At 49.1% G+C, this 278,133-nt stretch overlaps 12 protein-coding genes, 1 long non-coding RNA gene, 1 other non-coding gene and 2 pseudogenes across 31 annotated transcripts; 8 read left to right on the top strand and 8 right to left on the bottom strand.

Annotated features, from left to right (window-relative positions):
• Positions 1-32,678: 32,678 nt before the first annotated feature.
• Positions 32,679-67,201, bottom strand: Eps8l2 (EPS8 like 2). Of its 3 annotated transcripts, XM_045131832.1 has the most exons (22): positions 67,091-67,201; positions 66,674-66,801; positions 64,123-64,243; positions 63,993-64,048; positions 63,080-63,144; positions 41,952-42,113; positions 41,312-41,461; positions 41,159-41,238; positions 40,870-41,012; positions 40,705-40,775; positions 40,420-40,546; positions 39,308-39,396; positions 39,147-39,221; positions 38,777-38,925; positions 38,546-38,678; positions 38,177-38,286; positions 35,291-35,396; positions 34,553-34,672; positions 34,222-34,294; positions 33,931-34,111; positions 33,682-33,814; positions 32,679-33,580 (listed from the first exon to the last, which is right to left on the bottom strand). In XM_045131832.1, exons 3-22 carry the CDS (start codon positions 64,164-64,166, stop codon positions 33,500-33,502), a joined length of 2,148 nt encoding a protein of 715 aa, XP_044987767.1. In that variant the 5' UTR covers positions 64,167-64,243; positions 66,674-66,801; positions 67,091-67,201; the 3' UTR covers positions 32,679-33,499. The 3 variants fall into 3 exon arrangements, with proteins under 3 accessions (XP_044987767.1, XP_044987763.1, XP_004654228.2); XM_045131828.1 differs by lacking the exon at positions 66,674-66,801 and having other exon boundaries at positions 38,177-38,289; positions 67,091-67,197; XM_004654171.2 differs by lacking the exon at positions 67,091-67,201 and having other exon boundaries at positions 38,177-38,289.
• Positions 67,202-69,182: 1,981 nt separating this feature from the next.
• On the bottom strand, positions 69,183-84,537 carry Tmem80 (transmembrane protein 80). Of its 2 annotated transcripts, none has more exons than XM_045142350.1 (6): positions 84,297-84,537; positions 82,117-82,263; positions 75,487-75,506; positions 73,533-73,626; positions 73,363-73,455; positions 69,183-70,701 (listed from the first exon to the last, which is right to left on the bottom strand). In XM_045142350.1, the coding sequence occupies exons 2-6, from the start codon at positions 82,121-82,123 to the stop codon at positions 70,496-70,498; spliced, it is 420 nt and encodes a 139-aa protein (XP_044998285.1). In that variant the 5' UTR covers positions 82,124-82,263; positions 84,297-84,537; the 3' UTR covers positions 69,183-70,495. The 2 variants fall into 2 exon arrangements, with proteins under 2 accessions (XP_044998285.1, XP_004654227.2); XM_004654170.2 differs by having other exon boundaries at positions 84,329-84,537.
• Positions 83,295-83,466, bottom strand: LOC123457979. Its single transcript, XR_006635322.1, has one exon. It is a non-coding gene; the product is annotated as a U1 spliceosomal RNA (small nuclear RNA).
• Positions 84,538-85,261: 724 nt separating the features above from the next.
• Positions 85,262-125,442, top strand: Deaf1 (DEAF1 transcription factor). Of its 3 annotated transcripts, none has more exons than XM_045131616.1 (12): positions 85,262-85,550; positions 89,774-89,871; positions 90,810-90,939; positions 91,158-91,304; positions 92,099-92,238; positions 94,423-94,488; positions 96,491-96,617; positions 97,032-97,160; positions 98,327-98,455; positions 102,529-102,776; positions 116,814-116,900; positions 124,998-125,442. In XM_045131616.1, the coding sequence occupies exons 1-12, from the start codon at positions 85,262-85,264 to the stop codon at positions 125,100-125,102; spliced, it is 1,695 nt and encodes a 564-aa protein (XP_044987551.1). In that variant the 3' UTR covers positions 125,103-125,442. The 3 variants fall into 3 exon arrangements, with proteins under 3 accessions (XP_044987551.1, XP_004654226.1, XP_044987557.1); XM_004654169.2 differs by having other exon boundaries at positions 116,811-116,900; XM_045131622.1 differs by lacking the exon at positions 116,814-116,900.
• Drd4 (dopamine receptor D4) lies at positions 124,713-131,195 on the bottom strand. 2 transcript variants are annotated; one of them, XM_045131633.1, is made up of 5 exons: positions 130,920-131,195; positions 129,347-129,459; positions 128,746-129,253; positions 128,583-128,664; positions 124,713-128,443 (listed from the first exon to the last, which is right to left on the bottom strand). In XM_045131633.1, the coding sequence occupies exons 1-5, from the start codon at positions 131,193-131,195 to the stop codon at positions 128,241-128,243; spliced, it is 1,182 nt and encodes a 393-aa protein (XP_044987568.1). In that variant the 3' UTR covers positions 124,713-128,240. The 2 variants fall into 2 exon arrangements, with proteins under 2 accessions (XP_044987568.1, XP_004654225.1); XM_004654168.2 differs by having other exon boundaries at positions 128,583-129,253.
• A 7,714-nt stretch (positions 131,196-138,909) lies between these two features.
• LOC123457712 lies at positions 138,910-139,298 on the bottom strand (annotated as a pseudogene).
• Positions 139,299-149,471: 10,173 nt separating this feature from the next.
• Sct (secretin) lies at positions 149,472-150,337 on the top strand. Its single transcript, XM_004653898.2, has 4 exons — positions 149,472-149,557; positions 149,644-149,745; positions 149,882-149,977; positions 150,146-150,337. Exons 1-4 carry the CDS (start codon positions 149,472-149,474, stop codon positions 150,255-150,257), a joined length of 396 nt encoding a protein of 131 aa, XP_004653955.2. The 3' UTR covers positions 150,258-150,337.
• Positions 150,338-151,787: 1,450 nt separating this feature from the next.
• On the top strand, positions 151,788-162,938 carry Cdhr5 (cadherin related family member 5). 4 transcript variants are annotated; one of them, XM_045130368.1, is made up of 16 exons: positions 151,788-151,941; positions 152,025-152,200; positions 152,500-152,550; positions 156,297-156,389; positions 156,534-156,635; positions 156,736-156,846; positions 156,936-157,106; positions 157,680-157,770; positions 157,852-157,949; positions 158,074-158,277; positions 158,417-158,530; positions 158,624-158,708; positions 158,801-159,376; positions 161,218-161,396; positions 161,631-162,038; positions 162,146-162,938. In XM_045130368.1, exons 1-16 carry the CDS (start codon positions 151,854-151,856, stop codon positions 162,176-162,178), a joined length of 2,580 nt encoding a protein of 859 aa, XP_044986303.1. In that variant the 5' UTR covers positions 151,788-151,853; the 3' UTR covers positions 162,179-162,938. The 4 variants fall into 4 exon arrangements, with proteins under 4 accessions (XP_044986303.1, XP_044986310.1, XP_044986297.1 ...); XM_045130375.1 differs by having other exon boundaries at positions 158,801-158,923; positions 161,631-162,158; XM_045130362.1 differs by having other exon boundaries at positions 161,631-162,158.
• A 1,956-nt stretch (positions 162,939-164,894) lies between these two features.
• Irf7 (interferon regulatory factor 7) lies at positions 164,895-168,802 on the top strand. Its single transcript, XM_045138174.1, has 10 exons — positions 164,895-164,964; positions 165,321-165,687; positions 165,784-165,946; positions 166,029-166,236; positions 167,170-167,228; positions 167,299-167,470; positions 167,678-167,770; positions 167,953-168,342; positions 168,419-168,537; positions 168,608-168,802. The coding sequence occupies exons 2-10, from the start codon at positions 165,674-165,676 to the stop codon at positions 168,761-168,763; spliced, it is 1,374 nt and encodes a 457-aa protein (XP_044994109.1). The 5' UTR covers positions 164,895-164,964; positions 165,321-165,673; the 3' UTR covers positions 168,764-168,802.
• Positions 168,803-169,261: 459 nt separating this feature from the next.
• On the bottom strand, positions 169,262-208,375 carry Phrf1 (PHD and ring finger domains 1). Of its 3 annotated transcripts, none has more exons than XM_045151668.1 (18): positions 208,253-208,375; positions 204,179-204,293; positions 201,375-201,497; positions 197,289-197,494; positions 192,272-192,355; positions 189,396-189,514; positions 184,369-184,466; positions 183,888-184,063; positions 182,629-182,758; positions 177,661-177,788; positions 175,600-175,781; positions 175,286-175,402; positions 174,695-174,849; positions 171,180-173,909; positions 170,783-170,937; positions 170,382-170,639; positions 170,038-170,166; positions 169,262-169,591 (listed from the first exon to the last, which is right to left on the bottom strand). In XM_045151668.1, exons 2-18 carry the CDS (start codon positions 204,270-204,272, stop codon positions 169,448-169,450), a joined length of 5,028 nt encoding a protein of 1,675 aa, XP_045007603.1. In that variant the 5' UTR covers positions 204,273-204,293; positions 208,253-208,375; the 3' UTR covers positions 169,262-169,447. The 3 variants fall into 3 exon arrangements, with proteins under 3 accessions (XP_045007603.1, XP_045007607.1, XP_045007616.1); XM_045151672.1 differs by having other exon boundaries at positions 201,375-201,494; XM_045151681.1 differs by lacking the exon at positions 170,038-170,166.
• A 3,164-nt stretch (positions 208,376-211,539) lies between these two features.
• LOC101601801 lies at positions 211,540-212,127 on the top strand (annotated as a pseudogene).
• Positions 212,128-222,869: 10,742 nt separating this feature from the next.
• Positions 222,870-224,322, top strand: LOC123457311. Its single transcript, XR_006634989.1, has 2 exons — positions 222,870-222,948; positions 223,444-224,322. It is a non-coding gene; the product is annotated as an uncharacterized LOC123457311 (long non-coding RNA).
• Positions 224,323-225,903: 1,581 nt separating this feature from the next.
• On the bottom strand, positions 225,904-228,591 carry Rassf7 (Ras association domain family member 7). Of its 3 annotated transcripts, XM_045130954.1 has the most exons (7): positions 228,537-228,556; positions 228,126-228,189; positions 227,690-227,820; positions 226,808-227,520; positions 226,521-226,649; positions 226,365-226,446; positions 225,904-226,280 (listed from the first exon to the last, which is right to left on the bottom strand). In XM_045130954.1, the coding sequence occupies exons 3-7, from the start codon at positions 227,811-227,813 to the stop codon at positions 226,249-226,251; spliced, it is 1,080 nt and encodes a 359-aa protein (XP_044986889.1). In that variant the 5' UTR covers positions 227,814-227,820; positions 228,126-228,189; positions 228,537-228,556; the 3' UTR covers positions 225,904-226,248. The 3 variants fall into 3 exon arrangements, with proteins under 3 accessions (XP_044986889.1, XP_044986875.1, XP_044986881.1); XM_045130940.1 differs by lacking the exon at positions 228,126-228,189 and having other exon boundaries at positions 228,537-228,591; XM_045130946.1 differs by lacking the exon at positions 228,537-228,556 and having other exon boundaries at positions 228,126-228,264.
• Positions 228,592-232,494: 3,903 nt separating this feature from the next.
• Positions 232,495-238,777, top strand: Lmntd2 (lamin tail domain containing 2). Its single transcript, XM_045134934.1, has 13 exons — positions 232,495-232,667; positions 232,764-232,916; positions 233,281-233,368; positions 233,496-233,651; positions 233,915-233,986; positions 234,082-234,164; positions 234,477-234,754; positions 237,248-237,338; positions 237,424-237,613; positions 237,695-237,814; positions 237,907-238,130; positions 238,285-238,558; positions 238,646-238,777. Exons 1-13 carry the CDS (start codon positions 232,495-232,497, stop codon positions 238,775-238,777), a joined length of 2,034 nt encoding a protein of 677 aa, XP_044990869.1.
• Positions 238,778-238,793: 16 nt separating this feature from the next.
• On the bottom strand, positions 238,794-254,923 carry Lrrc56 (leucine rich repeat containing 56). Of its 3 annotated transcripts, none has more exons than XM_045159789.1 (13): positions 254,843-254,923; positions 253,851-253,921; positions 253,240-253,430; positions 252,042-252,129; positions 250,355-250,415; positions 243,418-243,514; positions 243,142-243,342; positions 242,492-242,675; positions 241,898-242,059; positions 241,753-241,817; positions 241,442-241,578; positions 241,087-241,211; positions 238,794-239,746 (listed from the first exon to the last, which is right to left on the bottom strand). In XM_045159789.1, the coding sequence occupies exons 3-13, from the start codon at positions 253,414-253,416 to the stop codon at positions 239,400-239,402; spliced, it is 1,644 nt and encodes a 547-aa protein (XP_045015724.1). In that variant the 5' UTR covers positions 253,417-253,430; positions 253,851-253,921; positions 254,843-254,923; the 3' UTR covers positions 238,794-239,399. The 3 variants fall into 3 exon arrangements, with proteins under 3 accessions (XP_045015724.1, XP_045015731.1, XP_045015725.1); XM_045159796.1 differs by having other exon boundaries at positions 243,235-243,342; XM_045159790.1 differs by having other exon boundaries at positions 253,240-253,427.
• Positions 254,924-255,978: 1,055 nt separating this feature from the next.
• On the top strand, positions 255,979-258,838 carry Hras (HRas proto-oncogene, GTPase). Of its 3 annotated transcripts, none has more exons than XM_045141537.1 (7): positions 255,979-256,024; positions 256,826-256,977; positions 257,191-257,369; positions 257,530-257,689; positions 257,784-257,866; positions 258,323-258,448; positions 258,561-258,838. In XM_045141537.1, exons 2-6 carry the CDS (start codon positions 256,867-256,869, stop codon positions 258,417-258,419), a joined length of 630 nt encoding a protein of 209 aa, XP_044997472.1. In that variant the 5' UTR covers positions 255,979-256,024; positions 256,826-256,866; the 3' UTR covers positions 258,420-258,448; positions 258,561-258,838. The 3 variants fall into 3 exon arrangements, with proteins under 3 accessions (XP_044997472.1, XP_044997470.1, XP_044997471.1); XM_045141535.1 differs by lacking the exon at positions 255,979-256,024 and adding an exon at positions 256,715-256,732; XM_045141536.1 differs by lacking the exons at positions 255,979-256,024; positions 257,784-257,866 and adding an exon at positions 256,717-256,732.
• Positions 258,839-278,133: the final 19,295 nt, after the last annotated feature.

Genomic DNA, 278,133 nt, shown 5'->3' with positions numbered 1-278,133 from the left:
GCACCTGTGATGAGCTGCATGAGACCCTCACAGATCATTCTCTCATACGAGTAAGGGGGGTGTTGTCAGGCGGGTCCCCAAGATCACAGCCACTCACTCCTGCGCCCCCTTCCATCTGCAAACTGTTGCTGGAGATGACAGAGTGTTTAGGAGCAAAAGGTTACTTGAAGTGGGGACTCCTCTGATGCAGCTTTCAGGGGGTTGTTATCCACTCTGGGCATTTTTAATGACGCAGCTATTTGGAGGCTCTACACTTCTGTATGTAACCCTTCACTCATGCTCCTACGAGACCAACAAACTCTGATTCACCAAGCTGCGCTCAGAATGAGTTGTCCCTTTGTCTGTTGTGCCTGATTGGGGTTGAGTTGCTATCTGTTCATGTATTCTCAGAATAAGTCAAATAACACTCTGTGCCCAAACAGGGACACAATAGAACTAAAGATGAGTTTGGGAGGTGCAGCTACATTGCTACTGCTGTGGGGGATAAGGCAAGCGACTGAAGCAAAGCCATCTGAAGGGGGACCATCTGCAGGGACAGTCCCAATGTGGCAAGCCTTTGCTATGTGGTGTGGGATGGGATGCCTCCTTGCTGTAGCAATTGCATTACCCTTGTTAGCATTTGATAAGACATACAACTGCAAAGAAAATCCACATCCCCCACCGAAAATTTATGACTGGGGAGATGGCTCAGCAGTTTCAGTTTCCCGGTACCCACATAAAGCTAGACGCACAAAGTAGCACATGAATCTGGAGTTCTATTGCAGTGGCAAGAGATCCTGGCACACCCATACTCCCTCGCGCCCCTCCCCAATAAATAGGGCTGGAGAGATGGCTTAGTGGTTAAGGTACTTGACTGCAAAGCCTAAGGACCCATGTTCGACTCCCCAGGTCCCACATAAGCACATGCACAAGGTCACACATGCACACAAATTAGTGCATGAGTCTGGAGTTCAATTATAGTGGCTGGAGGTCCTGGCACCTCAAAACTTATTTTTTTTAAATTTTTTGTTTGTTTATTTTTATTTATTTGAGAACAACAGAGAAAGAAAGAGAGAGAAAGAGGCAGAGAGCGAGAGAGAGAATGGGCGCGCCAGGGCTTCTGGCTACTGCAAACGAATCGAGCCTCGAACCGGGGTCCTTAAGCTTCGCAGGCAAGCGCCTAACTGCTAAGCCATCTCTCCAGCCCCAAAACTTATTTTTAAAAAGTTAGTGATTGGGCTGGAGAGATGGCTTAGCGGTTAAGTGCTTGCCTGTGAAGCCTAAGGACCCAGGTTCGAGGCTCGGTTCCCCAGGTCCCACGTTAGCCAGATACACTAGGGGGCGCACATGTCTGGAGTTCGTTTGCAGAGGCTGGAAGCCCTGGCGCACTCATTCTCTCTTCCTCTATCTGTCTTTCTCTCTGTGTCTGTCACTCTCAAATAAATAAATTAATTAATTAATTTTAAAAAATAAAATAAAAATAAAAAGTTAGTGACAGCCAGGCATGGTGGTGCACACCTTTAATCCCAACACTTGGGAGGCAGAGGTAGGGGGATTTGAGTTCTAGGCCACCCTGAGGCTTCGAAGGGAATCCAGGTCATCCTGGACTAGAGCGAGACCCTACTTCAAAAAACCAAAAACCAAACAAACAAGCATAAAGTGAGAGGGCTGCAGTAAGCACTTCTCTTAATGTTCACACCCTTATATTAATGCTACTCTCACTTTTGGTTGAGAACCTTCTCTTTTCAGATGGCAGTGACATTGTGATGACTCAGAAGGCATCATGGTGCTGGAAAGAAGTGACAGGAGTGCTCAACACTGCAATATCTCTATCACACCTTCCAAGGCTCAGGGTCTATTGCAGAAGAGGTGGCAGAAAGAACGTAAGAGCCAAAGGAAGGGTAGGACTCCTTACAACGTGCTCCTCCCAGACTCAAAATGGCCTATATCCATAACCTTACAGTGCCTGACACTACCTACACAAGACCATCATAAGAGGAGGAAAAGATCCTAACATCAAAATAAAAAGAGACTGATTGAGATGGGGAGGGGATATGATGGAGAATGGAGTTTCAAAGGGGAAAGTGGGGGAAGGGAGAGAATTACCATGGGATATTGTGTATAATCATGGAAGTTGTTAATAAAAAAATTTTTTGAAAAGAAAAAAATATCAAGAGGCCTGGAGAGATGGCATAGTGGTTAAGGCACCTGCCTGTGAAGCTTCAAGACCCATGTTCGACTCCCCAGATCCCACATAAGCCAGATATACATGGTAGCACATGCATCTGGAATTCATTTGCAGTGGCTAGAGGCCCTAGTGTGCCATTCACACACTCTCTCTCCCTCTCTCTCTCTCTGTCTCTAATACATGAATAAATAAATATAAAATCTTGAAAAAAAAAGTTAGACTCGGGCCGGGCGTGGTGGCGCACGCCTTTCATCCCAGCACTCGGGAGGCAGAGGTAGGAGGATCACCGTGAGTTCTAGGCCACCCTGAGACTCCATAGTGAATTCCAGGTCAGCCTGGGCTAGAGTGAGACCCTACCTCAAAAAACCAAAAAAAAAAAAAAGAACAAACTTAAAAAGTTAGACTCGGGCATGGTGGTTCATGGTGGTTCATGCCTTTAATCCCAGCACTTGGGAGGCAGAGGTCATGAGTTCAAGGCCAGCCTGAGACTACATAGTGAATTCCAGGTCAGCCTGGGCTAGAGTGAGACCCTACCTTGAAAAATTTAAAACAAAAAGTTAGTGAAAAGAGGACAAGTGTGGTGGTGTACACCTTAATCCCAGCATGGTGCATGTATCTGGAGTTTTTGCAGTGACTAGAGGCCCTTTGCATTCTCATTCTCTGTCTGTCTGTCTCTGCTTGCAAAAACATAAATATTATATTTATTTGAGAGAAAGAGAGTCAAGAGAATGGGCCCACCATGGCCTTCAGCCGCTGTAAATGTACTCCAGACGCATGTGCCACCTTGTGTATCTGGCTTACATGGGTCCTGGGGAATCAAACTTGAGCCCTTTGGCTTTGAAGTCAAATACCTTAACACCCTGAGCCATCTCTTCAGCCCTAAATAAATAAACAAAATTTTAAAGTTTATGAGGGGCTTGAGAGATAGCTTAGCGGCTAAGGCGCTTGCCTGCAAAGCCAAAGGACCCAGGTTTGACTCCCCAGAACCCATATAAGCCAGATGCACAAGGAGGCACATGCATCTGAAGTTCATTTGCAGTGGCTGGAGGCCCTGGTGCACCCATTTTCTCTCTCTGTCACTCTCTCTCCCTGCCTATTTCTGTATCTCTTTCTATCTAAGAAATAAAAAAAATAAATATTTTGAAGTTGGTAAGGACCAGCCATGGTGGCACACGACTATTTTATTTTATTTTATTTTTTTAAGATTGTACTCATTTAGAAAATATTTTTTGTTTATTTTTATTTATTCATTTGAGAGCAACAGACAGAAAGAGAAAGAGGCAGAGAGAGAGAGAATGGGCACACCAGGGCCTCCAGTCACCACAAACGAACTCCAGATGCAAGTGTCGCCTTGTGCATCTGGCTTATGTGGGTCCTGGGGAATGGGACCTTGAACCAGGGTCCTTAGGCTTCACAGGCAAGCGCTTAACCGCTAAGCCATCTCTCCAGCCCAGGCACATGGCTTTAATTCCAGCATTTGGGAGACAGAGGTTGGAGGATTGCTATGAGTTTAAGGCCACTCTGAGACTATATCGTGAATTCCAGGTCAGCCTGGGCTAAAGCAAGGCCCTACCTCAAAAAACATTATTATTTTTGGTTTTTCAAGGTAGTGTCTTGCTCAGCAAAAAAAAAAAAAAAAAAAAAAAAAAAAAATTTAAAAACATTTGTGAGAGCTGGGTGTGGTGGCACACACCTTTAATCCCAGCACTCATGAGGCAGAGATAGGAGGATCGCCATGACTTCAAGGCCACCCTGAGACTACATAATGAATTCCAGGTCAGCCTGGGCTAGAGTGAGACCTTACCTTGAAAAACTAAACAAACAAACAACAACAAAAAAAATTGCAATGGGGGCTGGAGAGATGGCTTAGCAGTAAAGGCACTTAACCTTCAAAGCCTGATGACCTGGGTTTGATTCCCCAGTATCATGTAAGCCAGATGCACAAAGTGGTACATGCATCTGGAGTTTGATTGCAGCAGCTAGAGGCCCTTAGTATATCTATTTTCTGTTTCTCTTCTCTCTTGTCTCTGTCTCTGCTTGCAAATAAATATAATTATTTTTGTTTTTGTTTTCCAAGGTAGGATCTCACTCTAGCTGACCTAAAATTCACTATATGGTCTCAGGGTAGTCTTGTACTCACAGTGATCTTCCTACCTCCGTCCCCAGAATGCTGGGGTTAAAGGCGTGCGCCACCATGCCCAGCTCATAAATATAATTTTAATTAATTAAATCATTTGAGAAAGAGAGGAAGAGGAAGACAGATTGGGCATACTAGGGCCTTCAGCCACTGTAAACAAACTCCAGATGCTTGAGCCATCATGTGCATCTGGCTTACATGGGTCCTGGGGAATCAAACCTGGGCCCTTTGACTTTGCAGACAAGTACCTTAACCACTAAGCCATCTCTACAGCCCTAAATAAATAATTTTTATAAATATGCAAATCTATTATTTATCTATTTGAAAGTGACAGACAGACAGAAAGAAGCAGCTAGATAGAGAATGGGCATGCCAGGGCCTCCAGCCACTGTAAACAAACTCCAGATGCATGTACCATCTTGTGCATCTGGCTTATGTGAGTCCTGGGGAATTGAGCCTCGAACCAGGGTCCTTAGGCTTCACAGGCAAGCGATCAACGGCTAAGCCATCTCTCCAACCCCAATAAATAAATTTTTAAAGTTGGTAAGGACCAGGCATGGTGACACATGACTTTAATCCCAACACTTGGGAGGCAGAGGTAGGAAGATTGCTGTGAGTTCAAGACCAGCCTGAGACTACATAGTGAATTCTAGGTCAGCCTTTGCTGCACCCTACCTTGAAAAACAAAACAAAACAAAAATGAAATATAAAGAACTAAGGATGTGAAATCAATCCACACAAAGTGCCAGAGCCAGGCACAGCTGGGATATTCATGGGCGTTTTATGGTTGGGTAGGGTACAAATGATACTAAATAAAGTGACTTAGAAAATCCTACAACAGGGGCAACTGTCACTGCTGCTACTTGCATGCCAGAATCAGGTGAAGACTGCCCTACTGCTTAAGACACCATTACACCTGCCCTGGCTGTAGGACATGGAGAAATTAGGCTGGAACTTCCCTTCAGCTGGCTGGCGCTTGTGGTGACAGGAGGAGCTATGCAGGCTGTGGGGGAGAATAGGTCTACTCAGCTATGGACATTAAGCATGTTAATGCTGTCAGCCTGCCAGGCAAGATGTGCTTTCTAGTGCAATAGTGGCATGGTTGTTAAGGGGGTAACCAACAGTTTTCTAATTGGACTTAAGGTCAACCCCCACAGAAGGGGACCCAGATTTGTTACAAAAACCTGTGCCTTGTTTTTTTTTTTAAGATTATATTTTTATTTATTTATTAGAGACAGAGAGAGAAGGAGAGAAAGAGACAGAGAGAGAGAGAGAGAGAGAGAGAGAGAGAGAGAGAGTGAGTGAGTGAGAATGGGCACACCAGGGCCTCTAGCCGCTGCAAATGAACTCCAGATGCATGCACCACCACCTGCATCTGGCTTATGTGGGACCTGGAGAATTAAACTTAGGTCCTTAGGTTTCACAGGCATGTGCCTTAACCGCTAAGCCATCTCTCCAGCCCTTTTTTTCTTTTCTTTTCTTTCTTTTTTTTTTTTTACAGAGAGAGAAAGCGGGAATGGGTGCACCAGGGCATGTAGCCACTGCATAAAACTCCAGATACATGTACCACTTGGGTTGTTAGACTTTTTAGGCAAGTGCCTTAACCATTGCTGAGCCATCTCTCTAGCCCCTCACCCAGCATTTGATGTGGGTACTGGAGATTGGACTCGGGCCTTCATGCTTGTGAGGGAAGCACTTTTTACTATCAAGGCATCCCTAGAATCAGTTTTTATCAATAAACATACTAGATAATTCCTGAGCCCTACTATGTGCCCAGAACTTGTGATATAGTGAATACACTCCCCTGAAGCACACCTTCTACTTGGGGAGACAGAGAATAAAGAAGTAAGCAGACAAGACTAAAAGACACTAGCTAGTAAACTGCACTGGGAATGAAATCACAATAGGAAGCTGTGAAGGAAGGACCTATGTACTTAGGGAGGTCTTCACGCGGAGGTGATACTTGAGCTGAGTACAATAGTCAACCATAATGAAGTCTAAATAAGAACATTTCAAGCTCAAGAATGGTCAGTGAGTGCCTTCTTAATGTCCATAGCCATATATTAATGCTACTCTCACTTTTGGTTAGAGGTGCTTCTCTTTTCTGATGGTGGTGACCACTGGGGTGACTCAAAAGGCACCATAGTGCTGAGAAGAACTGACAGAGGAGTGTTCAGCACTGAAACATTTCTATCACACTTTCCAGGGTTCAGGGTCCATTCCAAAGCAGGTGGTGGAAAGAATGTAAGAGCCAAACGAAGGGAAGAACTGCTTACAATGCAGTCTTCCAGGCACAAGATGATCTTGATATCCATGACCTCACAGTGCCTGACACTACTTATTAAGTATAATCCTTTCCAGGTCCATCCACTTCCCTGCACATTTCATAATTTCATTCTTCTTTGCCGCTGAGTAGAACTCCATTGTGTAAATGTGCCATATCTTCATTATCCACTCATCAGTTGAGGGACATCTAGGTTGGTTCCATTTCCCAGCTATTGTGAATAGAGCAGCCGTAAACATAGATGTGCAAGTATCTCTGAGGTAGTGAGACAAGTCCTTAGGATGTATGCCTAGGAGTGCTATAGCTGGGTTACAGGGTAAATCTCTTTTTAGCTGTTTTCCACAATGGCTGTACCAGATTACATTCCCACCAACAGTGTAGAAGGGTTCCTCTTTTTCTGAATCATCACCAGCATTTATTGTCATTTGATTTATTTTTTTTTTTTTTTTTTTTTGGTTTTTCGAGGTAGGGTTTCACTCTAGCCCAGGCTGACCTGGAATTCACTATGGAGTCTCAGGGTGGCCTCGAACTCATGGCGATCCTCCTACCTCTGCCTCCCGAGTGCTGGGATTAAAGGCGTGCGCCACCACGCCCGGCTTTCATTTGATTTCTTGATAATAGCCATTCTGACAGGAGTGAGATGGAATCTCAAAGTAGTTTTAATTTGCATTTCCCTAAAGGCTAAGGATGTAGAACAACATGTTTTAGATGTTTATAGAGGAGGACATCAAAATAAAAGAGAGGCCAGGCATGGTGGCTCACACCTTTAATTCCAGCACTTGGGAGGCAGAGGTAGGAGGATCACCATGAGTTCAAGGCCACCCTGAGACTACAGAGTGAATTCCAGATCAGCCTGGGCTATTTAAAAAAAAAACAAAAAACAGAACCTGTGTTTAGAGAGATCATAGGCTCTACTATGGATTCTGCTGCTATTGTTTTGTTAAATGGATATGGTGTGTTTAATAAATCACCTTCTAAATAGTTATGTTGGGCTGCAGGGATGGTTCATTGGTAAGGCACTTGCCTGCAAAGCCTAATGACCTGGGTTTGATTCCCCAGTACCACATAAAGCCAGATGCACAGAATGGCACATGCATCTGGAATTTGTTTGCAGTACCTGAGGCCCTGGTGTGCCCATTCTCTCTGCCTCTGTCTGCATGTCTATCTGTTTCCGCTTGAAAAGAAATAAATAAAAATATTTGAGCCAGGTGTGATAGTGTAAGCCTTTAATCCTAGCACTTGGGAGACAGAGGTAGGAGGTTCGCTGTGAGTTTGAGGCCACCCTGAGACTACATAGTGAATTTCAGGTCAGCTTGAGCTAGAGTGAGTCCCTACCTCAAAAAACAAAACAAAAGGGCTGGAAAGATGGCTTAGCGGTTAAGGCACATGCCTGCAAAGCCTAAGGACCCAGGTTAAATTCTCTAGGTCCCACATAAGCCAGATGCACATGGTGGCATATGCATCTGGAGTTCGTTTACAGTGGCTAGAGGCCCTGGCACATCCATTCTCTCTCTCTCTCTGTGTCTCTCTCTCTTCCTCTCTCTATCTCTAATAAATAAATAAATAAAAATATATTTTTTTTTGTTTTTTCAAGGTAGGGTCTCACTCTAGCTCAGGCTGACCTAGAATTCATTATGTTGTCTCAGGGTGGCCTCGAACTCATGGCAATCCTCCTACCTCTGCCTCCTGATTGCTGGGGTTAAAGGCGTCTGTGTGCCACCATGCCCAGCAATAAAAACAAATCTTAAAAAACAAAAATTTGAAAAAATACTTAGTTTATACCCATAGATTATTGGTGTTGGGGTCCTTGGTCAGGGAAACTTCTTTTTGAAAGGATAGCAGTTATTACAGAGATTTATAACCCATTAAAGTGCTGAGAATAAGTAAGTATTGTTGTGGCACAGTGGTCCAATGCCCAGTCCTAAATGGAGAGAATAACCATACATCTATATCACCCCTCTAAGGCTCAGGAAACATCAAGGCAAAAGGAGGCAGGAAGACTGTAAATGCTAAAAAAAAAAAAAAAAAAAAAAAGCAGGGCATGGTGGCACAGGCCTGTAATCCTAGCACTCTAGGAGGCAGAGGTAGGAGAATTCGAGGCCACCCTGAGCCTCTGAGACTACATAGTGAATTCCAGGTCAGTCTGGGCTACAATGAGACCCTACCTCGGAAAACAAAACAAAACAAAAACAAGAAAGTGCTGGAGAACGGGTCGAGCGGGTATGACATGGCCGTGGCATCCTGAAGTCAGAGCATCTGTGCTAAGCCACCCTGACCCTCATGGGATCCAACTTATCGTGCCTCACGGGGTCTCTCCTGAGCACCCCCTGCGCCAGCGGCATGTGGCCTCAGGAGACAGAAGGGTGATTGAAGAGGGAACTCCACCTGTGCAGCTTTCAGGAGGCCAACCCCCATGCTCAAGTGGGATGTTTTGGTGACACAACTATTTGGTGTGACCCACAATTCTGAAAGTAATAACATTAGGCTAATTCACCAAGCTGAGTTTGGATACAATCATTTCTTTGGTCTGTTGTCACTGCACTATCTGGAGTGTTTGTTCCCATCTCCCCAGGAAAATTCACACAACAGACACAGAGAAATACCTAAGAATTGGGGGTTAGTTTGCACCAGCAGGTAAACAGCAAAGAGCCATAGAGGGGTGGGGGTGCTGCTCAGATGCTCCTCATTTTGCATTGGCCCCCTGTATACCCTAACCTGCTCAGAATGCAGGACTCAAGAGATGGCTTAGTGGTTAAGGCACTTGCCTGTGAAGCCTAAGGACCCAGGTTCGATTCTCTAGTACCCATGTAAGCCAGATGCACAAAGTGGTGCATGTGTCTGGAGTTCATTTGCAATGGCAGGAGGCCCTGGCATGCCCATTCCCTCTCTCTCAGATAAATAATTTTTAAATTTTCATTTGTTTATTTATTTTTAGTTTTTTTTGAGGTAGTGTTTCACTCTAGCCCAGCTGACCTGGAATTCACTATGGAGTCTCAGGGTGGCCTCGAACTCACAGTGATCCTCCTACCTCTGCCTCCCGAGTGCTGGGATTAAAGGTGTGCGCCACCACGCCCATAAATAAAGAAAAATTTCAATGCAGAAGCCATAGATGAGGGGAGAGGAGTCATGAGCCAGGGGAAACATCAGCTTGTTTGGACGAACCCTGGCCAACCCCACTCCTGGTATGCTTTAGGCCTCCATCAATATGGGGTAAGCAGAGTTGATGAATATTTCCACCACAGTCACACACACCCTCCTTTTTGAGACAGGGTCTCAGGCTGGCCTTGTACTTCTGATTTTCCTGCTTTGCCCCACCAAGACATGGGGACATAGGGTGCATGCACCACTCCTAATCCTCACTTCCCTTCTACACAGAGACTGAGACCTGAGATCGGGAAGGGAGGGATTAGCCTGGCTGTCACTCACAAACTTACCTGGCCAGGGCTGAGTGGAAGAAGGAAGTGTCCATAGACTTTGTACCCACCTTCTTGCTGAGTAATGAAAACTCCCAAATTGTTCCTTTGCCCAGTCCTACATGAGTGGACCTTGTTGCTCGCTAGGTCTCTGGAAGCTGAGGCAGCCACTCCTTTGCTACTGGAGCATGTGATACACACTTGAGTTTCAAAAGCAGACATGCCTGGCTGTGTGCAAGCCTTAAAGAGCAAAAGAGAGCAGGGCATGGTGGTACACACCTTTAGTCCCAGCACTTGGGAGGCAGACAGAAGGATCACCATGAGTTCGAGGCCACCCTGAGACTACATAGTGAATTCCAGGTCAGCCTGGACTAGAGTGAAACCCTGCCTTGGGAAAAAAAAAAAAAAAAAAAAGAGCAAAGGGAGCTTCCTCAGTTCTTAGTACATGGCCTGGCATAGATCCTGCCACCTGGCCAGGCCAGTCTTCCTGCTGCACAGTGCCAGCCACCTCAAGGATAAATTGTACAGACACATCAGGACAGCCTGCATGGAGCTGGGAGAGCAAGTCTCAAATCCTCCTCCCCATAGGGTTAGAGGCTTTGTGGGCTAAAAAGCAGAATGGAGGTCTGAGGATCTAGCTCAGTGGTCAAGTGTTTAACTACCATGTTCAAGGCCCTGTGTTCAAGCCCCAGTACTTCCAAAAAAAAAAAAAAAAAAAGCCGGGGGTGGTGGCGCACACCTTTAATTCCAGCACTCAGGAGGCAGGGGTAGGTGGATCTCCATGAGTTCAAGGCCACCCTGAGACCCATAGTTAATTCCAGGGCAGCCTGGACAAGAGAGAGACCCTACACTGAAAAAAAAATCATGCCTACTATAAAAAAATAAATAAATCATTCCTGACTTTTTGTCTTATGCCTATAATCCTAGCACCTCTACAAAGGCAGAAGCTGGAGAATTGCTGTGACTTTGAGGCCTGTCTCAGCTACATAGCTAGACCTTGTCTCAAAAATAAAATAAAAATTGGCTGGGAGCTGGGCGTGGTGGTGCACAGGGCCGGAGAGAAGACTAAGCAGGTAAGGTTCTTGCCTGCAAAGCCAGAGGGCCCAGGTTTGATTTTCTAGTACCTACATAAGCCAGATGCACAATGTGACACATGTGTCTGGAGTTTATCTTCAGCAAATGGAGGTCCTGGTGTGCCCATTCTCTCTCTCTCTGTGTCTCTCTTCTTACTTGCCTCTCTCTCTCAAAATAAAAATAAAAATAAGAGGGAATTACCATGGGATATATTTTATAATCATGGAAAATGTTAATAAAACTTAAAAAAATAAAATAAAAATAAATAAATAAATAAAAATGTCACCATAGATCCAGCATGGTGGCGTATGCCTTTAATCCCAGAACTCAGGAGGCAGAGGTAGGAGGATCACCTGAGTTTGAGGCCACCCTGAGACTACACAGTGAATTCCAGGTCAGCCTGAGCTAGAGTGAGACCCTACCTTGAAAAACCAAAAGACAAAACAAAACAAGTCACCATAGTGCTGAGAAAAAGTGGCAGTAGAGTGTACAGCACTGAGACATCTCAAGCACACCTTCTGAGGCTCAGGGTTCATTGGGGAAGAGGTGACAGAAAGAATGTAAGAACCAAAGGAAATGTAGGACTGCTTATAATGCAATCTTCCAGACACAAAGTGGACTGGATATTCATGACCTTGAAGTGCCTGACACTACCTACACAAGACCTTCGTAATAGGAGGAAAAGAGGATGACATCAAAATATAAGAGACTGGGCTGGAGAGATGGCTTAGTGGTTAAGCGCTTGCCTGTGAAGCCTAAGGACCCCGGTTCGAGGCTCGGTTCCCCAGGTCCCACGTTAGCCAGATGCACAAGGGGGCGCACGCGTCTGGAGTTCGTTTGCAGAGGCTGGAAGCCCTGGCGTGCCCATTCTCTCTCTCTACCTCTATCTGTCTTTCTCTCTGTGTCTGTTGCTCTCAAATGAATAAATTTTTAAAAAGTGTTTTATTTTTATTTGTATTTGTACTTATTTATTTATTTGACAGAGAAAAAGGAGAGGGGGCCAGAGGGTGGGTGCACCAGGGCCTCCAGCCACTGCAAACATACTCCAGATGTGTGTGCTCCCTTGTGCATTTGGCTAACATGGATCCTGGGGACTTGAATCTGGGTCCTTCGGCTTTGCAGGCAAATGCCTTAACTGCTAAACCACCCCTCCAGCCTTTTTTTTTTTTTTTAATGTGCTTTGTGGGCTAAAGAGATGGCTTAGTGGTTAAGACATTTGCGTGCAAAGTCAAAGGATCCCGGTTTGACTCTCCAGGACCCACATAAGCCAGATGCACAAAGGGGTGCATGCGTCTGGAGTTCGTTTGCAATGATTGGAGGCCCTGGCACACCCATTCTCTCTCTCTCCTTTTCTCTCTCTCTCAAATAAATAACTAACTAAATAATTTTTTTTTTAAAGGCCAGTCTGTTGGGCTTGCCTCAAAGGGGGGAAAAAGTGCCTCACATTGACAGTAACTAACCTCAGAATTAAAGCCCAGAACCTCTACCTTCACTTTGGACCCCTGCTTAACCTCTGCCAGCCAGCACGTTAATCTCCCAAGAAATGTCTGCCTAACCTGACTCATCGTCGTCGAGGCTGTAGGCACAGAGATAAATCATTGCCCTAAGCCTGCCATCAACTTGAATTACAAGAACAGCAAAACTTCCCAGGACAGACCCCCACGACATGACAGCAATTATCCCTGAGGGTGGAGCTGTACCCGGGTACAAAACCAGTCATTTCCTAACAACCACCTTATGCCCCCTCAAGCAAGGGACTTCCCTTGAAGCACCTTGCCAGAGCGTAGCTGAGATAATGATGGGCAAGACAACATATAGACTGGGACTAGACTACTAAATTGCTGTTGATATTAAAAATGTTTGATACAGAGCCAGGCGTGGTGGCGCGCACCTTTAATCCCAGCACTCGGGAGGCAGAGGTAGGAGGATAGCTGTGAGTTCGAGGCCAGCCTGAGACAGTGAATTCCAGGTCAGCCTCGAAAAAAAAAACAACTTTTTTGAACAAAGCTCATGTCACTGTTCCAAAAACTGACCTTCTATACTTACCTGGCAGGGGAGATACCATGATCACAAAAACTGACCTTCTTCCTGAAGTGGCTACATTGAATCTTTCTCTTTCTTTCTTCCTCCCCCCCCCCTTCCTCTTTTATTGGTATGTTGGGATAGGATAGCAGAATCTAGCCTGTTGAGGCTGCCAGAGCCAGTGCTTTTGCCCTAAAAAAAAACCCTCCGGTTACAGAGGCGCGTGTTCAGAAGATGGTGGTTAGCATGCTCGCAGGGTGGAGTCTGGCACTCCACTATCCAGAGGTCACCGGGGACCCTGGGAAGGGTGGATATTTTCATCCTAGTTAAAATAGACAAAAGGGGCTTCCAGCTTCCTGAAAAACAACTTGGGCAGCTGGTACTACCATGACCCATACATCGGAGAGGTGTCTTCTGCGCCAAAAGCCAGTGGGAACAACTACCGAGCACATGACCTCCAACCCTGGATAAAAGCCAGGAGGGCCGCTAGGCTTATTCAGGTTCCCCGGGTTTCAACCTGGAAATGTAACCAAACGTTCTGGGACAGAAGCTCTGGCAGCCTCAACAGGCTAGACTCAGCCACCAATGTGCCAATTAAAGAGACAGGCAATGGTGACAGGCAGAGAGAGATTTAATCAACGTGGAACCCAAGTTTGTAGGACCTCAAAAGTGGACTTGAGAGAGGGAGTCATTGGACTTCTTTGGACACATTCAATCTTTTTCTGCTTTTCACTGTTATTTAGCTGTTTAGTTGGCTTATTGAGTTCAGGAGGCTAAAAAGAAAACACAAGACCTTTGGGTGTCTGCCTCCCACAGCAGGTTGACTCTGGATGGGGAGGAAACAGTGAATGGCCCTGCACAGCTGCCAGGATCATTTGACTCCAGGGGTTCCTTTAAGCTGTTTTTGAACCAGTTTGGTGACTTCCATTTGATGATCATCTTTCATATTTAAAAAAAAATTATTTTCAGTCAAAGGAGTGGAGCACTCCTTTAATCCCAGTACTCGGGAGGCAGAGGTAGGAGGATCACCATGAACTTGAGGCCAGCCTGAGACTATGTAGTGAATTGCAGGTCAGCCTCTGCTACCTCAAAAAAACAATACAAGGGCTGGAGAGATGGTTTAGCGATTAAGCACTTGCCTGTGAAACCTAAGGACCCTGGTTCAAGGCTCGATTCCCCAGGACCCACGTTAACCAGATGCACAAGGGGGCACACGCGTCTGGAGTTCATTTGCAGTGGCTGGAGGCCCTGGCGTGCCCATTCTCTCTCTCTCTCTCTTCCTCTCTCTCTCTCTCTCCATCGCTCTCAAATAAATAAAAATAAACAAAAAAAAAACATTACTTGCAAGCTGCTGAGAGAAAGAGAGATTGAAAATATGGGCACAACAGGGCCACTTGCCATTGCAAACAAACTCCAGATGTATTTGCCATTTTGGGCATCTGGTTTATTTGGGAATTGGACTCAGGCTGTGAAGCTTTGCAAGCAAGCACTTTAACCAGTGAGCCACCTCTCCAGCCATGGCTTTGTCTTTTGGAGTTCTGAGCTATTTCAGGTCTGTTAAACTATTTGTGGGGCACTCACTCTGAAGTGCCAGACTGACCTTGAATTCATGGCAACTCTTTTATCTCAGCCTCTCAAATGCTGGGATTAAAGGTGTGTGCCAGCATGCCTGGCTATTTTTTTTTTTTTTTTTCTTTCTAGATAAGGTCTCACTCTAGCCCAGGCTGACTTGGAATTCACTCTGTAGTCTCAGGGTGGCCTTGAACTCACAGTGATCCACTTACCTCTGCCTCCAAAGTGCTGGGATTAAAAGTGTGAGCCGCCATGCCTGGATTTTTTTCTTTTTCTTTTACTTTTTTAATTTACTTATTTATTTGAGAGACAGAAAGAGTCAGATAGAGAGAATGGCCACACCAGGACCTCCGGCCACTGCAAACAAACTCCAGACACATGTATCACCTTGTGTATCTGGCTTATGTAGGTACTAGGAAATCAAACCCTGGGTCCTTAGGCTTGTCAGGCAAGCACCTTAACTGCTAAGCTATCTCTCCAGCCTTCCAACCTTTGGTTGCTTTTTAAATTTTAAATATTTAAGCTTTTAATTTAATTTTTTTATTTGAGAGAGAGAGAGAAAGAAACAGAGAGAATGGGCACACCAGAGCCTGTACCAGTGCAAACAAACTCCAGATGCATGCGCCACTTTGTATATCTGACTTACATGGGTACTGGGGAAACAAACCTGGGTCCTTAGGCTTCACAGGCAAGTGCCTTAGCTGCTGAACCATCTCTCCAGCCCTTAATGTTTTTATTTATTTACTTGTAGGCAGAGAGAGATCAAAAAGAGACAGACAGAATGGGCATGCCAGGGCCTACAGCTGCTGCAAACAAACGCCAGACACATGCCCCACTTTGTGCATCTGGATTTATGAAGGTACTGAAGCATTTAACCCAGGTCATTAGGCTTTGCAGGCAAGTGCCTTAACCAGTGAGCCATCTCTCCAGCCCCTTGCTTGCTTTTTGAGACATGGTCTCATTATTTGGCTCATGCTGGATCCAAACTTGTGGCAGTTCTCCTGCCTCAAACTTTCAAATGCTGAAATTATAGGAATAAGCCACCAAGCCTGAAAAAGAGGTGTTTATTTATTTATTTATTTATTTTTCGAGCTAGGGTTTCACTCTAGCCCAGGCTGACCTGGAATTCACTATGTAGTCTCAGGATGGCCTCCAATTCACGGTGATCCTCCTACCTCTGCCTCTTACCTCGCCCAGCTCCTTGTTTTTTGTTTTTAAGGTTGGGTCTCACTCTAGCTCATTCTGTAGTCCTAGGTTGTCCTTGAAATAATATAATTCCTCCTACCTCTGCTCCAGAGTGGTGGAATCAAAGGCATGTGCCACCATGCCCAGCTGTTTTTGTTGTTGTTGTTGTTTATTTTTTAATTTTTATGTTCATTACTTATTTATTTATTTGAGAGTGACAGAGAGAGAGAGAGAGAGAGAGAGAGAGAGAGAGAATGGGTGCACCAGAGCCTCCAGCCACTGCAAAAGAACTCCAGATGTGTGCGCCCTCTTGTGCATCTGGCTAACATGGGTCCTGGGGAATCAAGCCTTGAACTGGGGTCCTTAGGCTTCACAGGAAAGTGCTTAACCACTAAGCCATCTCTCCAGCCCTGTTTTTTAATTTGATTAATTTATTTATTGTTTATTGAGGTAGGATCTTGCTGTAGCCCAGGCTGACCTGGAATTCACTATGTAGTTTCTTGAACTCACAGTGATCCTCCTACCTCTGCCTCCTGAGTGCTGGGATTAAAGGTGTGTGCTATCATACCCAGCCCAGCTGGGTGATTTTTGCATGCTCAACAAATACTCTTTAGGCTGAGCCACACATGCCCTAATGGTCTCCTTAGTATCTGCTTGGCTTCGCTTGAAATCAAATGCAGCCATTCCATTTATTTATTATTATTTTTTTTGAGGTAGGGTATTGCTATAGTCCAGGGTAACCTGGAATTCACTATGCAGTGTCAGAGTGTCACCTTTAACTCATGGTGATCCTTTTACATCTGCCTCCCAAGTGCTGGGATTATAGGCATGCACTACCATGCTTGGCTTACTAATTTTTTTTTGACATTTTTTTATTGACAACTTCCATGATTGTAGACGATATCCCATGGCAATTCTCTCCCTCCCCCCACTTTCCCCTTTGAAACTCCACTCTCCATCATACCCCCTTCCACTCTCAATCAGTCTCTATTTTATTTTGATGTCATGATCTTTTCTACTCTTATGATGGTCTTATGTAGGTAGTGTCAGGCACTATGAGGTCACGGATATCCAGGCCATTTTATGTCTGGAGGAGCACATTGTAAGGAGACCTACCCTTCCTTTGGCTCTTATATCTTTCCACCACCTCTTTCGCAATAGACCCTGAGCCTTGGAAGATGTGACAGAGATATTGCAGTGCTGAGCACTTCTGTCACTTCTTTTCAGCCCCATGGTGCCTTCTGAGCCATCCCAAGGTCATTGCCATCTGGAAAGAGAAGCTTCTCTAACCAAAAGTGAGAGTAACATTAATATAGGGGTATGAACATTAAGAGAAGTGCTTACTGGGCAGTTTGGTCTGGCTTATTAAATTTTTAAAATTTATTTTGACATATGTATGCGGTGTGTGTATATATGTGTGTGTGTGTGTGTGTGTGTGTGTGTGCGCACGCATGCACAGGAGTACCAAGGTCTCTTGATGAGCACATTCAGCTTTATGTGGGTGCTAGGGATTTGAACTATTTCACACTCAACCTGGCAGGGTTTACAAGCAAGCACCTTTAACCATTGAGCCAACATTCCAGCCCCTCATTTATTTATTTTATTTTGAAGTTTCTTTTTCCATGGCCGGGTCTCACTCTATCCCAGTCTGACCTGACACTCACTCTGTAGTCCCAGGCTGGTCTTGAACTTATGGCGATGCTCTTACTTCTGCGTCACCACACCATGCCCCTTATTTATTTAATTAGATTTTGGTGTGTGCACGAAGGTCACAGGACAACCTTGGGAGTGTCCTCACCTTCCACCTTTTCAAGGAAGCGTCTCTTTTTCATTTCTCACTGCTGCATTTGCCGGGCTAGCTGGCTTGTAAAGTTGTCGGGGAGTCTCCTGTTTCTGCTTCCCATCTTGCTGTAAGTGTGCTGGGGTTGTAGATGTCCTCTACATTGTCTGTTGTTGTTGTTTTAAGATATATTATCATTATTATTTATTTAAGAGGCAGAGAGAATGGGTGTGCCAGGGCCTCCAGCCACTGCAAACGAACTCCAGATGCATTCACCCCTTGTGCATCTGGCTTATGTGGGTCCTGGAGCATTGAACTGGGGTCCTTTGGCTTTGCAGGCAAACGCCTTAACCGCTAAGCCATCTCTCTAGCCCTCATCGTCTGGTTTCATGTATGGTTTGGGGGATCTAAACTTAGGTCCTCTTGCTTGTATTCCAAGTGCTTTATTCACTAAGCCCTCTCCCCAACCCACCAGCCCTCCATTCTTTTTTGAGTTTTTCCTCCACATTTTTTTTTTTTTTTTGAGGTGGGGTCTCTCTCTAGCCCAGACTGACCTGAAATAAACTATCTGGTCTCAAGGTAGCCTTGAACTCATGGTGACCCATCCACCTCTGTCTCTCAAATGCTGGGATTAGAGGCAGTGCAACCATGCTTGGCTTCCTTCACTTTTTTTTTTTTTTTTTTTTTTTTTGAGGTAGGGTCCCACTCTAGCCCAGTCTGACCTGGAATTCACTATGGAGTCTCAGGGTGGCCTCGAACTCATGGTGATCCTCCTACCTCTGCCTCCCGAGTGCTGGGATTAAAGGCGTGAGCACCACATCCGGCTTCCTTCACATTTTGACAAGTGTTCTTACACCTGTTCCCAGGCACTTAAAATTTTTGCCTGCCACGTTACATCCAATGCTTCTGGGGTTCATTTTCTTTTAGAGGGTGGCGAGGATCCTTTCTGCTTCTCCACGGAGAGCATTTTCTCAGCATCCCGTAGTCCTCTCTGGGACTTCTGGGTCATCTTGGCCAAGCCCCACTGTCCCCAGAGGTATGAATTGTGATTTGCCACCTGTGTTGTTCCTCTACATTCTTGGGGAGGTATGGTGGTTTTATTCAGGTGTCCCCCATAAACTTAGGTGTTCTGAATGCTAGGTTCCCAGCTGATGGAGATTTGGGAATTAATGCCTCCTGGAGGGAGTGTATTGTTGGGGGAGGGTTTATGGGCTTTATAGCCAGTTTCCCCATGCCAGTGTTTGGCACACCCTCCTGTTGCTGTGGTCTACCTTATGTTGGCCAGGGAGTGATGTCCACCCTCTGCTCATGCCATCGTTTTCCCCTGCCATCGTGGAGCTTCCCCTCGAGCCTGTAAGCCAAAATAAACCTCTTTTTCCCAGAAGCTGCTCTTGGTTGGGTGATTTCTACCAGCAATGCGAACCAGACTGCAACAGGAGGCAACTATTTTCTAATGCTTTTTCTACAAAAGAAGAAAGAAAAATCCTTTCCTAAAAGTCATGGGAAGCTCCGTGTCCTGGCTGGCCTGAGTGGGCACAGGCAGCCAAGGTCTGCTGTGGGTGGAGAGGAGACAGGCAATTACAGCTACAAAGGCACACTTGTCCCCAGACAGAGATGGGCCTTGTTCATGGTGATGTTTGCTGGTGGCAGAGCTAAGCACAGTGCTGTGGTCACTGGCACTCCTATGCACAGAGGGGCTCACTGGTAGGCAGCTTGGCCCCTGTGCTGAGGTCTAGGGTCCTAAACTCAGGTTTCCCTGCTTGTCCAAGGTAAATCCCTCACCACTACCCCCCCCCCAACACACACTGAGCTTCTCTGCAGCCTGAGCCCTGCCAGCAGCGCCTCCCCTTTCTCACTGTCTTTAGGCAGGGGTCAGATGGGGTGAGTGGTTAAGGATGAGTGTGTTGCAATTAGGGAACTTGCACTTGAACCCCTGCCAGGTGACCTGGTCCCTTTTTTTGTCTCATTCTTTTTTTTTTTTTTTTTTTTTGAGGTAGGGTCTCACTCTGGTCCAGGCTGACCTGGAATTAACCATGTAGTCTCAGGGTAGTCTCAAACTCATGACAATCCTCCTACCTCTACCTCCCCAATGCTAGGATTAAAGGCTTGCGCCTGGCTTTTTTGTCTCATTTAAAAAAAAATTTTTGTTTTCAAATTTTTTATTAACAACTTCCATCATTATAAAAAAAAAATCCCATGGTAATATCCTCCCTCCCCCTATTTTTCCCTTTGAAACTCCATTCTCCATCATATACCCTCCCCATCTCAATCAGACTCTCCTCAAAAAAATTTCTTATTTATTTATTTATTTGAGAGAGAGACAGAGGAATAGAGAAAGAGAGAATGGATGTGCCAGGGCCTCCAGCCACTGTGAACGAACTCTAGTGCACCCCCTTGTGCATCTGGCTAACGTGGGTCCTGGGGAATTGAACCAGGGTCCTTAGGCTTCAAGTGCCTTAACTGCTAAGCCATGTCCCCGGCCCTCTAAGTTAAACTTTTTGTTTTGTATTGTTTTTTTAGGTAGAGTTTCACTCTAGTCCAGGCTGACCTGGAATTCACTATGTAGTCTCAGGGTGGCCTTGAACTTATGGTGATCCTCCCACCTCTGCCTCCTGCGTGCTGGGATTAAAGATGTACACCATCACACCCAGCTTTCTTTTTTAAAAAAATGTATTTTATTTATTTATTTAAGAGAGTGGGGGGCAGATAGAGAGAAAGAGAGAATGGGTACGCCAAGGCCTCCAGCCATGGCAAATGAACTCCAGATGCATGCACCCTCTTGTGCATCTGGCTTACATGGGTCCTGGGGAATTGAACCATGGCCCTTAGGCTTCACAGACAAATGCCTTAACCACTAAGCCATTTCCCCAGCCTTTTTGTCTCATTCTTGTCCTGTATGTTAGGGCTAAGACTGAGGCTACCTGATACTGAGGAGTGCTCAGTACATTTTTTTTTTAATATTTTCTTTTATTTGTTTGACAGAGAAAGAGTGTGTGTGTGTGGGAGAGAGAGAGAGAGAGAGAGAGAGAGAAAATGGGCATGCCAGGGCCTCCAGCCACTGCAAAGGAACTCCATTATGCCTCCTTATGCATCTGGCTAATGTGGGTCCTGGGAAATCAAACCTGGGTCCTTTGGCTTTGCAGGCAAATGCCTTAACTGCTAAGCCATTCCTCCATCCCCATTGTGTTTTTTTGTTGTTCTTATTAGTTTTTGTTTGTTTTTAAAATAGGGACTTGCCTACAAAGCCTAAGGCCTGGAGTTTGATTCCCCAGTACCCACCTAAAGCCAGAAGCATAAAGTGGTGCATATGTCTGGAGTTTGTTTGCCATGGCTGGAGGCCCTGTTATGATCATTTTCATTCTCTCTCTCTCAAATAATTTTATTTATTTTTTAAAGATTTTATTTTTATTTATTTATTTATTAGAGACAGAGAGAGTGAGAATGGGAGTGCCAGGACCTCTAGCCACTACAAACAAAGTCCAGATGCACGTGCCACTACGTGCATCTGGCTTACATGGAACCTGGAGAATTGAACCTGGGTCCTTATATTTCTCAGGTATGTGCCTTAACTGCTAAACCATCTCTTCAGCCCTTTATTTTTATTTATTTATTTATTGGCTTTTTGAGGTAGGGTTTTGCTCTAGCCCAGGCTGACCTGGAATTCACTATGTAGTCTCAGGGTGGCCTTGAATTCACAGTGACCCTCCTACCTCTGCCTCCTGAGTGCTGGGATTAAAGGCGTGCACCACAACGCCCTGCTCAATAATTAAAAAACCAAAAAGCAGGTACTTAATAAGTTAATATTGTATATATGTAAGTACAATGATTGTGATGGGGAGGTAATATGATGGAGAATGGAATTTCAAAGCGGAAAGTGTTGGGGGGGAGGGAGGGAATTACCATGGGATATTTTTTTATAATCATGGAAAATGCTAATAAAAATTTAAAAGAAAAAAAAACCCAAAAAGCAAAAGATCCTGCCATCAGGGAAATGAAAATTAAAACTACTTTGAGATTCCATCTCACTCCTGTCAGAATGACTGTGATCAAGAAAACAAATGACAGGGCTGGAGAGATGGCTTAGCAGTTAAGCACTTGCCTGTGAAACCTAAGGACCCCAGTTCAAGGCTTGATTCCCCAAGATCCACGTTAGCCAGATGGACAAGGGGGCACACACGTCTGGAGTTCGTTTGCGGTGGCTAGAAGCCCTGGCGCGCCCATTCTCTCTCTCTGTCTCTCTCTCTCTCTGTCTCCCTCTCTCTTTATCAAATAAATAAATAAAAATAAACAAAAAAATTCTAAAAAAAGAAAAAAAATGACAATAAATGTTGGCGAGGATGTGGAAAAAGAGGAACCCTTCTACACTGTTGGTGATATAAACTGACATAGCCACTGTGGAAATCAGCATGGAGGTTCCTGAGACAGCTAGGGACAGATTTACCATATGACCCAGATATACCACTTCTAGGTCTATATCCCAAGAACTCATCTCACTACCTTATAGATACTTGCACACCATGTTTATTGCCACTGTATTCACAGTATCTAGGAAATGGAACCAACCTAGATGTCCCTCAACTGATGAATGGATAATGAAGATGTGGCACATTTATACAATGGAATTCTATTCAGCAATAAAGAAAAATGAAATTATGAGATTTGCAGGGGAATGGATATATCTGGGGAAAAATTATACAAAGTGAGGTAACCCAGGCCCAGGAAGCCAAATGTTGCATATTCTCTCTCATATGTGGATCCTAGTTACAAATGCTCAGACTTGTGTGTGAGTTGGAGTAAAAATAGGTAGCAGAGGCCAGTAAGCTAGAAAAGGGCTATAAGGTAGGGAGGAGAGGGGTGACTTAAGGAGATGGTATTTGTGGAGTCAGGGGTCGTGCAATGATTGAGGTTGAGACAATATGAGCTCAACAAAAGCCTGTTTATTCCTACCGTAACCGCGGATGTGCAGGGCTGATTGATCAGGGACGCAGCCACACTTGGGAGCTGAGACTGCGACCCCCATGGGAGGGCATGCAGGCCTTCTAAAGCAAAAAGCCACAAGCAGGCATGGAGAAGTGGGGTGAGGGAGGAGTTGGAGTAACCCTTGGCAGGATTGGTTGGGTATGGGTGCGAGGTTGCTTTGGGGCCTACTTTCAAGAACTGGTGGTCTAGATAGCAGGATTTCGGTAAGTCCCCAAACTTATTTTTGGCAAGGCCATTGGGGTAGCTAGGAGCTGGTTGGTTGGCTCTGGGGCTAGGGACTCGGTGGTTTTTCTCGGAACACAGGTACAGGGAGGGCATAAGATGGCGAAGACTTACAAAATGGAGTTACTGTGGCCCTCCATTCCCCAATTTGACTTGTAACTGAATCAAATCTTTGATTCCTCATCATCTCCCTCAGAGTCCGAATCAACCGTAGTGGAATAAATTGAGACCTGAGTACCATTAATTTGACTGAGGTTACCTAGGCCTGGATAACTCTGAGAAGGGCATTTATGAGGCAAGGCCCACACGTTAGGGCCAAGAGTAAAAGCGGGAGGGGTCCAGCTAGTGTAGATAGTAAGGTGGTGAGTCAAAGAGACCAGTTAAAGAGCTTGTGGAAGTCGGGTGTGGCCGTGCAGGTCTTAAATCCCAGCACTCAGGAGGCAGAGGTAGGAGGATTGCTGTGAGTTCAAGGCCACCCTGAGACCCCATATACATAGTGAATTCCAGGTCAGTCTGGACTAGAGTGAGACCCTACCTCGAAAAGCCAAAAACAAACAAACAAACAAACAAAAAGCTTGTGGAACCAAGACCATGACTGTTCCTTTTTTCTCTCTCTCTTTCTTTCTTTCTTTCTTTCTTTCTTTCTTTCTTTCTTTCTTTCTTTCTTTCTTCCTTCCTTCCTTCCTTCCTTCCCTCCCTCCTTCCTTCCTTCCTTCCTTTCTTTCTTCCTTTCTTTTTTTTGGTTTACTTTTATTTATTTATTTGAAAGTGAGAGAGAGAAAGACGCAGATAGAGAGAGAGGGAGAATGGGCGCACCAGGGCTTCCAGCCACTGCAAACGAACTCCAGACGCTTGCGCCCCCTTGTGCATCTGGCTAACGTGGGACCTGGGGAACCGAGCCTCGAACCGGGGTCCTTAGGCTTCACAGGCAAGTGCTTAACCGCTAAGCCATCTCTCCAGCCCCCTCCTTTTCTTTTTGTCTATTTTGTATGTCTGTTTTTAGGAGTTCTAGGGTCCGTTTATGACTCCTGCTGCACATAGTCCCCCATCTTTAAGGAGCAAGAGGTCTAAGCCTCTTCTACTCTGTAAGATTACTTCTGACAACGAATCAACCTGGCTTTTTAATAGGGATGTTGTCTCAGGAAGTCTTATTAAATCTTGGCTTACCACTTGAGCGAGTTGTTGGTAATTAGAGACTCCACGTGCCAGAGAGGTGGCCCCAATAGCAGTGGACTCGGCTATCCCTATTCCCACTAAGGCAGGGATTAGGATGGGAGCAGCCCTCTGAAAATGGTAGGAAGTGGGTGGAGGCATTAGATGCTGGCAGCCCATTACCCCTCCATAGTAGAATATTTTGGGTGTAACAGTTACCAAGATACACAGCTTGGGGCTATTTTCCTCTGTAAAGAAGGATACTGAAACAATCATGTACCCATCCCTACTTCTTTGTTCAAATCCCTATAAAAAACCTGCCCCCTGCTGGTGGGGGCTCTTGTATGGATCCACTGTGTTGGTGAAGTCAAGAGACCAAGCTTAAGCCCGAAATAAAGCTCCTTGCCTTGCAAAAAAAAGAAGGATACTGAGAGGCAAGGGGTCAGTCCCAACGTGCAAGCAAAATATATCCCTAACAGAGTATTACTGTCCAGTCTTCCCCAGGAGTTGGAGCCTTGAACAACTGGTAGCTATTAGAGCAAAAGCAAGTACCATTTCCTGTAATGTCACCCACGGTGATGGGGGATGACCAAGGGCATGCATAGGAGTTGTTGAGGGGAACAGACTGTAGTTGGGGAAACAGAAGGGAGTCCTGAAAGGCCACCCCTACATAGTAGAGGGGTCTAGGGTCCAAACAGAGCCAACAGTCTTTGGTGATGTCGGGGTTGCTAGAGTTTAGGAATAGGTAAGTGGCATTAATCAAGTCCAGCAGGTAGTGACTGAGGGAGAGGTTAGGTCTAGAGGGGAGGTCGGGTGAGGGGGAAGGATGGTGGTCTGGCCTGAAGGAGAGCTGAGTGTGGGGGCCCTTGGCAGTGGGGCCTTGGGTGGAGGAGCAAGAGGCCCGATGGGGAGATTGGGGATTGTGGTAGACCCTGGATGGTAAAGGAGATGCAATTTTCTATAATTTGGTTGAGCCATAAAATCTTGAAACAGGAAGGAGCCAGAAGTTCTTTAATTTTGCGTCTCCCCAAATGTGTATGTTTGTGGATCTGATGGATTAGGGCCTTAGCTGTTTCTTCAGGAAGGATGAGGTGTACCTCCATCCTTCCCTAGTGTAGGTGTGTTGAAGGGTACCAAAACCCTGGTCATCTTGGGCAGTGTATTCAGGTGTGTCTGGTAGGGCAGGCACTGGCAGTGTGACCAGCAGGTGTGGGTCTGCCATGGCTGCCCTCTTGGTAGCCTGGTTGACCAGTCTGTTGCCCTGCACTTCTGTGGTGTCCCCCTTCTGATGACCAGGGCAGTGAATTATGGCCTATTTTTGCAGCAGCCAGAGGGCAGACAATACATTGAGAAATTCATCTTTGTTGTTAATAGTTTTGTCTTCTGCTGTTAGCAGGCCTCCTTCACAGTGAATGGCACCATGAACGTGTGCTGTTGCAAAACCATACATACTGTCAGTAGATATGTTGGCCACTTGTCTTTTGCTTATTTTAAGAGCCTCAGTTTGTGCCACAAGCTCTGCCCTTTGGGCTGAGGTCTCTGGAGGTAGGGCAGTAGAAAACCAGTTTCTGTTGAAGTCACCACAGCAGGCCCTGCATACCTGACTCCCCCGGAGAAAGCTACTTCCATCAGTGAAGTAGACCACATTGGGGGTTTTTCCAGGGGACATCTATTAAGTTCAGCAGGCACTGTGTCCAGTCGTTTGGATGTTTCCATGGACCAAGCTGTTGGGTTAGCAACCCTTTTGCCACACCAGTCCATTCGTCCACAAAGAGTTAGAATGGCTTGTGGACATCTGGGAGGGTGAGGGCAAGGGCAAGTACTTCAAGGAGGGCCTTCTTTTTTATTTTTTTCAAATTTTTATTAACAACTTCCATGATTATAAACAATATCCCATGGTAATACCCTCCCTCCCCCACTTTCCCCTTTGAAACTCCATTCTCCATCATATCCCCTCCCCGTCTCAATCAGTCTCTCTTTTATTTTGATGTCATGGTCTTTTCCTCTTCTTATGATGGTCTTGTGTAGGTAGTGTCAGGCACTGTGAGGTCATGGATATCCAGGCCATTTTGTGTCTGGGGGGAGCACGTTGTAAGGAGTCCTACCCTTCCTTTGGCTCTTACATTCTTTCTGCCACCTCTTCTGCAATAGACCCTAGGCCTTGGAAGGTGTGATAGAGATATTACAGTACTGAGCACTCTGGTCACTTCTTTCCAAGGCACCATGATACTTTCTGAGTCATCCCAAGGTCACTGCCATCTGAAAAGAGAAGATTCTCTACCAAAAGTGATAGTAGCATTAATATAAGCATATGAACATTAAGAGAAGTACTTACTGGGCAATTTGACAAGCATAGTATATATGACAAGCATAGTATATATATGCTGCCTGTGACCAGCAACCCCAAATCGGTTCCAAAGGGTTGTAAACAAACAACCCAATGGCTAGAGGAGGGGTCAAGGTGTCCCCCGGTACCCTCTGGCTCTGAGACCAATACAGCATCTGCCTGTTCTCCTTTAAGCCCCAGATTGTCTAGACACCAGAAAACTAGAAAGTCAGAAAGACTTACTGGTCGACCCAAGATCAGCTGTCCTTTTCCTCAAGTTGCACAATCCTGGATGAGCCCCCAAAATGTTGGATCAGGGGTTGTGCAACGATTAAGGTTGAGACAATATGAACTCAACAAAAGCCTGTTTATTACTACTATTACCACAGATGTGCAGGGCTGATTGATCAGGGACATAGCCAGACTCGGGAGCTGGGACTGTGACCCCGAAAGGAAGACAACCAACAAAAACAAAAGAGTCCCACAAGCAGGTGTGGGGAAGTGGGATGAGAGAGGAGTTGAAGAAACCTTTAGCAGAATTGGCTGGGTACGGGTGTGAGGTTGCTTTGGGGTCTACTTTCAGGAACTGGTGGTCTAGATAGTAGGATTTCAGTAGGTCCCCAAGCTTATTTTGGCAAGGCCATTGGGGTACCTAGAAGCTGATTGGTTGGTTCTGGGGCTAGGGACTCTTGGTGGTTTCTCTTGGGTACAGGGAGGTCATAAGATGGCGAAGATTTACAAAATGGAGTTACTGTGGCCCTTCAGTATTGTATATATGTAAGTAGACAAACAGATTACTGCGGGTGGAATGGCCTAAGCAAGGCCAGGGAAAGAGATTGAGTAAAAGAAGAGTGGGGAGGGCTAATCAAAATTCAGGATATTGTGAATAAACCATATGATAACCTACTTTTTTGGATAATGGCACACTCAGAAGCCATAGACTGTTACTAGAAGAATTTCAGTGCCAGGGATGGGATAGCTTCCAGTGAGTTGTTGGCTGGGGAGTGGGGTCTCTGATACCCCCAAAACATTACAGGCTATTGCCAAGGCTCTTGGTTTCCCACCAGGGATAGATGATAAGACCCTATTGCTGAATACTCAACATGCCTGGGCTGCAAGGTCATTGAAAAATCAAATTGGTGCTGAGCTGAAAACTTCCCCCCTATAGACCAGCTGGCAGAAAGCTGGAAAAAGCTGCACTACATGCAGCCCTATGGGAAACAGAAGCCATCAGTGGTGAAAACAGTGGACATTGAAAGGCTCAGGTTGGGCCAGTGAGGCCACATGAGCCAATGGGTGCAATAGTGGCATGTGGGGGAAACCAATTGCTCTCTAATTGGACTGAGAGGGAATATATGTCTGGTACTGAAAACCTAATCAAAAGCCTATAATGGGGGGTGTGGTGGGAGGTCATGTGTCTTAGGAGTATTACGCTTGCTTTTGTCTGGCTAAATGTATACATTATACCACCAAACTGCTCTGTAAGTTACTTAACGTTCATACCCGTATATTAATACTACTTTCACTTTTGGTTAGAGAAGCTTCTCTTTTCAGATTGTTGTGACCACTGGGATGACGCAAAAGACACCATAGTACTGAGAAGATGTGATATAGGAGTGTTCAGCACTGAAATATCTCTATCACACCTTCCAAGGCTCAGGGTCCATTGGGGAAGAGGTGGCAGAAAGAATGTAAGAGCCAAAGGAAGAGTAGGACTGCTAATAATGCAATCATCCAGACAGAAATTGGCCTTGATATCCATGACTTTGCAGTGCCTGACACTACCTTCACAAGACCCTCATAATAGGAGGAAAAGATGATGTCATCAAAATAAAAGAGAAACTAATGGGCAGAGTGAGGGAATATGATGGAGTATGGATTTGTGAAGGGGAAAGAGGGAGATGGGAGGGAGTTATAATGGTTTGTCTGTATGAAAGCTATTAATAAAAAATAAAAAATTAGCTGGTCCAGGAGTGGTGGCACACACCTTTCATCCCAGCACTTGGGAGGCAGAGGTAGGAGGACCTCCATGAGTTCAAGGTCACCCTGAGTCTACCAAGTGAATTCCAGGTCAGCCTGGGCTAGGGTGAGACCCCACCTTGAAAAAACAAAAACAAACAAACAAAACAACAATAACAACAACAAAACCTTTTTAGGGCTGCAAAAATAGCTTAGTGGTTAAGGTGTTTGCCTGCAAAGCCAAAGGTCCTCGGTTCAATTCCCCAGAACACATGTAAGCTAGATGCATAAGGTGGGATATTCATCTGGAGTTGGTTTGCAGTGGCTGGAAGCCCTAGCAGGCCCGTTCTTTCTCTCCCTCTCCCTCCTTCTCTCTCTCTCAAATAAATAAATATATTTAAAAAATAAACCTGAATGGTGGTGCACACCTTTAATTCCAGCCCTTGGGAGGCAGAGGTAGGAGAATCACTGAGTTCAAGGCCACTTTAAGACTACATAGTGAATTCCAGGTCAGCCTGGGCTAGAGTGAAACTCTCTACTTCAAAAAACCAAAATAAACCTCAGTGAGTTGTTGTCCAGGGAGGTCCCTTATATCCCCAAAACACTATAGGCCATTGCCGAGGCCCTTGGTTTCCCACCAGGAATAGATGGTAAGACCCTATTGCTGACAACTCCACATACTTGGGCTGCAAGGCCACTGAGAAATCCTGCTGGAACTGAGCTGATAACCTCCTCCATGTAGACCAGCTGACAGAAAGCTGGAAGAAGCCATTCTACATGTCGTTCAATGGGAGAAAGAGACACCAGTGAAGATACTCAACAGTGGACACTGCAAGCCTTATAATTGGATAGCCAGGCCAAATGAGCCAATGGGTGCAATAGTGGCACGTCTGTCATGGTGGAAACCAACTGCCTTCCAACTGGACTGGAGGCCTGCTCCACGGGGGGAATACATCCCTGATCTTGAAAACTTAAAACAGGGGTAGTCATGAGCCCTAAGGGTGTAACATCTGCTGATGTCTGGAAAAATGTATATACTATGCTTATCAAACTGCCCAGTAATCACTTCTCTTAATATTTATACCCTTATATTAATGCTACTCTCTCTTTGGGTAGAGAATCTTCTCTTTTCAGATGGCAGTGACTTTGGGATGACTCAGAAGGTATCATAGTGCTGGAAAGAAGTGACTTGAGTACTGAGTAACATCTCGATCACACCTTCCAAGGCTCAGGGTCTAATGCAGAAGAGGTGGCAGAAAGAATGTAAGAGCCAAAGGAAGGGTAGGACTCCTTACAACGTGCTCCCTCCAGACATAAACTAGCCTGGATATCCATGACCTCATAGTGCCTGACACTACCTCCACAAGACCATCATAAGAGGAGGAAAAGACCATGACATCAAAATAAAAGACAGACTGATTGAGATGGTGAGGGGATATGGTAGAGAATGGAATTTCAAAGGGGAAAGTGGGGGGAAGAGGGTATTACCATGGGATACTTTTTATAATCATGGAAAATGTTAATAAAAATTGAGAAAAAAATAAAAAGAAAAAAGAAAAAAACCAAAATAATAATAATTATTAATATAAATTAATTTAAAAAGTTAAATAAAGGTCCTGGAAAGCAAAATAAAATATTTAAGCTGAGTGGTGGGACCAAGGTCATACAGTCTCAGGTCAGGTCAGCTGTAGGCTGTCCTTGGCCCTTGGTTGTCCCCCTCCCCCTAGGTGTGAGAGTGACATTATCCAGGATCTGAAAATAAGGGGTGTTAAAACCTTATACCGGGCATGGCGGCTCATGCCTTTAATCCCAACACTCAGAAGGCAGAGGTAGGAGGATCACAGTGAATTTGAGGCCAGCCTGAGACTACATCGTGAATTCCAGGTCAGCCTGGGCTAGGGTGAGGCCCCTTGGAAGAAACAGGGACAACTTTTGGAAGACCAAAGGCCTGAGCAACAGGGCACCTGAGAGCTCCTAGAGTGGAGTCCGCTTGGGTCTAGAGGTCTGGGGCCTGCCTTCTCAGCCATCCTGGAGGGAGGTGTGTGCAGGCGCGCGCGCGCGTGCGTGTGCGTGTGCGTGTGCGTGCGTGCGTGCGTGTGTCAGTGTCCGAGAAGTGGAGGCCTGGGGGCAGGGTGGGGGTGGGGCAGAAGAGCTGGCATAGGAAGGTGTAACTTATGGAGACCCTAAGGGTGGCAAACCAACTTTGGAGGCAGCACCTGGAATTCCAGACAATCTCAGGGAAGGGTCAGCCTTGCTGGTCGCAGTGGCAGAGCACCAGGGTGAGCCTGGGAAGGGTTTCACTCCAACTCCTAAAGGGCAGCAGACACCCCTTTCTGAGCAGGGTTCAGAGCCAGGCGATCCCTGCCTTAGCTAGCAGCTCAGCCAAGCAGAAACCAGGTGGGTAACCCAGCCTCCTTTTACTTTTTAATTTTTTTTTTTTTCAAGGTAGGGTCTCACTCTAGCTCAGGCTGACCTGGAGTTCCCTATGTAGTCTCAGGGTGGTCTTGAACTCTCTATGATCCTCCTACCTCTGCCTCCTGAGTGCTGGGATTAAAGATATGAGCCACCATGCCCGGATTTTTTTAAATTTATTTTTTATTTTTATTTATTTATTTGAGTGCGATAGACAGAGAAAGAGGTAGAGAGAGAGAGAGAGAATGGGCGTGCCAGGGCATCCAGCCACTGCAAACGAACTCTAGATGCGTGCACCCCCTTGTGCATCTGGCTAACGTGGGGCCTGGGGAATTGAGTCTCGAACTGGGATCTTTAGGCTTCACAGGCAAGGGCTTAACCCCTAAGCCATCTCTCCAGCCCCGGATTTATTTTTAATCATTTATTAGAGACAGACAGAAGGAGAGACAGAGAGAGAGAATGGGCATGCCAGGGCCTCCAGCCACTGCAAACAAACTCCACACTCCTAATGTATACGCCACCATGTGCATCTGGCTACATGGGACCTGGAAAATCGAACCTGGGTTCTTAGGCTTTGCAGTCAAGTGCCTTAATCGCTAAGCCTGGAATTCACTATGTAGTCTCAGGGTGACCTTGAACTCATGGTGATCCTCCTACCTCTGTCTCCCCAGTGTTGGGATTAAAGGCGCGCACCATCACAGCTGGCTCCTTTTACTTTTTAAAATCTTTTATTATTATTATTTTTTTTTTTGAGAGGGAGAGAGAGAGGGAGGGAGGGAGAATTGGCACGCCAGGGCCTCCAGCAACTGCAGTAGAACTCTAGACACGTGTGCCATCTTGTGCACACTTGTGAACTTGTGTGCTTGCATCACCTTGTGCATCTGGTTTATGTGGGACCCAGAGAGTCAAACATGAGTCCTTAGACTTTGCAGGCAAGTGCCTTAACTGTTAAACTGTCTCTTTAGTCCTCTTCCTCCTTTTTCCTCTTGGTCTTACTTCTTATCTGGGGTGATAGGGAAGGGTGGAGGACAGACCTAGCCAAGACAGAAATTAATCCTCTTTCCTGGCTTGGGGAAGGTGACAGCCATAAAATACAAGTCGTGTCTTGAGGGCTAGGACAATCCCATCTCCGTTTGACCAGTGGGGTCCTTCTGAGCTAAGAGGCTTGGGGACCAGGCCTGGCCGGGTCATGTGTACCACCTGAGAGACATGGCCCTAGCAACTCAACCATTGTCCAGCACACTGGAAACCCAGATGACACAGGGGGCTGCATCTACCAGCCACGACTCTCTCCACAAAGTATGGTACAGGCATGCCCTCTGGCGGCCACCCAATGAAGCAAAGAGGTGTCAGCAGAGGGCACCAAAGGCCTGTTCCAAGGAACGCTCTCAGGTGATCTCAGGTTGGCACTGTTGCCAAGTTGGCAGGTGCCTCTTGGAGAGCTGACATGACAGCGGGCATGGATGCCCCCAGCTGTCTTATCCGCTGGGTCTCACTGCCCAGACCCTCTGTGCAATCCCTCCCTCAGCTTGAAGCAAAGGTCTCCAAACTGCATTTCGAACTTGCCTCTGGCTGGGCCCCAGGCCAGACAGACTCTTCTCTGCTCCCAACTCAGGATGTGCCCCACCAAAGCAAGCTGGGCGGTAGGTTTTGGGTCTTTTGGACTCCTGTCCTAGGAACAGTGAGAGTGGGCATTGGGGAGCTGCATGACCTATGGACTCCTCTCAGCCAGAAAGATCTCCAGAGCCCTTTTGGGTGGCTGTGCAATTAAGGAGCATCCTCTGGCATGTCCACAGCACCGTTTGGCTATGGCTCTTGGGAGGAGTGTGGACAAGCTTGGCGATACACACCTTTAACCCTGGCACTCAGGAGGCTGAGGCAGGACTGAAAGTTCAAAGGCAACTGCTGCCTCCGGGGGAGGAGAGAAAAGCAGGGAGCAGCAGTCTGGTGAAGGCAGGACAGGGCACTCCTAGCCCAGGAGACGGACATGCAGTTGCTGGGAGACCAATGGTTTATTGACATAGCTGTGGCGCTCGGCCTCTCATCTCGGAGTGAGACCTTCCCTCCAGATTCTGAAACCCACCAGCCACCAGCAGGACCCAGCAACCTGGGAGTGGCCAGAGACAGCTGCTGTCTCAGGCTCTGTGGGTGGGGCGGGGACATCTAAAGTCAGTACTTGTGTCCAGTCCATGCTTGGACCTTGAAAGGGCAAAGGGCACAGCATGCCCCACCCCAGCAGGGCATCCAAGGTCTGTCCTGGAGTCCCTGCCCAGATTGCTCTTGGGGTGATAGCAGCATGTGTATGTGTGTTGGGGGGGGGGGTAAGAAGCAAATCTGTAGGCAAGGTCACCAGGCCTGCCGGCCAGGAGCTCCGGTCCATACTGCAGGGTGGGGCTCAGTGGATAGAGCGGCCGGTGGATGTAGTCAAAAACAGCATGGAGGAGGGCGTGGAGATGAAGCTCAGCAGAGGGTCTTGTGTGCACAGGGGAGGCCATGGGATGAGGTCCCACCCACCCAGGAAGTCCTGTGGCCTCAGGGTCAGGTGGGTGAGGGGCTGGCACTGCCAGGAGTAAGTTTGGCTGAGGCTGGCCTTGGTTTGGGCAGGTGAGTGTGGGTTGGGGCTGGGGTGGCAAAGGGGCCACCTACAGGTGTTGATGGGCATGTACACAGGCCCCTGCCTGAAAGCAGCCTAGCAGGCCCCACCCAGGCCGTCAGTGTCCTTGGTATAAAATAATACATATATAAAAATAATACTCCATGCATTGGGGGTGGGCCCAACGTAGGTGTAGCTTCCTCTCCCACTGCAGGACGGGTCTAGCTGTCCTCTGCCCTCTTCTGGCTCTTGCAGTGAAATTTGTTCATGAGCTCTTCCAGCTCCGATCCACTCTGCTGCTTCTGGGGAACAGGGACGGGGATTCTTAGCCTTGGCCGGGCTGCAAGCCTCCATCCAGGTTCCCAAGGACCACAGGAGCGCCGCAGCCGGAAGGAGTCCTCACCTCTAGGAAGGCCTTTTGCACCGTGAGCTGGCTGTACACGCGGATGCCCTCCTCCCCGCACACCTTCTTCAGCTCCTCCTTGTTGAGGGAGAACAGCTGAGGCCCGGTCAGGATGCCCAGGTTCTCCACAATCCTGGGGTGGAGGAGAGGGAGACAGACGGGCGTGGGGGCGTGGTCACGGGCGTGGGGGCGTGGTCACGGGCGCGGCAGTGGCCTGGGCCCCGCCCCCCTCCGCCACCTGCCACTCACCGGCCGCTGAAGGCCTTGGCTTCCAGCCAGGCGCGGACCTCGTCGGGACCGGAGTCGAAGGTGAGCGGCAGGTGCACCGGCTGGCTGCGCTCCACGCGGAAGTGGCGCTGCGGCTGCCCCTTGATGTGGCTGATCTTCTTCATGAGCTCGTCGTTGACCTCGTCCATGTGCTGGATCAGCTCTGCGGGGGCACGCGCGCTCAGCCGCCCGCGGACCCCGCCCCCGCCCTGGGTGGTCGGGCCACGCCCCCGCCCCGTGGCCCGACCCCGCCCTCTCCGATCTTCCACTCACCTTCTTTGTTTCCTGCGAAAATTGGGGGCATTTTGTGGGTGGGGCTGGCGGGACCCCAGTATTTCTGGCCGGCCTGCAAGGGTTGGGGGGAGAGGTGAGGGGTTTACCTGGACTTAGCTGAGCCCCTTACCAGGCCTGTGTGCCAGTCCTTCCTTCTCTTTGCCAAGATCCGGGAAGCTCCTGCAACAGCCCTGCGTGGGGCTTGGTGGCAGCGGGCTTCCGCCGCTCAGTTCTGGGTGTCACCTTGAGACCAGCTGCACCCCCCCTCCCCATCTAGGGGCCCTGTGCTGTAGGACAGACGGGAAGGTAACCACAGCGGGCGTCTGGTCACCTGATCCAGGGGTGCGTTCACGTCTTCAGGCCGAGCCTCTGCCAGTATGTTGCAGGGTACGTAGCCAGCCTGGCCACTGCGGTTACGTAGCTTCCACCACTGCCGGCCATCCTCCAGCACCTGCCAGGGTGTCAGTGCTTTTGCGGCCCACCACCACCCTTGCAGAGGTAGACCCCTGACCTCCCCGAGCCACCAGCATTACTAGTGTGCGATTCTGGGACCGCCTGCTAGCCCCTTACAGAGAGACTGCAAGCCCTCCAGGTTTCTCCCAGAGCCCAGCCATTCACCCTCCAGGCACCATTCAGGCCTGAGGATTTACCCCATTCCTGTAGGGCAGCCTCGGTCCTGGAAGGAGGGTGTCTCTCAACCTGGTTATAGATGTAGACGCCCCCCCCCCCTCCAGCCTGCTCTACTTTCTGTCCCTGATTGAGTGGCCTGGATTTAGGTTTGACATAAACACAGTTGGTTCAGGAAAGTGCTTCTGGAGTTGGGGGGGGGATGAGTGACGAGCCCCTGCTGGGTTCTTCTGGAGGGCCACCCACCACAGTCAGTCCTTTGAGGGTCCTTCACACAGGAAAAGCAGCTCAGCCCGGCTAGGCTGGGGGCCAGGGAAGCCCAGTAGGAAGCTCAGGGTCAGGCACCCTTGGGAGATGGGCTGACAGCTGTGGCATGTCCAGGGGTCAAACAACCTGGCCCCAGAGCACTCCCCCACCTCCCCTGGGCAGCCCGCGAGCTCACCTCTAGGACTTCATCCTTGAGCACAGATAGCTCGTTGGCGTTGCGTGCAGTGAAGTCGTAGAGGATCTTCACATACTTGGCCATGGCAGGTGTTGGCTGGTAACCCCTGCAAGGCCAGGAGGGGTGGAGGCTTAGGACTGGGCTGGGGTCTCCTGAGCTGGGAGGGGCAGGGGACAGCTCTTTCGCAGCCGCAGCCGCAGCCTTCTCCTGTTCTTCTCCGTTTGCAGTGGAGAGAGGCTGCGCTCCCCAGCAGGGAGTGGAAACTGTGACACCAGCAGGCAGGAGGGGGCAGGATGTACTCCACGAGGCTAGCCCAGCACAGGCTGCCTCAGGGGTCTCCAGCCCTGGTCCCCAGGGGGACCAGAGACAGGGCTATGCCTGGAGAGCTACAAGGGTCACAGCTTTCCTCAGCTGTCCTCTGGAGATCGCCCCTCTCCTACATTCAGGGGGAAGGGGTGGGCACTGTCTAAGGCCCACCCTCCAGCCAGGTCCTGTTCCCCATCAGCGTGGCCTTGACCCTCAGGGTGGTGCCTTATCCGGGTACACTGGGGAGAGGAAGAAGGAGGAAGAGGGGGGTGTGTCGGGTCTGCCCCTGCACAGAAAGGCTGAGCTCCTTCCTCAGCAAGGTTCTAGCTAGAGTTACGGATGCCAAGCTGACAGTGAGGACCAAGGGGAGAAGCTCATTTGCTGGAAATCTGGAATGGAACCCTGGAGCCTCTAGGTAGACCTCAAGAGAGTGAGCATGAAAGGAGGTGAAGGCCAAGGGGTGGGGGAGTGCCCTGTACATGTCCTGGGCTTGTGCTTTGCCCACTGTGAGATGTAGGATGTGCAGCGGGGGAAGGGCAGTGCCAGCTCGGGCCCTCACTCTACTGGTGGTGCTGATACTGGCCCTCAGTTGCTCCCAGTAGCGCCTCAGGGAACAGTACGTGGTGTAGCTGCTAAAGTTCAGCAACTTTTTGTTTTCCCCCAAGGCAGGGACTAACTCTAGCCCAGGCTGACCTAGAACTTCCTGACCTCAGACTCACAGTTGTTCTCCTATGTCTGCCTCCTGTGTGCTGGGATTAAAGGCGTATGCCACCACACCTGGCGCCTTGACTTTTTTGTTAAAATTATTTATTTATTTATTTAACAGAGAGACATACATACATACATTCATACATACATACAATGGGCACACCAGGGCCTCCTGCCTCTGCAAGCAAACTCCAGATGCATGTGCTACTTTGTGTATCTGGCTTTAAAAAGCAAGCACCTTTAACTGATGAGTCATCTGTCCAGTCCCCCCACCCCCCATTTTTTCTTGAGACAGAATTTTGCTCTGTAGTCCAGGCTGGCCTTGAACTCTCAGCCACTTGACTCATACTCACAAATACTGTGATGACAGGCATGAGCCACCATGCCTTTCCTTCCTTCCTTCCTTCCTTCCCTCCTTCCTTCTTTCCTTCTTCTCTCCCTCCCTCCCCTCCCTTCCTCACTCCCTTCATTCTTCCCTCCCTTCTTTTTTGGTTTTAATCCCAGCACTCAGGACACACAGGTACAAGGATCGCTGTGAGTATGAGGCAAGCCTGAGATGACATAGTGAATCCCAGGTCAGCCTGGACTAGAGATAGGGTCTCTCATTGGCCTGGGTAGAGCTTGCCAAGTGGGCCAGACTGACTGGCCAATAAGCCCCAGGGATCCTTCTATCTCCATCTACCTAGTGCTGGGATGCATGCACATGTTGCCATACCCTGCCTTGTTACACAGGTTCTAAAAGTTTAATTTGGGTCCTCATGCTTGCAGCTGAGTATCTCCCCGACCTCTCCCCAGGATTTCTTTTCTTTTTGTTTGTTTTGTTTTGAGTCAGGGTCTCACTGTAGCCCGGGCTGACCTGGAATTTACTCTGTAAGTAGACTGGCCTGTAAACTCAAGGATCCTCCTACCTCAGTCTCCTGAGTGCTGGAATTAGAGGTGTGTGACAACTCCTGGCAGATCCCCAGTCTTTTCTAAATCTTAACTGTAAAACAACGATTTTCAGAAAGAGCCTGATGTATTAGGATAGTGAATTTACATGTGAGTTTTGGAAAATTCCCTTTAGTCCACTGCAGAAGAGGTGGTAGAAAGAATGTAAGAATCAAAGGAAGGAAAGGCAGGACTGCTTACAATGCAATCTTCCAGACACAAAATGGCCTTGACATTCATGACCTCACAGTGCCTGACACTACCTACATTTTGATAACAGGAGGAAAAGATAATGACATCAAAATAAGAGAGAGACTGATTGGAAAGAAGAAGGGATTCAATGGAGGGTGGATTTGAGAAGGGGAAAACAGGGATATCATGGTTTACATCTTATAATTTTGCAAGCTGTCAATAAAAAGTTTTTATTTATTTGCATGGAGAGAGAGAGAGAATGGGCATGTCAGGACCTCCAGCCACTGTAAATGAGCTCCAGATACATGTACCACTTTGTGCATCTGGCTTTATGTGGGTACTGGAGAATCGACCCTGAGTCATTAGGCTTTGCAGGCAAGTGTCTCAACCACTGAGCAATTTTCCCAGCCCCCCTAAAAAGTTTTTTTTTTAAAGAAAAATTCCCTTTAATTATGTAACAAAATTAAAAAGAAAACTACTTGAGGTCGTGGTGACACATCATCTTTAAGGCAGCACTTGGGAAGCAAAGGTAGCAGGATCACTGTGAGTTCGAGGCCAGCCTGAGACTATCCAGCCTGAGACTATAGAGTGAGTGCCAGAAAGATCAGCCTGAGCTAGAGTGAGAGCCTTCCTTGAAAAAAACAAAACAAATACTTGAGTGAGGCCATCTGCCACCTGCCACCATGTGGTGGCAGCACACCCATAAAAGTGCTCTCTGAAGGGGGTGTCACGCTCTCACTTTGGGTGACTTACCTGTGTAAATGTGGGGAGCTGGCTGGTGGTAAGGTGTCTTCCAAGGCAGTAGACTCGGAGGAGAGGTTGTGTTTTGGGGAGTGCCATAAGGACAGTCGGTTCACTGGGGTCTGCTGTGGGGAAAGCAGGTGGCCTGGACTTGATTTGGGGTGCAGACTGTGCCAACAGGAGTAAGGGGCACAGGATAGGAACTGGATCAATGTATTGTAGCCCAACACAGAGTCAGATGCCCAGGCAGTTGGTTGGCAGGGGTGGAGGCACCCTGAGCCATGGCTTCATATCCAGGGGCCTTAATGGACAGTGGGTGGAGATGGGCTGGGCAGTAAGCTCTGGGTGGGGGCGTGGGCATGGGCTGGAGTGGATTCTAACCTGGTCACTGGGGGCAGATGGCAGCCCTTCCACTTCCCAGGGAGCCTCCTGCAGGACATCCAGTGGAGGTTCCCAGCCACTGTGAAACTTGGGCACATAAGGTGGCACCTGTGGCTCCCGTGGCCACTCAGAGCTGGGGTTGACAGACAAGAGGGTCAGTCACACCTGCCATCAAGACTAACCGACCCAAGACCCCCATCCTAGCCCATACCCTGATCCTCCCTGCCGTACCGGGACCGAGTCCAGGTCTCCCCAAGAGATTCCCACAGTGACATCTCCTTTGGGACCAGGTGGCCACGCAGGAAGCCCACAGCATCAGAGGAGAGCAGGGGGCTGGAGACGGAGCGTGCAATGTCTGGGCCTCCGCAGGTGTTGACAATCTAGGTATGTTGAGGTTCAGTGGGAGCTGTGGCCCACCAGTCCTAGCTCTGCCCCTCCCCACACACTTCTACATGTTAGCCCTCAGGAATAGGTTGTGTTTTCCTGGGAACTCAGACCCAGCCCATATAGTCTGTCTAAGGTAGGCACTCACTTCTCCCACCCCAAACCCAGAGTGGGCCACCCTGCTGACTCCATCCCACCCTGCCCCAGCCCCAGGCACCAGGTCCAGAGGCCCGAAGAGGAAGTGCACCAGCTCAGCGGCGCTGGGGTTCTGGATGTGCCTTTGCAGCTTTGCCTGGAGATGGGAAGAACACACAGGTGACAGGTGGTGAGAGAGAGAAAGGAGGGCTCTACCCTCACCACAGGGCAGGGCTGACTCACCAGCAGGTTGATGGCTAGCTTGGTTTTCTGGAAGCAGTCAATAAACTCTCCCTCTGGTGGGGGTCGGGCCCGCAGCGTAAGGACACCCTCTGGCACAAAGTGGGAGGGCTGTGAGCCTAGCTAGCCTTGGCCCTGGTCCCCCATCCTATGCCTGATGGGTCCACCCTGCTGTGGGATATTGTCACCATGTAGACTGAACTTTCTCCCATTTTTTTTTTTTTTAATTATTAGCCGGGTATGGTGGTGCACGCCTTTAATCCCAGCACTCGGGAGGCAGAGGTAGGAGGATCACTGAGTTCGAGGCCACCCTGAGACTACATATTGAATTCCAGGTCAGCCTGGGCTAGAGTGAGACCCTACCGCAACCCTCCCCCAAAATTACTTATTTGCCAGTAGAGAGAGAGGTACAGAGAACAGAGACAGAGAGAATAGGCATGCCAGGGCCTCTAGCCATTGCAAAGGAACTCCAGATGCATGCGCCACTGTGCATCTGGCTTAATGTGGGTACTAGCGAATGAAACCTGGGTTGTTAGGCTTTGCAGGAAGAACCTTAACCACTGAGTATCTCTCCAGTCCTCTCCCATCTTTTTATTTTTTTAAATTTTTTTCAAGGCCACCCTGAGACTACATAATGAATTCCAGGTTAGCCTGAGCTAGAGTGAGATCCTACCTTTAAAAACAACAACAAAAAAAATATTTGCAAGCAGAGAGAGAGAGGGAGGAGACGAGAGAATCAGCATTCCAGGGCTTCCACCAGCCACTGCAAACAGACTCCAGATGCATACACCACTTTGTGCATTGGGCTCCACATGGGTACTGGGGGATTGAACTAGGGTAACTTGTCTCTGCAGGCAAGCACCTTACTGCTGAACCATTTTTCCAGCCCATCTCTTTTTTTTTTTTTAGAAGTAGGGTCTTGCTGTAGCTCAGGCTGACCTGGAATTCACTATATATTCTCAGGGTGGTCTTGAACTCACGGCCATCCTCCTCTGCCTCCCGAGGGCTCGGATTAAAGGCGTGCACCACCACACCCGGCTTCCAGCTCCCCTCTTAATATACAGCTAGTTTGTCTTGCTCCTGGCTTATCTGGCCCTTCCTTGCCATCCTGGTACCTGCCGGCCCCTTCTTGCTCTTCTTCTTCCCTTTCTTCCGCTGGTTCAGCTGTTTGAATGCTTCAGCCGCCTTCTGCAGCCGGGCCACAAACCACTCGATATCGTCCAGGGCGCAGTTGAGGATTTGCTGGGGTCAGAAAGAAGGGTTACAGCAGGTGAGCTGCAGCACCCCGCCCCCTTGCAACTTCTGCAGGCACACTATAGAACAGGACAAGCCAGGCCCATGCCCACCAGGAGAGGCATCAAGGGGCAGGCAGCGAGGGCCCGGGCAGGCTGGGCACTCACCGTCTCCTTCTCTATCCTCTGAGCCAGCACTGCCCGAGGCTCTTCCTCTTGTGATTCCCGACGGCGGTAGCCTGGTGTGTGTGGTGGTGGGGGGGGAACACAGAAACTGCTGAAGGGGCCCCTACCAATCCCGAGAGGAGCCCCAAGCCCAGCATATCAGCCTACCTGGCTCACTGAAGGGCAGTGGGAGGCCTACACGGTTCTTGGCCTGAGGGGAGTCCCCAGTCTGGCGCTGGAAGGGGATGGGGGCTGGGTTGTGGGTTGGGGGCAGGATGGACTGCCGCTGCCGGATCTTCTCCTGGTGGCCTCTGGAGAGTCGAGGAAGGCTGAGCTCAGCCTGGCCATGGTTCACATGCTGGGTGCTGTCACCCTGTTGCCTTTCCTACCCATACCGCCAAGCCTCAGCAAACCCCCCCAAACCCCCCTCCCCGCTTTCCATTCCCTGGGGCCTTACTTCAAAGTTTGTGGCCGCATTTTCTTCCCAAGCCGGCAGTCAGCCAGTGCGCTCTCGATGTCCTCCTGCACCAGCTCAGCCTGTGGGGGCACAGGGCTGTCAGGCTGGCTGGGCCAGCCTGGCACCATGCCCACCCCCGGCTGCCCGCCTCACCTCCACCTCGTCGCAGTAGAAGAAGTGGATGTCGGGCTTGCTCTGGTCCGAGTCCTGGCACACCAGCAGCAGCACTGAGGGGTAGCGCAGCTGGTTCAGCACTGTCTGGCTGTGCTGTACGGTGGGCAGTGGGAAGTTCTCCAACTCCTCCTGTGTGTGGTGGGGGAGTGCTTGTCAAGCAGACTTGAGGGTCCCATACACAGCTGGGCGCTACAGCCGTGAGCATGGATACACCCAGATGTGCAGAGGAAAGACTGAAGCCCTGGCCATGGATGCAGTTTCTGGCCACGACATGTGAACTTTGTGCCAGACACACACACAACTCACAGAGCGATACAGCCCAGACTTGGTTCGTGGACATGAGCGCCAATGGCCGATGCCCAGAGCACGGGCTCCTGGGACCCACATAACCAACAAAAGCTCTTGCAGAGAAGGGTGCTGACCTGGTTGCTCAGCAACCTGGCAGGTGCAGAGCAAAGCCGGTCATAAGCTGTCAGAAGTAAGCCAGCTGGGTCCAGTCCTTCCTGCCTACCCTTGGCCCTGTTCCTTTCCACAGACCAGCACGGCCACTGGGAGAGCTGGGCAGTGGGGCCCTGTGCTCACCCATTAGCTCCCTGCATGCACTGTGGCCGGCCAGTACCTGAGACTCGACGTCCAGCAACCTCAGCGACTTGTCGTTCACCTGCAGCAGCACTTCCTGGGCCCAGACCTTCTCCTTAGAGCTCAGCTGCACCAGCTTCCGGATGGCATCGTCCACTGAGGCGATGGCCTCGCTCTTGTCCATAATGAACGTGGCCAGGTGCTGGGGGAGGGACCAGTGGTCACTGATGGGCACAGACCTTTTGCTATCAAAGCCCAAGCACAAAAGTGGGGGGCGGCCTGGGGGTCCCACCCAACTGGGGATCATGAGGGACCTCAGTTCCACCTTAGGTAAATAGAGTCTCCCTTCTTCCCTGGTAGATGTCTTTGGAGCTATGGGTAAAGTCCTCAAAAATTTCCAGTCTGCTCCACAGCCTTGAACTACTAACCCTTGCTTCTTCCCTGGGCTGTGGGAACACAGTATTTGGGAGCCTCAGCCTTTGTCCTTATTGCCCCTGACCTCCCTTCCTTAACAGAAGTCACCCTCTCTGGCTATCTTAGTTTTCACTTCTTTTCTCTTTTGAGAGAGAGAGAGAGGCTCTTACTTTGTAGATTAAGCTGGCCTAGAACTTGGTATGTAACAAAGGCTATCCTTGAATTTGAAGCAATTCTCCTGCCTTGGCTTCCTGAGAGCTGGGATTATAAGTATGTGCCACTATACCCATAGCCCCCTTTGATTTTTCTAGGTAGGGTCTCACTCGAGCCCAGGCTGACCTGGAATTCACTATGTAGCCTCAGGGTGGCCTCAAACTCACAGGAGTCTTCCTACCTTCACCTCCTGCACGCTGGGATTAAAGGTACTCGCTACCACACCTGGCTTTTGTTTGTTTTCTGAGGAAAGGTCTCATTTTAGCCCAAGATGACCTGGAATTCACTCTGTAGTCCCAGGATGACTTGAATTTACAGCAATCCTCTTTCCTCTGCTTCCTGAATGCTGGGATTAAAGGCATGCACCACCATACCTGGCTCCCACACCCCACTCTTATCTAGTTATCGTTCTTTTTTCTGAGTTATTTTGCATGTGTGTGTGCTGGGGCCTTTTGCCACCGCAGATGAAGGCTAGGAGCTTGCACCACTGTTTGAGCCTGACCTTGGGAATCGAGCATGGGCCAGCAGGCTTTGCAAGCAAGCGCCTTTAACCACTGAGTCATTTTCCAGCCCTCTTTCTTTCATTTCCCCTCCCTTCCCTTCTTTTCCTCTTCTTTCATTCCCTCCCTTCCTTCTCACTTTTCCTTCCCTCCCTTTCTTCCCTTCCTTTTTCTGTGGGTGGTATATATGTGTGTACCTGTTCATGCGTATGCATGTTCAAGTCAGAGGTCAATGGCTTTCCATTTTATTATTTATTTATTTATTTATTTTTGGTTTTCCAAGATAGGGTCTCACTGTCTAGCCCAGGCTGACATGGAATTCACTCTGTAGTCTCAGGGTGGCCTTGAACTCACAGCAATCCACCTACCACTGCCTCTTGAGTGCTAGGATTAAAGGCGTGCACCACCATGCCCAGCTGTTTTTATCCATTATATTTTTTATTTATTACAGACAGACAGACAGAGAGAGAGAGAGAGAGAGAGAGAGAGAGAGAGAGAAAATGGATGTGCCAGGGCCTTCAGCTGCTGCAAACTCCAGATGCATGCACCACCTTGTGCATCTGGCTTACATGGGTCCTAGGGAACTGAACCTGGGACCTTTGGCTTTGCAGGCAAGCACCTTAACCGCTAAGCCATCTCTCCAGTCCTCATCTATATTTTTTAAAAAATATTTTTAGGGAGCGAGGTGATGGTGGCCCTCGTCTTTAATCCCAGCACTTGGGAGCAGAGGTAGGAGGATAGCTGAGTTCAAGGCCACCCTGAGACTAAAGAGAGAATTCTAGGTCAGCCTGGCCTACAGTGAGACCCTACCTCAAAAAAAAAAAATTAAATTAAAAAAAATAAGTATTTTTAGGGGCTGGAAAGATGGCTTAGCAGTTAAGGCGACTACCCATAAAGACTAAGGACCCGTGTTCTATTCCCCAGTACTCATCTAAGTCAGATGCACAAGTGGCACATGTTTCTGGAGTTTGTTTGCAGTGGCTGGAGGCCCTGGTACACCCATCCTCTCTATCTGCCTCTCTCTCTCTCAAATAAATAAATAAAATAGTTTTAGTCCATACAAAGTATGTTCTTAATAAAAATAAATGAGGTATGAAGCTGGGTGTGGTGGCCCATGCATTTAATTCCAGGACTTGGGAGGCAGAGGGGCAGAGATAGGAGGATCACTGAGAGTTCAAGGCCACCCTGAGACTAATTCCAGGTCAGCCTGAACTAGAGTGAGACCCTACCTTGGATAAAAGAGAGAGAGAGAGAGAGAGAGAGAGAGAGAGAGAGAGAAAGAGAGAGAGAGAGAGAGATAAGACCCCATCACTTCAAACACACTCAATATGGTTCAAGAAATTTTGCAGAAGAGGGGGCAGAAAGATTGTTAGAGCCACAAATTGGAACATGCACAGAGCATCTCCCACTCCCCCATAACGGACTGCTGCCCCCACAATGTATGACCCACAATTCCCATCAGGATGGCCTACATCCCCAACGAGGAGGGCCCCTTTGGAAAAGGGGCAGGGATGAGGGAAAGGAGGCATGTGTTGTTTACATACTAAGTATGTCCACAACCAAAAAAATAAATTTTTAAAATGAGGTATGAAAAAATAACTTTAGGGTCAGGCATGGTGGCACACGCCTTTAGTCCCAGCACTTGGGAAGCAGAGGTAGGAGGATCACCATGAGTTCATGGCCAGCCTGAGACTACATAGTGAATTCCAGGTCAGCATGGACTAGAGTGAAACCCTACCTCAAAAAAGAAAAAAAGAAAAAAAAAAAAAAGCCAGATGTGGTGGCACACACTTTTAATCCCAGCACTCAGGAGGCCAAAGTAGATGGATCACCATGAATTTAAGGCCATCCTGAGACTACACAGTGAATGCCAGTCAGCCTGCGCTAGAGGGAGACCCTATCTTCAAAAACCAAATAAACAACAACACACACAGACACATAAGAGATTGCTTAACAGTTAAAGGGCTTATAGTGAAAAGCCTAAAGAGCCAGGTTTAATTTCCCAGTACCCATGTAAAGTTAGATGCACACGGTGGCACATGCATCTGGAGTTCATTTGCAGTGGCTAGAGGCCCTGGCATGTCTATTCTCTCTCTCTGCCTCTTTCTCTCTCTCAAATACATAAATAAATAAAATACTTTTAAAATGAAAAATATTTTTATTGGGCTGGAGAAGAGATGGCTCAGTAGTTAAAGGCACTTACTTGCAAAGTCTGATGGCCCAGGCTCCATTTCCCAGCATGCACATAAGGCCAGATGTACAAAGTGGAACATGTGTCTACAGTTCATCTGCAGCAGTGGGAGGTCCTGTAATGCCCATTCACTGCCATTTCTCACAAGTAAAAATAATATTTACAAATACGTATATTTGCAAGCAGAGAGAAAGAATGAGCATGTCACAGCCTCTAGCTAGAACAAACTCTAGATGCATGCACCACTTTGTGCACCTGGCTTTATGTGAGTACTAGGGAACCGAACCCAGATTGCCAGGTTTTGCAAGAAAGCACCTTTAGCTGCTGAACCACCTCTTCTCCAGCTCAATAAAAATATTTTATTTATTTGGGAGCTGGAGAGATGGCTTAGTGGTTAAGTGCTTGCCTGTGAAGCCAAAGGACCCCGGTTCAAGGCTTGATTTCCCCAGGACCCATGCTAGCCAGATGCACAAGGGGGCGCATGCATCTGGAGTTCATTTGCAGTGGCTGGAGGCCCTGGAGCACCCATTCCCTCTCTCTATCTGCCTCTCTCTCTCTCTCTCTGTCACTGTCAAATAAATAAATAAAAATGAACAAAAAAATCTTTAAAAATATTTTATTTATTTGGGATAAATAAGTAATTTATTTATTTTGGGTAAATAAATAAGTTATTTATTTATCCTTAATCTTAAAAATTATTTATTTGCACATGCACCCAAAGAAGGGAGAGAGAAAGACAGAGATGGAGACAGAGGGCTGGAGAGATGGCTTTGCAGATAAGTGCTTGACTGTGAAGCCTAAGGACCCCAGTTAGAGGCTCCATTCCCCAGGACCCACATTAGCCAGATGCACAAGGTGGCACATGCATCTGGAGTTCGTTTGTAGTGGCTGGAGGCCCTGTCGTGCCCATTCTCTCTCTCTCTGTCTGTCACTCTCTAATAAATAAATAAAAATAAACAAACAAAAAAAAAATAAAGAGACACAGAGAGAAATACTGTGCCAGGGCCTCTTGTGGCTGCAAAAGAACTCTAGATGCATGCACTATTTTGTATATCTGGCTTTATGTGGAGACTGGGGAATTGAACCCTGGTCAGCAGGCTTTGAAAGCAAGCACATTTAACTACTGAACCATGTCCCTAGGCCCTTTCCATTTAATTTAATTTATCTATTTATTTTTGGTATTTTGGAGGTAGAGTCTCATCATATCCTAGCCCATGCTAAACTGGAACTCACTTTACTCTATAATCCCAGGTTGGCCTCAAACTCACAGCAACCTGTCCCAAGTGCTGGGATTAAAGGCATGCACCACCACGCTCAACCCATTTTATCTTATTATTTTATTTTACTTTTTAGAGAGAGACAGAGAATTGGTGTGCCATGGCCTAAGCCACTGCAATCAAAGCCAGACACTTAGGCTACCTAGTGGGCATGTGCAACCTTGTGCTTGCCTCACCTTTGTGCGTCTGGCTTACATGGATCTAGAGAATCAAAAATGGATCCTTAGGCTGGGCGTGGTGGCAAATGCCTTTAATCCCAGCACTCGGGAAGCAGAGGTAGGAGGATCACTGTAAGTTCGAGGCCACCCTGAAACTACAAAGTGAATTCCAGCCAAAAAAAAAAAAAGGATCCTTAGGCTTTGCAGGCAAACACCTTAGCTGCTAAGCCATCTCTCCAGCCCTTATTTATTTATTTATTGTTTGTTTGTTTGCTTGTTTGTTTTTTGAGGTAGGGTCTCACTCTAGCTCAGGCTGACCTGGAATTCACTATGTAGTCTCAGGGTGGCCTTGAACTCACAGGAATCCTCCTACCTCTGCCTCCCGAGTGCTGGAATTAAAGGCGCGCACCACCATGTCCGACTCCCTTATTTTATTTTTTTAATATTTATTTATTTATTTATTTGCAAGCAGGGATGGAGAAAGAGTGACAGAGACAGATTAAACGGGCACACCAGGACCCCCAGCTGCTGCAAATGAACTCCAGATGCATGCACCACTCTGTTCATCTGGCTTTATGTGGGTATTGGGAAATCAAACTCAGATCTTTAGGTTTTGCAGGCACATGCCTTAAGTGCTGAGCCACCTCTCCAGCCCCTATTTCATTTTATTTATCTAATTTTTTTTTAGAAAAAGAAAGTAGGGGGCATGTAATAAGGCACTTCATACATGTTATTATTATTATTACCTGCCAGTAATCACATACTTTGTGATTTCTCTCTCTCTTCTAACAACACTGGGGGTTTCTATCATTATCCCCATTTTGCAAATGTGAAAACTGAGGCATACAGCAAGGGATCACAATAAAAAAAAACAGTCCTCTTAAAAAAAATTTTTTTTTTGAGAAAGGCAGAGAGAGAGAGAGAAAGAGAGAGAGAGGCCTCTGACCACTGCACATGGACTCCAGATGCATGCTACTTTGTGATTCTGGATTATATGGGTATTGGGAAATTAAACCTGGATCCTCAGGCTTCACAGGCAAGTGCTTCAACTGCTAAGCCATCTCTCTAGGCCCACCCCATTTTATTTTTGAGACAGATTCTCTCCTTGAACCTGGAACTCACCAATTCAGCTAGAATAGCCAGCAGCAAGCCCTAGAGATTTTCCCATCACTGTTTCCCCAGCTCTGCGATTACATTCCAGGCATGCGCTCGCACACCCAACTTCCTGTGTGGGTGCTGGGGGTCCACACTTACGTCCTCATGCTTGTGCATCACACACTTTGCCTGACAAACCATCCCTAGCCCGAGTGAGCTCAGTCCTCCACAGGCCTCACATAAAAGCCGTGGTGTAATCCCAGCATGCTGACAGTGAGATGAGCGGTGGACACAGGAGAATTTTCCGGAAGCTCACGGTGAGCACAGCAAAGAACTACAGCACAGTGAGATCCAACGAGAAACCCTGCCTCAGATGAACCCAAGGAGTCCTCTGAAGTCCATGCTGGTACCATGACACACATATACCCACAGTCATATGCACATGAGTGCGTGTACACACAAACAGGCACACTCACAAGCACTCACACAGCTGCAAATTGACATTTAAGATTCTATTATTTTAGGAATGAAACCACCATTAACACTTTTTTTTTTTTCCCCTGAGGTAGGATCTCATTCTAGCCCAGGCTGACCTGGAGTTCACTATGTAGTCTCTTTCACTATGTAGTCCCAGGGTGGCCTCAAACTCACGGCTATCCTCCTACCTCTGCTTCCTGAGTGCTGGGATTAAAGGCATGTGCCACCATGCCCGGCTACCATTAACACTTTTACTTATTCCATCAACCGATACTAAAATCCTGGAGGGTCACATTTGCATGCTCAGATGTGCAGCGCTGGGTCCTCTTGTCCAGCACCTGCCCAGCCTCTCTGGACAAGCTGGTAAAACCTAGAATAGTGTACTTTTTCTCCCAATTCTACTCCAGGTAACCTGCATAGATACAAGATGTGGTACCGGGCTAAACCAGGAGTGGGCAGAAACACAAAGTGAGATAAGAGGCAACTCTTGATCTGGAGAGATGGCCCAGTGGTTAAAGATGCTTGCCTGCAAACCCTGATGACCCAGGTTTTATTCCCCAATAACCAAGTAAAGCCAGATGCACAAAAATGGTACAGGTGTCTGGAGTTTGCGGTGGCAAAAAGCCTAGTCTGTCTGTCTGTCTGTCTCTTTCTACTTGCAAATAAATAAATACTTTTTTTTGAGGAAGTGTTTCACTCTAGCTCAAGCTGACCTGGAATTCACTATGTAGCCTTGAACTCACAGCAATCCTCCTATCTCTGCCTCCTGAGTGCTGGGATTAAAGGTGTGTGCCACCATGCCAGGCTAAATAATTTTTTTTCCAAGGTAGAGTCTCACTCTGGCCAGGCTGACCTGAAATTCTCTATGTAGTCTCAGGGTGGCCTAGAACTCATAGTGATCCTCCTACCTCTGCCTCCTGAGTGCTGGGATTAAAGGTGTGCACCACCACACCCAGAAAAAAAATTTTTTTTTAAAAGGCAACTCTTCCATCTGTGTGAGGCATGTTAAAGACTAAACAAATTGCTATACAACTAACTAAACAAAATCATGCTGTTAAATTGCCAATCACAGTAAATATCAAAATACTGAAACCACACAAAATTTTCTGGCCACAGTGGAATTAAAGTAGAAATCAATAATAAACCGAGCATGGTGGCGAACACCTTTGATCCCAGCACTCGGGAGGCAGAGTAGGAAGGTCACCTTGAGTTCAAGGCCACCCTGAGACTACATAGAGTATTTCAGGTCAGCCTGGGCTAGAGTCACACCCTACCTCCAAAGGAAAACAAACAAACAAAAAATAACTCAGTAATAAAAACTTAAGCTGGGTGTGGTGGCAAACATCAGTAATCCCAACACTTGGAAGGTAGAGGAAGGAGGATCAGGAATTCAAGGCCCTCCTTGGCTACACAGTGAGTTTGAGACCAGCTTGGGCTACATGAGAGATCCTGTCTCAAAGACAAAACAACAACAACAAAAATGGGCTGGGGCTGTGACTCAGCAGTGAAAAACATTTGCTGTACGAGCATGCTGACCTGAGCTCGATCTCCAGCACTCACGTGAAGCCAGACTCAAAGTGACACACAAGTCCATAATCCAAATGCACCTAGGAAATGGGAAGTGGAGCCAGGAGAATCGTGAAGCCAGGCAGCTGGACTGTAACCCCAGGAGAAAAACAAGAGAGACCCTGTCTCAAATAAACACCTGAGGCTGGCTTCTGACTTCTACTCATGCAGCATGTATATACATACACACTTACATACACATTAAAACAATAAACAGCTGGGCATGGTGGCACAGGCCTTTAATCCCAGCACTCGGAAGGCAGAGGTAGGAGGATGGCTGTGAGTTCGAGGCCATCCTGAGACTACAGAGTGAATTTCAGGTCAGCCTGGGCTACAGTGAGACCCTACCTTGAAACTCCTCCCCCCCCATAAAAAAGGACTGGAGAGATGGTTTAGCAGTTAAGGTGCTTGTCTGAAGCTTAAGGACCCAGGTTCAGTCCCCCCCCAGTACCTATGTAAATCAGATGCGCAAGGTGGGGTATGTGTCTGGAGTTCATTTGCAGTGACTAGAGGCTCTAGTGCACCAATTCTTTCTATATCTGCCTCTTTCTCTCAAATAAATAAGTAAATCAAAATAAAATATTAAAAAAAAACCCAAGCCAAGCTAGGAGTTGTGGCACACACCTTAAATCTCAGTGCTCAGGAGGCTGAGGCCGAGGGATCACTGTAAATTCAATGCCAGCCTGGGGCTACAAAGTGAGTTCTAGGTCAGCATGAGTTACAGTGAGACTCTGCCTCCGAAGAAAAAGAAAAAATTAAGCCAGGAATGTTGGTACATGTCTGTAATCCCAGCACTTGGGAGGTGGAGACAGAAGGATTAGCAGTTGCAGGGCAGCCTGGGCTATAGCATGAGACCTTGTCTCAAAACACATACATATGAGAAGAATAAAAAATACATGCATATCACCTTCCAAGGCTCAGGGTCCATTGCGGAAGAGGTGGCGGAAAGAATGTAAGAGCCAAAGGAAGGGTAGGACTCCGTACAACGTGCTCCCTCCAGACACAAAATGGCCTGGATATCCATGACCTCACAGTGCCTGACACTACCTACACAAGACCATCATAATAGGAGGAAAAGATCTGACATCAAAATAAAAGAGAGACTGATTGAAGGGAAGGAGATATGATGGAGAAAGGAGTTTCAAAGGGAAAGTGGGGGGTAGGGAGGGCATTACCATGACATATTGTTTACAATCATGGAAGTTGTGAATAAAAAATAAATAAATAAGTAAATAAATAAAATAGATACATATGTACACATATATAAAACAAAAAACCCTATGGATAAAAATGAATTCACAAAGAAAATTTTAAAATATGCTTAACTCAATAAAAGCATGCATATGTGACAATTTATGGAATATACCTAAAGCAGTCTTTGAGTTTCCAATTAATATGATAGGCAAAAAGAAACACTTAAGATCAATGAACTAAGCTTTCACCTTAAGAAGCTAGAAGCTGGGCTGGAGAAGCATTTGCCAGCAAAGCCAAGGGATTCGGGTTCAATTCCCCAGGACCCACGTTAGCCAGATGCACAAGGGGGCGCACGCATCTGGAGTTCTTTTGCAGTAGCTGGAGGCCCTTGTGTGCCCATTCTCTCTCCCTCTCTCCTTCTCAAATAAATAAATAAATTTTTTTTTTTTAAATCTAGACTATCACATATGCACGATACTCTGGAGAACCTCAGCTTCAAGTACCCATCTAGAATTAAAAAGAACAAAGCTGGGCGTGGTGGCGCACACCTTTAATCCTAGCACTTGGGAGGCAGAGGAAGGAGGATTGCTGTGAGTTCTAGGCCACCCTGAGACTATATAGTTAATTCCAGGTCAGCCTGGGCCAGAGTGAGACCCTACCTTTAAAAAACAAGAATAAAAAAAGAAGAAGAAGGAAGAGGAAAAGGAGGAGGAGGAGAAGAAGCAGCAGCAGTAGCAGCTATAAGCCAGGAAGTCAGGGTGGTCAAGCTGTCAAAGACACTGTGTTCAGGTCATAATGTCCTCTGAAGGCATAGGTTTAAATCCCACTTCTGACAATAGTTACTTTGGGCAGGGGGATGGCTCAGCAGTTAAAAGCACTTCCCCAATATCGATAGAAAGCCAGACCCACAAAGGAGTGCATGCATCTGCTTTTTTTTTTTTTAATTACTTATTGGAGAGAGAGAATGGGCGAGCTAGGGCCTCTAGCCACTGCAAATGAACTCCAGACGCATGTGCCACCTTGTGCATATGGCTCACGTGGGTTCTGGGGAACTTAACTTTAGTCTTTAGGCTTTGCAGGCAAGTGCCTTAACCACGAAGCCAGCCCAGCATCTGCTTGCTTGCTTGCTTGCTTGCTTTCTTTCTTTCTTTCTTTCTTTCTTTCTTTCTTTCTTTCTTTCTTTCTTTTTTTTTTTTTTTTTGGTTTTTCGAGGTAGGGTCTCACTCTAGCCCAGACTGACCTGGAATTCACTATGGAGTTTCAGGGTGGCCTTGAGCTCACGGAGATTGTCCTATCTCTGCCTCCCAAGTGCTGAGATTAAAGGTGTGCACCACCATGCCCGGCTTGTATCTGCTTTTCATTTAAAGTAGCAAGAGTCCTGGACACACCTATATAGATATGTGCAAATAAATAAATATTTATCTTTAAATTTTTCATTTTATTTTATTTGTTTATTGGAGGAGGAAGAGAAAGAGGCAGATGAAGAGAGAGAGAATGGGCGAGCTAGGTCCTCTAGACGCTGAAAACAAACTCCAGATGCATGCACCACCTTGTGGGTCTGGAGTTTGTAGTGGCATGCCTATCTTCTTTCACCCTGTCTCTCTCTCTTCTTGCAAATAAACAAATAAATAAGAATTAAAATAACTAAATAAATGAAACATCCAAAACAACCAAGAAAAATAAATAAAACAAGAAATCCACAAAAGCACACAAATTCTCAAAAACCAAAAGAAAAAAAGAAGCATTACTACAGATCACACAGACATGAAAATGAATTAGCCAAAGCCTTCACACAAAGAAAACCTTGTACTTAGAAGGACTGGGTGGTGAATCCTAATGGATATTTATGTGAGAAAAAACAGATACAAACTTTCCAAGAAAGAAGGGTAACTTCTCTCCTGTCTTATAAGACCAACACAAGGGTTGGAGAGATGGCTCAGTGGTTAAGGAGCTTGCCTGCAAAGCCTAAGGATACAGGCTTGATTCTCCAATATCCATGTAAGCCAGATACACAAGGTGGCATATGTATCTGGAGTTTGTTTGCAGTAGCTGGAGGCCCTAGTGTGCCCATTCTCTCTTATCTGCCTCCTTCTCTCTCTCTCTCAAATAAATGAATGAATAAATAAAATATTAAGACCAACACAAACCTGTCAAGGGTATTATATGAGAAAGCTACACATCAGTATCTCTCATGGACATCTATACAAAAATACCTCAACAAAACGCTAGTGAATTAGTTTATGAATGCACAAAAATTGGTACTTTCCCCATGGTTTCATGCCTGATAGGCAAAGTGCTCCACCACTGAGCTATATCCACAGTCCCATTTTTTTTTTCTATTTATGAGAAAGAGAGAGAAAACTGGCACACAAGGGCCTCCAGCCACTGCAGTCAAACTCCAGACACATATACTACCTTGTGCACATGCATGACTTTGTGTGCATGCGTCACCTTGAACACCTGGTTTATGTGGGGAGTTCAAACTGGGTCCCTAGGCTTCACAGGCAAGTGTCTTAACTGCGAAGTCATCTCTCCAGCCTGGCCCCTATTTTTTTTTTTTTCGAGGTAGGGTCTCTCACTATCCCAGGCTGACCTGGAACTCACTCTGCATCTCAGGGTGGCCTTGAATTCATGGTGATCCTCTTACCTCTACCTCCCAAATGCTGGGATTAAAGGCGTGAGCCACCACTCCTAGCTAGCCCTCATGTTTTTGAGATCAGATCTCACAGAGTCCAGGCTAGTCCAGGATTTGCTATATATCAGTGTCTGGGCTTGAACTCATCATCCTGATTCTACTCCCAAATTCTGGTATTACTGGCATGTGCCAACATGGCCATGGCATGCAGGGATAATATACCATGTCTTTTTCTTTTTGCTTGCTTGTTAAATTGCTTGTTTTGAATTATGGACTCACTCCATAGTTCAGGTTGACCTGGATCTTGCTATATAGACCAGGCTGGCATTGACCTTGTGGTGATCCTCCTGGTTCAGCCTCTAGAATGCTAGGATTACAGACATGTGCTACCACACCCAGAAGATTATAAACTAGAATAAATGAATGTATCCCAGAAATCAAAGTTGATTCAGCATTTTAAAAAAAATAACCAGGGGGCTGGAGAGATGGCTCAATGGTTCAAGTTGCAAAGCCTGATGATAGCCTGTGTTTGATTTCCAGTAGACATAGAAAGCCAGATGCACAAAGTGGTGCATCATATGGAGTTTGTTTGCAGAGGCAGAAAGCCCTGGCGTGTCCATAGTCATCTCTCTTTTTTTTCTCTCTCTCTCTCCTAATAAATAAGTAAGTAAATAAAAATTTTAAATATCAATCAGAGGGCTAGAGAGATGGCTTGGCAGTTAAGACATGCGCCTACTAAGCTTAAGGACCCAGTTCGATTCCCTGGTACCTGCTACGTAAAGCCAGATGCACAAAGTGGTGCATGCATCTGGAGTTTGTTTGCAGCAGCTGGAGGCCCTGGCATACCCATTCTCTCTGTCTGTCTTCTCTCTCTCTGTTTGCAAATAAATAAATAAAAATATTTTTTAAAAAATCAGCTGGGTGTGGTGGCACACTCCTTTTATCCCAGCATTTGGGAGGCAAAGGTAGAAGGATCACCTTGAGTTCAAGGCCACCCTGAGACTACATAGTGAATTCCAGGTCAGCCTGATCTAGAGTAAAACCCTACCTAAAAAATAAAGAAAAGGAAAAAAAGCAATCAGGAGCTGGGTATGGTGGCACATACCTGTAATCCCAGCACTCAGGAGGCAGAAGTAGAAGGATCACTGTGAGTTCAAGGCCAGTCTGGAACTACAGAGTGAGTTCCAGATCAGCTTGAGCTAGAGTGAGATCCTATCTTAAAAAAAAAAAAAGGTTACAGCATTTAAAAAATATAATAAGCTAGAAAAGAGATATAAAGGGAAGAGAAAGGAAGGGAGGGGGGTACTTCATAGCATGGTATTGTATATATGTAAGTAGAAGAATAGATTAATGGGGGTGAAAAGGCCTAAGTGAGATCAGGGGAAGAGACTGAGTAAAGGAAAGGTGGAGGGAGGGCTAATCAAAATCTAAGAGGATATAAATAAATGGTATGGAAACCTACTTTTTTGGACAATGGAACACTCAGGAGCCATAGATTGTTACTAGAAAATTTTCACCTAGCTACAGATGATTGGGCTTCTGCGTGAGAATGAAAATACTTAGTAGCAGAGGCCAGTAAGTTACAAAGGAGGCATAAAGGGAAGAGAAAGGAAGGGAGGAGGGTACTTAATAGGTTGATATTGTATATATGTAAGTACAATGATTGAGATGGGGAGGTAATATGATGGAGAATGGAATTTCAAAGGGGAAAGTGTCGGGGGGAGGGAGGGAATTACCATGGGATTGTTTTTATAATCATGGAAAATGCTAATAAAAACAATAAAAAAAAAAACAAAGAAAATTTTCAGTGCCAGGGATGGGATACCTTCCAGTGAGTTGTTGGCCAGGAAGGTCCCTTATACCCCCAAAACATTACAGGCCATTGCTGAGGCTCTTGGTTTCCCACCAAGAATAGATGGTAAGACCCTATTGCTGAAGACTCCACATACTTGGGCTGCAAGGCCATGTCCTCCATAAACTTAGGTGTTCTAAATGGTAGATTCCCAGGAGTGAGTGTATTGTTGGGGTGGGCTTATGAGTGCTAAAGCCAGTTTCCCCATGCCAGTGTTTGGCACACCCTCCTGTTGCTGTGTCCCACCTTATGTTGGCCAGGGGGTGATGTCTACCCTCTGCTCATGCCATCGTTTTCCTCTGCCATTGTGGAGCTTCCCCTTGAGCCTGTAAGCCAAAATAAATCTCTTTTTCCCAGAATCTGCTCTTGGTTGGGTGATTTCTACCAGCAATGCGAACCTGACTGCCACAGTAAAGTGGTACTGAGGAGTGGGATTGCTGCTAGACACCCAACTGTGTGGCTTTGGCCTTTTGGAGCTGATTTTCAAGAGGAATGTGGGAGGATTTGAAACTTTGGCCTAAGAGATGCCTTGAAGTGCTGTAAGTACAGCTTGATGGACTATTCTGGTCTGAGCTGCAAGACCTGAATGCTATAAGAACTATGGACTGTGAGGTTTGGCTTATGAGGGTGAGAAAGAGCTTTGCCTGGACTGGGCTAGCAGTTTGTGTGAGAAGCTTGCTCTTGTGCCCATGTACTGAGAAGTTGTGCAGGGTTGCTTCCCGTAGAAATGAACTGGTGTGAGCAGAGGGATATGGCACAGAAAGAAAAATCTTTGGGTGAACTCCTGCCCATTCAGCTGCAACTGAGAGATTACAACCTTTGAGATTGGGCCAGCTGACCAGCGCTGGGGCAACAAGAAGAATGTAGATTTTGTTAAAGGGGCCTGAGTGCTCAAGGAGCGTCCTGTTCTTCAAAGTCTGCTTTATTCCCCCCTGGATCAACAAATTGGCACCCTATCGTGGTGTATAAGAAATGCTGGAAAGAGGGACAGTTGAGTTTGCAACACAGTCTTGTGTTTTAGAAATGGCCATGGGCAGTGTGAAGCGGGTTTGCTGATTGCCTGCATAGAGACCCCATGGGGCCATGAGGATGAACCCTGGCTTGCAGTGGAGACCCAGTGGAGATGCCGGGACCATGAGATGGCTGCCAAGGAGCTGCTGGCCCCGATGAAGTTTCTCAGGACTGTGAGTAGCCTAGCTGGAGGGGCGGAATTGGAATGCCAGAGACTTGTTGCTGGTTAGAATTATCGGACTTGAAGATTTGTCACTGGCTAGAGTTGCTGAACTTGAAGCTACAGAGTTTGATGTTTGCCCTGGTTGTTTTAAATCTTGTATTGGTTGAATGTTTCTTTGTTATGCCCAATGTCATCTATTGCAGTGTGAATATTTATTCTGTGCCATTATGGGTTTTTTGAGGTTATTTTTTTGGTATTATGGCTCAGTTAAAAGATCTTGGACTATGGGGATGTACGAACATCATTGGGATTGATAAAAACTATGAGGACTTTTAAAGTTAGAAGAATGCATTGCATTTTACATCATGTATGGTTATCAGTTTATGGGGGCCAGGGGCGGAATGTGGTGGTTTGATTCAGGTATCCCCCATAAACTTAGGTGTTCTAAATGGTAGATTCCCAGGAGTGAGTATATTGTTGGGGTGGGCTTATGAGTGTTAAAGCCAGTTTCCCCATGTCAGTGTTTGGCACACCCTCCTGTTGCTGTGGTCCACCTTATGTTGGCCAGGGGGTGATGTCCGCCCTCTGCTCATGCCATCGTTTTCCCCTGCCATTGTAGAGCTTCCCCTCGAGCCTATAAGCCAAAATAAACCTCTTTTTCCCAGAAGCTGCTCTTGGTTGGGTGATTTCTACCAGCAATGCAAGCCGGACTGCAACAGATGGTATTGTATATATGTAAGTAGAAGAATAGATTAATGGGGGTGAAAAGGCCCAAGTGAGGTCAGGGGAAGAGATTGAGTAAAGGAAAGGTGGAGGGAGGGCTAATCAAAATCTAAGAGGATATAAAAAAATCATATGGAAACCTACTTTTTTGGACAATGGAGCACTCAGGAGCCATAGATTGTTACTAGAAAATTTTCAGTGCCAGGGATGGGATACCTTCCAGTGAGTTGTTGGCCAAGAAGGTCACTGATACCCCCAAAACATTACAGACCATTGCTAAGGCTCTTAGTTTCCTATCAGGAATAGATGGTAAGACCCTATTGCTGAAGACTCCACATACTTGGGCTGCAAGGCCACTGAGAATCCTGCTGAAACTGAGCTGATAACCTCCTCCATGTAGAACAGCTGACAGAAAGCTGGAAGAAGCCATTCTGCATGCAGTTCAATGGGAGAGAGAGAAAGCACCAGTGAAGATGCTCAACAGTGGACGCTGAAAGCCTTATATTTTGCCAGCCAGGCCAAATGAGCCAATGGGTGCAATAGTGGCACGTCTGTCATGGTGGAAACCAACTACCCTCTAATTGGACTGGAGGACCGCTCCATGGGAGGGAATATATCCCTAATACTGAAAACCTACAATAGGGGTAGACATGAGCCCTAGGGGTGTAATGTCTGCTGTTGTCTGACTAAATGTATATACTATGCTCACCAAACTGCCCAGTAATCACTTCTCTTAATGTTCATACCCATATATTAATGCTACTCTCACTTTTGGTAGAGAACCTTTTCTTTTCAGATGGCAGTGACCTTGGGATGATTCAGAAGGCATCATGGTGCTAGAAAGAAGTGACAGGAGTGCTCAGCACTACAATATCTCTATCACACCTTCCAAGGCTCAGGGTCTATTGCAGAAGAAGTGGTGGAAAGATTGTAAGAGCCAAAGGAAGGATAGGACTCCTTACAACATACTCCCCCCAGATGCAAAATAGCCTGGATATCCATGACCTTACAGTGCCTGACACTACCTACACAAGACCATCATAATAAGAGGAAAAGATCATGACATCAAAATAAAAGAGAGACTGACTGAGATGGGGAGGGGATATGATGGAGAATGGAGTTTCAAGGGGGAAAGTGGGGGGGCAGGAAGGGCATTACCATGAGATATTGTTTACAACCATGGAAATTGTTAATAAAAAAAGAAAAAATAATTCTAACACTGAGCATACATCTAAGTCCTTAATAAATTTTTTTGAGCAGCTAACATTTAAAAGTTTAATGAAGTATATCAATATTTTCCTTTAAGAAAATATACATATTTTTCAAATGAGCCAACTGGTGCAATAGTGGCATGTCTGTTATGGGGGAAGCCAACTGCCCTCTAATTTGACTGGAGGCCTGCCCCATGGGAGGGAATACATCCCTGATACTGAAAACCTACAACAGGGGTAGTCATGAGCCCTAGGGGTGTAACGTCTCTGCTGTCTGGCTAAATGTACAGAGTATATGCTCACCAAACTGCCCAGTAAGCACTTCTCTTAATGTTCATACCCATATATTAATGCTACTCTCCCTTTTGGTTAGAGAACCTTCTCTTTTCAGATGGCAGTGACCTCGGGATGACTCAGAAAGTACCACGCTGAGAAGATGTGACAAAGGAGTGTTCAGCACTGAAATATCTCAATCACACCTTCCGTGGCTCAGGGTCCATTGTGGAAGAGGTGGCAGAATAAGAGCCAAAGGAAGGGTAGGACTCCTTACAACATGCTCCTCCAGACACAAAATGGCCTGGATATCCATGACCTCACAGTGCCTGACACTACCCACACAAGACCATCATAATAGGAAGATAAGATCATGACATCAAAATAAAAGAAAAGGATGATTGAGAGGGGGAGGAGATATGATGCAGAGTGGAGTTCCAAAGGGGGAAAGTGGAGGTAGGGAGGGAATTACCATGGGATATTGCTTACAATTATGGAAGTTGTCAATAAAAAACAAATATTTTATTTATTTATGTGAGAGAGAGGGAGGGAGGGAGGGAGAATGGGCATGCCAGGGCCTGCAGCCACTGCAAATGAATTCCAGATGCATGCACCACCTTGTGCATCTGGCTTACATGGGTTCTGGCGAACCAAACCTGGGTCCTTAGGCTTCATAGGCAATGTGATAACCTTAAGCCATCTCCCCAGCCTACAGCATTAAAAAAGTATTTATTGTCAGGCATGGTGGCACACACTTTTAATTCCATCTCTTGGAAGGCAGAGGTAGGAGGATCACTTGGAGTTCAAGGCCACCCGGAGACTACAGAATGAATTACAGGTCAGCCTGGGCTAGAGTGTGACTCTACCTTAAAAACAAAATAAATAAATAATGTTTATTTATTCACTTGAGAGAGAGAAATATAGGTAGAGAAAGAATGGGCACTCCAAGACTTCTAGCCACTGCAAAGGAACTCCAGGCACATGCACTACCATGTGCATCTGGCTTATGTGGTTTATTGGGAACTCAAACCTGGGTCCTTATGCTTTGCAGATAAGTACCTTAACCACTAAGCCATCTCTCCAGTCCCTTGTTACAGTGTTTTTAAAAAATCAAACACCCAAGGGATGATTTAATAAGATATATATGTAAGACCTCTACAATGAAAAACAGAAAACATTGTTGAGAAACTGAATTCCTAATAAATGGAAAGCCATCCTATGTTCATGGATGGGAAGACAAAATATTGTGACAACAATTCTTGGGCTGGGGAGATGGCTCTGCAGTGAAGACGCTTGCTTGTAAAGCTTGACAGTTCAGGTTTGAGTCTCCAGTACTCATGTAAAGTCAGATGACCAAATTGTGCATACGTCTGGATTTGTGTGCAATGCAAGAAGCCCTAGTGTGCCTATTCATTCTCTCTGTCAAATAAATAAATACATACATAAAACATACATAAAGATAATTCTTTCTAAACTGACCACCTGCTTGACTCAAGACCAATCAAATGCTAGGAACTTGCTTATGTATTTATTGAGAGGGCCTCAGTAAAATAAAATATCATGGACACAGATGTATTATGAAATATCCATAGGAAGAATTTTCAGTGTTGGTCAAGTAGTAACTCCTTCCTTATGAGACAAAAATCCAACCAGAAAAGAAAAAAGTGAGTATTACCAGATTTCACCCAAATCAAACATTTCGAGGAAGGGTCTCACTCTAGCCCATGCTGACCTGGAATTCACTCTGTAGTCTCAGGGTGGTCACTATGATCCTCCTACCTCTGCCTCCCGAGTAATGGGATTAAAGGTGAGTACTGGGATTAAAGGCGTGAACCACCACGCCCAGCTAAATTTTTGTTTTGTTTTGTTTTTCAAGGTAGAGTCTCACTCTAGCCCAAGCTGACCTGGAATTCACTATGTAGTCTCAGGCTGGCCTTGAACTCACAGAGATCCACTTACCTCTGCCTTCCAAGTATTGGGATTAAAGGTGAGCGCCAGTACACCTGGCTAGGAGAAGATATTCTAGTCTACACATCTAACTTATACACAGTGCATTCCCATGAGGTCAGATCACCTCTGTGGTCTGTGAACAGACACAAGACAGCAGAGGGACACCCTGGCACAGGTTGGTTGGAAAAGAGTGCTCCCATTCTCTGCACATAGTATTCTTTGTTTTTTTTGTTTTGTTTTGTTTTTAGAAAGAGAGGGAGAAAATGGGCAATGCCAGGGCTTCTAGCCACTGCAAATGAACTCTAGACACATGTGGCACCATGTGCATCTGGTTTACATGGATTCTGAAGAATTGAACCTGGGTCTTTAGGCTTCGCAGGCAAGTGCCTTAACCACTAAGCCATTTCTCCAGCCCTGGTTTTGTTTTTTTGTTTTTTTTTTGAGGTAGGGTCACACTCTAGCCCAGGCTGACCTAGAACTCACTATGTAGTCTCAGGGTGGCCTCGAACTCATGGTGATCCACCTACCTCTGCCTCACGAGTGCTGGAATTAAAGATGTGCACCACCACGCCTGGCTTCTTTTTTTTTAAGGTAGGGTTTCACTGTAGTCCAGGCTGACCTGGAATTCACTATGTAGTCTCAGGTTGGCCTTGATCCACCTACCTCTGCCTCCCAAATGCTGGGATTAAAGATGTACACCACCATGCCTGGCTCCTTAAATTTAGCATTCTTAAAATATGCTCACGGGCTGGAGAGATGGATTAGTGGTTAAGCGCTTGCCTGTGAAGCCTAAGGACCCCGGTTCAAGGCTCGGTTCCCCAGGTCCCACGTTAGCCAGATGCACAATGGGGCGCACGCGTCTGGAGTTCGTTTGCAGAGGCTGGAAGCCCTGGCGCGCCCATTCTCTCTCTCTCCCTCTATCTGTCTTTGTCTCTGTGTCTGTCACTCTCAAATAAATAAATAAATAAATAATTAAAAAAAATATGCTCACAAGGTGAGGAATAAGGGGGCTGTGAACTATAGAACCTCACTTATAGGACACTATTCTCAAACACGTAAAAGCCTAGGGGTGCAAGACAGATCAGCATTGCTGGAGATTATAGTGGGGGTAGCTATAAACAAAAGGAGTCCGAAGGGAATTCAGGAGTAATAGAACTGCTTTGTATTCCCACTGTGGAGATAAGAGAACCAAACCCCACCAATTATACTGAATAAAGTTAGAAAAAAGTCAATACAAACAAGTACAAACTTCAGTCTCTTCCAGTGTTTCTCGCCCTCCTGAACCGCACCCCCACTGGACCCTGACCAGACAGGAAAGGTACCCACAACAACTGGGCCACATTTGGACAGCACAGACCAAAGTCCAGGAGTTAGCCCCAGCTGGTTCCTCACTAAGGAGGACAAAGTCCCACCTCTGAGAGAGGTGCCCAGCTGCCTGGAGGCAAGAGCAAAATCTGACCCACTTGACTCTCATTGCCCTAGCCCTTGGACACTGAGCTGGCAGTGGTCACCATATAATAATGCCCTCATTGGCCCAGGAGGGAGGGAAATGCCCTGGACATCTCAAGATAGCTGGATTCAGGAGCTCTGGGTATTTCTGATGGCTCTATAAACATGGAAACGAGGCTCTGGGAAATAGCAACTTGCCTTCCCTCTGGGGTAAGGGTAAAGAATCAGCAAGAGGTAGCTGGGGTCACAATGAGCTCATAGCCAGTACTGGTCACTCAGGAGCTCTCTCTCGTTTCTCATTATTGTCCCATAAATTCAATCCATGGTCAGGAACCCAGCCAGCTCCCAGGCACAGAAAGGCCATTTTAAAACATAGTTCCTGAGTTTTCAGTGGAAATTAAAAGTGATCCAGGAGAAGGGCCACCCGAGCTGGCAGCTGGTCAAAGGCCACAGGTTATGTCTGGACTCAGCATTGCCATCCAGGCTCCCTGTAGCACTTAATAAAAGGTGCCTTTGTTCCACAGTGTTCCTCCCAATCCAGTTCCTTGTTTTAGGGCCAGGATGACAACTTCCTTCCATTGGCTCTTCTGAACTGCAAGCAGCCTGGGTGTTGCCCCAGCACCTGGGCAGGCAGTGTGTACCACGGGTACCAACATCCCAGGGAAGGCTCTCTGTGGGCCTCACTGTGAACTGCCTCCTGTCAGCCCAAAGCAGGCTATCTCCCTGCCGTGGCTGGGCCCAGAACCTCTTCTTCCAAAGCTAGTTTGCCCATCTGCCTCCCAAGCACCAGGCACAGAGATGTTTCTCAATCCTCACCTGGACGTGGTACTGCGAGGTCTCATGCATTATGACGTTGGAGTTCGAGTACTTCTTCCTCTGCTCTGGATGGAGAGACAGCTGTCACGTACCCCACAGGGTGTGTGTGACCCAGTCTGCTGAGACTGGACTCTCAGGGCAGGGGCCACAGTGGACGGTTAAGTCAAGATGAAGGATGCTGCTTTGTGAGCCCCTCACAGCTACCAGGAAGGACTCTAGGGTGCAGAGCAAGACTGAGGCCCCTTGCAGGACAAGGATGGTCACGGGGCCCTCTGGACAGGCACCCAGGGGGTAGGAGGACCTGAGGCTCCAGAAGACAAGGGACCTGCTCAAATGGTCATGGGGCAGCCTGCCACTGGGGGGCGGGGAGTGTCTGTTCTAAGGGGGACAGAAGCCTATGGAAGCTGCCTCGCCCCCAGCCCCAAGGATCAGGCCAAGGCTTCTCCCATCCTACAATCCACTACCAGAATCCACCCTCTCTGGAGCTCTTGCTTTCTAGGCATCCAGGCACAAATGAGGGGTGTGGCCGAGTTGGGAGAGGGTGTGGCTGAGAAAGGGTGTGGTTTAAGCAGGGGTGGTATGGCCCCCTGGAGCAGACACCTGGCATCTGGGTTCCTTCCGACTGCCCCCCCACACCTTGATCAGGTTGCAGGGCTGCACAGTGAATCAATATTGATGCTCTCTGAATTATTCGTAAGGGCCTCTCCCCTTACAGCATGGGGGAGGGCATTCAGTGGCAGGGAGCTTTGGGAACAAGTCTCCAAAATTCTCAGTGGATCAGGATGTGGAGGCCTCCTCCAGGCACTTTAGGACTGTCATGGCAAGAGCACAGCCTTGAGGCAAGAAGGGGCAAGACCACTAGGGTCACACACTCCTACCTCACCCTAAGTCCATATCCTCAAGCATCACTCACCAAACAGGTCCTTGGCGCTCATCTTGGCCACACCATCAGCCCGACCCAAGCTCCCGCTGCAAAGAAGGAGCAGATAAGGGCCAAGGCTCACCCGGTACCCTCTCTCTGAGAACTAGGGGTGATGACTCACTTGGCGGCACCTGGACAGCAGCTCATGGACCCCGACTGGCTCATGGCGTCCCTGGAGGTGGCCAGTATCGAGGACAGACCTCAGGGTGGCTGGAGTCTGGGGCCCACGGCCTGGCCCACACCTGAGGACAGAAGAGGGTAGCCTACGTTTTCTCGCGGCCAGGCTGCTGGCCTTGCTACTTCTGTGGCAAGGCCAGGGTCTCCACCTAGACCTGGAACTCTCAGCTCCAGATTCTACAGAAGGTCCTTGGGGAGCAAAGTCCCTCTGATCCTTGTCCCTGCTGGTGGCAACTGAGACCCATCTGGCCTCAGATCTTTGGTCTTCCATAGGTCCATCCCGAGAGGCTGCCTGGGAGGTTCTGAAGGAAAACCTGGAGTGATGGGGAAGCACTGTCTGAACAGAGAAGACAGTTCCTTCAAAGGCTCTAAGGCAGGTGGGAAACAGTGTAGGAGATGGAGTAGGGAGTAGGCAGGAGTGGGTGAAGCTGGATCCTCAGGACAGGTGCAAATTACAGAGGGAGCCGCCATTCTTGTCCCATCCCAGGCCTCACTCTTACACATACTGAAGTCATGCCCACAGCAGCCAGCTTCTCCAGCCCTAGCAAAGAGGCAAGCCCTTGGCTCCCTCTTAGGAGATCCTAGAGAGGTGATGGTGTGGAGGATCAGAAAGAAGATGTCTTCACCCCCAAGTACAGACCCAGGTGACCAATGTCCTGGGCAAGATCTCTTCGTGGGCAGAATCCTGAGCCTGGATCTTCTCCTAGTTACATTCTGGGGAAACAGAGGCCAGGTTGTCTAAGTAAGCAGGTGTCTGCTATGGACTGGATTCTGGAGCCTTCCCTGGAAGGTGACTGGAGGCTGTTGGCTTGGGCCAGCTTGAGACAAGATGAGGGCTATGCCCTGTGGAGACCTCCATGGTAGGCTGCCTCATGTCCCTGGAGGAACAGGTAGGTAGCATCTCTGGCTTTCTTTATGGGACTCAGAGGACGGTTCTGCATCTACACACTGGATCTACACACTGCTTCCTGACAGATGCCACAAGCAAGGCCTTTCTTCTTGGCTTGGGCATATGAGTCTGCCAGGGTGGGTCACTGGCCGGCGTACTGGTATGAGGGCTGAGGGGCAGGCCTGCCACACCCTGCACTTTCTGGTTTGATCAGGTCTTGGAGGGCAGGCTCCCAGGAGGTGAGGGGGTCTGAGGGCCTAGGCTATTACCTTGACCAGCACCTGCTGCACCCTCTCTCCACGTCCCACCCAACAGCCTGGCTTGCCAGAGGAGGCTGGCCAGATTCTTCAGTCTACCTATCCATGGAGAATGTCCGGAATGTTCATGACCTCAGTAGGTGAGTCTGAGTGTTTGCTTAATGGAATTCCTGGCAGGCTCAACCAAGGGCACTAGGCACGTGGGTCCAGGTATACACACACCTGGGCAAAACAAACTGCCGTAGACCGAGGCCTTCAAGCACACAGACACACACACAGGCCGGGACACGCAGAGCTGGGGAAATCTAGGCCAGAACCTTAGGCCCGGGTAGGAGGTGGGGAGGGGGGGGGGTGAGGTATCAAGGCTCCCCCCAGGGGGCTTCTTCAGTTGAGGGGGAAGCCAGGAAGCTATATAACCCAGTGGGGGTGGAGATGAGCGTACTTGGGAGCCCCAGAGGCCTTGACAGGCTCATGCTACACTTTGTTTTTTTACTGCATTTTCCAGGTTGGAGGAAGGCACCAGCATGCGTGGTGCCTGGTGAGTTGGGCAGAGGAAGGGGAAGAGGCCCTAGCAGGGCAGGGAGGGTGGAGGAACTGGCTCCAAGTTCAAATTCCAGCTCTACACGCTGAGTGACCTTGGGGAGGGGTCAGCTTAGTCACCAGGGTTCTTGGCTGCCCTCGTGGGAGCTGGGTGGAGTCCTGGAAGTAAGGAGAAGAGTCCCTTAGGCCTTGGCTGGATTCTGCTCTGGAAGGAAGTTTGGGGCAGAGTTAGGTGGGAGTGAAGAAGGCTGGCATGAAGCTATGGGTGAGAGGGTATAGGTGTACTTGAGAAGACCCAGACGGGCTGGACCAGAGCAATGGGCCAAGGGGTCTTGGATAGGAGGCAGGTCTAGGAAAGACATGGGCACAGCTGGGTCCACAGAGGAACCGGGGTTGGGAAAGGCTGCCTCTAGTAGTGCCCTGCCTCCCTGCATAGCCAAGAGGACCGGGTACAAGGGCAGGAGCAGAAGTGGTCTGTGAGTGTGCCTCCCAGTACCCTACCTCCAGGGACACCTTCATGTAAAAGGCAGACTCGTCTGGCCCCAGGGATCTTGAATAGACACAGGATGTATGCATGGTGTGCAGGCCCCTGCCAGCCCACCCCCCTTCACCCCCTGCCTCCACTCCCCCTGAGACTCCACACCCCAACTGTGACCTGAAGCCTGACCCAGTGTGATGCTCCCTGACTCTGGGTTTCTACTGGACTCAGACATCCAGGAAAAGCCAACCTTCTGAGACCGGATGTTTGCCCACCCCAAGATCAACCTTTAAGGAGGCCCAGCCTGCTAGACTAAGTAGAGAATGCTCACCACTTTTCTGGTCGGATGTGGGGCTCCCCTCATCAAGCCCCAGGGCTGGGAGGGGTCCTGGACCAGGGCGGGTGAGTCACACAGTGTTGGCTTAAAAATATCCCTGTACACCAGCCGCCGCCCCAGACCTACGGGGCAGGACAGACGGCCCGAAGCTCAGCGGTTCTAAAGGAGGCCGAGGCCGGCGCCGCCTCCTCCACCGTCCTGCGCCCTGCGCCCTGCGCCAATACCCTTGTCCCAAAGCCCGGTGCATAGGCGTTTCCCGAGTCCCTCCGTCCCGGCCACCCCAAACCCTGAGCTCCACTACCCCGAGATCTCCATGCCCGGCCCCGGAGTCCCAAGACAGAACCCCCCATCCCGACGCCACGCCGGGAAAGCGAGGCCTGGGCAGACGAGCTCCCTGACCGAAGCGCTCACCTTTTCGCCGGCAGCCCGCGCCCGCGCTCCGCTGGTCCCCGGGGTCCGTGCGTCCCGCCGCCCGTCGGTCCGAGCCTCGGCGGCAGCGCTCGCTCTCTGCAGGCGGGCGGGATCTCTCTCCCTTTCTCTGCGGGCCGGACGGCCGGGGCGGGGCCGGGAGAGGAGGAACCTGAGCGACAGGTTACCAAGTCACCCACGAGAGGCCACGGGGGAGGCGGGAGGGTGGCAGCCGGGGGAGGGCCCCGGCGCCCCTCCTCCGCACGGCTCCACCTCCCTTTTCTCCTCCCTATGGTTCCCAACGCACCTGGGGCCCCTTCGCGGTCGCCCCTGGAGCGCAGGGCGCGGCCACGGCTGCTCCGACGGGGTCGGGCGGATTAAGGGTCCTGGGCTGCCCTTAAGAAGTCAGAGCCAACTATCTGCCAGGCGCCCTCATCTTCCAAGTGGCCTTGGGGCAGCGCTCCTTCCTCCTCAGAGGACCAGTTTAATGCCCAGGACATTGGGGTTGAACTCCAGAAGTCCTCAGCTCCCAGGTGGCGTTCCTTTCTCCTTCACAGTACAAGGGCTACTAGAGACCCCCCCCCACTCTGTTCTACTCAACCCATCTGAGTACTCCCTGAGGTACTGGGGTGTCTAACGAGAGGATGGGGCTCTGCTCCCACTGTGCTAAGCACAGGCCAACCCTACTGACAGCTCAGAGGAGTATGGCACATGTACAACAGTCGATATTGGCTGACATTTGAGGAGGAAGTAAAGGGGGGGTGAGGTCCAGCCAGCCATAGGTACATCCCCTTCAGGAACAGGGACCCAAAGGTCCCGGCTATTGTTCCTGGGGTGGGGGCAACGGAAACGGGTGCTGCCAGGAAGGCAGGGTCCCAGGCTGTAGTCCCAGAAGGGCTGGGCCTTGCCTTGTGTTTGCCCTGGGCGGGCACTTTTGCCCTGGAGCGCCAGCGCAGCAGCATTGCTCTGGCTTGTCCCTTCCCAGTCTGCACTCTGGGACATCACAGGTAAGCTGGACAAAGAGGTGGCTGGAGTGGCTTTGGTACTCCAGGCCTAGACCTTGATGACACCAGGAAAGGCCTGGCTTCCTGGTTCACAGCCCTTGTTGTGGCTGAGCGTACAAAAACCTGCCCAATCCTGTTCCACATGTGCCGGGCTGCCCCCTGGCCCAGCGCACAGGGGTCAAGTGCTCAGCTGTACACAAGGAGGGGCAGGTACATGGGTGCCTTCACCCTCTGGGAAGAGGGGGGAAGAGGTAAAGAGCAGGAAACACTGCGGAAGAGCAGAGGGAGGTCTCCTGCATGCTGAGACCAGGGCTTCTCAACCCTGTCTTAAGACAGCCCAGGCTGGTGGTATGTGGCTGATGTCCACTCTGGGCTCCCTGGAGTCATGATGTTACCTGGAGAATAGGTACTCACAGTTTCCACTTTCCACGTGGCCAGTGAGTGGGGCGTCAGAGGCTGGAAGTCTAGATTTATTAACTGTGCACGCAGGTGACATGCTTCCTTCGCAACATGGGCCGTGCTCCTGTCTGCAGGGGGATGGGCTAAGCTCCCAGTGAACAAGTATCCCAGTCCACCCTATTTTGTTTGCCTGGGCCACAAGGACGCCCCCCAGGCCTGTGTGTAGGACAGTGAGAACAGGTCTCTAGGCCACCCTGGCATTCTCCATGGCCTCTGGGGGCTGCAGGTCAAAGGAAATCAGACAAAAAGTCACAGGTATGGATCTCTTCCTGTTCCCAGCCAAGGCTCTGGATCTCGCAGCATCCCTCTCACTCTCGGCAATCTAAAGAAGAAGGCTTCTGACTAGGCGGTGAGGTGAAGGACCGCGGCAAGCCCCAGGATGGGGCTGTGTAGGTGATTAGTAGGGTGGGCTCTTTTGTATGGCAACTTGGGCGAGGTGAGCAGCTATAAGTAAGAAAAATCATCGCAGTGTAAGTACTTATTTATTTTACTTTATTTTGTTTCCCAAGGTAGGGTCTCACTCTAGCTCAGGCTGACCTGGAATTCACTATGTAGTCTCAGGGTGGCCTTGAACTCACAGTGATCCTCCTATCTCTCCTACTTCTGCCTCCTGAGTACTGGGATTCAAGGGGTGCGCCACCACACCTGGTTACTTATTTATTTTAAAAAGAGATATATAACCATAACATCATTTCAAACAGAAAACACACAACAGATAAAAACCAAGGAAAGAGACTGCAAAAATCTGCTTAAGGAGTGGGGAAGATGGCTCAGTGGGCGAAGTGTTTGCCACGCAAGCTTAAGTATCCAAGTCTGGATCCCCAGAACCTGTGTAGAGTCAGGAGTCTATAATCCTCACAGCAGGACAGGAGGCAGAGACAGGAGAATCACCCAGAAGCTTGGGGGCCGGTTAGTTTGGCTAGCACAGCTGTGGACAATGAAAGCCCACGTCTCAAACAAGATGGAAAGCGAGGACCAACATCCAAAGTGAAGCTGTCCTCTGACTTCCTCCAGTGCAGCAGGGCAGGTGCACCGCACACATAAACAAATACCCCTCCAAAACATCTGCTCACATAGTTAAGGTGAATTCACTAAGTCTAGGAATGGAGTCAAGATATGGGATGGAATGTATTCAGCACAAACTGTAAATGCTGCTGAGGTTCAGGGGACTGCAGCTCCTAGACTGTTTTCTTATTCTATATTCTACCTTCAGTAACTCCCAGAACCCTCCACCTCAGGTGATGGTCAAAGTGAAAACACCTCAACACAGACCTGTCTGACCCATTTGAGGTTTTCTTTTGTTCTTTTTCTTTTTGTCCTGTTTTTGGAAACCCTTGTACGCCATTCTGTTTTGGGCTGGCCTTGATAGGGAGCCAAATTGGGGGACACTAGCATGCAGGGCCTGCCACCATGTAACTCTGCAAGGAAGCCCAGCTTGGTGTGAGGCCAGCAACAGAGGACAGTGGGCTCTCAGAATATGCATCAGGCCAGAGTGAGAAGCATGAATGTGAAGAACTGATGTTTGAGAAAACACATGGTGCCAGACAAAGACAGCCAAGCCCTCCCTATGGGAATGGCTTCAGAAACCACCAGGATCCTGCTTCTCTGAGATGGCAACATGGTGGAACCACTGGGCTGCCCCAGCAGTTTCCTTCCTGAAGGGCTTTTCTGCCTTTTGGTCTGGTGGTCAGCAGTGGTCCTGCTGCCAGAACCCAAGTCATAGGGTCTGAGTGAACATCCTTGGTATTCATCCTCCTCTGGGTGGCCATTTTCAACACCTAGGTCCCCAACAGCTTGTTCCTCCTTGGTTTTGGCCCCAGCCCCACCCAAAAAGATGAGTCAAACCATCTAAACCCATCTACAGATCAGCAGAACAGATCCCTGTCTTGCAGCAGGGTGATGGCGGGAGCTGAGGAAGAGCACTGTGCAGGCTGATCTGGCACGACTAGCGGACAAAGGCGGCAATGACCACCACCTGCAGGACGGCCTCCAGCCCGTGGAGCACCAGGAGCACGGCACTGAGAACTGAGTCCATCCATAGTACCAGGGTCTGCCAGAGCAGGAAGTAGGCAGCGAGGAGGCCGCTGCCTGCTGTGAGGGCAAGGCTGATGGCCAGGGGGGCCTCAGCCTCGGTGAGGTTGCCCTTTGTGCCTGAAAAGCAGAGCAAACACAGAGTGAGGCAGGGTCTGCAGGACAACCAAGGACCCACCACATAGCTTCAGGGTTATGGAAACTGAGGAAACCACCCACTGCAGCCACTCCATGATGGAGAGTGTCTACGGCTGAATCCCAGTCTCTGTGCTTTCAAGACAGTGTAGTTTCCAACACTGTAGGCATCTGCCACCTTTTCCTAACTCCAAGTGAGATCAAAGGAATTTTGTTTAAAACTTCTAAAAATATTTTAGTCTGGGCTGAAGCAGGCCAGCTCTGGAAAATTCATGACTACTTATAAAAAAATAAAACCACCCATTTTACAAACAAATGGGTCAGTCATAGAAAATACCAACTGGGAATGCCAGCACCTGACTAGTTGCTGTGGGGGGGGGGGCAAGGCCCTGCCAACACCAGCTTTGGTATACCAAGGGTCTGCCAACCCCAGCTTCTGAGAGTACCTGAAGGCCTGATGACCCCAGCCATACAGTGTGCAGGGTCTGCTGACTCTATTGATGGTGCCCAAAGGTGTGCAATGTGCTTTGGGATGCTCAGTGCCAACAGCCAGCCCTACAGGATGAGGTTCTGCATTCCACAGGGCAGCCTCAAGGGCCAGCCAGTCTCCTTGTCTGTGCAGTGACAGCCTTTGCATCCTGCCTATTGAGCAAGCTGTGGATGCGCCAGCACGATCCATGGCAGTAGACACTGGTGCCATGTCTAGGACAGACAGCAAGGGAATGTGATACACCCAGCTGGGGGCACCACATGATAACAAGAGAGAGGGTAGAGGACAGCATCTGTGTGTGCCTCGGTTTCCTCACTATATACTGGACATTACAGTGGTGGGGCATGTACTTGAGGGGCCTGGGTCCGAGCCTGGCAGTGCAGTATGCCTCCTGTACACATGCTTATGTCTAAGAGTGCAGGGAGGGCAGAAGCAGAGGTACAGACCTGGACCTCTGACAGTTATGGCTCGAACTCTGGGAGACAGACTTCTATGTTTTACTTCTGTACTCAAGTCTCTTGTGCGAAATTACCCTAAATGAACTCTGGTTAAGGGAACTGGAAGCCAGGTGTGGTGGCGCATGCCTTTAATCCCAGCACTCGGGAGGCACAGGTAGGAAGATCACCAAGAGTTCGAGGCCACCCTGAGACTACATAGTGAATTCCAGGTCAGCACCTGAGCTAGAGTGAGACCCTACCTTGAAAAATCAAAAGAAAAAAAAAAGAGGGAATTGGCCAGGTGTGGTGGCGCATACCTTTAACCCCAGCACTCAAAAGGCAGAGGTAGGAGGATTGCTGTGAGTTCAAGGCCAGTCTGGGACTACAGAGTGAGATCCAGGTCAGCCTGAGCTAGACTGAGACCTTACCTCAAAGAAACCAAAAAAAAAAATGTGCCTGAGAGATGGTTTAGCAGTTAAGGTGCTTGCCTACAAAGCCAATGGCCCAGGTCTGATTCCCCAGGACCCACACAAGCCAGATGAACAAAGTGGCACATGTGTCTGGAGTGCATTTGCAGTGGCTGGAGACCCTGGCAAGCTGCCTATTCTCTCTCTCTCTCTTAAAAAATAAAAAAAACTAAAAAAGTAAAATAGGGCTGGAGAGATGGCTTAGTGGTTAAGTGCTTGCCTGTGAAGCCTAAGGACCCCAGTTCGAGGCTTGATTCCCCAGGACCCACATTAGCCAGATGCACAAGGGGGCGCATGCATCTGGAGTTTGTTTGCAGTGGCTGGAGGCCCTGGTGTGCCCATTCTCTCTCTGTCTGTCTCTCTCTACCTCTTTCTCCCTCTGTCTGTCGCTCTCAAATAAATAAATAAAAATAAACAAAATTTAAAATAGGCTGAAGAGATGGCTTAGCAGTTAAGGCACATGCTTGTGAAGCCTAAGGACACAGGTTCGATTCTCTAGGTCCCACATAAGCCAGATGTACATGGTGGCTCATGTGTCTGGAGTTCGTTTGTAGTGCCTAGAGGCCCTGGTGTGCCATTCTTACTCTATATTTCTCTCTGTCTCTAATAAATAAATAAAAAATAAATCTTTAAAAAAGAGTGAAATATAAAAAGGAGGGAATTGGGGCTAGGGAAATGGTTCAGATGTTAAAGGTGCTTCCTTGCAAAGCCTGTCAGCCAGCACCCACATAAAACCAGATACATAAAATGGTACATGCACCTGGGGTTCAGTTACAGTGGCTAGAAGTCCTGGCACACCCAGCCCCCCTCTCTCTGCTTGTAAATAAATAAATAAGTAATAAATATAGAGTTGGCTGAGTGTCCACTCAGGTAGTAACCAATTTGGCCCTGAGCTGCTCTCAGAGGCTAGGCCCACTCTCCTGCAGGGACCTGACAGGTGCTTTAGACTTCTCCCCAATGGGTGAAACTAGTGGGGGGCAAGGGGTTGCAGGAGTATTCTGGGCCTCTGGTCTGAATTCTACTGTTCTGTGTGCATCCTTCCAGTCACAAGGATGCCGCCATTACCTGGGACAGAGCTTCTCAACAAATGGTTAACACTTAATAACACCATCAGGCAACACTGCAAAGCACCTGACGAAGCCCTCTAAATGAAAATGTCTAACAACACTAAGCATGGTTAATATTTAAAGGTTCAGAACATGTGAGAGAACACCTGCTATGTCCATAGCTTATGGTTTCACAACCAACTCACCCAGGTACAGCCGAGCTGCTTCCACAATCCCCATTAGAAGTAAGAGAGCCAGATCCAGGACCAGGTAATTGTAAGGATAGCTGAACACCTGACCTGGGAACACACACACAGAAGTCGGGTCAGCTCGGGTGGAGGCGACTCTTTGAGTGGGCCTAGCGCTCATGACTTACTTTTATATGCGATCATCAGGAGGGTGACCAGGAAATACAGGCTGTAGTACAGCCTGCTCAGTTGAAGCAGCATCTGGAGAGGAACTGACGACAGCTGGTAAGTAGTTAAGGATCCTCAGGTTCTCCAAGCAGGGAACACCTGCACAGGCAGCCAAGCAGAGGAGCCCATTCTGCCACCTCACCCATGGCCGCACACCAGTGCTGCTTAGCTGCAGCAGATGGACACTTACAGATGACTGTGAAGACCCAGCCACTGGCTTCTGCCTATTTGGGGCTCCTACTGCTACATGGGCTCCTGGTATGGCCACCTGAGGAGCCCCAGTGGTCACAAGGGCAATGTAGGATCCCTCCCAGAACATCTGGCAGAACATGATCTTAGCACCATAGTCCTCAGCAGCTAAAGGCAGGACAATGGGAACTCCTCACACTGATAGGTGATGTTACCCCAATCCTGAATGTGAGCTAAAGGACCTTTTTCATTTTCATGAGGGAAAATATATTTCATGGTCATCCAAAGGGGGGGGGATTCTTATCTTTCTGATGACAAAACATGGTGGTTTTGTTGGCGGGAGGTGAGTGCTCATCTTTAGGGTACTAAGCCAGTAGAAGGAACAGGGCTGAGCAGTACGCCAGAGTCAACACACAAGGGAACACCTCTCCTTCTTAAAAGTTACCAGTTTCCTCAGGACCCATGTAAGCCACATGTACAAGGGGACACATGCATTTGGAATTAATTTGCAGTGGCTGTAGGCACTGGTGTGCCATTCTCCCTCTCTCTCAAATAAATAAATAAATAAATAAATAAATTAATTAATTAATAATAAAATGGAAAAAATAGGAAACAAACAAACAAAAATACTTGGGCTGGAGGAATGGCTTAGTGATTAAGGTGTTTGCCTACAAAGCCAAAAGACCCAGGTTCGATTCCCCAGGACCCATGTTAGCCAGATGCACAAAGGGGCGCATGTATTTGGAGTTTGTTTGCCGTGGCTGGAGGCCTTGGCATGCCCGTTCTCTTTCTCCCTCTTTCTCTATCAAATAAATAAATATATTTATTTTAAAAAGTTACCAGTTAGGGGCCAGGCGTGGTGGCACACGCCTTAATCCCAATACTTTGAGGCAAAGATAGGAGGATCAAGGCCACCCTGAGACTACATAGTGAATTCCAGGTCAACCTGGGCTACAGCAAGATGCTACCCCCCAAAAAACAAAAAACAAACAAAAAGTTACCAGCAACTAGCCAGGTGTGGTGGCATGCATTTAATTCCAGCACCCAGGAAGCTGAGGTAGGAAGATAGCCAGTAGTTCAAGACCAGCTTGGGGCTACACAGTGAGCTTCAGACCAGCCTGGGATACAGTCAGCCCTAATTAAAAACAAAAAACACAATGATAATAATAATAATTATTATTATTAAAGTTACCAACCAAGCCAGTGTGGTGGTGCATCCCTTTAATCCCAGCATTTGGGAGGCAGAGGTAGGAGGATCACTGTGAATTTTCAAGGCAAGCCTGGGACTACAGAATGAATTTCAAGCCAACCTGGACTAGAGTGAGACTCTGCATCGAAAAAAAAAAAAAATAAGTTACTGGGTTGGAGAGATTACTTAGTGGTTAAGGTCACTTGCCTGCAAAGTCTAAGCACCCAGGTTCGATTCCCCAGTACCCATTTAAGCCAGAAGCACAAGGTGGCACATATGTTTGGAGTTCATATGCAGTGACTACAGGCCCTGGCATGCCCATTCTCTCTCCCTCTCTATCTGCCTCTTCTCTCTCCCACTCTTAAAATAAATAAATATATATATTTAAAGTTACTAGCCAAAATTGAAGGAAAAGTGGGGTGAGGTATGAAATGCACATAAGGGCAGAAAGCTAAGCCTAGCCAACAACACAGCTGCCCTGAAAGGGCACTGCCTGGCCAAAGCCTTAGGAAGCAGCAGCAACAGCAGCAGGATACCACCTTGGAGGAGCTTCTCCCTGGAAGAAAAGGAATGTCCATGAGACATCAGCACCCCTATCACTCCCCTGATCTCACATTTTTAGAAGTGTAATAGGCTTGCAGCTAGGTTCTGGTCTCACACCTTTACATCCCTTCCAGGAGGACACAACAATCTCTGACTTCCCACACCTAAGGCTGGGGATCCTGTACCTGGGGGCACAAGCAGTGGGGCAGAAGTGAAGCCTAGGCGCATGCCTGAGGCCACACTCAAGCAGGGTGGGAGTCAGTCCTCAGGGAAAGAAATGCCCCAAAACAGAATAACAGCTTTTCCCATCTTCTGTAGCTTCTGAATATTCTACTTGGGCATAGTTAGGTGGAAATCCTGATTTGGGTTATAATTTATCACAGATGTTTGCTTTCTCTTGAAATTTTATTCATTTCCCTAAAATAACTCCTCTGAGGGGAAAAAGAAAGAAGAAAGAAAGAAGGAAGGAAGGAAGGAAAGAAGGAAGGAAGGAAGGAAAGAAGGAAGGAAGGAAGGAGGGGAAGAAAGAAAGAAAGAAAGAAAGAAAGAAAGAAAGAAAGAAAGAAAGAAAGAAAGAAAGAAAGAGAAAGAAAAAAGAAAGTGTTTCTTAAAGCCACCATCCAGTTGGGCAGCCTCTCTGACCATCTCCCACCCCATGCACATGTTGACTTCCCTCATCTCGGGACAATCAGCTTCTAGAGTATATTAGGGTCTCCTCATCTGTGGTAATTTTTGTTTATTTTGTTTGCAAGCCTGTGTGTGTGTGTCCATACCAGATGCTAGTACCACTTTGTGCACCTGGCTTTACCTGGGTGCTTGGGAATTGAACTCGGGCTGGCTTTGCAAACCAGTGCCCTTAACTGATGAGCCATCTTCCTCCTCATCTTTTATTTATTTATTTGAGGGATAGAGAAAGAGGCAGATAGAGAGAGATTGGGTGTGCCAGGGCCTCTAGCCACTGCAAATGAACTTCAGGCATGTGCACCACTTTGTTCATCTGGCTTTACGTGGGTACCAGGGAATCGAACCTGGGTCCATTGGCTTTGCCAGAAAGCACCTTAACCACTAAGCTATCTCTTCAGCCCTTCCTTCTCACCTTTGACTCTGAGGCTTTGCACATGAAAATATGTCTGGCCCATCCCTACATGGAATATGACCTGGGTCACAATGATCGTATAGTCTTACACCAGCTGCACAATCATGATACACATGTCTTTTCATGTGTGAACACCTGTAAAAACTGAAAAAGGCCAGGTGTGGTGGCACACGCCTTTAATCCCAGCATATGGGAGGCAGAGGTAGGAGAATCGCCATGCACAAAGCCAAGCAATCTTCTGGTGTGCATATGCAGTGGCAAGAGGCCCTAGTGCACTCATTCTATCTCTCTCTTCACTACCTTGAAAATAAACAAACATTAAAAGGCTTAGTGATTAAGGCACATGCCTGCAAAGCCTAAGGACCCAGGTTTGATTCTCCAAGACCCACATAAGCCAGATGCACAAGATGGCATATGCATCTGGAGTTTGCAGTGGCTAGAGGCCCTGGTATACCCATAAAAAGAAAAAGAAAGCTGGGCGTGGCACATGCCTTTAATCCCAGCACCTGGGAGGCAGAGGTAGGAGGATCATTGTGGGTTCAAGGTCACCCCGAGACTGCATAGTGAATTCCAGGTCAGCCTGGGCTAGAGTGAGACCCTACCTTGAAAAATAAAACAAAAAAGAAAAAAGGAAAGAAGAAAAAGAAGGGCCTGGAGAGATAGATGGTTTAGTGGTTAAGACGCTTGCAAAACCAAAGGACCCATGTAAGCCAGATGCACAAGGGGCACGCACATCTGGGATTCATTTGCAGTGGCTGGAGGCCCTAGCGTGCCCATTTTTTTCTCTCTCTACCTGCATATTTCTGTATCACTGTCTGTCAAACTAAAAAAGAAAATAAAATATTTTTAAAAAAGGAAAAGAAAATAAAAGGTCTGGTGGGGGGCTGGAGATATGGCTTTGCAGTTAAGGCACATGCCTGCAAAGCCTAAGGACCCAGGTTTGATTCTCCAGGTCCCACGTAAGCCAGATGCACATGGTGGTGCATGTGTCTGGAGTTCATTTGCAGTGGCTGGAGACCCTGGTGTGCCCATTCTCACTCTTTCTCTCTCTCTGTGTCCATCTCCCCCTCTCTCTGTCTCTAATAAATAAATAAAAATAACTCTTTTAAAAAAAGTGGATTGGAGAGATGGCTTAGCAGTTAAGGCATCTGCTTGCAAAGCCAAAGGATCCCAGTTTGATTCTCCAGGACCCAGATACAAAAGGGGGCACATGTGTCTGGAGTTTGTTTGCAGCGGCTAGATGCCCGGGCACGCCCGTTCTCTCCCTCTCTCTCTGCCTCTCTCTCTCTTCTTCTTTCTCTCAAATAAACAACTAAATATATTTTAAAAAGAAAGAAAGAAAGAAAGGCCCAAAGTGAGGTCAGGGGAAGAGATTGAATAAAGGAAAGGTGGAGGGAGGGCTAATCAAAATCTAAAAGGATGCAAATAAATCATATGGAATCCTCCAGTTTTGGACAATGGAACACTCAGGAGCCATAGATCGTTGTTAGAAAATTTTCAGTGCCAGGGATGGGATACCTCCAGTGAATTGTTGGCCAGGGAGGTCCCTGATGCCCCCCAAACATTACAGGCTATTGCCGAGGCCCTTGGTTTCCCACCAGGAATAGATGGTAAGACCCTATTGCTGAAGACTCCACATACTTGGGCTGCAAGGCCACTGAGAAATCCTGCTGGAACTGAGCTGATAACCTCCTCCATGTAGACCAGCTGACAGAAAGCTGAAAGAAGCCATTCTACATGTAGTTCAATGGGAGAAAGAGATACCACCAGTGAAGATACTCAACAGTAGACACTGCAAGCCTTATAATTGGCCAGCCAGGCCAAATGAGCCAATGGGTGCAATAGTGGCACGTCTGTCATGGTGGAAACCAACTGCCCTCCAATTGGACTGGAGGCCCACTCCATGAGGGGGGGGGATACATCCCTGATACTGAAAACTTAAAACAGGGGTATTCATGAGCCCTAGGGGTGTAACATCTGCTGATGTCTGGAAAAATGTATATACTATGTTTATCAAACTGCCCAGTAAGCACTTGTCTTAATATTTATACCCTTATATTAACACTACTCTCACTTTGGGTAGAGAATCTTCTCTTTTCAGATGGCAGTGACCTTGTGATGACCCAGAAGGTATCATAGTGCTGGAAAGAAGTGACTAGAGTATTGAGTAACATCTCAATCACACCTTCCAAGGCTCATGGTCTAATGCAGAAGAGGTGGCGGAAAGAATGTAAGAGCCAAAGGAAGGGTAGGACTCCTTACAACGTGCTTCCTCCAGACATAAACTAGCCTGGATATCCATGACCTCATAGTGCCTGACACTACCTACACAAGACCATCATAAGAGGAGGAAAAGATCAAGACATCAAAAGTAAAAGAGAGCATGATTGAGATGGGGAGAGGGTATGATGGAGAGTGGAGTTTCAAAGGGGTAAGTGGGGGGAGGGAGGGTATCACCATGGGGTATTTTTTATAATCATGGAAGTTGTTAATAAAAAAATAAAAGATAAAAATAAAAATAAAAAAAAAAAGGCCTGGTGGGCTGCAGAGATGGCTTAACAGTTAAGGCACTTGCCTGCGAAGCCTAAAAATGTTTGTTCAAATCTTCAGGTCCCACTGAGCCAGACACAAAAGTGACACAAGTGTACAATGTTGCCCACGTGCACAAGGGAGTCTGGTGTTCATTTACAGCAGCTGAAAGACCCTGGCATGCCCATTCTCTCCCTCTCTCTCAAAAATAAAATAATGATTAAAGCCAGGGGTGTTGGTGCATGCCTTTAGTCCCATCACTTGAGAGGCAGAGGTAGGAGGATCGCTATGAGTTCAAGGTCACCCTGAGACTACATAGTGAAAATACTTAGTGGCAGAGGCTAGTAAGTTAAAAAGGAGACATAAAGGGAAGAGAAAGGAAGGGAGGAGGCTACTTAATAGGTTGATACTGTATATATGTAAGTACAAAGATTGAGATGGGGAGGTAATATGATGGAGAATGGAATTTCAAAGGGGAAAGTGGGGGAGGGGGAGGGAGGGAATGACCATGGGATATTTTTTTATAATCACAGAAAATGCTAATAAAAATTTTTTAAAAAGAAAGAAATAAAAAAAATTTAAATAGTTTTTGTTCATATTTATTTATTTATTTTAAGAGTGACAGATAGAGATAGAGAGAAAGGCAGATAGGGAGAATGGGTGCGCCAGGCCCTCTACCCACTGCAAACGAACTCCAGATGCCTGCACCACCTTGTGCATCTGGCTAAAACAAAAGTAATATATATATTGAAATTATTATTATTATTATTGATTTTTTGAGGTAGGGATAGGGTCTCACTCTAGCCCAGGCTGACCTGGAATTCACTATGTAGTCTCAGGTTGGCCCTGTCAAAATATTTTTTAAAAAAGGACAGGTGACATATGGAAACCTACTTCTTTGGATAATGGTGCACCCAGAAGCCATATTGTTACTAGAAAAATTGCAGTACCAGGAATGGATGCCTTCCAGTGAATTGTTGGCCAGGGAGGTCACTGATGTCCCCTAACCATTAAAGGCCATTGCCAAGGCTCTTGGTTCCCTTGAGAACTAGATGGTCAGACCCTATTGTTGAAGACTACACATGCTTGGGCTACAGGTCACTGTGAAATCAAGCTGGAGCTGAGCTGTAAGCCTACTCCCTGTGCAATAGCTGACAGAAAGCTACAAAAAGCTATGCCGCCTGCAGCCTTAAAGGAGAGAGATGACATCAACAGTGGTTAATAGCACTGGACATTGCAAGCCTTAAGTGTGGCCCACCAGGCCAAACAAGCCAACTGGTACAATAGTGGCATATCTGTTATGGGGGAAACCAACCACTCTCTAATTAGACCAGAGGCCCACTCCACAGGAGGGAATACATGTCTGGTATTGAAAACCTAGCCAAAAACCTATGGTGGTGGTGAGTGGGGTGGTGGAGAGATGGCTTAGTGGTTAATACATCTGCTTGCAAAGCCAAAGGACCCAGGTTTGATTTCCCAGTACCCACATAAAGCCAGATACATAAGGTGGTGTATGCATCTGGAGTTCATTTGTAGTAGCTAGAGGTCCTGGCACATCTATCTGCCTTTCTCAAGAAAATAAAAATTTAAATAATTAAACAAACAAACAAAAAAAACCTTATGGTGGGGAAGGTCTTGAGCCCTAGGGAGTAATGACTGCTGTTGTCTGGCTAAATGCACATATTATGCCCACCAAAAACTGCCCTATAAGGACTTTTCTTAATATTTGTTTTGTTTTTCAAGGTAGGGTCTTGCTATAGCCCAGGCTGACCTGGAATTCACTATACAGTTTCAGGGTAGCCTCAGACTCACAGTGATTCTCCTACTTCTGCCTCCTGAGTGCTGGGATTAAAGGCATGCGCCACCATGCCTGGCATCTTTTCTTATTTATTTTTAATTTTTATTTATTTATTTATTTGAGAGTGACAGACACAGAGAGAAGGACAGATAGAGGGAGAGAGAGAGAATGGGCGCGCCAGGGCTTCCAGCCTCTGCATACGAACTCCAGATGCGTGTGCCCCCTTGTGCATCTGGCTAACGTGGGACCTGGGGAACCAAGCCTCGAACCGGGGTCCTTAGGCTTCACAGGCAAGCATTTAACTGCTAAGCCATCTCTCCAGCCCCTTTTCTTAATTTTTATAGCCATATATTAATGCTACTCTCACTTTTGATAGAAAAGCTTCTCCTTTCAGATGGTGGTGACCAATGAGATAACTCAAGTCACCACGGTGCTGAGAAGAAGTGACAGTGCAGTTTTTAGCACTAAGACATCTCTATTACACCTTCCAAGGCTCAAGGTCCATTGTGGAAAAGGTGGTGGAAAGAATGTAAGAGCCAAAGGACTGCTTACAATGGAATCTTCCAGACACAAAATGGCTAGGATATCCCTGACTTCACATTGTCTGACAATACCTACACTAGATATTCATAATAGGAAGAAAAGAAGATGATATCAAAATAAAAGAGCCAGGCGTGGTGGTACACACCTTTAATCCCAGCACTCAGGAGGCAGAGATAGGAGGATTGCTGTGAGTTCAAGGCTACCCTGAAACTACATAGTGAATTCCAGTTCAGCCTAGGCTAGACTGAGACCCTAGCTCAAAAACAAAAACAAAAAAATCAAAAACTCATGAAAGAGGCTGTACTCAGGGTAGAGTGGGTAGCACCTGAATCCAGGCTGTGCCTACCTCTTGCTCTATTCTCTCTTTAGTCCCAGAGACAGCAGGAAAGAAAATGTCCCTGGGGTTTTTGTGGGCCACTTGACTTCTGGCAGACTTCAGGCTGTCTGCTCTAGAGTTGTGGACTCAAATAGGTGAGTCATAAACTCATAAACATAGGACATTAGTAACAGCCTCTGGACAGGCTCCTAGCAGGTACACGTGTGGGAGCAGGAAGCCAAGAGAAGGTGTCTGGAGTCGCATCACATTTCAGCAGGGAGCTCTCTTAAACCAGATCTGTTCTTTTCCAGGTCCCAACTAAATGAGGCTACCCTAGATACCTGTCATTATTTGGGTCAGCTTCACATTAGTTGGGGTTTTCCTCCTTCTGGATGGTCTTCCTTAAAAGTTAATGTAAGGGCTGGGATGTGGTTCAGTCGCAGAATCATTGCCTAGAATGCCTGAGGCCCTGGGTTCAATCTCCAGCACTGTCAAAAAAGAAAAACAAAGAGTTAGAAATATTTCAAGTGCATCTACTAGCTGCCATTTGTTACAGATTGAAATTGTGGGACTCAGGGGAAAAAAATACTGTGTAAAACCCCACATGACACACAGTGTTTAAGGCTAACTACTCCTGGATGTGGTTCTAACAACTTCAAACCTATAGAGGTTCATTTTGGAGGAACAAAGCCAGGCTTCTGGGACTTAACACTGCTAGTCAATGATTTACTGAGATCACAGTGTGACATCAACAGGGAGGAAGCAACATGAAAAGAACACATTTTCCTTACTGAGAGACAAGGCTCTTTCAAGACACTCTCTTCTGGTCTCACTGTGTAGTTCAGGCTGGCCTTGAACTTGCAATCCTGCTTCAGCCACCCAAGTGCTGATGTTATAGGAGTGAGCCATCACACCTGGCTCCTCACACCTACCTTGCTGGGGATGAAATCTAGCATCTTAAACATGCTAGGCAAATGCTCTACCAGTGAGGTACACTTCATTGTTTTTTTTTTTTTTTTGGTAAGGAACTCACTCTGTAGCCCAGGCTAACCTTGAACTCACTGATTCTTCAAGCTCAGCCTGCCAAGTGCTGAGATTAAAGGCATGCACCACCACACCCAGCCACCTTAATTTTTCAGAGAATGAAAATATAGCAACAAACCCAATTGGCAGAGGACTTCCACAGACAAGATTTAGCAATCAGGAACCCACTTAGTCAAGAAAGCTCTATGGTCGGGAGGCAGAGGTAGGAGGTTCACCATAAGTTTGAAGCCACCCTGAGACTACATAGTGAATTCCAGGTCAGCATGGGCTAGAGTGAGATCCTGTCTTGAATGGAAAAAGAAAGAAGGGGGGGGGGAGGAAGGAAGGAAGGAAGGAAAGAAGGAGAGCAAGCAAGCTCTATAGTAACAAACCATAACCAGCCACTTCTTTCTAGTGTGACCTACTAACTTCTGTAATGTAACTCTGTGGCAAGGGATATGGAAATTGGCCTTTAAAAACAAAAACGGGGGTGGGGTGGGGGAGAGCTTGAACACAGTCCCCGACTACCACAAATTATGCAGTCAAGTTTCCCTCATTTGGGGAAACTGCATGGGTCAGCATATCTGGAGTTCTGGAGTGTGATGGATAAACTTCGCCCTGGGAAAACCACATTCCTGATCATGGTATCTCCCCTGCCAGGTAAGTGTTGGCCTTTTGTTTTGAGACAAGGTCTCACACTGTAGCCTGGGCTGGTCTTAACCTATGTAGTCCCAGGTGATCCCAAACTCATGACAAACCTCCTGACTCAGTCTCCCAAGTGCTGTGATTACAGACATGCTGCTTGGAATCTGAGCCTATAATATGACCTAATTCCAGGACCACTTTCCCATTTATCACAAATGTTGTGCATAGAGAATGCAAACATTCCTGAATATGTGGTAGGTACCGTCAAACAGCGTATGGGCGAGTATGTGCTTTGCAGGCTGTATGTGTAATACACACACATTCCTGAAAATTGTTTCTCGAAGGAACATTTGAGAGAGTGGAGTGATGCATACAGGCCTGCTTCCCCTCCAGGCTGCAGGTACCTAGGCTTGCCTGCTCAGGTACACTCTAGGCGCAGGACCCCCTAGTAGGGCCTAAGACTCTCATATTGCAGTGTAGGCTACAGAGAGTTTGGCTGTCTGAGACTCGAGTGTGTCACAGGGATATAGTTCAGTGTGCCCCAAAGTGACCCTCAGGTGTGTGGAGCAAGTGTGCCAGCGTCAACTGTGCCATGGGGGTGCTTCGGGTATGCCATGAATGTACTGGGATTAATCATAAATGTGCCCCGGGTGAGCTAAGTGGCCATGGCAGGGTTAGTGCATGCAGCAAGTATGCTGTGGATGCGTGTGCCATGCGTGTACCAGGTTAGCTGCAGGTGTGCTATGGTTGTGTATGGGCTACCCAGGTGTGCCACAGGTGTGATGCGGTCTCATCTTTGTGTGTGTGTGGGGGGGAGGGGATAAGGGTCCCTTAGGGTGTGCCATGGATGTACCCGGGATAAACCGAAGATGTGCCAGAAGTTACCAGGGTGGGCCCCATGGGAGCTGCAAACGGCCCTCGACCATCCAGATGACGCTGGCGACCCTCCCCACGCAGACAACAGATTGAGTGAGGCGCAGAGGCCCGTGTCAGGACGGCGGGGTGACAACCACAGAGGGTGTCGGGCTCGTCCACGGGGCTCCGCGTGGCGACTGCGAGATCTCAGCGACGCGGTGCCGGGCGCACTCCGCCCGCCTCGCCGGGCCGCGCGGCAGCCATTTTGCCGCTGGGTCCCGGAAATCCCGGCAGCCCCTAGGCCACACCCTCCCGCCATCTTCGCTCCTCCCGTCGCGCGCTGGAGCGGATGTCCGACCGCGGCCGAGGCCCGATTCGCCCGTCCGGCAGCACTCGGCCATTTTCGGACAGGAGGAGGAGGGAGCTGAGGTTTCTGACAGCTCGGCTCGGAAGCATTCGGCAGACTTCGGCAAGGCTTCGGGTAAGTTCGTCTTTCGCCGCCGCCATCGGGGACTGGGCCAGACGAGGGGCACCAGAGTCGGCTTGAGAGGCTAAACTGCGTCAGCGAACGATGAGAATCTGCCCGGCGCGGCCCAGCTCTACTGGCCAGTGATTAATAGCCCGCTCAGCTTTCTAGACTGTAAGAAGGAAACGCTCGGAAGCTCTCGGGAAGCTTCGGAAACGTTCGGACTCACTCGGCTCCTCGCTTCGTGCAGCTTCGGATCCCCTCGGCTGGCTTCGACCATCGGTTCCACACTGGACGTCGGCTCGGCTCGGCTCGGCTCGGCTCGGCTCGGCGGGCGGCCTCGGCTCGGCTCGGCAGGAGGCAGGGTATCTCTTCGGTCGCTGCTCGGGCGGTGGCTTCGGACACCCTCGGCCCGGCTCGGGTCCCGCTTCGGGCTCGGCGCCTGGCGCTTCGGGCGGCCCCGGACGGCGCCTTCGGGCGGGCTCGGCGGAGTCCGGATGGAGGACTCGGACTCGGCCGCAAAGCAGCTGGGCCTGGCCGAGGCGGCGGCGGTGGCGGCCGCGGCCGCTGTAGCGGCGGCGGCCGCGGCCGCAGCTGAAGGCGAGGCGGAGGAGCCAGTGTTAAGCAGAGACGAGGACTCGGAGGAGGACGCGGATTCTGAAGCTGAGCGCGAGACGCGGCGGGTCACGGCAGTGGCGGTGATGGCGGCCGAGTCGGGGCACATGGACATGGGCGCCGAGGCCCTGCCAGGCCCCGATGAGGCTGCCGCGGCTGCAGCCTTCGCAGGCAAGTGTGCCCGCCGGCCTCGCGCCTCACCGGGTTCCCACGTACGTTCCCTGAACACATGCACCACGCAACAGGCCCGTTCCCACCTGCCCCCATGCACCTGTCCTGCGCATCTGTCGGACAGGACAGACCCACTCCCACCTGCCGTGCACACCTAACCTTGCACACCTGCCCTACATACCTGCTCTGCAGCTGTCTTGCATACTTCCTCTGCTGCTGTCCAGCATAACTGCTGTGCACCTGCATTGCACACCGGCCCTGTGTACCTGTCCAGCACCTCTGCCTTCTGTAACTTCCCTGCATCCTTTCTCTGCACCTACTCTGTATACCTACCCTGCATACTTCCCCCACTCCACAAGCCTAGCTCTGCTCTGCACACATACCTACTCCCGTGTGTGAGAGAGAGTGAGTGTGTGTTTCTTTCAACTCTTCTTGGTTCTGTGACCCTTTCAGAACCCTTTCAGAACCTTCTCAACACTTGCCTCTTGCACTGCCTGTTCTTTCGTCCTCCAATCTGGGAACTGGTGGAATAGGAGGGTCAGGTATGGATCCTATCCTGGAGCTATACCAGGTGGTTGGGCATATGTGGTTAGCAGAAGTGCCCCAAGTGCCAAAGGTCTAATGAGGAATGACCCAAGTGGGGGGAAACAGGAGAGTCCTCCCTGAGCCTGGCAGTGATGTAGAGGCCAGCTTTGCTTAATAGTGACGTGAAAGGCCCCCGTGTAGTCCTACTTTTTCCCATACAGATCTTCCCTCCCTCTGCATTCCCGAGTTCCTGTTTGTTGCACCTAGTTTCTTGACACACAGAATACCTTTATTCTTAGGTTTCTAACAAATGGAGCCCCAGGCTGAGCCTGCATCACTCTGGAGAGGTGATGCCACCCCAGACTGCCTCCCACAGTTAACCAAGGTCCCTGCCCACCCTCTAGCTTTCCTGAGGGTTGGTTCCCCTCTCAGTTGGAGCTCCCAGGGATCCCAGAGGGACTTGAGAGTTCTAGTCCTTGGAGGACTGTCATTTTGCCTTTTTTTTTTTTTTTTTTTTCCGAGGGTTTTACTGTAGCCCAGGCTGATCTGGAATTCACTATGTAGTCTCAGGGTGGCATCAAACTCCCGGTGATCCTCCTTTCTACTTCTGCCTCCCAAGCACTGGGATTAAGGGCATGCGCATACCACACCCAGCTCATTTTGCCGTTCTTGTTTCAAGGTAGGGTCTTCTTCCCCTGTGGAGCTCTACAGGCTTGGGAGTGCAGTCCTGCTGTGCAGGATAGATCAGAACTGCTCTGTGCCCTGGAATGCTGAGGACCTGTTGAATCACTTGTAGAAATGACAGAGGCTTCCTGGACCCCTAGGTGCTCCATGTTTTTTTCTTTTTTAAAAAATATTTATTTATTATTAATTTTTTTGTTTGTGTTTTTTTTTTTTTTTTCGAGATAGGGTCTCACTCTGGTCCAGGCTGACCTGGAATTAACTCTGTCATCTCAGGGTGGCCTTGAACTCATGGTGATCCTCCTACCTCTGCCTCCCTAGTGCTGGGATTAAAGGCATGTGCCACCATGCCTGGCTTATTAATTTTGCTTATAATTAACAACTTCCATGATTATAAACAATATCCCATGGCAATTTCCTCCCTCCCCCCACTTTCTCCTTTGAAACTCCTTTCTCCATCATATCCCCTCCCCTTTCAATCAGTCTCTCTTTTATTTTGATGTCATGATCTTTTCCTCCTGTTATGATGGTCTTGTGTAGGTAGTGTCAGGCACTGTGAGGTCATGGATATAGGCCATTTTGTGTCTGGAGGAGCATGTTGTAAGGAGTCCTACCCTTCCTTTGGCTCTTACATTCTTTCTACCACCTCTTCCACAATGGACCATGAACCTTGGAAGATGTGATAGAGATATTGCAGTGCTGAGCACTCCTGTCACTTCTCAGCACCATGGTGCCTTCTGAGTCATCCCAAGGTCACTGCCAACTGAAAAGAGAAAGTTTTCTAATGAAAAAGTGAGAGTAGCATTAATATATGGGTATGAACATTAAGAGGAGTGCTTACTGGGCAGTTTGATGAGCATAATACATACATTTAGCCAGATGATGCTCCATTTTTCATTCATAAACTCTGGGTTGACATTGGGATTTGGGGCCATGAAGTTTTTGTTCTTGCACATATTTTTCTGAGTTTCAAAAAAGAAAGAAAGAAATACAGGCTGGAGAGATAGATTAGTGGTTAAGGCACTTGCCTGCAAAGCCAAAGGGCCCAGATTCGATTCCCCAGGACCCATGTAAGCCAGATGCACAAGGTGTTGCATGGGTCTGGAGTTCATTTGCAGTGGCTGGAGGCCCTGGTATGTCCTTTCTCTCTCTCTCTCTGTCTCTCAAGTAAGTATTTAAGAAAAGAAACATGACATCATCTGACATATGAGAAGTTCATCTATGTTTTCTTTTTTGTTGTTGTTTTTGTTTTTTGAGGTAGGGTCTTGCTGTAGCCCAGGCTGACCAGGAATTTGTCTCAGGCTGGCCTGGAACTCACAGTGATCCTCCTACCTCAGCCTGCCGAGTGCTGGGATTAAAAGCATGTGTCACCATGCCCAGTGCATTTTTGTTTGCTTTTTTTTGTTGTTTGTTTGAATCAGGCTCTTACTCTAGCCTAGGCTGACCTGGAACTCATTCTATAGCCCAGGCCAGTCTCAAATTCACAGTGATCCTTCTACCTTAGCCTCCTGAGTCCTGGGGTTAAAGGCATGAGCCACCATGTCTAGCTTTCTATGCTACATTTTTTTTTCCTGCAGAATTTTTTAAAAATATATTTTATTTATTTATTTGAGATAGAGAGAGAGAGAGAATGGGTATGGGTTGCCAGGGCCTCCAGCCACTGCAAATAAATTCCAGATGCATGTGGCCCCTGTGTGCATCTGGCTTATGTGGGTTCTGGAGAATTAAACCAGAATCCTTTGGCTTTGCAGGCAAACACCTTAACCACTAAGCCAGCTCTCTAGCCCTCCTGCAGAATTTTTTAGTTGCCTATCAAGGTGATAGGGCATCTCTAATTTTTAACTTTTTTTTGAAAGAAAAAGAGAAACAGGCAGAGGTGGCGGCGGCGGTGAGGGGGAATGGGCCCACCAGGGCCTTTAGCCATTGCAAACAAAATCCAAATGCATGTGCCACCTTGTGCATCAGCTTTATGAGTGTACTGTGGGATCAAACTTGGGTTTGTTCTTTAGCTTTGCAGCCAAGTGCCTTAACCACTTAGCTTTCTCTCCAGCCCACATACCTAATTTTTTGTCATGAGCTCCTGAGTCAGGTAATGTCCAGGCAGCTCTGTGCTGGCTGAAAGGCAAGGTTTCATTGGCTGTGTTCAGGTGTGGGATGATCATGGATATGAGGCCAGCAGGTACAGGAGTATAGCTTGGTCAGGGCTGGGTTCATGTGGTTAGGCCGGACTCCTGTCAGCCATCTTTGGGGACTTACTGCTGCCCTTGTAACATTTTAGAATGCTGGGTACAGACAGGGCCACTTGCCTTTGCAGAGGGAGAGGGTTGTTGTCTAAGACATTGATGGCAGAGGGCATGATGCAGAGGCAGGAGGAGCTGAGTGGCACATGTGTAGCAAGTGGTAGCAGGGGTGTGGCATACTTTTATGGAATTGCTTTGTGCAGTTACTGCTGATAGACCTGTCTTGGCTGAGGAGCCAAGTTTAGGTTTCAGACGTGGGTGTAGCAGGTTGACATGCTTTTTAGGAGGAAGAGTTTCTGGGGAAGACATGGAGACTTCAGGCAGGCAGTGGGCACAAGGCCATGATCACTGATGGGATGGTGGAGAGAGCAGTAGGGAAGAGGCTAGGGTGGAGCTTGCCATGTGCTGGTTAGCAAAGAGGTGTACTGGGCCCCTGAGACTCAGCCTCCTTGTAAAGGGAGAGAGGCCAGGGGTGGGATGAGAGGGAAGGGGTATATGGTGGATGTTTTTGCTGCATATAAAAGTCCTTGGTGGGGAAGGGTAGATATCTCCTTTTCCTGGGAGAACCAGATGCTTTAGCTTGGATTAAACATATCAGCTGAGCATTTTCAGGCTAGCACCTCAACGTCTGATCCATCTCTCCAGCCCCGCTGAGCATTTTCACAGAAGGGTCAAGATATCATAGCAGCGCACATCCACCTGTGCGGAGTACTTTGCAAGCCTTTGCCTTTCATCTCTGCCTTCATTGTATGTGAAGTTTGGTTCCTTCTGTTGTAGAAGTGACCACAGTGACAGTGGCAAACGTGGGGGCCTCTGCAGACAACGTCTTCACTACATCAGTGGCGAATGCCGCATCAATATCAGGACACGTCCTGGTAAGCTGTTCTCAGGGGCATAATTCCGGGTGGCTGGTACTGTCTTCAGTCTTGAGCTTCTCTGCCCAACTGTAGGAGGGCATGCCTGGTCCTCAAGACCGCTCCTAGGGTTCAGCTATGCACAAGAATTCACAGTTCAGAAGCCTCAGAGTTGGTCCTAGCAGGCAAGATCAGATCAAAGGTTTGCCCAGCAGCCCGGCTGAAATCCTGATTTGATTTGAGGGCCTTGACCTGGCTTTGCTCTACTTCTATGGAAGGGGCTCCCAGAAAGTGATGGAATGATGGAAAGCTGAGGAGCTAGGGGGAGCCACTGGGCTATGATCAGGCTGACATCCATGCCATCTGGCCTTGCAGATTGCTCTCAGCCCAAAATTTAACTTCTACCTGCAGCCGACCTGCGCTGCTTGGTGTAAGGCTTCATAGACATATAGAGTGTCTATTTGGCCTCCTCTAGCTGACAGTTTATCAGCCCATTTCCCTACAATCACTCCTGCAGGCTATACTGTCCGTCATGCTTCAAATGGCATCTGTCCAAATTCAGAGATCTTTTGTGGTCCTGTCATGCATGCCATCCATTTCTGTGTGAGGTCTTTAGAGGGTGGGCACAGTCTCCTCAAACAAGCCCCACTCCTTGGGGCAGGTGCCTGGTGGACAGTCTCTAGAAAGGGACTGTGTTTATTGAGCACATTTACATTTCAGCTTGGAAGTCTGCAGACACTTTGTTGAGAGCCACACCGACAGGCATCACCTTTCTTCATGCTTGGTTCTGTCTTTAAGTGTCTTAGCAATGTCTCTAGGGATGGTGTGGAGCCTGGGTGAATGTCTCTGTCTGGTGATAGGTGGTGATAAGAGTCTCACTGTTAGTGCCACATCCCACTGGGTTAAGTGGTGCGCCTCTGACCGTCCTGAGCTGATCGACAGGGTGTCCTTCCTTCTAGTCTGGTAGAACAGCCCTTCAGATCGGGGACAGCCTGAACACTGAGAAAGCCACACTGATCGTCGTCCACACGGATGGGAGCATTGTGGAGACCACCGGGCTGAAGGGCCCAGCAGCACCTCTCACTCCAGGTACCAGCAGTGCCCTGTCCCCGGGCCTTTGGAACATATGTATCTTTGTGGTGAACTTGGGAACTAGGAAAGGTGAAAGCACCCAGGCAAAGAACTGCCCACAGTTAGGGGCATGGTGCTTCTAGCTGGGCTGGGCCTCTGGGAGGGACTAGGGCTGGCAGAAGTGGAGCACCCTGGAGTGCTGTAGTCATACTGCACTCTTTTCTTCCCCTTTCCAGGTCCTCAGTCCCCTCCAACCCCATTAGCACCTGGCCAGGAGAAAGGTGGCACCAAGTACAACTGGGACCCCTCAGTATATGACAGTGAGCTGCCCGTGCGCTGCCGGAACATCAGCGGCACTCTCTACAAGAGCAGGCTTGGCTCAGGTGAGGTTGCCCTGGTCCACCACTACTCTAGTTTAAAGGCTTCGTTCTTTTTTGGGTGGGGGGATGTTAAGGTAGGGTCTCACTCTGGTCCAGGCTGACCGGGACTTCACTATGTAGTCTCAGGGTGGCCTCGAACTCACAGTGATCCTTCTACCTCTGCCTCCCGAGTGCTGGGATTAAAGGCATGCGCCACCACACCCAGCATTTATTTATTTATTTAGTAAGGCTTCGTTCCTTTTTGTTACCCTCTTGGTAAACTGGGGCCAAGAAAGCCTGCTGTGTACATAAATATGTTAAGGAGATGGAGATATGAGTGACACACAGCCCTGGTGACTAGAGCTCAGGCCATGGGGGGCCCAGGGTAGAAATGGGCCTGAGGACAACTTCAGGGTCATAGTGACTATGAACTGGAGAGAGACAGGGCCCAAACACACTCTCAAACCTCGGTCCTTAGACTTCACAGGCAAGTGCCTTAACCACTAAGCCACCTCTTCAGCCCCCAGGTGTACTCTCTAAGAGGTTCAGTTGGCTTGGGTGACAAAGGATACCTGAAGTGGGCAGATGCTTAGTGGTCACCCACTGTAGCTTGAGGTGGCCATGAACAGTAGCTGGAGAAATCAAACAGGTGGATTATGTGACTTGCCTAGGCTCCCTGTTGGACCACAGGGTAGGTAAGGTCAGAGGTCCAAGCAAAGTCAAGAAGGAAAAATGGTGGAAAGACTTGGGCCTGGGGTCAGAAAGCCATAAGCTAGCATAGCCCTGGTGTCTCCAAGTGACAGCCACCTTTGTTTTAGGTGGCCGGGGGCGGTGCATCAAGCAGGGGGAGAACTGGTACAGCCCAACTGAGTTTGAAGCCATGGCAGGAAGAGCCAGCAGCAAAGACTGGAAGAGAAGCATCCGCTATGCTGGCAGACCTCTGCAGTGCCTCATCCAGGTACGCGCTCAGCACTGGCCAGCCTCTGGACAGCCCAGGCTGACCAGTGGGCGGCACACAGCCCTTAGGTCAAGGTGTCAAGAGTCTGACACCACATACTTTCTGTGTGACTATGACAAGTAACCTGCCTTCCTGATGTTCCTGGTGGGTGGTGCTGGCGTTGACTCAGAGGATTATGTAGGGGATCACATGGTATAAGTGTGGGCACAGGAGGGAGAAATGTCAGACACACACAGAAAAGTAGTGGAAGTCAGAGTGACAGCTCCTGGCTGCACACATGTGACTCTCTGACATTTGCTCCAGTTTTGTTTCGTTTTGTTTCCTTTCCTTTCGTTTTGTTTTGTTTCATTTCCTTTCTTTTGTCCCCCCAACCCCACCTCAGGGTAGGGTCTCACTCTAGCCCAGGCTTACCTGGAATGCACTATGTAGTCTCAGGCTGGCCTCAAACTCACAGAGGTCCTCCTACCTCTGCCTTCTGAATGCTGGTATTAAAGGTATATGCCACCATACCTGGCTCAGCTTTTTTTAAAAAATATTTATTTATTTGAGACAGGGAGAGAGAAAGAAGCAGATAAAATGAGAGAGAGAGAGCAAATGGTCACGCCAGGGCCTCTAGCCGCTGCAAACAAACTCCAGATGCATGTGTCACCTTGTACATCTGGTTTACTTGGGTACTGGGGAATTGAACCTGAGTCCTTTTGGCTTTGCAGGTAAGCACCTTAACTGCTAAGCCATCCCTCCAGAGCCCAACTTTTTTAAAAAATATTTTCTTTTCATTTATTAATTTGAGAGACAGAGAGAGAGAGAGAGATACAGAAATAGGCTGGGGTGGCAGGGAGAGAGAGAATGGGCACGCCAGGGCCTCCAGCCATTGCAAACGAATTCCAGATGTATGCACCCCCTTTTTCGTCTGGCTAACATGGGTCCTGGGGAGTCAAACCTAGGCCCTTTGGCTTTGCAGGCAAGTGCCTTAACTGCTAAGCCATCTCTCTAGCCCCAGCTCAACTTTTTGTTTTTGGTTTTTTGTTTTGTTTTTCGAGGTAGGGTCTCACTCTAGCCCAGGCTGACTTGGAATTCACTATATAGTCTCAGGGTGGCCTCCAACTCACTGTGATCATCCCACCTCTGCCTCCCGAGTGCTGGGATTAAAGGCGTGTGCCAGCACACCCGGCTTTTTTTGGGGTGGGGGTTGAGGGAGGGCCCAGACTGACCTGGAATTCACTGTGTATGCTAATATTCTTACCTCTACCTCCCAGGTGCTGGGATTAAAGGCGTGCTCCACCATGCCTGGCTCTTTTTTTTTTTTTTAATTCACATTTATTTATTTGAGAGAGAGAGAGAGAAAAGAGGCAGGTAGAAACAGAATGGGTGCCCCAGGGCATCCATCCACTGCAAGTGAGTTCCAGATGCATGCAACACCTTGTGCATTGGGCTTATATGGGCCCTAGGAAATTGAGCCTGCGTCCTTAGGCTTTTCAGGCAAACACCTTAACTGCTAAGCCATCTCTCCAGCCTCTGGCTCTTTTTTTTAATGTAGTTTTAAAACTTTTATTATAAGAAAGAGGCAAATAGAGAAAGAGAATGGGCGTGCCAGGGCCTCCAGCTGCTGTAAATGAACTCCAGATGCATGCATCACCTGTGTATCTGGTTTACATGGGTCCTGGGGAATTGAACTGGGTCCGCTGGCTTTGTAGGCAAGTGCCTTTACCACTAAACCATCTCTCCAGCTGCTGGCTCAGTTTTCTTATAAGAGAGACAACTCCTGATCTTTGCTCCAGGTCAGCTCCTGGGTGTGGCTGGTACAATAACCTATGGACTCTTTTGTTCCTATGAAAGAGTGGAGCCCCTCACCATTAGGGTATCATGAAGACAAAAACTATCTTTTTTTGTTTTCTTTTGTGTTGTTTTGTTTTGTTTTTTGAGGTAGGGCCTCACTCTAGCCCAGGCTGACCTGGAATTCACTATGTAGTCTCAGGGTGGCCGCCAGCTCACAGTGATCCTCCTACCTCTGCCTCCCAAGTGCTGGGATTAAAGGCATGCACCACCACACCCGGCCACAGAAAGTATTTCTGCTCAGATTTTTGTCTTTATGGGTGTAGATATGCTGTGAAGCTAATTGAGATCTGGTACTGAATGGCTATGAGGTGGGCTCTCTAATGTTTTGGGGCCCCTTACATATTTCAGGATGGGATTTTGAACCCTCATGCTGCCTCATGCACCTGTGCTGCCTGCTGTGATGACATGACCCTGGTAAGTCAGTGGATGCCCAGAGATATGCACGGGCAACCTGAGCCTTGCTCCCCCCCACTCACCCTCTGCCTGGGGAAGTTCTGTCCTTCTTTCAAGCCTTTTTATTTTGGTGTGTGTGTGTGTGTGTGTGTGTGTGTGTGTGTAGATGTGTGTACTCTGTGCACATATGAGTAAGATCTTGGGTGTCTTTATCACTTTCCTTCTTTCTGCTTTATTTCCTGGAGCGTTTCTCCCTGACCCTGTTTTTTTTTTTTTTTGTTTGTTTTGTTTTGTTTTGTTTTTCGAGGTAGGGTCTCACTCTAGCCCAGGCTGACCTAGAATTCACTATGTCGTCTTAGGGTGGCCTCAAACTCACGGCAATCCTCCTACCTTTGCCTCCCAAGTACTAGGATTAAAGGCGTGTGCCACCATGCCTGACTTTTAAAAAATATTTTATTTAGTTATTTGAGAGAGAGAGGGGGGCAGACACAGTGAGAATGGGTATACCAGGCCCTCTAGCCACCGTAAATGAACTCCAGATGCATGTACCACAATGTTTATCTGTCTTAGGTGAGTTTTGGGAATCTGAACTGGGGTCCTTAGGCTTTGCCGGCAAGTACCCTAACTGCTAAGCTATCTCTCCATCTCTGTTTTGATTTTTCCCCAAAGTAGGGTCTTGCCCTATCCAGACTGACCTGGAATTCATTATGTAGTCTCAGACTGGCCTTGAACTCACAGTAATCCTCCTACCTCATCCTCTGGAGTATTTGGATTAAAGGCATGTGTCACTACACCCAACAGGTTTTGAAAGCTACAGAGTAACATTTAGCAAAACCAATGACAAGGATCTTGTTTCTTTCTGAAGCAGTTAAGAATTTACAACAGGGCTGCAGAGATGGTTTAGCATATAAGGCACTTGCCTATGAAGCCAAAGGACCCAGGCTTGATTTCCCACAAGGTGGCTCATGCATCTGAAGTTCATTTGCAGTGGCTGGAAACCCTGGCATGCCCATTCTTTCCCTCTCTCTCTCTTTCTTTTTTTCTCTGCCTCTTTCTCTCTCATATAAGTAAATAAAAATAAAAATACTGTAAAATAAAATAATCTAGGATGAACTAGGGGTTGGGGATATAGTTCAATGGTGATTTATGTTATAGGTGCTTGCTTTTGCAAAGTAGGCTGACCCGGGTTCACTTTCCCAGTACCCACATAAATCTAGATACACAAAAGGGATGCATACTTCTAGAGTTCATTTGCAGCAGGAAGAGCCACCCCCACATCTCCCTCTCTCAAATAAACACATGAGTTAAATAAATACTGGGTGTTTGCTTGTAAAGCCTTCTGGCTGGTTCAGTTCCCCAGTACTGACATAAAGCCAGATGCACAAAGTGGTACATGGGTCTGGAGTTCATTTGCACCTGCAGGAGGCCCTGGCAAGCTCATCCCTGCCTGGGGTCCCTTCTCTGTGTTCCTGCTGTTTTGTCTGTTTTGGTCTATTCTTTAGCTCAGTGCCCCAGAGCATGCACATGTGCCTGGTGTATGTGTGTGTGTATTTCTGTGTTGGTGGTACTGGGGGTTGTACCTAGACCCTCAAACATGCTAGACTAGTTCTTACTGACAGAGTTTCACATTGTGGCACAGGTTGGCCATGAACATGTGGCAATCATCCTGCTTCAGTCTCCCAGGTGCTGGGATTATAGGCGTGTGCCACCACAGCAAGCTTTTTGTGGCTCTCCTCACTACAGAACCAGTCTCATTTCAGCCTGTGGCTTTTCTTGTTCCCTTTCACTTGGCCCCACTACCTTTCTTGTAGACACTCCTAAGGTTGCAGGTGTTGATGTGTCATCTCTTAGCAGCAGTGCTGTCCCTCCACTCACTCCTTTTGAAATGTCTTCCCTGCCCTTTGAGGGCTCCCATGGGCTTCTGCTCCCCGCATTGCTCACACACGTGTTTGATAAGGACTGGGAAGCAAACACTCCTCATCCCTCAAGCATCGTCCTTGGTCAACTTTGCCTTCTCCCCCAGAGTGGCCCTGTCAGGCTCTTCGTCCCCTACAAGAGGCGCAAGAAGGAGAATGAGCTGCCTACAACTCCGGTTAAGAAAGACTCCCCCAAAAACATCACGCTGCTTCCTGCCACGGCAGCTACCACCTGTGAGTAGTCCCCACACACAGCTCAGCAGTGCTGCAGGGCATGGAGTCTTTGCTCTGCCTTTGCCCACCTGAGGAAGTCTCATTCCTAAAGCATCTGACATTGAAAGTCCTTTTCTTTAATTCGAACCACAAAGCATTTTAAACATTATTTAAAATTTTATATCTTCCTGGGGTGAACAGTTGATGCCCCATAGTCACTCTGCATTTGGGGCGGGAGAGGCCTGTGTCCCGCCCTGTCTGGCTCTCTCCCTCAGTTACCCAAAATCACTGGCTTCCTAGTATCATACCGTGTGTGGGGTATGTCATTGAGTCCACTTTAACCTGGCTCCTGAGATTTTTCCTCATAAGAAGTAGTGCATGCTTAGGACCCAGAACTTGACCTAGCCATGCATAAATGCTTTTCTGCCTTTCCAGTCACTGTGACGCCCTCAGGACAGATCACTACCTCTGGGGCACTGACTTTTGACCGGGCGTCCACTGTAGAGGCCACTGCTGTCATATCTGAGAGCCCAGCCCAGGGTGACGTCTTTGCAGGAGCCACAGGTGAGTTGTCTCAACAACTGCCTAACATATCCCCAACCCCTGCAGCGAGTCTCTGCAGGCAAGTTGGGTCTGATCTGCTGCCTGGCACCTCAGGCAGGGCCTTGAACAGAGTCAAATCTTGGTGGGAGCCATGTAGGTATCTGTCAGGTAGGGATGCTCTTGGCCAAGTGGGCGTTACAAGAATTGACTGCTGATTGGGTCAGAGAGGTGGCTTAGCGGTTAAGGCACTTGCCTGCAAAGCCTAAGGATATGTTCAACTCTCCAGATCCCACATAAGCCAGATGCACACAAGATGACACAAGTGTGCAAGGTTGCACATGTGCACAAGATGGTACATGCGTCTGGAGTTTGATTGTATGGCTGGAAGCTCTGATGCACCAATTCTGTCCCTTTCTCTCATAAAAATAAAAAGAAGTTTTTTTAAAAGTGGCACGTCTTTAATCCCAGCACTTGGGATGCAGAGGTAGGTGGATCACCATGAGTTCAAGGTCACCCTGAGACTACATAGTTATTCCAGGTCAGCCTAGGCTGGAGTGAAACCCTACTTCGAAAAACTAAAATAAATAAATAAAAATAAAGTAAGTTTAAAAAAGGAAAAGATTTGATTGTTGGTAATAGACACATAGGACCAACAGAGCTAACAGTGATATCTAGTGTTTGCTGACTCTGTTTCAGACTGGGGCTGGCCAATAGGAACAGAACTGCAGTTATGTGTAGTTATAAATATTCTTCTTTTCCTCTTTGGTTTTTCAACAAAGTGTCTTACTCTAGCCCAAGCCGACCTGCCATTCACTCTGTAGTCCCAGGCTGGCCTGGAACTCATGGAGATCCTCCTAACCTCTGCCTACTAAGTGCTGGGATTAAAAGCATGGGCCACATGCATGGTCTTGTTGTAAATATATTTTTATTTTTTTATTGTTGTAAATATTCTAAGAGCCATTTTAGTAAAGTACGTGAAACAAGCAAAATTAACTTTTGTAATACATATTATTTCAACAGCTCTGTCCAAGTCCTGCCATGTCATCAATTCAGTCTGCACAGTTGGAGTGCTTGATGCTCACTTGTAGCCAGTAGCTGCAGGTTGAGAATGTGGCTGTAGAGCTTGAAGTTGTGTCTGCTATACCCATAGCCAGGTGCTAAGGCCATCTGTCTTTTCTCATCCGTAGTACAAGAGGCCAGTGTGCAGCCCCCCTGCAGAGTCGGCCACCCTGAACCGCACTACCCCGGCTATCAGGACAGCTGTCAGATTGCCCCGTTCCCAGAAGCTGCGTTGCCCACATCGCATCCCAAAATAGGTGAGTTTAAAGAACTCATGTACATGTAGGCCATGGCCCTCAGAATTGTACTGTGTTTGATTTTCTTCTTTGTTGTGCTGGGGATTGAACCCAGGGTCTTAGGCAATTACACTACCATGGAGCCACACCCCAGCCCCAGAATTGCTTATAAGTGATATAGGGTTTGCACTGGTATGTTTGTTTTTCTTTTCTTGAAGCATGAGGTTAGAGCTGGTGAGGTCTAGCCCACTCCCCTGTGTTTGTAAATAAAGTTTTATTGAAAACAACCATGCTGTTCACTTATGTGTAAGGCTGCTTCTGTTCATTGTCAGTTTGTTCCCATATAGACTGAAATGCCAATGAGTTCTAAAATTGGTATTGCCAGGCCCTCTGGGAGGATTGTACATACATTATATTCCCTGCCAAGATGTATATCCTGCGCCTGGCCCAGGCTGTGTCTGATGTGAGAAACTGTGCTGATGTGAGGCCTGATAGCTCAGAGCAGAGATGATCCTCTCTCTGTTGACACATTTTTAAAAAGTATTTTATTTATTTGCAAGAAGTCAGGGTGGAGAATGAATGTGCCAGGGCTTCTTGCCACTGCAAATGAGTTCCAGATGCATGTACCACTTTGTGCATCTGGCCTTATATGGGTCCTGGGGAGTAGTAGCACCTGGGCCTTCAGGCTTTGCAAGCAAGTGCCTTTGACAGCTGAGCTGTTTCTGCAGTCCTATATGGGCACTTTGACTGTTGAGTTTTCATTTAACTACATGTTTTGGGAAATTTTCTGCATCTTTTTCTATTGTCACTCATTTATTTATCTTGGTTTTTCAAGGTAGGATTTTACTTTAGCCCAGGCTGACCTGGAATTCACTGTGTAGTCTCAGGCTGGCCTCAAACTCATGGTGATCCTCCTACCTCTGCCTCCCAAGTGCTGGGATTAAAGACATGTGCCACCATGCCCAGCTATGTATCATTTTAATTAATTTATTTATTTATTTATTTTGGGTTTTGTTTGTTTGTTTTGTTTGTTTTGATTTTGTTTTTCAAGGTAGGGTCTCACTGTAGTCGAGGCTGACCTGGAATTTATCATGTAGTCTTAAGGTGGCCTTGAACTCATGGTGATCCTCCTACCTTTCCCTCCTGAATACTGGAATTAAGGCATGCACTACCACGCCCAGCTTCTTCTGTATCATTTTTTAGAAAATTTTTTTGTTCATTTTATTTATTTATTTATTTGAGAGGGACAAACACAGAGAGAAAGGCAGATACAGAGAGAGAGGGCATGCTAGGGCCTCCAGCCACTGTAAACGAACTCCAGATGCGTGCACCCCTTTGTGCATCTGTCTAACATGGGTCCTGGGGAATCAAGCCTTGAACCGGGGTCCTTAGGCTTCACAGGCAAATGCTTAACCGCTAAGCCATCTCTCCAGCCCTCTCTGTATAATTTTTAAAGATGCATATGATTATAACTTATTGACAGAACCATCTCTTGATGATGGACATTTGTGTGTGGGTTTTTTTTTTTTTTTTTTTTTTTTTTGAGCATCCAAAACCTTGCCTATAAGCTTAAAACAACAACAACAACAAAAAAAAAAACCCACCTCTTCCTCATTCCTGCTTACCCAATTAAGCTCTCTCATGCTTGGGGTTTGCTCAGATTCCTTATTCTTCCAGCCCCACCTTCAGCCCGCTTTCCGTGTGTCCTGCCCTGGGTGGGCCGCCCCAGGTCGGTTGTGTTTTGCACTGCTCATCTCTGCACTTGGTTGACAGAAGACCACATGGTGTTTTTTTACCATTCATATTGACAGGATTTTGGGAATGATCTTAAATATACAAAAAAAGTTTCAAATAAGTACAAGGAGCTTTTCAACTGTTCAAGAGTACATTGCAGCCAGGCATGGTGGCACACACCTTTAATCCCAGCACTTGGGAGGCAGAGGTAGGAGGATTGCCAAGAATTCGAGGTCACCCTGAGACTACATAGTGAACTCCAGGTCAGCCTGGGCCAGAGTGAGACCCTACCTCAAAAAAAAAAAAAAAAGAAAAAGTACATTGCTGTCATCACCTAGCATGTTTTAGGGTATTTTCCCTACAAAACAAGGATGGTATGAAACTCAGGAATTAAGTAAGAACCAATTCTAGTTACCCATGAGCCAGTAACTGGCAGTCCCCAGTGGCAGGGTAAAGCAGAGCTTTTGTCCTAAGTTTCATCCCCTTCACCTTTGTCCTTCCCGTGCCCCTTGGTAGAGGTTACAAAGAACAGTCATGTGGAACGTCTTTCACTTAGGAGCTAGTTGTGACATTGACTTCTAAGGTTCAGGCTAGATATTTCTCAGTGATGGCACAGACCTGGGATAGGGAATGCTCAAATGCTGTGACTCCTGATTCCTGCTTAAGTTCCACTGAAAGGGCCAGAGGCAGACACACCCCAACAACCATATGTACCCCACATGCTCAGAATGAGCTATTAATGGTAGCCTCCAGCATTATGTGCTGTTGGATGTCCCTGCTGAAGGTGATCCTGGGTGAGGATGGTAAAATCTTTCTCACTGAAGGTCCCCGAGGCCACAAAGGACTATAATGCCTCAGCACTATCCACCAGCGTGGGCCTGCGGCTTTCTGTTTCAGTCAATGGGTTGTAACTGCTGCTATCATAATTCCTGGCCTGTGTTGACCTGCCTCTCGATGCAGGAACTTCCTTACTTTCTGCCTGAACAAGATAACTAACGTTAGGGGCTGGAGAGATGGCTTAGCAGTTAAGGCATTTGCCTGCAAAGCCAAAGGATCCCAGTTCGGTTCCCCAGAACCCACGTAAGCCAGCTGCACAAGGGGGTGCATGCGTCTGGAATTTGTTTGCAGTGGTTGGAAACCCTGGTGCACCCATATTCTCTCTCTCTCTCTCCAATAAATAAATAAAATATGTAAAAGAAAACTAAGGTTATTTGCATTTTCCCTAACCTTTCAGTAACAAATATTATGTCCTGCTCAGGTCACTGTGGGCCAGAACTATTATTGCTTGCTCCTGTGATAACTGTCTTGTCTAGCTCAGGGCCAGGGACTTTACCATGGGAACTGGAAAAGGCCCGTGTGCAGTAGTTTTCTAAGAAACCACTTCTCTTCATCTTAGGGCTGGAGGTTAGAATTAATAGCTCACCCTTGCCAGGCATGGTGGTGTACGTCTTTAATCCCAGCACTCGGGAGGCAGAGGTAGGATTGCCATGAGTTTGAGGTCACCCTGAGACTACATAGTGAATTCCAGATCAGCCTGGGCTAGTGTGATACCTCAAAACAAAACAAAACAAAAGCTCACCATGGACATGTGGGGTACTCATAGTTATTGGGATGTGTCTGCTCTGGCTCTCTCAATGGATTTTAGGCAGGAACCAGTATGCACTTGTGCCCACGACTCTATTCTAGATGTCTCAGCAGGAGGAGTTGGCAGAGTGTTGTCAGTCTAAAGCTATGGCATATTCTTTTTGTTGTTGTTGTTGTTTTTTCGAGGTAGGGTTTCACTCTGGTCCAGGCTGACCTGGAATTAACTCTATAGTCTCAGGGTGGCCTTGAACTCACAGTGATCCTCCTACCTCTGCCTCCCGAGTTATAGCGTATTCTTGTCCCCTCTATTTTAGTGGCTTTCTCCTCCAGCTGTGAAATTCCCAACTCCCATTGTCCTCAGTAACCCCTATGTTGACTGCAGACCCTGGAAAGGCTTTCCTGGCGAATCTTGGTTCTGTCTGTGGCCCTGGCTGAGTCTCCTGGCTTCCTGACCCCATCGTGCTTGTCCTGTGGCCGATTCCCTCCAAGTTTCAGGGCCACTCTTGCCCTCCCCCCCCCATGGGCATTTTGCTTGCAGTTATGTCTCTGTTCCATAAGCTTCAGTTCTCAGCCTCATGTTGGATGTGACCAGGTCTTAGGAGAGGCTTTCAGGTGATAGCATTAGAGATGTGCAGTGTGGAGCTGGGGTACAGAGCGAAAGGACCTTTCCATCTCTGAGGGTGGGTCCTTCACTATCCATCCATCCTTACACATGAGGCTTTGGTGAAGCTGGAAAGCGACTAACCTCTTGTTTATCCCACATTCCACCATTCTAGTCCTGACATCCCTGCCCGCCCTGGCGGTGCCACCCTCCACCCCCACCAAAGCTGTCTCCCCGTCAGTGGTCAATGGGCTGGAGATGTCGGATCAGCGGAGCTGGCTGTACCTGGAAGAGATGGTCAATTCCTTGCTCAACACAGCCCAGCAGCTGAAGACATTGTTCGAACAGGCCAAACAGGCCAGCTCCTGCCGGGACGCTGCCGTGACCCAGGCCAGAATGCAGGCTGATGCAGAGCGGAAAGAGGTAACATGAGTAGAGACCTGTGGTTGTATCAACCACCCTCGCACAGTCCTGGGCCAGAGTGTGATGTAATGTACTGGCCTGCTACCCCATTGTCTCCAAGAGGGAAGCCATGGAGACGTGGTACAGCTGAGGCTGTCACTGCAAAAGAGGATGGTAGATACTGATAAAACAAATGTCTGTTTTTATAAGATTGGCTTGTTTCACAAAGGAAGACTTTTTTTTTTTTTGTTTTGTTTTTGTTTTCAAGGTAGGGTCTTGCCCTAGTCCAGGCTGACCTGGAATTTACTGTGAAGTTTCAGGCTGGCCTCAAACTCATGGTGATCTGAGTACCTCTGCCTCCTGAGTGCTGGGACTAAAGGTGCGCCACCATGCCCAGCTAAGAGGGAAGACATTTTTTAAAATTATTTTTAGGGCTGAAGAGATAGCTTAGCAGTTAAGGCACATGCCTACGAAGCCTAAGGACCCATGTTCAACTATCCAGATCCCATGAAAGTCAGATGTACAAAGGTAAGGCAAGTGCAAGGTTACACATGCCCACTAGGTGGCGCAAGTGTCTGGAGTTCAATTACAGTGGCTGAGGCCCTGGCATGCCAGTTCTCTCTATATTTCTTGCTAAAAGAAAAAATATATATATATTTTTTTAATTTGCAAGCAGAGAAGGAAGAGAGACAGAGAGAATGGGTATACCAGGGCCTCTAGCCACTGCAAATGAATTCCAGATACACACGCCTCTTAGTGCATCTGGAATTGAACCTAGGCGTTTAGGCTTTGCAGGCAAGTGCCTTAACCACTGAGCCATCTCTCCAACTCTGTTTTATTTATTTATTTATTTTTGAGACAAGTTTCATATATCCCAGGCTGACCTCAAGCTTGCTATTTAGCCAAGGATGACCTTGAACTCCTGATCTTTATGCCTACCACATGCTGGGATTATGTGTCCACTACCATACTTTGCTAAGGAGCTTTTTTTTATTTCTAATATTTATTTGAGAGAGACAGAGTGTATTGGCATTGCAGGTCTTCCTGCCATGACAAACAAACTCCAGACATATGTACCACTTTGTGCATCTGGCTGTACATGGGTACTGGTGAATCAAACCTGGGATGTCAGGCTTTGCAAGCAGGCACCTTAACCGCTAAGCCATCTCTCCAGCCCATGGAGCTTTTATTTTATTTTTCTCAGTGCTAGAGATTAAAGATAGGCTCTCCTGTGTGCTAAGCAGGTGCTTTCCCACTAAGTTATACTGTAAGCCTATTTTTGACTTTCATAGACCATAGGAAGAAGTTTCTAGGTTTTTTTTGTTTTGTTGTTGTTGCTGCTGCTGCTGTCATTTTGAGGCAGGGTCTCATTCTAACCCAGGCTGGCCTGGAACTCACTCTAGCCACAGGCTGGCCTCAAACTCACAACAATCTTCCTACCTCAGCTTCCTGAAGGCTGGAATTAAAGGTGTGCTCTATCATACCAGGTGTGGGCTTTTAATTCTTTTAATAATTTTAATAATTTCATAACATTTGTTTTCAAGGAAGAAAATATTTTTTTGCATGTGTGTGTGCAAATTTGATGTATGTGGGGTACACATGTGTGTGTTGGTTTGTATGCATGTATAGCTGGCCTGCAAGCTTCAGAGTCTCCTGGCTTTGACAGCTGGCCTAGAACTCCTCCTTCTCCTGCCTCCACCTCCCAGGTGCTGGGATTACCAGTGTCCACCTGTAATCACCTGTCTGCTATGGGTTTTTTCTTTGGGACAGTGTCTTCCTATGTACCCTAGGCTAACTTTAAACTGATGATGCTCCTGCCTCAACCTCCCTGATGTTGTGTTTGTTAGTCTGTGTCACCATACCCTGCTGTGCTTGTAAGTTTATTCAGGTTCATCTTGTGCCTCGCTGTGTGCTCTATCTTGGTGAGCATTGCTGTGTACTTGATAAAGTCTTACTTGCATATTGGTTTAGCATTCCATAATGCCATCAGGCCATAATGACTCATAGCACTGTTTGAGTCTTCAGGATTTTCTCCGGCCTGGATCACTGTCCTTAGCATTTCAATGTCCTGTGGAGTCCACCATTCCCGTCTTCTGGTAGGACTCAACATTGCCTAAGGGCCAAATAGAAAGTCCAAGTCCCGCTGGGTTTCTCTATGTTACTTGGGCAGTTATTGTTGGTTTCAGTTTCCTGGAATCTAAGAAGCCACAGCTTGCACTTTTCCTTTCTGTTCTCCAAGCTCATGGGTCTTGTTTCTCACTGCTTCCAGGACATGGTTGAGCCATCCAGTGACCCATGTTGGCTGTGCTTCTAGGGTTAGTGTTGTACATTTGGAATTTCGGTCTGGTTCTTGAGTTCCATTACAAGACAGGAGCAGTGGGCTCCACGGGAGGTTTGATATGAAGAATATCAGTGAGAGAGTATAGTCTGTGAATTGAGATAGGAGACCATGAGAGGGGAGCAAGAAGTGATGAGAAAAGCGGAGAGGAAGAACAAAAGAAGCATAATATGAGCCAGTGTGGTGGCGCACACCTTTAATCCCAGCACTTGGGAGGCAAAGGTAGGAGGATTGCCGTGAGTTCAAGGCCACCCTGAGACTACTGAGTGAATTTCAAGTCAGCCTGGGCTAGAGCAAGACCCTACCTCAAAAAAAAAAAAAAAGAAAGAAAAAAGAAAAAAAGAAAGAAAAGAAAAGAAAAGGCAGGCATGGTGGTGCACACCTTTAATCCCAGCACTCGGGAGGCAGAGGTAGGAAGGTTGCTGTGAGTTCGAGGCCACCCTGAGACTGCATAGTGAATTCCAGGTCAACCTGAGTCAGAGTGAGACCCTACCTTGAAAAAGAAAAGAAAAGATAGTATGGCAGTAGAAATGAGGCTGTGAAAGAGGACACAGGAGTAGGAAAAAAAGAGAGGGGAAGAAAAACAAAACAAATTTTGTTTGAAAAACAACATACAGCAACCAAATTCTTTTTTTTTTTTTCTTTCTTTCTTTTCAAGCTCAGGCTGTAGCCCAGGCTGACCTGGAATTCACTCTGTATTCTCAGGGTGGCCTCAAACTCACGGTGATCCTCCTACCTCTGCCACCCTGAGTGCTGGGATTAAAGACGTGTGCCACCACACCTGGCTCAGAAACCAAATTCTTTGTATGCAAATAAAGAATAGCTGCAAGATAAAAGAATGGATGACTCTGGGTCTGATAGAAAGCACACCAGGGGCAAAAACTTAAAAGGCACTCCTGACGCTGGGATTCAAATGTTCTGGAAGATGTGGTTTGGCTCATAGGGTATCAGATTTGGTTGTTTGGCCAGGACAGAGCTGGTCTGGAATTTCTGGGCAGGCAAGGGGCACCCTATAGAATAGGGCTGGGAGCAGACAAGCATAAGTAACATGGCTTGAAGCTGCCTGGGGGTCCACATGCATGCTGCTCTGTGGGTGAGCAAGGACTCTGGTTCCTGCCAGACAAGGCAGAAGGCTGCAGGGTGATAGTGGAATGTGGGTGTCCTACCCTGGGCTGTGTCCTTGAGTCCCTCGGTAGGGTGCTCTCCTAAAAGAGAAGTGCTTGTAGATTGATGGTCCCTGTAGGTCTGTTTGGTGTGCTGTTTGGGATGCCACATGGGCCTTCCTCTCTCCCAGTACACGGGCCTCCTCAGCTGCTCCTCACCCTGGTCTTCTTCCCTCTGGTTCATTAGCAGTTTATGAAAGGGTCTCCATTGTTTCCTCCATTTCATCTGTTTCTGTTGACTTCTGTTTCTCTTTATGTAGAGATCCTCTTTCCTTTCTTCAGGTATCTAATAATTTCTGCTTGGACATCGTAGTTTATCTGTGGGAGATCAATGTCTGTCAGTTTCAGTTTCGTTTCCCGAAACCCTGCTTGGCAGCAAGCAGGTGCCAGGATCCCACTTGGTCCATCAGTGTTCTGTCAGCCCCGAGTTGTGCCTGGGGAGGAAGTCATGTGCTCTAGGGACTCTCCAGGCCTCTCTTCCGGGGATTCTTCCTCAGTTTCCAGTTATGTTGACAGCCCCAGACATGATCCTCTACAGTGAGATCTTCAGTCTCTCGTGAGAGCTGGCCACTCCTCACAGAGCACTGGTCAGGCTACAGAACTATCCTGGCCCCATCCTCATTGTGGTCTTAGGCTGCCCCCATTCTAGGCCATGTGGGCACTGATCAGGTCCCCATGGCCATCCAGGATGCCTCATGCTTTCCCTCAAAGGCTAGGCTGTGTATGTTATTTTTAGCTTTATGTTTTTCTTTGGTGATTGAGAGGGTCTTCCTGTGTAGCACAAGCTAGCCTTGAACTTGCGTCAGTGCTCCTGCCTGAACCTTCCAAGTGTGGGGATTCCAGGTGTGAACCGTCGTGTCTGGCAGTTTTATGCATTTTTATGTATTTCTAAGAAGGAAATGTGTCATGGAATCCCTTTGTGCCCACAGCCCCGTGTGGCTTAGGCCACTGACTCCTTTGGTGAGAGGACTGCACCTGCTGTGAGCAGTGCTGCTCTCCAGCATGCTGCGCGTTCAGAATGCCTGCTGGTCCTAAATACTACCATCAAGAAGCGGGGTGTCTTACCCAGAGGGAGTCAAGTGACATGCCCATCCTCATCTCCTGGTGTCATTGGTGCTTGCTGCTGTGTGGCATGGCCCCAAGTGCAGACACATTGAGTCCCATTTCCTTTCCATTCATATATCCAGAGGAATAAAAGCAAATATTTATGACTTATGGGAAAATAAAATTTTAAACTTAATTGGAAATAGGGGAAATTAATTCCTTTTCTTAATTTTTTTTTTTCTTTTTGAGGTAAGGTCTCACTTTAGCTCAGGCTGACCTTGAATTCTCAGGGTGGCCTCAAACTCACAGCAATCCTCCTACCTCTGCCTCCCGAGTGAGTGCTGAGATTAAAGGCATGCGCCACCACGCCCGGCTCCTTTTCTTGATTTTTAAAGCAGAGACTAACTCTAGCCGAGGCTGACCTGGACTTACTCTGTACCTCAGACTGGCCTGTTCATGGTGATCATCCTACCTCAGCCTTCCAAGTGTTGAGATCAAAGCTGTGTGCCACCACACCTGGCATATACAAAAATTATTATTTTGTTTGCCTTGTTTAGTTTTTTCTTTTTTCTTTTTTTTTTCAAGGCAGAGTCTCATTGTAGCCCAGGCTGGCTTTGAACTCACAGCAATCCTCATACCTCTGCCACTGAGGGCTGTGATTAAAGACATGTGCCTTCATGTCCTTTTTTTTTTTTTTTTTTTTTTTTTTTTGACCTGGAATTCTCTATGTAGTCTCAGGGTGGCCTTGAACTCATGGTGATCCTCCTACCTCTGCCTCCCAGGTGCTGAGATTAAAGGCGTGCACCACCACGCCTGGCTCATGTCCAATTTTTTAAAATATATTTTATTTATTTATTTAAGAGAGAGAATGGGCATGCCAGGCCCTCCAGACACTGCAAACAAATTCCAGAAGCATGCACCCCCTTGTGCATCTGGCTAATGTGAGTCCTGGAGAGTGAACTGGGAACTGGGAACGTTTGGCTTTTGGAGGGTTAAAGGCATTCACCACCATGCCCAGCTAAGTGTTTTTGTTTTTTGGGTTTTTTTTTAATTTCTTTTGGTTTATTTTTATTTATTTATTTGAGAGCGACAGAGAAAGAGGTAGAGAGAGAGAGAGAATGGGTGCACCAGGGCTTACAGCCACTGTAGACGAATTCCAGATGTATGCACCCCCTCGTGCATCTGGCTAACGTGGGTCCTGGGGAATCGAGCCTCAAACTGGGGTCCTTAGGCTTCACAGGCAAGCACTTAACTGCTAAGCCATCTCTCCAGCCCTGTTTTTTGTTTTTTTGAGGTAGGGTCTCACACAGGTCTAGGCTGACCTGGAACTCACTATGTAGTCTCAGGGTGGCCTCGAACTCACAGTGATCCACCTACCTCTGCCTCCTGAGTGCTGGGATTAAAGGTGTGCACCACCACACCCAGCTTAAATGTTTTTATTTTAATTAAAATATATTTGGGAGCCTGGCACCTTTAATCCCAGCACTTAGGAGGCAGAGAAGTAGGAGGATTGCCAAGAGTTTGAAGCCACCCTGAGACTGTATAGTGAATTCCAGGTCAGCCTGGGCTAGAGTAAGACTCTGCCTTGAAAATCCAAAAAACAAATAAATAAAAAAACATATTTGAGGGCTGGAGAGATGGCTTAGTTGATTAAGGCTCTTGCCTACAAATCCAAAGGATTCAGGTTTAATTCCCCAGGACCCACATAAGCCAGATGCACAAGGTGGCACATGTGTCTGGAGTTCAGTTGCAATGGATAGATGCCCTGTCATGTGCCCATTCTTTCTTTTTTTCTGTATCTATCTGCCTCTTTCCCCCTCTTTTAAATAAGTGAAAATAAAAAATATTTAAAATAAAATTTAAAAATAAAACATATTTGGGGTTCAGTAGTTAAGGCACTTGCCTGAAAAGCCTAATGACCTGGGTTTGATACCCTAGTACCCACATAAAGCCAGATGCACAAGGTGGGACATACATCTGGAGTTCGTTTGAAACATCTACAGGCCATGACATGCCCTGACATGCCCATTCTTTCTGATTTCTATCTCTCCCTGCTTGCAAATAAATAAATGAAAGTAATATAAATAGTATACATATTTTTGGGGGGTGCTGGAGAGATGGATTATTGTTTAAGGCACTTGCCGGCAAAGCCAAAGGATCCAGGTTCAGTTTCTCAATACCCACGTAAAGCCAGATGCACAAGGTGGTGCATGCCTCTGAGTTCGTTTGCAGTGGCTAAAGGTGTGCCCATTTTCTCTATCAGCCTCTTTATATCTCTCTCTCTCTCTCTCTCTCTCTCTCTCTCTCTCTCTCAAAAAATGAAATATTTAAAAACAAATATTTGGGCCAGGCATGTTGGAGCATGCTTTTAAACCTTGAACTTTAATCCTAGCAGTTGGGAGGCAGAGGTAGGAGGATCACAATGAGTTTGAGGCCACCCTGAGACTACGTAGTGAAATCTAGGTCAGCCTGGACTACAGTGAGACCCTACTTTGAAAAATCCAAGAGAAAAGAAAATCTATATCTATCTATCTGTCTGTCTATCTGTCTGTCTGTCTATCTGTCTATCTGGGCTGTAATTGCAGTGCCTTGCTCAGGAGTTCCCAGGAGAGTGTACAAGAGCTTACACAGCTGGAGGGAACCTGAGGCTGTCAGCTTTGACATTTTATTTGGAAATTTAAATAAATAAATAAATAAAATTAGCCCAGATGAAGCTATTAGGGGAATTTTTTTTTTTTTTTTGCCAGTTTTAGTGGAAAATTTGCGTTCGTGTGTGTGTAATTAGTTCTGTAGACTAAACAGGGCAGAAGAGCAAATGTCCTTGGCTGTCAAGGGCAGTGTCCAGCAGAAGCAGGGTGAGTGGCTACAGGGTGACTGCAGGGTCTCCGGTCAACCGGCTCCAGGGAGCCCTCGTCCACCTGCTGAGCAGTTTAAAGGCACAGGTGCACGAGCAGTCTGGAAGAGGCCATAATCCTCCTCCATGCTCTTGACGTGGAGGGAGAGTAGCCCTTCTGTAGCGTCTGCCTGGCTGCCGACCAGAGAGGCCGTTGCCTGTGCCTAAGTCTAGGGAGTTCCTTAGAGGACCTGCCTGAGCAGTGGTGGAACCACTGGGAATTGTTGGCTTGGTCTCCTCAGGAAGGAATGGGCCCTAAAGACTGTGGAAAACCAAGGGACTTCTGAGTGCAGACTCCAGCCCAGGGGCTGACAAGGCACAAACCGTTTAAGGAGTCCACCTTCCCTGAGACCACACCACCAGACCAGGCCAGCTACAGTTTATGCTGTTTCCAGGGGATTGCAATATGGGGAGAGAAATGTGGTGCTTTCTCCTGCTCTTTCTCCCATTCACTTGTGCTGTTTCAGCAATCCGTCACCTTTGTCTACTTGTAGTTCTGCCTTCAGATAAACCTTGTAGTTTTAAGGATTCCACTTATTTCAGTTACATCCTCTAGGAAACAGAGCTATTCTGTGCTTTTCTTTTTCTTCTTCTTCTTCTTTTAAACTTTATTTGAGAGAGAGAATTTGCATGCCAGGGCCTCAGCCACTGCAATCAAACGCCAGACATTTGCACCCCCGAGTGGGCATGTGTGACCTTGTGCTTGCCTCACCTTTGTATTTCTCACTAAACATGGGATCTGGAGAGTAGAACATGGGTCCTTAGGCTTCACATGCAAGCATCTTTACCACTAAGCCATCTCTCCAGCCCCTGTGATTTTCTTCTTGAGCCCTAGCCCCTCAGAGCATGCTCTGATCAGTGGTTTAGAGGGAAGTGGCTACCTGCGGTGACCAGCTATTGAAGGGACAACCCCTAGGCTTCCATTCACCAGTTGGGGCCCCCAGCCTGCACCATGCACTGTGAATTGGTGCAGCCAACACATAGCCATCCTGGTTTCAGCCTACTCATTCCAGCATGTGTGTGTGCTGGGATCTTGTAGGGTCTCCTGAAGCCCTGATGCCTGCCACTGTCTCTCTCCCATCTTGTGTGTGACCTGTGGAGGCCAGGCCTGCAGAAGTAGTGGGTACTGCCTGAAAGGGACAGGCCACAGCTCTGCAAAAGAAGCCTCTAGAATTCCACCTGCATGGGCCCGAGGGGATAAACTGCATCTGTGCCAGCCTACCCCCATCCTGTACTCCTGAAGCAAGTGCTTAGGAGGAGGATGTGGAGCTCTTTCCTTGTCATCTGACGTGGAAGTGTTCCTCCTGACATTCCCCATGTACCCTACAGCCTGAGAGGCAGTGCTCCCAGGGACCACTGCAAAATGAGTGCTGTGTTTCTGAGCAGATCTGCATGGACAGTGGAAATCATTCTGAGAGTTGTACAGACTAGGGAAGCCACAGATTATGGCCACTGGACACTCACTTCTGTCTTTGCCATGTCTGGAAGCATCTGAGTGGTTCTGAACAGAAGCAGGACTGGTAGCAATTCCAGAGGGGCATGTAGGCAACTCTTAAAGACTGGCATTGAAAGGACACAGCTTCGTTTGTGCTGGGCAGACACTTGTCATTGCCTATGGTACATTGCTCAATTGCTGTAAAATTGTGGGATCAAGAGCAAAGAGTGAGGGCTGGATAGATTGTTCAGTGGTTAAGGCACTTACCTGCAAAGCCTAACAACCTGGCTTCAGTTCTTCAGTGCCCATGTAAAGCCAGATGCACAAAGTGGCATCTAGAGTTTGTAGCAGCTGGAGGCCCTGATAAACCCATTCTCTCTGTCTGTCTCACTCCTGTCTATCTCTCTGCTCGCAAGTAAATAAATAAACACATTTTTTTTTTAAAAGAATGAGGCCACAACTGGTTGTTTAGGGACAAGGCATTGGACCTGCCTGTGTGCAGCTTCCAAGTTCAAGTTAGCCTCTTATATCATTAGCAAGAGCAATTACAGATAGAGTATTCCTTGGTCATGGAAGAAATGAGCATTTTATATGTAATCTTATTTATTTATTCAAGAGAGAAAATGGGCACACCAGGGTCTCTAGCCCCTGCAAGAGAACTCCAGACATGAGTGTCTTAACTGCTAAGCCATCTCTCCAGCACCCCTCCCTTTTTTTTTTTTTGTTGCTTGTGAGTGTGTTTGGCTTGGTATGTGTGATGTATTCATGTATATGTGACCATGCAGTGCTCCATGTGTTCAGCTGTGGCTTGGGTGCTCACCTGTGATGGCCAGAGTGAGATCAGTTGACCCTTTCCCTTGCTCTTTTGCCTGTTGTCACTTGAGCCAGAGCCTCTTACTGGTCCCAGAGCATGATGGGGTGTTTTGTTCTGTTTTTCATGAGTTCTGGTGATTTTCAGGTCTCTGCTTCCCTATAGGACTGGGGCTATAGATGCACATGTGAGTCCTGAGGATCAAGCTTGAACAGCCTCTCAGGCCTCTTCGGGTCCTCATACTTTAAAAAAAATTTTTTAATTATTTTATTTTATTTATTTGAGAGAGAGATAGAAAGAGAGGGAGTGAGAGAGAGAATGGGCGTGTCAGGGCCTTCAGCCACTGTAAACAAACTACAAATGCATGTGCCACCTTGTGCATCTGGCTTATGTGAGTTCTGGGGAATTGAATTGGGTGCTTTGGCTTCTCAGGCAAATGTCATAATGCTAAGCCATTTCTCCAGCCCGTGGCAGACACTTTTAACTGATGAGCCATCTCTTCAACCCTGTTGTTTACATCTTTCTGTAGCAATTGCTCAGCTACCCATAACATATAATTTGTATTATTTCACAAACAGCAGTGGGCGGCATTCTGCTCATTCTTCATGATCCTGCTGCATTGTGGGTACTGATCAGTTGGACAGTCCACTGAAGTGCCTCAGGGACATAGTGTCTGGACACCTGCTCTCTTTGAAGCAAGGTCCAGGGACGCCCTGCCTGTTGGCATCAACTAACCCTGCTGCTGGCCACCTGTATCCATGGCTGAAGGCCAGCAGCTCCCAACTGCTGAGCTGGGGTCTTGGCAGCCAGGGGGTAGGGACTCTAGCTCGATCCCCATGTACCTCAGAGGCTTGTGACCCCTTCACTGAGGGTTGCTGTGACAACCCTTTTCTGCTTAGGCCCATCCATAAGAGAGTCACTCACTGTGGTCCTGAGACTTTGTGCAGGGTTTTAGAAACTCAGAAGGGGATTGCTGAGGTCACTTTGGCAGCACATGGAGGAGGACATCACTCTGTGATGTGTATATGCCTCTGCTGGGATGATGGGACATGTTTTCTAAACATCAGATCTTGGAAGTCATCTTGGGTTTTCAGGAAAGCTGCAGAGTCAGTGAACAACCTACTTTCCACAAACATCATGTCAGGTTCCCTGTCCAGCCACTGGGTGCAGCTGCCAACCTCTACAGTGACTTTCAATACTGCTGTGCCTTTGAGCCATCTGGGGCCATGTGGCACCCCAGGTCAATCTCCCTGGCCACTCAGGCCTGGCTGTACCCTCTTTCCTGCTGCTCCGAAGCATGTTGGACATGCCCAGGGTGGCTTTTCTCAGGGTGCTGCAGACAGCAGGCTTCAGTGAGGACCATGTCCCAGTTCGCCACATCCCCATATCCAGTGACATCAAAGCAACCTGGTCACCAAGAACGTCCTCCTGCGGGTTCTAGCCAGAGGTAACTGTGGACTCTTCTGACATATGTCTCCCAACCCAACTGATTTATCTGGTCACGTAGCACAATGTGCTTGCGACTTCAGGATGTAGCCAGGTCCATGTTCCTGGCTTCTGTGTCCCCCTGACACCATCCCTTGATGGAGCACTTCCTGACTCTGGCCTGTAGGCGGCTCCCTGCCCAGTTCTAGGATCACCCTCCAGGGCCCTAGTTCTGAGGACTGAAGACCAGGGCTCACAGAGCTTATGGCTTGGTGGATGTGGGTGTGTTTCCACGCTGCCTGGAGCCTCTGATCTTTGAGGGGCTGGAGGCAAACCCAGGATTGGCTGGGGTCATGCTAGGCAGGAGCAGCCAAGGAACCTCTTGCCAGGACACCTGTTCCCGTGAGTGTGAGTAGTCTATGAAGCCTTTGTTCTCCCTGAAGTCATTCCTCTACATGCCTGTGGACTTTTTGTCCCAAAATATTTTTACTTATTTGCAAAGAGAGAGAGAGAGAATGGACCTGACAGGGCTTTTACTAGTACAAATGAACTCCAGATACATTATTCCATTTTGGATTTATGTAGGTACTGGGGAATTGAACCAAGACCATCAGGGTTTACAAGCAAGCATCTTTAACTACTGAGCCACTTCTCCAGCCCTGCCTTTTTCCTTTAAATATTTTCATTTTTTTTTATTTATTTGAGAAAGAGATATAGAAATAGGCAGGGAGAGAGAGAGAATGGGCGTGCCAGGCCCTCCAGCCACTGCAAACAAACTCCAGATGCATGCGCCCCCTTGTGCATCTGCCTTACGTGGGTCCTGGGGAAATGAACCTAGGTCTTTTGGCTTTGCAGGCAAGTGGCTTAACCACTAAGCCATCTCTCTAGCCCCAGCCCTGCCCTTTTTTTTTTTTTTTTTTTTAAGAAGCATGGTCTCTCTACTCACTCTCGCCCAGGCTGACCTGGCACTTACTCTGTAGTCCCAGACTGGCCTGGAACTCACAGCTATGCTCCTCCCTCTGCCTCCGAGTGATAGGGTTAAAGATGTATACTACTGTCGAACTTTTTTGATTTTGAGTATTAATGTCATTTAAAGTAGAAACAGGGCTGGAGAGATGGCTTAGCGGTTAAGCGCTTGCCTGTGAAGCCTAAGGACCCCGGTTCGAGGCTCGGTTCCCCAGGTCCCACGTTAGCCAGATGCACAAGGGGGCGCACGCGTCTGGAGTTCGTTTGCAGAGGCTGGAAGCCCTGGCGCGCCCAATTCTCTCTCTCTCCCTCTCTGTCTTTCTCTCTGTGTCTGTCACTCTCAAATAAAAAAATAATTAATTAAAAAAAAATTAAAGTAGAAACAGAGAGACTGGGAAAATGGCTTAGTGGTTAAGGCCTTGAACTCAATCCTCCTACCTCTGCCTCCCTAGTGCTAGGACTGAAGGTGTGCACCACCACACCCAATTTATTTGTGTATTTAAAAATAAATAAATAAACTTATTTGAGGCATGTCCAACAGGCTGACTTTTTTTTTTATGAGAGAGAAAGAAATTGGGGCACCAAGACCTCCAGCCACTGTAATCCAGATGTGTGCACCACCTTGTTCACATGTGTGCACTTGTGTCACCTTGTCTCGGGCTTACATGGCGTATGGGAAGTTGAACATGGGTTTCCTTAGGCTTCGCACGCAAGCGCCTTAACCACCCATTTCTCCAGCCCTATTGTTTGTTTGGTTGGTTTTTTTTTCAGGGCAGGGTCTCGCTCCAGCCCAGGCTGACTTGGAATTCACTATGTAGTATCAGCTGGCCTCAAACTCACAGCGATCCTCCTACCTCTGCCTCCCGAGGGCTGGAATTAAAGGCATGCACCACCACATCCAGCCATTTGCGTGTTTTGTATGCTGGTCACAGCAGACTGCTGCCCACCACCCCATGAGCATCTGTCCCTCCTATAGCCCACACTGAAGGCCTTTCTGACCCGTTGTCCAGTCCAGTCTCAGGTTTGTGGTTACCTCCATCTTGCAGAACATTTGTTGACAGCAAGTTTGCAAATGGCCAGTCACCATAATCACTTGTTCCACAAGAATTAGTCATTGAGGTCTAGGGATGTAGCTCAGTGGTAGAATGAGGCCCTGGGTTCAATTCCCAGCACTACAAAGAATAAATGAGTAATGGAGACATGGATGCATGTTGACTCTAAAATATAGCTTAAAGTACACAAAACATCTGTCAAATCGTGATTTCAATGAGCCAGCTCAGGACAGTAATATGAATTTACCTTTGGTACCACTGGGAATATGGAGCCGTGGTGGTTTGAGTCAGATAGCCCCCATAAACTCCTGTGTTTTGCATACTCGGTGCTCAGCTGATGGCAGTTTGGGAGGTGGAGTCTTGCTGGAGGAGGTGTGGTGCTGGGGGTGGACCTCGAGGTCTGTCCTTGCGTGCCAGGGTTAGTTGGCTCACTCTCCTGCTGTTTCCCGCCTGCTGTGGCAGAAATGGTGTCCAGCCCCTCCTCACCATGCTTTCCTCTGCCGTCATAAGGCTTCCCCTTGTTCGCCAAAGTAAAAGCCTTTCTTTCCATCTGCTGCTTTTAGTTGAGTGTTCTGTCCCAGCAACGCAAAGGAAACTAGAACAGGGCCCAAAGTACGCCAGGGCAGATGCAGCTCAGAAAGGCTCTGCCAGGTCCACACTGCGTGCAGGTCTGGGCCCCCAGGCTTTCACCGAGTGTGCCGAAGGTTGAGAATGATTGTTCCAGGTTGGGTTTTCTTTGCCCACGTGGCTGATCTGGAGCATGGCCTCTGGCAAGCTATAAAGAGAAGAGCTTGATTCTAGGTGTGGCACTTGCGTGGCTAAGCAACACCGGGGACAGACACATTGCAGAGTCCCTTTGAGTCTTGGGCGGCTGCCGTGGGCACCCAGCACCTGCCATGACCCTGACACTTCTCTGTCCTTCTTGCAGCAGTCGTGTGTCAACTGCGGCCGGGAGGCCATGAGTGAGTGCACTGGCTGCCACAAGGTCAACTACTGCTCCACGTTCTGCCAGCGCAAGGTAGTGTCCCTGTCTGCCAGTCCTCCATGCTCTCTGCTCTCCCCTCTCACCTCAGATGCAGCACAGGTGCCTGGGTGCGCATCTTCCCTTCTAGCACCTACGCGCCTGGAGGCTGGGTCTCAGGGTTGTGGTCAGCCCAGAGCTGTCCAGACCTGCCAGCTGCCTGGACTCGCTTCACTGGGTCTTCTACAAGAAGCCAAGGCCTCCCATAAGCCCCTAGCACCCACCCTCCCTTATCCACACAGTCAGCTCTGTGAGACCAGAAAGCACATGTCTGTGCTGTGGCAGGCCTGCTCCAGGCAAAGCCCCCACTTGGAACAGCTGTGTTCTGAGGGCTGGTCACTATGTCTGAGGCTAGCAGGCCTCAAGCATTATAAGACTGATTTCCACGGTGTCTTTATTTATATTATTTGGATATTGGTTCTAAGGAAATTAAAGACGGCTTTATTTATTTATTTTTTAAAAATATTATTTATTGGAGAATGGGTGCTCCAGGGCCTCCAGCCACTGCAAACAAACTCCAGATGCATGCACCACCTTGTGCATCTGGCTTATGTGGATACTGGAAAATTGAACCTGGGTCCTTAGCCTTCACAGGCAAGTACCTTAACCACTAAGCCATCTCTCCAGCCCTCCTTTCTTTTGGTCTTTGTTGAGGCAGTGTCTCACTGTAGCCTAGGCTAGAACTCATTCTGTAACCCAGTCTGGCCTCAAACTCATGGTGATCCTCCAGAATGCTGGGATTAAAAGCATGAGGCACCACATCCAGATTCCAGATTCTTCTTCTTTTTTTTTTTTTTTTTTTGAGACAGAGTCTCATAGCCCAGGCCAGCCTTGAATTCCTAATCCTCCTGCCTGCACTTACCCAGTGCTGGGATTAAAGATGCACACCACCACTCCTGGCTTTATATTTCATTTATTTATTTGAGAGAGAGATAATGAGTGCACCAGGACCTCTAGCCACTGCATATGAATTTCAGATGCACGCACCACATTGTGCATCTGGCTTACATGCATACTGGGGAATTGAACCTGGGTCCTTAGGCTTCACAGGCAAGCACCTTAACCACTAAGCCATCTTTCCAGCCCTATTTTTAAAAAATATTTTATGTATTTATTTGACTCCTAGCCTTAGAGAAGGTTTTTCTAGAGCATCACATGCTTCACACTTGCTGAGAGCACTTTGGGGTAGATAGATGTGCTGATAATGTCAGCATCCCCATTACCCCAGGAAGTACCGGTGGCTTCCATGTCGTACTTGGTTTGGGCTGCAGTGGCCACTCTGGCCTCAGGGACAGTGTCCACGTGGTCTCTTCTGTCCCTCATTCTTGCTGACTGGGTTCCCTTTTTTTTTTAATTTTTAAATTTTTATTTATTTGAAAGCGACAGAGAAAGAGGCAGAGAGAGAGAGAGAATGGGCGCACCAGGGCCTCCAGCCATTGCAAACAAACTCCAGACGCCCCCTTGTGCATCTGGCTAACATGGGTCCTGGGGAATTGAGCCTCGAACCAGGGTCCTTAGGCTTCACAGGCAAATGCTTAACCGCTAAGCCATCTCTCCAGCCCTGTTTTTGGTTTTCTGAGGTAGAGTCTCCCTGTAGCTCAGGCTGACCCTTAGTAGTCTCAGGGTGGCCTTGAGCTCATGGCAGTCCTTCTACTGCCTCCCAAGTGCTGGGATTAAAGGCATGTGCCACCACGCCCGGCCTGGGTCCTTCTTTATGCCTGGTGCAGTCACTTGGAAATGTAGGAGTGTAAGTTGCTAGACAAGAGGACGCATCAGGTTCCTGGTGTTCAGCAGCGTTGGCCCAAAAGCCTGGCACCGCTGCGTGTGCCTGGACCTGCAGGAGGACATGAGTCCTGCTCCGGGTCCGCACTACAGTCACACCAGTGCTCCTGCTCTGTTTCCTAAAGAATGCTCTTGTGCCGGGAGGCAGAGTTAGGAGGATCTCCGAGAGTTCAAGGCCACCCTGAGACTATATAGTGAATTCCAGGTCAGCCTGAGCCAGAGTGAGACCCTACCTCGAAAAACCAAAAAAAAAAAAAGAATGCTCTTATCTCAAAGACAACTTACATTCGTGGGACTGATGTGAGAGAGGATGAACCACTGGCTTCCTGGCTGGGCAGAGACCCATGTGACCTCGGACCGTAGTAGCCCAGAGCTGAGAGCAGCCGGAAGCCAGGAGCCCTCAGCTCCCTGACCTGGAATGAAAATGAGGGGCTGACCTGTTCTGGGGAGGAGGTCAGTCCTCCATCCTTTGGTGTTGCTTGAGCAGTGGCCTTGGGTCTACCTTCCATGTGCCATTGGGCTTTGGAGTGGGGGAGTGGGCTTGGTGCCTGAGGAGGGAAGCGCAGCTGCCCCGTGTATACAAGCTATTTCTGCCAACAGAACCTGCCACTAGGGACCCACGGCCGGGTGGCCTGCTGAAGCCTGGTCCCTTCCTCATGGATGAGTGGACATGAGAGATGGCTATGAAGGATACTCTGAAGGGAGGACACGTGCTGCAGATGTCTCACAGGGAGCACACAGCACAAGGAAAGGACAGTGTCCTCGCCCCGCAGGACCCCTTTGAGGGTGCACAGAAAGGTGCGGCCTGTTTCCTCGGCTTCTGTGCAGCCCCGCGTGTCCCTAGGGCCCCAGAGAGTCAGGAAACAAAGCCAGACATTAGTCCCCTGAGTTTTGCTAACAAGCTTTTGCACTGAGAAAAGGTCAGCCAAGTTGTTGTACTGCACTTAGGGATGCTGCGACATGAGTCAGGGCTCCTGGGAGGAAGATCTGCGAGCACAGGTCACCACAGAGTGGATGGCCGTCTCGTTCTGAAGCAGAAGCTTCACAGTAAGTGCTGGCAGTCCTCGATGGAGACGTCTCAGTTTGAGCTGCTGTCTGAGAGGTTTGACCTAAGAGTGATCCTGAGAAATTTTAGTTTCTTGGAGTGATTATGCCCTCCTCTGATATGCTGATAACAACATGGCATGTTTGATGACATATGCTCTGGTGTTATTCATTTGAACTGATATAAAGTGAATTTCCCTCTCCATTATTCTCCAATTGGATCTGAAGTGAGCTCAATAGGATCTGAAGAGACAGAAGCCCAAACTGCTTTTAGTAAGTGCTGACTGTTAACCACACTTCCAACTAGCCTAACTTTGGAGAGGTAGCCACTTCCAAGTCTGGACCACAGTCATGACCTGTTTTTGCTTCCAACTTGAACAGTTTATTTCCTTGAAACTCCATGTGAGCTATATGTGCTGTGGCATCTTTATTCAAGTATGATTTACGTTCCATAAAACTCATCCCATTTATGTATATAACTCAATGAATTTTAGTAAATTAACTGTTGTGTAAATATTACAGTGAGTTTTACAACTTCCCCCAGAGGATCCCGTGAGCATTTCCCTGTGTCATTCCCTTCCCCCAGCCCCTGGTAAGGCTGAGAGGTTTTCCCATCTGTAAATTTGTCTTTTCTGTCATTTCACATGACAGGAATTATCTGGCACATGGTCTCTTGCATCTAGCTTCAGTGTTTGTTGTACTGTGAACTGAAGCAGGCTGTGTGCATGCTAGGCAAGTGCTGGGCTACTGAGCTACATCCTAGCCCTTCCTTGGTTTCCTGAGACAGGGTTTCACTACATAGCCCAGTCTAACCTTGAACTTGTGATCCTCCAGGACTTTCAAGGACTGAGATTACAGGCCTGTGCTTTTTTGTTATTTATTATTTATTTATTTTAGAGAGAGAGAGAATTGCTTAGTGGTTAAGGTACTTGCCTGTGAAATCTAAGTACTCAAGTTCTATTCCTCAGTACCTGTGTAAGCCAGATGCACAAGGTGGTGCATGCATCTGGAGTTTGTTTGTAGTGGTTGGAGGCCCTGTCATGTCCATTTTCTCCTCTCTATCTGTCCCTGTTTCTCTCCCTCTGTCTCTAATAATTTTTTTTAAAAAGCAACCAAGGGGGCTGGAAAAATGGCTCAGTGGTTAAGGTGCTTGCCTGCAAAGTTGATTCCTCAATACCCACGTAAGCCAGATGCACAAGGTGGAACATGTGTCTGGAGTTTGTTTGCAGTGGCTAGAGGCCATGGTACCCCCATTCTCTCTCTCTCTCCCCCCCCTCAAATAAATAAGTAAATAAAATATTTTTAAAGTAGTACTAAGCTGAACATGGTGGTACATGCCTTTAATCCTAGCATTCAGGAAGCAGAGGTAGGATTACCTGAGACTACATAGTGAATTCCAGGTCAGCCTGGGCTAGAGATCCTACCTCAAAAAAAAAAAAAAAAAAAAAAAGGAATATTACTCTTAGCTGGGCATGGTGGCACTTACTTGAAAAAAAATCAAAACTTTTTTATTGACAACTTCCAAAATTTTAGACATTAAACCATGATAATTCCTCCCTTCTCCTTCCCCATTTTTCCCTTCACAAATCTACTCTCCATCATATCCCCTCCCCCTCTTAATTAGTCTCTTTTATTTTGATGTCATCATCATTTCCTCCTAATATGAGGGTCTTCTATAGGTAGTACCAGGCACTGAAAGATCATGGATATCCAGACCATTCTGTGACTGGAAGACTGCATTGTAAGCAGTCCTACCTTTCCTTTGGCTCTTAGATTGTTTCCGTCACCTTTTCTGCAATGGACCCTGAGCCTTAGAGGGTAGAAGGTGTTTCAGTGTTGAACACTCCTGTCACTTTTTTTTTTTTTTCAGGGTAAGGTTTCACTCTAGTTCAGGCTGACCTGGAATTCACTATGCAGTCTCAGGTAATCCTCCTACCTCTGCTTCCTGTACCACCATGCCCAGCTGTCCTCTGTCACCTCTTCTAAGCACTGTGGTGCCTTTTGAGTCATCCTAGAGGTCACTGCCATCTGAAAAGAGAAGCTTCTCTAACCAAAAGTGAGAATAGCATTAATATATGGATATGGACATTAAGAAAAGTGCTTATCAGGCAGTTTGGTGGGCATAATAATATGCATTTAGTCAGACATCAGCAGGTGTAATACCCCAGGGTTTATGACCTCCCCCATCATAGGCTTTTGACTAGGTTTTCAGAACCAGGTATATATTTCCTCCTGTGGGGTGGGCCTCCAGTCCAATTAGTAAGTAATTAGTTTCCCCCATAAAAAAACATGCCACTGTTGCACCCATTGACTCATTTGGCCTGGCTGCACAAACTTAAGGCTTGTAGGGTGGCATACACCTTTAATCCCAGCACTCAGGAGGCAGAGGAAGAAGGAGTGCCATGAGTTCAAAGCCAGCCTAAATGTGAATGTCTAGTGAATGTAGGTCAGCCTGGACTAAAGCAAGACCTTACCTCAAAAAAAAAAAGTAATACTAATCTTAAATTTTTAGTTATTCTGGGCTTGGTACATACATGAAAAAATCATGTAAGTCTGCACATGTTATACACACAAGCTACATAAGCACATGCCTGGACATGCTGGTGCCTACAGTGTGTGCTGTGTGCACTTGAAGCCATCAGCCAGGAGGATTTTAGATCTTGATGTCTTGTACTCTTACCACACACATGCCCCAAACAGGGTGCCATCATGTTTCCCACACAATAGGGCCTGGTCCCCTGCCAAGGGCTACCATGGTGCCAGGCCTTTTAGCCTTCACTATGGAGAATCTGACATGCTCTGAGTTGGATTGTTTCAGAAGGTCCACCCAATAGCCGGGCATGGTGGTGCATGTCTTCAATCCCAGCACTGGGGAGGCAAAGGTAGGAGGATCATCATGAGTTTGAGGCCACTCTGAGACTCCAAGTGAATTCCAGGTCAGCCTGGGCTACAGTGAGACCATACCTCAAACAAACAAAAAAAAAGGTCCATCAGTGTCAGCACCTCCTTGGTCTGTGCCGCATATTCCCAGACAAGCCCCCAAATTCAGCAATTTTCCCCTGTGAGTCTGAATCCATTTTTTTAGTCAAGTAGTTTGTTTCTAATGCAAAACTTAAGGTTTCAGCTGCAGAGATGGCTTAGTGCTTAAGGCACTTCCTTGTGAAGCCTAAGGACCCATGTTTGACTCCATATCCCACATAAGCCAGACACACAAAAGTGAGGCAAGTACAAGGTTGCACATGCCCAGTAGGCATGGCACAAGCATCTAGAGTTCAATTGCAGTGGCTGAGGCCCTGATGTACTTGGTTTCAATCCCAGGCATGGTGGCACATGCCTTTAATCCCAGCACTGGGAGGCTGGGAGTTTGAGGCCACCCTGAGACTATATAGTGGATTCCAGGTCAACCTGGACTAGAGTAAGATCCTACCTTGAAAAAAAGGAAAACTTGAGGTTTCAAGACATTCTCAGTTTTGCTGAAGACCTGGACAGAGACCTGCTCTTTCTTGGGTGGACACTGACATGATTTGCCTTGAGCTTCTGCACATGGCGCCAAGGGTTCACGTCATGGAAGGAACCATATAGAACTCCATAGGGGCCTGTCGAGGGCCCACAACCCTGAGCCCCCATGCTGGCTCCAGGGGAACAGTCTAGTTAGGCAGGTTGCTGCCCGCCTAGTGGATGTCTGGGCCTGATGCACACTTTCACAGCTGTATGGATTTTGTGTCTTTTCCATCAATTTTATCATGAGACATTTGGAAACATGAGATATCACAAAGATGGCCCTCCAGGGGTGACCCCTTCCTTCTCTTTGTGGTTTGTTTGTTTCTACGTCCATGCATATCTGTATGTATCCACATCGTATCACCCCCAGGGTTACAGATGGCACCGAGTGGCCACATGGCATATAAATATAGTACTCTATACATGTTTATTTTTTCCACTTGGAAAGTTTTTATTATGTAGTTCAGGCTTTCCTCAAACTCATGGGAATCCTCCTGCCTCAGCCTCCCAAGCCTGGCTTTTTGTTTAAATTATAACAGCAAAAAGGCTAGGCATGGTGGTGCACACCTTTAATCCCAGGACCCTGGAGGTCAAGGCAGGAGGATCAATGTGAGTTCAAGGCTGGTCTTAGACTACATATTGAATTCCAGGTCACTCTGGGCTAGAATGAGACCTTGTCTTTAAAAATAAATAAATAAATAAAGCCAGGTAGAGGGGATGGAGAGATGGCTCAGTGGTTATGGCATTGCTCGCTCGCAAAACCTAACGGCCTAGGTTTGATTCTCCAGTACCCACATAAAGTCAGCTGCATAAGGGGGCATATTCATCTGGAGTTTGTTTCCAGTGGCAAGAGGACCTGGCACACCCATTCTCTTTTTCTCTCTCCTTGCAAATAATATTTTTTTCTTTTTTTGAGAGAGAAATAGTGGACATGGCAGGGCCTTCAGCCACGGTAAACAAATTCCACACACATGAGCTACCATGTGCATTTGGCCTATGTGGATCTGGGGAGTTGAACCTGGGTCCTTAGACTTCACAGGCAACTGCCTTCACCACTAAGCCATTTCTTCAGCCCCTAAATAAAAATATTTTTATTTTGTTTAGTTAGTTTGGATTTTCAAGGTAGGGTCTCGCTCTAGCCCAGCTGACCTGGAATTCACTATGTAGTCTCAGGGTAGCTTTGAACTCATGGTGATCCTCCTACTTCTGCCTCCCAAGTGCTGGGATTAAAGGTGTGTGCCACCACACCCAGCTAAAGATATATATATATCTTTATAATTTTTTTTGTCCATTCTTATTTATTTATTTGAGAGTGACAGAGAGAGAAGGAGAGAGGGAGAGAATGGGCATGCCAGGGCTTCCAGCCACTGCAAATGAACTTCAGACGCGTGCGCCCCTTGTGCATCTGGCTAACGTGGGTCCTGGGGAACCAAGCCTCGAACTGGGGTCCTTAGGCTTCACTGGCAAGCGCTCAACTGCTAAGCCATCTCTCCAGCCCAAGATATATTTTTTTAAAATGCTAGGTAGAGATATGTGAGCACATTCAATCTTGTTCTTAAGTTCATGTTTGCTACCTGGTCCCTGAAACCCCAGCACATAGCAGTCTGGACTTCAATGAGGTAGGTGATGCACAGGTGCTGGCAAGAAGCAGGCCACTTCTGGAGGAGCTGCTTAGAGCCCAGCTGGGACCCCACACCCTGGCCCCTGTGCTTGTGATATCTTCATCTGTTCTGTCCTTCCTGTTCACATGGATGTTCTTCTTTCCAGGACTGGAAAGACCACCAGCATGTATGTGGCCAGTCGCCAGCCGTCACCGTCCAGGCTGAGGAAGTCCATGTTGAGGAGAGTGTGATTGAGAAAGTTGCTGTTTGAGCCAGGTCCCTCTCAGCACTACTGTGAGACTGTCACAGGCCAAAGCCTCCCTCTGCCCCAACAACTGTGGGGGCTGCTGTGAAGAGGGGCTATGGGAAGGTTAGAAACTTGCCGGACAAGTTATTTACAAACTGAGCTGCTGTGCACTTGGAAATGACTCCTACCAGAGACCCTGGGGAACGCTGGTGGCACTGTAGGACGGGTGCTGTGCCACAGCCCAAGGGCCCTGACCTGTCAAGGTGCTTTCAGAACCCTGATCATGGGTGTGCTCTGCGCCACGTGTACATATCTGTTGAATCTGTTAATATAGTTGTAAATAAAGTCCCCACCCCCACCTGGACAGTGCCCAGCTGCAGAGGCCACTCAGTGCTAATGGCCTAAAGGCCTCTACTATGCCCCGATTGTGTGTGGGTTGTATGCACATGTGTCCACTGTGATGATACAGACCTGCAGTGCCCTCGCTGATTCTGAATGACAATTTCTGAGGTAACAAACATCTTCATGCCCAGCGCTCACAAGTCTGTATGTGACCCTCAGGAAGGGAGCTGTCAGCCCATCTTTAGTAGAGCTGTCTCCCTGAGAATGCCATGGCCTGAGGAAGGACACATGGCTTCAGATCCTCTTCCACAGCTCTGCTGGTGTCCAGACAGCAACCTGAGACCTCAGGAGGCCCCACAGGCAGCCACTTTCATGCTTATGAAGTGACCAGTTTGTTAGCCTATGACCAGAGCTTCTGCACACACCATCCTGGTCATCTTTTCATTCTGCCCATTCTCTGCCCAACACTGTCTTGGCCACTGTCTCCAAGGGCAGAACTGAAGAGGCTGCCTTGAGGGCAATCTCACACTTGGGTGTTGAGCTCCACTGATCCTGGAATGGGACTTGCTGCTCCTACTGGCAAAGTACTGCTAGAGGAGAAGCGGTCACCTGCATTCTGGAACCTTCTGTTTTCCAAACCACTTTTGTGAGATGAAGCTTCAGCCCTTCACTCTCCAGAGAACAGAGGCTCCTCTGTATTACAGAGAGGTGCAGGCTTGGTGAGGGCCTAGGGGGTTGCCCACAAGCTTAGGACGAGTCTACACCGAAACTTAGGATGAAAGTACTACTTCCAAAGTATCGACCACCATGAAAGAAAATTCTCAGGCCTGTCCCTCTGCTGGCCTGGGATGGCTCCCACTCCTGCCACGTTCTTCTGCTCAGTGCAGAGCCCTGAGACTCTTCAGGTAGCCTGAGGAAGGGCGTGGATATGAGCTAGGAGACCCTGATTCTGTGGATTCCTCATCTTCTCCCTAAGGCTTAATAGCACCAGGCACCTGGGGTCTTATTTCTGCTGCAGTTGAGCACAGAGCCCCTTTATGCCAGCTCTGTGGGTACAGGATGACTCTGGTGGCATGTATGCCAGACAGGACCCTTGGCTCTGTCCAGCCAGCTTGGATGAGGAGAGTCTGCCAAGGTTCTGCAGCACAGCTCTGGCTGCATTCGGCTGGGATTCGCTGTAGCAGGAAACTAGACCAGCAGGACCAGTGAAGCTACCCTCACGCACGAAATATCCTCCGAAACGTGAAAACACTCAGGTCACTCACTGCCGACTATACGACAGCCTGCTGGGGTGGCCTTCCGGAAGGCCCTAGGGCACCAAGATGGATCTTGATGAGAGTTGGGGACAGTGACCATCTGAGAGCAGCAGTTACCACCTGGACCGGAGGCAGCCTTCTCCCTTGAACAGGTATATCTGAGGACCTCGCCTGCTGGCCTGCAGAGGCTCGAGGGCAGAAAGGTTTTAGCATTGGCACTAGGGGCTCAGTTCAAGCTATATCAGGCTTCCACTGGTCTCTGTGTCTCTCATGTAAGCCTTGATCTCACCTACTTGTTGGCAGAGCTTTGCAAGGGTCAGCAAGGGCCCAACACAGTTGAGGCCCTTGAATAGTCAGGGGCAAAGCTCCCAGGAGCCCAGACTCCGCTCCTTGTGCTGACTGCTGGACTGCCGGTCAGCAGGTAGACAGACATGAACTCATCGTCCAGATGGCTCCCTGAGGGGTAAAGGCCATGCTAATCTAGACAGAGAAGTCAGCAGAGGTTTCCTGGCAAAAGAAGAGGCTGAGGGCCCAGCAGGGGACCCTAAGTATTCGGGGGGGTGGGGGGTGGAGAACAGCAGCATCCCATGGTACTGGGCAACGGCCTGCTTTCTACAGGGAGTATTTTACCACACTGAGGGTGTGCCTACAGCTTGAGGTCCCACAGCCCATACTTTCTCAGCGTTAGAAGAGAACTGAGACTTTGCACCAGCTGCTGTCAGATGTGTCAACCTCAAGCTAGGAAAGCCCCCTCTTGAAGGCCTGACCCAAATCTCTCCCACGACAGGGTGTGTGTGTGTGGGGGGGGGTATCAGCGCGAGCTGTGGCTGGTGCATCCACAGCCCCGTGGTAGGGGGCAGCTTGGGTGTCTCTGTCCAGCTTCAGGCCCTGCTGCCTCCAGCCTGCTCCTGTCCTGTGGCCTGGCCACTAAGCCAGATAACCAGCAGATGCTGGACATGGGAAGAGGTTTCCTGGATGGGCAAGAATGGGGGTTCCTTCAGAAAGCACCTAGATGGGCCATAGGCAGTGTCCCAGATCTTTTCCTTCCCTGCCAGGTTTCTGTTGCCTGTGTACACTGACCTCAAGGAAACTTCCAGAATGGTGTGTGTGGCCAGTCTATCTGCGTTTGCAGTTATAACAGCTCTTGAAGGACTTGACTGGTCCTCTAAGGAGCAGGGGCTGACCTGCTTAGGATCCTGGGAGGTCTTCCCACTGGGGCCAAAGCATTCCCAGATTTTCTTAGCCCCACCCTCAGGGCAAGTGGAGCTCCTCTCCCTGCGGGGCATCTCCCCACTCCCCCATGGTGAAGGAAAGCAAAGCCAGCTGCTGTGGTCCTGCCTCGTTTCCTGGGGCAGAGAATGGACCCATTAGCCTCCCCTCCCCCACCTGGAGACCCTCCTCAGAAGCAGGTCTCACCAGTCAGAAGCCCCTCATCTTCTCACCCAGCCTTACTTACTGCCGTCACTGGCATTTTAGGAAGGAATCTGTTTAATCAGGTGCATGCACGCGTGCACCTGCACACAGTCTAGGGTCTCTCTGTCCCCAGAGGACACCTGTGGCAGACTTAGCAGCAGAGGCGCAGGGCCTTGCGGAAGACAGTGCGGAACTCGGCGTTGAAGACCGTGTAGATGATGGGGTTGAGGGCGCTGTTGACGTAGCCCAGCCAGGTGACGGCGCTGACCAGGCGAGGGGGCACGAAGCAGGAGGGACACAACGCTCGCGTGATGTGCACCACGAAGAAGGGCGTCCAGCACACCAGGAAGGCCCCTGAGGAGGGTGAGGCGGCCTCACTTGAGGCCTCTCTTCTTGGAAAGACCCTCCCCGATTTCTCACCTGGGCACCCAGAAGCATTCCTTCCTCCCTCCCTCTCCGCTTCATCGGCCCTGATCCCAGGGCAGGAACTCACCGACCACCACGGGCAGGACTCTCATGGCCTTGCGCTCCCTGCCGGTGATCTTGGCGCGCCTCCTGCGGGTGGACGGCGCGGGCTGGTGCGCCAGCGCCCCTTCCATAAGGTCGTCGGGGAGAGGGCAGTCCGGGTCGCCGCGGCTCTGGGCGAGGTCAGGCGCGGGCGGGCCAGGGCCGCTGGGGCTCTGCGGGAGGCCGGGTGCGGGGAGAGGACAATCGAGGCCGCAGGGGCCCTGGGCGAGGTCGGGCGCCGGCATCCCAAGGCCTCTGGGGTTCTGCGGGAGGTCGGGTGCGGGGAGTGGACAGTCCGGGCCGCAGGGGCCCCGGGCGGGGTCGGGCGCGAGCATCCCCGGGCCGCTGGGTCGGCGCGGCGCGCGGCCGTGCAGCTTGGTACGACGGGCTGCCCCCCAGCGCCGCAGGCTGCGGAAGGTGGCCCAGTAGAGCAGCAGCATGATCGGACATGGCAGGAAGAAGGAGCACACGGACGAGTAGACCACGTAGTCGCGATCCTCCAGACGGCACACGGCCGGGTTGCGGCCCTGCACGTCGTTGAGGCCGCACAGCACGGGCGCCGCCACCGCCGCCGACAGCAGCCACGTGGCGGCGATCAGCAGCAACTGGCGCCGGCCCTGCTGGTTGTAGCGCAGCGGCACGGTCACCGCCACGAACCTGCGGGGACGCGGGCGCCGTGAGGCCGCGGAGGGGGGCCGGGAAGGTGGGAGAAAGAGGGTGGGGGAGGATGCGATTGGTGGGGGCGCCCACCTGTCCACGCTGATGGCGCACAGGTTGAAGATGGAGGCGGTGCACAGCATGACGTCCATGGCCATGAGAGCGTCGCAGAGGCGGGGACTCAGCAGCCACGCCCCGCCCTGGACCTGACCACGCAGGGGGTGCAGCAACGAGACACAAGACGCGACCTTTCACCCACCAGCCAGCCGCAGGCTTTCTGACCCCCACTTTTTCGGAGGGAGGAGGGGCTGAGTATCAGAGGGGAAGGGACGGGATGTGAGTCCCTGAAGCGTTTGGGGACACCCAATGGCCTGGGCAGCCCTGACCTAGCTGAGCACCCAGGTGCCAGGAGAGGAGGCAGACAGACCTGCCTCCTGGCTCAGGTCTTCTTTGGCTAGGAGGTGAGAAGCCTAGGGAAGACGGACCCTGGGAGGTCTGATGCCATCTGCTTTAGAGGGGAGCCCCTGCCTGCCAGGTAGGCCTGGCCCTTTGGCCCCTAAACATGAACTCCCCCCAACACACACTGTCCATCCTGGCTGCCTCAACTGTCACTACTATGGGACTTTGGAAAGTCCCTTCACTAAGACATGAGAATGGTGGCAGTATCCACATCACAACGGTCCTAAGTACAAATCTGTTCTACAACGGCCTCACAGGGCCCAGTGTGAGATCTTGCACAGGGTACCCCTACTCAAGGGCAAAGGAGCAAATAGCCACACCCCCTTCTAAATCCCTTCTCGCTGATTTGGGACGATTAGGAGCTTAAGAGCCATAACTACGGTGACGTCTGTCTGCGGCTGGAGAAGAGCCGAGGTCAATCGTGGCCTTGTACTGCTGCTGGCCTCTGCCCCAGTACCAGGACTCACCGTATCACCTTAGAAACCCGGCATCTCCCTTCCCCCACAGCCCAGGCCATTGTGTGTCCAACACAGCCTAAGCGGCTTTTCTCTGGCCAAACCCCACACAAAGAGAAGGATTGGTACGGTGCGGACCCACCCAAGGGCCAGACCTGGTCTGAGGCAGCTCAGGATTCTCAAAAAGGATCTAGCCCACCCCATCAGCCTGCAGCTCAGGCCTTCCTGCCTCCACCCTCCTCACTACCCCCAGCGCCTGGCAGCTGGGTGGCCTCAGGCCTTGGGCTCCTTCCCTGGGGTGCGCTGGTGCCTACTGGCTAAGAGCGTGTGTGGCTGAGGGCATGGTGGTGGTGGTCCGCAGCGATGTGTCTGAATACCAGCTGGCCGGTATATTAGCCTGTTCGTACAGATGGTACCCGTGAGGGCTGAATACTGCTGGGGAGCGGACCGGGGTTTAACTGGCTAAATCGCTTTCAAGGATCCACGGCTCAAGGGAGCCGAAGCATCCCTTGGGTGGCAGGTACCAAAACAGAGAAGGGAAGGGGCGAGACCTAACCGAAAGTAGGGGAACCGGTGGACAGAAAGCAAAACCCGCAGAGGGTCACCAAGGCGGGAGAGAGTGGGTAATCAGGGTTGAGATGAACAAGGCCCCTAGAAACACCCAGGCTCAGGGATTCTGAGAGTCCGAGAGACCGGGTCGCATCCAGGCCTCAGAGGGACGGAGACAAGGGACAAAGGGCACGGAGGCTCACCTCGGAGTAGACGTAGAGGGGCAGCACCAGCACGGCGAGCAGTAGGTCGGCGGCAGCCAGGCTCACGATGAAGTAGTTGGTGGGCGTCTGCAGGGCGCGCTCCGAGGCCACACTTATGCACACGAGCGAGTTCCCCGCCAGCACCGTGCCAATGAGCAGAACGCCCCCCACCAGGGCCGTCAGCCCCGCGCCCCCTAGTCCCGCGCCCGCCCCCAAGGCCCCCGTCCCGCGCACGCCCAGCAGCCCACCCGGGTCGGCGGCGCTGCGGTTGCCCATGGCGAGCCGGCCCCATGCGCTCCGGCTGGCACGCAGCTCCGAGGACCGGCCTAGGCGCTGGCCCCGGAGTCCCGCCCACGGCGCGCCCCGCCCCGCCCGGGCTCGGGGCCCACCCGGCGCCCTGCTGCGAGATTCGGATTTCTGCACTCTAGGAAACTGGCAGGGAGTTGTGCGAAGTGATTGGCACCAACAAGCCCGGCAGCAGGCGGTGACGCGCCGGATCCGAGGGAAGCGCGCTGATCTATTACTGAGAAACCGACGGGAGGGCCACCAGACCTGGGTCGGCTCAGGCACCCAATGCCAGCTCCATCCCGCCAAACGCAGAGGTGCCCAGGAGCCTGCCCCTATCTCCTGAGTGGGCAGTTTATGCAGTGCTTGGAATCAAATCCAGGGCTTTGAACATGACGGGCAAGCATTCTACCAGTTGAACTACATACAACCCACACCTCCAGCCCTGAATCAGATTTAAATGTAAAGCTTAAACTATAAAAACTAGGACTTGCTGGGCGTGGTGGCACATGCCTTTAATCCCAGCACTCAGAAGGCAGAGGTAAGAGGATCACCATGAGTTTAAGGCCACCGCAGGAGTACATCGTGAATTCCAGGTCAGCCTGCAGTAGAGTGAGACCCTGCCTCAAAAAAAAAAAAAAAAAAAAAAAAAAAAGGATAAAATCTTTGTGACCTGGGATCAGGCAAATAGCTTTTAGACACATTAAGAACATGTCTGGAGAACAAGGCTGGAGAGATGGCTTAGCGGTCAAGCGCTTGCCTGTGAAGCCTAAGGACCCCAGTTCGAGGCTCAATTCCCCAGGACCCACATTAGCCAGATGCACAAGGGGGCGCACGCATCTGGAATTCGTCTGCAGTGGCTGGAAGCCCTAGCGTGCCCATTTTCTCTCTCTCTCTGTCTCCTTCTCTGTCTGTCGCTCCCAAATAAATAAAAATTGACAAAAACAATTTTTTTAAAAAAAAAGAACATGTCCGGAGAACAAGGCCGGAGAGATGGCTCAGCAGTTCAGGTGCTTCCTTGCAAACCCCAAGGACCAGAGTGAAATTAATTCCCCAGTACCCGTGTAAAGCCAGATACACAAAGTGTCACATGCTTCTGGAATCCATTTGCAGTGGCTGAAGACCTTACCCATTCTCTCGATCTGTCTCTTCTATCTCTCTCTGATCATAAGTAAGTAAATAAATAAATAAATAAATTTAAAAATGAGCATAACCCAAAGGCTGGGAAGATGGCTCAGAGGTTGAAGATGCTTGCTTGCAAAACTTGCTGGCCCGGGGTTCAATTCCCCAGCCTCCTAGGTAAAGCCATACAGGAATTAATTTTCAAGAGGAGCAGACCTTATCTCTCCCTACTCTGTCACACAGATGCATAAATCAATTTTTATTTTTATTTTTATGTTTTGTTTTTCAAGGTAGAGTTTCACTTTTGTCAAGGCTGACTGACCTAGATTTTACTATGTAGTCTCAGGGTGGCCTCGAACTCAAGGTGATCCTCCTACCTCTGCCTCCCAAGTGCTGGGATTAAAGGTGTGTGTCACCATGCCCAGCTTAATTATTTTTTAAAAAGAAGAACAGGGCTGGTGGAATGGCTTGGTGGTTAAGGCACTTGCTTGCAAAGCCAAAGGACCCAGGTTTGATTCTTCAGAACCCACATAAACCAGATGCACAAGGTGGCGCATGCATCTGGAGTTCCTTTGCTGTGGCTGGAGGCTCTGGAGTGCCCATTCTCTCTCTTGGTCTCTTTCTCTCTCCTAAATATATATATATATATATATATATATATATATATATATATATATATATATATATATATATATATATATATATATATTTTATATATATATGAGAGAGACTTGATTCATAACCTGGAGCAGTGGCACTCATTTTTAATCCCAGCACTGAAGCTGAGGTAGGAAGATCTCCATGAATTCAAGGCCAGCTTGGGGCTACAGAGTGAGTTCCAGGTCAGTCTGGGCTACAGCAAAATCCTACCTCAAAAAAATAAATAAAAGTTATGTCCAGCAAGTGTACTATATATATAATGATTATAATGCAAAGCCTTTAAACAATGAAAATAAAAAATAAAAAGCTCTCAATGCTGGGCATGATGGGGCACACCTTTAATCCCAGCATTTGGGAGGCAGAGGTAGGAGGATTGCCGTGAGTTCAAGGCCGCCCTGAGACTACATAGTGAACTCCAGGTCAGCCTGGGCTAGAGTGAGACCTTTCAAAAAAAAAATTCAAAATTCAACAGCAAAACCAGGCGTTGTGGCACACGCCTTTAATCCCAGCACTCAGGAGACAGAGGTAGGAAGATTGCCTTGGGTTTGAGGCCACCCTGAGACTACATAGTAAATTACAGGTCAGCCTGGCCTACAGTAAAACCCTACCTCAAAAAGACAAAAAGAAAAATGGAAATCCAAAACAATACCTGTTTTGAATATTTTATACTTATTTATTTGAAAGAGAGAGAAAGAGACAGAGAGGGGAGAGAAAGACAGAGAGAGAGAGAGAATGGGCCCACTAAGGCCTCTAGCCACTGCTAACAAATTCAAGACACATGTGCCACCTTGTGCATCTGGCTCATGTAGGTCCTGGGGAATTGAACCTAGATCCTTAGGTTTCACAGGCAAGTGCCTTTACCACAAAGCCATGTCTCCAGCCACAATGCCCATTTTGAATCTAGATGTAAAAATTCTCAGTAGGGCTGGAGTGATGGTTTACAGTTAAGGCACTTGCTAGCAAAGCCAAAGGATCCAGGTTTGATTCCTTAGTATCCATGTAAGCCAAATGCACAAGGTGGCGCAGGCATCTGGAGTTCGTTAGCAGTGGCTATAGACCCTAGTGGGCCCATTCTCTTTCTCTTTTTCTTTCTCATTCATAAATAAATAAATAAGTAAAATATTTTTTAAAAATCAGTAAAAAGCCAGCAAATCCCAGGGCATTTTTTTAAAGGATTACTTATCAAGCAGGATTTACCACAGGAATGCAAGGCTGATTCAGCAGATGACACTCAGTATAATGCACCACATTAATGGAATGAAGAACAATCCCACATGATCATCTCAATTGATGCAGAAAAGGCAGCTGAGAGCTGGGTGTGGTGGTGCACACCTGTAATTCCAGCACTTGGGAGGTGGAAACAGGAAGATCAGGAGGTGAAAGCTAGTCTGGGCTATCTGTGACTGGAGAGAAGGGAAGAAGGCAAAGAAGAAGGGAAAAAGGAAGAGAAAAAGGAAGAAAGGGTCAAGGACATTATAAACACAGCTCACAAGGACAATCAACTACTAGCCAGCCCTTTCATTCTTTTAAAACAAAAAAAAAAACTATTTTTAAACTATTTTATTTATTTATTTGAGAGAGAGATACAAAAATTAGCAGTTAGAGAGAGAGAGAGAGAGAATGCATGCGCCAGGACCTCCAGCCACTGCAAATGGACTCCAGATGCACGTGCTTCCTTGTACATCTGGCTTACGTGGGTCCTGGGGAGTAGAACCTGGGTACTTTGGATTTGCAGGAAAATGCCTTAACTGCTAAGCCATCTCTCTAGCTCTTAAAAAAAAAAAACACGCTATTTTTATTTATTTATTTGCAAGGAGAGAGAGATAGAAGGGACATAGAAAAAAAAAAAGGGCACAACAGGGCCTCTAAGCCTCTGCAAACATACTCCAGATGCATGCATCACTTTGTGAATCTGGCTTTATGTGGGTACTGGGAAATTGAACCTGGGTTGTTTAGCTTTGCAGGGAAACCCCTTAACCACTGAGCCATTTGTCCAGCCCCTCTTTCATTCTTTTTTAATTTATTTATTCATTTATTTTTTAAAATATTTTTTTTAATTTTTTTTATTTATTTGAGAGCGACAGACAGAGAGAAAGACAGATAGAGGGAGAGAGAGAGATGGGCACGCCAGAGCTTCCAGCCACTGCAAACGAACTCCAGACACGTGCGCCCCCTTGTGCATCTGGTTAATGTGGGACCTGGGGAACCGAGCCTCGAACCGGGGTCCTTAGGCTTCACAGGCAAGCGCTTAACCGCTAAGCCATCTCTCCAGCCCATATTCATTTATTTTTGAGAGAGAGAAAGTTGGGGGGGAGACTAGAGAATGGGCACACCTTCAGCCACTGTGAACAAACTCCAGGTATGTGCATCCTGTTGTGCACCTCTGTGACATTTCTTGCTTACATCACTGTGCGGCTGACTACATGGGGCTTAGAGATTCAAACGTGAGTTCTTAGGCTTCATAGGCAAACACCTTTGTTGCAGTCAGGTTTGCATTGCTGGTAAAAATCATCCAACCAAGAGCAGTTTGTGGAAAAAAAAGAGGTTTATTATTTTGGCTTACACATTTGAGGGGGAAGTTCCATGATGGCAGAGAAAATGATGGCATGAGCAGAGGGTGGACATCACCCCTGGCCAACATAAGATGGACAATAGCAACAGGAGAGTGTGCCAAACACTGGCAAGGGGAAATTGGCTGTAACACCCATAAGCCCACCCCCAACAATACACTGCCTCCAGGAGGCTTTAATTTCCAGTTGCCATTAGCTGGGAAACCTAGAATCCAGAACACCTAAGTTTATGGGGGACACCTGAATCAAGCCACCACAATTGCTAAGCCATCTCTCCAGCCCCCTCTTTCTTTATGAGAGAGCAAAAGACAAGGAATGTGAGAGAGAGACAAAGAACTGTCACGCCAAGGCCTCCAGCCACTGCAATTGAACTCCAGATGTGTGCGGCCCTGTGGTGGTTTGAATGCTAGGTTCCCAGCTGATGGGTATTTTGGAATTAATGCCTCCTGGAGGGAGTGTATTGTTGGGGACGGGCTTATAGGCTTTATAGCCAGTTTCCCCTTGCCAGTGTTTGGCACACTCTCCTGTTGCTGTGGTCCACCTTACGTTGGCCAGGGGGTGATGTCCACCCTCTGCTCATGCCATCGTTTTCCCCTGCCATCGTGGAGCTTCCCCTCGAGCCTGTAAGCCAAAATAAATCTCTTTTTCCCAGAAGCTACTCTTGTTGGGTGATTTCTACCAGCAATGCAAACCGGACTGCAACAGCCCCCTTGTATCCATGTGCAATCTTGCGTGCTTGCCACCACCTTGTTTGTCTGCCTTATGCGGGACCTGGGGAGTAGAACATGTGTCCTTAGGCTTTGCAGGCTAGTGCCTTAACCGCTAAGCCATCTCTCCAGCCCTTAAATCTTTTTCTTGTTGTTATTTTATTTTTATTTATTTTTATATTTAGCTTTTATTAACATTTTCCATGATTATAAAAAATATCCCATGGTGGGCTGGAGAGATGGTTTAGCGGTTAAGTGCTTGCCTGTGAAGCCTAAGGACCCCGGTTCGAGGCTCAGTTCTCCAGGACCCACATTAGCCAGATACACAAGGGGGCGCACGTGTCTGGAGTTCGTTTGCAGTGGCTGGAAGCCCTGGCACGCCCATTCTCTCTCTCTCTCTCTCACTCTCTGCCTCTTTCTTTCTCTGTCTGTCACTGTCAAATAAATAAATAAAAATAAACAAAAATTAAAAAATATATATCCCATGGTAATACCCTCCCTCCCCCACTTTCCCCTTTGAAATTCCATTCTCCATCATATTACCTCCCCATCTCAATCATTGTACTTACATATATACAATACCAACCTATTAAGTACCCTCCTCCTTTCCTTTCTCTTCCCTTTATATCTCCTTTTTAACTTACTGGCCTCTGCTACTAATTATTTTCCTTCTCACACAGAAGCCCAATCATCTGTAGCTAGGATCCACATATGAGGGAGAACATGTGGCACTTGGCTTTCTGCCAGCCCTTAAATCTTTATAATTAAAAAATAAAATAAAATAAAATAAAATAAAATAAAATAAAATAGGGGCTGGAGAGATGGTTTAGCGGTTAAGGCACTAGCCTGCAAAACCTAAGGACCCAGGTTCAGTTTTCCAGGTCCCACATAAACCAGATACACATGGTGGCAAATGCGTCTGGAGTTTGTTTGCAGTGGCTAGAGGCCCTGGCGCACCCACTCTCTCCCATTCTCTCTATATATATATCCCTCTCTCTGTCTCAAATAAATAAATAAAAACAAATCAGAAAAAAAATGTTTTTTAAAGATTTAATCCAGGTGTGGTGATGCACTCCTTTAATCCCAGCATTCAGGAGGCAGAGGCAGGAACATCACTGTGAGTTCAAGGCCACCCTGAGACTACATGGTGAATCCCAGGTCAGCCTGGGCTACAGCAAGGCCCTACCTTAAAAAACAAACAAACAAACAAAAAGATTTATTATAAGTTTAGAGAGAATAAAATAGAGAAGAGAAGGTCTTGAACTGAGGGGAATAGCAACCAAGCTGAATTGGTTCCAAAAGGATAAATCCACAAAATCCCTAACATTTATTTATTTATTTATGGTTTTTTGAGGCAGGGTCTCCCTCTAGCTCAGGCTGACCTGGCATTCACTATGTAGTCTCAGGGTGGCCTTCTCTCCAGCCCTTTTTTTTTTTTTTTTGAGGTAGGGTCTCAGTCTACCTCAGGCTGACCTGGAATTCACTATGAAGTCTCAGGGTGGCCTCGAACTCACTGCAATCCTATCATGGGATATTTTTTATAATCACGGAAAATGTTAATAAAAATTGAGAAAAAAAATTTTAAAATATTTTATGTTTATTTTTAAATAGTTTTAAAAAATTTTTTTGTTCATATTTATTTGAGAGTGACACAGAAAGAGGCAGATAGAGGGAGAATGGGCGCGTCAGGGCTTCCAGCCGCTGCAAACGAACTCCAGATGTGTGCGCCCCCTTGTGCATCTGACTAACGTGGGTCCTGGGAAATCGAACCTCAAACCGGGGTTCTTAGGCTTCACAGGCAAGCGCTTAACCGCTAAACCATCTGTCCAGCCCAATTTTTAAATAATTTTTTTAAAAATATTGTATTTATTTATTTGAGAACTAGAGAAGTAGGCAGATAGAGAATGGGAGCACCAGAGCTTCTAGGCACTGCAAATGGACTTCAGATTCATGCTCTACTTTGTGCATTTGGCCTTATGTTGGGTATTGGGGAATCTAACCCAGATCATTGGGCTTTATAGGCAAGCGCCTTAACCACTGAGCAATCTCTCCAGCCCCCTGAGTGCAGGAATTAAAGTAATGTGCCACCATGCCCAGCTCCCTATTATATTTCATTTCATTTTATGCTTTTTAAAAATTATTTGAGAGAGGCAGAGAGCCAGAGCAAGAGAGAGTATGTGCATTCCCCGGGCCCATACCCACTGCAAATAAATTCCAGACACGTGCGCCCCCTTGTGCACATGTGCAACATTGCACTCTTGTGTCACTGCATCTTGCTTACATGGGACCTGGAGATTAAAACATGAGTTCTTTAACTTCACAAGCAAGTGTCCTAACCACTAAGCAATCTCTCTAGCCCTTATTTTCTAATGTTTATTTTATTTTACTTTATTTTTAAGTGTTTTGTTTTTTATTTGTTTATTTGAGAGGGAAAAGGCTGGAAAGAGAGAGACTGGGTACACCAGGGCCTCCAGCCACTGCAAACAAACTCTAGATGCATGTGCCACCTTGTGCATCTGGCTTACGTGGATCTTGGGGAATCAAACTGAGGACCCTTTGGCTTTGCAGGCAAACGCCTTACCTGCTAAGCCATCTCTCCAGCCCCCTTTTTTTTTCTTAAGCGTAAAGCCACAGAACAAACCTTGGTTTTTATTATTTAAAAAAGCTTCATATTCATTTAGCTTTCTGACTCTGTGCCTGTGCCTTCAACACCTTCATGATGATTTTCTACTCCTCAATAAGGACAGCTCATTTTATCCTGTCATGGACACACTTAGCACACACAGAGCCACCATAGGCCCAGCTGACATGTTTTTTTGTTTTGGACAATCTCATAAGGACTTTGGGTCTCACAGAACGAACCCCGCGAAGTTGGCCTGGGCACACGCCGCATGCTGACTTTGGTGCTTTCCCGACCTTCTTGGTGTACAGGTAAACGATTCTATTACCAGGGGTTCAGGACAGCCTAGTTTTGTTAGAGGCTGTGTTGTAGGAAAGCCTATGTCAGTGTGTCAGTATGTCAAACGCTGGACCATTCTGAGTGCCCATACACACCAGCCCTGAAAAAGCTCTTTTTTTGTTTTTTTGAGGCTTTGGTTTTCTAGGTTTTGCCCAGACTGACCTGAAATTTACTATGTAGTCTCAGGTTTGCCTCAAATTCATGGCAATACTCCTACCTCTGCCTTCTGAGTTCTGGGGTTAAAGGTGTGTTCCACTATGTCCGGCTTTATCCAATTTTTATTTTTATTTATTTATTTATTTTGCTTTCTGAGGTAGGGTCTCATGCTAGCTCAGGCTGACCTGGAATTCACTATGTAGTCTCAGGGTGGCCTCGAACTCTCAGCAATCCTCCTACGTCTGCCTCCCGAGTGCTGGGTTTAATTTTTATTTTTATTATTTTATTTTATTTTATTTTTGGTTTTTCGAGGTAGGGTCTCACTCTGGTCCAGGCTGACCTGGAATTAACTCTGTCATCTCAGGGTGGCCTTAAACTCAGGCAATCCTCCTACCTCTGCTTCCCGAGTGCTGGGATTAAAGGCGTGCGCCAAAACCATGCCCGGCTTTTAATTTTTATTTTTGAAAAAGGCTCTCCACCTGTAGTGCAGCCTGGTTATGAACTGGCAGCAATCCTTCTGTCTCTGTCTCTGATTACAGGTGTATATTACCATGTCTGGCCACCTAGCCTTCTCCCCCCTCTCTGTTATACATATGTGTATGCATGTTCATGTGCATGTGCACAAGTATGTAGAGGCCAGAGGCTGACATCGGGTGTCTTTCTCTATCGCTTTCCACCTTATTTATTCAGGCAGGGTCTCTCACTTGAACCCACAGCTTTCAGATTCAGCTATTCTAACTAGCCAGCTTGCCCCAGAGACGCCCTGCCTCGGCCTCCCAAGCGCTAGCATTGGACAGGTCACTTCATCCACCCGGCCTCATGTGGTTGCTTGGGATCAGAACCCAGGTTCTCACACCTTATCCACTGGGTCCCCCACTTCTTCTCTCTCCCTTTCTCTCTTTTTATTTTTTGTTTGTTTATCCAGGCAGAGTCTTGCTCTACCTCAGGCTGACCTGGAATTCACTATTATAGTCTTAGGCTAACTTCAAACTCAGAGATCCTCCTACCTCTGCTTCCTGAGTGCTGTGATTAAAGGCATGCACCACCAGACCTGACCCACCTGTTCTTTTTTTTATTGTTTTAAAAAATTATTTATTTATTTATTTTAGAGAGAGAGAATGAGTGAAAGACTGAGTGTGCCAGGGCCTCTAGCCATTGCAAATTAACTCCAGAGGCATGTGCCACCTTGTGTTTCTGACTTATGTGGGTCCTTTGGCTTTGCAGGCAAACGCATTAACTGCTAAGCCATCTCTCTGACCCTCCCCTGCTCTTTCTTAAGGTTTTCCTAAGAGGCCTGTTTTATTTCTCCATGTCTTCATTCTGCCCCTGGGAAACTGGATGTTGAGTTACTTGTTGGCTTCCCCACTGCCTCCCATGGGTGGGTCTGGTGTACAGACCTGAACCTCCAGTCTCCATCCTTAACGAGCCCCAGAGTCTAGTGCCCACATAGGACTGTCCTATCAAGTGTTGCAAAAGGCCACATGGGCTGGCCATAGTGGCACACACCTTTAATCCCAGCACCCGGGATGCAGAGGTAGGAGGATCACCTTGAGTTCAAGGCCACCCTGAGACGCCATAGTGAATTCCAGGTCAGCCTGGGCTAGAGTGAGACCCTGCCTCGGGAAAAAAAGGCCACATGGAAATGGAAGCACTTCAATTATACCTCAGTTCTCTCAGGAACTGAGGCTGCCTGTCAGGAGCATCCAGTGGTATGGTATCCAGAAGCTTAAAATCCAAGCCTTATTTATTTATTTATTTATTTATTTATTTATTTATTTATTTATTTATTTGAGAACATGGGTGTTCCTGGTCCTCATTCCTCTGCAAAGGAACTGCAACTGTGCCACTTTGTGCATCTGGTTTTATGTGGGTACTGAGGAGTTGAACCCAGACTGGCAGGCTTTGCAAGCAAGTTCCTTTAACCATTGATCCATCTCTCCAGCCTCCACCTTTTTCTACACCCCCTCCCCCAATCTGGCCCTCCTTGGCTCTTTTACTTAAGTGCTATCAGTCAAAGTTCCCTTTTTTCTTGATACAGGGTTTCACTATGAAGTTTAGGCTGTGCTCAAACTCAAGGTAATGCTCCTACCTTGGCCTCCCAAGTGCTGGGATTATGTGAGCCACCATGCCCAGTTTGACATAAATCCAAGTCTCGGGGTTGGAGAGATGAGATGCTTCAATGGTTAAAGGCCCTTGCTTGCAAAGCTTGCCGGTCTGGGTTCATCTCCCCAGCAACTATGTAAAGCGGGATATAAAGTGGTAAATCCAGGCTGGAGAGATGGCTTAGCAGTTAAGCGCTTACCTGTGAAGCCTAAGGACCCCGGTTCAAGGCTCGATTCCCCAGGACCCACGTTAGCCAGATGCACAAGGGGGGCACGCATCTGGAGTTCGTTTGCAGTGGCTGGAAGCCCTGGCGCGCTCATTCTCTCTCTATCTGTGTCTCTCTCCCTCTCTCTCTCTCTGTCACTCTCAAATAAATAAATAAAAATGAACAAAAAATATTTTAAAAAAAAGCAAATCATGGAGCCAGGCACAGTGGCACATACCTTTAATCCCAGCACTAGGGAGGCTGAGAAGGCTTGTTGTGAGTTTGAAGTCACCCTGAGATTCCATAGTGAATTCCAGGTTAGCCTGGGCTAGAGTGAAACCCTATTGTGAAAAACAACAACAACAAATTCTTGGCCTGGAGAGATGGATTAGCAGTTAAGGTGCTTTCCTGTGAAGCCCAAGGACCCATGTTTGACTCTCCAGATCCCATGTAAGCCAGACAGACAAGGTGACACACACACACAAGGTCGCATATGTACACCAAGCGGTGCACATGTTCTGGAGTTTGATTACAGTGGCTAGGGGCCCTAACACACCAATTCTTTCTCTCTCTCTCTCTCTCTCTCTTGCATTAAAAGGGCAGGGCTGGAGAGATGGCTTAGTGGTTAAGACATTTGCCCGCAAAGCCAAAGGACCCAGGTTCACTTCTCCAGGACCCACGTAAGCCAGATGCACAAGGTGACACATGCATCTGGAGTTTGTTTGCAGTGGTTGGAGGTCCTGGCATGTCCATTCTTTCTCTCTCCCTCTCCCCCTCTCCCTCTCTCTCTCTCAAATAAAATAAATAATATATATATTATAAGTAATATATATATTATTTATATTTATATATTACATATATATTATATTAGATATATATAATTTTTTTAAAGGCCAGTTTGTTGGGCTTGCCTCAAAAAGAAAAAAAAAGTCTAGCAGGTGTGATGATACACACCATTAATCCCAGCACTTGGGTGGCCAAATCACTGTGAGTTTCAGGCCAGCCTGGGACTACAGAGTGAGTTCCAGGTCATCCTTAGGCTAGAACAAGACCTTGCCTTGACAAAACCAAAAAAAAAAAAAAGGTCCAAATTCTTCCAGATGTGGTGGTGCACACCTTTAATCCCAGCACTTGGGAGGCAGAAGTCGGGGGATCATTGTGAGTTCATTTGGTCTAGTATGAGACCCTGCCTTGAAAACAAACAAGCAATAACAACAAAAAAGAAACATGGAGCTGGGCGTGGTGGCGCACGCCTTTAATCCCAGTACTCGGGAGGCAGAGATAGGAGGATCGCCGTGAGTTCAAGGCCACCCTGAGACTCCACAGTGAATTCCAGGTCAGCCTGGGCTAGAGTGAGACCCTACCTTGAAAAAAAAAAAAAAAAAAAAAAAAAAGAGAGACATGGTGCTGAGAAGTGACAGGAATGCTCAGCGCTGCAATATCTCTATCACATCTTCCAAGGCTCAGGGTGGCCGGAAATAATGTAAGAGCCAAAGGAAGGGTAGGACTCCTTACAACGTGCTCCTCCAGGCACAAAATGGCCTGAATATCCATGATCTCATAGCGCTTGACATTACCTACACCAGACCATCATGACAGGAGGAAAAGATCATGACATCAAAATAAAAGAAAGGCTGATTGAGAGGGGGAGGGGATATGATGGAGAGTGGAGGTCCAAAGGGTAAAGTGAGGGAAAGGAGAGCATTACCATGGGATATTGTCTACAATTATGGAAGTTGTCAATAAAAATAATAACTTAATAAAAAAAGAAAAACAACAAAAAAGTTTTTTTTTTGTTTTTTTTTTTTTTAAGAAAGAAACATATTTATTCTTTTTCCCTGGTCTCCCATGCACGTTGGCAGAAGAATGAGTGTGAATTGATCCTGACACCCTTCTCCTCTGATCTCCGTGTCTGGTGATCTCTGCTGGGCGGTGGGGGCCGTTGCCGTCTTCGCTCGTCTGTCCTTGTGTGCATCAGGACGCCCGTCTGGTAGAGCAGCGCCGCCTGTCCTCCACTGTTCTCCTGGGCCACTCCCCACCAGCCTCCTGTCTTCTCACTTTTTATTTCCTCAGAAGTGGACATTAATGTCACTGCTATGGGTCTATTTCTTTTAATTTTTATTTATTTATCTGACACAGAGAAAGAGGCAGAGAGAGAGAGAGATTGGGTGCACCATGGCCTCCAGCCGCTGCAAACGAATTCCAGATGCACGTGCCACCTTGTGCATCTGGCTTACGTGGATCCTGGGGAATTGAACCTGGGTCCTTTGGCTTTGCAGGCAAGCGCCTTAACCGCTAAGCCATCTCTCCAGCCCGGTTTTGTTTGTTTGTTTGTTTTGAGAAGGGCACTCTACCCTTGAGCCGTGTCCCCATATATAGCATGCGTGCACACACACACACACACGCACGCACACACACGTTTATAGCAGCTTTACTCGTGATGACTCAAACTTGGAAACAACCCAGATGTAACCCAGATGTCCTTCAGTCGTTGAGTGGATAAACACACTGGTCCACGCAGACGGTTGGATGTTTCTGGGCACTAAAAAGAAATGAACTATGAAAAGACCTGCAGGATACGTAGATGCTTATCGCTGAGTGGAAGAAGCCAGAGTGGCTCTACACTGCATGTTTCCAACTCGCACGCTCTGGAGAAGACAAAACTACTAGAGCCAGTGAGAAGTTCAGGAGCCTGAAGCGTGAATACAGTGTTCTACAGAGGAGCTTCAGGGCTGTGGCACTTAATGCTCTACTAGTGGACCCGTGCCATTTAAAATTTTTTGTTGTTGTTGTTCATTTTTTATTAATTTATTTGAGAGTGACAGAGAGAGAGAAAGAGACAGAGAGAATGATTGAGAAATGGCGCGCCAGGGCTTCCAGCCACTGCAAACGAACTCCAGACGCGTGCGCCCCCTTGTGCATCTGGCTAACGTGGGACCTGGGGAACCGAGCCTCGAACCAGGGTCCTTAGGCTTCACAGGCAAGCGCTTAACCGCTAAGCCATCTCTCCAGCCCGGACCCATGCCATTTACACTGTCTGAGACCACAGGCCGGGCAGCTCATGAATGGACTCCAGTACAAACTGCATGCTTCAGTGACCCTGCTGTGCTGGCCCTGGCTCACCAGTGCTGACAAATGCACCTCTCCAGTGCTGGTGCTTTCTTCTCCTCCTCCTCCTCCTCCTCTTCTTTTTTGGATGTAAGTTTTTGTGTTTTTTTTTTCGAGGTAGGGTCTCACTCTGGCCCAGGCTGACCTGGAGTTCACTATGGAGTCTCAGGATGGCCTCGAACTCTCAGCGATCCTCCTACCTCTGCCTCCCTGAGTGCTGGGATTAAAGGTGTGCGCCACCATGCCCGGCTTTGGATGTAAGATTTTATTGTAACAAGGGAGAGGGAAAGGGGAGTCAAACTGAGCATGGTGGTGCACACCTTTAATCCCAGCACTCAGGGAGGCAGAGGTAGGAGGATCGCTGAGAGTTCGAGGCCATCCTGAGACTCCATAGTGAACTCCAGGTCAGCCTGGGCCAGAGTGAGACCCTACCTCGAAAAAAAAGAAAAGAAAAAGGAGTCAAGAGAGAGAAGAGAGAAAGAAGAAAGGAGGTTCGCGCAACCAGAGAAAGGGGGATCTAGAGGAGAAAAGAAAGAGGTGATGCACACACCTGAAAAGATCCAGAAAGAGACTTCCTTTCTTTCTTTCTTTCTTTCTTTCTTTCTTTCTGTCTTGGTTTTTCGAGGTAGGGTTTCACTCTAACCCAGGCTGCTAAGCCGTTCCTCCAGCCCTGACCTGGAATTCACTATGTAGACTCAGGGTGGCCTCGAATTCATGGCTATCCTCCTACCTCTGCCTCCCGCGTGCTGGGATTAAATGTGTGTGTCACTATACCTGGCAAGACTTATTATTTTTTTTTAAATCAGTTAATTTATTTATAAGCAAAGAAAGAGAAAGAGGGAAAGAAAGATGGGCGCGAAAGGTCCTCTTGCCACTGCAAAGGAACTCTAGACACATGTGCCACCTTGTGCATCTGGTTTATGTGGGCAGTGAGGAATTGCTGGCTTTACAAGCAAGTGCCTTTAACTGCTGAGCCATCTCTCTCCAGCCCCAAAGGAGTTCTGTTTGCTTTTGGACAGTTTCTCACCATGTGGCCCTGGCTGGCTTCAAGCCCCCTAACTACCTTCTGTCATTCCTCCCACACTTCTGCCTCCCAAGAGTTCTGGGATTACAGCACAGGGCTGCACACCCAGCTCTTCCAACCCAGCTCCTTGTGTGTGCAAAAGAAGTACTGGATGTGTTTGTATGTGTGAGTATATGTTTCTGCATGTGCATGTGGAGGCCAGAGGTCAATATCAAGTGTCTCCCTCAACGGTTCTTCACCGTATTTTTTTGAAAAGACATGTCATTATGGATTCACTTTGTATTTCACTAATGAATAGTTCAACATTTTTTCACATACCTGCTTCATATTTGTATGTCTTTTTTAATTTACTTATTTATTTTTAAATATATATACATATATATTTTTATTGATAACTTCTATACTTACAGACAACAAACCATGGTATTTCCCTCTCCTCCCCTCCCCTTCCCCACTTTCCCCTTCAAAACTCTGCTCACCGTCATATCCCCTCCCTCTCTCCATTAGTTTCTCTTTTAATCTGATGTCATCATCTTTTTCTCCTACTATGAGGGTATGTAAGGAGTGGTACCCTTCCTTTGGCTCTTACATTCTTTATGCCACAATGGACCCTGAGCCTGGGAGGGTGTGAGATGTTTCGGTGCTGGACACTCCTCCATCCTGTCTTCTCAGCACTATGTTGCCTTTTGGGTCATCCCAGTGGTCATCGCCATCTGAAAAGAGAAGCTTCTCTAACCAGAAGTGAGAGTAGCATTAATATATGAGTATGAACATTATGTGTACTGCTTTTAGGACAATTTAGTGAGAGTAATATATGCATTTATCCAGACAAGAGCAGGCTTTATACTTCTAAGGCTTATGACCTCCCCTGCCATAAACTTTTGATTAGGTTTTCAGTACCAGGCTCATATTCCCTCTCATAGAGTGGCCTTCAGTCCAGTTAGAGAGCAGTTGGTTTCCTCCAGAGCAGACACACCACTATTGCACCCGTTCAGTTATTTGGCCTGTCTGGCCAAACTTGAGGTTTCCAGTGTCCACTGTTTTCACCACTGATGACTTCTGTTTCCCATAAGACAGCATACAGTACAGCATTTTCCAGCTTTCATTTGGCTGGGCTATAGGGAGAAGGTTTTCTGCTCACCTTATTTTTAAAAAATATTTTATTTATTTATTTATTTCCTTGAATGCTAAGAGGGAGGTAGAGGGAGAAAGATTGGGCACACTAGCACTTGGGAGGCTGAAGTAAGAGGATAGCTGTGAGTTTGAGGCCACCCTGAGACTACGAGTGAATTCCAGGCCAGCCAAGGCTAGAGCAAAATCCTAACTCAACAAAACAAAAAAAGGGATGGTTTAGTGGTTAAGGTGCTTGCCTGCAAAGCCTAAGGACCCATGTTCGATTCTCCAGATCCCACATAAGCCAGATGCACATGATGCCTGTGAAGCCTAAGGACCCATGTCTAACTCCTCAGTACCCATGTAAGATAGATGCACACGGTGGCATATATGTCTGGAATTCGTTTGCAGTGGCTAGAGGCCCTGGCATGTCCATTCTCTCTGTCTCCTTCTGCCTCTTTCTCTCAAATAAACAAATAAAAAATTAAAACGAAACAAAAAGTAAATGGTGGGTAATGCTTGTAATCCCAGCATTTAGGAGGCTGAGGCAAGAGGATTGCTGAGAAATTCTAAGTCAGCCTGGACTGCAAAGTGAGTTCAAAGGCAGTCTAGGCTACAGAGTGAGACTCTATCTTAAAAATAGCCGGGTGTGGTAGCATACACATTTAATCCTAGCACTTGGGAGGCAGAGGTAGGAGGATTGCTATGAGTTCAAGACCACCTTGAGAAACAGAGTGAATTCCAAGTCAGTCCGGGCTAGAGTGAGACCCTATTTCGAAAAAACAATGGCACACGCCTTTAGTCCCAGCACTCGGGAGGTAGAGGTAGGAGGATTACCATGAGTTCGAGGCCACCCTGAGACTACATAGTGAATTCCAGGTCAGCCTGGACTAGAGTAAGACCCTACCTTGAAAAACCAAAAAAAAAAAAAAAAAAAAAAAAAAGAAAGAAAGAAAGAAAAAGAAAAAACAAAACAAAACAAAAAGGTAAAAATATGAGAGCCAGACATGGTAGCGCACACCTTTAATACCAGCTCTCAGGAGGCAGAGGTAGGAGGATCATGGAGAGTTTGAGGCCACCCTGAGACTACATAGTGAATTCCAGGTCAGCCTGGGCCAGTGAGACCCTACCTCGAAAATACCAAAAATAGGGCTGGAGAGATGGCTTAGCGGTTAAGCGCTTGTCTGTGAAGCCTAAGGACCCCAGTTCGAGGCTCAGTTCCCCAGGTCCCACATTAGCCAGATGCACAAGGGGGCGCACGTGTCTGGAGTTCGTTTGCAGAGGCTGGAAGCCCTGGCGCGCCCATTCTCTCTCTCCCTCTATCTGTCTTTCTCTCTGTGTCTGTCGCTCTCAAATAAATAAAAATAAATAAATAAATAAATAAAAATAAAATAAAAAATACCAAAAATAGTAATAAAAAGGTAAAAATTACAATAATAATGAAGAAAAGAAGGGCCAGGCATGGTGGTGCATGCCTTTAATCCCAGCACTCAGGTAGGAGAATGGCTGTGAGTTCGAGCCCATACCCTACCCCCCATAAACAAAAAAAAAATACATATATAAAAAAATATTTTTAAGCCCAACACTCAGGAGGCAGAGGTAGGAGGGTTGCTGTGAGTTTGAGGCCAGCCTGAGACTACAACAGTGAGTTCCAGCCGGGCGTGGTGGCGCACGCCTTTAATCCCAGCATTTGGGAGGCAGAGGTAGGAGGATCGCCATGAGTTCAAGGCCACCCTGAGACTACAGAGTTAATTCCAGGTCAGCCTGGACCAGAGTGAGACCCTACCTCAAAAAAAAAAAAAAAAAAAAAAAGAGTGAGTTCCAGGTCAGCCTGGGCTAGAGACCCTAACTCGAAAAAGAAAAGAAAACCCCAAACCCAATAACCAAAAGTGCATAGTTTTGCTACTTTATAACAGTTTGCTAAATTTGTAATTTGGTCTTAAAGATTTTTGGAGAACAGGGTTTTTATGGTTTTTTTGTTTGTTTGTTTTTTGTTTCTGGTTGCAGTGAAAGGACTGGAACCCAGAACTTGGTGCATGCCAGGCAAGCTGAGCGCACTGGGGCATTTCTCTGCACGGGCACTCCTCCAGACGAGCCGCGAGTCAAGTCTTGCCCCTTTCTCTATAGACGCCCCTCAGCAGCCCCCTTGGAATCATCTGCACCCCTTCGGTGGGATCTTACTCTGGGTTCCAGCGCCAATAAGCGCTGAGGTTCGGAGGCCTAGCCACGCTCTTCCCTTTGCCCATCCCAACAAACCATCCCCTGACCCCTGTGGGTCAGGATGTCCCTGAGCCCCAGCTGATGGCACTGACCCCTCCCTTCCAGGCAACTAAGGGGCGCCAACACGGCGGTGGAACCGGAGGCGGCCGGACGACAGCTGGGGGGGCGGCCCTGACCTTCCCGCTATCGATGGGGTGCGGCCGGCTGCGCGGAGCCGGGGCGGTGCCGGAGCCCCCCGCCCACTGCCGGGGTTGCTATAAAGCGGCTGCACGAGGCTCGGGCCACGGCAGCGAGCGCTCAGCATGTCCCGCACCCTGGCCATGGCGCGCCAGCTGCCGCCTGCGCTGCTGCTGCTGCTGCTGCTGCTGCTGCTCCAGGGCTCCGCCGCTCTCCCCGCGCGCCCCAGGTGAGCTCCGTCCATCCCAGACCCGCCTGGCCCTGGCCACGCCCCCGTCCCGGTCCTCTAACCCTCCAGGCCCCGCCCCTCTCCAGGGCTCGGCGACACTCGGACGGGGTGTTCACCAGCGAGCTCAGCCGCCTGCAGGACAGCGCCAGGCTGCAGCGCCTGCTGCAGGGCCTGGTGGGGAAGCGCAGGTGAGCCGGAGTAGGCGAGGGTGAGAGAGACCTAAAGGTGGGAGGACAGGCCTAGCATGCTGTCCCACCAGCAAGGAGCCACACCCCAACAGCACCAGAACTAATAATTCTGCTTTGGGGTGGGGTGGGAGGACAGCGAGCAAGATACGGAAAACAGCCCAGAGAACAGCTCGGCTTGGTCCAAGCCCACAGAGGGCCAGCTTTGCCTGCTATGGTCAAACCCGCAGGCCCGGTGAGCACTTCCCTTCTCCTCTCCATCGGCCCCTCCACTCCTCAAAGAGCCTTCCTGTTCCCCAGAGCCCCTGGTTAGCCTGCCAGTTTCACAGGTGGGGATTCAGTGGGGATTGGAGGTGTGTGCTCTGTCCACTGGTCTCTAGCCTCTAATCGCTTGTCTCTTCAGGCTGCCCCTCAGGCCCCCCTTGGATGACGCTTGGTCTCCCTGGCTGCCTCCTGGATCGAAGCCTGCCTTTGCTGTTTCAGAGTGGACCAAAGCAACCAGACAGCCCAGATAAGGAGGAAGATGGTCCAGGAGCCCGGCTGGAGGGGGAGAAGGGGTCGTCCTTAGTATCAATAAAGAAGGAATGTAGACTGGCCTGTCTAGCCCATGTCGTGTGAAATCTGGGAGAATGGGGGCAGCCCAGCTCAGTGGGGCTGGCAGGTGGGGGAAGGCCCATCCACTCTATGCAAGGACTGGAACCACACCCAGCTGCCCTTTGAACTTGATGGCCAGCTGAGGTACCTAGTCCTTATCTATGACATTCAGGCCACCACCTTCCCCCGGCTGAACTCCCCATCACCCCACCCTGGTCTGTGTTCCGCTTAGCAATCTTTCCAGGGCTCAGAGCATAGCTCTTTCAGTTCTGTTGCTGGGTCCATGCAGCCAGTGCGCGTGTAGAAGGTGAGCCGGTGCAGGCAGAGCAGAGAAGGGGTCCTGGGAGGACGGGACCTGCGCCTTCTCATCCATGTGGCCTAGCGCAGCCCTGTGGTTTCTATGGGAGTGTGTGGTATGTGGGCACATTCAGGAGTGAGGAGACTGAGACCGGTGGTGGTGGTGGGGTGCTCGGCCTGGGCCGAGGCTAGGATGCTTAGGCAAGCTTTCAGGCATTCAAAGCGTCCTTGTAAATGGACTGGCATGGGAAGGACTCCACGTTCCCCTCTCATTACAACACCCACTACCGCTCTCCTGGCCCTACTCAGGGACCTCTCCAAAGTTCTGAAAACTTGGGGGTGAAGAAAAGCAGAAGAGCGGGTGGGGGCCCTGTACTAAAGGCCCTCACCAGGATTTCTGTCCAGCAGATACTAGCTCCCAGCTGCCAGTGAAAGGCCACCACCGTCTGTGTCCCGTCACTGAGGCCTTGCCATCCCCCTGCCCCAAGCGCCCTCCGGAATTTCTGTGTGCCCTGGACAGGCAGGAACACCCTAGGACACAGAGCTTTTTCCTTTGGGATTGGAACACAGGAAGGTGGTAGTCTGCAAGGGAACCTCAGGTGGCTTCAGGAATTTTGTTTGAAGGAAGGAGTCAAGCAGAGGGGGTGATCCCTGCTGGCCCGCGTTGGAATCCCCCAGCCAGCTCTCCCCAGCCTTGCTGTAGCTCCCCAGTCCTACCTTAGTTTCCGCAGGCCTTCTCTAATCCCCCCCCAACTTTGCCCCAGATATCTTCCGCCCTATGCCCCCCCCAACTCTATCATAGCTATGCCCCTCGTCCCCACCCCAGGTGCCCTCAGTCTTGCCCTAAGCCCCTCAGACCCCCACAGCCCTGTTCTGTCTCCTTTAATCCTGCCCTAGCTCCCTCCAGTCCTGACTCTCAGCTTTGTCAAGGTTATATTCCCCAAGTAGTTCTTAAGTTCTTCACACCCTGTGTTTGATGTCCGTGGGCTAAGCGTCCAGTTGATCCCCAAATGTCCGGCACTGAATGGGATCAAATGATCTCACAGGCCCCTCCTAGCGCCGGCCAGCGGGAGTCCCCTTGGTAGAGGCCATTCATTCGTAAAGGGTCATAAAGTGGGGCGGCGCCTACCAGGGGCGAAGTTCACCAAGGCAGGAACTGCACCAGCCATAGACGCCAAGCCAAGCCGGCTGGACCCTCCAGCTAGGTGACAGCCACCACGATGGGGGCTCCGGCCCTGCTGTGGCCTCCCCTGCTGCTGGTTCTGATGCTGTTTGGTCAACTCCCGGTAACCTTGGCCCAGTCCGAGGGTATGTGCTGGACAGGGGTGGGAGGGGCGGGTGGCAGGACTGGGAGCCTCCAGGGAGGCACAGACTTCTCTGTATATTTCCAGTCTGCTATGTGAACGAGACCATATTCCAAGTGGAAGAGAACAAGAATGTGACTGAACCCCTAGTGGACATCTATGTCCCAAAGGACCAGGAGGTGGTCCTGGGACCTTTATCCACTCCCTTCGCCTTTCGGATCCTGGGGAATCAGCTGTTTCTCAATGTGACTCCGGATTATGAGGTGCAGGCAGCAAGCAGGCTGGGTGGGGTATGCCCCCAGGGGACACATGCCACATCCACTCCCCTTCCCTGGAAAAGGCTTAAGGGGGGTCGCTAAGGACTCTGTCTCCCAGGAACCCTCCTGGTTCAGTACTTGGTTAGGCTGGCACCGAAGGGTGGGGCCATTAAGAGATGAGCTGCCCCCATGTCTCTCTACGGGTAACAGGGAGCTCGGAGGAGTGCCTGCTTCCCTCCACCTAGTTTTCCCAGTATGTTCCCTGTAGTGCAGGTGATTTACAGAGTCCTTGGCTCTTTCCCCAGGAAACCCCACTGCTGGAGGCACAACTGGAGTGCAGGAAGGGGAACACAGTGGTGAGTCCACCCTAGCTACCCCATCTGTTTCTACCTTCTGTGTCCTGAGCCCCTGGAAGGCTTCCACTTGACCTCAGCCTGGCAAGTTAACATGTCAGCCCTCCACTGACCACACCCATCCTCCCGCCCAGACTGTGCCCAGAGCTCCAGGCTCAAACCCAGCCATGATGGACATAACAGCAGGTGTCCTGAGATACCCCCTGCACCCTTCCTGTAGCATCCACACCTGGGAGGCACCTTCATTTGCCAGCTATTTAGCCCACTTTGGTTCTAGCCCATTTTGGTTCTTAGCTCCTCACAGAAGTCCTCTCAGTGCTGGAGAGATGGTTTAGCTCTTAAGGCACTTGCCTACAAAGCCAAAGGACCTAGGTTCAATTACCCAGGACCCACATCAGCCAGATGTACATAGTGGTTCATGCATCTGGAGCTTGTTAAAAAAAAAAAAAAAAAAGCTGGGCATGGTGGTGCACACCTTTAATCCCAACACTCAAGAGGCAGAGGTAGGAGGATCGCCATGAGTTCAAGGCCACCCTTACAATACAGAGTGAATTCCAGGTCAGCCTGGGCTAGAGTGAGACCCTACCTTGAAAAACCAAAATAAATAAATAAATTAAATTAAATAGGGCTGGGCGTGGTGGCGCACGCCTTTAATCCCAGCACTTGGGCGGCAGAGGTAGGAGGATTGCCATGACTTCAAGGCCACCCTGAGACTACAGAGTGAATTCCAGGTCAGCCTGAGCTAGAGTGAGCCCTACCTTGAAAAACCAAAAATAAAATAAAATAAAAAGTCCTCCCAATGGCCAGATTTACCCCCTTAGGTAGACACATATCCAACCTCTCAACCTTCCCACATCCATAACCCAGCAGTGCTTTGGCCAACAGCATCTTTCCTGGAACTTCCCACTAAGTCTGCTTGCTGTCCTTTCTTTTCTTTTCTTTTTTTTTTATTAAGAGCAAGCAGAGAATTCTTTTTTTTTAAATTTTTAAATTTATTATTTTTATTTATTTGAGAGTGACAGACAGAGAGAAAGAGGCAGAGAGAGAGAGAGAATGGGCACGCCAGGGCCTCCAGCCACTGCAGACGAACTCCAGACGTGTGCGCCCCCTTGTGCATCTGGCTAACGTGGGTCCTGGGGAATCGAGCCTCGAACCAGGGTCTTTAGGCTTCACAGGCAAGCTCTTAACTGCTAAGCCATCTCTTCAGCCCCTTGCTCTCCTTTTGACCTTTCTCAGTCCCCTTTCATATGATGAGTCTCCAGAGGTGTATACACATAACCTACACACTACACCCTGCCCAGAACTTCCACAATTTCTTACTAGGAATCAGTCATATCTCTAGTGGACAAGGCTGGGTGAGATGCCAATCTGGTATGGACATTCCTGTTGCCTTCTCAGGTCAGTATGGAAATACTGCCTCTTTAGGAGCACTTCCAACTCCTTTATTCTGCACTGCACTCCCACTCTTACCTACACAGCCTGGCCCCCAGCTTGTCTCATGTTTTTAGCTATGTACTAAAGAAAATTTGCAGAAATGGCAGGCTCTACACACTCTCAGGGCCACTGTGGGCAACAGTTATAACCCTGCCACCCATCTCTCTCATAGATAAGACCCCTTCTGTTTTAGGTGTCGCTCAGTGGTGAAGCATAGGCGACGCCCTGAGTTGCACACACACACACACACACACACACACACACACACAGCCTTGACACCTATTACACTAGGGAAGAACAGCTGTTGCTCTCTGTCCTCCAGGACCTGGCTATGTCCACCTCTCCCTGGATTCCAGAAGGGTCTTTCCCAGTTTTGTTGTTGTTGTTGTTGAATTAGGACCCATGCACAGGCCCTGGGAAATAGCTCGTTGATCTTACATTTTATTTTTTTATTTGTTTACTTGAGAGAGAGAACAAAAGAGGCAGAGAGAATGGGCACACCAGGGCCTCCAGCCACTGCAAATAAACCCCAGACACATGTGCCACTTTATGCATCTGGCTTATGTGTGTATTGGGGAAGCAAACCTGGGTCCTTAGGCTTTGCAGGCAAGTGCCTTAACTGTGAAGCCATCTCTCCAGCCCTAGCTGATTGATTTTAACTTTAACCTGAAGGCTCTTTTCTCTCTTAAAAACTTGCTTTTTTTTCAAGATTTTTATTTATTTTTTATTTATTTATTAGAGACAGAGGTGGGGAGAGACACAGAGAGAGAGAGAATGGGTGCACCAGGGACTCTAGCCCCTGCAAACGAACTCCAGATGCATGTGCCACCTTGTGCATCTGGCTTACATGGGCCCTGGAGAATTGAACCATTGTCTTTAGGCTTTGCAGGCATGAACCTTAACCACTAAGATATCTCTCCAACCCTTGCTTTTTATCTTTCTCTCTTTTCTTTGTTTCTTTCTTTCCTTTTCTCTCCCCCTCCCTCCCTGTCTCTCTCTCTTCTTTCTTTCTGTTTGGTTTTTCGAGGTAGAGTTTCATTCTAGCCTAGGCAGACCTGGACTTCACTATGTAGTCTCAGGGTGGCCTTGAACTCATGGGCAATCCTCCTACCTCTGCCTCCAGAGTGCTGGGATTAAAGGTGTGCACCACCATACCCAGCATTATTTATTTATTTATTTATTTATTTATTTATTTATTTATTTATTTATGAGAGGGAGAGACAGAGAGAGAGAATATGAGCACCCCGGGGCCTCCTTCCACTGTATATAAAATCCAGACACCTGTGCCACTTTGTGTGTCTGGCTTTATGTGGATAATGTAGAATTGAATCTAGACCTCTAGGCTTTGCAAGCAAGTACTTTTAGCCACTAAGCTATTTCCTTCCTCATTGAGATTATGCTGGTATCGTCCCCAGGACCTGCCTTATTTCTATCCAGAGCACTTGCAACCATCTGCTTTACTTTACACTTATTTTGTTTATTTATTTATTTATTGATTTTTCAAGATGTAGGGTCTCATCCTAAGAGCCCAGAATTCATTACGTAGTCTCAGTCTGGCCTCAAACTCGCTGCTATCCTCCTATCTCTGCCTCCAGAGTGCTGGAATTAAAGGCGTGTGTCATCATGCCCAGTTTATTTTTTTTGTTGTTTGTTTTTTAATGTGTGTGTATGATGTACATGCATGTGTGTTTGCACGCAAACGCACGCGCGTGTGTTTGTGTGGAGAGATTGAAATCAGGATGTCCTCAATTATTCTCCAATGAGACAGGAACTCTCATTGGTCTGGAGCTCACCATTTCCCCCCCCCCCCCCGAGGTAGGGCTTTACTCTAGCTCAGGCTGACCTGGAATTCACTATGTAGTCTCAGGGTAGCCTTGAATTCACAGTGATCCTCCTACCTCTGCTTCCTGAGTGCTGGGATTAAAGGGGTGCACCACCATGCCTGCCTGGAGCTCACCAATTTGACTAGCTAGTGAGCCCCCAGGGATCCTTCTGTCTCTGCCACCCCAATGCTGAAATTATAGGCAAGTGCTGCAGTTCTGGGGACCCGAACTTACATCCTCATGCTTGTGTAGCGAGCGCTTTACCAACAGAGCCATCATCCTAGCCCCATCATTTATATTTTAAAAGTCTGAGTCCCTCCCAATACGAGAGCTCACAGGTCCCACATTGTGGGCATCATTGCAACAGAGTGAATGAATGAACAAATGAGTGAACCGGTGAAAGAGCAAATAAGCAATAAGGGCCTCGGAGCCTGGTTCCTCAGCCAGGTGGCAACTATAGAGCAAAAGCAATAGGCTGGTAACCCCCTGCAGGTGACGCAGCTAAGGGTGTTCGTGGCTGTCCTGGATGTAAATGACAATGCTCCAGAGTTCTCCTTTACGACCAAGGAGCAAGACGTGGCGGAGGTGAGTCCAGTGGACCCAGAGCTGGTGTCTCCTGGGTGTGGGAAATGGATAGCACAGAGTTGCTAGGGGCTGGGTGACTCTGTCATGGGTATCTGTGCACAGAAGCCACTATCATAGCTGGACCAACCTCCCCTCCATTTCCAGGACACCAAGGTGAACACAGTGGTCATCCCTGAGGCAGACCTGCAGGCCACAGATCGCGACAAAGATGACATCCTATATTACACCCTTCTTGAAGTGACCCCTGTCAGTACTGCCCAGCAACCCCTCCATCCCTGACCCCTTATTCTGATGTCTCCAGTCCCACCTTCCAGGTCTCAGGCTGTACCCTCTTCATCCTCCCCAGGGTGCCAGCAGCTTCTTCTCCCTGATGGGGGTAAATCGCCCTGCCCTGAAACTAGACCGTTCCCTGGATTTCCTCAAGATGCGGAATATGACCTTCCAGCTGTTGGTGCGGGTGAGCAGACCATGCCTGTCCCATTCTGGACACTCCAGGCCCTGTCCAAGTCACTCTTGGCCTGACCTGGAAGGGACTGGCTATTCCAGGATACTTGGGAGGATAAGGTAGAACCCAGCCACACAGCCTCCGCCACCCTAGTCCTGAACGTGGTGCCAGCAGACCTACGTCCCCCCTGGTTCCTGCCTTGCTCCTTCTCAGATGGCTACATCTGCATCGACGCTCAGTACCGTGGGGTAGTCCCCACAGGACACAGACTGGTAATGAGGGGTAGGGCGGCCTGGGGTCAGACAGAAATCAGTGAGAAGTGTGAGTCCTTTCAGGCCATCCCAGGATGTAGGGATTGCTGACAGGGACTATAGGGGGAAAACTGAGGCTTCTGAGGGACAGCTCCACATTGAGGCCACCCTGTGAACCTTCCCTCCTTTTTTTTTCCCCCAAGGTAAGGTCTCACTCTAGTCCAGGCTGGCCTGGAGTACAGTATGTAGTCTCAGGGTGGCCTCCAACTTACAGTGATCCTCCTACCTCTGCTTCTGAGTGCTGGGGTTAAAGGCATGTGCCACCACGCCCCGCTTGAACCTGCTCTTTCTCAGTGCCCGCTGCCCTGACAGTAATGGCATGATCCTAACTGACTAACTGGTCGAAATAACCTGTTAATAAGAGATCTAAGGAAGTCCTGAGTTCTGTCACACCCGGAGCTCTGTTCCTGGCAGGCACTGCTCTCCCACTTCCACTGTGTTCTAAGTTAATATTTCAGACTCTGAGGGGGCAGCAGCCAAAGCAGAGTTGGGGCCATCCAAACCCATAATGCCCCCCACCCGCCATCTCCACAGCCATTCCCCCTCATCTTGCAACCTGGTCCCATCTATGCCGTGGATGGAGATCAGGGCATCAATATAGACATCATCTACAGCATCATAGGAGGTGAGTACAGGCTAATCTCCCAGCACCCGGACCCCACAGCAGAGGGGCCCAGCTGCTAAATTGCACCCCGCATTCTCTCAGGAAACACAAATGATACTTTCACCATCAACGCAGACTCTGGGAATCTCACCATGGCCAAGAGTGTCTCCAGCCCCATGACCTTCATCCTGTTGGTCAAGGTGGGTACTGGTACTAGGTGGACCATGAGTGTCCTGGCCAGAGTCTCTTCTGAGCCTTGGCTGTAACCCCAGCTCCACTGACGGTGGCATTGCACGTCTCTCCACCCCCTGATTGACTCTCCAGGCTGAACAGGCCGATCTGGCCCGCTACTCAGTGACTCAGGCCACCGTGGAGGCCCGTGCTGTCAATGGAAACCACACACTCCAGTTCACTCAGAGGCTGTACCGTGGGATGGTGGAACTTGGCTCTGGGGCCTACACTGCAGTCAAGGACGCGGCTTCCCCCTTTAAGCTTCTGAGGATCCAGGCCGTGGACCCAGATTTCCCGGTACGCAGCCCCCTCCGGTCACACCAGGAGCTCCATGGGCATGCCCGAATCCTGGGTCTACCTGGCCTCCTCTCTATGTGGGTGGCTTGGGATAGACAGTAGGGCACCCAGTCCCAGGACTCATTACAGCCACACGCAGGACTTCAATTCGGCCATCACACATCGAATCACCAACTGCTCAGAATTCACAATGGATGGGGACATCGTGCTGACCACCGTGGCTCTAGAGCAAGCAAGGGTCTTCTATGCAGAGGTGCAGGCATGGTGGGGGAGGGGAATGCAGGCACAAGTGAGGGTAGGGGTGTGAAGAGGGGCCCAGGAGGGACAAGACCCCTTTCCAACCCAGGTGGAAGCCATCAGCACTGTGACGCAACTCACAGCAACCACAGTGGCAGAGATTCGCGTATCAGGCCTGGAGCCTCCCTCCACTGGTGAGTCCCTAGGGTTCCCCCAAACAGGGTGGCTCTTCCCCTGGGACAGGAATGTTGAAGGGTAGAGACAAGCTTTGTCCCTGGTCCTCCAGAGTCCCCACCGTCCCCAGAGCCTGGAGGAACAACAAGTAGCACTGCTTCGGAAGTCCCCGGAACCTCTCAGAGACCTACCTCGACCAGCTCTGCGGGGGGCACTGGCCCTCTCCCACCCTCAGGCACGACCCTAAGGCCACCTGCCTCTGTCTTGCCCACATCTGTGTCCTCCCCCACTGCTGGAAGCAGCCCCTCCCCCCAGCCAGCCACACCTAGTGAGGGCTCATCAGAGAGCCCCAAACCAGAAATCTCCCAGCCAACAAACCCCACTGTAGGAACCGGCCCCTCCCCCCAGCCAGCCACACCTAGTGAGGGCTCATCAGAGAGCCCCAAACCAGAAATCTCCCAGCCAACAATCCCCACAGTAGGAACAGGCCCCTCCCCCCAGCCAGCCACACCTGGTGAGGGCTCAGCTCAGACCTCCAAACCAGGAACCTCCCAGCCCACAACCCCCACCGCTGGAACCAGTACCTCCCCCCATCCAGCCACACCTGGTGAGGGCTCAGCTCAAACCCCCAAACCAGGAACCTCTCAGCCAACAGCCACTGTGTCCAGCAGGAGCCCCTCACCCTCAGGTAGACCTCTTCCCGCTTACTCTAGTCATTTTCACCTTTTTTTTTTTTTTTTTTGGTTTTCTGAGGTAGGGTCTCACTCTAGCTCAGACTGACCTTGAATTCTCAGGGTGGCCTTGAACTCATGGCGATCCTCCTACCTCTGTCTCCCCAGTGCTGGGATTAAAGGCGTGTGCCACCACGCCCAGCCATTTTCACCTTTTTTTTTTAATTTTATTTATTTATTTGAGAGCGATAGACACAGAGAGAAAGACAGATAGAGGGAGAGAGAGAGAATGGGCGCGCCAGGGCCTCCAGCCTCTGCAAACGAACTCCAGACGCGTGCGCCCCTTGTGCATCTGGCTAACGTGGGACCTGGGGAACCGAGCCTCGAACCGGGGTCCTTAGGCTTCACAGGCAAGCGCTTAACCGCTAAGCCATCTTTCCAGCCCTTTTCACCCTTCTTAACACAGGATGTGGGGTCCAGGAATACATGCTAAGAAAAGGTCCACCCAGCCTAGCCTTTTCGGACCATAAATCCCCAGGGAGTCTGTTCCTAGTCAGAGGCAGATGGGCCCAGGAGTCTCACTGAGGTTAATTGAGGAAGATACTGGGGGTAAAGGCAGATTCTAGATCCACTGAGCCTCCCAATTCCCAGTACAGTCTATATTTAGGATGTTAAGGTAGGAGCACCCCTCCAGTAATTAGAGGAGACACAAGATGGAAATTAAGTTTGTATGAGTGGATGTAGTAGTGCATGCCTGTGGTTCCAGCTACTGGGAAGACTGAGGCAGGGGGACCACTTGAGCCCAGGAGTTCAAGGCTAGCCTGGGCAAGACATTATGATGCTCCTCCAAACAACAAAAAGCCGGTGTGGTGGCACCCCGTTATCATCCTAGCACTTGGAGGCGGAGACAATAGGAGGAGGAGTTTAAAGGCCAACCTTCAAAGCTAGTCTGGGCTACATGAGACTCAAACAAACAGCAACACTGTTTTACTTATAGGCCCTGGGGTGTTCAGCATACCCAGAGGCCCCACAGGAAGGTGTGGAGGAGCACCTGTGGGTGAGCACCTTTATTGGACAAGGTGTTATCCAAATGGGTAAATGGGCTTCCTGCAGACTCTTGGAGAGTCTATTTTTTAATGATGATTATTTTTTGTTTGTTTTTGAGGTAGGATCTCACTCTAGCCCAGACTGACCTGGAATTCACTATGGAGTCTTAGGGTAGCTTCAAACTCACAAGAATCCTCCTACCTCTGCCTCCCCAGTGCTAGGATTAAAGGCGTGCGCCACCACACCCAGCTCTTGGAGGGTTTTGGCTCCAGGAGGTTCCCATTGAGAGTTCTTTACACTAACCCTGAGGTGTGTCCATAGCAGTTCTACAGGGTCAGAAGGGGCCAGGCTGTCCCACAGGAAGGGGGTCACCAGAGGCAGTTATATTAGGCAGATTTCCATGGTGGAGAGTAGTCTGGAAACCCTGTCAAAGATCACTGAGTTTACTCTGGTCTAAGTGCAACTCATATTCCAAACTGGGGAGGGGCTGGAGAGATGGCTTAGCAGTTAAGGCACTTGCCTGGGAAGCCAAAATACCCAGGTTCGATTCCCCAGGACCCACGCAGCAGAAGTTGGGGGTCATAAGACCTAGTTAACGACAGCTGCACAGTGTGTCTGGGACGATGCCACCCCTCCCTGCAGCAGCCTGGTTTCCCAGAGGCTTTGGTGTCCCCATGTGGTCTCTCTGGTGCAGTCAGTAGCATCCATTCCTCAGAACCTTATGTCTGCAGTACCCCTGTCTGGCCCAGATTGGTGAGGGGAGTTCTCGGGGGTGTGCACAACAGTAAGTGGATCTGGTATCTTTGGGCAGGGATACCAGGAGAAGATGGCATTGGCGGGGACAGTGATGGCCAGCACTTCTCCACGGTGGACATGGCCGTGCTGGGCGGGGTGCTGGGTGCACTGCTGCTGCTGGCCCTCATCTGCCTGGGCATCCTCATCCATAAGCACTATGGTCACCGGTTCCACTGCTGCTCTGGCAAGGCTGCGGTGAGGGCCTGGGCGGGGATGGGGCACTGGGCGGGGTAGAAAAGCGACCAGCCAGAGAATGGAAATAGGAAAACTTGGAGGGAAGGATGGGGAAAGAGCTGGGGAAGCCAGGACTTGGCAGAAGTGGCTAGGATGGGTGTGGGTGTGCTGGCAGCCAAGGGGGAGCCGTGGGTGAGGAAGAGTAGAGGCTTGTGGGAGTCAAGACAGTCACTGATGCTCTTGCTGCCCTCCTAGGAAGGCAAGATGAGCAGCTTTGACAACCAGGCCTTCCTCTCCGACCCAAAGCCCAGCTGGGATCCCACCCCTGACCCAGAGCCAGAGTCAGACCTTGCACCTGCAGAGCCACCCTCGGCGCCCCCCAGCCCGGTGCCCACCGTCCCCGCGCCCCCTAGCCCCCAGACCCTCAGCCGTTCCCATGCCCCGGAGTCTCCTACAGCTGCCGGGGCTGGGGACAGCCCCTCGGCTGTGAGATCGATCCTGACCAAGGAGCGGCGGCCAGAGAGTGGCTACAAGGCCGTGTGGTTTGGTGAGGACATCGGAGCCGAGGCGGACGTGGTGGTCCTCAACGCGCCCACCGCGGAAGCAGACGGCGCCGGCGATGGTGGTGAGGGGAGCGACGATGAGGACGACACAGACCCGAATGTGGGTCCCCAGCAGGACTACACTTACATCTAGGGATCCCCATCCCCGGGGCAGGTCCTGAGCAGATGCGATCTCAGCCTCTCTCCCCTTTCCTCCCAATAATAAAGAGCCACTTTAGAATTCTGGAGTCCAAGACGTGAGCCCTGCGCGCTAGGCGGTCCAGTGAAGGTCCTCCATCCCACCCACCCGCGCCACAAGTGCGGGGGGCGCTTCCTGAAAAAGCACCTGTTGTGACAGCCCTGGCCACTAGCTTCCTGGAGTTTCCTAACAGCTGGCCAACCACAAGTTCCTCTCCCTGTGTAACCACGCGGAGGGAGGGTGGGGGAATACTCATTGGAGAGCCGCCACCTGACTCCACTGTGGAGGTTTTCACTTGGGGAGAGGTGGAGGAGCCAGGACACCCCTGTCCCCAACCATCACACACACTCATTTGGGAGGAGGTGATATCTGGGGCCTTCCAGGGTGTCACAGCCTCCTTCTGAAGCTTATGCTCTGGGAAGGAACACCCTATTCGTCATCCCCCCACTAACCAAGACACCCCTGTCCAGCTCCAGCACTGAGGTGTGCGGGGCTGGGGGTGGGGCTGCCGCAGGGTGAGGAGCAGCGCCTTCAGGTCATGGTCTGTGGGTGCAAGGAGGCCAGGGCCCTCATATGAGTGGGGACAGAAGGAACCCGTTATACTTGATTCTTGGACATTTTTTTGCTAGTCTGGACTTTTTCTTGCAGGGCAGCCATTGGCATTATTCCTAATAAGTAATCACGGTGAATTTCTTTCCAGAAGTTAAAAAAGGTTTTTTATGGGCTGGAGAGATGGCTTAGCGGTTAAGCGCTTGCCTGTGAAGCCTAAGGACCCCGGTTCAAGGCTCGGTTCCCCAGGTCCCACGTTAGCCAGATGCACAAGGGGGCGCACGCGTCTGGAGTTCGTTTGCAGAGGCTGGAAGCCCCGGCGCGCCCATTCTCTCTCTCTCCCTCTATCTGTCTTTCTGTGTCTGTTGCTCTCGAATAAATAAATAATAAAAAAAATAAAAAATAAAAGCGTGTGCCACCACACCCAGCTCTTTTTGAAAAAAAAAAAAAAGGTTTTTTATTTATTTATTTATTTTTGAGATAGGGTCTCGCTCTAGCCCAGACTGACCTGGAATTCACTCTGTAGACTCAGGATGGCCTCGAACTCATGTGCCACCACGCCTGGCTTTAAAAAAAGTTAAAAAATATATCTTATGTATTTATTTATCTGAGTCAAAAGGAAGGAGGAAGAGAGAGAAGTAGAGGCAGATAGAGAATGAGTGTGCCAGGCCTCTAGCCACTGCAAACAAACTCCAGACGCATGCACCACCTGTGTATCTGGCTTTACATGGTTACTGGGGAATTGAACATGGGTCCTTAGGCTTTACAGGCAAGAGCCCTAATCATTAAGCCATCTCTCCAGCCCCCAACTTTTATTTATTGAGAACTTTAATATATGAATATATTGCAAATTGGTCATATTCCCATGTGGTCAGAAGTTTTAATTTTAAGTGTGTTTGAATATGTGCCAATCCTGCCTCAGCCTCTTGTGTGCAGATTTATAAGCATGTGCCACCAATTCTGGCTTTAAAATATTCAAGTCTACCAGAGTGAAACCCTACCTCGAAAAAAATACACACACATATATCGTTTTATTTTTTAATATATATTTTTTAAATTTTTTGTTTTATGTTTATTTATTTATTTGAAAGTGACAGAGAAAGAGGCAGAGAGAGAGAGAGAGGGAGGGAGGGAGGGAGGGAGGGAGAGGAGAGAGGGAGAGAATGGGCGCACCAGGGCCTCCAGCCACTGCAAACGAACTCCAGACGCATGTGCCCCCTTGTGCATCTGGCTAACGTGGGTCCTGGGGAATTGAGCCTTGAACCGGGGTCCTTAGGCTTCACAGGCAAGCGCTTAACCGCTAAGCCATCTCTCCAGCCCTTTTTTATTTATTTTATTTACTTGTTTGACAGAGAAGGAGGGAGGTGGAGAGGAGAGAGGATGGGTGCGTCAGGGCCTCCACTGCAAACAAACTCCCCTTTGTGCATCTGGCTAATGTGGGTCCAGGGGAATCCAACCTGGGTCCTTTGGCTTTGGAGGCAAACGCCTTAACTGCTAAACTGTCCCTCCAGCCTTTCTTTGTTTTGTTTTGTATTTGAGGTTGGGTTTCTCTGTAGCCCTGGCTGACCTAGAATGCACTATGTCATTTCAGGGTGGCCTCGAACTCGCGGTGATCCTTCTCCTCTGCCTCCCGACTGCTGGGATTAAAGGCGTACAACACCATGCCCTGCTAACAAAAAATATTAAAGTTTGAACCATTTTCAAAGCCCGGCATGGTGGCGCACGCTTTTGATCCTAGCACTTGGGAGGCGGCGGCAGGAGGATGACTGTGAGTTCGAAGCCAGCCTGAGACTACATAGTGCATTCCAGGAGGTCAGCCTGGGCTAGAGTGAGACCCTACCTCGAAGAACAAAACAAAATAAACCATTTTTCAATCCAAACAGTACCTCGGCCTCTCTTTTCACTCTACTTTCCAGCACTTTTACGCGACGAGGGGAGGACAAGCAAACCTGGTTTTGTTTGGGGTCGTTAGGGGAAGATCCGTAGCTTATTCCACTGTGCCGCCAAACCCCCTAAGCTCAGAGGTACTTCCCTGGGGAGCCCCGCAGAGGAACCCGGGAAGTGCTCAGTCCCACAGGCAGGTCCAGTGGTCCGTCCCCACTCACCCCCGGCCCCGCAAGTCCTTGGCTTCGCTCGGGAACCGAGTCAGCGTCCCTGCGGAGCCGGGGCCAAGCACGTGACCCTGCCGCCCGCGTCTGGAGCCTCAGGCCCCGCCCCGCCGCTGGCCCGGGCACTATAAAAGCGTCCGCCCCTTGCCTCTTTGAGACAAGACTTCCCGACCCGGCGGCTCCGGTACCAGGTACGCAGGACCCCTGGGCCCACGCGGCGTAGAATGGGAGCCAAGGCCCACGTGGGAGTCCTTGTCCTCCCCGTGGAGTAGCGGCCCCGGGAGGGACCATGTAGAGGGTCCGGGAGCCGGGCAGAGGGACCCGGAGAGTCTGGAGTCAAGAGATGCGCTGGTGGGGTCTGGATCCGCGCGTGGGTTGAGGTCGGGGACCGAGGACAGGGCGCGGGGTCGGTGCCGGGAGCGTGGGAAGCCGCGGCTGCCTGGGAGCTTGTCTAGGTTTCATTTTCCCAGGACTCAGTTTCGCTTTCCTGGCCAGGGCCCTACTCCCCCGCCCCCTCCACACCGCCTTTCCTCTCCTGTCTCCGCAGGGTCCAGCCTGCGACTGCTCGTCCAGGCCCGGACGCTGGATCAACACCTGTGACTTCACGTGCGCGCGCCTGCCACATCTGTAGTCACACCTCTAGTCACCTTGACCAAGGAATCCACTCTTAGGCAAGGTGGCTGCAAGCTGTCAATCCACATCTGTGACTCAACACCTGTAACATCTGGGTCACACTTGTGACATCTGGCCGCAGTACCTGTGGCCAAACCTGACACCATCGTAACAAGAAGCGCATCTTCTCCCCTCACCTGTGGTGATCCCTGACCACTCCTCTGACCACAGCCTCTCCAAGTGAAGGGCCCACTCGCATTCTCCCAGACTGTCCCCGTAGAAGAAGCTATGGCTACAGAGTGGTGAGAATACTCCCTCACCCCAGCAAGCTGGCCCTGTTCTGTGCGCTTTGGGTACCCCCCATGCCCCTGACCCCACTGTGACTGTCCTGCCTGCAGGGGGACCCAGCGCGTGCTGTTCGGAGAGTGGCTTCTGGATAAGGTCAGCAGCGGCCTGTACGAGGGGCTGCAGTGGCTGGACGACGCCCACACGGTCTTCCGCGTGCCCTGGAAGCATTTCGCACGCAGGGATCTGAGTGAGGCCGACGCGCTTATCTTTAAGGTGGGATCCAGCCCTGCCCCCCTGGAGGACCTACCCTGGCCCCTGCGGGCTTCTGGCCCACGTTTCCGGTTCTCCTCTCCAGGCTTGGGCGATGGCCAGAGGAAGGTGGCCACCCCGTGGAGGAGACCTGCCGCCCCCAGAGGCTGAGACTGCTGAGCGTGCGGGGTGGAAAACCAACTTCCGCTGTGCGCTTCGTAGCACGGGGCGCTTTGTTATGGTGCAAGACAACTCTGGCGACTCTGTTGACCCGCACAAGGTGTATGCACTCAGCCCTGAAGTGGGGTCGAGAGGTGAGGAATGCTGCTAGTAGAGTTGGATCTGGGAGACCCGCAGAGAGGGCAGAAGACTCTGCTTTGCCTTAGTGACCCTGTGGTGCAATTTGGTTTTTAAAAAATTATTCATGGCTGGAGAGAAGGCTTAGGGGGTAAGGCACTTGTCTGTGAAGACCAAGGACCCATTTTGGAGTCTCCAGAACCCACGTAAACCAGATCATATGGGGGCACATGCATCTGGAGTTCATTTGCAGTGGCTAGAGGCACTGGCACACCCACTCTCTAATTTATTGTTTGTTTTGCTTTTCGAGGCAGGGTCTCACTCTAGCTCAGGCTGACCTTGAATTCACTATGTAGTCTCAGGGCGGCCTTGAACTCACGGCAATCCTCCTACCTCTGCCTCCCGAGTGCTGGGTGTGGTGGCATACATCGTTAATCCCAGCACTCAGGAGGCAGAGGTAAGATGATTGCCATGAATTGAGACCACCAAGACTGCATAGTGAATTCCAGGTCAGTCTGAGCTAGAGTGAAACCCTACCTTGAAAAAACAAACAAAAATAAGTAAAAAATTATTCATGTGTATAAGGGGTGTGTGTACATGTGTGCCCCAGGGTCTCTTAAATGAACTCCAGATGCATGTGCCACTTTATGTCTGGTTTTATGTGGTTGCTGGGGAATTGAACTTAGGCCAGTAACTGCTCAGCCATCTCCCAAACCCTGATTTATAGTTTTAGAGACTGTTCTGGGAGGGGCTGATACCAGGCCTAGCTTCTATCCTTCCAGGGGGTGGGGGGAACCACGACAATGGGACACCTTCTTTCCCAAGTCAGGGTCCTGAGCTTCAAAATGCCAGGTGAGGAGAGGGTATGGGAACCAGACAACTCAAGTATCACAACCAAATTACATGTCAGCCTCAGGGTCTCACCTCCTTCCTTCTCTTCCTTTTCTCAGAAAGCTCAGCCATGAAAAAGGTGGAGAAAGAAACACTCAGGGGCGCCCCACCCTCACAGGTATAGTCAGTCTTTCTCCCTAGGTGTGACAGCTGGGCAGCTACTTATCATTACTGTTTCCCTATTGCAGGGTGGGCCCCAGAGGCAATTCCTAACAGGAGATGCTGAGCCCCAAGCCCCGAGCCCTGTGCCTGCTAGTGGCACTGAGGACCTCTTGCTCCAAGTTCTGAAGCACAGCCTCCTGGAGAACCACCTGCCTGAAGCTACGCAGGGGACAGATCCAGTCCCCCCACAGGTTGCTGGTGAGGAGCAAGAGGTGCTGGGCTGTTACTGAGCGGGAGGGTTTATCTGCTCTGCAGGGAGGCTGCAGGGACAGGCAAGACAGCATAGGCCCTGGGGAGAGGGACAAGGATGCCATACACTGGAGATTGGGAGGTAGGGCACTATGAGAGGCCAGAACAGTGCTGGCTACAGCTGGGCAGCTCAGTTGCTCCTACTGTTGTCCTCAGGCCCAGAGCAAGAGCATACTTCGGAGGAGCCCTGCACAGCATGGGCAGCAGAGGCTGTCCCCAACCCCAGGCCTCAGCACACAGCTCTGACAGGTGAGGGCTAAGGGCTTCTTGGGAAAAGGCTGGGATTCAGGTTCAAGCTTTTCCCATGCAGCCCCTAAACCTCGCACAGCACCCTCCCCTCACATCTGTACCCCAACAGTGGTGAATGGGCCCAGCAAATGTGTATCATGTCCCCACCCATGCCGGCTACTCACAGCCTGATCTGTACACAGAGCACAGCACGGGGCTCCTGGATGTAACCATCATGTACAAGGGCCGCACGGTGCTGCAGGCAGTGATGAGGCAACCCAGATGTGTATTCCTGTACAATCCAGTGGGCTCACCCATCTTGGCTCCAGAGCCACAGCAGGTGGTCTTCCCCAGCCCTGCTGAGCTGCCTGACCAGAAACAGGTGCTCTACACAGAGAGGCTTCTGCAACATGTGGCTCCTGGCCTGAAGCTGGAGCTGCAGGGTCCAGTACTGTGGGCCCAACGCCAGGGCAGGTGCCAAGTATACTGGGAGGTAGGCAGCCCCCTGGGCTCAGCAGGCTCCTCCACACCAGTGCAGCTGCTGGAGCGCAACTGCTACACCCGCATCTTCGACTTCAGCACCTTTTTCCGAGGTCAGTGAAATACCTACCTGGGGTGCTGTTCCCTTGGGTCCCAGCTTACCCTGTTGACCAGAGCCACTTCCTACAGAGCTGGGAGAGTTTCAGACCCGTCAGAGGCAAGGCTCGCCACACTATACCATCTACCTGGGCTTTGGGCAAGATCTGTCCGCGGGGAGACCCAAGGAGAAGAACCTGATCCTGGTGAAGGTGGGGCTTGGGCTATAACAGGTGGGGATGGGCCACCTGGTTGGTACCCTAACATGTGCCTTTCCTACAGCTGGAGCCGTGGTTATGCAGGGCATACCTAGAGGGTGTGCAGCGGGAAGGCGTATCTTCCCTTGACAGCAGCAGTCTTGGCCTGTGCCTATCTAGCACCAGCAGCCACTACGATGACTTTGAACATATTCTCATGGAGCTGGAGCAGTGGGCCTAGCCCAGAACCCCAGATCCCAATAAAGGAAGTCAAGAACCAGTGTTGTCCTAACTTGAGGTGGACTTGGGACTGTCAGAGCTAACTAGATGTGGTGGAACCTGGTTATATCTCCCCTCCATGAAGGACCTGGGGAAGTCCCAGGGAGGTGGCCATACCTGCACACTGTAGGCCTCCCCTGCAGTACTCATCTTCACACTGAAACTGAGCCACAGGCTTTAGAGACACCAGATCTCTCTCTGTCTCAGTTAAGCACAGATGCTCTAAAACAAGTACCACAGAAAGCTGGCCTGACAGGCAGCTCTGTGCTCTGCCTCTTGGGAAATAGCTGGTTAACTGCAAACCTGCCAGTAAGGAGCATGAAACATGCAGAGTAAGACATGGGTGGCAAACAAACAAATGCTGGTAGGTGGCTGTGTGGCAGACTCAGGACTCCCCCAACCCACCCCAGGCCTTCTGAAACCACAGGCTACTTGCCAAGTATTGAGTCAATACAAAAAGTTTCTAAAGATAAGCCATTTTTGATAAATTAGAACACAATGGAAACTGTTATCTATAATATACATATAAAAAAGTCCAGCTTTCAACTGTAAGCAAGACAGGTGTCATCACAGGAGCCTCTGAGGCAGGAATGCTGGTGGTCCCAGTTCTTTCCCACTGGGGATGCTTTGTCCACAGTGGCCAGCCTCAAGCTTCTGTGCCCTGGGTGGGCGGCTCTTCTCCAGCCTCTGCCTTCTTGTACTTGCGCATGTGCCTGTACTTGTCCACGTAGGCCTTCACCAAGTTGGCTACCTTCACAGGGTTGATCTCACCACTCTTGCTGTGGCATATCTGGAGAAAGAGAACATTTACCCTGATGTTCAATCATACTGTCAGAGACAAGAGTCCGAGGTCAATCCAGCCAGGCCTCCTAACTTAGGTCTTGGGTCTTCTCCAAGCAGAGCCCCAGTGTTCTTTTGAGGGTATATGTACTGTCTGCCTATTCTGCCACCTCACAGGGCTTCTAAGGATTCTCCAAATGTGTCACAGGTCAGAAGGGAGCCAGAGACTTGAATTCCTCCCTGTGAGTTAGGTGTGCATTGGGCAGTTGTAAACCTCATCTTTCAGTCTTTTCAACAAACAGTAATAGAAAGCACTCTCTGAAGGGTACTTACCAGATGGGTCTGATCCAAGGCCTCAAGCCACCCAGGCCCAGCTAGCTGACTACACCTAAGAGACTGGGGAATTCTGGCCATTCTGACCAAGCTCCCCAACAGGTACACAAGTGTGCAGCCCACCTTCTGCACGGCTTTGCGCAGGATGTCCTTATACTCCTCCTTGGTTACCTCCCTCTTCTGGTAGAAGGGCTTGATGGCCAGCTTCACCTCCTCCACAGCCCGCTCCTGCATGTGCAGCTTCTTCAAGTACTAGGAGGGAGGACACGTGACCCTGTGGCAGGGTGGGCAGCATGGGCCTAAAGGCCCTTTGGTGGGAGGCCCAGTTTTGGGCTGTCCCTTCAGCTCAGGAGCACCGAGAGCAATGCTGACTTTTCTTCACTGTCCCCACCAAGCCCTCAGGGATGGCTGCTACTCCAGAACTCGGCCTCAAGTAAGACAGCCAGGCAAGGACATGCAGTACTCACCTCCTCCTTCTTGGTCTTCTCAGCGGCTGGCTTGGGGGTAGCAATCTTTTCTTCTGTGTTGTTGGTGGTGACTGGACCACCCACCTCTGAGGCCGTGGCCAGCATGGTGGGCACTGGGACCAGACTCTGTGTTGTGCTGCAGCCTGCCAGGGGAAGGCTCCCCTGCAGGATTAACTGGACTGATGGCTGGCTGACCAGTGCATAGGGCAGGATGCTTGAGGGCTGAGCCAGGGTGGGTGGCATGTTGGGGCTGTAAACCTGGGCAATAATAATCTCTGCTGAATGCAGAGCCCCAACAGCCGGCAGCTCCCCTTCCCAAGCACCAGGGGGCCTTGTAGAAAGGGAATGATGCCAAAAAGCCTAAGCTCTGGCCAGAACAACCCACAAAGCCCAGCACTTACCTGAGAGGGGTCTGTGTCAGGTAAGCCAGGCTCCAGGAACATGTGGCTGGGATGGGGTAGCTCAGAGAATGGTGCTTGCTGGATCCCCATGAGGGCCCCATCCTCTGCTTCCCAGTTTCCTTCCTGGGGCTTCTGTGGCCTCTGAAGTGGTGTCCCTGAGGACCCAAGAAACAGGAGGTGAGTGCCCTGTGACCAGCCCTGGCCAAAGCATTGCTCCAGAGAACAATTAAAGAGGGGACACTAGAGGCCAAGCTGCATATCTGACTCCACGGACAGAGCCCCAAAAAGCCAGTGAGGCTGTTAGGGTGGCTGCTTCCTGTCCCATGCCTACTTTGCAATCCTGGCCCACAGGGACACCCACCAACCAACAGCCCAGCCCCTGGCAGTGCTGACTCACTTGGGACTCTGTCCAGGGCTGGGGTACTGCCCTCTGCCTCTTGAAGGTTCCAGGTGACTCTCTTCACCAGGCCTCTGGACCGTAGAAGGGGGACCTGGGCTACAGCCTCCTCAGGTTTGCCTGCCTCATAACCCCTCCCACTCAGTGAGGGGATGTCCTTCTCCATGGGCACCGCACCTAGGGTGCCGGGAGTTATAGTGGTGGTCTCTGTGGCATCATCCTGTCTAGGCAGGAACTGTGCTGAGGGGCCCTCTGCCTGGGGTGTGGGCTGTGAGATGTCTTCACTGTGGATCAGTGACACCTCCCTCTGGATGGCAGCCAAGGTGGTGTCCTGTGGTTGGCTGGCTGGGAGCACCATGGGATTTGGTGGAAAGTCTCGCTCTGGGGAGGAGTCTGTACTCTCAGGGGAAGGTGGTGAGCTCATGTCATCAAGCTGAATGAAGATGGCTTCACTTGAAAAGTCCTCGAAGATGTGGCCTGCCTCCACTGAGTCTCCATAGTCTATGTCTTCAGGCACATGACACTCATCGGACATTGCCAGGACAGGGGGTACCTGAGGGGGGTTAGGGGTAGCCACATCCACCTCTGGCAAGACACCCACTTCTAGAACTGGAGGCCTGGCAGGGTGATCTTCCTGCTTTGGCTCTCCCTCCTGCTTTGGCTCTCCCTCCTGCTTTGGCTCTCCCTCCTGCTTTGGTCCTCCCTGTGAAGCAGGGGCCGGGGAAGCCTCCTTCACAGCTCCCTTCTTCTCTGGGGAGCGGGGCCGTTTCTCTCGGGAATGGGGCCTCCGTGGCCTGTGCTCTGAACTGGGTGACCGAGACCTCCGCCGCCTCCTCTCTCGGGACCTGGTTGTGCTCTCCTTGTCTAGACGCTCATGGCTCCGCTCCCGCTCCCGGTGCTTATGCCTCCGGGCCCTCTCGAGGCTGCTAAAGGGGGAGCAGTTTCTGCCCCGAGATCTGGACCGTGAGTGTCGCCTCTTCTTTCTCCTTTCATGGTGTTCACAGGAAGAGCTTCCTGGACTTCCTGAGCGAGATCTGGACTTCTTCCTACCCCGACCCCAAGGGCTGCGCCTCCGGTCTCTGTCCCTGTCCTTGGCCTTCCTCCTCTTTGCTTTCTCCTGACTACTAGCATGGTCACTAGAAGACCTCCAGCTCTTGGCCTTAGCCTTGTGCCTCTTGGTGTACTCTTCAACCACTGGTGAGACTGAATGTGAGGACCTGTCCCTGGAGCCAGAGCGAGTGCTGGAGCGTGTCCTTTGGTGCTCCCTGGCAGCCTTCTTCCTCTTAGTTTTCTTTCTGCTGCGGGAGCTGGAATGGGAGCGGGAGCGGGAGCGGGATGGGGCCCTTAGCTCCACAATCCTGTGGGTCGTTGCCTGTGGAGTGTCTGGACTGAGTGTAGCATTGGACTCCACGACAGTCACACATGTCACGGTCCGCTCCTCAGAGCCAAAGAAGGGGGTACAGGATGCTCCATCCTCATCATCCCAGGGGTATGGTGGTGATGTTCTCTGTGTTCGGGCCATGGAAGCCTGGCTCTCTGTGGGCTCCACCTCACCCAGTCCATCTCGCTCCACATCAGAGGTTCCCTCAGCAGGTTCCTTGTCCAGAAACTTGAGCATGCCAGACAAGGGCTCATCAGAAGGCTGGGACTCAGGTTCTAATTCAGTTCCAAAGACATTTTCGACTCTGTAGGAGGTGACACAGCGCACAGTCTGGAAGGCTGGAGCCTTTGGACTGTTAATGGAGATAGTTCTTGTGATCTCAGATGGCAAGAGGCCTGAGCCAAGGCTCTCTGGACTACTGCTGGGTGGGCTGGAGTCCGAGCCAGTGGGATCAAAGGGGTCATAGATTTCACTCTTGAGTTGCTTTGGCTTCTTGATGGAGAAGAGGGGCAAAGGGTTCTCCTTCCTCTGCACCTTATCATCCACCGGCCGGAACGTGTTACAGAAACCGGGGCTGGACAGTTGGCTACAGTGTGCTGTGTTCCCAGGAATGTTGATCCTGAAGCTCTCATAAGTAGAACCAAAGCCTTTCCCTCTTGAGGGCCCCAGTGGGGCTAGACTGCTATGGGAGCTGGGGGCAGAAGGCCGAGAGCCACCTGTGTGGGAGCCAGGCTCTTGTGGGGCCCTGCTGCTGGGCTCTCTCTCTACCCGGCCTCGCCCTGGCTGCCCAGGGCCCTGCCTGCCTGTCAGGCGGCTGATGCAGGTGCTGGGGAGCTCTACATTCTGCCCATGGGCTGGGGCCAGGTCCTGTCTGGTGCCACTGCCATCCCTGCGGATCTTTGGTATCCTGGGAAGCTCTGAGATATCAGCTCTCCTGGGAGATGTTTTCAGGGGCTGCCTGAGGACTGCTATTCCGGTTGGAGATTTAGAATGGCTGCTGGGTATCTTAGATGAAGCAGAACCAAGAGGCAGAGACTGCATATTGGTGCCACAGGGGCTCTTACTCTGTGGGAAGCTAGACCTGCTCCCATTGGTTAAGTTCAGAGCCTGAGTTGACCTAGGTGTGGCTGATGAGTCCAGCCTCATAGGTGCCCCCACTGTGCAGTTAGGGACACAGCTTGTGGCTGACCTATCCCCATAGTTTATCCTTGAGCTCTGTGACCTGCCACCTGTGAGTCCACTGGATGGACTCCCTGATGGTGGTATCCCAGGCTGCAGGTTGTCTCTGGGCCTGGACCCTTCTTCCCCTTTGGATGAAGTCACAGAGTTTCGGTGAAGAGAAACAGGGGCTAAAAAACAAAAGCCAGAGGGCAGTCATTCCCACCTCTTCTTTAAGAAGTATGACCCAAACTGACTCAGAACCGTGTATGAGTAGGGAGATGACTCAGTTGGTAAAGTGCTTGCTTCACAACCATGAGGATCTGAGCTGGATCCCACATAAAATGCTGAGTGTGGCCAACAGACACCTGTAAACCCACTTACAATTACAATTCTGGGGAGGCAGAGACAGACGGGTCCCTAGAGCTCACAGGCCAATGACTGTCTCAAAGGAAGTAGATGGCATTCCTGAGGATGATAACCAAGGTCTATCTTCTGGCTTCCACATATAACCCCCACCCTTGTCACATGAGCAGGCATACACACACACAAAACATCCTGTTTGCTTGCTGAGGGGGTACTTCTTGCCATCACACACCAAAGAGTGCTTGCTATAGAGTTATCTATGACACTTGTGGCACTGAGGAGCACAACTACCCTACTGCCACCTAATTTGACTTTACTGACATGACTGGTTTTGACTGTCTCTCACCCAATGTGGACACAGACAAGGGGCAGCGATGGAGGTGCCTGGCCTGTCTGGAAGGATATGTGACCCTAACTCTGTTGAGACCTTCACAGGAAGGCCCTTCACAGGAATTCACATCCTTTATGAATGCTTCCTGCACTGAAGGCTGTCAGCACTGTTACCCCAACTCAGGGCAAAGACTGACAGCATGAGAATGCATACACTTCTAGAAAGTGTATTTCCATTTCCAAAGCCCTGAGGAGGGGTAGCAACTCCGTGGGTGCTCACCTGCCCTCTTGGCACTGAGAGAGCCATCCCGATGGATGACGATGTCAGCACTGCTCATCATCAGAAGGCTCTGTCCTGACAGGATGCTCCCCAGCAGGTCAGGGACGGGGGCCTCCTCTACATTGGGCTCGGGGGCCACTGCAGGGAGCTGCGTTCTGTAGACACAGACCAGAGGAATGGCTCTGCTATCATCATCTATCCCCACAACCCTATCCCGAAACACCCCATTCTGATCAGCAGCACCAGCATGGGGAGACCAGGTATGTGGGAAGATCACCTATAACACAAGTGCTGGCCGCACCTCAATAGACAGGAGCTGACAGGAGAGTAACCCCATCTATCAGTAAGTAGACCAGGGTTGCCCTGCTTGAGGCTCTTTGCCCTGTGTCCAGAGACTGAGGTCAATCTCTGGGGCAAGCAGCTATGCTACTTGACCCGGAGCCCCTCAACCACAGCCATGACACAGTATTCAGATCCAACATCAACCATGCCACAGCCAAGAGGAGATGCTCAGCCACACAAGGCCACAGAGAGGCCAGCCAAATCAATGTCACTGTTCCGTTCACCCCAGAAGTCCCTGCTGCCACATACCTAGAAAGCCCCATGGCGACGGGCCTGGCCACAGGCTGGTGAGACTGCAGGGCTGAGTGAGACAAAACCCTCCTCTTGGCACTCAGAGGGGAAGGCAGATCTGCAGACCGTTCTTCACTGTTAGAAGGGAACACATATATACCAAGGGGACAAATGACAGCACAGACTACTCTAAATTTGATATGCTGTTTAACCGAATCAAAGAATGAGCTGGGGCAGGAATTGCCACCTGCATTTTACAAAGGCAAAACCAGAGGCTCATGCATGCCCACAAACTCATGGGACAATGGGACAAAAGTCACCACTGTAGTCACCTGTCAAAAGGGTCCAGCTCGTAGGGGTCGCCAAACAGTGACAGAGGAGCAGCTCCAATATCTGACCTCATCAGTCCCAGAGAGGGGTCCACTGGCTTGCACACAGACGGCATGCTGGCACCATGGACAGGCCTGCGGAGGCCTAGTGTCCTTGCAATGCGAGAACGAGCTGTGACTTCATTCTGATCCAAAGTGACAGGAAAAAATATATATATATAAGATTATAAAATGATGAATAAGAGTAAAATCTAAAGGCTCCAGTCAGGCTAAGAGAAATATCTCAGAATAGCCAGCATGTGGCTGAGTGAATACCAACCACAGGCCAAAGCACTTTATATGTTTACACATGCTGCCACATGCACCGTCAGTTTCACACACACATTGCTGCATTTTAGTGTACCTCTTATGTGAATAAAAGTCAGCAAGGGCTGGAGAGGTGGCTTAGCAGTTAAGGCATTTGCCAGCAAAGCCAAAGGACTCAGGTTCAATTCCCAAGTACCCATGTAAAGCCAGAGGCACAAGGTGGCCCGTACATCTGGAGTTCATTTGCAGTGTCTAGAGGCCATGGTATGCCATTTCTCACTTTCTCTCTCTCACCAAATAAATATTTTTTTAAAAAAGAAAAAAGTCAACAAAAAATTCAAGCAATGATTGACAGTTGTACACAAATAGTCATGTGAGGAGCAGTTGTGGACTTTACCATCTCAACTCTAATTATTTTGTAATTACTAAAATTCAAAAAGATTACCTGCCATTTCCTCCAGATTGTGGACAAGGGATGAACAGAAAACTTCACCAAATGAATGCATCCCTCCCCATTCCCACTGTGGGCCATCTTAAATACTCTACTGAGGGAAGAAAGAAACTGCAATAATGGCAGATAATGAAGATGAGCTAAGAACATTCTGTCAGGCCCCTAGGCTCAGGACACAGATAGTCAGCACAGAATCAGAGAATAGCAGCACCCAACTGACTTGTTCACATTTGGTCACACCTGTAAGAATTTGGTTTGACTTCCTAGAGCAGATGTTTTAAGTATTTAACATTAAAAAACATCTAAGCCAGGCATGGTGGAGCATGCTTCTGGAGTTCATCTGCAGCGGCTGAAGGTCCTGGCGTGCGCTCTCTCTCTCTCCTTCTCTCTCAGTGTTTCTCCCCAAAAAAATTAAAAAAAAAAAAAAATCTAAAAATATTTAGGTGCACATATAATGTGTATGTGTGAGAGTGCATGCAGACACATGTGTGCCACAGTATGCATATGAAGGTCAGAGAACTTCTGGGTCTATCCTTGCCATCTACCTCCTTTTGAAGTGGGGTCTCTAAATTCACTGTGCCATTAATGAGTTTCTAGGAAATTCTGTTTTTGCCTCCCCTTTTTCCATGGGCACACCAGAATTACAGAAGCCTCTGGATTTATATGGGGTCTAGAGATTGGAACTCAGATACTTATAGTATAGAAACATCAGGCAATAGGTAGGTAACAATTAAGTATAAATCTACATTAAAGCCACAGTAAACACACAGTTAGGATTGTGACTCATCTCTTTTGCCTTATGCACAAAATGTATACCCATGGCAGTGAGGCTCTGTGTGAAGATACAGCACCTGAGAAGGGTGCAATGGGAGCAAACTGCTTGTTCAGAGGTGACTCCCTAGGCCATAGACGGTACATCCCGTCAACAACTTTGTGTGCCACTGTAGCCAGGAATCCAGCAGTATGGTGTGTCCTATGCCCAGAGGATTTGTACCCAGCCTGCTGACACCTGCCCCATTGTTGGCACTGAGAACTTGTTGCCCCGACCAGTTAGTAACCACAGGAAGGTCACTTGGTCCTCTGACCCCATTGGCTTGCCTCTCTGTCCCAATAGGTTCCAGGGGTCATTGCACACAACCCTCAGCATATCATGGTCTAGAGTGCTAGGAATCACACCCATCCACTGCAGTGATGTACATCTCCAGGAGCCATCATACACTGCAAAAAAGCAGCTGCTCCTGCTCCTGTTGCTGCAAAGTCACACGGAGAGAGGGGCTAGTAAATGTGGGCGCCCCGACAGGCCTCACCTTTAGCACCCTCACTCTCGCCTTTCTCACGCGGCGCTGGCGCTTCCTGGCTCTGGTTCCTCCACTCTGACTTTTCACAGACGACCTGGACCGGGTTTTCTTTCTTCCTAACACCTTCTTTCGTCTCCCTAAAAAGGAAACATTGGCAATCTGTGCTTCATAACTTACAGGGCCTCCTTGACCAGGTTCTCTGATTCCCAGTGGATCACAAGAGCCTAGGAATATGGTGAGGGGATCAGGACACCTTAACACTCCATATGTTGGGTTGGACTATAATTTATTTATTTATACACAAGCTCAAGAGACTTTTTGTTTTTGCGAGGTAGGTTTCACTCTAGTCCAGGCTGACCTGGAATTCACTATGTAATCTCAGGGTGGCCTTGAACTCGTGGTGATCCTACCTCTGCCTCTCAAGTGCTGGGATTAAAGATGTGCACCATCACGCCCAGATCTGGCCTTTTTTCTTCTTCTTTAATGTGAGAGAGAGAGGGAGGGAGGGAGGGAGGGAGAGAATTGGTGCGCCAGGGCCTCCAGCCACTGTAATGGAACTCCAGTTGCATGTGCCACCTAGTGCATATGTGCAACCTTGGACGTCTGGCTTAAGTGGGATCTGAGAAGTCGAACATGAATCCTTAGTCTTTGCAGGCAAGTGCCTTAACTGTTAAGCCATCACGCCAGCCCTATTTTTTTTGAGGTAAGGTCTCATTCTGTAGTCCCAGGTTGGTCTCAAACTCATGGTAATCCTCCTACCTCTGCCTCAAGAGTGCTGGGATCAAAGGCGTGTGCTACTACGTCAGGCTGTTGGCTTGCTAGCTTTCTTTACCTATCTTACTTTAGCTCAAGTTGGCCTAAAACCTGTAGTGATCTACTACCCCACTATTTAAGACAGAAGTGCGGGGTGGGGAGGAAGAATAGGAACATCAGGGTCTCCAGCCACTGCAAACAAACTCCAGACATACATACCACCGTAAGCGTCTGGTTTTGTGGGTACTGGGGAATTGAATTTGGGTCCTCAGGTTTCCCAAGCAAGTGCCTTAACTGCTAAGCCATCACTCCAGCCCTTCTTACCACACTCTTAAATGCTGGGATTGTAGGGTGGCACACCAGCCTCAGCTATTTGTTGTTATTGTTGTTTTTGTTTTGTTTTTCAAAGCCACCACTCTGGGCTGTTGCTTTAAGATAGGGTCTCCATGTTTTGTTTTTTTTGTTTTGTTTTTTCGAGGTAGGGTCTCACTCTAACTCAGGCTGACCTGGAATTCACTGTGTAATCTCAGGATAGCCTTGAACTCATGGCGATCCTATCTCTGCTTCCCGAGTACTGGGATTAAAGGCTTGCACCACCACACCCGGCTGGGTATCCATGTTTGACGTTCTAGATCCCACATAAGCCAAACTCATAAGGTGATGCAAGCATAAAGCTGTAGCTGTGCACGTGTCTGGAGTTCCACTGTAATGACTGGAGGCCCTGGCATGTCAATTCTCTCTCATTCAAAAATAAAAATAATAAACTGGGCATGGTGGTGCATACCTTTAATCCCAGCACTTCGGAGGCAAGAGGTATGAGGATTGCCAAGAGTTTGAGGCCACCCAGAGACTACATAGTGAACTCCAGGTAGGTCTGGGCTAGAGTGAGACCCTACCTCAAAAAGTCAAAAGGGGGGAGGGGGAGATAGAGTCTCGCTCACAATGTAATGGAAGATGACCTTTAACTCCCCAGAAGTGCTAGGATTATAGGTCTATGATAGAGCACATTCCATTCCAGGGCCCTCTGGCTGCACAAAAATTTAACAGAGTTCACATCTAAGCTATGTCTGCAAAAAGTAACATAGGGAAAAGAATCATGGTTACATTCCCATGGAACCAAAGACCAAGTTTCCAGAGACAAAGCAAGGGAAGATGGAAGACAATCACACACAGCTATCAGAATAATATAGATCTTGATTCAAATAAACATTTTTGCTTTTGTTTTTGAGATAAGGTCTCATGTAGTCCAAGCTAGCCTCAAACTCTTCATGTAGCTTACAAATACCTTCAACTCCTGGTATTCCTACCTCTACCTTCCATGTGCTAAAACTGTAAGTCTGTACAACCATATCAAGTTAAATAAGCTATTTATTTATTTTTTTATTTATTTGGTTTTTCAAGGTAGGGTCTCACTCTAGCTCAGGCTGACTTGGAATTCACTAAGTAGTCTCAGGGTGGCCTTGAATTCATGACCATCCTCCTACCTCTGCCTCCAGAGTGCTGGGATTAAAGGCATATGCCACCATGCCCAGATTTTATTTATTTATTTCTTAATGAGGTAGGTCTTGCTATGTCACTCAAGTTGGCCTCAAATTCATGGGCTCAATTAATCAATCGTCCTCTTCTGTCTCCAAGTAGTGAAGACTACAGACTTGTAGCACCATGTGCCAAATAAAGTCCCTCCCCCCATATGTATAATGTTGTATGTTTGGTGCAAATTGTGCACACCATGCATGTGCATGACAAGACACATCATGTCCCTCTTCCATCATTTATCTGTGTTTCCTTGTGTTGGAGCCTCTTACTGACTCAGGAGCTTGGCATCTTTGTGAGCCCCAGCAAATCTCTGGTCTCTGTTCTCCAGCCTGGGGTTAAAGGAATGCATAGCCCTGCCCAGCTGTGTACTTGGGTTCTACGGAATCAAACTCAGGTGGTCTCAGGCACCCTCAGACTCTCCTACTTTTAACTGCTTAGCCATCGCTCCAGCCCCTAAATTATTTGTTTATATCTATGTGTTTGTTTATTTGCAGAGGAGGAGGGGTGAGTGCACTAGAACTTCTTGGCACTGTAAGAATGTTTGCACCACTTTACCTGTGTACTGGGGTATTGAACCTGGGCCTTTAACTACTGAGCCATCTCTCCAGCTCCCATAAAAACTATTTTATTATTTGAGAGAGAAAGAGAGAGAAATGAATGGGAGTGCCAGGGAGTCTGGCCACTAAAAATGAACCCCAGACACATGTGCCACCTTGTTCATCTGGCTTACATCAGTTGGGGGACTGAACCTGGGTCCTTAGGTTTCACAGGTAAACACCTTAACTGCTAAGCCAACTCTCCAACCCAGCCCAAATTTCTTTTTTTAATTTTTTTTGTTTATTTTATTTATTTATTTGAGAGCTACAGACAGAGAAAGAGGCACAGAGAGAGAGAATGAGTGAATGAGAATGGGCACGCAAGGGCTTCCAGCCACTGCAAAGGAACTCCAGACGCATGCGCCCCCTTGTGCATCTGGCTAATGTGGGTCCTGGGGAATCGAGCCTCGAACCAGGGTCCTTAGGATTCACAGGCAAGCGTTTAACCGCTAAGCCATCTCTCCAGCCCCCCAATTTTTTTTTTATTTTTTAGAGAAAGCAAGGACAAGCAAGAGAACTGGAGCACTAGGGCCTCAGCCACTGAAACCAAACTCCGGATGCTTACACCACCTACTAGTCATGTACAACCTTGAGCTTGCATAACCTGTGTGTGTGTATCTGGCTTATGTGGGACCTGGAGAGTTGAACATGGGTGCTTAAATATTTTCTTGATTCATTTGTAAGCAGAGAGAGGAGGAGTGAAAGGGAGAGCATGAGAATGAATGGGCACACCAGTGCCTCTTGCGAACCTCAGGTGCATGTACCACTGTGTGCATATGGCTTTACATGGGTACTAGGGAATCCAACCCAGGCTGTCAGGCTTTCAAGCAAGCACCTTTAACTGCTAAGCCATCTTGCCAAAACTATTTTATAAATTTGACATTTATGACACAATTAGAACTTTCAACACTAGCTATTTTATGATCTTTGCACCTGGAACTCTACACAGGAATATCACAAGTTTGAGTCCAGCCTGGGCTCTACACAAGCAAACAAACAAGTCTCAAAAAGACACAGTGGCCAGGCATTGTGGTGCATGCCTTTAATCACAGCACTCGAGGCTGGAGTAGAAGGATCCTAGTGAGTTCAAGGCCACCCTGAGACAAAAGTGAATTCCAGATCCATTTGGCTTAAAGCAAGACCCTAAAACAAAATGAAACAAACAAACAAAAATAAAGCTGGGCATGGTGGCTATGGCCCTCATGTGCCAATTCTTTCTCATAATAAAATTAAAAAATCAGAAAATATTGAAGCTTTAAAATGGTGTCTTTCAGACTAGAGAAATGACTTAGCAGTTATGGAGCTTGCCTGGAAAGCCTAAGGACCCAGGTTTGATTCCCCTGAACCCAAGTAAGCCTGATGCACATGGTGGCACATTCATCTGGAGTTTGTTTGTAGTGGCTAGAGGCCCTGGTGCACCCATCTCTCTCTCTCAAATACATAAATAAAGGGCTGGAGAGATGGTTTAGTGGTTAAGTGCTTGCCTGTGAAGTCTAAGGACCCCAGTTTGTGGCTCAATTCCCCAGGTCCCACATAAGCCAGATGTACAAGGGGGCACATGCATCTGGAGTTCATTTGCAGTGGCTGGAGGTCCTGGTGCACCCATTCTCTATTTATCTATTTACCTCTTTGTCTATCTGTCGCTCTCAAATAAAAAAATAAACAAAAAAATTTAAAAATAATAAATAAAAGTAAAATATTTTTTGAAAAAGCCAGCTAGGGAGATGGCTCAGCAGTTAAAGGTACTTGCTTTCAAACCCTGCCAGCCTGAGTTCCCCAGCCACCCACCCAAAAGCTGAATAGGTGTTCAATGGAAGTGGCCATAGACTCTGCTGCAACCATATACATAAGCATGCATTAACACACACAAATAATTTAATTTCTTTTATCAACTTAGAGTCAGACTCTAGCCCAGGCTGACCTGGAACTCACTCTGTAGTCTCAGGCTGACCTTGAACTCATGCACCACCATGCCTGGCTCAGCACTCTACTGCCTGAGAAAGTTGCAAGAGGCAAGAAAGATGATCCCATCCCTGGACTCAAGGAAAAGAGCCACTAGTGGGAGGAGGTACATCCATTATGCTAGGCTTACCTGCCTTCCTTTTCCGTTTCACAGGGGCACGAGGTGTCAGGGGGCGCTGGTACACAGCAGTGCTCAGACCAGTGGCTACGGCCTCAATAGTCTCATCCAACAAAGAAGACAGAAGGTACCTTGGTACATGCTGCACACAAAGAACAGTGTCACTTAGCTGGTGTTCCCCTACGCCAAGCTACATGAGGGGACAATACCACTACAAAATCTTGTTCAGAGCTTTAAAAAGGTTGATCAGAGAAGTCAGAATGGTCTCAAGTTGGTACTGCCTGTCTCCATTCCAAGAGCTGGAGTCAGCAAGAACATAAGGAACTAGCTCCCAGCAAGAGTTCCGGGAGGCAAGCTTGGGACAAGAACAGACTGCGGAGTCCAGCAGGTATCAAGGAGCAAATAGAGATCCAAGAAGGAAGAAGACAGCAGACAGAAGCTGAGAGCAGAACCTCTAATGAAGCAGGAGTGTGGTAAGGGCAAGTAGATGAAGTTGGAAACAAGGTGAGAGCTGAGCGTGGTGGCACATGTCTTTAATCCTAGCACTTGGAGGCAGAGGTGGGATGATTGCAGTGAGTTCAAGGACACCCTGAGACTGAGACTACATAGTGAATTCCAGGTCACTGTGGGCTAGAGACCCTACCTTGAAAAGCCAAGAAGAAGAAGAAAAAAGGAAACAAGAGGTGAGTGAAAAATACACCAAGGCTGTGTTCAATCAAGGAGGAATAAAGAGAAACAGCATGATGTCAGCTGGACCTCAAGCGAAGCAGTTGGGGTTACAGAGTGGATGTAGAGTAGGGACAGTCCTAATCTTCCCAACCCATTTGGAACAATGGTCATGCTGACCATAAGAACAAGACCTCAGAGAAGGAACACCAGGCTTCCACCATCCCCAAGGCAGTGGCCACAGATATCTAACATTGAAAGCCAGGAGCCAAACATGAGGAAAGTACTCTTGCATGCCTGGGAGGGGTGAAGAGCCAGCATCGGGCATTTGGCACACAGGAAGAATTCCCTATGATCACTGTTCCATCTAACATGGGTTAGCACCCAAGTTCCAGCTCTCCTATTTGGGAGGGCAGTCTCCCTGGCCCTGCAGGGCTGACCTAGCACTTGAATGAGTAACAGTGCCCTCTGTATACTCACCTGCCTTCTCATCAGGCTGACTACGTGTGCCATCCCAGCAGTGTGAGGCTGTTACAGACCCTGCACTATGGACGATGCCCCTTCAGATACCACTCTAGGCAGTCAGGCCCAGTGCTGCTGCCTACCTGGACTCTTCTGGCAGAGGAAATCCGGTTCCGGTTTACAGTGGCCCTTACTCGCTCGCTCTGCCGTGTCCTGGCAATGGCCCGGGTCCTGCCTATGTGGGGCCGCAGCCTGCTGGTGGTGGGCACTACGTCGGCAAGCAGTAGGGAGACCTCCTCGTCACTCACAGGATCTGTGTCTTAAAAGAAGAGAACCTTGGGCTGCTGAGTCATATGCCCTGTGTACCTTTCTCCAATGAGTTACTCAGCCTGAGGCCTTCCTCCAGACTTCAAGGACTGGAAAACCCAAATCAACACCTGCCAGGGCCTCCAAAAGTTGAACTTCTTCAGGCTCTGCCCAGGAGTCCATAGAAAACCCTTTTCCTCATGGAGGACCCGACTCCCCTCCCCCCGCAACAAATCTGGACATTCTCCAAGTTCCTTCTCCAACACCCACAATAAGAAGGGCCCAAGCATTCTGCAGGACAGGGTAGTAGCACTTTACCATGGGTGGGGGCAACACCAGGAGCCGTACACTCTGGGCAGAACCACTCATCCACAGGCACCTCCTGGAGTGGGGGTTCTAAACATTCCATGTGGTACCTATGGGAATAAGAGGTAAGAGTGTTGTCAGGGCTGGAGAGTTGGCTCAGTGGATAAAGGCACTTGCTTCTAAAGCCTGTTGGCAGGGTTCAATACCCCAGTCCCCACATAAAGCCAGACATGCAATGTGGCACATGAATCTGGAGTTTGATTGCAGCTCCAAGATCCATATTCTCTTTCATTCTATTTCTGATTCTGCCATTCTCAAATAATTAAATATTTAGAGAGAGAGAGAGAGAGAGAGAGAGAGAGAGAGAGTTTCTGTCCTAGCAATGGGCCACAAGCCCCATAGCAAAGGAGTGAATGATGGTGTTGCAGTTACCATCATGTTACTGGGATAAAGCAACCAATGGGAAGAAAGCTTTTTTTTTGGGGGGGGGGGGTTTCAAGGTAGGGTCTCACTCTAGCTCAGGCTGACCTAGAACACTCTATAGTCTCAGGGTGGCCTTGATCTTACAGCGATCCTCCTACCTCTGCCTCCTGAGTGCTGGGATTAAAGGCGTGTGCCACCATGCCCAGCTGCAGGAAGAGTTTTTTATTTGGCTTAGGCTTGAGGAGAAGCTTCAGAATGGCAAGGAAAACATGATAGAGCAGAGTTAGCACATTACCACTGCCACAGCAGGTGGCAAACTTCATCAACAGGCTGTGAGATGGTTCAGTGATTAAAATACTTGCTTGCAAAGTCAGCCATCCAGGTACCCACATAAAGCAAGATATACAAAGGGTGCATGCATCTGGTCTTCAGGTGCAGCAGCAAGACCTTAACCACTGAGCCACCTCTCCAGGCCCAACAGTCAGGCCTCTATCAGCAAGGACCCCAATCCTCTGGTACTGATAGTTTTCAGGTATGAATTTTCTGTTGTAGTTACCTTTGCATTACTGGGATAAAGCACCAGAACAAAAGCAGCTGAAGTGATGAAAAGTATTCTTTTTCTTTTGTTTTTATTTATTTATTTGAGGAAAATGGGGAAGGGAGGACAAAGTCATAAATATAATTTGGGGGGGAGGCGGTTGTTGTTGTTTGTTTTTTTTTTAATATAATGAAGTTTTATTGTGGAAATTAAATGTATATAATGTATAAAATGTTAAGATATTTTTACATTTGCAAGTATAATATGCATGCATATATACATTTTTTTTTAATTTAATTTATTAGTTTTCTTTTCAGTAAATACAGGCAATGTTGTTTGTTTTTTGACATAGGGTTTCACTCTATCCCAGGCTGACCTGGAATTCACTATGTAATCTCAGGGTAGCTTCAAACAGCAATCCTCCTACCCCAGCTTCCTGAGTGCTAGGATTAAAGGCATGTACCACCATGCCTGGCTCTTATATTTTTATTTATTCATTCATGTTCATTTGAGAGAGAAAGAGACAGATAGACCATCCATCCAGAGCTCCCCCCCCCCCCAATTGGGTCTTGCTCTAGGCCATGCTGCATTAGAATTACTTTATTAAATGGATATAATGTGTCAAATTACTTTCTAAATACTTGTGTTGGGATGGAGATGGCTCAGCAGTTACAAGGCATGCCTACAAAACTTTATGACCTGGGTTTGATTCCTCAGTACCCACATAAAGCCAGATGCACAATGTGGTGTACATGTCTGGAGTTCATTTGCAGTGTGCCCATTCTCTCCCCCTCTCTTATCTGTCTTTCTCTGCTTACAAATAAATAAATAAAACAAAACACTTATTTAAAGAACAGGGCTGGGGAGAAGGCTCAGTGGGTAAAGTACTTGCACAGCAAGCACAAGGACCAGCATTCACATCCCCATCACCCATATAAAAGCGGTGCATAGCCATGACTGTAAAAGGATCCCTGGGAACCACTGGCTAGCTAGTGACACTAAATCAAAAAACAAAGCAGGGTGTGGTGACGTGCACCTTTAATCCCAGCACTTGGGAGGCAAAGGTAGGATTGCTGTGAGTTCAAGGCCAGCCAGAGACTACACAGTGAGTTCCATCAGCCTAAGCTAGAGAAAGACTCTACCTCAAAGAACAGAACAAAACAAAAGAAAAAAAGGTGGACAGTGTTTGAAGCCTCCAACACATGAACACACATGCCAAAAAAAAAAAAAAAAAAATTGAGCCAATAGTCGAGCATGGTGCTTCCTGCCTATAACCTTCTTAGGAGGAGGGCTACTTTAAATCTGAAGACAGTTTGGCCTACACAGTGAGTTCTAAATAAGTTTGACCCTGACTCAAAATAAATAATTTTTAAAAGGGGGCGGGGCTGGGCGTGGTGGCACACGCCTTTAATCCCAGCACTCGGGAGGCAGAGGTAGGTGGATCGCCATGAGTTCAAGGCCAACTTGAGATTACATAGTGAGTTCCAGGTCAGCCTGGACTAGAGTGGGACCCTATCTCAAAAAAAAAACAAAACAAAACACAAGGCTGGAAGGATGGCTTAGTGATTAAGGTGTCTGCCTGCATTCCCCAGGACCCATGTTAGCCAGATGCACAAGGTGGGGTGAACGGGTCTGAAGTTCGTTTGCAGTGGCTAGAGGCCCTGGTGCGCCCACTGTCTGTCTCTCTCCTCTTTCTCTGTCAAATAAATAAGTAAAAATTTTAAAAAATGTTTTTAAAAAAGGCCAGGCATGTTGGCACATGCCTTTAATCCAGCACTTGAGAGGCAGAGATAGGATGATCACTATGAGTTCAAGGTCACCCTCAGACTACATAGTGAATTCCAGGTCAGCCTGAGCTAGAATGAAACACTACCTCGAAAAACCTGGGTCCTTTGGCTTTGCAGGCCAAACTTAACTGCTAAGCCATCTTGTCAATCATAAATAATTTTTTCTTTTTTTTTTTTTTCGAGGTAGGGTCTCATTCACTATGTAGTCTTAGGGTAGCCTCAAACTCAAGGCAATCTAAGTAACTAACAATCCTCCTATACCTCTGCCTCCCAAGTGCCTGGAGGGAGCACCTGGGAGGGAGAGGTAGGAGTACAAAAAGAGGGCAGCAACAGGCAGGGTCAGCTGGGGCCTGGGCAGGAAGCAGGTAGTTGCTACATAGTATGTCCACAGGTACAAGTGAACAAATGCCTGCACCCTTGTGGTACATACCACCCTCTAAGTAGAGCCAATGGCTCCAGCACAAGCAGCAGTACTAAAAAGTACCAGGGGGGCTGGAGAGATGGCTTAGCGGTTAAATGCATGCCTGTGAAGCCTAAGGATCCAGGTCCAAGGTTCAATTCCCCACGACCCACATTAGCCAGGTGCACAAGGGGGCGCACGCGCCTGGAGTTCATTTGCAGTGGCTGGAGGCCCTGGCATGCCCATTCTCTCTCTCCTCTTTCTCTCTGTCACTCTCAAATTAATAAATAAAAAAGTACCAGGGACAAGAGGGCAAAGGCAAACTGTAGAAGGATGTGAGCAATGGTAGCAAGGGACAGGCTCTGTTCTCTGAGTCACAGATGTAGTGCAGCAGCTAGGACCACCACATAAAAGCCCTCTCTTGGGCTCCAGCTCAAACCTTACAACTGCTACTTTCTGCCTAGGAAAAGGCCCACATCAACCAGAACCTCACTGGTTCTCTCTTTATTTTTATTTTATTTTATTTTATTTCCCCCGAGGTAAGGTCTCGCTCTAGCTCAGGCTGACCTGGAATTCACTATCTTATCTCAGGGTGGCCTTGAACTCATGGCAATCCTCCTACCTCTGCCTCCGAGTGCTGGGATTAAAGGCGTGCACCACCATGCCCAGCTCTCACTGGTTCTTTTGACAACTTTGGAGGGTTATTTTCTATAACCTTAGGCTCAAAATTTTTTTGTTTGTAGCCATGCTGACAGACTACTCACTCTGTAGTCTCAGGCTGGCCTCAAACTCACAGCAGGCTCCTAACTCTGCCTCCCCAGTGCAGTACTGAAGGCATGCAGTACCATGCCTGGATATCTGCTCACAAATTTTTTCTTCTTTGAGGTAGGGTTTCACTGCAGCCCAGGCTGACCTGAAATTCACTATGTAGTTTCAGGGTGGCCTCAAACTCACAACAATCCTACTTCTGCCTCCCAAGTGCTAGGATTAAAGGCATGCACCACCATACCCAGTTCTACTCACAATTTTTTATCAGAAAAAACTTTTCAAATCAATAGCCAAAGACCTAGCAGGAGGCTGGGAAGGAAGGTCAAGAGTTCTATCTCAACTAAAACAGATCAAACAGTGAAGGAGGGACACTGGCTGGCTCCCAGAGGGCAGAGTCATACAAACACACAGTAGACATCCCTGACTCTCTTGTTGCATTAGGGATGACAAAGGGTGACTTCAAGCACAAGGACCCAGAGCAGCCAAGATGATTCAGCCCAACAGCACCTGAACCTGGCCAGTGTCTCACTCTCATAAGGTTAGCCTGCAGCCTCCTTTCTGTTTTTCTGGGCGAAGCCAAGAGCATTTGTAACCATCATTCCAAAAGGGACCAGAGGCTGGAAAATCATCTGAGCCTGTGAAAAAAACCAGCAAGCTCTGTAAGAGACTCCAGCTCAAAACAAGACTGGGGGACTAGAGAGATGCCTCAGCAGTTAATTCACTTGCCTATGTGCCCTAACGACCCAGATTCGATTCCCCAAGACCCACATAAGCCAGATACACAAGGTGGCACATGTGTTTTGAGTTCATCTGCCATGGCTACAGACCTGACACACCTGACATCTATTTTCTCCCTCAAATAAATATTTTAAAAAAAGAAGACTGAGCAGAAGAGTGATGGAGCAGGACATCTGACATTCACCCAGTGCAGGCAAGTAGACCCTGCACAGGCAAATGTGTATGGCACCATGTGGGCACCTATACCCACCAAAAGAAAGGAAGGATGAGGTGAGGGATCACTGTGAGGTCAAGGTCATCCTGAGAGCACATAGTGAATTCCAGGTAGCATGGGCTGAACCAAAAAACTACCTCGAAAAACAAACAAAAAAAATTTCATCCTTACCCAGCATCACAGCCATCACAAAGTAGGAGCCGGTCCTCACGGTCACTCCTGCCACACACCTCACAAAAGGTTGGATCTTCCTCCTCCTCTTCACATGTTCTGGTGTTCTCCACTGGAATCTGAAGACAGAACTGCTGGTCAGGGACCTCAAAATCTGAGTGGTCAACTCATATTAAGTGCACATAATCCAGAAAAGATCTACTAGTCTAAAATATACTTGGAGAGCTGAGCACGGTGGCACACACCTTTAAGCCCAGCACTCGGGAAGCAGGGGCAGGAGGATCACTGTGAGTTTGAGGCCACTCTGAGAATACATAATGAACTCCTGGTCAGCCTGAGCTAGAGTGAGATGCTACCTCAAAAAACAAAACAAAACAAAATAATAACAACAAAATAACAACAACAAAATAAATATAATTGAAGGGCTGGAGAGATGGCTTAGCGGTTAAGCGCTTGCCTGTGAAGCCTAAGGACCCTGGTTCGAGGCTCGATTCCCCAGGTCCCACGTTAGCCAGATGCACAAGGGGGTGCACGGATCTGGAGTTCATTTGCAGTGGCTGGAGGCCCTGGCACATTCTTTCTTTCTCCCTCTTTGTCTGTTGCTCTCAAATAAATAGATAAAATATACTTGGAGCCAGGCACGGTGACACACGACTTTAATCTCAGCACTTGGGAGACAGAGGTAGGAGGACCGCCTTGAGGTTGAGGCCACCCTGAGACTAAATGGTGAATTCCAAGTCAGCCTGGGCCAGAGTGAGTGAGACCCTACCTCGAAAAAATAAAACAAAACAAACAAAAACTTGTGCATACAAGCATATGGTAGACTTCATGTTCTCTCTACAGCAGGGCAGATATCAAGTAGGAAAGTGACTTAACAGAAGGCAAGAACTACACATGAAGAGGAACCCTTGGCCTGTGACTCAGTCACTGAACAGGACATTGCCTGGTACCAGGATACAAGACTCTGCCCATCAATGCTGCAGCACACAGACAGGTATGGAGAGCACACAGGGCAGCATTATAGTGACAGTCACAACAGTACCACAGAAAAGACTCAGCAACACATCTGCCAAGTGGAAGCTGTAGCTCAGTGGTAGAGCAGCTGTTCAGCACATGTAAGGCCACGGATTCAATCCCCAGCAAAACTCACAAGGAACAGACCAAGAGAATCAAAAAGTCAGGGCCAATCTCTGTTGCACAAGAATGCATCTCAAAAAACCAAGGGTTTTACAGCTGGGCATGGTGGCACATGCCTTTAATCCCAGCACTTGGGAGGCAGAGGTAGGTGGATCCCCGTGAGTTCGAGGTCACCTTGAGATTACGAGACCTTACCTCGAAAAACCAAAAAAAAAAAAAAAAAAAAAAACCCACCAAGGGTTTGGAATGCAGCTCTTAGTAAACTAGTCTGATTCATGTGCATAATGTGAAAGAGAAGGGGAGGGAGGGAGAAGAGAGGAAGGATAGGAAGACTAAGGAAAAACGTGTTTTCTTACAGCCAATAGTAAATGGTGGACCTAGTACTTTCCAAAAGCCAGCCTATGTGGGTCTTCATTGTCACCCTAGTGCTCCCACCTGCACCACCACTGCAACTCAAAAAGACACAAAAAGGTCTAAAGGGATGTCTTAGAGGTGAAGGCACTTGCCTGCAAAACCTAATGACCCCAATTCAATTCTCCATTGCCACATAAAACCACATAAGCACAGTGAGTATGTATCTGAAGTTCATGTAGCTAGAGGGCCTGGCATGCCCATTCCCCCCCCCCGCCTTACATATAAATAAAATAAATATTAAAAAAAAAAGGAGGGCTGGAGGGATGGCTTAGCAGTTGTGTTTGCCTGCAAAGCCATAGGACCCAGGTTTGATTCCCCAGGACCCACATTAGCCAGATGCACAAGGGGGCACACGCATCTGGAGTTCCTTTGCAGTAGCTGGAGGCCCTGGCACACCCATTCTCTCTCTCTCTCTTCCCCTCTTTCTCTGTCAAATAAATAAATAAAAATAAAAGAAAAATGCTTTTCCTCACATCAGCCACTTTTGTTCTGGTGCTTTATCCCTCTTTCTCTGTCAAATAAATGAACATATATCAAGTATTTTTTAAAAATAAAGAAAGAACCCGAGCATGGTGGCTCACACCTTTAATTTCAGGACTCGGGAGGCAGAGGCAGGAGGATTGCTGTGAGTTCAAGGGCACCCTGAGACTACATAGTGAATTCCAGGTAAGCCTAGGCTAGAGCAAGACCCTACCTCAAGAAACCAATTAAAAAAAGAAAAGAAAAAGAGACAGCTTAGTGGTTAATGTGCTTGCCTACAAAGCCAAAGAACCCAGGTTCGACTCATCAGGACACACGTAAGCCAGATGCACAAGGTGGACCATGCATCTGAAGTTCATTTGCAGTAGCTGGTAGCCCTGGCATGCCCATTCTCTATCTGCCTTCCTCCCACCCCACCCCTCTTTTCTTTTTTTTTGGTTTTTCGAGGTAGGGTCTCACTCTGGTCCAGGCTGACCTGGAGTCGACTGTAGTCTCAGGGTGGCCTTGAACTCACTGCGATCCTCCTACCGCTGCCTCCCGAGTGCTGGGATTAAAGGCATGCGCCACCACGCCCGGCTCCCACCCCTCTTTTCAAATAAATAATATTTTTAAAAGAATAAAAGGAGACAGAGAAATCATCTGCAATGAGAAGGGATCAGCTGTAAGGCTCAGGAACCCTAACATTTCCACAAAGACTCCCACCCAGCATCCAAATCCAGATGGGCACCCCCAGATGTGGGGTTTGTCTCAAGCCACCCTGAACTGAAACCCACTCACTGACAGCAAGTCACCTTTTAAGAACATGTTCTTTCCCACAAGCAGGGGCAGGTCACAATCACACTTACCTTCTTTAAAACTTTACCACCAAACTGGGCTCGAATACAAATACATTTAAATATTGTTCGATCAACTGGACAGGAGTTGGCATTCTGTGAAAAATAAAGATTGCATCAGAATCCTGAAGAACCACTTTCACTATTCTGTTCTAAAACTAAAAAGGAAGCTGGCTGGGTGTGGTGGCTCATACATTTAATATCAGCACTTAGGAGGCAGAGGTAGGAGGGTCACTGTGAGTCCAAGGTCACCCTGAGACTACAAGACTACAGAGTAAATTCCAAGTCAGCCTGGGCTAGAGTGAGACCCTACCTCAAGAAAAACAAATAAAAAATAAATAAAAGAAGCTGGACATAGTGAGTGGCACACGCTTATAATCCCAGTACTCGGAAGGCAGAGGTAGGAGAATCACTGAGTTTGAGACTACCCTAAGATTACATAATGAATTCCATTTCAGCTTGGGATAGAGACCCAACATCAAAAATAAATAAATACAGAAAATAAAAAATAAGGGGGCTGGAGAGATGGCTTAGCAGTTAAGGCACTTGGCCTACAAAGCCAAAAGACCTAGGTTCGATTCCCCAGGACCCACACAAGCCAGATGCACAAGATAGTGCATGTTTCTGGAGTCTGTTTGCAATGCTGAACACCCTGGCATGCCCACTCTCTCTCCCTCTCTGCCTTTGTCTCTCTCAAATAAATAAGTAAAGAAAAATACATTAAAAAAAAAATAAGTTCACTTAAAACCAAAAAGTCAAAGCTGAGTATGGTGACACTTGCCCGAGATTCTAGCACTCAGGGAGGCTGAGAATGCAGGAAAATAAATTTGAAGCCATCCTTTCCTTATCAACAGAGCTCATGCCAACAATCCTAGCACTCAGGAGGCTAAAAGAGAGATGGCCATGAGGCCAATCTAGTCTAGAGTGAAACTCTAGCTCAAAATGAGTAAAAATCTGGGCTGGAAGGATGGATGGGTCAGCGGTTAAGGTGCTTGCCTGCAAAACCTAATGACCTGAGCTCAATTCCACAGTACCCATGTGGAACCAGAAGCAGAGTGGTACATGTATCTGGAGTTCATTTGCAGTGGCTGGAAGCCCTGGTATGCCCTGTCTCTCTCTGCTGTCCAGGTCAGCCTGGGCTCAAGCAAGACCCTACCTCAAAAAACAAAAATGAGGGCTGGAGAGATGGCTTAGCGGTTAAGCGCTTGCCTGTGAAGCCTAAGGACCCCGGTTCGAGGCTTGGTTCCCCAGGTCCCACGTTAGCCAGATGCACAAGGGGGCGCACGCGTCTGGAGTTCGTTTGCAGAGGCTGGAAGCCCTGGCACGCCCATTCTCTCTCTCTCCCTCTATCTGTCTTTCTCTCTGTGTCTGTCGCTCTCAAATAAATAAATAAAATTAAAAAAAAAATGAATTCCAGGTCAGCCTGAGCTCGAGTGAGACCCTGCAACAACAACAAAAAAAATTTGATGGGTATGGTAGATGGTGGCACATGCCTTCAATCCCAGCACTCAGGAGGCTGAGGTAGGTGGGTTGTTGTGAGTTTGAGGCCACAGTGAATTCCGGGTCAGCCTGGGCTTGAGCAAGACCCTACCTCGAAAAACTAAAAAATAAATAAAAATAAAATAATAAAAATTAAAAAGAAATTGCTTTTGAGCAGAAATCACATTTACCAAAAGCCTTGGTATAGCAGCCCTCTCGCACCCCCATTCTAAAGATAGATCTTGGAATTTGGAACTCAGCTATGAAAGAAACAATTGCCCTCCTTGTAGAGCCTGTTATCTGCCAAAAGACTCAAATGTGTTTTTTATTTTTAGAGAAAGAGAATTGGTGCACCAGGGCCTCCCTCAGTAACTAAAATTGAATGCCAGATGCTTGTGCCACCTAATGGGCATGTGTGACATTGTACATAGGTGTTTAGGCTTTACTGACAAGTGTCTTAAATGCTAAGCCATCTCTCCAGCTCTCAAATGCTTTATTAAAGCTGTAACGTGGATTTTCTACCACCTGGGTGGAAGAGGTGTCAGTATGGGCAGCTATGAATTCCAGCCTAAGAGTATACAAAGTGCTTGCTTATGGTGCTGGTGTTTCTCTCTGCACGGAACTATGAAAAATAGACCAGCTTCTTCCGTCATTATGAAACTTCTCCTGGATCTGTAAGCTTACTCTTGCAAACTGTGCCTGGTTTGGAAGGTCATCCTAGCAACATCAAGCTGACCACAATAGAAACTGGTACCGAGTGTGGGTTGTTTCTGTATGATGAATCTGATCATGTCTTTTGGAACTTTTGTTTTAGAAGAATGAGCATGAACGTGGTACTTGCAACTGGAGATGCCTTCCAGGGTGGTAAGCCAAGTTTTATGGACCATTCTGATGAGAGTTTGAAAATGTTAAGTGCAGAGAGAACTGCATTTGGAGGGTTTGCTTATGGACTTTCAAAAAGGAAGGAAAGATGGCACAGAACTTTGTTGAAACTGGGCTATTGGTGTAAGGGCTTGCTGAGTTCTGCTGCCCATTATGGAACTGAGAAACTTAACATTTAAAGTTAGGAGGGCTGGGGCTGGAGAGATGGCTTAACAGTTAAGGCACTTGGCCTGCAAAACCTAAGAACCCATGTTCAGTTATCTCCAGATACAATATAAGCCAAACACGCAGGTGAGGCAAGCAAGCAAAAGGTCACATATGCCCACTAGATGGCGCAAGCATTTGGAGTTCGACTGTAGTGGTTTAGGCACTGGCATGCCAATTTTCTCTATATATAATAAAAAATTTAAAAAAAAAATTTTAAAGAGCCAGGCATGGTGGCCCACGCTTTTAATCCCAGCACTTGGGAGGCAGAGGTAGGAAAATCACCATGAATGAATGACTTAATGGGCGAAATGAGTAGTAAGAAATAAGGTAAGAGAGCTAGATGTGTGTTCCCATATATAGACAGGAATGGCTGGGATGGGCATTTGAGCCTGTCTACTGCTGCCCCAGGCCCTCTCCTGAACCTCCGTCCAACTCCTCTGCCAACTTCCTACCTAGTTCCCAGCAAATGGAGCCTTTAGGAGGTGAAGCACTGTTTGGAGAGGTTGTCACTGCAAGTTGGTCTTAAGGTTTATTTTTTTGATTTTTGAAGGCAGGGACTTAATTTAGCTCAGGCTGACATGGAATTCACTATGTAGTCTCAGGGTGGCCTCCTACCTCATGGTGATCCTATGTCTGCCTCCCAAGTGCTGGGATTAAAGGAGTGCACCACCAGGCCCGGGCTCAAGATTTATTATCCCACTGGGTGCTCAAAGCTGGCGGGCTGCTGTGCCCCTCCTCACCTGTGTATGAATGTATGAAGATGTGAGCAGGTTGCCTGCTCTTCACTTTCTTACCATAACGGACCTTCCCCTTGAAGCTGGGTGTAGCAGTTCACCTTTAATCCCAGCCCTCAAGAGGCAGATAAGAGGATCATTTTGAGTTCGAATTCCCCTTGAAAATACTATAAGCCTGTAACAAACACTTTCCTCCCATAAACTGCTCTGGTTGGGTGTTTTGTTCCAGCAATAAGTTATCTGGTACAGTGGGTAGTCACATTGTCCCTATTTTTTGGGGGGGAAGGATTGAAACAGGGTACCCCTCTGTAGTTCAGGCTGGCTTGGAACTTAGGAGGTAACCTACGCTGGCCTCAGACTTGTGGTGATCCTCCTGCCCTGGCCTCTCAAGTGCTGTTATTGTAGTCATGCACTACTGCAGCTAGTTTCTGTGATTTATTTATTTTTATTTTTTTGGTTCAGACATCATCTCATGTAGCCCAGGCTGACCTCAAACTCATTTAGCTGAGGTTGGCCTTTTGATCATCTTGCCTTTAATGCCCACATGCTTGGATTGCAGGCATGCACCATTACATCTGGCTACATGATTTGGTTTTTTTTTTTAAATATATTACTTTGTTTTTTATTTATTTATTAGCGAGAAGAGAGAATGGACACACCAGGGCCTCTGGTCACTGCAAACAAACTCCAAACACATGTACCACCATGTGTATATGGCTTTTGTGGGTTTCTGGGGAAATCAAACCTGAGTCCTCAGGCTCCAAAGGCAGACGGCTTTACCACTCACCATTTCTCTAGCCCTACATGATTTAAGTCCAGATTTTCATTTTACTAACCTCTATCCAGCTATCTTATTAAATCTAGGATCTCAATTGCTTACTTGTCCTGAATCTAATCTGGAGCAGAACCACTATATAACAAAGACTTCTAGAAGTGCCAGAAAAAGTTTAACATGACAGTAAGCCATCTTGGCACATTCATGCCCATGTGGAACGTATCTGACACCTACATGCCATTAGGAAACTAACTACAGAGACACCGCACTTCTTGTTGATGTTGTTCTTTTTGTTTTTTTTTGAGGTAGGGTCTCTCTCTAGCCCAGGTTGACTTGGAATTCACTATGAAGTTTCAGGCTGGCTTTGAACTCATGACAATCTTCCTACTCCGCCCTCCCAAGTGCTGGGTGATCATGTGCCCACCACACCCATATAGAGAATTCTAAGCTAGATGGGGAAATAGGATGGTAGTATCAGTGTCACTTTTTCTGTCACCAGGGAACATGTAAGAAAGGTAGTCAATGAGCATCAGACTTCACAATCATTGCCCCATCTCTATCTTAAAATTTTTATAACAAATAGTTCCTTTAAGAGAGGGAGATGATGGCTCATAAGGTTCACTGTAAGGTAGGAAACGTGCCACATGTTTGCTCTTTCTGTTACTGGATACAAGGACAGAGTGACTGCACCTCTACATTTACATAGGAGGTTCTGTTAGGAGGCAAGCTGCAGTACATTCAAGTTCTGATTACCTCTAACATTTGGGACTGCCTCAAATTTCTGTGTTTTGTTCCCCAGAAAACTCTTTATAGGCCCTCATCCACAAACTCCCTACACTGAGCCCTACCAACAGTATCCAAAGCCCAGGATTCAGTTCTATGCTCAGCTTTGCTAAAGAAAGTAGAATCCAGCCACTGGAGGTTGGGCCAGCCCAGGAACATGCTAACTCACCCTGGACCACTCGACGATGCAGTCCAGGCAGAAGTAGTGGGCACAGGTCTCGGGTGTGCCCACGGCCTGATCTCTAAACACATTGAGGCAAATGGGACAGTTCTCTGCATCATCATCCGAACTGAGTGCAGTGCTGGCTTCGAGCTTTCCCTGAGTCCCCACTGCTGCCACTGAAGTTTCTACTCCATCTTCTGAATCTTCAGAACCTAGAGTAAATGGAAATATTACACCTTTAGTGAAAGAGGAGTGGCTACATGGACAGGAGAGCTGGCTCTGGGCAGACCAAACTGCATTCAGGAAAGCAGCATTTAGTCAAGAGTTTCTGCTTCTGGTGGGACATGCCTCCCCATACACCTACAATACCACATGCAACTGTGCCCACTCTGAAGAGCCTTGTCCAGTCTGTGGCACCTGAAGCCTCTGACTACAGCTGCTTTTGAGCTAAGTCAAGAGGGATACTGGCTGAGCAGCCCCTCAAACCTGCATTATGGGGCTAGAGAAATGGCTTAGCAGTTAAGGTGCTTGGCCTGCAAGACAAAGGAACTAGGCGTGATTCCCCAGGACCCACATAAACTAGATGTACAAGGTGGCACATGCTCCTGGAGGTCATTTGCAGTGGCTAGAGGCCGTGGCTTGCCCATTCATTCGCTCGCTCTCTCTCTCAAATAAATAATTAAATTTAAAAAAAAAAAAAAAAAAACTGGCCCAGGAATGGTGGCACATGCCTTTGATCCTAGCACTTGGGAGGCAGAGGCAGGAGAATGCCCATAAGTTTGCTCTGAGACTACACAGCAAATTCCAGGTCAGCCTGGGCTAGAGCAAGACTCTACCTCAAAAAACAAAAAAACAAACAAAAAAAAAAAACCTGAGTCATGGAGTAGAGGTACTACCCCCATCTATCAGGAGCCAACAAGGGCCTTAGAGAAAATTCCAACATAGCTATAAGCACACATGTCCACATACACTGCTAAGCAACACCTAAAGTCTCTGGGACCTGAGAAACATATTCTCACTGGGCCTCAGGACACTGCTCCTTAGAGGTATGTACAGGAAATGTGCTGAGATGTCCTAGCACCCAATGGCTACTTGGCTACTCAGTTCCACCAAATCAGTATCCTCCCCCACTCCCTTGGTTTGTTAAAAGATTTTATATAGCCCAAGTTGGCTTCAAACTCATTATATAGGTGAGGATGACCTTGAACTCCTGATCCCAGATATTCCCACTTCCACCTTCAAGTTTTGGGTCTATAGGTTATGTGCCACACATAAGTAAAGTTCATTCAAAGCAGAGAGGTTCTCAAGCCTTTTTCAGGGAGAGAAGCCACAGGCGGGCCCTCATGGGCTGAGAAGACACAAACTAACACATACTGAAAAGGCAGAGTGATTCCAGGAACTAAGGATAGTCTGTCCACAGCCAACTGGAAAATAGGCTTCTGTCTTTCAACTGCAATGACTCTTCCAACAGACAGAGAGCTTGGAAGGGGACCCCAAGCTCAGAAGGGTAGGAGAAACCAGCTAACACTGTAAGTTCACCTAGGAAGACTTGAGCAGAGGATCCAGCTGACCTATACTTGACTGACTCACAGAAACACAGAAATAAATGTGCTGTTCCCAGTTGCTAACTTTTGGGTCATTTAGAGCTGCCCACAAAATTATTAAGGTTTATAAAGTGGGTTACAAGATGACAACTAACCAGTTTTCCTGTGTGCTGAATGACTCAAGACAGTAAAAACAAGCAGGAGCCAAGTAATCTGATTCTTCCTATAGATTATGAAGGTAGGAGCATGTTTCCTGAGATCCACAGAGTCAGTGTCTACAGAGCAATGTCAATGAATGCTTGGAAGGACAATGGCCCTAGCAACCTAAGGGCAGACAAAAGGTGCAAGTGGCCAAGGCCCTGAGTAGTGTCTTTCATTATACCCTTGCTCAGATTGCTAAAAGTACAGATATTTCAGGGACTATACTGAGGTAGGTACTGAAGTGGACCAGTCCCAGCAGCTGGCCTGGGAACTGCATGCAGCTAAAGGCATGTCCTCCAAAAACAGCAAGCCTCACACTGTGACCACTCTGAAGAGATGGCACTGGTGAACTGAGCAAAGAAAGGCTTTCTTGGAACCAAGCAGCTGCAGAAGGCTCTAGGCGTTCAACACAATCCATACATGGAGTAATTCACATCGTCGGATGGCTCAGAAAAGTGGGCCTTAAGCGTGAGGTACCAGTCAGATCACTCACTCTTACCTTTCAAGGAATACCTGAAGATACTACCCAAATTGAGGAATATAACCAACAGCAATAAAATGATCTCGAGGAGCAGGAGGCAGTGCAAGAAAAGCAACAGACACAATGGAAAGACGTGCCCATGGGAAGGGGCCTCTTCTGATAGCTGACCAGACGATGGCAACGCAATAACAAGATTGGGGCATCTCCTTATACTTTGTAGCACACGACTGAGGCCTTGGCTCTACACACCATTAGTCTCCTACCAACACTCTACCTCTAGCCCCACACCCACCAATGCATGACCAACTTCTCTCCTTCAGATGGTGGCTAGAAGCTTCTTCTAGCCTTCTGTAGCCTGAAGCTTTGTTCGCCTAATGTGAGGCCACTGCTGGCTTCTTTCACCAAGTTCTATGATTGCTAATCTACACTCCACTGTTGAATGTGGACACCAGGAATTATGACTAAGCAGGCCCCAGCCAGTCTCAGGCATCCAACTGACTCTCCAAACTTCAGGAGAAGCCGGGTGTGGTGGCACACACATTTAAAATCAGCACTTACTTGAGAGGCAGAGGTAGGAGGACTACAGTGAGTTGAAGACCAACCTGGGACTACAGAGTAACTTCCAGGTCTGCCTGGGCTAAGAGTAAGACCCTGCCTCAAAAAACATACTGACAGTCACAAGCTCATATTAAAAGACTGATGTTAGTAGGGACTTTATAAATAAATAACTTTAAACATAAGTTAAAAAAAATAAGCTAAGCATGGTGGTGCACACCTTTAATCCCAGCACTTAGGAGGCAGAGGTAGGAGGATCGCAGAGAGTTGGAGCCCACCCTGAAACTACATAGTGAATTCCAGCAGGTCAACCTGGACTAGAGTGAGATCCTACCTCAAAAAATGGAATAAATAAATAAATAAAACTGAAATAGGTCTGAAGAGGTGGCTTAGCAGTTAAAGTACTTATCTGCAAAGCCTAAGGACCCAGGATCAATTCCCTGCCATATGTACAAGGTGGGACATGGGTCTGGAGTTCACTTGTAGCGGCTGGAGGCCCTGACACTCTCATTCTCTCTCTCTCAAATAAATTTTGTTTTAATATTTTATTTTTATTTATTTGAGGAGAAAGAGGCAGAGATAGAAAGCGAGAGAGAATGGGCATGTCAGGGCCTCCAGCCACTGCAAATGAGTTGCAGACACAAGCACCACCTTGTGCATCTGGCTTATGTCTGTTCTGGGGAATTGAACCTCGGTTCTTCGGCTTTGCAGGCAAACACCTTAACTGCTAAGCCATCTCTCCAGCCCCTAAATTAGTTTTTTATTTATTTTTTTAAGTTTTCTTTTAATTAAAAAAGAATTGAAATACAGGTAGGTCATAGCATGGTTTCCAGGCTGCAATGTCTTAGCTTCAGAACCACGTCAGAAGGAAAGCTGTGGAAAGCAGAACCCTCAGTCTAGTCCAGTTGATCCTGCCTTCTGAAGGAGGCCTGTGAAGCTAAGGTAGTCATGAAGGAACAGACCTGCCTGTTAAAGCATTGTTGCCTGCAGAATTCCTGAACCTGACAGCTAGCCCTTGAGAGGTGGGAGGAAGACACCAAGACTTCCCTTCTCATCACAATAGAAACTCCAATCTGATTATGTTCTGCAAAGTGTGTTGTTCAATGTTCTTGGACGTTATATTTTCTGGCAGTCCTAGAAGAAAGACCTACAGAATCAGATTGCCAAATGAACTTTGAAACTAATGCTCACAGAAGTGAGCTGAATGAGTGTCAAAGTTCATGAATCAACATAGCCAACTGTGGATGATCTACTAAGGACTGTCTCCCCACGAGGAAGCCCAAGGCAGTAGGCTCCTAATAACAATCTTACCAGATCTGTCTTCTGGGTCTTCCTCTTCAGACAGCCCTTCTGAGTCCTCCCCATCTGTGTCATCTTCCTGCTCACTGCCTGTGTCATCTTCCAAGTCCCCACTGTGGCCATCTCTGCTGTCTTCTAGACCACCAGGGCAAAAATCAGAGAGCAGTGTCAACCCAGACAGCAGAAAGACGGGGCTGCGTGGTGAATGCACAGGGGAGTTTAAAAAGCCATCTGCTGGGCTGGCTTAGCGGTTAAGCGCTTGCCTGTGAAGCCTAAGGACCCCGGTTCGAGGCTCAGTTCCCCAGGTCCCACGTTAGCCAGATGCACAAGGGGGCACACGCGTCTGGAGTTCGTTTGCAGAGGCTGGAAGCCCTGGCGCGCCCATTCTCTCTGTCCCTCTATCTGTCTTTCTCTCTGTGTCTGTCGCTCTCAAATAAATAAATAAATAAAATTAAAAAAAAAAAAAAAGCCATCTGCTAAAGGGACTGACATGACAGGGTGGCTGCTGATGCTTGCAGCAGTGGGGCCAGAGGAGTGTACAACAGGAAAAAGGCATTTTCTCACTCTGAATTTGTGCTTCTTACATCAATTATAAGATGAAGCCAGGTGTGGTGGTATACATCTTTAATCCCAGCACTTAGGAGGCAAACGTAGGACTGCCATGAGTTCAAGGCCACTGAGACTACATAGTGAATTTCAGGTCAGTCTGTGCTAGAGTGTAACCCTACTTTGAAAAATCCAAAAACAAGATAAAAAAGTGGTTGACCCTGGTGTGGTTGTACATGTCTTTAATCTCAGCACTTGGGAGGCTGAGGTAGGAGGATTGCTGTGAGTTTGAGGCTAGCCTGAAACTACAAAGTAAATTTCAGGTCAGGCTGGGCTATAGGGAGATCCTACCTTGAAAAAACAAAATAAAATAACAACAACAAAAAAAAAAAAAGGTGGCAGAGGATGTCACTCAGTTGTTAGGAGTGCTTTCCTAGTACACACAAGTACCCTGAATTTGATCTCCAGCACCAAGTAAGCTTGGTATGGTGGCACATACCTGTAATCACAGCACTTGAAGTAGAAGGAGAATTAGAAGTTCAAAGTCACCCATGGCTACATAACCAGTTAAAGGTTGCTGTCTCAAAAAATTGTTTATATCTATTTGGGCTTGAGAGATGGCTCAGCAATTAAGGCACTTGCCTGCAAAACCAAACAACCTAAGTTCAATTCCCCAGTGCCCATATAAAGCCAGATATACAAGGTGGTGCATGCATATAGAATTTGTTGCAGCAGCTACAGACCCTAGCACACCCATTCTCTCTGTCTCTCTGCTTGCAAATAAACTGACTTTATTTTTGCTTATTTTATTTTTTTAAAGATTTATTTATTCATTTATTTATTTATTTGAGAGAAAGAGAATGGGCATGCCAGGGCCTCTAGCTACTGCAAACAAACTCCAAATGCATGCACCACTATATGCATCTGGCTTATGTGGGACCTGGAGAATTGAACCTGGGTTCTTAGGCTTCTCAGGCAAGCATCTTAACCACTAAGATATCTCTCCAGCCCTATGATTTTATTTTTTTGGTTTTTCAAGGTAGGGTCTGCCTAGGCTGGCCTGAAATTCACTATGTAGACTCAGGCTTGCATTAAACTCATAGCGATCCTCCTACCTCTGCTTGGATCAAAGGTATGAGCAACCATGCCCAGCTAAATTAACTTTTTAAAAAAGTTTATAGTATGGAAGTTGTCAATAGTTAAAAAAATGGGGGGGGGGGGCAGTAACATGCCATACACAATAGCACATTCTATCTAATTCTCTGGGAGGATACGGTTGGAGAATCACAGCAGTTCAAGGCCAGCTTGGGCTATAACAAAACCTTATCTTAAAACAGTGGCTAAAAAAAAACAAGGGCTAAGAATCTAACACCATATAGAGTGCTTGCTTGCCCAGCATGCATAAAGTCCTGGCTCCATCCCCAGTTATTACCTCCTGTTTAAAAAAAAAAAATGCTGGGCATGGTGGTTTATGCCTTTAATTCAAGCACTTGGGAGGCAGAGGTAGGAGGATCACTGTGAGTTCAAAGCCACCCTGAGACTACATAATGAATTCTAGGTCAGCCTAGGCTAGAGTGAAACTCTACCTGGGAAAAAAAAAGAGAGAGAGAGAGAGAGAGAGAGAGAGAGAGAGAGAGAGAGAGAGGGGGAAAGAAAGAAAGAAAGAAAGAAAGAAAGAAAGAAAGAAAGAAAGAAAGAAAGAAAGAACCACTATACTTCCACAACTTAAAATGAAAGACTAACTTTAACCCAGAATGACCTGGAACTCACTCTGTTGCTTTGTTGACCCAGGCTGGTCTTGACCTCACAGCAATCCACCTACTGCTCCTCAAATGCAGGAGTTAAAGGCATGTGCTACCACACCTGGCTAACTTTTTTGTTTGTTTGTTTGTTTTTGAGGTAGGGTCTTGATCCTGCTCAGGCTGACCTGGAATTCAGTATGTAGTCTCAGAGTGGCCTCAAACTCACAGTGATCCTCCTACATCTGCCTCCCAAGTGTAACTTTTCTTTTTTGAAGCAGAGTCTCAATTGTAGCCCAGGTTGACCTGGAATTCACTGTAGAGCCCAGGCTGTCCTTCAACTCATGGCCATCCTCCTAGCTCAGCCTCCCAAGTACTAGGATGAAAGGTGTATACCACAACTCCTGGCAAAGAGCAACTTTTTCAGAAGGGTAAAAGTTGAACTCTCATACACAACCTCCCAAGGGGAATGTGGAGAAAATACCAGGCACTGATCCTCTAGGGACACCCTCCCCGTATTGGGCAGCTCACCAGCATCACTGGCCAATTCCAAGGGATTAACTTGAAGGCATCCATCAGGCCCAGGGCTATGGGCCACAAGGTCATCCAAGCTGTCGTCATCCATTGCTGCACATTGGAGTCAACTCTGAAAGAGACCAGAGTCAGGTAATCCCAAATGTCCTTGGACACAAAGCCCCCTCTGGCAAGTAATAGCTACTCTAGATCTTAGGCAACACTAGTGCAGTGCTTCTGCTCCAGGAGACTAAAGAGATGGCTTAGCAGTTCAGGTGCATGCCTGCAAAGCCAAAGAACCCAGATTTGATTCCCCAGTACCCACATAAGACAAATGCAGAAGGTGGTGCACGCGTCTGGAGTTCATGTGCAGTGGCTAGAGGCACTGGCACACCCATTCTCTCTCTCTCTCTCTCTCTCTCAAATAAATAAAACATAAAATATTAAGCTGGGCGTGGTGGCACATGCTTTTAATCCCAACACTCAAGAGGCAGAGGTAGGAGGATCGCCATGAGTTTGAGGCCACCCTGAGAATACAGAGTAAATTCCAGGTCAGCCTAGACTAGAGTAAAACATTACCTCGAAAAACCAAAAATTAAAAAAAATAAATAAATATAAAAACATTAAAAAAGGGAATATTGAAAAAAAAAAACTGTAAGGCTCCTGAGGCCTTGCCTACAGAGGTCTATGGCATTCTAAGCCTCTCCTGACAGTGGGGACACCTGCTGGGCAGACCTCTTCTGCAGACCAACTTAAAAACATCAAACACCTGCTAGGCATGGGGGTGCATGTCTTTAATCCCAGCATTTGGGAGGCAGCAGGAGTACTGCCATGAGTTGGAAGCCACTCTGAGACTATATAGTGAATTCCAGGTCAGCCTGAGCTAGAGAGAGACCCTACCTGGAAAAAAAAAAAATCAAACACCTGTGCTAACAGCTTCAGAAATGTTGAATGCTCGCACAGTGCTTCTGCTCCAGGAGGCTGGAGAAATGGCTTAGCGATTAAGACGCTTTCTACAAAGCCTAAGGACCCATGTTTGACTCTCCAGATCCCGTGCTAGCCAGTTGCACAAAGGTGAGGCAAGCACATGGCCACATATGTCCACTACGTGGCACAAGTGTCTGGAGTTTTATTGCAGTGGCTGAAGCCTACCACGTCAATTCTCTCCCTGAAATAAAATTTTAAAATGTTGAATAATAGGCTAGAGAGATGGTTCAGTGGTTAAGGTGCTTGTTTGAGAAGCCTAAGGACACAGGTTCAATTCCCCAGTACCCACATTAGCTGTATGCACAAGGGGGTGCATGTGTCTGAAGTTCATTTGCAGTGGCTAGAGGCCCTGGCCTGCCCATTCTCTCAAATAAGTAAAAAAAATATTTAAAAGAAAAATAGAAGAAATGTTGAAAGAATGTGACATGACCCTCTTCTATCAGGACCTCAAACTTTGGTCTCCAAGGAAGAACCAATCCATATACACACAAAGCCCTTCATCAGTGCTGCTCACTTCCTTTCCAAGTGACTCCTGGAGGAAGCACCTCTCATAGGGAAGTCATTCAGGAATTCAACACAGTGAATGGAGCTCAGCAGCCCATCTGTGGCACTCATACTTCTTTCTCACCAACCCCAGTGTCCATAGTCAGAAGTATACCATAAAGCTGGAAGGTGGGGCTCAAGCTTGGGGGTGTCTCACTCATGGATCCCACGGAGTCAGGCTTGCTTGTCTCCCTCAGACAGAGATTCCATGTGTGCAAGCACAGTGCACTCACCAGTCATCACAGAAGCTGGGAGCATGCAACCTTCTCCAAGGGGGCAAAGGCCAGCTCATGGACCAAGACTGCCCTGTCTACCCCATGGGACAAGGGACTACTAAGCCCAGCAGAATAACTCATGTTCTCTCAACAGTGAGGTCATGTCACCTAGAAACGGTACAATATGTAATAGTTTTGACAAACTGTCCATCTTTCCTCTACTTGCTGCCCAAGATTGCTAACTGGGTATGGTCCCTCTCTGAGAAGAGTCTGTAACCTGAAGCAACTCAGCAAGGAATCCTCACCATAGACTACTGCTGAAATACCACCTCTGAGGAGACATGCAGATGGGCAGACTAAAGAGACAGTGCCATGGGCCATGCAGGAGAATGATCTTTCTCCTGTGGGGTACACTGAGATGACACTAAGGCTTATAACTCTTTGCCCATCCTTCAACTGAACCTGTCATCTTGGAGCACCTGCTCCAATGCTCACTTGCCTGTGGGTAGCACAAGGAGCATAGAACCCGTGCTCTAAACATCCAGCCAAGGGGGAAGTAACAGGCACTTGTGACCCAAGACCACAAGAACATGGCAAAGCTGGATGCTATTCCAGGGTCTAACTACCCAAGAGCAAATCTACATTTTGATGGGGTTCATCACATTCACAAGGTCATAAGTATGAAATACAATTCCTGGCTTCTACCCTACTGCCCTAGGACTGAGAGTCATGGTGAGGGGCAGTGGCCAAACATAGCAGCTCAAGAGTAAAGGCTAAGGGCTAGAGAAATGGCTCAGCGGTTCAGGCACTTGCCTACAAAGCCTAACAACCTGGGTTCAATTCCCCAGTATCCACATAAAGCCAGCTGCACAAAGCGGCACATGCATGTGGAGAGGTCCTGGTAAACCATTCTCTCCCACTCCCACCCCATCCTCTCTGCTTGCAAATAAACATTTAAAAAAAAAAAAAAAAGTAATCCCAGCACTCAGGAGGCAGAGGTAGGAGGAACACTTAAGAGTTCGAGGACATCCTGAGACTACATAGTGAGTTCCAGGTCAGCCTGGGCTAGAGTGAGGCCCTACCTTGGGGGGGGGACCCAGACAGCCTCCAAAGGTGCTTGAGACAACCGCAAGAACAAGACCAGGAACCCCAATCAGACACGCTAACAGAACCCCTAGCTCAGGAGCTCCTGGTCTTAACAGCAGCCTCAGATTGGGAATGCTTGCGCTGCATCCTACCTCTGTCACCGACCATAAGCCAGGAAACCCTCCCTGCAGAAAGCCCCCTTCCCAGCCTCTGGCGGGTAGGGGTGGAGGACTGTTGCTGTTTCTCAGCCTTTGGATCCAGCAAGCCTATTTTTCTTTCAAACTCAGGGTACCCAATGTAATTGCAATTCCAAATGTTAATTGGGCACTTGGGTGAGTGGTACAGCAACTATGCCGGGACCAGCGCCTGGGTGCTCAGCCAGGGCACTAAGCTACGGTTCAGTTCCGACTTCTCCATTTGGGGTGAGTTGATCATTCTTCACTCATCATGTGCCACATCAGACACAATGAGACTTCAAAAGTAACAACGACAATGAACGTTAAAAAAAAAAAAGTCAGGGTCCCATAAGTACTCTGCTGGCCTGGGCTCCATGTTCCAGCGCTAACACGGCTGCACCACCAAACAGAGCAGTGTTGAGAGGTGCCACGTGTTGCTATTTTCAGTCTAAATTCTTCCCGTATGAATAAGTGGTCCAGGAGTTTATGAAGGAAGCAGTGTCCCGTGGCACATCATGTCCCACTTTAACCTCAAATCCTGTCCTGAAGAGCACTGACCAAAACGCTGCTGTTTTATGTTGCATCAACAAGGGTGCCATGCTGAAGGATACGAGGGAGCAACATTTGGAAAGAGAGCCCTGGCCGCAGTGGTGTGACGCCGACTGACTTCACCTCCCTGGGCTGACTGCAAAATACTTACTCCAGAGACAGCGGTGAGCACTACCTGAGACGAAAACCGCGTCACCAACCATCCCGGGAGCGAGTGCAAACGGAGCTGACCCGAGCGCCGGCCGCCAGGCTTGCCAAGAAGGCTGCTAAGTCACACCTTCCTCACCCACACCCAAGGGACACAACAGGCCAAAGCCCCGCACCCCCGGCCCGACGTGCCGGCCGCGGCAGGGCGTCGCAGAGTTCGAGGCCTCGCCCGCACGTCCGTCGGTCCGTCCCCTCCTGCCCGGCCCACGGCCAGCGCGGCGTAGGCCCAGCCCGCCCCAAAGGCCGCAGACAAAGCGCAGGGCGCCCGCAGGAGGCCCGCGCAGTCGGACGCCAGAGGAACCCCAGGCCCGCGCAACCACCGCACGTACCCGGGAACCTCGTGCCACCCGGACGCTCCCGGGACGCTCCCGCCGCGGGCCCGAGCGGGAACACGACTAGGCCCGACCGCCGCCGCCGCCGCAACTACCGCCGCGCGCTCCCCGACCCGGAAGTGTACCAGGCCGGCTTCCGGGCTCTTCCGCCTCGCCCGTTGGTGGAAACCACTGGGACCAGGGCAGGGAGGAATCCTACGCTGGAAGGGGCACGTGCTTTCCAAGCCTCATCCAGTGCTCCGGCCCAGGGTCCACCCCTCCAGGGGTAATTGGTATAGCCCGACGCCCGCCCACCACCCGGAGCGGAGCGAATGGGAGCAGCTTCCAGACCAGGGCCACGCCCCCGGGCTAAGCTGCTCATCACGGCCCTGCCCGCTCTTGAGCGCCACCTTCCGGCGGCTTTGTTTAGCGCTGGCGGGCAGTTAGGAGCTCTAGGCGGAGGCCTGAGACTCCAAACGTGCCTGGAGCTCCTGAGTTCGCAGGCTCCTCTGTCCCCTACAGCCCAGCACAAGGGGACACCATAAGTGTGGATCACTGTAGAGACCTCATCGATGTATACGTGAAAGGTGATTCATGCTCTACCAAAGAAATAATGGGAACTGGGGGGGAGGGTGCACCTCAGTGGTAGAGTTCCATGAAGGATGGGGATGGATGGACACCTCAGGGTTAGGGGCAGAAATTCTGGGGGATTGGCCAGTGACCATGAGGTGTTCAGGGGATCATGGAGCTGAGAGGAAAACTCAGAAGCTCCCCAGAGAACGAGAAGGAGACTCACCTTGAACATGAGGGGCCTAGTTGGGCAAAGGGTTCCTGTGGAAGTGGCAACACTGACTCGCCGGACTCCACCAGCCATTGCATCACTGTGGCTTGAAGGGGTGACCCCTGACAAATGGGGAAGACAGTCTGGATTTCCTGAGGGGTTTGACTGTGAGTGGAAGTGGAGGAAGGGAAGAAGGATGTGAGGATGGGAACATGGGAATCAACTCAAAAGGGAAAAGGCTACTGCTGGAGAGATGGCTTAGCGGTTAAGCGCTTGCCTGTGAAGCCTAAGGACCCCGGTTCGAGGCTCGATTCCCCAGGATCTACGTTAGCCAGTTGCACAAGGGGGCGCACGCGTCTGGAGTTCGTTTACAGTGGCTGGAAGCCCTGGCGCGCCCATTCTCACTCCTGCTCTCTGCCTCTTTCTATCTTTCTCTCTCTCTCTGTCACTCTCAAATAAATAAAAATAAACAAAAAAATTTAAAAAGGGGAAAAGGCTAGAGGAGCCCCAGGAAACTGATGGGCCAAAGGCTGCGTTGGAAATAAGATATGTGGGGGCAGCACATGAACTCCAGGCCTCAATGTAGACCTGTTGCAATTACTTTCTCATTATTGGAACAAAGCACTCGACCGAAAGCAGTTGATGAGAGGAAAGGATTTATTTTTTACAGTCTCAAGGGGAAGCTTCATGAAGGCAGTGGACAGCACGGCATGAGCAGAGGCTGGACATCACCTCTCCCACAACAGGTAGAAAACAAAAGCAGGAGAGTCAGCCATACTCTATCGAGGAAGTGCTGGCCATAACACCCCAAAGCCCACCCCCAACAACACACCTCCTCCAGCAAGAAGCCACCTTCCAAATTGCCACCAGCTGGGGACCAAACATTCAAAACACATGAGCTTATCGGGTACATCAGATCCAAACCACCACAAGACCTAAAGGAACTCAAAGGTGGGGGACTGGAGAACTAGAAGAGGGGAAGCAAACACATCAAGGAGAGCCTGACTTGGGGGTTTAAAATTTTGCTTGTAAAGCCTGCCAGTCTGGGTTCAGTTCTCCACTACCCACATAAAGCCAGATACACAAAGTGGTGCATGGGTTTGGAGTGACTTTGTACAGAAAGGAGCCCTGGCTTGGGTCTCTCTGTCTGTTCCTCTCTTCTTGAAAGAAAGTGCCTGAAAGTGAGGTGAGAACTATGGAGGCTTTGAGAATACAAGCCCAAGGGCAGAAGCTGAGGGGAAAGTAGGAAGTGAGCTGACATAGTGAACAGCAACTCTGTAGTCATCTCCAAGAGACAAGAGGAGAAAAAAAAAGGGCTGGAGAGATGGCTCAGCAGTTAAGGCACTTGCCTCCAATGCCTAAGGACCTGGGTTTGATTCTCTAGTACCCACATAAGGCCAAATGCACAAAGTGGACCATGCATCTGGAGATTTTTATTTTAAAGCAGGGCATGGTAGCACATGCCTTTAATCCCAGCAATGGCAGATATATATGCTTTTTACTTATTCTTTTTTGGTTATTTTGTTTTTTTGGGGTTTTCTTTTTGTCAAGATAGGGTCTCAGTCTAGGCTAGGCTGATCTAGAATTCACTATGAAGTCTCAGGGTGGTCTCCAACTCACGGTGATATCAGCTCCTACTTCTCTGCCTCCCGAGTGCTGGGATTAAAGGTGTGGGCCACCACACCCAACTATTCTTTTATTTTTTTTTAATGTTAATGTTTCAGAGCCAGGTTGTGGGCAGATATACATGCTTTTTGTTTATTTATTTATTTATTTTGGTTTTTCGAGGTAGGGTTTCACTCTAGTCCAGGCTGACCTGGAATTCACTATGTAGTCTCAGGGTGGCCTCCAACTTATGGGGATCCTCCTATCTCTGCCTCCCGAGTGCTGGGATTAAAGACTTGCACCACCATGCCCTGTTCTTATTTTTATTTTATTTTTTAATTGTTTATTTATTTATTTATTTGAGAGAGAGAATGGGTGCGCCAAGGCTTCCAGCAGCTGCAAACTCCAGATGCATGTGCCACCTTGCGCATCTGGCTTTCGTGGGTCCTGGGGAATCAAACCACAGTCCCTTGGCTTTGCAGGTAAACACTAAGCCATCTCTCCACCCCTTATTTTTTATTTTCTAAACATTGACATGTAATCCTAGCACTTGGGAGACCAAGAGTTTGAGGCACCCTGAGACTACAGAATGAATTCCAGGTTAGCCTGGGCTACAATGAGACCCTACCTCAAAAAACATATATAAATATATTATTGATTTTTTTTTTTTTTGAGGTAAGGGGTCACTTTAGCCCAGGCTGACCTGCAATTCATTCTGTAGGCTCAGGGTGGCCTCAAACTCACTGAAATCCTCCTACCTCTGCCTCCCGAGAGCTGGGATTAAAGGCGTCCACTACCACACCCAGCAATATAATTTTTTTTTTAAGAGGAAAAAATGAAGTGGCTGAGAAGGGGCAATTCAGAAGAATTATATTCTATTTAAAATTGGAAAGACAGCTTTAGCAGGCGGCTGCCAAAGATGGTGGAGGGGCAGGTCCTGGTGCTGGATGGCCGAGGCCACCTCCTTGGCCGCTTGGCAGCCATCGTGGCCAAGCAGGTACTGCTGGGCCGCAAGGTGGTGGTGGAGGTGCCCTGCGAGGGCATTGACATTTCTGGCAGTCTCTACAGGAACAAGTTAAAGTACCTGGCCTTCCTTCGAAAACGTATGATCGCCAATCCTTCCCGTGACCCCACCATTTCCCGGAGAGCAGCGCGGGCCTGCCGCCCCACAGGACCGAGCGAGGGCCGGCTGGAGCCCGCAGGGTGCTGGATGGGCCCCCCCCCCACCCCGAGACAAGAAAAAGCGGGTGGTGGGCCCTGCCGCCCTCAAGGCTGTGCGGTGGAAGCCGACCCAGAAGTGTGCTTTCCTCGGGCGCCTGGCTCACAGGGCTGGCTGGAAGTACCAGGCAGTGACAGCCACCCTGGAGGAGAAGCGGGAGGAGAAGGCCAAGACCCATTACCGAAGCAGCAGCAGCTCACGAGGCTAAGGAAACAGGCAGAAAAGAACGCGGGGAAGAAAATTAACAAGTTCACAGAGGTTCGGAAAACCCATGGACTCGTGGTGTGAGCCCAGTAAATACTGTTTATACCTCATGTCTTGCCTGGCCTGTCCTTCCCCCGCCGCCCCTGCATATGGGAACTTGGTCATTGCTCCTGTTAGGAGGTCACTTTGCTCACTAGTGAGCTTTAAGTAAGGTGGTACCCACCAGTTCCTTGGCCTAAAAGTATCTGAGAAAAGTGAGCTGGATACTTACAGGAGAGACCTGCCCGGTACAATGCCATTCTCTGCAGTGGGGAGAATGCAGGTCCCACACTGTTGGAAAATAGCCTACGTTGCAGGCCCAGTCTCTGCTCCTCCTTAACTTTGTGTAGCCAAACATATCGCTACAGGTTCTCATGTACAAATAAATTATTTTTTTTTAATTATTTATTTATTTATTTGAGAGCGACAGACACAGAGAGAAAGACAGGTAGAGGGAGAGAGAGAGAATGGGTGCGCCAGGGCTTCCAGCCTCTGCAAACGAACTCCAGACGCGTGCGCCCCCTTGTGCATCTGGCTAACGTGGGACCTGGAGAACCGAGCCTCGAACCGGGGTCCTTAGCACACCTTTCATCCCTGCACTCACTCAGGAGACAGAGGTAGGAGGATCACCGTGAATTTGAGGCCAGCCTGGGACTACAGAGTGAATTCCAGGTCAGCCCAGGCTAGAGTGAGACCCTACCATGAATAAAACTATAATAATGATAAATAAAACGAGAGAGACATCAACATTGCTACAGGTTAAATGAAGGAAGAAAAGATAGTGCCAAAGAGAGAAACTTTAGAACAAGTCCTGTTTGTTTGTTTTTTTAATATTTTACTTTTATTTATTTGGCAGAGAAAGAGGGAGAGAGAAACAGAGAGAGAGAATGCACCTCCTTGTGCATCTGGCTAATGTGGGTCTTGGGGAATTGAACCTGGGTCCTTTGGCTTTGCAGGCAAATGCCTTAATTGCTAAGCCATCCCTCCAGTCCTATTTTTTGTTTTGGTTTGGTTTTGGTTTTTTGAAGTAGAGTCTTGCTCTAGCCCAAGCTGACCTGGAATTCACTATATAGTCTCAGGTTGGTCTCGAACTCATGGCGATCCTCCTACCTCTGCCTCCCGATTGCTGGGATTAAAGGCATGCGCCACCACAGCCAGTTAAAGTCTTGTCTTTTCTGTAGGTCAGGGAGTTGGAACTAGGAGGGTTGACTTGAACATCGCCTAGGTCAGTGAGTTTCTCACTCTTCATCCTTTTGCTATAAAATGGGGTGCATGGGCTGGAGAGATGGCTTAGCGGTTAAGTGCTTGCCTGTGAAGCCTAAGGACCCCGGTTCAAGGCTCGGTTCCCCAGGTCCCACGTTCGCCAGATGCACAAGGGGACGCACGCGTCTGGAGTTCGTTTGCAGAGGCTGGAAGCCCTGGCGCGCCCATTCTCTCTCTCTCTCCCTCTATCTGTCTTTCTCTCTGTATCTGTCGCTCTCAAATAAATAAAATAAAATAAAATAAAATAAAATAAAATAAAATAAAATAAAATAAAATAATAAAATGGGGTGCATGCTGGGCGTGGTAGTGCATGCCTTTAATTCCAGCACTCAGAAGGCAGAGTAGGAGTATCGCCATGAGTTCGAGGCCACCCTGAGAATACACTGTGAATTCCAGGTCAGCCTGAGGTAAAGTGAGACCCTACTTTGAAAAAAAAAATGGGGTATTGCTCATTATACCTGCCTCTTAGGTCACCGTGAGAATTGGTTGAGTGAGTACAGGGAGAAGAGTTCATTTAGGGCCCAGCAAGGTAAGTAGGGGCTGGGATGTCACCCTCACCCTGCACCAAATACATTTCCCTCCCTTTCAGCTTTAAGCTCTGCATATACTGGTCTTTCTGTGCCTGCCTGCTGAAGACCATTAGATACAGGGAGCACCTGTAGACACTCACTGAGGCTCCTGGCAGGGAAAAAGACTGGCAGCCTATGGTGAACCTGGAGTCACCTTGGACAGGGGCCAGCCCCTTCTACCTCCTTCAGTAGCTACCCTTCAGTGGGTGTGGAGCTGCTGAATTTAAAACTTAAGATAGCCACACGTGGTGGTGCACACCTTTAATCCTAGCACTTGGGAGGCAGAGGTAGGAGGATCCCTGTAAGTTTGAGGCCACCCTGAGACTACATCATGAATTCCAGGTCATTTTGGGCTACAGTGAGACCCTACCTTGAAAAACCAAAAAGCAAAAAACTAAAATAAAATAAATAAATAAAACTCATGATATTTGGGTGTGGTGGCACATACCTTTAATCTCACCATTGGGGAGGCAGAGGTAGGAGCATCGCTGTGAGTTTGAGGCCACCCTGAAATTACATAGTGAATTCTAGGTCAGCCTGAGCTAGAGTGAAACTCTATCCTTGAAGCCCCTTCCAAGAAAAAGATACGTTAAAAAAAAAAAAAAAAGATACGATAAAAATTAAATAAAATGAAACTCATGACAAAGCTGGGTTTAGTGACTCACACCTTTAATCCCAGCAACTCAGGATGCTGAAGTAGTATGAGCCCTGTGAGTTCAAGGCCAGCCTATGCTACAGAGTGAGTGAGTTCCAGGCTGGCCTGGGCTAGACTGAAACTGCTACAATAAAACAAACAATACCTGTGAGTATGTATATGATATATATGCTTTATATATATGTGTGTGTGTGTATACAATATGTGTGTATATATATATATATATATATACATTAAACAGAGAGCTTGGACCAGAAACACCTATGTGGGGATGGATGATGATAAGCCCAGAAGCCATGTATTATTTAAAAAAATAATTTTTAAACCTGATAATAAACACATGTAGCTACATTGAGACAAAAAGAACACTTAGCATTCAGCCAGAATCTTTTTTTTTCTCAAATTTTTATTATCAACTTCCATGATTATAAAAAATATCCCATGGTAATACCCTCCCTCCCCCCACTTTCCCCTTTGAAACTCCATTCTCCATCATATCCCCTCCCCATCTCAATCAGTCTCTCTTTTATTTTGATGTCATGATCTTTTCTTCCTCTTATGATGGTCTTGTGTAGGTAGTGTCAGACACTGTGAGGTCATGGATATCCAGGCCAGTTTATGTCTGGAGGGAGCATGTTGTAAGGAGTCCTACCCTTCCTTTGGCTCTTACATTCTTTCCACCACCTCTTCCGCATTAGACCCTGAGCCTTGGAAGGTGTGGTAGAGATATTACAGTACTGAGCACTCCAGTCACTTCTTTCTAGCACCATGATACCTTCTGAGTCATCCCAAGGTCACTGCCATCTGAAAAAAAAAGAGTCTCTACCAAAAGTGAGAGTAGCATTAATATAAGGGTATGAACATTAAGAGAAGTGCTTACTGGGCAGTTTGGTAAGCATAGTATATAAATTTAGCCAGGCAGCAGCAGATATTACCCCCCTAGGGCTCATGACTACTCCTGTTTTAAGTTTTCAGTGTCAGGGATGTATTCCCTCCCATGGAGCGAGCCTCCAGTCCAATTAGAGGGCAAGTTGGTTTCCACCATGACAGATGTGCCACTATTGCACCCGAATCAGCCAGAATCTTTGAACACTGTACAACCTACCTAGCCATGTCACTCCATGTGCACCTTCAAGTGTAAGAGGAGAGGTGTTTGCAGGAGTTGCCCAAGACAAACCTAGCAGTGGCAGTACCTCTCTATTTTCTTGAAACAGGGTCTCATGTAGTTTAGGATGGCCTCAGACTCATTTATATTGCCAAGACTGGCTTTGAACTCCTGATCTTCCTGCCTCCACATTACAAATGCTAGAATCATAGGCATGCACACAGGAATATATCCATAACCCCCACTGGCTGAAGCCTCCCATATGCTTATATAATATAACCCTGGAGCTGAAGAGATGGTGAAGAGACAGCTCGGTGATTAAGGTGCTTGCCTACAAAGCCTAACAACCCAGGTTCAATTCCCTAGTATCCATGGTAAGCCCACTCTCTCTCTTTTACTGTCTTTCTCTCTCTCTGCTTGAAAATAAATAAAGATCTATCCACTAAAAAAAAGGGGGTAGAAAAAAAGAAAAGAAAAGAAAAATAGCTAGACGTGGTGGCGCACGCCTTTAATCCCAGCATTCGGGAGGCAGAGGTAGGAGGATTGCCATGAGTTCAAGACCACCCTGAGATGACAGAGTTAATTCCAGGTCAGCCTGGACCAGAGTGAGACCCTACCTCGAAAAACAAAAACAAAAACAAAAAAAAAAAAGTGGGGGGTAGGCATGGTGGTTCATGCTTTTAATCCCAGCACTCAGGAGGCAGAGGCAGGAGGATTGCCATGAGGTTGAGGCCACCCTGACACTACAGAGTGAATTCCAGGTCAGCCTGAGCTAGAGTGAGACCCTACCTTGAAAAAACAAAAACAAAAAAAAGTCGGGGGGGGGGGAGCTGGGGAAATGGCTTAGTGATCAAGGTGTTTGCCTGCAAAGCCTAAGGACCTTGTTCAATTCCCCACGACCCACGTATGCCAGATGCACACAGGGGTGCATGCATCTAGAGTTTGCAGTGGCTAGAGGCATGGCGTGCTTATTCTCTCTAACTTTCTATCTGTTGCTTTCTCTCTCTCTCTTAAATAAATAAATAAATAAAAACAGAGGCTAGGCATGGTGGCACGTGCCTTTAATCCCAGCACTTGAGCGGAGGCAGAGGTAGGAGGATTGCCATGAATTGGAGGCCACCCTGAGACTACATAGTAAAATTCCAGGTCAGCTTTGACTAGAGTGAGACATTTCCTTGAAAAATCCAAAAATTAAAAATGGGAAAAAAATTTTAACATTGAAAAAAAAAACAAAAACAGACTGGAGAGATGGCTTAGTGGTTAAGGTGTTTGCCTGTGAAGCCAAAGGCTCTAGGTTCAATTCCCCAGGATCCACATAAACTAGATGCACAAGGTAGCACATGGGTCTGGAGTTTGTTTACAGTGACTGAAGGCCCTGGCGTGCTCATTCTCTCTCTCTCTCTCTCTCTCTCTCTCTCTGCTTTTTTTTTCTCTCTCTCTCAAATAAACAAAATAAAATTTAAATTAAAAAAAAAAAGATTAAGCTAGGTGTGGTGGCACATCCCTTTAATCCCAACACTTGGGAGGCAGAGGTAGGATTGCTGAGAGTTCGAGGCCACCATGAGACTACATACATTCCAGGTCAGCCTGAGCTAGAGCAAGACCCTGCCTCAAAAATCAATATATATAAGCAGACTGGAGTGGTGGCTTAGTGGTTCTGTCTGTCTGTCTGCCTATGCTTGAAAATAAAATTCCATCCATTGGGGAGGTAATATGATGGAGAATGGAATTTCAAAGGGGAAAGTGTGTGGGGGAGGGAGGGAATTGCCATGGGATATTTTTTTATAATCATGGAAAATACTAATAAAAATTTAAAAGAAAAAAAAAAGAAAGAAAGAAAGCAGGAAGAGCAACAGAGGAAAAAAAAAATAATAATGGCTAACACTTACAGAGCACTTACTACGTACCTCATACTTGACCCTATAAGGAAGGTACTATTCTCTCCTTTTGTTGTTGTTGTTTTGTTTTTTGAGGCAGGGTCTTGCTCTAGACCTGGAATTCACTCTGTCGTCTCAGGGTGGCCTTGAACTCAGAGATCCTCCTACCTCTGCCTCTTGAGTGCTTGGGATCAAAGGTGCGTACCACCATGCCCGGCTATTCTCTCCATTTTGTAGACAGAAAACTGGTATAGGAGAAACAAGAGATGGCCCATGCTAAGGCTGGTAGAATGAAATCTGGACCTCTGTAGCCATCTGGGATTCCAGGTGGCTCTTTGGAAGGAAGAGAGGGCTCCCCAGAACTCTGAAGTCCCACTACCCAGCCCAGGGCCTGGGCTAGACTAAACAATACATGTGGTGTGATTTTTTTTTAAAGAAGTTGTTGATTTATTTAATGTAATTTCAAACATTAGAAGCCAGGGACAAAGGACAATGCAAAGTATAACAGGAACATATCTTGATTTTAGTAACATTGATCATTTTTTAACTCGAATGGGCATAAAATGTGATATTTATGATTTCTATCTCAACTATATGAAAAAATAAAATATTTAATGCAAAAATAAAATAAAATAAAATAAAATTCCATCCATTAAAACACACACACAAACACACGGGCTGTAGAGATGGCTTAGCATTTAAGGCATTTGCCTGAAAAACCAAAGGACCCAGGTTCAATTCCCCAGGGCCTGCATATGCCAGATGCACAAGGTGGTGCATGTATCTGGAGCTCATTTACAGCAGCCAAAGGCCCTGGCATGCCCATTCTCTCTCTCTCTCTCTCTGTGCCTCTTTCTTTCAAATAAAATAAGTAAATATTAAAACACACACACACACACACACACACACACACACACACACACAACTGGAGAGTTGGCTTAGCAGTTAAGATGCTTGGTTGTGAAGCCAAAGGACCCAGGTTTGATTCCCCCAGGACCCACATAAGTCAGGTGTACAAGGTGGTACATGTGTCTGGAGTACATTTGGCAGTGGCTAGAGGCCTTGGCATGCCTGTTCTCTCTCTTTCTTAAATCAATAAATAAAAATAAAATATTTTTAAAAATCCCATTCTCTTTCTCCCTCTCTCTGCCCCCCCCCCAAATAAATAAAATTAGAAGAAAAAAAAACACCAGGCGTAGTGACACATACCTTTAATCCCATCACTTGGGAAGCAGAGGTAGGAGGATCCCTGTGAGTTCTCAGCCACCCTGAGACTACATAGTGAATTCCAGGTCATCCTGGGCTAGTGTGAAACCCTACCTCGAAAAACCAAATAAAATAAAATAAAATAAAACCTCTCAAACCAGGCATGGTTGTGCACGCCTTTAATCCCAGCACTCGGGAGGCAGAGGTAGGAGGATCGCTGTGAGTTTGAGGCCACCCTTAGAGTACACAGTGAATTCCAGGTCAGCTTGAGCTAGAGTGAGACCCTACCTCAAAAAAATAAAATAAAATAAACCCTCTCCTCACACACACATCAAGGGCCAACACTGACAGCTCCCACTGACAACCCTTGCCCCATCAAGGGATGTACACTGGCCATTTCTCATGTTCCTCCCAATGTGTACAAATACATGCATCTTACACAGAACTGCAGCAGGAGGCGCCTGCTGGATTCCCAGTGTGACTCTGCCTCTGTCTCACACATGCACAGACAGGCACCAGGACGGCATGCCTGCTCCTGGCATGCACAGGAGGGTGGAGCTATGCTTGCTGTTTTCTCTGTTCTGTCCGGCCCAGACCAGTCTCTCTCAGAGGGCCTATGCCTTCCCTGCCATCAGGCCTGTGTGCAACTCCTAGCGCTGGGTGAGCACTGAGCCCAGGCAATACCCTTTACCTACTCCATCCCCAGCAGCAAGGAAGCCCCAGAGCCTGGTAGATGCCTGAAGGGGGCTGAAGCAGTGGGGGTGAGGACAAAAGAGTTGAAACTCCCATAGTTAACTGTAGTGCAGACAGGGGGCTGCCTTCTCAGACTAGGGAAGGCATTTGTATTCTTTGTGGCTTAAAACAACAAAAATGTATTCTTGTCTAGTTCTGGAGCAAGAAGTCACAGTACAAGACTGATGGAATAGTTCATGCTCTCTACTGAAGTCTGGAGAGGATTCTTCCTGCCTTTCCCAGATAGGGGCCCCAAGTCTTCGTTGTTATGGCTGCATCATTCTGTTGTCATTTAAAAGGACACTGTTAGCTAGGGTGTGGTTGCACGCGCCTTTAATCCCAGCACTTGAGAAGCAGGGATAGGAGGATCACCATGGGTTCAAGGCCACCCTGAGACTACATAGTGAATTCCAGATCAGCCTGGGCTAGAGTGAGACCCTACCTCAAAAAATGAACAGACAAACAACAACAAAATTTAGGATTTAGGGCCACCCAGTTAATTTAGGATGATCCCATTTCAAAATCATTTAACCATCTACAAATAAGGTCACATTTATATGGCCTGAATATTATAATTCAGGCCATATAAATGTGGACATATATTTTGGGTAGCAACCACATACCCCATTACACAGGATGGTTAGAAGTACATGTGGGCAGGGGTAGGCAGCATACCAGCAGAACTAAGCAGGAATTAACCTTTTCCTTGCCTTCGACTTCTTCCCTCTGAACCTGTGCTCTGCCCATCCAACTTAATTACCCTGAAGATGTGGCCTTAAAGAGTTCCTGTCCCTCCTCTCTCCTCCTCCTCCCTAGCTGGCCTGGAACTTGCAGCTATCCTCCTCCCTCTGCTTCCCAAAGCGATTACAGGGAAGTGCCACCCACACCTGGCTTTAAAAATGTGTTTTTAAAATTTATTTAGTTGAGAGATAGAAAGGGAGCGAGAATGGGCACACCAGGGCATAGTACCACTACAAGCAAACTCCGGACACATATGCCACCATGTGCATCTGGCTTTACGTGGGTACCGGGAAATCAAACCTGGGTCCTTTGGCTTTGCCACCAAGTTGCCTTAACCAGTAAGCGATCTCTCCAGCACTTATATTTACTTATTTATTTTGTTTATTTTTTTTCAGGGTAGTGTCTCAGTTAAAACCAGGCTGACCTGGAATTAATCTCAGGCTGACCTCAAACTTGTAAAGATCCTCCTACCTCAGCTCCTGAGTGCTGGGATTAAAGGTGTGTGGCACCATGCCTGGCTCATTATATGTACATCTTTTTGTGGAGCGGAGTCTCACTCTGTAGCTCAGACTGGTCTCTAACTCATAGTGATCCACTAGCTCAGTCTCCTGAGTGCTGGGATTAAAGGCATGTACCATTATGCCCTGCTTGACTTTTTTTTTTTTTCCTAGCCCAGGCTGACCTGGAATTCATTATGTAGTCTCATGGTGTCCTTCAACTCAGTGCAATCCTCCTAATTAGCTTGCGTCACCATGCCTGGAGACCCTTCAATTTTTGACAACTTTTGGAACTGAGCCAGTTCCTAGTTTGTGGTACCATCTTTTTTTTAAAAAAAATATTTATTTATTTATTTGAGAGCGACAAACAGAGTAAGAGGCAAAGAGAGAGAGAGAGAAAATGGGCGCGCCAGGGCTTCTGGCCACTGCAAATGAACTCTAGACAGGTGCGCCTCTTGTGCATCTGGCTAACGTGGGTCCTGGGGAATCGAGCCTCGAACCGGGGTCCTTAGGCTTCATAGACCAGCACTTAACCGCTAAGCCATCTCTCCAGCCATCTTTTAAAGTTTATTTATTTGAGAAAAAGAAAGAGAGAGACGGGGGGGGGGGGGAGGGGGGAGGGAAAGAATGGGTAGGCCAGAGCTTCTAGACATTGCAAAGGAACACCAGATCCAGATGCATTCTTCACCTTACACATCTGGCTTTGTGGGGGTACTAGGGAATTGAACCTGGGTCCCCTGACTTTGGCCAGCAAGCACCACAACTAAGCCATCTCAAGCTAAGCCACCTCTTCCAGCCCCTGCATTTAAATTTGTCCTCAGGTGTCAAGCTCTTGACGGATCAGACACCTCCCTGGGACGTCAGTACTCAGTTGCCCAAGCTGAGTTTGTGGTAAATGACAGGCTCCAAGCCATCCTGGATGAGATGCAGGATGCAGGGAGGCCATGGAGGCGAGGAGCACCAGAGCAGAGCAGAGGATAGATGCACAGGAAGCAGGCAGGAGTGCAGCCAGGGTCAGGTGACTGAGGCGGAGGGGGTGGGTTCCTGCGCTCAGAATCAGGGTGATGGAGAGGTGCCTGGGGCGGAGCGTGAGGAGGGCTCCCCAGCGAAGGTATCACCGAGGCAGATTGGGGGGGGGGGTGTTACGTGGGAAAGAGGGAAAACCTAAGTGCTTATAAGGACCCCTACCTCCACAGCAAAAGGCCAGCAGGCATCTTCCGACCCAATTAGGGGATGACATCCCAAGATTCCACCTTAGGAATCACGTGTGTGTGCGAGGGGGTGGGGGAGGTTTGTAGGGTGGGAGCAAGTCTCCCTTGGCTGTCCCCGTGTCTCCACCTAGAAGTCCAATAAACCACGTCTGAAATTGGCCTTCCTCCTCTCTCAAGACTACAGCGGTCCTCTTGGTATTAGACGTTTAGAGTGCTCAGCGGGTAGTCAGTCTAGTCTAATTCCCAGGAAAGATAAGCTGAGAGCCCAGCGCTCTCGCGATGCCCCGTCAAAGCTAGGTCTTTCGTCCTTGGAGAGCCCCCCCCCCAGGCGCCCCAGAAAAGGCAAGGGGCGTCGCGAGCGTACATGCGTCCGGAGGGCACGCCCGTCCATCCAGGCTCCTCCAGGGTCACCGCCTAGGGCTACGTGCCCCAGAAGTGCAGGCGGGGCGGGGCGATGGGGGGGGGGAGAAGCAGACGCGGGGGGAGGGGCGGGGCAGCTTCTTGCCTCCTGGGCGGCCGCACACTCCACTGGCCAGGGCCGGTGGAGGGCAGGACTGCCAGACTGCGTCCCCCGACCGGGGCCCAGCAGCAGCTTGGCAAGCCCTGGACGTACCACCGCGCGCGCCAGGGGGACCCTCTGGGATCGTACCACCGGCCGGCCGAGGGGTGGGGGAACGCCACCCCGACGAAGCCGCCCCGCGGAGTCCAGCAGGCCCCGCCCGGCAGGTGGCGGCCCCTCCCCAGGCCGACGTGCAGAAAGGAACGCGCCGGCCTCGCCCGCGAAGAGCAGCGCGGCGGTGGGCGGGGCGCGCTGCCTCCTCCTCGGTCCCACTGGCTGCGGCTTGGCAGGGAGGGCCCTATTTGTCCTACCATTGGCTGTGGGGTAACCTATTTGCATACTGGGCGGGGCGAGTGGATTCGGCTGGGGCCCGCCAGGGGTATGAGAGTGGAGGTGGCCGCCTCCGAAGTTGGTCTGAGAACCGGCGACGGCAGTGCGCAGGGGGTCGCAGGTGAAGCAAGAGAGGGCACCAGGTTGGCGGGCACTTCTGTAGCACCCTTCCCCAGGGGGTTACGGAAATCGGGCTGGGCAGGGGCGGTGTGGCTCTGACGCTCAAGTTGGAGGGGGCCGGGGAGGGGGGAGCGACCCCTCCACCCGCTGGATCGTCCCTCCAGGCTCAGGACAGCCACTGCCCACCGCACACTGCGTTGCTCCGGACCCACTGTGCGTGTGACAGCGGCTGATCTGTCCCTGGGCAGCGCGAACCCCTGGCCCCTCGGTGGCCTGGGTCTGGTGGACAGGCAGGCGGCCACACTGGAGCAGAGGGCCCACGCCTGGGTCCTGAGAGGCAAGGGTTGCTAGCTGGCCACTGGGAGTGGGCTGTCCCTACACCTAGGCCTGCATGTGGGAGCCCAGCAGGGACAGGTTGGGTTAGGGGGTACTGGAGGATTGATTATGTTGAGCCAGATACTCTTTTGGAGGGAACTGTCTTCTCATATGTATCAAGGTGCCAAGCTGTGCAGAGCCCCAGGGACTGCTGTTGTCGAGGTCACCAATCCCAGGGAAACCCTGGGCGGACACAGATGTTGTGATCTTCAGCCAACAGGACCAGAGCCTGCAAGACCCGCCTCCTGACCGCCACCTCTGGGACTTCCTACAGGAAGACAGCGACAGTTTAGGCACTCTCTGCCTAATTCTGCCACTTCAATGAGGGAAATCAGGACCATATACCTGGTGTGGTTTTTTTTTTGGAGGGGGAGGGGTGCAGAGACAGGTCCCTCCCACATTCCCTCTGCTAGGTATTTGCAAGCTTACCTTAGAGAAGAAACATGTCTTGGGACGTCCAGGCTGTAGGGCCAGGACACACATCTGAAGTAAGTTCAATCCCTTCTCTCAAAAGCTGTTAGTTGACAGTCAGTGCAGATCACTGGAGGCAGCGGCTTAGGCCAGATCTCTCCAGAATGAGACTGGCCTCTGGGTATATCACTGTCCCTGTCACAATGGTGTCATGCCCAGTAGACTGTGCAAAGAGGGGATACTGTGTGGACCTCTGGGTAGGCCTGCAAAGCTGACTCACTGCTGGGAAGTGACTCTCGAACTAATGTTCTCAATTCTATGCTGGGGATGACCAAGAATGCTAAGGCCCAGAGAGGTCTCAGCAGGCTGGTACTGCCCTCTGGTTGGAATGCCCAGGTAAGGAGAGTGGTAGTGACTACCCATACTGACAGCTGGCGCTGTCCTGCCTCAACATCACCCAGGGAGGTAGCCTCCTTGGCCAGATCCTGGCCTGCCAGGACCTAGACATCTGTGGATAGCTTATCCCTTCCACACTTTAGCACAAGTCATACCGTTGTTTCCAAAGTAAAGTTTAGAATTCAAAAGTAAATTTTGCAGAAACTCATCGAGTTTGCTTGGTGATCTGAAGCGCATTGGCAACTTTTTGGAGGTATTGGAGTCTGTCCACTGGAAAAAAGCTGTGGGGAGGTGAGGGAGGCTCTGCCTCCTTTCCCACTCCAATGCCTGCCTGATAAAGAGGGCTCTGTTGCTTCTTCCGGGCCACCAGCAACAGCATGCTACTTACTGTTTGTATCCAACCTGAGGTCTACTTCCCATCTAGGCTAGGGAACAGGGGTATACTCAGAGAGGTCAAAGCTGACTCCTCTTTGGTCCCCCATGTGGGAGGTGGTCTCTGGGAGGCACCCAGCATTTCACCCCTGGTTTGTGTGCTTAGCTTGGGAAATGAACCATAATGGTGGTTAGAGCCAGTGCCAACGGGTACATCCAGCCTTCCTGAGTGTGAGTAGGACTGGTGTGTGTGTGTGAACAGGCCCCTTAGCCCTCAGCCCTCCCACGTAGGACACAGTCCTAGTGGTCTTTGCACTCTTGGCTCCCTTTGTTGTGACCTTGTGGTTGATGCTCCCTATCTGGGGCCATGGCACGGGGCAGCCAGGTCTAGGCTGCAGCAGGCTCACATTGGAATGCAGACAGGAGTGATCAGCTGTGATTCTAGCCTGTTGACACCAGACCACATGAGCTGCCAGGCAGGAAAAGTCTTATTTGCTCCTTATATCAGTGGGCTCGTAGAGGTGCAGACTTCTCAGGAGCTCTCTGTAGCGCCTATGGGTGGCTTCCTTTTCTCCTCTAGCTATGGATTTCCATGTCCCATGCAGTATGGCCCAGGAATGAGCAGCATAGAAGCAAGCTCAGGAGCCCAAGAGAAAGCTGAGTTCATTCCAAATGTACTCCCCCTTGAATCCAGCACAATAATCTAGGGTGTCCCCAAGTACCATTCATGGTCCTGGTCATCCCAAAGCTCTTCCAGCCACAGCCCTACAAGCTGGGGCCTGCAGCCTGCCTGGATGAGGAGGACATCGGGAGCTCCACCATTGCTAGCTCAAAGGCATGTGTGGTAGTGGTTGGGATGGGCTGTGGAAGCATCCCTGTCCCAGTGTCAAGTGAGGAGGCTCACAAAAGGTTTCACACTATCCCAGGAGGAAGGGCACAACCCCTGCCTACTCAATGCCCGCATCTTCCTTGGGGCTGGCAAAGCTCCTCTGGGGACAGCTCCTAGGGCCTGGTTAACCCAGGAGTCAAAGACTTGACCCAGGAACTTGTAGGACTCGTCCCCACAAGTTCTCAGCAAACCTGACAGGCGGGTCTAGCTTGTCCTGGCATTCTTAGTTCCTGCTGCTGCTGGTGGAGCACAGGGCAGACAAGGAAAGCCAAGGGGGAAGGGTCCAGGTAAAAACTCAGGTCAGGGATGAGCTGGCAGGCCCCACTTACCTCAAGTACTCCCACGGGCAGGCACGGTAAAACAACAAGGATATGGGGCTCTGGGAGCCCTGGACTTGGACCCTACTGAACATTGGTTCCCAAAACACCTCTTTCTTAGAAACTCTCCAGAGATCTCCCTCAAGTTCTAGACCTCATATTATACCCTGCCCAGTACAGCTTCAGGCCATTCAAATCACCTTCGAAAGGTCTTTTATTGAGGTTTAGGGGTCAGGGCAGGGAAGGTAACATATAGTGCAGGACATTGCCCACAGCCAGGCTCACACCCATAGGCTGAATGCACTGTCCACACGTCTTTCCTTCTTGACAAGAAGTAGTGGCCTTTGAGCAGCTTGACAAAAGACTAGGGCAACATGCCCTCAGCACTCCTGCTCCCCCTCCCCCAAGAGAAACCTTGAGGCACCACAGCTTGCCTCTACATGGGAAAGGAACCCTCTGTGGCCAGACTCTCCCTTTGTCCAGATGGCTCATCCTAGTTGTCCTGGTTCATCTATCCTCAGCCCCAGTTGGGCAGGAGCTGCTACCTCCAGGAGCTCTGTCTCACAGGCACAACTGTGAGGAAGACAACAGGGTGAAGTTACTGAGGCTAGAACAGGGTCCTTCCCACAGACTAGCAGGGACGGGTTTGAGACATACCCTCAGGGCTCAGGCTTGGTACTAGGACATGGTTTTGGGGTGCTCCCTTGAGGGGCTCTTCTCTGGTTGGAGGCAAAAGGTCCTGTAGGGAGAATAGGTCAGCAGGGAACTGGGCCAAACACCCACCAACCCACCTCTCCCCAGAACCACTCTAACCTGTGTGCCACTGGGAACTCTGTCCAGCCGTGGGGGTGGAGGCAATGCAGCCCCTGTCTGTTGGATGAATTGCTGCAAGTTGCACTGCCGGAGCTCCCGGTTCAGTTCCTCGAGCTCCTGAGCCTGGGCCTGGGGGTACACAGGACCCTCAGGGGCAAGGCCATAGGGCTCCATCACCCTGGTGCCCCACACAGAGCATGCTCCCTGGTCTGATCCTGTGTCAGATCCCCAAGTCTGTCTGCGTAGGGAGTGAGGAGGTGGCCGGAGCCCAGGTCTCCTGGGCTCACCTGCAGGGCGTGCTCAGCAGCTTCCAGAGCCCGGCTCACCAGGGCCAGGCTGCCCTGCATCTCAATACGATGCCGCTCCTGGATGGCCAGGTCCTGACGCAGGCGCTCTGTTGCTGATGCTGTAGCAGAGGGAAGCCCAGGGGTCTCCGCTGCCATCCGCAGCTCAGCCTCCAGGGCAGAGGCCTGGGCATCCAGGGCCTCCAGCTGCGCAGCATGCTCAGCTGTGGCTGCACTCAATGCCTGCAGGCGTGCCTGTGCCTCATGCTCCCGGGCTTGTTCCCGCCGAAGCTCCTGTTCCCAGAAGGCCTCATGGCCCAACTCCTCAGCGTTCCTTTGTATCCTGAGCTCCAGGCTCTGCAGGTCTGCAAAGCAGCCTGGTGTGGGTGCTACCAGGGCTTCAGGCTCAGGATTCGAGGGGCTGGGGGGCATCCTGGGACATCCCAGGCTGAAGGTCAGTGCCTTGCGCGGCTCACGGCCTGGAGTTGCCCGTGGCTTTGGAGGAAGACTGGCACGCACTGGGCATCGTTCAGGGGGTGGACAACTGTCTGAGGAAGGCCTCCCAGACAGGCTGGGCCCTGTCCTCCTGAGGACAAACTGGACATCACTGGCAAATTGTCCGCAGGTAGCTTGGGCGCTCACTGGACAGTCCTGTGGTAGCAGCTGCCGTTCCTTTTCCCTAAGACGCTGCACAAGCACGAAGCGGCCTGTCTGGCCTGTGAAGGAGAAAAGGGTCAGCCTGTGTGCCCTCCCTCTCTGTCCACAAGGCTTGAGGAGTTGAGGGAGTTTGATAGGAGGGATTGAGAACTTGCCCCACCCTTCTCAAGAAGACAAGGCTGATCTGTAGCCCCACCTTACCAGCCTCTCTAAGCCGTGGGAACTCACCTATTGCTTGGGCTAGTGCAATGACCACTTCTTGGCAGGTGGTCTGCTCTGAGACCCCACAGACCACCCGCTGGACGCCATCCACCCACACCTTCAGCTCCATGGCCGCCAGCTCCAGGACCATCCCTGTCCTGTGGGGGAGGACACAAGCCACAGAGTCAAGCCCAGCCTGGCCCCTGGTCTTCCTCTTGGCTTGCCACAACAACTGGTTAAGAGCTGTGGCCCCTCAGCCCTGCCCTCCAGTGCCCAGCCCCACCCCGCAGGCCACACATTCCTGGAGCGGCTCGGGGAACTAGTTTGGCCCGGGTGAGCGCTTTGAGGCTTCCCTACTTCACCAGCCTCCTCTTGCCCCACCCCCCGTTCCAGGAACGAGGGGAATTATTAACCAGGTCCAGGATTTCCTGTCCCCCGGTCGCCTGGCTCAAATGGCACTCACCCCTTCACGCGGGCGGCGGTCCCCTGGCACCCGACCGCTCCCTATGCAAACTCCACGGCGTCCGCTGCCATGGGAACGCCCCCCCCCCCGGAGGGAACTGTCTTAGGCTGAGAGTTGCTAGACAGATCTCAACCTCCAGAACCCATGCCAGGCCAGCCCCCGCCAGGCCCCAGTCCGCCTCCGCAGTCCCCTCCTGCCTAGCTGGCGCTCTCGCCCCGGTGGTCCCGCCCCGCCCGGGGCCGGCCGCACCCTGGACCCCGGATCGTGCAGGACCCAGACGCCCCCGCTCAGCAGCGGGTAGCCGCAGGTGCAGCGCGGTCCCCATGCGCTACCCGGCCCAGATCCGCCTCCCCTTGGTGAGAGCCCGCGCCCCGGAGCTGCGCTCGGAGCTGGGAAAACCGCACGGCTCACCTGGGCGCTTGCCTGCCTCCGAGACCCAGGCGCTCCGGCGCCGCCGCAACCTGCTGCTGCTCCAGCGGCGAGGCGCGCCCGGACCCCGCGGCCTCATTGGCTCCCAGCACTCACGCTCCGCCCCACCGAAGCCCCATTAGCTCGGCTGTAAGTCCCTCCCGCCCCACGTCCACTCTCATTGGCTGCCTCCGTGAGCTCCGCCCCATTGGCTCTCTGCTTTGCCCCGCCCCAGAGGCCCCAGGTGTGGGCGGGACCTGGAGCCGGGGCGGGGTCTAGATACCGCTGTACACCGCCTGTGAACATCCCGGAAGCGCGGCTGCAGCTGCGCTGGCAGTCGGCGTGTAGGCTCAGGTGTGTGCCTAACTCAGGGCCGGACTTCCTCATCGGTCTTCTAGTGTGACAGGTGTCGGCCTACCCAGGGGTCGTGGGACTGGGATTCCTCAACCCTAGTATGCACCCTAGGGGCAGCAGGACCACAGCCATCCTCCCTTTCCTGACTGGCTTCGCGGAGCTGGGCTCCTCCAACCCTGCTCTCTCTGGGACTGTAGCCAGGACACGGGATTGGGAGGCCGTGAGCTACCCGTCCGAGAGAGGTGGAGCCCTCAAGAATCGAACTATTGGGCGCTGCTGCCCTGGTGGAGGAAGGGTCCTCTCTGAGGCTGCCTGGGACAAAGGACCCCGGAAGCTCTTTGTCTGACAGTCCATTCCCTACCACCACCACCTGGGGGTAGGTGCCCTCCAAAGCTGCCACGCCCATCCCTGCACACTGAAGCAGGCTTGGAGCCACTCCTCCACCCTCTCCCTTTCTGTCTGGGTGGGCTGACACAAACCAACTGGGTGGCCAAGGCCCCTCAGCCTCATGGTAATCTTGTGTGGTTCAATCACAGGGAGCCATGGGAGGGAGTCTTCATGCCCTTCTGACCTTAAGGAAGCAAAAGGTGTAGGTACGAGATATGAAAAAGCCAAGGAGAGTGGTGTACAGAGTGGAGTTTCCTCCTGGACCTCACTTTAAAATATATATATATATATATAAAATTGGGCTGGAAGGATGGCTTAGCGGTTAAGGCACTTGCCTGCAGGCCAAAGGACCTAGGTTCATCTTTCCAGGACCCATGTAAGCCAGATGCTCAAGGGGGTGCATGTATCTGGAGTTCATTTGCAGTGGCTGGAGGCCCTGATGTACCCATTCTCTATCTGCCTCTTTCTCCTTCTCTGTTTCTCAAATAAATAAATGAAAAAATAAACTGGGCGTAGTGGTGATTACATAGTGAATTCCAGGTCAGCCTGAACTAGAGTGAAACTCTACCTCGAAAAGCCAAAAAAAAAAAAAATTAAAAATGTAACTTAGCTTTTAAAAATAGGCATGGTGGGCTGGAGATATGGCTTAGCGGTTAAGCGCTTGCCTGTGAAGCCTAAGGACCCCGGTTTGAGGCTTCATTCCCCAGGACCCACGTTAGCCAGATGCACAAGGGGGCTCAAGTGTTTGGAGTTCCTTTGCAGTGGCTGGAGGCCCTGGCACACCCATTCTCTCTCTCTATCTGCCTTTCTCTGTCTGTCGCTCTCAAATAAATAAATGAAAAATAAAAAAAAAAACTTTTAAAAAATGGGCATGGTAGTGCACACCTTTAATCCCAGCACTTGGGAGGCAGAGGTAGGAGGATTGCCATGAGTTTGAGGCCACCCTGAGACTACATAGTGACTTCCAGGTCAGCCTGGGCTAGAGTAAAACCCTACCTCGAAAACCCCCCCAAAAAATTATATACATATACATATATACATACATACATATATATATATGTATATATATATATATACATATACATACATACATACATATACACACACACACACATACATACACACACCCATACATATGTGTATATATATTAGTTATTCATTTGAAAGCAGAAAGAGAGAGAATGAGTGTTCCAGGGCCTCCAGCTGCTGTAGATGAACTTCAGATGTATGTACCACTGTGCATCTGGCTTTATGTGGGTACTGGGAAATTGAGCTTGGGTAATGAGGGTTTGCAGGCAAGTACCTTAACCACTGATATATCTCTCTAGCCCTGGACCTCACATTTGTCTTGGAGCAGAGGAAGTGTCCCCAGGGCTCCTTGCAGTGGACCACCATCAGGGATAGCCCAGGCAGTGGACATAGGAAGGTGAGGATTTCAACTTAGGGTTAGGTAGGTGGGTGTCAGATATAAGTTCACTGCTGACTAGAGTTTAGCACAGTCCCTCCAGCCTCTTATTACCATTATCAGCACCCCCAAATCACCTTAGTTCCCCATGCCATCTGCATTCTTGGGACACCTTTACACTGGGCTCACCCATAGGGCACTAGTGCCCCCTGTACCGGCCTATCACCATTGGTTAGATAAGGCTCCAGGGCCTGTGTGGTCCCTGGGGTCTGTTCAACTTAGATAGATAGTAGCCCAGCCTCTCAGTGCCAGGCTGAACTGGGCCAGAATGTGCTCATGGCCCTGAGCTTGGGTCTCCCTGGAGGCTCCAGGTAACAAACAGCTCCTCTTTGGGGTACAGGTATCTATGGTAACAGTATAGAATGCTTCCCTCTACCGGCCTTCTATGGCCTCAGGCCTCAGGTGAGTGTTGGGTGAGAGGCCCTGGCCTTCAGGGGACGTGAGTGAGGGGTACAGGCAAAGGGTCAGCCCTCTGACCTTTGCTGTAAGCTGAGGGCTGTAACAAAGAGGTTGTAATGGGGAAATTGGGGTTCTGGGGTGCTTCCTGGACCCCCAAGCCCTAAGTTCATATCTATAAACTAACCAAAGAGTTAGCAGTTCTAGATTCAAGAGAATGATTTTTTAAATATTACATTTTATTCAGATTTTACAAAGGAGTGCAGAAAGGGGAAGGCTGAGAGGTCCGGGGGAGAAAAATGGGGAGAAGTACACCACATGGAGCTCAAAAGCCCAAGTGGGCCACGTGTAGCTCAGGAGTCCATGTGACCAGGTAGCGATCTGGGGGAAAAAAGGGTGTAAAGAAAACAAAGTTCAAGGAGCTCTTGCCACGCCAGGAGCTGGAGGAGATAAAGAACCCATGCAGAGGGCTGGAGAGATGGCTTAGCAGTTAAGCGCTTGCCTGTGAAGCCTAAGGACCCCGTTTGAGGCTCAATTCCCCAGGACCCACGTTAGTCAGATGCACAAGGGGGCGCACGCATCTGGAATTTGTTTACAGAGGCTGGAAGCTCTGGTGCGCCCATTCGCTCTTTCTCTCTCTGCCTCCTTCTCTCTCAAATAAATAAACAACAACAAAAAAAGAATCCATGCAGAGAGTACGGGCTAGGGAGCCTCCTGGCTGGGCCTGGGCTAAGACCTGTGCCAAGCCCCTACTGAGCCAGCCCAGGCTCAGCCTAGGGAAAAACTCACTCACAGCTGGAAGTTCCCAAGTGATCAGAGAGAGCCTGTCTTCTCCTTATAAAGGTATTTATAACCTTAAGGTGGTGTCTTTTGGCTCAGGTGAGCGAGAGGGCTAGCTGGTTGGTTAGGACTAGGGGCTGTCTCAGGAAGAGATTAGCTGTGGCACAGAGTTCTGGGGACTGACCTTGACCAACCACAATATTTAAATTCTATGAAAGACCTCCCTCCCAGGAGGGTCCTGACTGTCTATGGAAAACAGTTCTTTGGAACTAGGCAAGAAATAAGAAAAACTTTTCTGCCCTTTTTACACCTTCAGGGGTCCAGTCACCCTAGCTCTACCCCCCTTCAAGGTGACAGCAAGAAATGTAGGGACACACTTGGGAGTGACCTGCCGCCTGAAACATACAGATGAGGACACCTGACAAGCAGTCCTGTCCCCTGTCCTGGGGCGCGCACGCACACACATGCATCCAAATGATCCCTCTGTGAATTGGTAATGCTGCCTGGGCCTTTCTGATATACAGAGTCCCTGGAAGAATGCTTGACCCTCTCTCTCCCAGCGCTTCAACAACATCTAACATGGCCCCCAAGTCTTGCCAAGAGACTGAAGAGGAGCAAGTGCCCCTCGCCCCAGCTGATGAGGACTTACAGCCCTCAGCTGGCACATCTACAGATAGGGTGGATCCCTCCTGTCCCCAGGACATCAAGCCCCTATCTACACTCACACCAGTGGACGGCTCTGCTAGCGGGCAGTAAGAGGGCAACGGGGCAGGGGCGAGGATAGCCTCCTGGGTTGGGACAGCCAGAGGTCTAGGCCTGATCAAGCCTCAGGGGTTCTGCAATTGCAGTTTGGCACCTGAGACTCTGGACCCCCGCACCCTGAACCTGCTGTGGAAACAGAGAGAACTGGAGATCCAGGCACTTCGATGTGCCATCCAGAATGGGCAGAAGGCCTGGCATAGCCACATCCTGCAGGAAGTAGCAGGGATTCCCCCTGAGAGGTCAGCAGAAAAGCCCCAGCCCAACCCAGCTCCTGTCCTGGAGTTAATTCCTGGTTTCTGCCACCAATCCCCAACCACTGAGCTGAACCTGGTCCTCACCTTTGCCTGGAACACCAGTCTTTACCAGGCGGTGATGCTCCGCCCTAACCCTGAACAAGTTACCTAACCCTGAGCTTATTGACTGACCCCTGCCCAGGCTTGCCAGAGCTTTACTTGCCCTGATCTGTGGCAGGGTATGCTGTCACAGCGTGCTTGTACGGCAGGGGTGGGGGGGCAGCAGGGGCCATCTTTTACTACTGACCTGCCCTCAGGAACCCTGGCCTGACCCAGAGGTGGGGGCTGCTGAGATTGCCCCTCCTACCAGGAACTACAACAGTCAAAACAAGTCCCTCCAGAACCAGGTCCAGAGGCTGACCCTGGAGTTGAAAACACAGAAGGAACAAGCCCAGCTGGTGAGGGCGTGGAATCAGGGAATTGGGCAGGGCCCTGCGGGGAGGGGACGGTGGCGGGGGGGGGGGGGAGGGGGGGTAGTCAGGGGTGTGGCAGCAGGCCGTCTCACTGGCAGGCCCTCCTGAGCAGGAGAAAGAACGTTTGGAGGAGCAGCTGAGACAGAATGTCAGCAGGATACAGCAGCTGGAGGCTGAGTTGCAGAGCTTCCAGAAGTCATGCCTTCTGCAGCTGGCCCGCTCCTCCTGGGTGGGCTGCAGGCTGCGGTCTCAAACCGGCAGTGTAGAGGTGAGCCTGTGTCCTCTGGCCCACATGCCTCCCAGGTGCTCCTTCCTATGGATCCCCGAGCAGCCAGTATGCCTCTTTGGGCAGAAGCGTCTTCTGGGGCTCCTAGCCTGCTTGAGAAGCATGTCTTCCTTGGGCTGGAAGGAGGAATCGTGTGGTCAGCAGTCTTGCCCACCTACCTGTAACTCGTACAGTGCTGGTGAGATCAAAGGGGAGAGGTGTCCTCTTCCAGTCCCTCTCAGCTGGCCTGTGATCCCTTCTTGCAGGTAGTTACTGCAGAGATTCTAAAGGACTTAAATGACTCTTCTGGAAGTGATGAGTCTCCTACTACTGGGGAGGTAAGACCTTCCCATAGGAGGCACTCTACATGCTTTGTGAGGCCTCTGGAGCCCTACCAGAGGGGAGATCCACATATCTGTTGTTTCCTGGCTAGAATTTCCGTTTGGAAGATGTAGACTGGAACAGCATTGCCCACCGGTACCCCAACCTCTTCAGCAACTTCAGCTCAGACCACAAGTAACTGCATCGGGCAGGGGATTCCTAGGGGTCAGGGGAAGGGAGGGCTTGGCTTGACAGAAGTTGGATCAATTTCCATTGTATCCTTACATGTCTCCACAAAAGTCCCTTAACCTCTCCAAGCCGCAGCTCTGCTGTGTAGAATGGATTTCCAAGTGAAGGGAAAGGGTTCCTGGGCCACTGTGCATGAGCTGGGTATGACTCCTGGGTTCTTGGAGCACAGCCCAAGGAACCACTGTCTTGAGGAGGCTGGCTGGGGACAGGGTTGGGGTCTAGAAGCCAGAGCAGTCAGTGAACAGAGCATGGCCCCAGGCAAAACCACCATCCAACCCTCCCGCTGGACCCGCTGGATACCCAAGACTCAGATTCCTCCTGCAAATATGTGGAAAAGGCTGGCAAGAGCCTGGAGTGGAGCACCCTGCCCTTGGTAGACAACAGCAGCTCCGGAGGTGCCAATTCCGACTCCAGCAGCTGCCAACTAGCTCAGCCTTCTAAAGAGAAGATGACAGGACACCTGCCCCAGAGGACAGGCTCAGATTCTTCTGAGCAGATGCAGGCCTGCACCAGGAACTTCAGTGGACAAGTGGAAGGTGGAGTGGGGCATGTTTCTCAGTCATCCTTTTGCAACCTGTTCTCTCTGCCCAAAGCCCTATAGGGTTAGGAAGATGGTTCAGTAGGTGAAAAGCTTGCTGCTGAAGCATGAGAACCCATGTTCCATCTCCAGCATCCCCTCAGAAGCTGGGAGTGGTGTTACATACCTACCTGTAATCCTAAGTGTTGAAGAGGTGGAGAAAGAAAGACCCTTAGGTCTTCTGAACTGATGAGTTCTAAGTTGACTGTGAGATTCTATCTCCAAAAACAATATCACCACCGGGCATGGTGGTGCACACCTTTAATCCCAGCACTCGGGAGGCAGAAGTAGGAGGATCTCTGAGAGTTCAAGGCCACTCTGAAACTACATAAGTGAATTCCAGGCCAGCCTGCACTAGAGGGAGACTCTACCTCAAAAAACAAAACAAAACAAAACAAACAAAAAAAAAAAAAACAAGCCTGGCGTGGTGGCCCACACCTTTAATCCCAGCACTGAAGAGGCAGAGGTAAAAGGATCACCGTGAGTTCGAGGTCACCCTGAGATTCCATAGTGAATTCCAGGTCAGCTTTGGCTAGAGTGAGACTCTACCTTGAAAAACAACAATAACAACAAAATAATAATAATAGTATCACCAGATGTGGTGGAGAACCCCTTTAATCCCAGCACTTGGGACACTGAGGTAGGAGGATCACTGTGAGTTCAAGGCCAGCCTGAGACTACAGTGTGAGTCACCCAGGTCAGCCTGGGCTTAAGTGAGATCCCTACCTGGAAAAACCAAAAACAAAATATGGAGAATGATTGAGGAAGACACCCTACGTTGACTTAAAACATTGTTTTGGTTAATTTATTTGCAAACAGAGATAGAAGAGAGACAGAGAATGGACATGTCAGGGTCTCCAGCTACTGCAAATGAACTTCAAATGCATGTGTCACTGTGCACTGGCTTTACTTGGGTACTGGGGAATCAAACCTGGGTCCTTAGGCTTTGCAGGCAAGCACCTTAAATGCTGAGACATCTCTCCAGCCTGACTTTTTTTTTTTTTTTTTTTTTGAGGCAGGGTCACATTCTAGCTGAGGATGACCTAGAATTTACTCTGTAATCCAGACTAGCCTTGGACTCATGTGATTCTTCTACCTCAGCCTCCCAAGTGCTGGGATTATTAAAGGCATGAGCAACTATGCCTGGCTAATTTTTTTTGGGTTTTTTTTTTTTTTTTTGGTTTTTTTGAGGTAGGGTCTCACTCTGGTCCAGGCTGACCTGGAATTAACTCTGTCATCTTAGGGTGGCCTTGAACTCATGGCAATCCTCCTACCTCTGCCTCCCAAGTGCTGGGATTAAAGGCGTGCGCCACCACGCCTGGCTTTGTTTTATTTTTTGAGGTAGGGTTTCATCTAGTTCAGGCTGACCTAGAATTTACTGTGTTGTCTCAGGGTGGCCTTGAACACACGGCAATCCTCCTACCTCTGCTTCCCGAGTGCTGGGATTAAAGGCATACGCCACCACACCCGGCTCTGGCTATATATTTTTTTATTTGCAGGCATGTGTGTGTATGTCTAAGTATGGGTACATCAGACACATATGCCACTTTAAAAAATACATTGTAGCCAGGCATGGTAAAATTTTAGGGGCTGGAGATAAGGCAGTTAAGTGCTTGCCTGTGAACCCTAAGGACCCAGGTTCAATTCCCCAGTACCCACGTAAGGCAGATACACAAGGTGGCACGTATGTCTGGAGTTCATTTGCACTGGCTAGAGGCCCTGGCACGCCCATTCTCTCTCTATATATATCTGCCTCTCTCTCGCTCTCAAATAAATAAATAAATGTAACAAAATAATTTAAAAAGTGCTTGCTGTTAATCCCAGCACTTGGGAGGCAGAGGTAGGAGGATCCACCATGAGTTCAAGGTCAGCCTGAGACTACATAGTGAATTCCAGGTCAGCCTGAGTTAGAGTGAGACCCTACATTGAAAAGCAAAACAACAACAAAAAAAGTGGTGTGAGCATGTGGTCAGCTTGGGCCAGGGTGAGACCTTCCCTCTAGCCCAGACTAACCTGCAATTCACTCTGTAGCTCTAGGGTGGCCTTGAACTGACTGCTGCTTCTCCAACCTCAGCCTCTCAAGTGCTGGGATTAAAGGCATGTGCCACTATGCCCAGCATAAAACAAGATATATATATATATATATTTTTTTTTTTTTTGCTTTGTTTTTCGAGGTAGGGTCTCATCCTAGCCAAGGCTGACCTGAGATTCACTATGTACTTTCACAGTGGCCTCAAACTCATGCCACCCTCCAATTTCTGCCTCCTGAGTGAAAAAAGATCTTTTATAAGAGCCCTAAATCAACTCCTTCAGCCTTCGGATATAGCCACCTCCGCTGCTCAGGATCTGAACCCTGCTGCTGTTTCCCCTCTGGTGTAGGCCCCACATGCAGGCTTGGCCTGGCTCTCCCTGGTTGCCTGTTGTGGGACTCTCATGGGGATCCTTTTTCTAGATCTTCGGAAAAGCCACTCGGATGGGCCCAGCAAGACCGTAGTGGAGACGTTTGTGTGCTCTGACCACCAACATAGAAAGCCCCAGATAATGTAAGGGGTCTGCCCAGCTTTGGGCCACTGTCAAGGTGGGTGAGACCCAGTTAGTTTCCTATTCAGCACTCCTACCCCGCCCTAGTCCAGCTGGCTGCTCCGTGAAGATCGTAGCTGTGAGCCATCGAAAGAAGTTCATTCGCATGCTCAACCAGTCGCGGGTGGAGACGGTCGACCTGGGCGGCTTCGTGCTGCAGCAGCTCGTTCGAGATTGCCCCGTGTGCATGTACCGCTTCCCGCCCGCCACCCTGCTGGCGCCGGGACACCACATCACGGTGCGCCCCGCCACCTACGAGCCCGCCAGGCCCCGCCCGGGCCCGCGCCGCCCCTCACTCAGCGCCCCGCGCCGTTCCCAGGTGTGGGGCGAAGGGACCTGCAAGACTAAGCCGCAGCCGCTCGTACCCTTGGGCCAGGACGCCTTCCACTTCCAGTCCAGCCGGGGCTGCGTGACGCTCCTCGTGAACACGCAAGGACAGGTCAGCGCGCGCCCCAGCCCGGAGCTGGCGGGCGGGTCTCGCGGGGGGGGGGGGGACGGGAGCGGCCAACGCGCCCCTGCTGGGCCCCCCAGGTCGTCAGTGAGCACCACGACCCTCCTCGCGTGGCCGAAGGCTTGAGTATCCTCGACAACACCGACTGGTCCATCGACTGCTTCCCGCTCGCCGAGGCCAGGCCCGACGCCGACCCCGACCCGGACCCGGACCCCGACCCCGACCCAGACACGTGGCGGCGACGGCCTCCGTCCCCACGCAAGGGCCGGGTGCAGGAGGCCAGGGCCAGGCACAGGAGAGCGGGGTGGGCACCACGAGCCCCTCATGCCGCCCCAACCAAGCCCGTCTCCTGCGTCCCTAATGTCCCGGGTCCATCAGCACCAATGCCCTGCCCAGTACTTTACCCACCCTGCCCCAAGTTGGCCAGGACACCCCTCAGGCCCTTGCCACCTCTCCAGGCCTGGCCCCAGCCAGAGAAGCCTGTCCAGGGGCGGGCCGCGGCCCCCAGGAACCCCTCGCCCCACCAAGACGCGAGGTGTCTCGCCGCCCCGGAGCACCGGCAGGCCTCTTCACCCGGGGGAGGTCCCCGCGCAGCCCGGAAGCACCAAGCTCGAGACGTCGGAGCTCCTGCCTGCCCTCCCGGGTGAGCGTCGGGGCTGCGGGAAGGGCGCGCGGGCCGGGCCCGGGCCTGACTCCATCTCCTCCTTGTCCTGTGCAGAGGCCGCGGTGCGCGTGGACGACGCCCCGGCTCGCCAGGTCCGGGTGAGCACGCGCCCACGTCCACCCCAGCGCAACGCTCGGGCCCCAGTTATTCCGCAGGCGTGCCGGAAAAGCGTGGACCGAAGCTGCCCCATGGTGGCCTTGTCCGTGCAGAACACAGCTGAGAGCAAATATGGCTTCCGCTTCCTCTGCTACCCTCCCATCTCTGAGGAAGTGTGCCGGCGGTTGTAGGGTGGCCAGGCAAGTAGGCAGTGCCATCTGCGTATTTATTGAACCAACTGTTGCTTACAAAGTAAAGCACTTATCTGTACACCTGAGAGTCAAAAAACGATTCGTTTGGTTTCTGCAAAGGGCACCCTGTCCCAAAACAAGGGAGAATACGATGCTCTGGGAAACTGGCAAATCCACTGGGGACGGGAGGCTTGGCTGTGTCTTCTGAGGCCCAGCTTGGAACTTGGACCACGTAGGTGACTCAGCACTGGGGAACCTGGGGAGCCCAGTCCCAGCTTCAGCCGCTTTCAACCCGGGCCCCATCTAACTGAGAAAGTCTTCCAGGCCAGGCCTTCTGACCATTTCTCCTGGGAAGGCTAGGCCTTACAAAGGAGGGGAAGGGTGAAGATGTGGAGCAGTGTTGGGGAGCTGGGCCCTCCCCATCTTCAGACTTCATCTGGTCTTTGGCCTTTGCACCCCTGTACCTGGTCCCCATCCTGGACTTCATTCCACTAAAAGGGGCTGCTCCAGGGCCAGGCCCACCTCCTACCTATACCTGCTCAGAGCTGGGGTCTGTGAGATCAGAGTCCTTGTGGGGGCCCTTTGCCCCTGTTCAAAAGAGCCCAGCAAGGGAAGGGTTACACTAAGGGAGGGAATGGGCTGGGGGGATCGGGTTCAGAGGACGCAGGCAGTGGAGGCTTGGGGGTCTGGCTGCTGGTTCCAGTGTTGGCTTTGGGTTTGGACATCCCTGAGTTCGATGACCGGATCCTGAGGACACCTCCAGGCCTCTCAGGGCAGTCACTGCAGCCAGTCTCTCACTTATGACAGGCCTTTCAGCCATGCTGGTCCCCAGGCTGCCCAGGGTTCTGAGTCTATGCCTTCTGGAGGGCAGGTCTGCAGATCCATGGGTAGAGCTGCTGCCTGACTTGGGTGGCATTGGGTACTTAGGGGGAGAAGGGATTAGGTAAAAGCCTGAGGTCCTGGAACATTCTAGAAAGCAAGGAAAGTGATAATATGTTAGAAAGGACCTGTCAAAGGCATCATCAGGTGAGAGATAACTACTTACCCATAATCCATAGCCTAGAGATGGTGGCAGGCTGGGGTGATGACACCCCAGCAGAGAGGACTTCAGTGTCCACGATGGTACCCACAGGGTGTTAGCACTCATGTCCTACCAGGCCACACTTCTTTGCTCCCAGGGAAGTGGTGGCTCCCTGTCCTCCCTCTGGGGCAGGCAAAGTCACAATCCTGAGCTCTATCTCTGGATCATCTAGACCCCATCCCTGAGGGTCTAGTAGCTCTGAGCCTCTGCAATAGTATGAGGTAGGTGGCCAGTGTCACCTCCTAGAGCAGGAGGCCCAAGTACCTTTGTCCCAGAGTTTCCTGTCTTGTCACCCCTTCTACTGGCCACCCTCCTCTTCTTCCTCCATCTTTGCAACCCCTGTCCACTGGGTAGCCAGCTGTTGAGCCCTCTTGGCTCTCAGGGCACTCTTTCTACTTCCTGCCCAGGCTCCAGGGAGTCCATGGAGGGGGGAAAGGCATGGCAGTTCAGTCCTTTGCCCACCCTCTTCAGAAGATCACTGCCAACCTTTGAACCTCTGCTTTCTGTCTGTGCCCACAGTGGCCCTTCCTAGCCTTGTCCACACTGCTGGATGAGGGCCCTTTCTGCCTTGCAGCAGCAGCAGTCACTCTGAAGCCATTGTCTCCTGGAGAGGTCCTCCTTGGCTTAGCTCCACACCCCTGAGCCCAGCACAGGTCGGTTCTGTCTGGGGTGAAGCAGCTGTAGTGTTTCCAACCTTCCCTGCTTTGGTCTCTGTGTGGATCTGCCTTCCTAGCTCTGGACTCCTGCCTGCTCTCCCAAGAACTGATGTCTGCCCGTGAATGCCTCTGGCCCCGAGAGGCCCACGACCAGGTGGCTTACTCTTTCAGCACACATGCAGATGGACTTGTTCGCATCTTTCTCTGGTGGAATGCCCTTCTCTCATACTTCTGGCATTTTGAGGTGCCATAGGGTTGGGGAGAAGTTGGAAGTGGCTCTCCCTATGTTGTGAGCCCCTCCTCCCGGGAGAGAACTGTCTTACATAGCCCCTCCCAGATCCTGGCAGAATAAGGGGCTGAAACAAACAAACAAAAAAAAAACCTGGCGTGGTGATGCACGCCTTTAATCCCAGCACTCTGGAGGCAGAGGTAGGAGGATCACTATGAATTCGAGGTCACCCTGAAACTACATAGCAAATTCCAGGTCAGCCTGAGCTAGAATGAGACCCTACCTTGAATAAATAAATAAATAAGAAGGGGCTGAGCTGAAATGTGGTATACTGGGGTAGTACCTGACACTAAGCTTGGGGTCTTGAGGGGTTTCTTGGTCCCAGTCTGATCCTCTTGCTCTTCAAGATCCTTCTGTGGGTCCTGGGCTGAGACCTGAGCAGGCCCTTTCAGTCGGGACTTCTGATGCCTGTGGAGGAGGGGGATGAAGTGGGAAGAAGAAAAGCTGCAGCCATGCCTGTCTTGTACCCAATTCCAAATGGCCATGAGACTGGGGTGGTCTTCGGGCATCTGGCTCCCATGCTAACTTCTTTAGCCACCCTGAGGATCAGTGGCTGCCCAACCAAGGCAGCCCCTATCCCAGATCCTTCCACACCAGAGAGATCACAGTGGTAGGACTGTTAGTGGAGGGGCACCAACCGCAAGCCAAGCTCCCTCCAGACCCGTAGCTCAGTCATGCTCAGGTCATAGCTGTCTGCAGGGTCAGGTCCAGGTGTGGAGGACCTGGCATCCAGATCTGGCCTGTGTGGGGCCAGCTGCTCTGGGGGTGCCAATGCCTGGGGAGGAAAAAGGTGGTTTGGGAACTCAGACCCTGGAATAAGAAGGCAGAGCACTTGGCATGTCAAGAGCCCTGGATGCTGGTGCACTGTGCTAAAAGAGGCTGGGTGATGGTCCAATTTGGGGAGGAGGCTGGGGTCTTGGCTCACTTGAGGGTATAGGAAGGCTATTACCTTGCTCTGGTGTCTACGTTCCCACAGACCTTTGGTGGGGTTCCCACAGAGAACTTGACCATCACCTGAAGAAGAGGGCGTGGCTGTGCCTGACTTTGGGTCAAGGGACTATAGGGTCAGCTTTGGGCAAAAGCAGGTCAGTTACCATGGGTGAGGTTGCTGGCATGGTCTTCCAGGGCTGAGTCCTCAGGAAGGAATCCTTCAGGCAGGGTCCCCCCAGGGACCAACAGAGGCAGAGCCCATGGCTGAGTTTCAGGCAAGAGCAGTGCTGGGTCAAGTTTCCACCTGGCGAGTCCCTGGGAACCATCTGCTCAGGGTCAGAACCAGAGGTCAGTGGGGTGCATACTAGCCAGCCAGCTCCAGGCTCAGACCACAGAGCACTGTACTGTCTACTCAAGAAGCTGGGTGCCCTGGGGCTGGCCTCAGATGGTCCCTTTCCTTCCAGAGAGACCCTCAGCCTCAGGCTCTTCTCTCCCTCTGCTTACAAATGGGGAAACCCACTGATATATATAGGGGCAGCGTCCTGACCTAGAGCCAATGTGCACGGGGACCATGGAATATGGCTGAGGAAGGACCCAAAATACAGTCATCCACTCTCTCAGAGGCCTGGGAACTGGTGGAGTCCTGTCTTCCTGGGGGTCTGGCAGAGGACTGTCTTTTTCAGGGGGCTGGTGGAGGTCTCTGCAGGAGTCAGGGGCTGGGGCACAATGGCAAGGTCTGCCATGAATGTGTGCCCTACCCAGTTGGGGGAGGAGACTGTCCAGCATGCTGCTCTCCTTGATGGCCTCCTTCACCATAAGCCAATCTTGGTTCAGTCCCCTGGGGGCAGGGATGTTGGTGCATGTGGTGGGCACCTCATCCAGGATGTGAAGCTGGGGGATGAGCTTCCTCACTTCTGCCCTATAGTTGTAGCCCCCAGGTGGCTGCAGGAAAACGGGAGAGGGATGGCAGGCCTGAGTCCAGCGGGCTCTCTAGACCAGCTGTTTCCTGGGCTCCCTCCCCCAGGCCACTATGGAGCAGGGCACAGGGACCACAGACAGTGACACTGCCCCGCCACGCTGGATCATGGGCTCAGAGGGTGAGAACAGTCCAGTGATGTCCTCTAGCCTGTGGAGAAGAGCATGGGTACCACCAAGTAGCTGTCATTGAGGTGGACAGTGAGCTCAGGCACAAATGGCCTGTGTGGGGTGTATGTGTGTATTCAGGTGCTAAACAGGGGCTCGTAGATACCTAACAGTTTGCAACAAAGTGGGCTGTCAGGACCCTAGTGGCAGAAGAGACCGAGCTCTCCAAGAACAAGCTAGAGGGTTCCTGTGGATGCAAAGGTGCCTGCCCCATTGGGGGACCCCCTTCCCAAATGCATGCTGGCTGGGGTTCCAGCACCCACACCTTGTTGGAAGGGCCGGGGGCCGGCTGCAGGCACACCAGATTGCCCTCCAGCGTGAGTGTGGCCAACCTTGGACACAGCTGCAGGTACCGCACCTGCCCCAGGTCCTCCACACTGTTGCCCTCAAGGTCCAGCACCTCCAGTTGCTCAAGCAGGCACAGTGGGCTCAGGTCTGAGATGTTGTTGTAGGAGACATAGAGTTCCTAGGGACCACATGGGGATCTCAGCTGGGATATGATGCAGCATCCCTTCCTTACCTCTGGGTACAGCAGACCCACCTTCAGTGCTGGGAAGGAGCCAATGCCATCCAGGTCAGTCAGGCCACAGCGAGAGAGCCACAGCACTTGCAAGCAGCCCAGGGAAGTACCCAAGTCTCTGCAGAAGGCAAGCACAGTAACATGGTGGTTAATCATCTCCCTCTGCTTTCTCATCTGCCCAGATGTGAGCAAGCTCCCACCATCTCAGCTGTGAGCCGCCCCTATTGCCAGGACTGTGAGCTAAAATCAATCTATCTTCCCTTTAATTGCTTCTTGTCATGTATTTAGTTACAACTATCCAGAAAGTTGAGCCAGGTATGGTGGCGCACTCCTTTAATCCCAGCACTGAGGAGGCAGAGGGAGGAGGATTGCCGTGAGTTTGAGGCTACCCTGAGACTCCATAGTGAATTCCAGGTCAGGTCAGCCTGGGCTAGAGTGAGACCCTACCTCGAAACCCCACCCCCCAAAAGGAAGAAAGAAAGACAGACCAGTGCCTGTGGTCACTGCTGTCCTGTCTTGGGGTGGAGGGCTAAGGCCTCATGCCGAACCACCTGGCTTCCAGCGCCCTGCTCTCTACTTTGCTCCCTTGCTGCAGCTTCCTGGTCTGGGGCAGTTTCAACTTTGCTAGCCCCTGGCACTGGGGAACTGTCTTCTGCACCCCCCTTTGCCTGGCTTAGCTGTGTTGCTGCTTGCTGTTCTCCCCATGTGGCCTGCTGCAGCCACAGGGCCTCCTCAAATTCCCACAGCACATGACACGAACCATGTATGGGGACTGGGGACCTGACCTTGCCCTTCTGGTGGGCTGCCCTTCCTATAGCGCTGGATTCTCCCTGCATTCTTGTGCAAATGCCATCTGGTCTCAGGATTTCTAAACCTCCATGATTTCTCCATGCTGTGTCCAGCTCACAACTCCCCTTCTGTTTCTCATCCACCACAGAGACCATGTGGGGGTTGCTCCCCATCTGCCTCAGTCTTTGTCGTTCAGTTGCAAACACTTTATCCAGTATGTTGCCTTGAATGACTTTCTTTTTAAAAAATTTTTTTTTAAATTTATTTGAAAGAGAGAAAGAATGGGCACACCAGGACCTCTAGCCACTGCAAATGAATTCCAGATGTATGCACCACCTTGTGCATCTGGCTTACATGGGTACTGGGGAATTGAGCCTGGGTCGTTGGCTTTGCCAGCAAATGTCTTAACCACTAAGCAATCTCTCCCGCCCCTCTTTTTCTTTTATTATTTATTATTATTTTTTTGTTTTTTTGAGGTAGGGTTTCACTCTAGCCCAGGCTGACCTGGAATTCACCATGTAGTCTCAGGTGGCCTCGAACTCATGGCGATCCTCCTACCTCTGCCTCCCAAGTGCTGGGATTAAAGGCGTGCGCCACCATGCCCAGTTTTCTTTCTATCTTTCCTTTTTTTTTTTTTTTTTTTGAGAGAGAAAATGGGTGTACCAGGGCCTCTCAGCCCTTGTGAACAAATTTCAGGTGCATGCACCCCCTTGTGGGCATGTGTGACATTGCATGCTTGTGTCACTTTTGCATCTGGCTATGTGGGACCTGGTGATTTGAACAAGCGTTCTTAGGTATCACAGGCAAGCACCTTAACCTCTAAGCCATCTATCTCTCCAGTCCCCTTCGATTCTTTTTGGGATGGTCTCACTATAAGCTCAGGATGGCCTGGAACTTGAGACAGTCCTACTTGAGTCTCTCTAGAGTTCAGATTACAGGTTTACACCCTACTCCAGCTGTTAAAACTGTTCAACTACCCCTCCCCTGGCTGGAATTTGTGTCTGGTGATGCCTTCCAAAAGACTTGTAGAGCCAGGCGTGGTGGCACATGCCTTCAATCCCAGCACTTGGGTGGCAGAGGTAGGAGTATCAATCGTAGTGAGTTTGAGGCTGCCCTGAGTAAATTCCAGGTCAGCCTGGGCACCTGGGCTAAAGCGAAACCCTACCTCAGAAAACAAAAAGAATTTTTTTTTTTTTTCAGGGTAGGTTCTCACTCTAGCCCAGGCTGATCTAGAATTCACCATGTAGTCTCAGGGTGGCCTCAAACTCATGGCAATCCTCCTACCTCTGCCTCCCAAGTGCTGGGATGGCATTCACCACCATGCCTGGTGAAATTCCATTTCTTTTTTTTTATATATGCATATATATAATTTTTTCTTTATTTATTTGCAAACAGAGAGAGAGAAGAGAGACAAAGAGAGAATGGGTATGCCAGGGCCTCCAGCCACTGCAAATGAACTCCAGATGCATGTGCCCCTTGTGCATCTGGCTTACATGTGTCCTGGGGAATCAAACCTGGGTCCTTTGGCTTCACAGGCAAACACCTTAACCACTAAGCCGTTTCTCCAGCCCAAGACTCCATATCTTACTGTTAACAGATTTTTAAAATTGATTTGTTAGGTTGGAGAGATGGCTTAATGGTTAAATGCTTGCCTGTGAAGCCTAGAGACCTCGGTTCAAGGTTCAATTCCCCAGGACCCACGTTAGCCAGATGCACAAGAGGGCGCATGCATCTAGAGTTCGTTTTCAGTAGCTGGAGGTCCTGGAGTGCCAATTCTGTCTCTCTCCTTGCCTCCTTCTCTGTCTGTCACTCTCAGATAAATAAATAAAAATAAACAAAAATTTATTTATTTATGTGTGTGTGTGTGTATGTGTGTGCATGTGCCAGGGTCTCTTACCACTACAAAAGATGCCCATCCAGCTTTATGTTGGTGAATGGGGAATTGAACCCAGGCCAGCAGGCTTTGCAAGCAAGCACTTTCAACTACTGAGCCATCTCCCCAGCCCTGTTTTTGTTTTTTGAAGTAGGGTTTCACTCTAGTCCAGGCTGACCTGGAATCCACTGTGTAGTTTCAGGGTGGCCTCAAACTCACATGATTCTCCTACCTCTGCCTCCCAAGTGCTGGGATTAAAGGTGTGCAACACCATGTCCGGCTACTTTTTAACAGTTTCCAAATGACCCGTGTAGCATCAATGTGTGCTGGTGCGGTTTATGGACACAGTGCACTGAGTGAAAGGATGCATGTCCTGGCCCCGCTGGTGTGAAGTCAGTTGGTGCCCACTCCAACCCATGTATTTAGATCATTTACCTTCATGTCAGCAGTTAGCACCAGGGGCTGAATTCTTAGCTTCTGATGAACTGACAGCATCTACGTTAAATTATTTCCCAGCCCTTATAACACTGCTTGAGATTTTAATATATTTACTATCTTGCTGTTAGCTAAGTTACAATAACAGCTTATGGGATGGCTCTAGTCATTCAATTTCCTATTACAAATATTTGTTCATTTTCAGTCTTTGCAGGCTGATAAACACCAAACAGACAAGTTTCAGAATTCAATAACTGAAAGAATGCAAAATCTCACTATACTTTTCATTGCTGGTATCAAAGAACTGAGGATGCTTACAAAACATTTCTAATTTAGCCATTTAGGAATTATTGCATTATTATTATTTTTTTTTTGAGATAGGGTCTGAACCTAAAACATAGCAACCTGGAATTCACTCTGTATCCCTAGGCTGGCACTGAACTCATGGCCATACTCCTACCTCAACTTCCCTAGTGCTGGGACTAACGCCTGGCTTCATTAGAATTATTTTATTACACAATATTTCATATTTCTGATGTGTACAAAACTAGTTTTTGTTTTGTTTTGTTTTTTCTTTGTTTTTCAAGGTAGCGTCTTACTCTAGCCCAGACTGACCTGGAATTCACTATATAGTCTCAGGGTGGCCTCGAGCTCATAACAATCCTCTGACCTCTGCCTTCTGAGTGCTCAGGTTAAAGGCGTTGCTACCACACCCGGCTGTATAGAACTACTTCATGCTTTTCTTTTTTTTTTTTTTTGGTTTTTCGAGGTAGGGTCTCACTCTGGCTCAGGCTGACCTGGGATTCACTATGTAGTCTCAGGGTGGCCTCGAACTCTCGGCAATCCTCCTACCTCTGCCTCCCGAGTGCTGGGATTAAAGGCGTGCGCCACCACGCCCGGCTCATGCTTTTCATTTATGGTTTCCATCCACCATTTAATTTTTTTTGTTCATTTTTTATTTATTTATTTGAGAGTGACAGACATAGAGAGAGAGACAGATAGAGGGAGAGACAGAATGGGTGCGCCAGGGCTTCCAGCCACTGCAAACAAACTCCAGATGCGTGCGCCCCCTTGTACATCTGGCTAACGTGGGACCTGGGGAACCGAGCCTCGAACCGGGGTCCTTAGGCTTCACAGGCAAGCGCTTAACCACTAAGCCATCTCACCAGCCCCACCATTTAATTTTAATTTGGGGGGCTGTTGAGGAAGGATCTTACTCTATCTAGCCCAGGCTGACCTGGAATTCACTACACAGTGTCAAGCTGGCCTTGAACTCACAGTGATCCTTCTACCTCTTCCTCTTGAGTGCTGGGATTAAAGATGTTTGTTACCACACCAGGCCTGGCAGGCTTTGGAAGTAAATGCCTTTAACCACTGCACCATCTCCTCAGCCCCACTGTTTAATTTTTTTTTTTCAAGATAGGGTCTCACTCTAGCTCAGGCTGATCTGGAATTCACTATGTAGTCCCAGGGTGGCCTTGAATTCATGGCAATCCTCCTACCTCTGCTTCCTGAGTGCTGGGGTTAAAGGCATTTGCCACCATGCCCGGCTTAATTTTTTTTTAAGTTTTGTTTATTTGTGTGTGGGTGAATGCATGCCACAGCACACATGCGGAGGTCTGATGACATACTTGAGGTGTCTGTGCTCCACTCTCTGTGAGACAAGATCTCTTGTTGCTCTAAGACTGGCCCACAGACTTCACATTCTCTTGGTGCACTGGAACCAGAGATACATGCGCCACTTTGCGTCTGGCATTATGTAGGTGCTGGGGAATCTGAACCCAGACAAGTAGACATTATTGTTATTATTATTATTATTTTGGTTTTCCGAGGTAGGGTCTCACTCTGGTCCAGGCTGACCTGAAATTAACTCTGTTGTTTCAGGGTGGCCTTGAACTCATGGTGATCCTACTACCTCTGCCTCCTAAGTGTTGGGATTAAAGGCGTGCACCACCATGCCTGGCTACAAGTAGACATTATAAGCAAGCACTCTGAATGACTAAACCATCTCCCCAGTCCAGTCATTATCTAATTTTATGGTTTTTTTTTGGGGGGGGGGAGGAGAGACACAGGGTTTTGTGCATCCTAGGCTGGCATTAAACTCACTGTGTAGCAGAGGATGACCTTAACTTCTGATCCTCCTATCTCTACTTTTCCAGTATAGGCATTAGAGGTATATGCCTCTATGCCCAGTATATGTAGTGCTAGGAATCGAAACCAGGTCTTCGATCATGCTAGGCAAGCACTCTACAAACTAGATGACATACTCAGCCACTTTTACATACTTTTTATGTACCTATCTTTATTGTTCAGAAACCCTCCATTATGTTGGAGGAAGAGCCATCTGGTAGGACACTATACAACCATGGGTAAGGTGCACATCTAGGAAGGCTTGTGTCTAGGAAGACATTTCCCATGTCTCTCTCTAGTCAGGGCTTGGTGGTTCCACACTGTCTGTTGTGCTCTATGGGGTGGGGTGCTGCTGAGGTAACAGTTCCCACTGTTTTCACTTCCATTGGCAGAACATCAGTATTTATTTTTGAGGTAGTCCCTGAAGCCATTCCCTAGAGGGGGCAGAGTCCTAAAGGGAGGGGTGGCTAGCAGTAGCCGAGTTCTAGGCCTAGGAGCCCAGACTAACCTGGAGTTCACTATGTAGTCTCAAGCTGGCGTTGAACGGCAGCAGTCCTCCTACCTGTGCCTCCCAAATGCTGGAATTAAAGGTGTGTGCCACCATGCTCAGCTTGATCATCAGTATTTGGCTGACTTCCCTTTGACATCTTATTTTTTGAGCAGCAGGATAAATAAGAAAATCAAGAGGACTCATAAGATGATGGCGCTCAGTCATCACTTTCATCATTCTATCCGCAAACTACCAGATGCTGCCTTACTTCCTGTTGCTACGTCAAGGCTTAGGCTGGCAGCGCCTTCACAAAACCCCCTTCGCTCTAGTCCCCAGGTAAAGTCTGCTGTTCTCTTGCCTTTGTTCTTTTCAGTCCCAAGAGACAAGAGCCATGAAGAGGGCTTTGGTTTTGAATGTCATCTCGTAAGCTACTTATTGGGAAGCTTTGGTGCAAGAGCGTGGAGCTTTCTTGGCAGTTGAACCTTGGTATAGGAGATGTGCATTTTGCTGGGTCTGTGGTATGGCCCAAAGTGGAGGGTCAGGTTGCAGGGAGTGCCCACCTGCTCTTCTGGCTGGGGACCAGTCACCTTCCTCCAGGCTCCTGACCCTCAGGGTGCAGCTGACACCCTGGGCTGTACTGAGAAGTAAAAAGACTACAAAAGCCAGTGTCATGGCACATGCCTTTAATTCCGGCATGTGGGAGGCAGAGGTAGGAGTATCACTGTGAGTTCAAGGCCCCCTGAGACTACATAGTGAATTTCAGGTCAGCCTAGCCTAGAGTGAAACCCTATTTAAAAAAAAAAAAAAAAAAAAGGACTGCAAAAAACCCCAAGTCTGTGCTGTTTTGAGGTGTCCACCAAAACCCCTCACTTTGCTGAAAGTCAGTAAATATCTTGGTACACTGACCAGGGCCCTAGCTTTGGGTTTGCATGTCACTCACACGTGGCAGGTGCTTCCCCCTGGGGGTGAGATGAGGTACACTTGCACTGATCTGGCCCCAGGGCAGAGCATTAAGAGGTGGGAGCAGGAAATTTCATGGAGGATCCCTGGAACCTACCCACTAGCACTAGAGACCTTACCCTTCCTTGAGGAAGCTCACACCTGAGCAAATGTCCCTGAAGCCACTCCCTAGTGGGGGCAGAGTCCTAAGGGGTGGGGTAGCTAGCAGTAGCTGAGTTCTAGGCCTAGAAGCCCTCATCCCTTCTCCCTTATCCCTTGCTTACCCTATGCCAGGTACTTACCTGAGGGAGCCCAGACAGCTGCCGTTCAGCTTCAGTTGGTTCAGGTTGGGGAGGTGCACCCCTGTGGGCCACAAGAGGAAGAGGTTGCTGTGACCCAGCAGCTCTGAGCCTCCCTCTCCCTCGCCACGTGGGCCGCATGCCTTTCTATCCATGTACAGCTTCGCCTGAGTGACGCAGGTGCAGACAGTGCATTCGGCTTGGGGAAGTGAAGCTGGGCTGGCATGGGTGGGGTGAGTCCCTGAGCACCTTCCCGCACCTTTCCCAAGATGCCCAGCCTCCCCCCCCCCATGTTGGTGTACAGCATGCAACATTAGGTGCCAAATCTTAGAGATGCCTTGTCAATGGCCTGCACAGCATAAAGGGGATGCCAGGGGAAAGTGGAGAATGTCCGAGAATGGAAGTATGCAAGACAGAATCCCTGGTCAATGGAAAGCAGGGTTCAAGGTGGCTGGTAGGGTACAGCCCTAGTGGCAGGACCCAAAAGAAAGCAGGTGGCTCCTGATCTCATGGGTGCACATAGAAGCTACACTGAGCTGTCATGTACTTAATAACTGCAAAACAGAAAACAAGGCCAGCCAGGATGGGGCGTGTTGAACCTCACTAGAATCAAAGCAAAGCAAACAAAATGCACAAGCATCTGTTTTGTTCCTGCTGAGATGGTTGGTAACGTTGTGATAAGGCCTGTGGCATAGACAAGAATCATTATTGGGTCAGAGAGATGGCTCAGTAGTTAAGGCACTTACTGGCAAAGCCATAGGACCCAGGTTTGATTCCACAGTGCCCACGTAAGCCAGATGCACAAGGTGGTACATGAGTTTGGAGTCCAGTTGCAGTGGCTGGAGGCCCTGGTGCAGCCATTCTCCTATCTTTACCTCTCTCTCGAAATAAATAAATATTATTAAAAGAAATAATGTATTAGAATGTTCTGAGGAATTATGGACTGAGCCTCAATGTACAAGAGGCACCATGCCCACAACTCTCAAACAGATCAGAGGAAAAAAAAATGTGTGTGTGTGTGTGTGTGTGTGTGTGTCTGTGTGTGTGTATGCATGCATGCATGAGAATGAGAGAATGATAAGGTTCTTGTAGTAGTAACCATAGATGGTATGTGAGGGTTCTTTGTAGTATTCCTGCAGTGTGTCTATAAATTCCAAATTACTTCAAAATGAGCTTCAGGAGCACCTAGCACTGAAGCATGGTGTCCTTTGGCACTGTTTTTTTAAAATATTTTATTTTTATTTATTTATTTGACACAGACAAAGAAGAAGAGGAAGAAGGAGAGAGAGAGAACGGGCATGCCAGGGCCTCCACCCACTGCAAACAAACTCCAGACACATGCGCCACCTTGTATATCTGGCTAACGTGGGTCTTGGGGAATTGAACCTGGGTCCTTTGGCTTTGCAGGCAAATGCCTTAACTGCTAAGCCATTCCTCCAGCCCCCTCGTGGCACTGTTTTAACCTTTGGTACTCAGCCATACTGACACAGGAGCCTGGGCGTGATGCCTCTGGAGAGTATAGGCTGGCACCTTGGCCTGTGCTAAGTACACCTTACTTCTGGGGATTCATTCTAAGGAAAGATACAAGATGTTTGCTAGCTTTGCTTTTACAGCTGGGAAGGCATGACTGTTTCATAGACAGGTCTAGCCATGACAGTGGTAGGGGCATGGTGTGACCAGTGGCTCTCACCGAAGTTCCCCAGGCTGTTCTCACGGGTGTCCACACACATCTCAAGCACCCTTACAAGTTGGAGATCATCCGCCTGTGCCAGAGCCTGCTGCAGAAACAATGAGGCATCACTTCAGTTTCCTCCATGCTTTTGGCTGTAGGATTCTGTGAGAAGCCCACTGGAGCAGGTGTTCCCTGCCCCATCCGTATTGACCTTGATCATAACAACTTAGCTGGTGACTATGACGTGAGCAGAGGTCTTAACTGCTGACTGGGAGGCACTGCCAGGGAAGGGCTTGCCCTTGTAGTGCCAGTCTCCAGCTAAGACCTTTAGGGCAGATCCAATAATGCAGTGGGAGTCCAGAGCCCCACTGAGCAGCACCCGACCATGATATTCCTTGGACCCATGGACACAGAAGCATACTCATGCTAGAAGTCAAGAGGAGGGCCCTTCCGGTATGTTTGCTCAACTATATGTGCTGGACAAGTATGTACACAAAATGCAATCATGGTCTCCCGGGACCCTGGGCCACACCTGCTGTGGGATCCACAGTAACCTTGGAGTTCATGCAGATTCTGATGGGCAGGCCAAGTCAATTATTCAGAGGGCAGGCCTGGATGGGGTCACGAGTCCAGGTCATCTATACAAGGGTCGCCAACTTCAGGTAGGTGTCAGGCTTTGGATCCTGGGAGCTGCATGGTTGCCCAGGTAGGCTCTGTAGAACTTCAGGCAGCTCCCACACCAGGTTTTGGGAGAGGTTTTCACCTACTGTTCACACAAATCAATATACTGAAGATGTTCCCTACTTCAGCCTGAGGACTAGGAAAATTTGCAGGGGTAGCCCTGTCCCAGGGAGGGGGACTGTGGCCCAGGGAGGGAGACCATGGGTCAGCTGCACCTGATAAGCTGCCCTCCAACCCAGCAGCATCTCATGGTGCCACTCTCCTTGTTTCCTGCATCAGAACTTCAGCTGCTTAAGCAAGGAAATTCAGTGGATCTTGGAATCCTGGCCTGACAGTCCTATCTGTGTTTCCAGTGCCTAGGCACATTTGCATCACCTCAGATTGTTGGAATAGGCCCCCAAAGTGAAAAGGCAGAAGGCCAACTAGCTGCAGGAGTTGAGGACAGGGTGGACATAAGTGGAAAGTGCTCCAGGGTGAGACACCCCCCCCCCCCATGCAGACCTCTATGGCAGAGCCTCAGTTCCCCAACACTTACCAGCCGGGCAGGGGACAGGTGCTTCTCCACCTGCTGTGCCCTATGGATGTCATCATGGCTACCCAGGCTCTTGCTCTGTGGACAGGGGTTATGCAGGCCCTGCCAGCTCAGCTCCCGTACCCGGATGCTAGCTGTGCCTGGGCGAGGCCCCTGAACTCCATCCCAGGCAGGGTCCATTCACATCCAACCTGCTGGGAGGGGCAGAGGACAGTCTTCTACCTTCTGCTCCAGCTTACATCTGTATCGGCACAGCCCGTGCCTCATCACCTCCCAGCAAATCTCCTAGCCTGTCTTGTCCTGTCCTGTCCTGAGAGACCCTTGTGAGCAGCCTCATAGTTAGACTCCTGGACACCCCACAGTCCCCTTTCATATCCCCTGCCTGGGCCAACACCTGGCCTGCTTCTGTATTTTTTTTCAGTGTCTATGCAATGAATGCTAGCTCCAGGCCTTGCTATCCGGGGCCCTCAAAAGACCATGAGCCTAGGGGTACTGCAACGACCAGCAGCAAGCCAGGCCCTTGCTATGAGTCCTTCTCCACTGATGGTCTCTGAGAGTAGGCCAGAGACCAGGGTGGCAGGCATTCACTCTGTCCCCTCCTACTGAGCCCCTACCTGCAGTTAGCTGCCTCCTGCTGTGGGTCAAACATCTGGGCAAGGAGGCCACATGTGTCCACAGGTGATGCCTGTAGGAGAGAATTGGGTTAGCCTTCTGACAAGGTTGCTGTGTCCAATGGCACCTGGCCTGGTCAAGGTCACAGCACCGAGACACAAATGGGTACAGAAGATGGAGGTAGTGGGGACTGTCAGTAAGGATTTAACCCTGAGTTCCCTATGGCCAACCATACTTATGGGGACTCTGGCTCAGGTGATGAGGAAGACAGCCAAATGGTGACCCATGACTCCCTCTGAATCTCCCTGCAAAACAATATATGGCCCTTATACAAATTCTGCTTCTTCCATCCTCTAAACTATCTATTGTAGACTGGACTTTGGCATCCTGACCCTTCTGAGTCTCACCTCAAACTTCTGAAGGAGTTTGGTGGGTCCTTCATTCCCATCTATGTTAGCCTCACCATCTGTTTCTCTTTAAAGATACAGAGGCCAGGCTGGAAAAATGGCTTAGTGGTTAAGGCGCTTGCATGTCAAGCTAAGAATCCAGGTTCGATTCTCCAGGACTCACATAAGCCAGATGCACAAGGTGGCACATGCGTCTGGAGTTTGTTTGCGGTGGCTGGAGGCCCTGGAGTGTCCATTCTATTTGCGCCTCTCCCTCTTCCTCTTCCTCTCCCTCTCTCTCCCTCCCTTCCTCCCTCCCATGGAAAAAAAAAATTACAGAGGCCTGTTTTGGCCCCGGACCCTATAGTCATATTTGGGCTGGAGTACTCTGCCCAGAACATTCAGCACCATCCTTTCCCTAACGCCCCCTTTCTTGTTCTCCGTGTGAACCTTATCTGAGTGATCCCTTACTTCTGCCCTTCCCAGACATTGTTTCTCCCTTCATGATAGGTTTACGCACTACTAAATGAGTTGAGTGGACCCACTCCTTGGCCCACGTTCCCACTAGCATAAAGCAAATGGAGATGCCCTCTCCGGCTGGCTCTCACCTGAGGGGTGGGCCGGGGTGCCCCTACCCGGGGGCCCAGCCCTGGGGCCCTCCACTGCGGCGGGCACTCTCTAGACTCAAGACTTTTTTACCCTGGCATGGTTGGGGCCTGGGCGCCATGGCAACGGGGGCGTGGCCTTATTTGAATATTAAAATATTCATGAGCGGCGGGCGCGACTGGCTGCAGCAAGATGAGCCCCGCCCCCTAGCAACGGTTGCCGTGACACGCGGCTAGCGGGTGAGAGGGGCACCCCGGGCTGGCGGCGGCGAGGGGGCCCTGTTGCTCTTGGTTAATCTGTCTCCTTGTGGGAGGCCAGGCAGGGGAAGCCCTCTTGGTTTTCTCCTAAGGACGTGCATATTTTATTTCTTTGTAAAATTTCAAAAACTGTTGAAAATATGTCTTTTGCTCCTGAACCAGAACCAGGTGGGATTCACTTAGCCCCCATCCCAACTTTTCGGTTAGATTTCGGAGGTCGCTCTTTAAATGGGGAGCAGTGGGAGCGACTGCAGGTTTGGAACCTCGAGTTTGGGGTGCTCGAGTTGAAAGAAATCTGCTCCAAGGATCGAGGGGACACTGTGAGCGGGTGGTCCTCCCCCTGCAAGTCTCAGGCAGGCTGGGGTCCGTCCTTGTGCGTCCGCAGTGCTGTCCGTCCCCGACCCTCGGTCCCCGCCTGACTTGACCGTCTGGCGGCTGTGGGGTGGAGGAGTGATTTCTTAGCGAACCCCGGCCACCGCGCCCCCGAAAACACGCCTGCGGCTCTCAGGAGTACTACGGTACAGCTCGAATGCCCAGAACGAAGACTAGGCCTCACTGGCTCACGGCCACACCCAGACGCGGCCAGGGCACCGCCCTCGGTGCCATCCCGGAAGCCCCGCCCAGCCGCGGCTCTTGACGGACTGGTCATTGTAACCAACCAGAGCAGGGTGTGGCGAGGCGGTCCTTGGGGCGGAGCGTGGCCAATCACCCGCCGCTCCGAGCTGACAGACGGACGTGGGGAGGAAAGGGGCGGGGCGAGCGCGGGCCCGGCCGAGTCCCAGCCGCCCGCGCCCAGCGCCCGCAGCCGGAGCCGCACCCGCCGCGGACGGAGCCCATGCACGGGCCCAGCCGGCGCCCGTCCGCGCCCCCGCCCCGCCCCGGCCCCGGCCTCGGCCTCGGCCCCGGGGGCAGTCGCGCCAGCGAGCGGTGAGTATGGACGCGGGGGCGGGCGCGGGGCGCAGGTGAACGGTGCTTCCCTGCTCCGCGCGGTTCGGGCGGCGTGTGCCTGTGCGGCCGGACCGACCCCGCCTGTGGCCGCGCGCTGGACTGGGCGCCGCCCGGGCCTCCGGGAACGCTGCGTCCCGCGGCCATCTCGCGCGGGCTTCGGGGCCGCAAGGGCACTCGCACTGGGGCCCCGACCTAGGCCTTCCTCCCGGCCACTCCTCGCGCCCCCTGTGGGCCTTTCCGGCAGTCACCTGCTCCCTGGAACCCCGAGCCCTGTTTTCCCCTAGCTCCTTGTGGAAGGACCGCCAGAGCGGAGGGCAGGGTCCTTGTCCGTCTGCCCTTCCCCCGCCGCTGGGACAACGCCTGGCATGCAGTAGGCGCTCAGTAAATACTTGTAGGATGCACCAACATGCCGACGGGCTGAAGCCGGTTGTCGGCTGGCACTGGCCTGCCTGGGCACGCTGAGGCCGCCGTGGCAGGACCTGTTTTTTGGGGGGGAGGTGGCCTCAGCCCTCAGGCACCTTCAGTTGATGCTTTCTGCCTACCCAGCGACTTCTAATTTGGGTGCGTGGTTGGGAGAAGCTCTCAGCTGTCAGCCCTGCCTTGGGGGCCGCTTCCTGCATCCTCACCCGGCCATAGTGAGGTTAGGGGAGGTGGGAGTCCCCCTAACCCCAGCTGAAGGTGCCACAGGTGAGTGGCTGTTGGCTGGCCGACCTGCTGGATGCCTGAGGGGAACTGTCTCATGTGGGCTGGGCCTGGCTAAGTGTTGGTTCTCCTTGGCAGGTGGGGCAGGAGCTCCTGGAGTGGCAGCCCCTGTAAGAGCGATGACGGAGTACAAGCTTGTGGTGGTGGGCGCTGGAGGTGTGGGGAAGAGCGCCCTGACCATCCAGCTAATTCAGAACCACTTTGTGGACGAGTATGACCCCACCATAGAGGTGAGCCCTAATTACCCACCGTGGAGACGAGCCGAGGTTACCTGCTTGTGGTCTGCATGGGCAGACTCTGATGTACAACCTATGAGTGTCATGGCCTGTTTGAGACTTGCTCCAGAGTCTTGACACCACGAACCGAAAGGGTGCAGGGGTGGGCTCCTCCTTGGAACTTTCCATCTGAGGAGGGGTAGAATCCTGATCCATGACTTCCTGTAGGACTCCTATCGGAAGCAAGTGGTCATTGATGGAGAGACGTGCCTACTGGACATCTTAGACACAGCAGGCCAGGAGGAGTACAGTGCCATGAGGGATCAGTATATGCGCACAGGGGAGGGCTTCCTCTGTGTGTTTGCCATCAACAATACCAAGTCCTTCGAAGACATCCATCAGTATAGGTGAGCCACCTATATGGCTAGCTCAGACGTTCCTAGCACAGGTTGGGTTAGAGAAGTTCTCTGAGTCTAGATTGGACCCTCATGTCTTTCTCTGCATGTCCTGGATACAGCCATGCCTGCAGCCTGCTAGCTGGCTCTCATGTTCTCCCAACCCCCTCAGGGAGCAGATCAAGAGGGTTAAGGACTCGGACGATGTGCCAATGGTGCTGGTGGGAAACAAGTGTGACCTGGCTGCACGTACTGTGGAGTCTCGGCAGGCCCAGGACCTTGCCCGCAGTTATGGCATCCCCTACATTGAAACATCAGCCAAAACCCGGCAGGTGAGCATACTCCCTGGCCCATAGCTAGTCAGGGACTTGCCCCGCCCCACCCCAGCCAGGGAACAGCACTCATTGCCCCTCTCCCTCAACACAGGGCAGCCGCTCTGGCTCTGGCTCCAGCTCCGGGACCCTGTGGGACCCCCTCGGGACCCATGTGACCCAGCGGCCCCCCATGCTGTAAGTCTCGCAGACGGCAGGGCAGTGAGGGAGGCGATGGCCAGGGTCTGGGCTCATGCCCTGCAGTCCTGGGCTGACTGACACAGCTCCAGAGGAGGAGGGGGTCCATGGAGAGAGCTGCCTAGAGCCAGGCCGGAGCGGTGACCCCGGGGCCTAGTCCTTCCTGCCCCAAGAGCGTCCCATGGATACCTGTTAGTGTTGACACTTGAAGAATTTGGCTAAGCTGGGGTCTGGGAGGGTCCTGGGTGTGTCTGACCTGTTAGGGGTATTCAGAACTGAGCCTGCTCAAGGAGGGGCTTTGTGCCTTTCACATGAGCAGGGTCCAACTCCCCATTCATCTAGGTGGGAGGTTGAAGAAGGGGGCCTACAGGGCTTGAGTGTTACCTGAATTCAAGGTAGGGAGCCACCACCTAGGCCGCCCCAGCAGGGTCCCGCTGAACTAGTCTCTGTCCCCAGGGTGTGGAGGATGCCTTCTACACACTGGTGCGTGAGATCCGGCAGCACAAGCTGCGGAAGCTGGCCCCGCCAGACGAGAGTGGCCCCGGTTGCATGAGCTGCAAGTGTGTGCTGTCCTGACGCCAGGTGAGCCAGGGGCCGGATGAGCCTCCATGTCCTCTCTGCTGTCCCTGCACTTCCCATCCTGCCAGTCCCCTGCCTGCGGTCAGTGGTGTCCTTTGTGACCACCCCGGCACAGGCTCAGAACGTGGAGGTGCCGGATGCGAGGAGGAGGTGCAGACGGAAGGAAGGAAGGAGGAGGGAAGGAAGGAAGGAAGGAAGGAAGGAAGCGATGCTGGAGCCTGACCAGCCCAGGGACGATGGAAAGAGGTGGCCAAGACCCTCACTGGACGCTTTGCACAGACTGTCATGAACTGTCTCTGTCGCCACTGGCACCTCAGCCCTTGACCCTCCCAGCTCCCTCTGGGTTCCTATTGGGTGCAGGTTGAATCACAGTAAATTATTTGATGGTCTTGACTTACGTCTAGGTGGGGTAAGAGGCATGCCTGTGGTTTCACAGGAGGTGCTGAGAACCTGGGCTTCGTTAGGGTATGTGTTCTTGCCGTCTCTAAGAGGAGGCTGGGGCCATGCTACCCTTTCCTCCCAACTGCCTCCTCTGTCTTTCTGCAGAAAGCTGTGGTCACTGCAAGAACAAGTAGGTCATACAAAAAGCAACCTATTGTCCTTTAAGTAATGGGGGGGGGATTTGAAGATAAGGGGGTGTTCCCTGTCCCTGGCAGGAAGCACATTTCCTGCATTCAGGGGTGCCTGAAATGGAGCCCTGAAGACCACAGAAGGCCGGACCTGCCCTGCTCAGCATCCTGCAGTCCTCTGACCTGGTGTGGAGATTCTTGGGCTCCAGAAATAGGGCCCGTGTGCTCTTTGCCTGGCTTCAGGCCTCTGCCCCATCTGTGACCAAGTGGTTCCTTAGCCCAGAGCCTGGCTCTCCTACCTCTGTAAGAGGGCAGAGACTACTTTACCTGTTCCTGCCACCACTCTATCATGCTCAAGCCACCTGAGGTCAGCAGCATGAACCTGAGGGGCATGTGCAAACCAGGTAGCTGCACACTGCTACCAGAGGGTTTGCCTTGCTTGGAGCCACATTCCAGGACTAGCAGGTAGAGGAGGCTCCTCCTGGGTTCTCATCTTAACTGTTAGGAACCTATGGTAGGTATCCTTTCCCTCTCAGGGTTCAGATTGAGCTCAGTGAATCCCTCTTGGTTAGGATGCATGTAGTGTGAGGAGGCTGTGACCCCCAGGTATGAAGATGTAGGAACTGATGCTGGGTGTTTGGATAATGGGACACCCCTTTTGCCTCCTCTGCCACTTCCATTGCAATCAAATGTCCACATTCCCTGTCCACAAACATGTGAGGCTTTTGAGGCACCTTCTGGGGCTGCACTGACCTGTTTGGGGCTGGGTATTTCATGACCCCAAGGCAGGTTAGAGGCAGGGGTTGTCTTTGGCCTTATCTCTGGGTCTTTTATGGTCTTATGAGTGGATGGGAACTCTGTTCCCATTGGAAGCAGTAGTATGGGAACTATTGGTACACCCTCCTTAGAAGAGGACTTTGAGTAGGAGCCTGTCTGAGGGGTGGGTCCTGTTTTATCCTTCATCTGTGTAGGCCTGAAGATGCCTTAGGAGAGTGTGGTCCAGGATAGGGGTCAGTGATCTCAGAAGAACCCCTGGGGCCTGTAGTGAAACAACCCCATGATGCTGCATCAGATAGACCTGTAGCTGCTCAGGGATGATGTCTCAGTAGGCATGGCTCCAGGAAAAGAGGCTTTGAGGGCTTAGAGCTACCTTGCTTCTGTCCTGTCCTGGCCAGATCTGCCTGTGGAGTGGGCCCAAACTTCAGCCTCTACTATGGCTATGTGGTGGGAAGTTCCCCTCTTAGATAGAGCCTGGGCCATCTGTTGGGCATGGGCTTTCCTGGGTCTCCTTGAAGTGGGGTCCTCCTGGGACAACCACACCCGTAGGTTAGGGAATCAGTACTGTGGGGCAGGAGGGTGTCTGGCCTGAGGTCTCATCTTGAAGTAGTGGAGGAGTCCTGTCCCCTCACTGTCCTGATGAAGGGGGAGAAATGCTCAGACTCTTCCTTCTCTCCAATGGCCCCCCAAAGCTCCCTATACCAGACCCCACTGCAGAAAAAGCTGAAGTTCAACCCCTGCCCCTGTCCAGGGTCTCTGGGGAAGAAGCGAGTTTCTTTACTCATATTTGTAGGATCCTGAGCATCCCCAGCCATCAGCAGCTTGCTCCCAGATGAGGACAGTGACAGGTGCCTCAGACCCAGTGGCTTCCCTTCTCACCCAGAGTCCCCACCATGTGTCTGCAGCCTCCAAGGAAGGAGGGAGGGATGTCCACATGAGCCCTGGGTGGGCTTGCTGCCCTAATACGACCTGGGCCTGATTCCTGAAGGCTGGGCTGTCTTCGAGGCAGTTAGGTAGAACACAAGCCTTAACCACTGAACAATCTCTCCAGCCCAGGGCCATGGTAGGTGAGTTTTGAGAACCCAGTTTGGGGCCTGTGCAGCTGGTGAGGGAACAGGGATGGAGGTGTGTGGCCATTTCCTGGTTTTAGGATCAGGAGAGGGGACATGGTCACCTGCACTTTGTTGTGGATGGTGAGGGGCAGCTGCAGAACGACCAGGAGGAGTTTGTCACTTGGGTTAGGTAATTTATTTTGGGCTCTTTGCTGAGTATATTGTCATCCTTGACCAGGCCTAGGGTTCTCTGGGACCCTGTATAGGGTACAGTTCTGTGGCTCAGAACAAGTGGAGGAGGGAGGGTGTTGTAAGTTGCCATCACTGGTCAACATGGCTGTCCCCTGGCCTTACTGAGGCCTGTGGGAAGGTGTGTACTCCCACATATAGCATGCCATTTGTTAATGGGTCAGTATCAAGGCCAGTGTCTTCCTCACTGAGGACCATCATCAGGACAGTAGTGACTTGGTCCATGCCCAGGTAGCAGCTCCTGCTTGCGAGTCACCATGGGAGAGCACCTGAAAGGGCTAAGGTCCCCAGGGAGGTCTGCCAGAGGCCTCAGGGGCTTGAATGTGCAGCCTTGGGAACTACTTCTTGGTCTGTTAGTCTCTCTTGGGGCCTGGAAGCCAATTTCTCTGCTAAGCTTTTGAAGAGTCACATGGCACCTTCAGTATCCACACTTGTCTGAGGATCAACATCTGCTGGGTGCCTCACCAGTCTGTCACATGCTCCTACTGAGATAGTATTCTGCAGCACTGCCCAGCCCGTGGGGCTCTGGGACAGCCTCATAGGTCCCTGGGAAGAAGTCAGGTCCAGGGGAAACCAGGAGCTGGGGCTCCCCCATCCTTTTTCTTCTTCTTCTTCTTTTTTTTTTTTTTTGGTTTTCTGAGGTAAGGTCTCTAGCTCAGGCTGACCTGGAATTCACTATGCAGTCTCAGGGTGGCCTCAAACTCACAGCGATCCTCCTACCTCTATTTCCCGAATGCTGGGATGAAAGGTATGCGCCACCAAGGCTGTCCCCCTATTCATTCATTTCCTAGATCAATGCTCTGGTCCCTTGTTGGACCTCTGTGACCACAGTAAGCCTGGTTGGTTGTCAGTATTGAACTTTTAAGAAGCAGCAATGCTGGTGGGACACTCACATCATGATCATGTAGTGTGACCCACATTGCCTTGGGGCCCTGCATTGCCCACAGGAGAGACCACAGCAGCGAGTGAGCTTGCTGCCTAGGAGGAAGGAGTTCTGTCCATGTTCACTGGCATGTAAAACTAGGAGCATTCACTTAGCAAGCAGCAAGCCTCTCAGGGTGCCACACTTTCTAAATTTTGAGGGTAAGATTAATTATCTCAGGTGGTCAGTTGATGAGTTTTGATCTTCATTCTGGCTGATGTGCACATGAAGTTTCAGTCTTTGGAATGTGTAGTTCCAAATGTTTGAACCAGCATATACAACTTTTGGGGTCATGTGTTAGATATGTGCTTAACTGCATAAGAAACTGTGGGAGGCGGCCTGCTAGAGCATGCTTTTAATTCCAGCACTCGAGAGACAGAGGCAGGAGGATCACTAAATTTGAGGCCATCCTGAGACTACATAGTGAATTCCAGGTCAGCCTGGGCTAGAGCAAGACCTTGCCCTAAAAAAAGAAAAAAAAGAAAGAAAGAAAAAGAAAGAAAAGAAACTGCAAGAGGGCTGGAGAGATGGCTCAGCAGTTAAGGCACTTGCCTGCAAAGCCTAAGAACCCAAGTTTGATTCCCCAGTACCCATGTAAGCCAGATGCACAAAGTGCCATGTATCTGAAGTTTGTTTACAGTGGCTAGAGGCCCTGCTGTGCCCATTCTCTCTCTCTAATAAATAAAAATATGTCAATATTAAAGAGAGAAAGAGAAAGAAACTGTGAGACCCAGGCATGTTGGTGCATGCCTTTAATCCCAGCACTTGGGAGGCAGAGGTAGGGGGATCCTTGAGTTCAAGGCCAGCCCGAGACTACATAGTGAATTTCAGGTCAGCCAGGGCTAGAGCAAGACCCTTCCTTGAAAAAAAAAAAAAAAGTAAATGACTGGAGAGATGGTTTAGTGGTTAAGGCACATGCCTACAAAGCCTAAGGACCCTGGTTCGATTCTCCAGGTCCCACATAAGCCAGATGCACATGGTGGCACATGTGTCTGGAGCTCATTTGCAGTGGCTAGAGACCCTGGTGTGCCCATTCTCTCTCTCTCTCTCTCTCTCTCTCTGTCTGTAATAAATAAATAAAAATGTTTAAAAAAAGAAAGGAAAAGAACAACTGTGAGAGGGCTGGGGAGATAGCTCAGCACTTTCAAAGCCTGACAGCCCAGGGTTTGATTCCCCAGTACCCACATTAAACCAGATGCACAAAGAATTGTATGCATCAGGAGTTTATTTGCAGCAGCAGGAGGCCCTGGACCATCCATACTCATTCCCTGTCTCTTTTATTTTTTTTACTTTTTATTAGAGAATTGTTGAACCAGGACCTCCAGCCTCTGCAATTGAACTCCAGATATGTGTGTCATTGTGTGTGCATGTGCGACCTTGTGCATTTTTGTCACCTCTTGAGTCTAGTTTATATGTGACCAGGAGAGTAGAACATGGGTCCTTAGGCTTTGCAGGCAAGTGCCTTAACTGTTAAGCCATCTCTTTAGCCCTTTTTTGTTTGAGGTAGGGTTTCACTCTAGCCCAAACTGACCTGGAATTCACTACGTAGTCCCTGGGTGGCCTCAAACTCACAGCAATTCTACCTCTGCCTCCTAAGTGCTGGGATTAAAGGTGGGCACCACTATGCCCAGCTTAATATACAGTTTTGAAAACATTCTGCTAAACTTTCTTTTAATGTGCATAATCCTTTCTTTTTTAAAAAAAATGTTTTTCAGGGCTGGAGAAATGGCTTAGTGGTTAAGGCACTCTTCTGCAAAGCCAAAGGACCCAGGTTCAATTCCCCAGGACCCACGTAAGCCATCTGGAGTTCATTTGCAGTGGCTGAAGGCCCTGGTGCACCATTCTTTTTTTCTTTATTATTTGTTTATTTATTCGAGAACGATAGAGCAAGGAGGAGGCAGAGAGAGAGAATGGATGCACCAGGGCCTCTAGCCACTGCAAACAAACTCCAGGTGCATGCGCCACCAGGTACTGGAGAATTGAGCCTTGAACTGGGGTCCTAAGGCTTCACAAGCAAGCACTTAACTGCTTAAGCCATCTCTCCAGCCCCATTCTTTCTTTCTTTCTCTGTCAAAAGTAATAATAAAAAAAATTCAAGGTCGGGTCTCTCTCTAGCCCAGGCAGACCTGGAATTTACTATGTAGTCTCAGGGTGGCTTTGAACTCATGGAGATCCTCTTACCTTTGCCTCACAAGTGCTGGGATTAAAGGCACACACCACCACACCCTGCTCAAAATTTTCTTTTAGCGTTTTATATCTTACTTATTTAACGGGGGGAGGGGGAGGGGGGAGAAGCAGATATTTATAGAGAGAATGGGCATGCCAGGGCTTGAGCCACTATAAACAAACTCCAGATGCATGTGTCACCTTGTGCATCTGGCTTATGTGGGTACTGGGAAATCAAACCTGGGTCCTCAGGCTTCACAGGCAAGTGCTTTAACTGCCAAGCCATCACTCCAGACCAAAAAGAATTGGCATGCTAGATTTTATTTATTTATTGATATACTTGTTGTTGTTGTTGTTATTTTGGTTTTTTTGAGGTAGGGTCTCATTCTAGCCCAAGCTGACCTGGAATTCAGTAAGTAGACTCAGGGTGGCCTTGAACTCATGGTGATTCTCCTACTTCTGCTTCCCAAGTGCTGGGATTAAAGGCATGTACCACTATGCTTGGCTTACTTTTTTTTTTTTTTTGAATTTATATTGTTTTAAAAAGTATTTATGTGCCAGGCATGGTGGAGCACACCTTTAATCCCAGCACTGGGGAGAAGGCAGAGGTAGGAGGATCGCTGTGAGTTCAAGACCACCCTGAGACTACACAGTGAATTCTAGGTCAGCCTGTGCTAGAGCGAGACCCTATCTCAAAAAAATTAAAATATTTATGTGAGAGTGCTGAGTGTAGTGGTATACACCTTTCATCCCAGCACTTGCGAGGCAGAGGTAAACACTTTGTTTATCTGGGTTTATGTGGGAATTGAACCTAAGCCAGCAGGCTTTGTTAAGCAAGTGCTATTAACCACTCAATCATCTTTCCAGCTCAAGTTTTTGGTTTTTAAAGAAGGGTCTCATTCACTGTAGCCTTGGCTGACCTTGAATTCATTATGTATTCTCAGGGTGGTCTCGAACTCATAGTAGCCCTCCTACTTCTGCCTCCCTAGTGCTGGGATTAAAGACATGCGCCACCATGCCTGGCTCTCCAAGTTTATTTGTTATTGGGTTTTCAAAGTAGAGTGTCCAGCCCAGGCTGACCTAGAATTCACTATGTATTCTATATATTCACTATGTATTCAGGATAGTCTTGAACTCATGGTAATCCTTTTACCTCTGCCTCCAAAGTACTGGGATAAAGGTGTGCACCACAATGCTTGACTCTTGAGTTTTTTTGTTTGTTTTGGTTTTGGTTTTTTGAGGTAGGGTCTCACTCTAGCCCAGGCTGACCTGGAATTCACTATGTAGTCTCAGGGTGGCCTCGAACTCACCACAATCCTCCTACCTCTGCCTCTCCAGTGCTGGGATTAAAGGTGTGTGCCACCACACCAGGCCTGAGTTTTGTTTTTTAAAAATATTGGGGCTGGGGCTGGGGCTGGAAAGATGGCTTTCCTGTTAAGAAGCTTGTCTGTGAAGTCTAAAGAGCCATGTTCAATTCCCCAGATCTCACATAAGCCAGACACACAAGGTGACACATCACAAGGTTGCTCATGCTTCCAGGATGACACATCTGGAGTTAAACTGCAGTGGCTGGAGGCCCTGGCATGCCAATTCCTGTACTCTGTCTCCTTTTCTTGCTTTTTTCTTCCTTTGTTTCTCATGTGCACGTGTGCGCTCTTGCTTGCTTTTTCATAAAAAATATTGGAATAAAAACGAAGCCGAGATCTGGGCATGGTGCTGCACGCCTTTAATCCCAGCACTCGGGAGGCAGAGGTAGGAGGATCACCTTGAGTTCAAGGCCACCCTGAGACTCCATAGTGAATTGCAGGTCAGCCTGAGCTAGAGACCCTACCTTGAAAAAAAAAAAGTTAGGCATGATGGTGCATGCCTTTAATCCCAGCATTTGGGAGGCAGAGATAGGAGGATTACTGTGAATTCAAGGCCACCTTCAGTCTACACAGTTAATTCAGGTCAGCCTGGGCTAGAGTGAGACTCTACCTTAAAAACAAAAACAAAACTGGGCTTGAGACATGGTTTAGTGATTAAGGTATTTGCCTGCAAAGTCAGAGGACCCAGGTCTGATTCCCCAGGACTCACTTAAGCTAGATGCACAAGGTGGCACATGCTTCTGGAGTTCGTCTGCAGTGGGTAAAGGCCCTGGTACACCCATTCTCTCTTTCTTTCTCTCTTAAATACACAAAATAAATTTTAAAAAATGGGGCCATAGAGTTGATTTAGTTGTTCAGGTGCTTACTTGTGAAGCCTAGGGACCCAGGTTCAACTCCCCAGAACTCTTGCAACCCAGATGCTCATGATGGTGTGTCTGGAGTTCATCTGTAGTGGCTACAAGCCCTAGTATGCCCATTCTCTCCCTCTCTTTAATAATAAATAAATAAATAAAACTTTTTTATTGGGCCTGACATCATGGCACACACCTTTAATCCCAGCACTCAGGAAGCAAAGGTAGGATGATCACTGAGTTTGAGACCAGCCAGAGACTGCATAGTGAATTCTAGGTTAGCTTGGGCTGGAGTGAGACACTACCTCAAAACAAAACAAAAACGTATATATGTATGTATGTGCATATGTTTTTGATCTTTCAAGGAAGGGTCTCGCTCTAGCCCAGGATGGCCTGGAATTCACTATGTAGTCTCACAGTAATCCTCCTAGCTCAGCCTTCCAAGTGTCCTGGGATTAAAGGCATATACCACCACCACACACACAAAAATACTAGACTGGGGAGATGACTTAGCAGTCAAAGGCACTTGGTTACATAGGCTTCCAGCCTGGATTCAATTCCCCGGTACCCACATAAAGACAGATGTACAAAGTGGAGCATAGTCTGGAGTTTGTTTGCAGAGGTGGGAGGCCCGGCACACCCTTACACACACACACACACACACACACGTGCTAATAAATAATTTAAAAAAAGAAAAGCTGAGTCCCTGGTGTGCCCATTTTCTATCTACCTCTTTCTCTCTCTCAAATAAATAAGGGGCTGGAGAGCTTGCTTGGTTAAGGTGCTTGCCTGTGAAGCCTATGGACCCAGGTTTGATTCCCCAGTACCTGCGTAAGCCAGATACACATGGTGGCACATACGTCAGGAGTTCATTTGCAGTGGCTAAAAGCCCTGGCATGTCCATTCTCTCCCTTTCCCTCCTCTTGAAATAAATAAAATTTAAGAAAAAGAAAATCAAATAAATAAAATTTTTAAAAAATTTTAGAGCCGGGCATGGTGGTGCATGCCTTTGATCCCAGTACTTGGGAGGCAGAGGTAGGAGGATCGCTGTGAGTTTGAGGCCACCCTGAGACTCCATAGTGAATTCCAGGTCAGCCTGGGCCAGAATGAGACCCTATCTTGAAAAATAAAAAAAATTATATATATATATATATATATATATACATATATATATATATATTTATTTATTTATTTAAAGGGCTTTTAGGTTTGCCTGCAAAACCTAAGGATTCCGGTTCTGGAGTTCTTTTGCACTGTCTGGAGGCCCTGGTGCACCCATTCTTCCACTATCTATCTCTGTTCTCAAATTAAAAAAAGATATTGCTATTAATTTATTTGCAATGAGATACACAGAGAGAGAATATGAATGGGCATGCTAGGGCCTCTTTTTGCTGCAAATAAACTCCAGACACATGCACCACTTTGTGCATCTGGCTTTATGTAGGTATTAGGGGATCGAATCTGGGGTTTGCAGGTAAGTGCCTTTAACTACTGAGCCATCTCCCCAATCACTTTTCTTTTTAAGTTTTTATTGACAACTTCCATACTTAGAGGCAATATACCATGATCATATTTCCATGCCATGCCATCCTCACTTTTCCCTTTCCCAAATCTCCCCTCCACTGAATCCCTTCTTTCAACCATTCTCTCTTCTATGTTGATGACATCATTTTTTTCCCCTCCTATTTATGCAGGTCTTGTGTAGGTAGTGTCAGCCATTGTGAGGTTATAAATACCTTGGCCATTCTGAGTCTGGAAGACAATATTGGAAGCACTCCTCTCTTTGCTTTGGCTCTTACATTCTTTCTGCCACCTCTTCCAAAATGGTCCCTGAGCCTTGGAGGGTGTGATAGAGATGTCTCAGTCCTGAACACTCCACTGTCATTTCTTCTCAGCACTATGGTGAGTTTTGTATCACCCCAGCGGTCACATCCATCTGAAAAGAGAAGCTTCTCTAACCAAAAGTGAGAGAAGCATTGATATATGGGCATAAATATAAGTATTTAGAGCGGGGTATGGTGGCTTACACCTTTTATCTCAGCACTCTGGAGGCAGTGCAAAAGAACTCCAGAACCGGAATCCTTAGGTTTTGCAGGCAAACCTAAAAGCCCTTTAAATAAATATATATATATATATATATATATATATATATATATATATATATACACATATACATATATATACATATATATACATACACAAAACAACATAAGAGGATCACTGAGTTCAAGGCCAGTCTGGGACTATAGAGTGAGTTCCAGGTCAGTCTGGGCTAGAGTGAGACCCTACCTCGAAAAACATATAGATAATAGATATGTATTTACAGGGCAGTTTAGTGGGCATAATAGATGCATTTTGCTAGACAATAGTAGTGGTTCCCCCTAGGGCTTATGACTTGCTCAGCCATAGGCTTTTGACTAGGTTTCAGTACCAGGCAGGAATTCCCTCTTGTGGAACAGACCTCAAATTTAATCAAAGAGCAGTTGGTTTCCCCCATAGCAGACATGCCACTGTGGCACCTGTTGGTACATTTGGCCTGGCTGGCCAGCCATTGAACTTGCAGGGCCCACTGCTGATTAAGACCATTGATAATTTTCTGCCCCAACAGGCTACATAGGTCTTTCCAGCATCCTGACAGCTAGTTAACAGGGAGTAGACTTCCAGTTCAGTTCCACTTTGATTTCTCAGTGACTTGCAACCCAGACATATGAAGTCTTTAGTAATAGGGCCTTACCAAGAGCCTTGGCAATAGTATATAGTGTTTTATCTTTTGCTTTTTGAGGTAGGGTCTCGCTCCAGCCCAGGCTGACCTGGAATTTACTATGTAGTCTCAGGCTAGCCTTGAACTCACAACAGTCCTCCTACCTCTGCATCATGAGTACCACCTTTTTTTCTGTCCCTTCCTAATGAGCGAGAGAGGAAGAATTGGTGTGCCAGGGCCTCCAACCACTGAAATCGAAGTCCAGATACGTCTGCTACCTGTGTGCATGCATAACCTTGCGTATGTGTCACTTTGTGTATCTGGCTTATGTGGAATCTGGGGAGTTGAATATGGGTCCTTGGGTTTTGCAGGCAAGCGTCTTAACCACTAGACCATATTTCCTGCCTTTGTCTTTCTTTTTAAAAGAATATTTTAAGCCAGGATTAGTGTCATACACCTTTAATCCCAGCACTTGGGAGGCAGAGGTAGGAGGATCGTTGTGCGTTCAAGGCTACCCCGAGACTACATAGTGAATTCCAGGTCAGCCTGGGATAGAGTGAGACCCTACCTCAAAAAAACAAACAACAACAACAAAAAGTGAAAAATATTTATTTGAAAGTGAGATAATGGGCACTGTAGGGTAATCATCCACTACAAATGAACTACAGACACATGTGTTACCTTGTGCATCTGGCTTTATGTGAGTACTGGGGAACTGAGCTTGGGTCCTTAGGCTTCACAGGCAAGTGCTTTAACCACTAAGCAACCTCTCCAGCCTGTTTCTTTATGAAAGGAAGAGGCAGGTAGAGAGGGAGAGTGTTTGTATCAATTCCTAACTTTTTTCCTCTTTCCTCTGTTTCTAATTTCTCTACTTCCCCTTTGTTGTGAAACAACCTGACTCTCTTGTGAAACAATCAGGGTCAAGGCACTAGTCCCAATATGCTGAGGAAACAAAGGCAGACAGACCAGGAATATCCAGGGTACAGGTTTGGAGATCAGTGACAGAAGTCCAGGACAGCAGCCAGTGGATCCCCATGACTGAGGTCAAAGGTTGGGTGTGTATATTGGTTAGAAAGTGGCGACTCATGCTCGTGCCTTTTAATCTCGCACTTGGGAAGCTGAGGTAGAACTATCCAGAGTTTCAGCCCTTGGACTTTACAAGCAAATGCCTTTAAGCACTAAGCCATCTCTTCAGCTCCATGTATATATATAGGGTGGGTGGGGGTTGCTAGAGAGATGGCTAAGTAGTTAAGGTACTTTCCTGCAAAGCATAAGGATCCAGGTTTGATTCCCCAGCACCCACGTAAACCAGATGCACAAGTGGCACATGGATCAGTGTGTGTGTGTATCATGTAGAGGGCTTAGTAGTTAAGGTACTTGCCTGCGAAGCCTGAGGACCCATGTTCAACTCTACAGATCCCACATAAACCAGACGCACAAGGTGACACATGCATAAGGTTGCACATACGCACAAGGTGGCACATGCTTCTGGAGTTTGATTACAGTGGCTGGAGGCCCTCTCTCTGTCTCTCTTTCTCTCTCGCTCTCACTCTTGATTATATATATATATATTTTTTTCCTGTTTGTTGTTTTTGGGTTTTTTTTTGAGGTAGGATCTCACTCTAGCCCCTGCTGACCTGGAATTCACTGTGTAGTCTCAGGCTCACCTTCAATTCACATTGCTCCTCCTACCTCTGCCTCTCAAGTACTGGGATTAAAGGCATGTGCCACCACAGTTGGAGAAAAAAAAATATATATATATATACATTTTAAATAATTTATTTGAGAGAGAGAAAGATGCAGATAGAATGGGCATGCCAGGGTGTTGCAGCCAGGTTTGCATTGCAGGTAGAAATCACCCAACCAAGAGCAGCTTTTTTTTTTTTCTTTGGTTTTTTCGAGGTAGGTTCTCACTCTAGCCCAGGCTGACCTGGAATTCACTATGGAGTCTCAGGGTGGCCTCGAACTCACAGCGATCCTCCTACCTCTGCCTTCCAGTGCCCGGCCAAGAGCAGCTTTTTTTTTGGGGTGGGGGGAAGGGGTTATTTTGGCTTACAGACTAGAGGGGAAGCTCCTTGATGCCAGGGGAAAATGATGCCATGAGCAGAGGGTACACATCACCCTCTGGCCAACATAGGTGGACAATAGCAACAGGAGAGTGTGTCAAACACTTGCATGGGGAAACTGGCTATAACACCCATAAGCCTGCCCCCAACAATGTACCGCCTCCAGGAAGCTTTAATTTCCAACTGCCATCAGCTGGGGAGACTAGCATTCAGAAGACCTAAGTTTATGGGGGACACCTGAATCAAACCACCACACAGGGCCTCTAGTCACTCAAATGGATGCATGTGCCACATTGCACATCTGGTTTACCTGGGTATTGGGGAATAGAACCTGGGCCTTAGGCTTTGCAGGCAAGTGCCTTAACTGCTCACACATCTCTCCAGCCCTCCCCCCAAATATATATATAATATTTTTCTTTTTTGTTGTTGTTTTTCAAGGTAGGGTCTCACTCTGGCTCAGACTGACCAGAAATTCACTATGTAGTCTCAGGGTGGCATCAAACTCTCAGTGATCCTCCTACCTGTGCCTCCCAAGTGCTGGGATTAAAGGCATGTGCTACCACACTCAGCTTTTTTTTTTTTTTTTAAATTTTTATTTATTTATTTATTTGAGAGCGACAGACACAGAGAGAAAGACAGAGAGAGAGAGAATGGGCGCGCCAGGGCCTCCAGCCTCTGCAAATGAACTCCAGACGCGTGCGCCCCCTTGTGCATCTGGCTAACGTGGGACCTGGGGAACAGAGCCTCGAACCGGGGTCCTTAGGCTTCACAGGCAAGCGCTTAACCGCTAAGCCATCTCTCCAGCCCACACTCAGCTTTTTTTGTTTGTTTGTTTGTTCTTTTGTTTTTTGAAGTGAGGTCTTGCTGTAGCCCAGGCTGACCTGGGATTCACTACGTAGTATCAGGCTGGCCTTGAACTCACAGTGATCTTCCTATGTCTGCCTCCTAAATTCTGGGATTAAAGGCAGAGTGCATCACCATGGCCAACTTTTTTTTTTTTTTTTTTTTTTTTAATGGAAAGGACATTTCATTACAAACATGCAGGGAGGGCAGTCTCACAGCACTGAGAGCAGGCTTACCTGGATTGCTGATGTGGTCTTCCTGCTTCTCCACAATTTCATGCTGCCACTATATAGCATGAGAGTTCAGATGTCAGTCAGGCTCAGCCACAGCTGGGCCAGCTTGTAGATACTGCCTTGGCCTCCGCATGCCTTTGGCATGTCAGGCTGAAGGTGTTTGTTTGTTGTGGTTTCTGGTGGATTCAGGGCGATATTCCCATGCATTCTGTCTGGCATTCTCACCTGCTGGGGCAGCCTGATCTCCAGAAACCTGTCTAGGATAGTGCTGCAGCTCTATGTCCACCAGAGGGTGCTGCAGCCCCACACAGATGGGCCTGCTGGTGCAAATAAACTCATCATGATTCTAGAGAAGAGTACAAGGTCCTTTCAGTAATGGTTCAATTCATTTCTGGACTCTACCTCTTATATCTACCCAAATATATTCACTTTCCCCAAACTATGAGGAGGCAACAGATTCCCTAAATCAAAAAATAAGAGCCGGAGAGATGGCTCAGCAGTTAAAGGCACTTGCTTGCAAAGCCTGATGTCTCAGGTTTACTTCCCAGTACCCATGTAAAGCCAGGTGCACAAAGTGGCACATGCTTCTGCAGCTCATTTGCAGGAGCAAGAGCCCCTGGTGCACCCACAGTGTCTCGTTTCTCTTTCATACAAATAAAAATATAAGCAAGGGGGCTGGAGAGATGGCTTAGCAGTGAAGCACTTGCTTGCAAAGCCCAAGGACCCAGGTTCAATTCCCCAGAACCCACATAAAGCTAGATGCACAGGGTGGTGCATGTGGCTGGAGGCCCTGGTACATCCATCTTCTCTATCTGCCTGCCCCCCCTCTCAACTAAATGAAAAAACATGTATATACACATATGCATATACATTCATACATATATATGTATGTATGTACATAGGGCATGGTGGCGCATGCCTTTAATCCCAGCAATGAGGAAGTAGAGGTAGGAGGATCACCATGAATTTGAGGCCACCCAGAGACTACATAGTGAATTCCAGGTCATCCTGGGCTATAGCGAGACCCTACCTCAAAAATCAAAACAAATACACACACACACTTTTTTTTTTTTTAAAGTAACGTTTTCAAGCTGGGCATGATGGCCTTTAATCCCAGAACTCGGGAGGCAGAAGTAGGAGGATCGCCATGAGTTTGAAGCCACCCTGAAACTACATAGTGAATTCCAGGTCAGCCTGAGCTAGAGTGAGCCCCTATCTCAAAAAAAAAGGAATATTTTCTACGTTTATAGATTGTGTGTGTGTGTATGTGTACACACACCCTAGGAAAATGACTACAGATATGATTTCACATGAGGCAGCAACTGACCACATTCTGGTAATGTGGCTCACCTGAACTGAGATGTGTTGGGAGCAAAATACTCAGGAACTTCTTGAGGACAGCATGAAAACTAGAATGATTACATGCTCAAGATTAGTCTCACCTGTTTGTTTTATTTTTTTCCTTTTATTTGAGAGACAGAATGATTGAATATGAGTGGGAGTGACAGAGCCTTTTGTCACTGCAAATGAACTGCAGTGAATGAGCCACTTTGTGTGTCTAGTTTTACCTGGGTACTGGAGAATTGAAGCCAGACATGCTTTGCTTTGCAAGCAAGTGTCTTTAACCATTTAGCCATCTCCCCAGCTCTCACTTGTTTCTTTTTTTTTTTTTTTTTTTTTTTTTGAGGTAGGGTCTTGCTCTGGCCCAGGCTGACCTGGAATTCATTATGGAGTCTCAGGGTGGCCTCAAACTCACGGCGATCCTCCTATCTCTGCCTCCCAAGTACTGGGATCAAAGGCATGCACCACCATGCCCGACTGTTTCTTTTACTCTTTCATAAAAATTTCTTGGGCTGAGTGGCTTGTTTGTTATGGGGCAAACCAAGTGCTGATTGGACTGGAGGCCCACTCCATGGGAGGGAATACATGCCTGGTACTGAAAACCTAGCCTATGGAGGGCTGGAGGCTTAGCAGTTGACATACCTGCCTGCAAAGCCAAAGGACCCAAGAAAGCCAGATGCCCAAGATGGCACATGCATCTGGAGTTCATTTGCAATGGCTACAGACCCTGACACATCCATTCTGTCTTTCTCTCTGCCTCTGTTTCTCACTCAAATATATAATTTTTTAAAAAGCCCATGGAGGGACTAGAGAGATTGTTCAGTGGTTAAGGCACTTGCCTGCAAAGCCTAATGACCTGGATTCAATTCTCTATACCCACATAAAGCCAGATTCACAGAGGCATGTGCCTCTGGCATTCATTTGCAGCAGGTGGAGGCCCTGGTGTGCCCATTTTCTCTGTTTCTCTTCTCTCTCTTTCTCTCTATTTGCAAATAAATAAGTATATTTTTAAAGAAAACTATGACTGCTTACAATGCAATCTTCCCTACACAAAGTGGCTTGGGTATCCATGACTTTGCAGTGCCTGGAACTACCTACCCAAGATCTTCATAACAGGAGAAAAAGAAGATGATATAAAAATAAAAGAGAGACTAATTGAGAGGTGGAGGAGACATGATGGAGGGCTGATTTGTGAGGGGGAAAGTATGGGTGGGGAAGGAATTATCATAGTTTATTATCTATAATTATGGAAGCTGTCAATAAAAATTTTGAAAAAAGTCTATGAAGGCTGGGTGTGGTGGCACACGCCTTTAATCCTTGCACTTGGGAGGCACAGGTAGGAGGATTGCCATGAGTTCAAAACCACCCTGAGACTACATAGTGAATTCCAGGTCAGCCTGGGCTATAGCAAGACTCTACCTCAAAAAAAAAAAAAAAAAATCTATGGATGGGGAGGTCATAAACCCTAGGGGAGTAACAACTACTGCTGTCTGGCTAAATGCATTTATTATGCTTACATAACTGCCCTCTAACACTTGTGTTTAATGTCCACGTACTTTTAAAATTTTTATTAATTTATGTGACAGAGGAGAAAGATGCAAATAGAAAGAGAATGGGCACACCAGAACAAACTCCAGATGCAGGCGCCACCTTGGGCATCTGGCTTTATGAGCGTACTAGGGAATCAAACCTGGGTCCTTTGGCTTTGGTGGCAAGTGCCTTAATAGCTAAGCCATTTCTCCAGCCCACCCATGTTTTTTATTTTTTAAATTTTTTTTATTGACAACTTCCATAATTATAGACAATAAACCATAATTCCCTCCTCTACCCCACCTTCCCCTTCACAAATCCACTCTCCATTATATACTCTCCCCCTCTCAATTAGTCTATTTTATTTTGATGTTACCATCATTTCCTCCTATTATGATGGTCTGGTGTAAGTAGTGCCAGGCACTGGATATCCAGGCTAATGTGTGTCTGGAAGAGCACGTTGTAAGTAGGCCTACTCTTCTTCTGGCTCTTACATTCTTTCTGTCACCTCTTCTGCAATAGACTCTGAGCCTTGGAAAGTGTGAAAGAAATGTTTCAGAGTTGAATTCCACCAGTCACTTCTCAGCACTATGGTGTTTTTTTTTTTGTTTTTTTTTTTTTTACCATATTTATTTATTTGAGAGAGCATGAGAAAGAAAGAGGCAGATACAGAGTGAGAGCAAGAATGAGAGTGCCAGGGCCTCCAGCCACTGCAAACAAATTCCAGAAGCATGCGCCACCTTGTACATCTGGTTTATGTGGGTCCTAGCCAATCAAACCGAAGTCCTTTGACTTTGCAGGCAAATGCCTTAACCGCTAAGTCATCTCTCCAGTCCTATGGTGCTTTTTGAGTCATCCTAGTGGTCACTGCTATCTGAAAAGAGAAGCTTCTTTAACCAAAAGTGAAAGTAGCATAAATCTGTGGGTATGAACATTAAGAGAAGTGCTTACAGGGCAGTTTGGTGAGCATAATATATACATTTAGCCAGACAAGAGCAGGTGTTAAACCCCTATGGCACCTGACCTCCCCTGCCTTAGGCTTTTGACTAAGTTTTCAGTACCAGGCATGTATTCCCTCCTGAGGAGTGGGCCTCCAGTCAAATTAGAGAGAGGTTATGCCCATGCATTAATTCTACTCTTAGTTAGAGAAGCTTCTCTCAATCTCTCTCTCTCTTTTTTTTTTTTTTTTTTTTGGTTTTTTGAGGTAGGGTCTCACTGTAGCCCAGGCTGACCTGGAATTCACTATGGAGTTTCAGGGTAGCCTTGAACTCACAGCGATCCTCCTACCTTTGCCTCTTGAGTGGTGGGATCAAAGGCGTGTGCCACCATGCCCGGCACAGAGAAGCTTCTCTTTACAGTTGGTGGTGACCACTGGGGTGATGCAAAATTTACCATAGTGCTGAGAAGAAATGACAGTGTTCAGCACTGTGACATCTCTATCACACCCTCTAAGGCTCAGAGACCATTTCAGAAGGAGTGGCAGAAAGAATGTAAGAGCCAAAGAAAGGGAGGACTGCTAATAATTCTGTCATCCAGTGCCAGGCGTGGTGGCACATGCCTTTAATCCCAGCACTCGGGAGGCAGAGGTAGGAGGATCACCATGAGTTCAAGACTACCCTGAGATTACATAGTGAATTCCAGGTCAGTCTGAGCTAGAGTGAGACCCTACTTCAGGAAACCCCCCTCAAAAAAATATCTTGGTATTAGGCCCTGTCCCTGTTACATCACATTTATAGCCCACATTGTACTTCCATTGGACAGCCCTGATCTACAAAGATGAATAAGAGTATTCCCGATGTCAGTAGGGTACGGTGTCGGTGGAATAGTGGTGAGCACAGCTGCCTTCCAAAATGTCAATGGAGTTTCCCTCTAGTATACAGGATTGCAGACTACTGGTATTTCTATTTTGCTTATCTGTTTTTTCTATTGTTCTATAATGAAGGATTTCTTTCTTTCTTTTTGCTTTTAGAAGCAGTGTCTCACTGTAGCTCCAGGCTGACCCAGAGTTCACCCCATATCCACTGTAAACCCAGACTGGCCTTGAACCCACTGCAGCTTTCCATAATGAAGGACTTTATTTATTTGCAAGCAAAGAGTAATAGAGAGAGAGCACGCGAGTGAGCAAGTGAGCAAGCATGTGCATGGGAGCACCAGGGCCTCTAGCCAGTGCAAATTAATTTCAAGTACATGTGCCACTGCCACTGTGCATCTGGCTTATGTAGGTAGTCAGGAATGGAATCTGGGTCCTTAGGTCTTGCAGGCAAGCACCTTAACTGCTCAGCCATCTCTCCAGCCCCATATTTCTTTTAATTTGTGAAAGAGGCAGAGAGAGAGAGAGAATGAGAATGGGTGTGCCAGGGTGTCCTGCCACTGCCAACAAACTCCAAACATGTGTGCCACCTTGTGCATTTGGCTTTACATGGGCACAGGGGAACTGAACCTATGTCTTGTGGCTTTGTGGGCAAGCACCTCAACTGCTAAACTTTCTCCAGACCTTTTTATTTATTTGCAAGAGAAAGAGAGAACAAATGTAAGAATGAGTGCAAGAGCTTCGTGTCACTACAAACTTCAGATGTTGCGCTACTTTGTGCATCTAGCTTTATGTGGGTACTGGGGAGTCAAACCCAGGCCTTCAGGCTTTGCAAGCAAGTGCCTTTAACTGCTGAGCTCTCTCTCCAGCCACAGGATTTCCTATAACATATGTAGGGGCTGAGGAGATGGCTTAGTGGTTGAAAGCATTTGGCTGCAATGCCTGACAGCATGGGGTTTAATTCCCCAGCCACTCACGAATAAGGCCAGATGGGCATTTATTTGCAGCGCAAGAGATAAAGTAATAGACATGTGGACAAGTGCTGAGGCACTGGCTTAATAAATACTGTGCTTGAAGTATAAGTATAGGGACTAGAGACAGTGTCTAGATTCACAAGCTCCTGATTCTTTTGGGTCTGTGTGTACCACTGTCAGAGGGCTGGGGTTGGGATCACAGATACATGCACCACTTTGCTCTTCACGGGTGCTGGG

The sequence above is a fragment of the Jaculus jaculus genome, chromosome 1, assembly GCF_020740685.1.
Source record: "Jaculus jaculus isolate mJacJac1 chromosome 1, mJacJac1.mat.Y.cur, whole genome shotgun sequence".
NCBI lineage: Eukaryota > Metazoa > Chordata > Mammalia > Rodentia > Dipodidae > Jaculus > Jaculus jaculus.
The sequence above is the reverse complement of the archived record's forward strand: the minus strand, read 5'-3'. Positions and strand labels throughout refer to the sequence as shown.

Coding starts and splice junctions, on each gene's coding strand:
- Eps8l2 (XM_045131828.1), bottom strand. CDS start 64,166: ATGAGCCAGTCGGGGTCCATGAGCTGCTGTCCAGGTGCCGCCAA. Junction 64,049..64,122: donor TGCTGTCCAGGTGCCGCCAA/GTGAGTCATCAC, acceptor CCTTCTTTGCAG/CGGGAGCTTGGGTCGGGCTG. Junction 33,581..33,681: donor TGCAAAAGGCCTTCCTAGAG/GTGAGGACTCCT, acceptor CCTGTTCCCCAG/AAGCAGCAGAGTGGATCGGA.
- Tmem80 (XM_045142350.1), bottom strand. Junction 73,627..75,486: donor GGAGAAGCTCCTCCAAGGTG/GTATCCTGCTGC, acceptor ACTACTTACCAG/CTGTCGTCAGTTCCTCTCCA. Junction 70,702..73,362: donor AGCAGCTCGGCTGTACCTGG/GTGAGTTGGTTG, acceptor TCTGCTTTTCAG/GCACAAAGGGCAACCTCACC.
- Deaf1 (XM_004654169.2), top strand. CDS start 85,262: ATGGAGGACTCGGACTCGGCCGCAAAGCAGCTGGGCCTGGCCGAGGCG. Junction 85,551..89,773: donor CGCGGCTGCAGCCTTCGCAG/GCAAGTGTGCCC, acceptor CTTCTGTTGTAG/AAGTGACCACAGTGACAGTG. Junction 92,239..94,422: donor CTCTGCAGTGCCTCATCCAG/GTACGCGCTCAG, acceptor TACATATTTCAG/GATGGGATTTTGAACCCTCA.
- Drd4 (XM_004654168.2), bottom strand. CDS start 131,195: ATGGGCAACCGCAGCGCCGCCGACCCGGGTGGGCTGCTGGGCGTGCGC. Junction 129,460..130,919: donor CCCTCTACGTCTACTCCGAG/GTGAGCCTCCGT, acceptor CTGCGTGGTCAG/GTCCAGGGCGGGGCGTGGCT. Junction 128,444..128,582: donor AGTCCTGCCCGTGGTGGTCG/GTGAGTTCCTGC, acceptor CACCCTCCTCAG/GGGCCTTCCTGGTGTGCTGG.
- Sct (XM_004653898.2), top strand. CDS start 149,472: ATGGCGCGCCAGCTGCCGCCTGCGCTGCTGCTGCTGCTGCTGCTGCTG. Junction 149,746..149,881: donor GGCCTGGTGGGGAAGCGCAG/GTGAGCCGGAGT, acceptor GTGGGAGGACAG/CGAGCAAGATACGGAAAACA. Junction 149,978..150,145: donor TGGTCAAACCCGCAGGCCCG/GTGAGCACTTCC, acceptor TTGTCTCTTCAG/GCTGCCCCTCAGGCCCCCCT.
- Cdhr5 (XM_045130368.1), top strand. CDS start 151,854: ATGGGGGCTCCGGCCCTGCTGTGGCCTCCCCTGCTGCTGGTTCTGATG. Junction 151,942..152,024: donor AACCTTGGCCCAGTCCGAGG/GTATGTGCTGGA, acceptor GTATATTTCCAG/TCTGCTATGTGAACGAGACC. Junction 152,551..156,296: donor GCAGGAAGGGGAACACAGTG/GTGAGTCCACCC, acceptor AACCCCCTGCAG/GTGACGCAGCTAAGGGTGTT.
- Irf7 (XM_045138174.1), top strand. Junction 167,229..167,298: donor GGGGCGCCCCACCCTCACAG/GTATAGTCAGTC, acceptor TCCCTATTGCAG/GGTGGGCCCCAGAGGCAATT. Junction 168,343..168,418: donor CTTCAGCACCTTTTTCCGAG/GTCAGTGAAATA, acceptor CACTTCCTACAG/AGCTGGGAGAGTTTCAGACC.
- Phrf1 (XM_045151668.1), bottom strand. CDS start 204,272: ATGGATGACGACAGCTTGGATGACCTTGTGGCCCATAGCCCTGGGCCT. Junction 201,498..204,178: donor GGAATTGGCCAGTGATGCTG/GTGAGCTGCCCA, acceptor CTGGTGGTCTAG/AAGACAGCAGAGATGGCCAC. Junction 189,515..192,271: donor GTGGTAAAGTTTTAAAGAAG/GTAAGTGTGATT, acceptor TTCTGTCTTCAG/ATTCCAGTGGAGAACACCAG.
- Rassf7 (XM_045130940.1), bottom strand. CDS start 227,813: ATGGTCCTGGAGCTGGCGGCCATGGAGCTGAAGGTGTGGGTGGATGGC. Junction 227,521..227,689: donor TGCACTAGCCCAAGCAATAG/GTGAGTTCCCAC, acceptor TCTCCTTCACAG/GCCAGACAGGCCGCTTCGTG. Junction 226,650..226,807: donor CTGCTGAGCACGCCCTGCAG/GTGAGCCCAGGA, acceptor GTGTACCCCCAG/GCCCAGGCTCAGGAGCTCGA.
- Lmntd2 (XM_045134934.1), top strand. CDS start 232,495: ATGGCCCCCAAGTCTTGCCAAGAGACTGAAGAGGAGCAAGTGCCCCTC. Junction 234,165..234,476: donor AACTTCAGCTCAGACCACAA/GTAACTGCATCG, acceptor GCATGGCCCCAG/GCAAAACCACCATCCAACCC. Junction 238,131..238,284: donor GCCAGGCACAGGAGAGCGGG/GTGGGCACCACG, acceptor CCACCTCTCCAG/GCCTGGCCCCAGCCAGAGAA.
- Lrrc56 (XM_045159789.1), bottom strand. CDS start 253,416: ATGGACCCTGCCTGGGATGGAGTTCAGGGGCCTCGCCCAGGCACAGCT. Junction 243,515..250,354: donor AGCTGTCTGGGCTCCCTCAG/GTAAGTACCTGG, acceptor TGCCTTCTGCAG/AGACTTGGGTACTTCCCTGG. Junction 243,343..243,417: donor GCTCCTTCCCAGCACTGAAG/GTGGGTCTGCTG, acceptor TGTGGTCCCTAG/GAACTCTATGTCTCCTACAA.
- Hras (XM_045141537.1), top strand. CDS start 256,867: ATGACGGAGTACAAGCTTGTGGTGGTGGGCGCTGGAGGTGTGGGGAAG. Junction 256,978..257,190: donor AGTATGACCCCACCATAGAG/GTGAGCCCTAAT, acceptor GACTTCCTGTAG/GACTCCTATCGGAAGCAAGT. Junction 257,690..257,783: donor CATCAGCCAAAACCCGGCAG/GTGAGCATACTC, acceptor CCCTCAACACAG/GGCAGCCGCTCTGGCTCTGG.